The sequence below is a fragment of the Condylostylus longicornis genome, unplaced genomic scaffold (assembly GCF_029603195.1).
Source record: "Condylostylus longicornis isolate FDR11 unplaced genomic scaffold, ASM2960319v2 ptg000072l, whole genome shotgun sequence".
In the NCBI taxonomy this organism is placed as follows: domain Eukaryota; kingdom Metazoa; phylum Arthropoda; class Insecta; order Diptera; family Dolichopodidae; genus Condylostylus; species Condylostylus longicornis.
The window spans coordinates 1411661-1700018 of record NW_026578040.1 but is presented as its reverse complement, the minus strand read 5'-3'; the positions used below and the strand labels follow the sequence as shown (position 1 = coordinate 1700018).

The window sequence follows — 288358 nt, the reverse complement described above, 5'->3', positions numbered from 1 at the left end:
TGAGTATTTTTTGAAAGACACATAACCAAAAACTAATTTCCAAAATTGACAGACTACGACAATTAGAATAAATATATCTCTTCGAAAAGGTGCACTTCATCGCTCTGTTATGCTGTAAACCCCCCGTTGATTTATGAAAACAACATTAAAGAACTTTATTAGTTTTTATCTTTTTTAATCTAAGGAAATCTTAACACTGTCCATTAACATAGACACTTTTATCGTCTCATATAAAATATTGTTTTCTTAATGCAAAATTTTAGATTGACAGTGATTTCAAGTCCACGCATTTACCATCCTTTACATAATATGGAACAATATATTATTCATGTAACAATAATAATAAGTAACTAATAGTTGAGGTTAAGCTAAATTAGTATTTAAAAATAGATGCAAAGCCTAAATACATATACAATATTCTGAAAATTATCGTCAAGTATGTACATACATATATGTATGTATATGTACAATAATGATGTTTTAATTTTATTGAAAATTTGTATGAGTCAACAACCTTTATTTTATAAGTTTTTTTGTCTTAAGTTGCGTTCAAGTTGATCATTTATAAAAAAATTCGAGTTTCGTATTAAATTTTTCAATAAGTTAAAATTCTTCGAACTAGGTTCATATTTGTTTTATTTAATCAAAAAATATAATAACTACATACATAATTTGGAAAAAGTGTGTCAAAATTCTGAGGCAAAACAATTTTTGTACAACTATACTTTTATAAAAATAAATTCTATTGTGCTCTTGTATTTTTAAAACATACCGCATTTGTTTAACACTTGTATTTTTATATCCTGAGGTTGCGTTAGTTTCCTAAAAAGAACCTTTGATTAATTGGTAGAGTTTTTCGAATAATTTTAAAAATGAAAACATAAAAAAATGACGTGGTATGACCGTTTTATGTCACCGTTCTATTACCCAATTTAGTGTAGGATCATACTTTTTGGTTTATCCTGTACTGCTGTATAGAATAATGAACAACTTATTAACAATGAGAAAATCTTACAGAACTTCGTATATTTCTAAATTGTTGAAATACATATAATAAGACCTTAGATTTTTTAATACATAGATTTTTGAAAACGCAAACGGCCTTAGTGAAGTCAAATTGTAGGCAAGCAGTTAATTTTTTTTATTCTAATTTTTTTTAATGATTAATTTAATTCTAATTTTTTTTAATGATGTGGAATAATCAAAGAAGTAGCTTTATTTACCTTCACATAATTTTATCCCATCGAGGTTTTAATATATTTAATTTAGTGAAAATGCTTTTTCCGTAAATCAATCCTTAAATAGCTAAATTTTCATTGAAATACCAAATTACATATTTCAAATTATTACATACAATTATAACGAAACAAGTAAAAACGTTTCAGTCGATATAAACCGACCAAATTATACTCTGCACCTTGGCAACCTGAGTTTAAAATTTGTTTTTGAAATATCTGGAATTAGCTTTCATTGTTGTATACCAAGTATTCGAACCTGACAGACTACTTTATAGAAACTGCACGGATATGTCTGACCTAAATTGGACACGCAACTATCAAGTTTCATGAATCTGACTTTGTTATTTTTCCAAATATTTAAAATTAGCTTTTGGAGTTGTATGGCAGCTACCCGAATCAGTGTAGAAATTGCTTTAAAATTTTCCATATGAAGAGAACAATTGAACACGTCTTTGCAAAATTTGATGTTAATATCCTTATTAGTTTTCGAAATATTTGAAAAGATCTCTTTGTGTTGTATAGCAGCTACCCGAACCCATTATCCTAATTGGTCCAATTACAATAGCAGGCGTCGTTAGCACAAAAGAAACAACTTGCGAAAGTTTGATGTCGATGGAATTATTCGTTTTTGATTTATCGTGCGATCGGACGAACGAACGGAAATTTTACGGTGAGCAAGAATATATACAGGGTGATTCAGAAAGTTATACAACAACATATACCATTGGTTAGAAGTTCGAAAATGGGTAGAACTTTTGTTCCAGAATGGGACCAGGCTTTCCAGGGTTTCCGAATTTTCACGAAATTTTTACTTATTCAATGTTTTTGGTTTATCACGAAGGGGCAGGGTATTAAAATGAAGAAAGTGTTAACATAAAGGTTGAGTAAGCGCTAGTAAAAGTGAATATTTATCTTCAAAAAGAAGTGTTTATGGTCATATTTTTCGTGCGAAATTTCAGAATATGATTTTTAAAATTTAAAAATTTTACATACAAAAATTATTTTCAAAAGTAAGTTTTTTTTTGTAATGCTAATGAGGCTACTGGGTTAGAATTTTTTACACTTTTCCCATATTTTCCAAAGTTTATAAAAAAAATAATCCTCTCCACTTTTTGTACCACTATGAACGTATGTGCGAATGGTATACTAAATTTGCTTTACCGTTAGTAACGCTAACAAAAATAATGGTCCTATAGGTATAGACTCAAGCGATGTTTTTCATCAGCGTGGAATTCTGAGACGATTTCACCATGTCTCCCTCTGTTCACCAAATTTGCACAAATGATTTCGTACAGTAAACGCCAGAACCCTATTTCAAATGAATATGATCGTGATACTGTTTCGGATAGCTGCCATACAACTTCCAAATTTATTTGACTATATCTTAGAAACTATAAAAGCTATGGCGTTGAAATTTGGCACAAGCATGTATACTAGTAGGACCAATGTGTTTGATAAAAGACATTGAAATTGCTTAGCTCCTTCTATTAGCTGCCATGCATTTTCAAAAGTTACTTGGCTATATCTCAGAAATTATAAAAGCTATGGTTTTTTAAATTGATTTGAAATTATAAAAGTTGCTATATTGGTGCTACTTATATATTCTCTTGTGCGAAGTTTCAATACCACAGCTTTTATAGCTTCTAAGATATAGCCAAATAAATTTTGAAGTTGTATGGCAGCTCTCACTACAAGTCCAAAAATTTCTGCTTATCTTATCTTAAGAGCTCTAAAAAAATATTTACCAGCGCGAAATTTCGATAATATTGCTTGAATAATTTTTGAGATATAGCCAAATAGTTTTTGAAGTTGTAAGACAGCTACGCGAACCACTGCCTTGATTAAATTCAATTTAAATAGGGTTCCGATATTTGCTACTATAAATGTTTTGTGATCTTAGCTCAATCAGCTTTTGAGTTATCGTTTATGAACGACGGACCTGACGGATAGATGGGTTGACATAGTTAAATCGACCCAGAACTTGACTCTGATCTCTGAAAAACATCAATTTATGTCTATATCTCAAACCATTCTTAACGCTACAAACGGTAAGGAATCTATTATACCCTTCGAACATGCGTTCCTACGGGTATAAAAATTAATATATTTAGATGAGGATTATGCTTTCAAAGAAATTCGAAACAACTGGTAGTTTCGGAAATATAAGGAGTCGCAAATTCAAATGAGGGCGGCGAAAGAAGAAAAATTACTACAACATAAATAATTATAATTTTATAAAAGCTCCTAAAATCTCAGACTTCTACAAATTAATATTTAGAAAAGAGATATCAAAATTAGAAAAAAAAACAGATTGAAAATAACGGTTAGTATAAGCAATCATTTTGTTATTGCAATGTTTGATTATACTGTATGGCGATAGAAGCACCCAATTTTAAACTTTTCTGCTTCTTCAGAATTTAAAAAAATATTTGTGGTTCCGATACAATTCGTGAGGTTAATACTACAACTAGATAACTCGAAAATTTTATATTTTTAGATAATTAATCTGGACGTCATAAAATCGAATGCTCTTTCATTTGCGGTCAATATCTAATTTTAAAAATGTTCTTAAATATCTGAATTTGGTATTATCTAATGATAATACCAAGTCAATATCTCTAAACCAATAATTTCGAGTTACCTATAGTACTGTAGCATTAACCTCACGAATTAATAGTTTAAAAAATGGCATTTATAGTCAAATAGTAGCACCTTAATTTTTGTTCAAAGCTTGCGGGGTTCTACAGAAATAAGTTTCTAACAAAGATCTGTTATAAAAATTTCTGTTCTCTATCTTAAAGGGTGTAGAAGTTTTGTAAACAGACACAAAGACAAACGTAGTGAAACTATTATGCATTTTTTTTTTAAATTTTTTTATGGAAGAGAGCTAAAAACTGTTTTGAGATCTTCTATTTATTTCAATTTTTTCCTTTGCAAAATGTGTAGAAATATCAAAATTTTTAATTAAGTTTTATAAAACGACATTCTTACCATTAAAGTATGTAATTTAATTTATGCTATAAAATATTTTATATCGTATGTAATAACTAATTCTACTATAAATGTATAAAAGGAAAATTTCTATGCGAGCGATTGTTGTATAAGTGAACACTGAATATTAACAAACCTGTACTTAAAAAAAATTGTTTTTGAAAAATTTTTGCACGAATCGACTAACCATAAATTTTGGAAAATTGTATCATACTGCTTTGAAATTTGTTTTAGATTTAAACATAAACATTTTCGTTTTTCGTTTTTTCAAAGGTGGTTACATGTTTTGTTTCAAAGCCTTTTGCCTCTCTAATAGATTTTAATTTTATCCTTTACAGTTTAATTACCACATCCTGTTTTATGTATGATGTTGTTAACTTTTATTGAAATAATATATTTTTTTCTCAATTTTCTGTATTCTAAACTTACTTCCGGTATTTGTTTATGAGATTTTATATAATTTTGAATAATTTATTTATGGTTTTAATAGATTCACTGGAGAGTTAAAAATATTCAAGAAATAAGGCACATAATAAATGAAAAAAAAAATTCAGGGTATTTTATAATAATTAAATTTTTTATTATACATTCGCATGTATGTGTGTGTGATTAAAAATTTAAAATTTTTATATGTACATTATTATTATGTATTAATATTATAAGACTATAAATATTTACAATTTTATTAACTCGACAATCACGATTATAATGTCCATTGTGGTCAGAATTCTATCAATTACAATTTTTTTTCTGCTACTTCAAAATGTTCTTAATTGATTGAGAAAAAGTAACATTTCTTTTTTTGTCTTGTAATATATTTTGAGCAAGACCTTAATTTAAAGGCTGTTATCGTGAATTTCTAAATTCGTTGGTGGGTTTTTTCGTCTTTGAAATTTAAAATCAGTTCATTGATATGCAATAGTTGCAATATGAGTTAGATTTTCGTATAATGTATCTGTTCCCCACAACAAATGCTTTTGTTTAAAACACGTACTTATAAGTTTCCAGAAATTCTAGAACTCAGAAAAATTATCTTAATCTGTTTTAAAATAATTTAATTATTTTTCACAAATTGTGTTCAAAAGTTCGGGTTTGAAAATAGTTTAGTGACTTAATTTTAATGAAAAATTAAAATATAATAAAAGCGATAAGAATTAATATTAAATTATTTTAAATCCATATTTAAAAGATTATAAAGTTGAATAGTAGCATCTTTTTTTTGGCCTAAAAAACATAAGAGTTTTTAAATTTTATCGCATACATTGTACTCAACCCAAAAGCCCGTATAATAACCAATTTCAGCTCAGCTAAATATTTAAGACATACTGGTTGTTGAATTGTCAATCAGTTTAAAACTTTTTAAAATTGTAGAAGAATGGTGTAAGAAAGAACAAGAAAAAGGGTCCAATAAAAGTCAAATTTTGTTTGATACAATAAGCACTTTTTTCATGTTTTTCAAGTTGTCGTTTTTTTCATTTATCTTATTATATTTTTTTTTGTTTTAAGATAATTTGCAAAGCACGAAACGAAAATGTTTTATACAACAAATAATCCAGGTGCTAAAACGTGATGAAATTTTAAATGAAAACATCATCATCATTTAGGGTTATTTTCCTTTCGTTTGAGGTATTTTCAATACAATACCTACTCTAAAAAAAACTAAATAAGAACTAGAGAGAAGAACAATAAAACATGTAATTGTGCAAGCTAACTTTGAGATACTCTTTTTTAAATTTTGTTTAAAATTGCACAAAAAAATTAACAAAATATTTACCTACATATAATATGACACACAGTTATTCTCGAATATTGTCAAGTCATTATTTCACTTGTGAAAAGCTTTCAAAAACTAGAAAATTTTTCAACAACAGGACTAATGAAATTTCATTTTAACTAAGTGTAATAGGGTGATGCTTAACTAAAATCATAACTAGCCTTTTATCGGGCTAGTAGCAAAGAAATTAACGCGAATATTTATATGTAATATAAATTTTTACCTAAGCTCTAATATTATCTTAGTTTCACAAACAGATTGGCAAATTTGTAATATTACAAGAGCATTGTATTTCCAAGGGTACCAAAAAAAAGATACAAACCATGTTCTTTTAAAATGTATTGAGGCTTTTAAGAGTTTTAATGTAAGTAATGTTTAAAAAATAACATTTTTACAACTCCTATGCTATGACTAAAGGTAGGATTACAAAAAAAAATTATTCCCTTTCATTTATTTTGATTTTGTTTTTTTAGAAACATAATCAAAAGTAGAAAAAAAGGATATGAATATAATTCAACCATAATGAGAACCACAACATAAAAACACAAAATACAACAGCAAAGAAAAATTTGGGAATGATTGGAATGACATTATAATTTTCGTACAAGATATTAAGCATGTATTAAGTAGGACACTTAAAAAAAAAATTTTCACCTCGTAATGTAGGCGGCAAGGGGATTATAAATTTCTTTTTAATTGACTTCAAATTGGATATTTAATTTCAACGCTTGAACTGACGATGAAAATAAAATCATTTTATATATGGCTAAATGGATTTTTAAAAATTTGTAAAAGTTTAATTCAAGGCAAAGTGCTTATTTCATTTAAATCCAGACTTAATTTTATAAATATTTGGAAACTTGAAAACAAGTTAATAAGGATTGAAAGTGGATTATAAGTAAAATGATGTGCGAAGAATATTTTGAAAGTAGTTAATTTTTTATATCAGAGCATTGCTTAAAAAATCTTAGCCTGTAAAGATTATATATAAAACATTTCAAGTTAATATTTGAATAATATGCTATAAATACATTATCAATGCAATGTTTCAATATAAGCCTTAGACGATACAAAAAGATAAAAATTGTAAGGTTTCGTTTTTCTTTTTTAGTTATTCTCCGCTTCTCTCGTATTTAAAATGTTATAACCAAAATTTTAATTTTTCCACATTTTCAATTTTTTTTGCCAAATTTACTAAAAATTCAACATTAATTCCATTATTAAAAAACAAACAAGTTGTACATCCAGTTTGACCTTATATAAATTTTAATTTGAAAGCAAAATGGAGTAAATAGAAAATTTCTACCATAAAATTACATTTATTTCTAATAATTTTATTTTTATTTATTTAGAAGCTAAGCATTTTTAATATTTTTTTATTTACTTTTTTTTTATATAGAAAGGAAAAGTATATAGAAGTTAAATCAAATAAATTGTTAAAAAATAAATATTAAATAAATTAAATAAATTAATTCATTGGAAACGGTTTATGCGTGGCACTAAATTAATCAAATTCTCTGACAGTCTATTAAATCTTTTCCGGAAAATTTCATGTTTTTTGCACCGTTGCATGCTATTTTACTATTTCATTTTGTAATGAATATTTAAAGAGTCACCATTCTATTTCAAAATGGTATAAAATAATATGTACGTATGTACATAACATTTTTATAATACTTTTCTAGTCGTCCAAATATTATATGTATATTGTAATATTTAAAAAGGGATTTTTAATATAGATGTTCCATCTATAATGTTGTTTGCACTAAAATGTATTCACTCTTGCCTGGTAATTTATTAGTATGTCCGTTCGTGTATCTGTTTAAAAAACTTCTACACCATTTAAGATGGAAAGCTGAAATAGAGAACAAGATTATTTTTCTAGTACTTGTTTTCCTGCGCCTAAAACTTATAACCGCTAAAAATGCTAAAAATATTATGTTGTTCGTTATATATTGTATCGAAACCACAAACATTTTTGAAATACTGCAAAGACGAGAAGGTATTTACCGGATTTATCTATTGTGGTACAGCATTGACTGTGAATTCAATGATAAAACAACTATTATCTAACACATTATTATCTAAAATCCTGTTTTCTTTTATTTTTGAAATAGTTTTTGCTTTAAATGATAAGTTGTTAAAGTTTGAAATGTAGACAATCTAAATTTGTAAAATTTTAAATTTCGGCATTTTATACTGAGACTATTTCCGAAACTGTAAGCTTTCCAAAATTTAATAAAAGCAAAAATAATATGCTATCAAAAAAGTATGAATTGTATTTTGCATTAACTTACTAAATTAATTGCCAAATTTGACCATTATATCAACGTCTCTTTTGATTTTCTATTTCGTTGATGCCAAATGTACGTAATAATTTGATAAATTTCGGTATATTTTTGGAAGAAGTTTAAATAGCAGATTGTTCATAAAAAGAAAAACATTTTTACTTCTTGAAGGGAAAAGTGCTGCTTTACAAACCATTGTTCTGATCTGAATTTATTTATATATCTAATAATGAGTTGTGAGTAGAAGTGAGTTGATAACTTTTATATGAAATAAACATACCATATATAGTATTATATGGACAACGAAATCTAGGTGAAATGTATATGCATTTAGGTATTCATATTTAAACATGGTGTTTAATCAAATACAAGGTATGTACTTATTATAGCACAGCACAATATTTCATAACATACATAATATAATGTATAATTATTTGTAGAATAATATAAATTTCATTATATACAAAATATTTTCCTACAAATAATAATATAGTAGGTATGTGTGTATATCCTTGCTATATTATAATGATTTTGGTTTATTAAAAAATATTATATAGGTAAATAAGGTACGTAATATTTTTCCTGCAAGTTTATTTTCCCGTAATTTTTATTACTCTCAAAAATGCAATATAGCTAATCAAGAATGAAGACATGGAGTAACAAAATGTCATTACTGTAATGAAAAGATTTAATAGACTTTTAAAATATAAATTATGTTAATTTTTAGATAAGAAACTGTTTTTTTTTTCATTTAGGAATAATTTAAAGAAAAATTATTACAATTTTTATTTAATAATTTTAATGGTTTCATTGTTGAAATTTTTTTTTAAAAAATTAAGCTATTTTATAGAACGACAGTGTAATTAACGATCAAAATGTTATAATTAAGATTCAGATCTATAACATAGGTACTAGAGATCTATATTGTATACAATAAAAACCAACATTATTATATTTTTTTCTAGCATAATTCCATGTTCCAGTTATCTTAATAAAGAAATTTTAAAGTATTCCATGACAAACTGCTCATTAAATTTTTGATTAAAATTACTTAAACTTGCTATGACAGAAAATAAACCATTTCAAATGGCATAATATGAAGCTCTGAAATTTGATAAGATCAAATAATAATTAAATATTAAATTATGTATTTTCAAGAATGAAAAAAAATTCATGTTTAAATGATATTTTTGGAAATACTAAAACAAAATTTTTTGGTATAGCATATTTTTAATTAAAAGTTTTAGAGATGAAATTGACAGGACAGAACTTTGCTTTTATTGTCAAAAATATTAAATTATTTTAACAAAAAAATCGAAAGTTTTTAATTGAAAAACGAAATTCTTGTTAATGAATCAGGAATTATTGTGGTGCAAATAAATTAAAAGTTATAATCTCTTGAACTTTAAAAAATCAATCAATAAAATAATAAAAAATCGTGAAAATTGTGACTGAACTTTTTTTTTAAATAGAATAATAAAAAAATTAATTGTGTCTGCGTTTAATAGAAGCAGATGGACTTGTTAGAATCTATTTCATGGTCAAAAATAATAATTTTGGCAAAGGGAAAACGAGCTATCAATAATGAAAGTTAATAAGAATAATAATTTGATGTGGATGAGTTGATAATTTGGTAAGTTATTTTGTTTTTTTTATAATAAAAAAAAAAAGAAATCATCAATCTTTTATGTTGGTATTTTGTTTCGATTGTATAAGTCACCATCTTTCGGGTAGGCTAAATAAGAATAATACAGTTTATTTTTGTCAATTAATTAACACACACTGGATTGCTCAAAAAATTATTTAAGGTATGTTTACTCTTTTTGACCTTAGAACAAATCGGACATATTTGTTTTATTTGTGAACATCTTACTTTTTTCATGTTTTAGCCTTGTCATTAATTTATAATGCGACTAATGCATAATATACAAAATAATGTTATAATATAACATTTATATTTTTAATTTATTGGAAATTTGATTTAAAGTGACGTAACTTATGTAAGAAGTGAATGATTTGGTTTTTATTGATTTTATTCGGTCTATTATGAACTCCCCTATATAATATCGAAAAGAGAAGTTTTCTAACAACTTCAAATTTCCTTTGCTTTCGAAATGGGTATCAATGCGTATTTTTAATGCGAATATTCATTATTTAATCCGAATATTCATTACTTTATTCATTTCTTAATTTAATTAATCGAATCCTTTGCTTTTAATCTTATTTGCATTGGGCAATTATTTCTAAACATATTATATTCATATATAATGTATGTACATAAATTAATGTGTATTTAAAAATAAATTTTTCTCTGCAAATTTAATTATTCAATTAATAATAATTTTATATTGAAAAATACAGGAAATTTATTGTTCCATAGAACTACAAAGAAATTGAAATACAATAAATTTCTTTTGAAATTCTTTTAATAATATTTATGCAGATAGAGGGAAAACGAATTGAGAAATCTTTTTGTATTCAAAATTTTTATTAAATAAAAATACAATATTCTTTATAATTTATGAAAAATATTTATTTTATTCTCATATTAATGCCATATATATTTATCAGGCCACCAAGCTCAAATTATTTTCCGAAATTTTGAATCGGAAAAAAATACAAAAACAATTCGTAATGTATTATGTTTTCGAAGTATGTCGAAAAATATTAAAATATTGAAATATTTTTTTATTTTTCTCTTCAATGGTTTTTTAAATTCTGTTATTCAAAATTTATTTTTATCTTATTCAAAAACTTTACTCTGTAATTCAGTACCCTTCCATTTGCAAGACAAGAAAGGTTGTGTGCGCCAAAAAAATTTTTTTAAATGCATTTTTCAGATGGAATTTACTAACAGATTTTTTTGAAATTTTAATTTCAAATTTAAAAAAATATGTAGAATCAGTAGAGCCAATACTGATCAATTCCTTTCACAAAAATAAATTCCGACACCGCTTCCATTTAAACTCCATATAAATTTGGAATATATTTTTGATTTGTCTTTGAGCTTGATGGCCTGATAGATATATATGGCATTACTCATATTATGAAAAGTACATGAATTTATTCAAACTTTCAATTATTAAGTGAAATATTAATTGAGCATAATTTAACTCTTTTTGGAAAAGAAATGCTTTAGCATTCATTATTTTACGTGAAGCTCCATTTTTTTTGTGGGGATTTTTTATGTGGTGGTTAATTGGTGTTTTAAATATCTCCCCTCAAATGTTTGTTTTTAGAAAGAATATGAGATCCCTTGCTAAACACTACAACGTTAATTAAGGCGTAGACTTTATTTCAACTGCATATATAATCCATAATCTGGCCATAAGAGTATTAATATTGTTGTATAAGATTATAAATAATATTAGAAGTTTTAAAAAGTTGAAAAGTTCGAATAATAATGAGCTCTATAAAATGCAAGAGAAAGAAATTTGAATATAATTAAATTATTGTTGGAATTGCGAATAATACAAACATTTCGAATATCTCTTTTTTAAAAAAAAGATGAAAGTTTCTATAAAGAAGAAAAGAAGGTACATTTGTCTTATTACAATAAATTTTGCTCTTATTAAATTTTTTTTTTCTCATTGAACAAAAATATTGATAAATTCAGAGTGGTATGTGTAAAATGGTTTTACTGTATTTCTCTATTTTTGTATTTCAAATGAATTTAATTGTTATAAGCTACGTAAATAATATACAGGAAATGTTTTTTTGCATTTGTAAAATCTTACAATTGACCAGTATGCGCATTAATCCTAAATTAAGCATTTTGAGTTATAATTCCATGTAAAAAGATTAATTTTCATTAAATTATTTATAAAAGGAAATTTAAATTATAATTTAATTTTTATTATTTTTGTTAAATTATGTATGGTTTGACCAATTTATATTAATTTAAAATTTGTTTCGACTCTATCAATCTCTAATGTTGCATGAAAATCAATCTATTTTTGAAATACTGAGGCAAATAAAATTTAAGGAAAATTATGCGAGAAGCGTTCTTATCTAATAAACACGTAATTCACACGATATGTTTGTGGTGTTAAGGAATAATTACATCTAACTATTAAAACGGTTTGATGATGTTACTAAGGCTTTCGATATAAAAATTGTTTCAATAAAATAATTTAAATTTATAATTCCTGCAGTTTACTAGAAATTTATTTACGTAGAAGAAAATTTTTACCTACCTCCCCTTTCTGCAAGTTACCCTCTTACACCTCCAAACGCTCAAAATGCCATTATTTAACTATTTATTGCAGTGAAAACATAAGCATTTTTCAAATTATGCAAACGCAGAAAGGCAGTGGCTTGCTTCTCCTATCGCGGCATACTACACACAAAAAAAAGACTTAGTAATAAATACCAAAAACTGAGTATAAACTACTACTTTCCATTGCTTTTGTTCTAACAAGTAAATTTGGTAAAAACGACAAATCTTTTACCAAATATTTGATAAAAGTCTTTAAATTTAAACTTGATACTTATACTAATAAAAATGGTAGGAAATATTCATGGTAAAAGTGACAAAAACAAATGGTAATAATTACCAATATACTCTGGTAAAAATAAAAAATGGCATTGGTAAATTTTACAAGTACATGTGGTAAGAATGATAAATGGAACTAGTAATTATTACGAAGAAACTTTCGTAAAATAAAGAATGGTTTTCGTAAATTTTATAAAAGCATATTGTTATAATGACGACTAAAAATTGTCATTATTACCAAACGTTCTTGGATAATATGGTAGTAAGAATTGTCTATTCTTATCTTTAATATTAAAAATTTAAATCATTTACAAATTTTTTAAATATTAACAATGATGACTTTGGAATCTGAAAAATGTTTAATTAATTTTAATTAATTGTTTTTCTAAATTTTATTAAATTTTTTAATTCACATTTATTTTTTTAATCAATTAATTATAATTGAGCACCAAGTCAGTATTAAAAAGAAATATTTATTTGTTTGAAAAATAAATTTTTTAATAAATTATACAAAAAAATAGATTAGAAGAATCAGTCTTAACAAATATTATAAAACACTAAAAATATATTTTTCAGTAATATTGGTTCTGTAATTTATTTTATCAATTAGAATGTTAAGTTTACGTTTACTAGATATGCCGTCATAAAACATTGGCACGAAACTCCAAAACTTTATATAGTTAAACTTTAAAAAAAAATGTCCCTTTAAATTTACCGTTATCTAAAATCCGTTTTTTTCAAATTTTTGATGTCGTTTTTCTGCCAGACCCCAAATTTTGGGAACTTGAAATTGTGGCAGTTTTTAAACACTATCAAATAGTTTATTTCGTTAGAAGAAAATTTTTTTCCATCTCCACCCCCTCTCAAGTTATCGCCTCTTGAAATTTGTAAAATTGGAATTTTTGGCGCCGAAACCGCAAGCTTTTTCAAACTTGTATAAACGCAAAAAGCTAACGATGAATTCCATGATATAAAAAAATGATATTATTTTTCTTAACTCACGCAATTAACCCTTAAAATCGAGCATTATATTAACCTCTCTTTAAATTAATTTTTGCTTTATTTCAAAGACTGCATAAATCACTCATCCTAAATATATGCAATCCTAGAAATAGTTTCGTATATGAATGAAAATAATTTTGAAAGTGTGGTAGATAAATAAACCTTGATTGTTTTTAGAAGCAGTATTTTCACTTGTTGAAGATAAAAGGCAAACCATTGGTTTTACCCAACTCTATTATATTTTAATAATTAGCAGCGTATTTTACGCGGGCGTTAATATAAGTTTTAAGCGGGATCATAAAAACCTTAATATTTTGTAAAATAGAAAATTTTGCATTTACATAGATTGCATTATGATGTATAAATAAGTTCATTAAATGTGAGGTAATCCTTTACATATCCATAGATCATCATAAAAATTACATATATGATCTTACTTTAAAAGAAGTAATAGTAAGTTATTTTTCCCTGTATTGTATTTATTTATCTTATCTTATCTTTTATAAGTTTTCTTTCCAAAATGTAAATACTTTTAAATATTAATTTTTAATAATTTTAAATAACGCAAAACATGTAAAATATGTGTCATATTATTATCCCGTTTTATTTTACTATTTTCGACATATTGTTGTGTATTAAAAATATTGAGTTCATGAGCAGAAAATGAAAGAGAAAAAAAAAATGAAAAAGATAACGACAAAAAGAAAATTGAACGAATCTTAAAAGCTCTTTTCACAATATTATTTGTATTTGTAATACTAAATATTCAATATCCTTCGCACATATTCTTATACATTTTTATGGTATATGAATATATAATATAAATAAATATGTTTACGTGTGACTATATTAAATTTTGTAATTTATATCTATAAAGTATAGGTACATGGCACCCTTAAAATTAGACATCTATAGTAAAATTATTGAATATCTTATTTAATAGTATATGAATTGTTTCAAACACTAACCTTTAAAATTTATATAATCACAAAATATTTCATTATTCACAATAATCAACTATTCGGTAAGTAAATTGCAGTGCCTTATACGTGTCCAAAGTGCGCAAGCATTATATGTTTGACTAAAGTTTTTCTATTTTATAACTGCGCTCTTTAAACGAAAATAAATTACAAAGCCAAACGTTTTTTTAGTGAAAAGATTCTTGAAGCAGTTTGTATTTAAAAAAATAAAATTAAAACAGTTATGATTTAAAGTTTGTTTAGTTTTTGGAATTTTTAATTTTTTTGCCAGATCGAAACTTGTCTCGGAATTAATAGTTTTAAGAATACCTCAAAACATAGTAATCATTTAATAATTTAATACCACATGAAGTTAAAACCCTTTTTTTAAAAAGTCTATTAAAATAAAACTTGATCTTTCTAGAATTGTTTTTTTCTTTTCAGAAAATTTTTCTTTCTTATACCAGAGCTGCGATATGTTAGGTACACCTCACCTACATAAGAGTGAGTAAATTTAAAATTTTATTTTAGTTTTTATTGTTACAATAGAAAGATTAAAAGGTTTTTGCTGTATCATAACGTCCTTGCATAAAAAAACAATAATAATAATAAAATAAAATATAAATAAAAAAAACTTTTTGACATATATATGTTAGCTGAGTTCGAGTAACAAAAGTATCATTGAACTAAATTTTTATTATGTTGTCGAAAATACGATCTAAAAATGTGAAGTGCTTATTTTAATAAAAGAAAGGATAAGAAAACTATACAAAAATAAAAAAAAACTTTGTAGATATTTTTCAAAAAACAAAGAGATGAACAAAAAAAAATATTTTTTTTTTGTATATTTATAATACTCTTATAATGTATTCACAAATATATTTGTTGGTATGAATGTTTCTAGTATTATGTGTTTAAAGAATTATTTTTCACTTTATCCTGTGTAAACTTTTATAGCTAGTTTACATTTATATTTTATTGTTTCCTTTTATTTGCAAGATTTCACTCTTATGTTATTAAACTAACACACAAAAAAAAAAGTAAAAAGTGGGGAGGGTAAAAAAAATCGTGAACTATTATAAAAAAGATAGTAAAAAAACGCAAAGTATAAAAACGAAGATATTTTCAAAGTTGATCAAACCAACGTAAGAATTACGCTGAACAAAATTCATCATATTTATCAGTTGAAAATCATATAGTTGCCTTTCAGTAGCATATGGTTAAGCTAATTTGAAAAAATTTTGAAAATATGATAATCCGAAACATACATTATTGTTGCCCAAAACACAAAAACAAGTAGGACTTTAATTTTTTTGAATTTTAGAACAAAAGGATTAATATTGTTTTATATAAAGTTTATTAATAGTTACGTATATTCTCAGTTAAAATTTGATTTATTGAGAATTCAAATGTGTTCATAAGTGTGTTGTTCAAACTTTTGTTTTAATATTTTTTTACATTTATCTTTTTTTCTGCTCAGAGTCTAAAATTATCAATTTGGTTTACACGAACTGAATCAAAGCCAAAATTGGATTCTAAAAATATTTGTATCAGAATGTCTTAACGTTTATAATAACAACTACAACGAATATAATAAAAGTTGCTTGAGAATTTCTCTTTAGAAATGGAAAATTTCTGCAAGAAAAATTTCAGGATCCTGTATTAATGCTAAAATTTTTTGAGCTAAAAGATTTTCAGTTCAATTGTTATTGTTTATCAATAAATCACAATCTGAATGTAGTAATAAGGAGCGGAAAAACACGTTTGCTATGTCGCACACGAATTAAATGCTTAGTTGAATACAAAAAAAAAATGTAAATCCATGACATGTGAGAAAGTGTATGCAAAATGAAAACAAAACTTGTGTAAAAAGGATAATAATAAAAGGACAAAAAAATTTTTTTTTTGTGAAGGAAAATTTTTTCTTCAATTTAGTGTAAAAAAATTCGCAAATTTTCACACTAAGTATAAATTTTTTTCAATAAATTTTTGTTGCCGTGGCTGAACAACTTGTTTTGTACAAATTTAATTTCTTACATAAAGTGTAAATCTATTCAAATATGTAGAGTTTTTGTCACATTTTTTACATTAGAATTTTAATCGAAATAAAAAACATTTTCAAATAAATTAAAAAATCGATCATCTAAATGCAAGTAAAACTTTTAAATCTTTTCATTGTACAACTTATTGATTTTCAAATATCGTGTTTATCTTTTTTGTGTATAACTTTAAAAACATATTATAAAGCTTTGAGTTTTTTCATTTTATTTGAATTAATAGAAATACAAAGCTTACAAAATTAGAGGGTCTATATACTTGAAGATTGCTTCAAGACTTTTATAACATGGCTGCATATAGCACCTTAAACTTCCATTTAAACCAAAAATTATATTGGCAATTATATTGGTTAAATTATTGAATTGGAATTTGATTTTTAAACTTAAATGAATTAATTACTTATATAAAATTATTTAGTTATATTTAAAATAATTTCATGAAGAAACTATAACACTATAGATTAACCAAAAAAATGAGTTTTGAAACAATCGCTATTGGTTCAAAACTCAAATATTCATGAAACAAATGTAAATAATTTTTGAATAGTCGCTAATATTTTGTTAGATTAATAATACTCGTACTTCCATAGGTGATAAAAGAAATTGCTTGCTTACTTAAGAAAATTGTAGGGTAAAATTGTCTTAAATCAAAATATTAGTAAATCTAGAGACTAAATAAGTAAACTTCGAATTTTTCTTTGATATTTCATTTAAAAAAAAACTACGGTCCGCTACAAAAGTGTAAATAAAATTTGAAGTTAACAGAATAAATAAATCCAAATGGTATCACTTATTACTATACTGCTAATAAAAAATTTTATTTTCATGTCCTTTCTGAATAAATAAATACAAATCAATAAATTTTTTTCCTGTTACTGGAATACAAAAGTTAAACTTTTAAACTCATAAAGAATTTTTTTATATATAATTTAATAAATAATAATTTAAGTTGAAGCAACGAAGTTCATGGCACTTAAAAATTAAAAACTAAAAAATTCAATAGCTTTTCAGTAGTATTTAATTTAAACAAAAAAAAATTATTTTTAATTTTTTTTGAAAAAAGTTAGTGAAATCCTTTAGTCACGCAATACTTTCCGAATATTTGTCTTGAATAAAAACAAAACATTATGTGCTTATATAATATAATAGATTTTATTTAATACATACTCAGATGTGTATTCAAAGCAAGAGTTGGCAAAAGTTGAGAATGTATCGCAAATATGTGATCGTTATGAAACAAATATTACTATTTACCATTGTACTTTTCCTCATGTCTCAAATTACGAGTATTTTTCACAGATCATTTTTAACTTAATAACAAATTGACAGTAGATTTGATTAAGAATGTAAAAAAAGTATTTTTGTAAATGCTACCATTTTTTGTCATCGTTTTTGCAACTATAGAGTTGCAAGCACACTATTGCAGTGAAACTTTTTTTGTGAACCACAACTTCTATGAACCTTATTCGAAAAGCGCACTCCCCGATGCTATAATAAATGAATAAAAAAATAGAACCTAAAAAAAGCAACGAAAAAGCAAACACTCTACTTGGTACGCTATTTTTTTGGTTAATACGTGGGGGGTTCAAGAGTTGCACTTTTAAAATTTTTTTATTTTTTATTTAAAATTTGTTCTTTGGCAAAGTCTAGGTATACCTTTTTCGAATATCTTAGTCCGACTACCTGTTTGTAAGATAAAGAGCTTTATTGCAGGACCTTAAGTGATGTATTGATTATTAAGTAGTATGATTGATCACATTTCTTTGTTCGATCAAATAGGTTTATTTGACATAACTAAATTATTACGAGCAATTTTAAAAAGTAATCAAAAAATTTTTTTTTATCACGAGTGCTGAAAAAAATGCTGGATATTAGCCATAAATTTTGTATGTGATTATGATCAGAAGCTGATCAAATATGATCAGATCATTTAAAACATTAACATGCGTCATAATAACGTATAGCATGTATACACGTATAGCTTGTATAATAGCATTCTATTGCATCGTATCTGCACCCTCTCACCCATACAGTTTTTTGCTGGAAATTTATCAAGGAATCATGCTCGAAATTATTCATTATGTAAAACACCTTATATAAGAAATAATTTAGATCAGAACTTACGTCATATTTTCTTTACATTTTTAATATATCTTATTTTCCGGCTATAAAACACTGGGTTTGAAGATTTAAGTAGTGAGGTGTAATTACATTTCAAAGTATTCTACGATATTTATTTCAAACCAATAATTAGTCATTTTTAAAACCGAGAACTAAGTTTTAACGCGATATAAACTCTTTAAAAACTAATGATTTTACCTCAATGAGCACTTAACAGATTTATCGATATAACTAGTAATCGATCGAAATTGTAAATATGCCTAAGTGATTAGACATATCCCTAGATGTTTGATTAACTTTTCCGAAATCTTCGCTGATGCCGAGCTCCTGGAACCAAATAGAAATAACTAAATATCTAAATTATGTATATGTGAATATAATTTTTTCAAAATATATTAAGTCCTTTCTAAATTTTAATCTCTTTATGCTTCAGGTTATTTCAATGTAGCAGAAATTCCAGTTTTTCTTTTTGAATAATTGGAACATAGCAAAGTTTTTACTCCTTCTCCGCTGTTTTAATTCGTTTTTTTTTTTTTTTAATATTCTAAAAAATGATTTACCAGGAAAACTGCTATAATAATATAACTTACATTTTTTTCTACCTTTTGGGGTCAAATAATGAGTAACGTTGTGAATATTTACTAAAACTATTTGAAAACGAGAAAAAATAGAGTTGACTTTGTCAACTCTGTGATACCCGTACGAATTTGTTATTTCATGTGCGAATAAAATATGCTACAATTGTCTATGGGACAGACTATGACTTTAATTTGCCGTATTACCATATTAATTTATGCAAAATTATCAGTGTGTGCCAAAGTGTTATTGAAGTTGTATGGTAGCTACCAGAAAGAGCCAAGCAATTTTAATTAATTTTGTCAAATGTGAAAATTATCAAGTGTGAAATTTCAGTATCACAGCTTTTACAGTTTCTAAGATATAGCTAAATAAATTTTGAAGTTTTATGGCAGCTACCCGAACCAGTACCCCAATCATGTCCAATTTAAATAGGGTTCTGGCACATAATACAATAAATTATTTGTGAAAATTTGGTAAACTTAGCTCAATTAGTTTTTGAGTTATCGCTGGGACGGACGGACAGACAAAGTTAAGTCAACTCAGAATTCGACGCTGATCAAAACCATATACTTGAGTCTATATCTCAGAGCATTATTTCTTAGCGTTACAAACGGTAGGGCAAATTTAGTATACTCTTAGAACATACGTTCGTACGGGTATAAATACTCGTATCTACATATGAAATTCTGCAAGTAATTTTGTTATTAAATTTTGATTTTATGATTTCCATTTCAAATATGAGAAATAAATATGCAAGAATGAAATATTTTAAAAATTCTTACCAAAATATAAATGCTTACAAATACATTCACATATTTGTCGTACTAGTTAAAGTACATAATACAGTTATTCTTAAATAAGAACGCGTATACAATTAGGCTAATAATTATTAAACTTCTGAATATTATATAATAGTCTACTTCAATGCATTCGGGAATTCAAAACTGCTCTTTAGATACTATGACTAAATCCATATTGTAGTTTCAAATGTGTGTACTAATTAAGAAATTTATACAGTATAGTTCAAAATTGTACTACATACACATAAATAGAAATTTGTAATGAAAGGAAAAACATAAAAGGTCAAAAATTCAAGGATTTAATAATTGTATTAAAAAAAAAATAAAAAGTAATTTTCATTATTTTATGTACATATATAAGGTTGAAATTTAAACGAAATATAAATTTGCTTCTTCAGAATGTACCCTACTTTTGTTTGAATTTGTGTTTACCACATAAGGTATGTGAATTACCTTTATAAGCTTTATGTATATAAATAGATTTATACACTTATATACGTTCAACTTTATAAGCCTGTATACGTATGAATTGCACGTTTAAGTTAAAATATTATCGTATATGTGGGTCAATTGCAATCGTACTTCATTGCATTCTAAATTACCGGTTATTATTTTAAATGTTAAATTGTTAGAAAAATATGAAGGGAATATAATTTATTTCCATTATTGATATAAATGTATACTATACACATACTACAGTTTAAGATTTAATAACATATGCACACATACCAATATACAATTAACAAATATAACTCTCAGAGTAATTTGAAGCAATTTATTCATTATGTCATATATATGTATATAGTTCGTATAAGTAGGTAATGCATAATATTATTTATAAATTATTTTTCTTGTCTTTAGTAGGTTAAAAGATGTGTCAATCTGATTAAGATTTAAATTCTAAAGCTTTTTTTAAGATACAAATAAAATAATTGACAATATCGCAAAACTTATTGCACTAATTTTTATCACGTTGCATTTGTGTTGCATTATTTTATTATACTTAAGTAACATGTAAAATTATTTAATTAAATCACTCACAAAAAAAAATTTTTACGAGATCAATAAACAAATAAATCTGTTTTACGGTAGAAATTTGCAACCACAAATTTAAAGAATAAAAAGATATGTGAATTCAATGGTAAAAAACATATTGTCAAATGTTTTATTGGAATAATTTATTCCTAGTCAGTTTCTATAACCATCCAAGGTTGTTCTTTTCTTCTGAAATTCGATTATTTTTTTTTGGCAAGAAGATTGAAAGAACTTTTCTCAATTTCATTGGAATGCATTCATTAGCTATTGAGAATTTTTGAATTTTTCAAAAGAAAAACAAATTGGGAAAAAAATACTTATTACATTTTAAATATTTTATTTTAAAATTTTCAAATATTTTACATGTCACTGACTGATCACCATTTTTTGGAGGAAGTTTGGAAAAAATTCAGAAAAATGAATGGATTATTTTTCAAAATTAAACGCGCCGAAATGGTTTAAGATTTTTTTTCACAGTGTCAACCCTGTAACCATTTAGAAATTATGATCAACGAAAAACGATTCACTTTTTGCCAAATAAAACTTGTATAAGAGTACTAGGATGTTTAAGTACATTACATTATGCAATCGCAGACAAATGTGGTGTTACCACAAATATTATTTATCGTTTCTATTCATCATTTTGTTGAAGAGTGAATAAGAAATACAAAAAAAATAAAAATAAGTTTAGAAAAAATTTTTTAAATTTTATTTGATTTTTAATATTCAATATTTTAGACATCAACGTATTGATTAAAGAATAGTTGTCGGTTCTAAATACATTAAATAACAAATTTTGGGGTTTTACTAGAAAATTTAATTTTTGATATGAGTTCTGAAATTGTATTTAATTCATAGTTTATGATAAGCTGGAGCTGACAAATATATGGAAAAACTATAGATTAAGATAACAATGTCAACATATTTGTAAAAATCAACAAGTTCTAGTCATACAAGAAAATTTTGTAGATATGTGTAGTCAGAAAATATTTTGTAGATAATATGTACATACAATATGTATATTTGATTCTACAGCATTGAATTACGAGTATAATTCCAATCGACATAATTGCAAAAATTTGTCGTGATTTATCATTTCAAATAAATATTTAAACGCATATGCATCGCAAAAAAAATTCAATGAAATATAGAAAATTTTATTTTGAATAAATTTTCCTTAAGACTTTTTTTATTACTTTACTATTTTAAATGCTCTTGATTCATTTACGACATCATTATATCAATTATATTTAGTAGCATAAAAGTTTCAACCTCATACTCACACACAGTTTTTCTCTCTAAAGAAGTATCCTTTCTAATGCTTTCTCTTCTCGCATGGAGTCTAAGTATCCTTTCTAATGCTTTCTAGTATCTATGTAAGTATACAAGCAAAAAAGCTGAATTTTTATAAAATTTTTATTGTTAACGAAGGATGGTGATGCTACCCGTATTGAAATTGTTTTTCTACATTATTATCGTTCATGGGATGGCGATATTTCGACATCAAAAGCGTAGGAACGAAAAGAAAAATTATGCTATAAATGTTTAATTTTCATTGTTGAAAATCATTTTGGTGTAAAATTATTATTACGAGACTATAAAATGAACCGCAACCGCAAAACGAGGAAAGCTAGAAAGAGAAAAAAACAAAAAATAAAAAAAAAACAATTGTGTTAAAAAGTTTTGTAGGCGATAAGATGTCGCGTCGCTTTTCATTGTGCAATTTAATTATATTGACTTTTATCATATTGAAAGCGGAATTATAACTTTATACTAGATTTTTATAACTGCATTTATAGGTATAGATTTTTATAACTGCAATTTCACACAAATATATATGTATGTGTTAATGCATGTATGAATAAACTATGGAAATGAATGCGACGAATTCTATTATAAAAAATAATTGCTTTTTTTTGCTTTTAAATTTTTTCTCGTTTTACATAAATTGAGAAAATTATGGCACATTGAATCAAGTAAATTGTTTTTCAAGATGCGAATATGGAAAATTTGGATAATGGATATTTAAACAAACAAATAAAAAACACATTATACAAGTTTTAAAGAAAAATTTGTTTGGTAAAAAAATTTAAATTGTTAACACGTAGTTTTCTTTAATTAATGCGGAATGAAAAATAGATCGTTGGAAGGCATGAACTTATTTTAGCTTTAAATACATAGGTTTTATATTGTGATTTTATGAAAATTGTATTTAAAACTTTCCTAATATCATAGTCATCATAGACTATTGACATAGACATGACATAGGTCAAGCAATTTTTGTTCTAGCTTTTTCGATGAGAAGAATCCTAAAAGCAGAAAAATAACTCTAAATAAAAATGATTGTACATACTTTATAAAAGGTAATCTCTCTAAATATAAAGAAACCATTAAGAGCGAGAAATTGTAATTCAAGCGATCTTTAGGTTGTTATTTTCGGTTTTGTTGTTTTTGAAATATTTAATTTTAAAACTTATAATTTATACATTTATATGTTCATTAATATTTTCAAAACAGGCGTTACGAGTATATTAAACAAACAAATAACTGCTTGGAGTAACATACATATATCAAAAAACTTTACATATGTAATTAAAATTTCACAACAGAACCATATTCCAATGAAAAACTGCTTTTCTCAACTTTATATATGTAAGTTGAAATAAGAAAATTTTGCTTTATACTCGTAAACACTAAAATATTAAGAAAAATAAATCAAAATGTCAATTAAATTTAATAAAGTTGGGTCACACCAAAGGTTTGTGATGCAGCGCTTTTCCCTTCAACAAGTGAAAATATTGAATACGCATAATAATCGAAATATTTCAGGGATTACATAAATTTAGTGTGAACAATTTATGCAGTCTTTGAATTAAAGCAAAAATAAATTTAAAAAGGTGATAACATAATGCTCGACTTTAAGGGTTAATTGTGTTGGTTAAGAAAAATACATGGAATTCACTATTAGCTTTCGGCGTTTATAGAAATTTGGAAAAGAGAATTTTGAATATAAGGTGCACAAAATTCAAAATTTACAAATTTCAAGAAGCAATAACTTGTGAGGAGGTTGAGGTGGGAAAACTTTCTTCTAACGAAACGAATTATTTATTAGTTTCTAGAAGCTGTTAAATTTCAGACTTCCACAACCTGCGGTTTAGAAGAAAAACGACGTCAAAAATTAGGAAAAAACAGATTTTAGATAACGGTAAATTATAACAGGCATTTTGTTTTTTTAAAGTTCAATATTTTATGTAGAAGATGCCATCCCCTACAGCTTTCTATCTTCAAGGGTGTATTAAAATTTCAGCTTTCTATCTTCAAGGGTGTAGAAGTTTCGTGAACATGTCTACGGAAGGACAGACAAAAACTAATATGCACTATATAAAATTTTTTTTGGAAAGGGCGAAATAGTTCGTTTCAGTTTGAATATAATAAACTTTTGTATATATACAAATTTTTTTATGAATGACTCGTAATACGTATATACATATATACATAAGTATATTAAGAATTAAACTTTTAGCTATCTTTGAATAATTTGCCGGAAAGAAATTTTTATTCAATTTAATTAAAAATCATGCGTACGGATCATTTGAACAGTCAAGAAAATTTTACTAAATTTTTTTTTTTTTATTAAAATTCTTTAATAAACATTTCTATATTTCCACTTTAATAATTTTTTCTATGTAAGTGCACTGACTCATAGTGGACGATAAATTTTTTCTTAATTTCGGTTGTGCGTCATTAAAACTTATAAAAATTTTAATCTTTCTAAAAGTGATAATTAATTTTCAATTCACTTTTTTTCGAAATTTTATGGAAATCGATTCATGCATTATAATATAGTGTATAATATGATTGTAAATTTATGAAATGTGTCTACCATACCGGCAACAGACATAATATGTATGATAATTTAATAAAAGAAAAGAAATTATTTAGGGTTGATCTTGATTATTGTAAGATAATTATTCCAATATTTTTTCCTGCGAAAAGCTAATATCAGAGGGAGTTTTAGGAGATATTTAGTTTCTTCATAGAGATTCAGTCAAAATTCTCTATATAACAAAATTTTCTTTATCTCGAACCAAATGTTTACTTAGCATATTGAAATATTTATTCATACAATCTTCGCTTCTCTAACTCTAGTATCCCTCTAGTCGTATTTTTTTGTACCTCTAATTTTTTAATCACGAATAAAAGATATTTACTGACATTCAAATTGGGTTAAAAGAATATTTATGTTTAAAACCTTAAATTTAGTTGGAAATGAAATATGTGTTTAAAACACCCATTGAACCAAAATATTTTTTTCGATTAAGAGCATAATCAAATAAAAAATAATGCTATTACATTACTCATTGAGGGATTCTCTAACTCGAAGTTTCCCTAGCTTTTTCCAGACTTTAGAGAGCTAGAGATATAGACTACTATCTTACGTGCGTACACATATTACGTTAATGAGCAACTTGTTTTTTAAAACATTGTTATAAATGACGTAATTAATAAAACATCCCTTATTTTGCGTAGGTATTTTAATGCATATAAATTATCTTATATACGTATACTAATAATATCAGGAAACACTCAGCTATCCTAAGATATTATGTAAAATAATTTAAAAGTAGAGTCACATCAAACTATTGATTTTAAAATATTGGGTCTTTTCGTAAAAATTTCAATTTTCTTTTAAGAAATAAACCAAAACTATGCCGTGCATTCAATCATTATTAAGAAATTTTTGTACATAATGTAAAATGAATAAGTAAATAATTCAGTTGTCCCGATTTTTATTTTTCGTCTTCGGAAATATTCAATTTTCGACTTTCTTTAATTTTTTATATCATCAATTAAGAGACGCATTTAAGCATTTAAAAATACAAAATCTTAAAATCATGGTTTGCATTTTGTGTGTTTAACAAACCGCATATTACACTACTAAATCATTATCTTGAATAAAGCGAAAACAAAACAGAGAAAATGAAAAAATTGTAAAGATTGCCACAAAACTAATTTACATTTTTTAATTTTTTATACCCTGCACCTTCGTGAAGGGTATATTAACTTTGGTGTGAAGTTTGTAAAAGTCATCTGCGGTATGCATATGTATGTATATATATATATTTTTGCTCAGCGCAAAATTCTGCGTCGATTTAGACATGTCCGTCCGTCCGATCGCACAATAACTCAAAAACGAATAATACAATCAAGACCAAACTTTTACAAGTTGTGACAAGGACAAACCCTATTGTAATTCGACCAACTCGAAGAACGGGTTCGGGTAGCTGCCATACCACTTAAAGAATTTATTTTAAATATTTCAAAAACTAATAGAGGTATAAATATGAAATTTTGTATACGCGTGTACAATTACTTTCTACGTATGTTCTTAAAAATTTTAATGGAATGGCTGCATCGGTTCGGGTGACTGCCATAAAACTCCGAAAGCAAATTTTTTATATTCAGAAAAATAATATGGTCAGATTCATAAAACTTGGCAGTTGTGTGTCCAATTATAGGTCAGACATATCCGAGAAGTTTCTATGGAATGGTTTCAAAGGTTCGAGTAATTGGTATACAACAATGAAAGGTGCAGGCAGGGTATAATTCAATCGGTTTTACCGACTGAAATATTTTACTTGTTTTTTATCGTTTTAGTTATTAAGAATTTGGTTGAAATAAAATATTTTTTTCTTTTTATACCCTGCACTTCGTGAAGGGTATATTAACTTTGGTATGGAGTTTGTAACTACTTGAAGGAGTCATCTGCGGTATGGACATATATATATATATTCTTGCTCAGCGTAAAATTCTGCGTCGATTTAGATATGTCCGTCCGTCCGCCCGATCGCACGATAACTCAAAAACGAATAATGCAATCGACACCAAACTTTCACAAGTTTTTTCTTTTGTGCCAAGGACGAACCCTATTGTTATTGGACTAAGTCGGACAACGGGTTCGGGGAGCTGCCATACAACTCCAAGAGTTTATTTTAAATATTTCAAAAACTAATAAAGCTATAAATATAAGATTTTGTATACATGTGTCCAATTATATTCTACAAATGCTCTAAAAATTATAATGGGATAGCTGCACCGGTTCGGGTGGTTGCCATACGACTCTAATAGCAAATTTTTTATATTTGGCAAAATAATAAAGTCAGATTCATGAAACTTGGCAGTCATGTGTCCAATTATAGGTCAAATATATTTCTGAAGTTTTAGAGGAATCGCTTGACAGGTTCGGGTACCTGCCATACAACTCCAGAAGCTAATTTTAAATATTTGGAAAAATTATAAGGTCAGATTCATGAAACTTGGCAGTCGGCTGTCCAATTATAGGTCAGAAATGTCCGTGAAGTTTCTATAGAATGATATTCAGAGATTCGAGTAATTGCTACACAATAACGAAAGGTGCAGGGTATAATTCAATCGGTTTATACCGACTGAAACGTTTTTACTTGTTTTGAAATAATTTCGATGACACAAATCTATTCTAAGCACTTATAAGAGAATTCAATAATCGGTTGGGATTTTGATAAATCATAGACGAATAAGAAAATTGTGTAAAAATATAAAAAATAAAAGATTTTTTTTTTTATTTTGATTTTTTTGATTTTGATGCACGAAAGAAATTAATAAATTGGAGCAATAATGTATAAAAAGAGTCTTAGAGTTAATAAAGGTTATATATTATAATGTGGATGAATCCGAATGACTCATTTAATTACAATTATTTAACATCAATTAAAAATTGTATCACAATATGTAAATCAAATGGTTTTGTACCTACTGAACATAAAAAGTTGTCATATAGAATGCGTATTTCAAACTCTTAAGAGTTAACGGCAAATTTCTAGAAGGTTAAGAAAAATTTTCGTTTTTAATCATTTTTACTTGGTGCAAGTAATGGCCGTGATAGCAATAAGCGCTAAAATAGTACAAGTTTGTTCTGAATTGTTTAGGAGTGTTACTAGTAACTTTCTTAACATCATTTTGTGGGAGATATGAGATTTTGCAAGTCTCAGTAGTTTAAAATTAAAAGTTAACTCAACTTTTGTAAGGTCTAGGTAGCTAAGGTGTAGACAAATTTCGTTCATTAGATCTTGTTACAATTATACGTTAGTTAAATTATTTGAAAAAGCTCCACTCAAATGTTGTCCATTCACAAAAAAAAACTTAAGATACAGATCTTATTTTATTAACCATTTTATATTTTCAATGAGGTTACAAGTCCTCATACAAATTCAAAATTATGCTGCTTACAATTTGTCCATTAAAAAAATTTTTAAAGAATTAAATTTCCATCCAAAATAAAAACAAATCACAGATATTGTATGATTCCGAAATAATTTCATTTTAGCATTTATTTGAACGTAATTATAGTTTTGATTTCCTTTATTTAATATAAAAATGTCGTTATTATTATTGTCATTATTAGAAGATCAATCTCAATTAAATTGTTAAATTTATTTCATTATATTCAGTAACCCATGTAGGTACATATATACATATCTATGAACGTATACATACACATTTATTTAGCTATGTAGATAACATTTAACATTATATTATACTTGCATATTATATAAATCCTTTTTGTCGCTTCTATACAAGCAAAATAATAAAATTGTCCAGAAATAACAAGGTTTATCTTTATAAAATAGCGATAATCATAATATAATCTAAGTGTTCATTAAATGAGGATAAAACCTCATACAAAAGTATTATTACACATGTTACGGTAAAAGTCCGAATTCCGTAGATTTAAAAACGAAAATAGTTTTAAAGTACGAGTATATATGCCTTTTGGCATAAATGTCTTTTTCGCGTAAATTTATTTCTAAAAGTTGACCATTAAGTTACGTTAAATTTGATCTGATAATATACATCGTAACAATGTATGTATATACAAAAGTTTTTATCAGGTATAGAAATAATATCAAATTTGGAGCTTTAAAATTTACAAATCACAAAAAGGAAAAATTGTTTTTGATAAAAATGTTCCACAAAATAATTTTTAATAACTTTGTTATTTATGTTTTGTACGAAAAGTTTATTTACCCACAATTTATTTTTCTAGCTTCCATTACCTAGAAAGTCGATAGCATGACTTAATTTTGCTGCTATAAATATTATTGCTTTGTGTCTACGATTTGCAAAATTAGGAAAATATCCCCATTATTCTGTATTCTATGCTATAATTTTTGAATGCCCTATAATATTAAATGTAACTATTAGGATGTTAAAGTAGAGGCAAAAAATTAAAAGGGAACCACATAGAGAAAGTAGAAAATAAATTGTTTTTATGATCTTAAGATTTAACTTTTTGCCACCATAACATAAAGGTTAGGCATCTAATCAAGTAAAAAAAAATGAAAACATTAAAAGATGAAATAAAAATGAAATGAAATTATTATTTTGTTATATATTCATAGCCCTCCTATATGATATTCCAACAAGGATTATAGAAAATTCGAGAATAATTTCGAGCAAAAACAATTCACAGTTGAAGTAAACACAGGCAAATAAATTTTAAGCAACAACAATAATAAAAAAAGGAACTTCAATAAGAACAGAACGATACAATGACCAAATGGAACAATAAAAATAAATTTAGCAATAATGATAAGAGCATATGGGGCAATAACCCGTATTATTCCGCACATATTCGCACACACATCTTGAGCCTGAAAAAAAATATATAATTACATAAAATCGTAGTGTAATGTCTATTTATATTAAACCATATATCCTTCCTAATGAATCTCCACAAATATTCGAGTACAGACACAGATGGAATACAATACAGCAATATTAGTAATTTGGAGCAAAAAAAAAAAGAAAATATAAAAGCAATGTTATACAATAATCTCAACTTTACATTATTATAAAAGTGTTTATAGGATTTTAAGAGTGCAAACGCAATCAGCATTTCGCGCGGAACCGCAAGTATTTCTAAATTGTTTACATATACATACGTACTTACTTTTATATTCATATAAATTTTTAGATTGATTCATATTATATTTTCATACATACATTATGTGTGTTAGTATATGGGAAAAGAATAAAAGCATTTTGACTGTATGTCATAATCTGCGGTATTGAGGTATAGGGAGTATGGGCAGTATACGGGTCTAAAAATCTTTATTACTTTAGTTCATTGTACAGAATACGTTTTGCATTATTCTTGGTAATTTTTTTTGATTTTCTCTTTTCCATTTTATACAATATTTATATGTTTTTATTACTAAAATTCTTATCCTAATTCCTTTAAGGAATAAAAATAAAATGAAAAATCATAAAACTTGTGAGAACTGAAATTATTTTTGCTCAAAGCAATGCAGACAATTTTGGTTCTTTTTTGTTTTATATTTTGGGAAAAGTGGTAAAGTTTTTATCCTGAATTAACATTTAGGATATTGGAAAAATTTCTTTTTTATAAAATTAATTTTGCAACAAATTGCAAAGTATACATAATAATTATGAGAAATAGTGTACTTATACAATTATTAGGATGTTATAATTATGTAAATTTATTTACACAAAAGAGTATTATACTTAATGTGTAAGATTATAGAAATCGATATAGTGTAACATTTGAGAAATTTTCGATATCAAGCAATTCAAAATAACAACAAGTACATGTATACTAGATTCATAAATAAATCAGGTAATTTTCTAAATTATTCAATACTTTTATAAATTTAAAAAATTTTAACTTTGCAAGTTTCAAAAAATAGATCCAACTTTTGGCACATTTGTAAAAAATTTTAGAGAAATGTGTATATTACTTTCACTCTGTCTGTCTATTTAGAAAATGTCTACTTCGTATGCGAGTTAGAAAAATTAATTTTTTTGTAGCCTGCGAGTTATATTTTTTAAAAACGTAAAAATTAAAATTTAACCAACAATAATTTAAAAATTTTTCAGATCTTTCTACTAAAATTACTTTTTCTAACATGAAAAACTAATGCCAGATTATCGAATTGACACTTAAAACCCTAGTGGCTGAATTTTTTCATTTTGAGCCTATTTGAAAATTGTCAAATAAAAAAAAAGGTCTTTTAACCGGTTCTCTGTGAAATTGTCTCATTTTCTTGGAATATACATGTGTATAAGAACGAGTAGTGCGAAATTTTCTTAAATTTTTTCGAAAATCTAATATGTTAATTTTTATTTAAATACATGTTTCAATAAAAAAAATGTTATAAGTCAAATATATTAAATGCAAAATTGGCAGAAATAAGAAACATGCAGTTCAGAGTTTTACGCGGCAAACATGACAAATGAAACAATTACTATTCGCTGACGAAAAATTAATAGTCCACTGTTCGAGAGAGAGATATTTTGAAAAGTAAATCATAATACGGGAGCAGAATAATAAATTTTTGATTGCAGTTCCAGATAATCGACATTTTATACACAGGATATATTATGATTCTACAAATAAATACACAATATGACAATTTATCACTATAGAAAAAAATATCGTCAAAGCTCTTCATCATTGAAAATTGAATAAAATGAAAATTTCTTATTAACTGCCATGAAAATATTGTCGTGTACCATCAATCACTCACTTATTTCACCATGATTTCAAAATGATTTTTTTAATAGTTATTTGGAATAGCAATAAGTAATTAATTTTCCTTTTTCATTCAACATGTACGTCTATATACACATTCAATATTAAAGAAAAATCATATGATCATATTCACCCTCATGAAATTATACGTAAATTTTCGGTATCCAAATCATATAATACAATCTTTTCACCTTTGCTAATAGAATTAAACTCATTTCTGAACACTTTACATAACAACATTCGCATAATATTTTACTGCTTTAAAATGCTGAGTAAAGGATTCTATCAGTTAGAAAATATTCAATATCAGAGAAAATTTAAAATTTAGTAGGACGTTTTTGTTATTTAATAATGTAAATCCTTTTTTAATTTTTCCTTTTTTTGTTGTTTTTGCATAGAGGTTATTGAAGGTGGAATAAAGTATATTTGTGTGTGTGCATGTCAAATATGGTTCCATGGGTTTATTGAGAAAATTTGATTTCCCATTTCAAGTGTTTCTTTTGGTATTTCGGTTTACCTTTCTGTTCAATTAATTTTTGGTTTTCTTCATCGTAGACGCATATTAAAATTTTAGGAAGCTTTACATACTGCTGTTAAAAGGGAATTAAATTGAAATTGAAAGGAAAAAAAGAAAGCTAATGGTTTTTATTGATTTAAATGAAAAGATAAAAAAAAATTATACGATTTGTGTTTGATGCTTTAAAAAATTTTAAAATAATGAATGACGAATGCTATTTCTTTCAATGATATCAGTATCAAATTGTAAGGGATCAGTCAACAAGTATAATTAACATTATTACTAACTGCATAGAATAAAGGAGGTATTCCATAAGGAAGTAAAAGAGTATATTACTGCTAAATTTAAAATATCAAAATGTAAATGAAGACGAAAATGCATTTCTCAATTTAGTCGTGTTAGGGATAATTCTGTGTGTGCGCTTTCACTAACAAAACTACAATTTTCACTAAAACGATTTGAGTGTATATTTGCATCTGCATAATGGTAAACTTTTCATATGCTACAATACCTCAAAGTACAAGTTAATGAAATTTTGTTATGTTACAATAGTAAATAACGGATACTTTGTTTCTCCGTTCCGTTTTTTAAAAGAACATAACTAATTAACTTTCTGGGGAGGCTGATCACCACGAAGAAGACTACTTCTACACGCAGTGTTATAAAATAGCGCAGTAAATTTTGATTTCATATATTTGTATATATTAAACTTTTTGACATAATATTGACTTTTTAATAAATTTTAATGTATATAAAATGTTGTTGTATATCAAAAATTTTGAAATTTCCACACTATTATAACAAACTTTGAATTTTATGACGTTAAAATAAAATCGGATAAAATATCTCAAAATCTATAGATATAAATGGGATTAGTTAAATTTTGTAATAGGAATAATTTATATCTAGACTAGGTAGGCCAACTTGTATAGATAGAAACAAAATTATATAGAAGAAAATTTTTACCTATATCCCCTACTCTTAAAGTAAAAAAAAAATTAAAAATTTCATCTTTGACTATTTATTGTATCGAAACCACAAGTATTTTTTAGATTTCGGAAACAAAAAAAGGAATCAACAACATTCCTTTACAATTACACAGCATATTCTCCAAACAGCTAGTTACGAAAATCTGAAATTGTCAGCCTTTAGATACTGATAAATAATTTATTTCGTTAACGTTTTAAAATATTAAAAAAATTATAAATTGTCTTTTGAAATTTGTAAAATTTGAATTTTGTGCCTTATATTTCTGAAACTATATAAGTTTTTCTTATGTTATCAAGAAACATAATATTATTCATCTTAACTCACCGAATTAATCGTTATGTTAATGTTTCTTCTAATGGAATAATTTAAAATACATATTTTGGTATTTTAATGAAACTAAATTAAATAGTTAGTTACGTAGATCGCTTTTTAGAAAAAATATTTTCACTTTTTCAACAGTGCAACTTTTACAAGCCATTGGTTTGATCCGAACTTATTTTGTATCGCTACGTAATCCTTGTGGAATTTGAAAAAATTTAGCTCTGTTTTTTTTTTGTACAAGTTGAACACATGCAATATTGCGCATTAAATTTTAAATCCTTTTTCATATATTTTGGCAAAATATTTATAATAAAATGATTTTTTTAATATCAGCTTTTTCTTTTAAATTTTTTAAAGTCCATTAAAAGTATTTACCCTATGTATAAGATTACTCAACAAACAAAAAATTCCAACATAATTGCAACATTTCAATAAAATCCTTATATAGTGTTAAAAATGAACTTAAGCTCAAAACTAAACACAAATAAAATACGTAGCATTTCCTTATATTTTATATATGTACATATGCATTGTATAACATGCGTGCATATACACATACAGACACAAAAAGCAATTATATAGAGAAAAAGAAATTATCAGAAGAGGAACAAACAAATAGAGGAAAAAATCACTTTTAATCCTTGAATAAAGCTAGGCGGCTCCAAACTGCTTAAAATTCCATTTCACAAAAACTATTTTTCCCATAAATTAATTTCCTTTCAGATTATTATTTTAGTAAATTTCATGTTTTCTTGTAAAAATGATTTGGATATTTTCCAAAATTTTGATTGTTTATTCATGCCAAAAATGAAATAAAAACGAAAATAAAAAGAAAGGAGATCATAAGAGGAGCATTTTTTTACTCTTTTCAGTATGGAAAAATTTCTTCTAGAAGGAATAACTTTGCTTTTTCACACAAATATACCAAAAAGAAAAAAAAGGCAAAAATGCTCCATTTGAGATGCATGAAATTTTCAAGAAACAGAAGAAGATTTCAGTTCAGATCGGATGTTTTTGTTCATTTCTGCTGCTTTTATACAAATTTACTGAATTTGTACGTATGTTCAAATTATATGTATGTACATTCATTGAAATAAAATCCGTAATAGTACATACATACATACATATATAGTTTGGTGCCTGCTTTTTCTCATAAATATTTAAATGCATTATTTATTTACATGTAAAAATACCTATATATCTATATGTATATAATACGTGCTTTTTCGATATGTACTATATTTATATTCACATTATGAGTGTGTGTGTATTCAAGCATTAAAAATTTTTGGAAAGATTCAAATTTTCAGTTAAAAATTTATTGACTACAAAAATGAATATAAACCGAATATGCTTTTCAAATTGCATCGAGAAGTAAAAATCTGTTTAGTAACCATTTTTATCTTTGTATATGCACTCGTATAAAAATACTATAACTATAAATAAACATACATAACTATCACATACTCATGTATACATACTAGAACTGTTCTTAACTGTTTATAGGTACGAGTATGTATGCAACTTAATAAAACTTTAAATTATTGATACTGATATTTCAGTACAAGATTTAATTTCAGAATATTTATTTGAAAATACGAGATTGTTGCCAGTTAGTCGGTATAATAAGGAATTCGTTCAAATTATAATGTACTTTAGTTGGTAACTTAAAGGAATAGAGAAGAAAGAAAGATTGCGAAAATTTTAGAATCGTTATTCAAGCAAATTTTAAATAAATGAAGATTTTGTTCTTTTTCCCATTTCTCTGTTTTTGTTTGTGTATGTAAATTTAAGTACGTACCCAGTTTTTTCTTATGCATACATACATATATAAAAGAGGTTCTAGCGAAAAACGAAAATGATTTGTACAATTTTCTTTCAGACTTTATGACGACGTTTGATCTATAAAAAAAAATGCGAAAACATTTGTACATATATATTTTTTTGTCGTTATGTATGAAAGCTTTTCAAGCATTAATAAAAAAAAATTCAATATTTCTTGTTCAGATATATTCTACAGTTTAGTTTTCCGAGTAATGCATATTATGTACATATTATGTATATATTATATTGAGAAAATATCCTTGAATATAAAATTAGTCATACTCGTACGTTATTTTTGCTGCTGATTTTTATTTGGCACATTACCAAAGGACTATTTTACTACTGTCGTGTTTATAATATGCGATAAGTTCAATACGTAAATCATGAAAAATTTTGGTATTAAAAAGAACTTTTTGTGTTTTTCTTTTATTTTTATTTGTTCGATTTTAGGTACGAGTCACTTAACTGCTAATGTCTTCATTTCAAGAAAATAAATAAACTATTAAAATCTCCATTTCAGAGCAATAATAGAATAATAAAGATCTTATGAATAATAATTAACAATATATTTTATTCCTTCACTATTCAATCTTTAGGCACGAGAATTTTTTTTCAGTTCCCGAGAAAATACAGAATATACAAAATATAATTATAAATTTTACAGCTATTCCACCAGAACTTTAAAAATATGCAACATTATGTAGATGAATGCACGTTTAGGTTTTGAAATATTTAAAATAATATTTTCGTATTAAACTAATATTTAAATAATAAAGTTGGGTCAAACCAATGGTTTGTATTGTAGCACTTTTCCCTTCAACAAGTGAAAATTCTGCTTTTAAATACAGTCTATGCATACCTACCGCACTATTAAAATTATTTTCATTCATATTTAACTATTTCCAGGATTGCATATATTTAGGATGATGCATTCATGCAATCTTTGAAATAAAGCAAAAATTAATATAAAGAGGGGTTAACATAATGCTCGATTTTAAGGGTTAATTGTGTGAGTTAAGAAAAATAATTATATTTTTTAATGTCACGGAATTTACCGCTAGCTTTTTATGTTTATAGAAATTTGAAAACGTTTGCGGTTTTGGAAATATAAGGCGCTAAAAATTCAAATTTTACAAATTTCAAGAGGCGATAACTTGAGAGGGGGTGGAGATGGAAAAAAATTTTCTTCTAGCGAAATGAACTATTTGTTAATGTGTATAAGCCCCTAAAATTTCAAGCTTCTACAGGCTGGGGTCTAGAAGAAAAACGAAATCAAAAATTTGGGAAAAAAGGACTTTAGATAACGGTAAATTTGAACGGCCATTTTGTTTTTCTAAAGTTTAGCTATAGTATATCGCGCTAGGGGAAGCAAGCCGCTGCCTTTATGCGTTTGCAAAATTTCAAAAATGCTTATGGTTTCATTGCAACAAATAGTTAATAAAGTTGGGTCAAACCAATGGTTTGTATTGTAGCACTTTTCCCTTAAACAAGTGAAAATACTGCTTTTAAAAACAGTCTATGTATATCCACCACACTATTAAAATTATTTTCATTCATATACAAAACTATTTCTAGGGTTGCATATATTTAGGATGAATGATTTATGCAGTCTTTGAAATAAAGCAAAATTTAATATAAACAGGGGTTAACATAATGCTCGATTTTAAGGGTTAATTGTGTGAGTTAAGAAAAATAGTTATATTTTTTAATTTCATGGAATTTACTGTTAACTTTTTGCGTTTATAGAAATTTGAAAAAACTTGCGGTTTCAGAAATATAAGGTGTCAAAAATGCATATTTCACAAATTTCAAGAGGCCATAACTTGAGAGGGGGTGGAGATGGAAAAAAATTTTCTTCTAACGAAATGAACTACTTGTTAATGTCTAAAAGCTCCTAAAATTTCAAGCTTCTACAGGCTGGGGTCTAGAAGAAAAACGACATGAAAAATTTGGAAAAAAAGGACTTTAGATAACGGTAAATTTGAACGGCCATTTTGTTTTTCTAAAGTTTAACTATAGTATACCGCGGTAGGGGAAGCAAGTCACTGCCCTTCTGCGTTTGCAAAATTTCAAAAATGCTTATGGTTTCATTGCAGCAAATAGTTAAAATAGGCCATTTTTAGTTCTTTGGGGGGGTATAACTTCTAGAGGGGGGGAGATAGGTAAAAATTTTGTTCTACGAAAATAAGTTTCTAGTAAAGATCTATGTACGTATTAAATTTCAGCTTTCTATCTTTAAGAATGTAGAGGTTTTGTAAACAGACACACGGACAGACGGACGGACGGACGGACGGACGGACGGACAGAGTGAAACTAATAAGCACTTTTTTTCAAAAATTTTTTGGAAAAGTGCTAAAAATGGCCATTTTTAAGGTTTTGGGGGGGTATAACTTCTAGAGGGGGGGAGATAGGTAAAAATTTTGTTCTACGGAAATAAGTTTCTAGTAAAGATCTATGTACATACAAAATTTCAGCTTTCTATCTTCAAGGGTGTAGAAGTTTTGTAAACAGACACACGGACAGACGGACGGACGGACGGACGGACGGACGGACGGACGGACGGACGGCCGGACGGACGGGCGGACGGACGGTCGGACGGACGGACAGAGTGAAACTAATAAGCACTTTTTTTCAAAATTTTTTTGGAAAAGTGCTAAAAAATAATTAATAGCCAGGTATACTATTGAAAACCTTATAATTACTTCATACCTTTGGAACTATAAGCCCCACCATACATTCAAACTTAATATATGTACATTCATGTACAAGTTCGCCTAGGGCTCTAGGTGACATTTTAGTTTTTAATTTTTTTTTTTTTTTCAAAAACTGATTGCAATTTAGTAATTTTAATTTTAATTTATAATCTAACTGTAATTGCAAAACTGAAAGCCTGCCTTAGCTCATTAATAAAGTGAAACATTACAAACTGTTTGATTGCCTGTTAGACGTAATCATGCAGTTACATGTATGCGCGCTGTATTGTAAGTAAATGGATACAAAAAAGTAATCAAACAATTACGAATCTAAAATTTCTATGGACATTGTTGAAAACTTAAGATTATGAATGTTTAAAAACTAAATTTACTAAATTTATCCGTAAAGTTCTAAATTTTTCGTAAATATTATGAATAAGTAACAACTTAGTCAAAATATTTTCTGAACGATTTAAAAACTTTCTTTAAAATCAAAATTTTGGCATATAGTCAGGTATAAGCAAGTACTGTTATATTAACTTTTATACATTCTTAAAAAAGTGAAATTCGTATTTAACAATAATTTACAGTATTTTATGAAAAATTTGATGTTCGTTCTTGAATTTTGACCTCTGAACTTGAGCATTTTATTTGTGTAGCTTACTGTGGTGTTGGTAAATAGTTTTTAATATACGAACGAGAATGAAGTATTGCACTTTGTAGATAGCATGTTAGGTGTTTTAAAAACTGATTGATTTTTATAAGTGATTAAGAAAACTAATTAACACGACATCAGATTAAATATGAAAAGGAAAAAACAAAATTATAGTTTTTAAATACATGCTTTTTCTTATTTTACTATAAAATATGCTCGAATACACAAACACGTAAACAAAAGTATACGGGTAAATGGATAGATAAATATTATCTTAAACATTAACTCTCTCTGCTTATTTAATAATAAATATCAAACTTTCTTTAGTTTTTAGTACAAAGTATAAAGTATGAAACATTTAGTAAATTTTTCATTTCAATTGAATAGGAGTACACGAGTACCGCGCACATACAAGTACTTATATATTACAATACCTATACATTGTGCACTGGCATGTATAGGTATTGTAATATATAAGTACTTTTATTATTCCTACAAGTTTTAGTTTATTTTTGACATGCATTCATTTGCACTAATCATCATTACTATCAGCATCAGTTATTTTATAAAGTATACATCAATCATATTTCATTTGAAGATGATAACGAAGAAAAAATTATTTTTCGTTTAACATTATAGGTATACACAATTTACCTAAATTGTACCGGAAAATCAAACTGTTTTAAGTCAATTTTGCAATTCCCTTTAATGATAAATATCGGCTGTATGTAAATTTGCTAACAATAGTACAAATAACTTGTTAAAAGAGATGATTTTGAGTTGTTTTATAAAAAATGAGGTAGAAGTATTAATAGCGTGATTCATTATAACAGTAATTACCTATAACAGTAAAAAAATTTGCCTGTCAATTTAAGAATAATTTTGTAAATAATTTAAAACAGTAATTTAACCAACCGATCTATGAAAAACACCTTTTTTATGGTATTTAAAAATTAGGGCCTGATCGTCTATTTCGCTATTTTACTCGGAAAGGAAGAAAAAAGTGAGTAAATATCATATACTTGTATAATGTAATTTTCGAGTGAGAACAATTATTCGGTGTTGCGTATCTAATTTTTCTAAAATGCATACAAAATTTGATCATTTTGTTTTTGAAAGTGAGATGTTCAGTCGATAATTTGAGAACAAATGCAAAAATCCAATTAAAAAAATGAGTAATCTTATTCGAAAAGTGAAACATCCATTAGTAAATATTGAGAATTCTGATTTAAAAGTGAATAAAAAGTGAATAAAGCGAGATACTTGATCAGGCTGTTATAATGTTTAAAATGTAGTAGAAATATATAATATGTAAAATAGAAACTGAATTCTTAATCAAAACTCAGATATTAAGAAAAAGCGAGTAACTTTCAGAAAGAAGAAAAATTCTAAAATTTTTTAATCAATTTGCCATTAGTTTGAATTTTGGATTTGTAGGACTTTTGTTTTAAGGTGTATAGGCACATAAAATTGACTGGGCTAATAAGTGTTTGTATTACGTATTCTCATAATGTATGATCACCATAAGCTTCTCAAGAAAATTATTGTTTAATTAGAAAGTCTTAAACTATGATGCTCGAAAGTTCACAACCAAATAGAGAGTTCCAAAAGAAATGCCTAACGTGCATATAATTACTTTCTAAAAGTCGAATAAAAGAGTTTTAAAATATTAATTATATTCTCATTAATATTACAATGAATGTATTGAAGACGCAATGCATTTTAATCATATGCTCATATTTATTGTGTTACAATGTGTGTGAACAAAATATTTACGCGTATAATAATTAAAACCAGCATAAAAAGATATGATGGATTTATAATTGGGTATTCAAATAAAACCAATATTTTTTTGAATATACCCGAATTGAAAATTAATGTATTATTATATTTCACTAACATAAAAAGTATAACTATAGGTTTTACAAGGTACGACTTCTTAACAATATATGATTCTAGGGTGAATTAAGTATTTCGAAATCTACAAACAGCATTCGATAATTTTTGGGAAAATCTAAAATGCTACATTTTTTGTAATATGGAAATAAAAAAAGAAAACAGTAAAAATTTTCTATTTAAATTTTCTATTTGACAGAAATACATTTTGTGTATTTTAAATTAGAGAGTCAGATTTACTCAGTTATACTCATATAACTTGCGCAAGGTCTACATATGAATAGAAAACTTTATTTGCGAAGTTTGAGTGATCGCGTTCACCTCTTCAGTTGTAAATTTAGATTTATAGAATTTATTCGATCCCGTTATCTTATGTTAATTGAAATTGTTATGCAATTAATTTAATCTTTTTAAATTAAGATTTTTACTTAACTTCATTCAACTTTTAAGTTTCGTCACACATTGTAAAATGAAGAAATTTAATATCAAATTGATTATCAAGTACGTTATCTATAATTGTAGTGTTGTCGTTCTGTTCTCCCATGAAACTGAGATGAAAAACAAAACATTATAAATAGGAAAAATCTTGATGTATGTAATTCACCCTGTATTATAAATATTGTTGAGTTATTTGAAAAAAAGTTAAAATTTTTTTTTTGGATATTTTTTATAACTTTTAATATTCTTAAAATTCATCAAAATCATATTATTTACTTACTTCAACATTATTTGAAAATTTTCCATACATGTATACGGAATTCACTTAACAGAATTCTAAAGTAAATAAATATTTTTTTAATTTTTATGACGGTTTCATTGGAATAGGAGGCAATTTTTACTGTAATAATTTGTAGTCAATTAAAAATATCATAGAAATTATGATCTGTATGTATAAAAATTTGATGATTATTAGATTCTCTACAGTTTAAATATAAAGAAATTGAAGCACATCAGATTCTAATTTCATTGCAAGTTCATCATAACGATCATTCCAATTAAACTTTATCCTCTTAATTTTGGAGATTCAATGAAACAATCTCATAAATTATATAACACTTGAAAATAAATTTTTTTAAAATCAATAAGAAATTCATTATTTTTTCATATACTTATTATCAACTAATAGAAGGGTCTTAATAGCTAATAGGGGGCTTGGTTGGTAAATTATATTTTGTACATTTCATTCACTTGCATTAACGTTGTGGGTTTTTTATTAGAATTCCTTGAAATTTTTTGTGTCATCCGTTGATTTTTTTCCTTATTTACAAAGTATACTTTTGACCTACTTTTTTTTGATTTTGTTAAATCTTAAGAAATAAAGATTCAAATTATTTACATTGAGTAGACTTTTACCAATATTTAAGTTAGTTTTGGATATTATAGATTTTCCTACTTTTAAGAAACGGCTCCCCTTTTAATGACAACTTTCATTAAAAAAAACGGTACTCTTAACGTTCCAAATAAAAAAAAAATATTAAAATTATTATTCGTTTCACCATAACATTTTAATAAAGGAGAAAAGCAAAATAATGCAAAAAGATTAAAAACTGAAAATCAAAGATTTCAGAGAATGAGAGAAATGTTTGTAAAATTGAAAAACATTGTCGTATTGATGTCGTATTTCGATGCGATGTTGAATCATTGGATACAATAAATGCGATATGATTAAATTATAATATTGATGTGGAAATTTTAATTGTTATGAAAAAAATATTGGAATTGTATAGAATATAAATAATAATGATAAAAATATGAAATTTCTTTTTACAATATTGCTTTTTAATAAATTACATAATGCCATTTTAATTTTTTTTATTGTTATATTTTTGTTTTTTCATACTTATAAAAAAATTTTCATTTACTTTTTAATTCAACATACTTTCTAGAATCTTTAGAGAGTAATTTTTCTTTTATAATGGCTTTCAGAAATAGGATTTGTTCTTCAATTTAATTGTAATTGCAATTTAATTCTTTGATTGATGATAACTTGATCAATTGATAACTAGAACTTTTTCAACCCTACTTACTTTAGAACATGATTTTCAAATTAGTAACATTTTAATTATTATTAAATCTTAATTATAAATCTTTCAATAATAACGATTAATTAGCATATTTTTCAGTAAGTATTTCGAGATTTTTTAATGATTTCTTTTGAAATTTTGCAGAACTAAAAAGCGAAAATTCCATATTTTGGTATTATTAAAGATCGCTGAAGATTTATACTTGGCATTCTACCGAAGTGATTGTGGCATAATGTTCTTTTAAATTATAAAATTGCACACTTTAATTTTAAATGAATTGCGTGAATAATTACTTAAATGTTTAATAAAATTATGTACACCCTTTCCACGTGCAAATGTGCACACTATGTGTCATTGATGTATTTATTAATTTTTGTGTGTATATAATAAAAAAAGAAATACTATGTATCGAACAAAATTTAATTTACAATGTTTGGCCAATTTTAATGATGGGCGAATAACAATACGTTCATGCTGAGAGTACCAATTATTAAAAACGAATTATAATTAATAGCTGCACTATTAATTTAAAATTGTATGAAAGGATATTGTTATTTTTTTTATTTTTTACTTTTATCCTTCATTAATATTATTCTCTTGTTCAAATTATATGCAAAAAAAAATTAATTTTGTTACCTTAAGACTTTTATTTGATTTCAGCTCGCTTTTTTTAATTAATTTTTAATTCCTTTTTTCGAAAAAAATGAAAAAGGACGGCAAATATTCTTCATTTCATTAAATGTTTTCATGTAAATGATGATTTTTTATTAAGAGACATTTTTAAGAGATATAATATTTAATCGATTTCATTAAATTAAAAATAATCCCAGGAAATTAGAAATTGTTTTCTTAATCTCGTACTGGACGTGATAAAATACTATTGTTGTATTTTGTATATAAAGTCTAACAATATTGTTATACGAGTATAAAGAGTTTTTTATTATTGATTATTAAAAATTAAATGCTGATATATGTTAGCATTTGTTATAAATGCATAAATCAATAATTAATTTTTGCTGAAAAAAAATCTCCAGCTCTACGGAAATCTAAAAACGCTTTTCATAAAATCAATTTAGTTTTTTTTTATAGATCTAACCGATAGTTAACTTTTTCCATTTTATATTAAGTATATTTTTTTAATACATATATATTTATATAAATAATACGTTTAAATGTACGTATATATACATTAAGTTAATAAACAGATTTTATTTACAAACTATTCCTACTTTTTTGTTTTATCTTAATGATATTTAGCATTATAGTTTTGGATATGAAGTATATTACTTTTGACAGTAAAATGTAAGCAATATATTATTATAATACATACATATATAAATTTCGATCGTTTGATTTCTGTAAGTCACAACAAATTATTCATTAATTTGAATTTTTTTTTTAATTTATTCTTTATAGTTAAAAGTAAGCCATAATTTTGAGTTTATATCAATAATAGTGAAGAAATTTAAAATTCAACAACGATTTCCGATACTTACGAACATAAATAATGTAATAATCGGATTATTTTTTGAATGAAAGTTTTACAAAGGTAAAATACGATAGTGTAAAAAGAATATCAAATTTATAGAACTCAGGATTAAATGGGAAATCAGATAACAAAATTTCAAAATGACACCACAGCTTTCATTGATTTACCTTCTCTTATTATTGTTGCATATTATTCAAATATTTATTTTAAAAAATTTGATATCAATTTGAATATAAAAACGAGAAAAAATAGAGTTGACCTTATCAACTCTGTGATACACATACGAATTTGCTATCCTATGTGCGAATAAATATGACATAGCTGACTATGGAACAGGCCATAATTTAAAGTTACCATATTAATTTATGCAAAATTTCAGTACTGGGTTTTCAATATTTTCTAAATTATGGAAAACCAGAAAGAGCCAAGCAATTTTAACGAATTTAATTAATATATTCGTTTGTGCATGTGAAATTTCAATATCACAGCTTTTATAGTTTCTGAAGTTGTTGAAATCTCAAGATTCCAGAAACTATACCACTTCATATGTTTTTTATCACAGCTCAGAAACTTTTGAAGCTACAAAGCTGAAATTTTGAGCAAACGAATTTAATGATGTGGCCATAATTTTCGGCAAAACTCTTTTAGATTGTATGAGTTTACATTTAAACTATCCCATATGTATAAAATAGCACTAGACCTAGAAAGCAAGAGGTTGTATGATACTGTATGTCAATTATCTCCGACATTTTAAAACGTTTATTCGTACGGGTATCATAGAGTTAACATGGTCACAGAAGCGAATTAAAATCATTTTGAACGGTTTATTGTACTTTTTTTTACACTGTTCTGTTATACTCAATAACTCCAAAACTATAAGAGATATGAAAATTTCTCATATAACAAATCAAAGCTCAATTAACCTGGTTGCCTGGTGTTCTCAAATTAGAGTAATCTAAAATGTTAGATCACCTAAAAAATTAAAGTTTTTTACAAATAAAATGTTAGAAATTCAAATTTTCCGAAAAATTTTAAATTTTGTGAGTCTGAAATGTGAAAAGATTATAACTGATGTAGACACTCCTGAAAAAGTTTTTGGTTTAACAAGCAACGGATTTATACTTAAAATTTTAAAACTTCTCATAATCTTCTATTTAACGGTATGTGCCAGTCCACTTAGATATGAGACTTTTACTACGGGTCAAATTTACTTTTTTAAAATTTAATAAAGTCAGGTCAAACCAAAGGCTTGTAATTTAGCACTTTTTGCTTCAACAAGTGGAAATATAGCTTTTGAAAACAACCCTGCTGTGTATCATCATTCATATACGAATATATTTAAAAAATTGCATAACTTTCGGATGAGAAATGTTGAATACATTGCAATAAACCAAAAAAAAAATTTAAAGAGGCGTTAAAATAACGCTCGGGTAAATTGTGTGGGTTAAGAAAAAAATTTTATATTTTTTATTGGCATGGCATTAACCGTAAGCTTCCTGCGTTTCTGGAAATTCGGAAAAGCTTACAATTTCGGAAATATAAGGTGCCAAAAATTAAAATTTTACAAATTTCGAAAGGCGATAACTTAAGAGGAGTTGGAGGTGGAAAAAAAATTTGTTCTAACAAAATTAACTAGCTATTAGTGTTAAAAAGCTGTTCAAATTTTTACAATCTGGGGTCTAAAAGAAAAACGACATAAAAAATTTGTAAAAAATGAATTTTATCTGCCATCTTGTTTTTTTAAAGTTCAAATATGGTATGCCGTGTTAGAAGAACCAAGCCAATTTTTTTTTGTGTTTGCAAAATTTGAAAAATGCTTATTGTTTCACTTCAATAAAAAGTAAGTTAGTGCTTATTTCAATTTTTTTTGGAAAAGTACTAAAAAAGAAGCGTATATCACGTACATATTCAAGAACTCTTTATAATTTTTGAATTTACCTGTTTATATTTATGTAATATGTACAAGATAATTGGTATTATATCAGTTGCCGTAATTAACATTTAAAACTATAGCTACGTAGCTAACGTAACTTCTCTCTTAAAGAATAATTTTGCTTACTTTTCTTTCAGAACTATGAAATCTCCTTTTGATTTGTGTGTACATATAAGTAATTAAAAATTGGTTTCTAAAAATAGGTAAACACAAAATTTTCAAATTAAATGAAAAATTAAATGAAATATTTTGTTGTAATAGTCAAATAAAATGCTTGAGAATAATTAACTTATAGAAAAAATTATTAAAAAAAAAAATCAAATAAAATATAAAATTGGTAGAATTTCGTTTTTATGTATGTAGTGTAAGGATATAAATATCAATAAAAATTAAATAAGATTTTCATTCTGAATATGTTTGCCTCTATATTGAACAAAATCTCTTGTGTATTATTGGACTGTAACGAACAGTATGGAAGTAGTAAAATAACACGACTGCAAATAATATATTATATTTATATGTAGATTTACATATGTTTGTAATTTCTATCAATACATTGTTATTGAAATTCAAAATAATATAGGTATGTATACCTATACATCTATGGAGATTGAGTATTAAATAAAAAACTCTTCACCATGGCACCTCGGCTGTAATACAGAATAACGAAAACGGAAAAAATGCACTTCGTCACTTTTATTAAATTAAAAAAAGATTTTTTTTCGAAGTAAATGTTTAGAATTCCTTTTTTATTTTGATGAACGCGTTTTATTTGAAAATATATTGTACAATATATGAAAACCTAAATTTAATTTTCAGTTCACGTCGACATTATTATACAAAAAAAAATTTATTGCACCCAATTTATTTTCCCGGCCGAATATGTGGGAAAACTTTGCTAATACGTTAACAAATGCTTGGTCATTTCCGATAATTTTTTTTATAAGTGCCTGTATTTGAATTTAAAAATGCGAATTTACTGTTTCCCTAACTTTTTTTTTATATTGAATTAATTTTTATGTTTGAATAATACTATACAAATTTTCAATATTTAATATAAATTAAATTTGCCGATCAAATCGGGAAATTTACACATAATGTGTTTAATTTTAGATTTTCATTTTTCGTTTTCTTTTTCATTTTATTTAACAGATCCTAACATAATAGATTTTGTTATATACCTATATTAATATATTACAAGTATATTGGATAGAATTGAGAGCATTTATGCAATTTCATATTCACAGCTTGAAAATCTCTCACGTTCGCTCTTTATTGAATCCGTAAATATATATTTGTGCTGCCATCAGGCAATATTTGAACTGTTATTTTTCTTCTTGGTATGTTTCGCTGTTTATTTTGTCCTTTAGGCTCAAATTTCTATGTATAACAAAACATGGTTTATGTTTATCGAATTTTTTTTTGGTATTGTCAATATTTGAAAATTGTCCCATTAACATAAAATCATATTGCAACCATATACATACATACATACAAAACAATATTGCGCTGGATGAGCGTCTTAGACATTCTTTTGTATTATGTTTTTTTATTACTATTATCATCCATTATATTTTGCGAATATTCAATATAATTTTAGTACTTGGTGCCATTTGTCATCATCATCATCATCCTGAACATCAACATGGAATATATATATGTATAATTATCTGAAACATATTCTTTTTATCAATTTTAGCTGGGTATTATTTACCATGGTGAAAAATTTATATAGATTGATATGTATTTGTTTTTGTTTTTATTTTAGATTTTTATTAACTCTCAATTTTTGTCTCAAGTTACTTAATAGACGATCGGTTTTTTGGAAAATTTCATATGGAATTTTTAATAAATGTAGATATACCTATATAAAATGTGTATTAAATATTTATGTTTCACCTCTATTTATTCAATTTATTTAATAAAAAAGGACATACGAGTATTATTTGATTATCATTTTCATTTATACTTTTGTTTTAGGCATTATTGTGTTTTAGCGAAAAATTCACTCTACAACAAATCAAATAAATATGAAATAAAATTTATTAAATATTTTCAGTATAAAATCAATCCTTAAATAAATTTAACGTTATTTTGATTTCGTTCTACATATATGTATTTTCAAATGGCTTAAAGGCTATCTATGTTCAATGAATGCTCTTGTATATATAAAAATATTATATCAAAATCATATTATTACAGACAAAACAATATAGTATTATGTAAAACGTGAGAGTTTTATTAAAATCTAAAAATAGTCAAAAAATAAAACCTGACCATGAAAGTTCATTTAGACACATAAAATTAATTAAAATTTCATTTATTTTGAAAATGATTTGTGACCTTTGTAACAGTGATCGAAAAAGAATATTGTCAATTTATCATGTAATTTTATTCAACAAAGTATTTTATTATACCTACATACAGATATTGCGTTGCAGGTGAGAAATCGTTTACAAAAGCATGAAGTTATTAGACGTGCGAGATTGAAATTCGTTTAAAATCTTATATAGTAACCAACTATTTTTGTGTAGGAAGACGTTTTTATACCCTTCACGAAGTGCAGGGTATTAAACTTTATATGGAGTTTGTAACTAAGTCATCTGCGGTATGGGCATATATATATATTCTGGCTCTGCGTAAAATTCTGCGTCGATTTAAACATGTCCGTCCGTCCGTCCGTCCGATTCCACGATAACTCAAAAACGAATAATGCAATCGACGCCAAATTTTCACAAGTTTTTTCTTTTGTGCCAGGGACGAGCCCTATTGTAACTGGACTGATTCGGACAATTCCAGAAGCTAATTTTAAATATTTGGAAAAATAATAAAGTCAAGTTCATGAAACTTGGCAGTTGTGTGTCCAATTATAGGTTAGACATATTTCTGAAGTTTTGGTGGAATCGCTTGACAGGTTCGAGTAACTCCCATACAAGTCCAAAAGCTTATTCTAAATATTTGGAAAAATAATAAAGTCACATTCACGAAACTTGGCAGTTGTGTGTCCATTTACAGGTCAGATATATTTGTGAAGTTTTAGTGGAATTGCTTCACAAGTTCGGGTACTTGCCATACAACTTCAAAAGCTACTTTTAAATATTTGGAAAAATTATAAAGTCAGATTCATGAAACTTGGCATATTTTTAAGCTAATTCGGGTGTCCAATTATAGGTCAGACATATCCGTAAAGCTTCTATAGAATGGTTTCACAGGTTCGATTAATTGCTATAATAACGAAAAGTGCAGGATATAACTCAATCGGTTTATACCGACTGAAACGTTTTTACTTGTTAAAATAAAAAACATTTCAGCTTTTTGGGTAATTAACTGTCATGTTGATTGAATGATTTGGCGCATTCAGCACATTTCTGCAGCATTCTACAGCAAGTTATATTTGAAAATAAAATATAAATAATACATTTTAGAAAACAAAAAATAAATTATATTTTTATGAATTGACGCAATAAAACACTTTTTTTAAAAATCATTATGTCGTATTAAAACAGATTGTTGCTTTTATAGAGGTTATTAATTTGAGCATATTTTTATTATTTTTAAATTTTTATAAAATACTTGGCTTGATCAGTACTTAACCGTCCGCGATAGGCATTTTCTAGGTAATACGATAAACATAATATTAATTATAATATTAATTATATTATACATAATTTCTCTATGAGCATTGCATTTCTGCTCAAACTCGTCTTGTGAAATTTATACCATCTCAACTCCTTCCATACTTTGTGTGTTAAGTTGAAATATGTAAGCTAAAATGTATCACATTGATAGTCATTTTTAATAGCACACCTTTAAATATTTTTTTGTAAAAGAATTAATATTTCAGGGAGATTAAGCTTGGAAAAGAATAAAATTGAATGTATCTTATACAAATGTTGTTATACATGCACCCATAACTATATGTACATAAATATTTAGTACGAGTATCTGTTTTCTTTTACAACCTTTAAATCATATTTACTATCATCCTCATAATATTATCTTCACGATTATTTTAAATGAATTTCGATCTTTCGATGTTTATATACCTGCAATTAATTTTTCTCAAGGTTGCATATTGCTAAAACATAATTTTGTTCAAATGAATTAATCTATTCATTTATTTTTTTAGTTTAAGAGTTAAAATATGGCAATTTTATCAGCTGAAATTTTAAACGACGGAAATTTATTTAAAAGAGAAATAAAAACAAAAATACTAGCATCCCACATTAGAATTGTGTTTTTATAAAAACCTCTAAAGTGAAATATTTTTCAAGATTTATACAAAAAGTATATAATTTTTATAATATAGCTATAATAGGATTAAGTAATAAAAAAAAATATTTATTTGGTAAAATGTTGGATAATCTGAACATTTGATATTACATATCATACTTGAAAAAGTATAAAACATAAAATACTGAAAATCCTTTGTAAGTTTTTAATGGACTGTTCTTTAAAGTGGAATTATAGGTAATTTCGGTAGTGTTAACGATTTACAGCAAAAGTTTTGATTTTAAATTAATAAGATCAAGTGAAGTTTTTCGAAGAAATTTTGAGTGACTTCGCTTCACAAAAAAAAATTTTAAAACAAAATCATGTTATCGCTGCTATGCTGCAGATTTTGAAATTAAATTCAAAACTAAACGCGTAGTCGGGTACAAGAAAAATAATTTTTGAAACTTCATAATTTTATACCTGCATTGTAGCATACATGAATTATTGCACAAGTAATATTACACTTTTAACCTTGCAAATTTAAATAATATTTAGAAATTTTATAACGCTAATAAAAAATTCGATGGTGTCAGCTTAACATAGTTTTTGCATTTTCCTCATAAAATTATTGTTAAAATAAAAATAGTAAAAATATAATAAACGAAAAAAAAATAGAGTTGACCGTGTCAACTCTGTGATACCCGAACGAATTTGTTATCCTATGTACGAATAGATATGCTATAGCTGGCTATGAGACAAACTATGACTTTAAGTTGTCTCATAACCATATTAATTTATGCAAAATTTCAGTACTGTGTTTTCAATATTTTCTAAGATATGGCCAAACTACTATTGCAGTTGTAAGGCTGCTACCAGAAGGAGCCAAGCAAGTTCAACGTCTTTTATAAAACATAATTTCCCTACTAATATATTTACTTGTGCGAAGTTTCAGTACCACAACTTTTCTAAGATACAGTCAAATAAATTTTGAAGTTGTAAGGCAGCTACCCGAAACTGTACCCCGATCGTATCCAATTTAAATAGGGTTCTGGGATTTACTACAATAAATCTTTTGTGAAAATTTGGTGAACTTAGCTCAATTAAAATAGTTTTTGAGTTATCGTGGGGTGGACGGACCGACGGACAAGCAAAGCTAAATTGACTCAGAAAGCGACGTATACTTAAGTCTATATCTCAGATCATTGTTTCTTAACGTTAAAGACGGTAAGGAAAATTTAGTATACCTTCCGAACAAACGTTCGTACGGGTATAATAAAAAGAAAAAAAATATTCACGCGACTTTATTAAAATCGCATAATACAAAAGTATAAAAAGTGCTATAAGCTTTTTGTATAAGGATCATATGGCATGAAATGCAACATGTTGAGATTTATATTTTAAACTAAAAATAAGGTGTAGTTTTTTTTAATGATATTTGGAACTTTAAATTTAGAATCTAAAACGAAAAATATGAAAATCCCTTTGACGTTTTCATGAAATTCACTTGAAGTCATTTTATGATTCTGGCAATGGCTTTATATTATAGATAAAAACTTAAAAAAAATTAAAGTTACAAGTTACATTCAAACTATGGCGAAATATCCATCGCAGTTCTCTTTCTTTATAATTTCTATATGAATTTCCTTATCTGTTTCCAGGGTAATCATAGCTATATATGTAAATACAAAGAGTGCATTAAATTAAGCTGTAGTTTGTATAATTGCACATTTTCTTCTAATTTTTGAAAAGTCAAACTCAGAAATAGGCACAATTCCTGCAATTTTTTGGAATGTGTAAAAATGAAGCCAGAATAGTATATCTGGTGAAAGAATCAATGTTAAATATTTTATTTTCACACACAGAACAACTTTATACAAATATTTATCGTATGAAACCATGGTCAAAATAAAGTTCCAATTTAAAATATTAATACTGAACGTTCACTGGAATGAATTTTCTGCTCCCACATAATTGTGTGTATATGTACATATGTGTGTATATTATTTATGTACATAAATAAAGTTGTATATATTTGTAGTGACATGAACAACAAAAAAACACGATACTTTCAATTTGTGTAGCATACGTAGAGTAATTTTTCATTACGACAATAATAATTATAGTGTTATGGGGTTTAAAATAAAATATGTAAAAAGAAAACAAAATCGCAAATTATAATCACAAAAAAAAATATTCGAATTGAGTTATTTGCAACCCAAAAAAAATTATGTACATTTTTTTCTGCCTTTTTTCTTTGGCTTTTTTTATTAACGTGTAACAAAAAATTATTTAATCAAAACAGCAAAGTGCTAAAATCAATTGTGGAGGCTGTACGAGTAGTTTCAATGTTAATGATAATGTAATACAATATTCATTGAGTTGCATAAAAGGATTAAAAGGACAAAAGAAACCTTGCATTTTTTACACTTTTCAAACATTATAGTGAAAAAATGTATATTGGATTTTAAAGTTTAAACAATTATTTTTTTTTTGTTTTGCTTTTTTACTTTTGTTGATTTGCTATTAAAATAATTGGGACATTGTATGTTGTGTAATTAAAAAGAGAATTAAAAATGAAACAAAAAGAAAAACGTGCGTCAAGAATTTAGATTTGCGTACTCTTTAAAAGCTTACTGCACTCTGAATAAGCCGAGACATGAAAAATTAATTCAACAGTAAACAACTTATATTTTTTGTTAACAATAAATAAATTATTCATTTTTACTACCCTCCGGTGTATTGACGAGAAAGTAATGTTTATCTATGTAAAAAAAATGATGTATACTTTACCAAGTAATATAATATATATTACTTTTTAGCACTTTTCCAAAAAAAATTTTCAAAAAAAGTGCTTATTAGTTTCACTCTATCCGTCCGTCCGTCTACCTGTGGATATGTTTACAAAACTTCTACAAACTTGAAGATCGAAACCTGAAATTTTATATGTACATAGATCTTTAATTGAAACTAATTTTAGTAGAACATAATTTTTACCTATCTCCCCTCCTCTAAAGGCTATACCTCCACAAAACCCTAAAAATGCCATTTTTCAACTATTTACTGTATAGTAGAACCATATACGTTTTGCAAATTTTTCAAACGTAGAAAAACAGTGGGTTGCTTTTTCTATCACGGAATACTATAGTTAAACTTTAAAAAAACAAAATGGTCGTTCAAATTTAAAATCCGCTTTTTTTTCAAATTTTTGATGTTGTTTTTCTTCTAAATCTCAGGTTGTGGGTGCCTGAAATTTTAGTAGCTTTTAGGCACTAATAAATAGTTCATTTCGTTTGAAGAAAAATTTTTTCCATCTCCACCCCCTCTCAAGTTATCGCCTCTTGAAATATGTAAAATTTTAATTTTTGACGCCCTCTTTCTGGAACCACAACTTTTTCTAAATTTCTAAAAATGCAAAAAGCTAACGGTAAATTCGATAATATTAAAAAATATAATTATTTTTCTTAACTCACGCAATTAACCCTTAAAATCGAGCATTATATTGAATTAATTTTTTAATCCTCTTTAAAATAATTTTTGCTTTGTTTCAAAGACTGCATAAATCGTTCATCCTTAATATATGCAGTCCTAGAAATAGTTTCGTATATGAACGAAAATAATTTTAATAGTGTAGTAGGTATACGTAGATTGCTTTTAAAAGCAGTATTTTCTTTTGTTGAAGCGAAAAGTGCTACAATACAAACCATTGGTTTGACCCAACTTTATTATATGTATATACTTTGTCCTTTGCGGTGAATGGCCTCTATTAGACTTGCATATAATCTAAGGGAATTTAATAAAGGAATTTTCTATGAATGACTCATGTGCTAAATTCGAAAACTGAAGAACCTGTAATTTATTTATATGTGGAAATTCGGAAACTGAAGAACCTGTATATTTTTTTCTATTTCTTTTAGTTTGATCTTTATATTTCGTAAAACATTTAGTCATATTTGTCCATCTATCCGTCTGTATCAGCGATAATTCAAAAACTATAATTAAGCTGGGCTTATTAAATCTGATTAAATTTAATTGAATATGGTCGAGCTACTGGTTCGGGTAGCTTCCATAAAGCAACAAAAGTTATTTTGTTATACTTTAGAAACTATGGAAGCTATACAGTCTGTAATATCCAAATCGTCTCAAAGACAAACCTATAGACCAATAGGTTGCTAAAAATAGTTTATTTACACTTCCCTAACATGGAGAAGTGCATTCCCACAGAAAAGTCAGTTTGCAAAATTTGTTGTCATCCCTTATTGTATACAATGCGGTCGGTGAAAAAGCAAAATAAAACACGGTGATTGTAGAGACAAACATGGTTTTGCCTATAATAATATAAGCACAGCACACATGTTAATTACCATACACTTACAAGAATTTGTATGCACATTACACAATATTTTTTTCTACTTTACCATAATATAAATATAAATGCATGTAGGTAGTTAACGCAAAACCATTTTGGCTATTTAAGTTTATAAATAAAAAAAAAATGGAAAAAGTTACTAAATAATAAATAACACTCTATTCCTTAAGTGTTTCTTTCACGATTCATGCACTAGTTTCTTTGCTGATTAATTTAGTTTGCAGAAAATGGATAGCTACGTTATAACAATCAATAACATTATTAACAAGAAAAAGGAGGGTTGTCCCTGTAAATCCTGTGATACCCGTACGAATTTCTTATCCTTTGTGCGAATAAATATACCATAGCTAACTATGGGACAGACTATGACTTTAAGTTGCCATATTTCCATATTAATTTATGCAATTTAGGTACTGTGTTTTCAATATTTTCTAAGATACGGCCAAACTACGATTGAAGTTGTATGGCTGCTACCAGAAGGAGCCAAGCAATTTCAATGAATTTTATCAAATATACATTGGCCCTAGTAATATATTTACTTCTACATACATACCGAAAATCGGTTTACATTTTATACGATACGAATATGATATAATATTGTACAGAATTGAGAATACCATTAATTTATTTTTATCCAAGTAGCGAAATGTTCAAATAATTGCATACATTTAGGTTGAAAAAATAAAATTAAAAAGCGTTAACATAATGGTTTTATTGAACGGTTAAGATAAAAAATTAACATTTCTCAAAAATATGGCATTTTTCTTAAGCTTCAAGCTTTTATAGAAATTTAGAAGGTATTGGAGTTTTGGCAATACAAGGAACTGAAAATTCAAATTACATGAATTTCGTGCAACGATTGCTTGGAAGAGGGTTGAAGTAGAAAAAGTTTTTTCTAACGAAATAAACTTCTTATTAGCATCATAAATCAAAATTTTGATAGATAAACACTAGAAAGTAATGCATATTATATAAGATCTGTGTGACAATACTATGTTGCCAACAAGCTTGCCTAAGTCAGGAGGCAATTCCTAGGTGCAGCTTTTTCGTTATTGGCTATACGCATGGAATTTAGTGGTGGTGCTCTTTTCAGTGCTGTAATCTATGCTAATGTGACATATAACTGAACAACTATATGTATATTAATACATGGTATTGAATTTTTACATATGTACATTATGGCGGATTGAATTAATTTTCATGACCTTGAATTAAAAAAAAAACACAATGTTAAATAGTTCGCGTGCAAAATTTTTTCTAACTTTTCAAGTCTTAAATTTCTAAAGTTCATAATTAATGAAAAGCTATTAATTTTTTTATTTACCTTTTCTCAATCAATTTATTATATAGTATTCATACTTGCATGAAATCAATGCTTTATTTGCAAAACTAAAGTAATTATGTAAAACATTTGTCTGGATACCCTATAAACTCTTATACTTTATTTGCTATTATGTAAAGTTTGGTTTACTTGGTAAACTGAACAGAAAAAACAAAAGCAAATATAAAATTCAAAATTGTTTTGGTAAAAATTTTAATGAAATACTTTTTCCAAGTATATGCGAATGTACACTTACAAAATATATATGTATATGATAACTTTTATATTAGGAACAATAAATTAATATTAATTTAATGTTTAAATACACAATTACAATTAAATACTTTTAAATATCTTTATGACTTGAATGTCTGGATTGAATATGACTGGCTAACACTACAATAACAGTCCAAATAATACTATATTACATTCCATATCTACGAAAGAAAAATAAATAAATGAAACCTTTAGAATGGACCAATCTTCTCATTAATTCTTTGGTATATTATACATGGAGTTTAAAAACTTTTGAATTGAAATAAAGGGAATAAAAAAACAATAATATAACAATTTGTAATGTCATAACAGGGATAGTCTCCTGGGGAAACTTAACTGTATTATAATTATATATAACATTATTATATTGAAATAAATAGTAGCAATAATACAGATAAAAATATAACATTTCCCAGAATGCATTTATTATAAAACCATGACAACATGATAAACATAGGTATGTACAAATGTACATATCTGTATTGTGTTCCATTCAATATGAAGTAGTACAGTACGACTTCTACGAGTACACACAGTTTTATGAATATATTTATATGCTAAAGTTCGAAGGACAAAGTTTTTAGTCAAAAAAAAAAAGAAAATGAAAAAATTAACAAAAACATTGAAACCAACTAGAATATTGAAAATTCTGAATGGCGACAATTTGTCTGGTTTAGTAAACACTAAATAATAAAGAGAACGTAAACAATAAGAAAAAAAAGAACTTAAGAAAAAAAATTAAAGGATATGAAATTGTTTTACAAAGAAATTTCAATAAAAATATAAAACTATGAATAAAAGTTCACATATGTATGTGTGCACACATATGTGATTTGAGAGGACAAAAAAAAAGGAGTGGGTTTGTAATTTATGAAAAGAAAAATTTTAATTTTTTTCCTTATTTTGTTCTTCGGTTCTGCGGTATTGGACTATGATTTCATTTGAATTTCATTTTCATATACAAAAATGAAAAAAATTCCTAATAAATGTGTGAATAATTTTAAGAGCACTAATGTTTGCTAGTTTCTTCTATTGTTCAAAGAATTTTATTAAGTTATTGACTACAAAAGTATGTTAGAAGATATTTTTAATATAATTCGTAAAAAAAGAGATTATTGCCTTACCTGACATAATAATATATTTGATATATATCAAACTTAAAGCTTTGTATTATTGGAAATACAGAATGCATACTATCATAAACAGTATAAATCTATCGGGTATTTTAATAATATAGTTAAACCTTTACTGAATTAAATTTTATGATATATAGACGTTCAAAAAACTCTGAAAAAATTTGTGATAAATGATAATGTTGTTGTCCTCTAATGATTCTTTTCTTCTTATTACTTAGACGCGTTCTTCTTGTAGAAACCATAATATACCACATGTTTTATAATATAAATTGAAAAACTACAGAAATTGAAACAAAGCTTGAGAAAGACTTCATTTATTTGAACTGAAACAAAAATATTTGTCAATTGTGAGTTCATATCAATTTGAAATTTTTGATAGTTCAAAAAAATTCCAAATATCTGTGTATAATTAAGTGAACCTTCAAATAAATAATGAAAAGAATAGGGATGAGTCAATTTTGTAAAAACACTAATTTTTAATTAAAATTCATTCTGGCTGTATATAATCTTTTTATTTAGTTTTAAGGTCAGACTTACGTCTAAAAAAATTAATTTCAAGTATGTAAAAACAAAGTTAACTTTTGTTAACAAGAAGGCAAAAATCTTATGGAATATTGAAATAGGAAATTGTCCCTTACACGAAGTTTAATTTAAAAGTATGAATTTAATTTTTTTAAATAAAAATTTTGTATAACAAAGAAAAATTCCTTTAATAAAAAATTCTACTAACATTAGTTTTCTATTTTGCAAATATTTACATTTGTTTAGATTCTGTATTGAGTTACACTTAAGGAAATTTTAGAGTTTCCTCCATTAATATTTTCGAAATTTTAATTTAATTTTTATGCTAATAGAAAAGATATTTATCTAAAGTTTTATGCTACGTGATTCAATAAAAATTTTTATGGTCCTTTCAAAATTTTATTAATGCATACAAACGCAAATAGAGTTCTCATGAACCAATCCCTATCCTTTCTGTTTTAGGAAAATATTTGGTTTTTAAAGCGTATTATAAAAGAAAATTGTAAATTTTTATGTTACTCCCTTTTAAAGTTTCTTGTATTGGTTTGCAGGAATAAAAGTTTTCCTTCATATTATTTTTATTTTTTTTTTGTTTTCCAATTTTATTATTTGGTTTTTTGAAATTGAATTGTTTTGCATAAACCACACTTGTATTGTGCAGTTAAGGTTAACTTTCTGACAAATCAAGGGAAAAATAAAAATACGATATTTTTAGTATATTAGAGTGTACTGCACAATTAAAGTGTGGTGATGATGATAACAAGACAAAAAAACCGAAAAGTTTTTGTATTTATTTGTGTGTATTTAATTTTTTTTGTCCATAATAATCATCTAATACTTTACACACAACAAAATAATGTGGAAATAGCTTCATAAAATTTCCTATATATTTCCGAAGTTCTCATTGTGATTTTGAGTTTGTAGTTCAAGTTTTTTGTCCAAAAACTCTGACTTTTACACAAGAACATAAATTCTATATATGTATACGCAGTAGAGTACAAATAATTTTTTATTGCTTGTAAAAATATATGTGAATACCAAAAATTCAAACTTTTCACACATTTAAATGTTTTGTATTGTAGATATGTTTGTGATCGGGACTATTTGAGAAACAAAATTATATTTTACTTTCTCTTATGAAAAGACAACAGGAGCACTGAAAATGTTGTTGTAAAATAAATTTTTTTTTTGTTTTTATATAAATTATAACTAAATATAATGTTAGTTTGGTTTAAGTGCGGTTTTAAGTGTTTTTAACATTTTGATAAACGCTGATAATTTAATATATGGATATACGAGTATTATTGTGGGAAATTTGTTTCTGAAGATAATATTGTAGAATTGTATAGGTTGCTTTCTTTTATGTGTATTTAGTTAAAGTAAATAATTATGAGAATAAACAGCTATACGAGTAGAAGGTAAAATATTTGTTAAATATTATGGAAATGATAATGATTAAACAGTTCAGAATTTAGACTTGCACTTATACACACCCTTGTTTCTGTTTTAATGCTTATTATAAAAAAAATTTTATGTGGTCATAACCTACTGCAATGTACATTTCCTAGTTTAGTGAAAGTGCTACAGATGATTTGAAAATGTCTTTTGAACACTTCCTTCCAATTTTAAGGAAGTTAGTAAAGTTTTAATTAGCATACCCAAGAAAATATAAATTTGGCTCTTAGTAGAGTTTCATTTTGTACCATTTGAATCCTCTGAAAATTTCCCCAGTTAGTTTCGCTAATGGCCAAATGTTGAATTTCAAGAAATTCTATTAATTATAGTAAAAAATGTAAAATGGGCCCCTAATTCGATATCCAATCCCTGATCTTTCTAAAAAGTTTGTAGGCTCATTGTTTTGACAATCGAAATTTAAATATTAAATTTAAAGGAAATTTGGTTGATTATTTTTTATATGTGCAGAAATACGAAGTCGACCAAAAATTTCATCAAAACCAGTTTAGCCGTACTTAAGGTACATGCAAACCGGCACACAGCCAGACAGATCGATAGACTGACATGTAGACAGACCGGTATCCCTTTAAAAATAGTTAAGCAGCACTTCCGCACTCCTACCTCACTGTAAAAGTGCGCTCTCGTCGAAAATTCGACATCCGAAATTTGATGCCATCTCGTAATCTCCCTTATTGTTTGAAATGCGATCGGTGAAAAAATAAAATTATGTATTTATGTTTAACTGGCTCTACATTATAGAAATTGATTTTACTATACATATTAAATATATATTTTATTATACATATGTTAATTAGAAAAAGTGGATAAAACATGCGCCTAATTTTAGTATCTTTTATTCAATTGAGATAAAGATGTTGAGTGAAGTATTTACTTATTTGAAGAAAAGCTTTTCAATTTTTGTCGTTTACACAAATTGTTATAATCACGAATTTGAAAAAAAATTTGATCAGGTATTGTAAGTTTTGTACCATAATTAATGTGGTTATGGGGCAATAAATACAAGTTGACTTACTTATAACTAGTTTTTTTTTTGTTGAAAGTTTACTTGAATTTAATTCTGCTTCAATTCAAAAGTTTGTGTTCAAAAAAGTGATTTAATTTTAATAAAGTGGAAAGCAATATTTGCTTATTCAAATTTTTTCAATATTTTGCTATCTTTTAAATATTCGTTACGTTCCCTTAAACCTTCAATTACTGATCAACAAAATCATTTTCTCTAAATAATTTGGTTTAAAATTGCTTTTGCGTTTCTTTAATTAACAAAATGCAATTTGATTCTAAATCGATTATTATTTATTTATTTACCACCTGGTTTATCTTGAATGTAATTTATTAATCTTTGATATTTTAATTCGATCATATCATGTACAAGAATTGATTTTGAACTCGATCTTTTATTATGGGAGTATATGTAAGTATACAAAAACAAAAACTGAAAAAAAAAACATGCTAATAGCGCCATTCTTCTGGCTTTTTTCGTGGAACCCTTTTCAAAATTAAATGAAAATAAAATATTATGATTTACCGCATTTTTAAAGAAAAAGATCTTATATTTAGGTGCTGTATTGTTGAAAAATAATAAAAGTCATTTCGAAATGTATTTAGCTAAATGAAAATGAAAGAGAAAAGAATAATTGAACAATATTTTTTTTCTATATGGCCATATTTTATAAAAGTTAAAAAGTCTTGTAAAAGGTCACTTAATTTTTTTCTCTTTGCTTTTTTTTATTTATTAAACAATTTGTACATATAAGTTAAAATATTGATTGGGTATAGGTTCGCATTTTGTTGAGTTGCCCACCCTGAAAGTTACAGTGAATATAAATTTTAAAGCTCCACTGTTTAGCAACGGAATTGTTAATTTAGTAGTTTTCACCGATTTCCTTCTGTTATAGAAGTAAGTGTACATAAACAAACTATTTTTTGTAAATTAATCTAAAAAAATTAAACTTTGAAAATTGTTATGAAGCATGTACAACTGCTTATTTTTCGGGAATTTTATTCGATTTCAAAGTTTTAACAATTTTAGAATTCCCGATAATTTTAGTACTTCAAATTTCAAAAAGTTTTACTTATTTGAAATCACTGTTTTCACTATTCATAAATGTACTTATGTCAATATAATGTGCAACAAAAAATTGTTTTACAGGAATTGACATTCCACATATTACAGGAAGTATTGTATTAGCACAAAATTTTTCATTGTGTATTTTCAACGGAAATTCTTTTCTTTATGTAAGAAAAACTTTATTTTTGGTGAGATATTGGTAGATTATTTTGGTGAGATCTAAACTCGGACTGATAAAAATTTGTATCACAATTCTCTTTAGAGATAAAATGAATAAATTGATAGCTTTTAAAGTATATTAACCTTTAGTAATTGGCCTTAATATAAAACTGAATTTATATTTTTGGTCATTCTGTTGAAATTTTATATGCAATAAGGACGGTTTCTTCGGACAATATCAAAAGGCATTTCCGATGTTCAACTGGATTTCTACTAAAAGTAAGGTTGAACTAACATTTCTGACCATATATATAGAGACAACCAACGAATTTTTCTGATATTTAATATTCCAACTTTGGTTATTACAACAATGACCTCATTACAATTTGTTCCGTAGGCGTGAAATTCGTACTTCAACTCACGGTGGATTTCATATTTTTCACCATACTTTTAAAGGCCATTAGCTCAGGGCCTAACAGCCAATTTTCGTCCACAAGAAATTAGTTACACAATGAAATGTATTGAAATTGATATTTAAGTTCTGTATGTCTATATAAAACTATAACTGACAAACTTTGCATGAAAGTAAGATCCCAGAATGTAAACCTGTTATAAATAGAAAATAACTATCGCTTTCTCAATATTTGAACTAAATGTTTAAAGGAAGAAATGTTGAACTAAAAGTTTCATAGTACATTTGTTAAATGACTAAAAACCGATTTATTGGAACTTACATTAATCAAAAATATATAACGGTTACATATTGAGATTATCCAAAAACTGTTATATGCTGATCTCATACGAGTTTCTTTATTATCAATCCATGGAAATCAAATGTTAACTTATATAATACAAAAATTTGTTGTAAAATCATTAAATGATTTATTCCTATTAAGAACATAATTTTAAGGATCGGTACAAAACGAATTCTATTTAAACATTTTATGGGAAAAAAAATTATGAATTTAAGTGTTTTTTTTTTATAAATAAAAACCGAAAAAGAAGATTCACTTGCGTTATTCTATATATTCTTTTAAAAAATGAAAAGAAAAATCTTAAAATATTAAAAATATGTTAACATGAATTGCACATTTTTAATTTTTTAACAACAGCGAAAAAGTGTACATGAGAAAAAATGAAGGTATGATATTCGTACGTGTACGGTGAATTTATATGATGATATGCGAACCGATAATCATTACCGAAATAATGAAGAAGGAATACAAAAAATAAACAAATCATTTCTTTTAATAAGAGGAGCATCAGTTCATCTCTTAAGATTCAACAATTTATGAAATAAAAAATTCAGATTTTATTATCGTGAGATTTAATCGTCATAATCGCTATTATTATTATTACTGCTATTTACTATATACTCCGATGAATATAGGAACGAATGCGCCATTACATTTAGTTCTTGCTATGCTATGTGCAACTATACTTCAACTAAAATGTTATAGGCATTTTTGTATGCACTTTACGCCTTTCAAAAAATAGTTCTATTTACCGATTTTTTTCTTGAAATAAATTTAAGGGAGACCTACAGAAGAAAAATTAAATTTTAGAATTATTTATATGTATAATATATATTAATTATTTTAGAAATTAAATTACGAACTAAGAATAATAGTTGAATTAAAATATATAAATTAGTAATGGTAAAACTAAAACTTAATAAACAGAAGATTTCTTATTAAATTCAAAATATTCAAAACATGCATTATGAGTCTCTTTTTCAGTAATGGTTAAAAACTTTTATTAATATTTTATTTATCATTTGGCTTATAATTGGCAATAGTTCGACATTGTACCTTCAATATTAGTTTTAGAGAGTTACAAAGAGGACTGCATGGACGATATAAAAAGTAATTACACTCCTCCAAATTTGGAGCCGGCGTTACTGTCCGTAAATGAAAAAACTTTAATTTTTAATACGTGTGTCAAAAATAAGAATGCAAAAACCAAAAACATGTCCCTTATTTGAGTTTCAAAATGGGGCGCTGCCGTTCGAACTAACTTAAATTTTTTTACACTTTTCGAACATTTGCGTAAACATTGAAAACTTGAGGTTAAGCCAAATATCCTCGTGTTTTTAATTTTTATTCATTCATTACACTATACATATTTATATTCAATGTTATTAAATTTCGTAAATAAATTACAATGAAATGCAAGTTTTTTTAATATTACGATAAACGCATTTGGTATTTACGCACACACACAACAATATAGATAAATATACTTATATTCAATGCTTGTTATAAATATAAATTGTATTATTATGTTGTGTGTAAACTAAGTAAATTTGTAAAAATCGTGTTTACTATACTAAGTACATAAAAAAACCATTGTACATAAAATCTAATATTAATGGTGTCTATAAACAAAATCACAACCTAAACTTTTGTATATTTACACTTATTCAATTAAATTCATACATACATATGTATTCATATTATGTACATTGTATATAGTTTAAAGGTATAAAAAAATTTCTAATATTTTATAAAAGTGCTAAACCTATTAAACGCGAAACAATTATTGTTTTCCCGAATAAAGTGAATAAAATGTTACCTGCATGTACATATTCACACATATAATGTATAAAAACACGTAAGCTAAAATAATGTAGTAAGTAATGTAGTAAGGTAAAGGAAAAAAATTGAAAGCGCAATATGAGAACATAATGAGAAAAGAAATCCAATACTCTAGTATTAGTCCATCAAGATGTCATAAGCTAAAAACAGGAACAACAACTTCAATTTCTATAATAATAATAATAATAATAATAATAAAAGCAACAACAACAAGTGGTTATTAAGCGATCATTTAACACCGTTAATGGATTATGTTTTGGCACGCATATTGGCTTTCTAATTTTGTTTTTCTTATTTTTTCTACAATAATTTCTTTTCTCTGTATGAGAGTTGTTTTTTTCACTCACACTATCCATAACCGGGAATTAAGAATCGTGCGTATTACGTTTCAGTTTATATACATATACGTGTTTGTTACTATAAATAATAACTATCCAAGGGAACAAATAAATTTATGACAACAAGGTAGGTGGATTTTTTGGATTTTGTTATTTATTTTAATTTTCTTATTAAATGTTTAATTTAAATTTTAATTGCATTTTCTTTTTTTTTAAGCACGTTTCCGACAAAATTGAACAAAAATTTGATAGTTTATCAATTTCACATCGTTTATTTTTCGATTGGGTTTCTTCTTACAAATATTCTCACCTCTTAAGATAGAAAGTTGCAATTTTGCACCCAAATCATTTTTTCTTCTTCTATACTGTAAAATAGCAGAGGTACTGTGAAATAGCAGAGGTACACCCTACAAAAATTAAATGTTCATTGAAACTTACCGTTATCTTACCAGACTCCGCAACTCCATATTTTTAACTGCTGTGGTAATATGAGCTCTGAGAAACTTAAAAGCCGTTAAACTCGACCAGTTTGTTAATGCTCGTATTCATAGTTTAGATTTTATCCAAGAGGAATGCATTTGTTATTGTTTTATGAAAATGTGCTACTTTGTGCAACATTGGTTTTATCCGAGTTTATTCTGTTATTCGTTTTGAAATTCAAACTTTTCTGGATTGTAATCTCGAAAGTACCACAAATATAAACTAATTATAGCTGCATTCCGAATTTTTGTTCATTGAAAAAAATTATAAAAATTATTTATTGAAATTTTTAAAAAATTGTTTATTTATACCGTAAATAATTGATTATTTGCTCATTTATTTTAAATCAATAAGCATGAGTTGTAAATAGTTTTTGTTAATACAAAATATGTGCGAACTTTTCATTACCATAAAATGATGAGTGTGTTTTTTGAGAGTTATAAATGATAACTTTTCCTTAAATAAATTTCTTAAAATTTCCATTACATTTAATTCAGATTTTAAACTAAATTTTGTCAATCTTATTTACAAGCTTTTAATGCAATTTTACTTTAAAATTTTTTACTTTACATACAAAAAAAGTCGCTAAAGTATTAAGTGCTAGATACACTAAATTTTAATTTTCTAAAAGAGCGTACGCTTCTTATTTTAGAAATATTGCGAATATAATAACCTTCAAAATTCGTTTTCAGATGTTAGGGAGAGTTCTACGTTTCAGTTTGGTTTGGTCAATGTTACCGTAATGCTTTGAATACTAAAAAAGTAAGCTCAAATTTTTGGTTTTTGAAATTTATTACGTACTATAAAACATGTTACGTACAATTTTTTTGGGGTTGCGATTTGCATAAAAAATTTTCAAATATTAGTTAATTTATATAGCACAAAATCTAAGCAATCGTTTAATCCTATCGTTTTGATGAGTACACTTTCACCACATTCAATATTTATTCTGGCAATAAAGCTATAATAATGATCACCATCGATTTGAAATATTAATTTACATTTTAATGAAAAAAAAACAATAAATTAATGTTAAAAACAATTACAGAAACGAATGTGAGAAGAGCTTCAGATTTTTCTTGTTTCAGTGTTTTTCATTGCATATTTATGTAGTGTGCTTGCATGATGTTTACGGGGTTTCGTCAATTCAACATTTTTATCATGTTTACTTTTTATCATGGTCTGAGAGACCGTAAGAGAAAATATTTTTCAGTATAAGAAATATTTCGAGTTAAAGAGACGACATAAAAAGACGACAGGTACTGTAATATTGGAGATGATTAAAACGCTTCAAAGAGTTGATAACATTGAGTGAATGGAAAAATAAAAAAAATTTTGATCAAACTAATGGTTTCTAAAGCAGCACTTTTCTTTTAATACAACTAAAAATAGGATTTTTAAGAAAACTATGTTCTAATGAAATTACGAGTATTCACGTTATGTTATACATATACGAAAATTATTTTTTTCAATACAAAACTATTGCATACTTTTTGGAGAGAATAGAAAAATTAAAAGAAACGTTAACATAGTGGTTGAATTCGAATTTTTGTTAAGTAAGTTAAAATAAATAATTTTATTTTTGTTGGCAAGACCCTTAGCATTGGCGTTTTGGTTGTTGTAGAAATTTGAAAAAATGTGCAGTTTTGGAAATATAAAGCAATGAAAATGGATTTTACTAACTTCGAAAGGCGACGACCTAGAAGGGGAAGAGGGTGAAAAAAATGTCTTGTAACGTAATGAATTTTTTATTAGTGTCTAAAAAGTTTCAGACCTCTACAGCTTACCATCTTACCCATTTTACGGTAGACTCGTCGCCTACATAGTAAGCTCAATGACATAAGAAACTGGTTCATGGTTATCTGCAATCCTCCTACCAAGAGCGAAGTCGGGTAAAAAACAGCTTACTATCTAAGAGAAAAAAAATGTCGAATATGTGAAAAAAAAACGAGTTAAATAACGTTGAACTGTTAGTAGGCCCTTTATATGGGTAATTTGTATCTACTGAAATAAATTTTGAGTAAAAATACAATAGAATATAAAATTTTAGCTTTCTATTTTAAAGTTTGTAAACGGCCTATAAACAGACGGACTAACAGATTGAAACTTACAAGCCCTTTTTCCCAGTTTGGCTAAAAATGAACATGTATACATACTTACGTGTTTAAAAAAATAAATTGTATACTGCGAGCCTCTTGAAAAGTCAACAAACAAAGTTGACCTTCATTTATTATTATTGGTTTCTGTTGTGATATAAATCAAATATAATTAGTGGAATAACAGAAAAGTTACCACATTTATATTATGTAAGTACTCGTACAAATATGCGTATTTGAAATGTAACCATCACCGAAAGTAATGAAAATTTTGGAAAATTAAATCAAAATTAGGAGCAGTTTACATATTACAAATGAAGGGAAATTAAATGCGTGTCAGGCCAAAACTTTTTTAAAAAGTTGTAATTACTTTAAAAGCTTAAGTATAAATAACTTATAGATATTAAAAAAATTTCAGATTTTTGAATATTTTGTTCTACAGAAATTTTATGTTGCTCCAACAGATCCTATAATTTTATTCTCTTTTGTTTGTTATCTTAAAACAGAAGTATATTATATATACAGAGACTTTCAAATGGAAATTAATTTGCTATATAAAAATTAAAAAAATTGAATTTTATTTTCTTAATGTGGTGTTAAAAGCGAAAATGTATGAAGACAAACCTTACAACTTTCATTTCAATGTTCACAACTTGCGCTTTACATTGTATTTGTTGTTTTTAAATATATTGTGTACTTTTTTAGATAATTGGAGATCAGAAAATAAACATCCATTTAAAAATTTAAAAATATGTACAACTTTATGTTATTTTGATTAGACCTTAACCTTTTATAAAAACACGTACTCTTATACGCACATATGAAACTATATTTATATTTTAATTAAAATTAACAAAATTAAAATTTTTTGCGAAAATTAGGTAGACTGTTGATTACAGGGATAATTAAAATGAGGGATAAGTTCCTGGATAATTAAATAATTTTTAATAATTCTCGTTTTTGCCATTTCCAAATTTGTGTTATAAAAAATTTTATATTTGTCCTTGTCATTTTCGGAGATTTTATCCTCTCAAGTTGTTATAAAAACAAAAATATCACATAATTATGCTTTTACTTCCTTTTTACTTATAATATATCAACTTTAGACCCTTTATTTTTTAAATTTGTGTTGTTTTTAAGCATTAAATTTAAAAGAGTATAGAGTATAACAACAGTAGGCTATTTAATTTTGTGCTGTATAGATATTCAAGTTTACCAATTATAATTTTCGATACTCTATTCTCTTTGCTACAATATAACTTGATATAACAATATTAAAAAAATTTCAAATCACTCGTATCCTGCCTATGCTTTTTATATTTAATATGAAACTTTAACTTCTTTTTGTATAGCATGTACATTCTTTAGAATAGTATGTTTGGTATCTATGTAATGTATAATTCTCACGTTCAAAACATATTACGTGCTAACGTGTTCGGGTGCAATATTATTCTTAACGTAAACAAAAAAGTCCATATAAATGTTTTTACATACACCCAATCATGTGTACACTTTTTGTATTATAGTGAAATGATTATCTATACGTTGTATAATTTTAATATATTGAATATGGAAGGCATTGATAGGTAAACATGTAAAATGCCAAGGATTCACAACACACATATTAACTTTGTCATCCAAAAATTTTATATTTAAAATAATCAGCAATCTAAAGGTGTACGATGGTATTAATATTATTTTATACGTATAAATACTTGAATTTTTCTATTAAAATGAATTTAATTGAAATAAAAATTTTTATGTACATGTGGAGATAAAATTTAGTGATTAATTAAATTAAAAATTTTACAAGGATATTATGTTAATGCATTCTTTATATTTTAAAGAATATTTTTTTGTAATTGTTGTGTATAGCTAAAAGCTATTCATTTATAAACGAAGTAAATGTTTAATTTATAAAAGCAATTCAAAAGTTCAATTTCAATTTTATCCTATTTTCTGTTCGTTTTTTTTTCAACGTAATTTGTTCTACCTATATATTCAGTAATATTCACTACTTGAGCAAATTATATGCAGGCATATACATACGTATACCCGGTATGCATTCTTACATATCATAGACCTTATGAATTAATTACATTTTTTTATACTCATATTGAATTAATTGAAAAAAAGTGTTCTATTAATTTCGAAAACAACTCACCTCTCAAATATTGAGATAGAAATGTTTCCTCTCATAACCATATCAATCATGTTCTGGTGCTTTTTGTATATTTAATTTGTTGTTATTTTTGATTCGAATAGATAATATTCCCTTGCTTTATATGTATATATATATTTTATTTCTCTTAAAATATTAGCACAAGGAATTTCTCGTTTTTTGCATTTACCCGTAATCACAGTACCCATTTTATTTGTTTATTACCAGTGTTTCCTATATATTTGTAATATGAATGTAATAAAGTTCATCTCAAATAGGAATGATATATTAAAAATAGAGAATTATAAAACAAATAAGGCAAAACAAAAAAAAATATAAAATATAAAAAAAATAGAAAAGAAGGACTATCAATTACTATTGAAAATATCATTATATATCACAACAGAATACTTTTAACTATTTTATATCCTGTCATATGCAAAAGTTATAAATGATTTTCCGGTTTTTTAGTTTTGAACGTTTCATTTGATATGCAATGTTTTGTATAGACTTACCCTGGTTATTTTTGTTTTCTTTCCTTTTGCTCCTTTTATACAAAACTATAATTTTGGATTGGGAAATGATCATTGCGATGTGACTATGTGAGCACTAAAAATTTATAAATACTATCATATATATAGATATATGTAATATAAATATATGTGGATATATACATAATGTATACATATCACAACATTTATTCGTGTTCTATGCCCACCTTTCTTATTAAAACTCCGTGATTCTATTCATTGGCTATATTCGCAAAGCTACATATGCAATATATTATTAAAATATCTTGATTTATGTAATACATATGTGAATTTAATTAAATGTTAATCATTAATTTTAAATTCATATTGAAAATAATCATGTAATTATTAATTATTAACTATCATTTTATAATACTTTATTGAAAACGATCAGATATCTTTATAATTTCCATTCAATTGCAAACACTAACGCTCGATAATAACATAAAATATAAAAAAGTTATAAAAATCAAAATGTCATAGTTTGTTTTATAGTCCTTGAAAGCAGTGTGTACATATTATGTACATAAAGCGTACATATAGTTCTATATAACATTATATAACACATGCTTGCCTCACACTTGAAACATAATAATTAAGTTTTCGATATAATTTTTATTCAAAAATTTTATTTCACTATACAAGAATTTCAATATTGCATTTATTAAAAAGTTTTGAACAAAAAATATTAAAATTTCTCGCAACATACTTTAAATATTTTTCAAAAAGTCTGTACGTACACATGCTAACAATATATTGTATAATAGTTTTATCAACATTATATAATAAACACAACACAACTCATGAAGCATCAACCATGCAACATTTACATACTATAAGGCAAAGATATTTTGTGTGCCAGTTTTTTATATTTTTACCTTACACACTGTTTAGAAACAACAAACCTTTTTTTGGAAACAATATTTTGAAGATAATATTCAGTTGTTTAGCAACATTTTTCTTATATACATAATATGACAAAAATGTAAACAAATTAAAAATATAGAAAAGATGCGATTGCGCTATTTCATTCGTATCTTTCTGTATTTTCTTCGTGATTTCGTACGTTGAATTGAAAACTAATTTAGTTTCATTTGTTCGGCATTGTGGTAGGTAATCGCGGATTATTTTATTTGAGATTTTTTTTATATGATGAGTATAATATCTTTCCTAAAGACATTGCGTTTGGAATAAAAACCAATAACAGTGCCATCAAAAAAACAAAAACCCAACATTGATAGAGTAAAAAAAGAGGAAAAATAAGAAAGAAAAAAATAAAATTTTAATCAGTTTTGAGAAAAAGGAAGAAAAAAATAAAAATAACAAAAATATAAATAATTTTTTTTACGTTGGTTGGCTATTTGCTTGATTTTCATTCTCCTACGGGAAGTTGTCCGTGGCGTTTGTATATGCGCTTTGTATATTACGGGTTTTGTATGTCGGGTTTACTCACATGTATTTAAAATATTTAATTAAAATATAAATACCACAAATATAACTATAGATATTCGTAGTATATACATAGAAAAACAAAAACAATGCAACTAAAAAAATAACAGAAATTCGAGGAAATTAATTTTTTATGCAATTAAAAATTAAGTGTCAATTATTATTAAAATTCATATATATATGTACGTGTATTATGTGTATATAAGTCACAAAAGGATATAAAATAAATAAATATTATATATATATATATACATATATACTCTTTACACACATAAATGCAAAATATTTAGTCATATTATAAAATACAATATCGTCGCGGTTATTTTCTTCCGTATAACATAAAATCAATTCGCAATTAAATGTTAATTAATAATTTATTATAAAGTATAAAAAGATGCAGTGGAATAACAATAAAATTATAATTATATTGCTTATGTTATAAATAAATACAAAATTTTATATAATATACATGCATATATTAATAAATAATAATCGATAAATAATTATTATTGTAATTATACTAATTAAATATTAAGGATGATATAGATTTTTTTTTTGTTTGGAAAAATAAACCAAGCAGCACAAGCAATTTAGAAAGTAAAAGCAAAAACATCAATGAAAAACTAAACTAATCTAAATAAATTTTATCTAAATTTAAAAAACAAGAAAAATTAAAATAATATTATTATATAATAAAAATTCCTTTGATTATGATTTTTTTTTTTAAATTTTAAAATAAATAGTTGTTTCGAATAGTGCACTATTTTAAAAAATGTTATGATCAAAGACTTTTAAAATTTTGTTAAAATAAAATTTAAAATTAATAAAGTCAATTGAAAAGGGAAAAAGAAAATAAATAATTTAATTTTTCCTTATATAAAATTAATTATTAAAATTAATTATAATGGTTTAATAGCAATAAAAGAGCAATTATTCTATAATATTTGTCAATATATTTGAGTAATCACGGTAATATTTTTTTTAAAATACAATAAAAATTTAATGATTACTAAAATTTTTATGTACATATATTTAAGTATTTTAATTATACACTTTATGTCATCTTTTATTGTTCATTTAAAATTTGATTTTTTAATTAAATTAAAGGAATTTTAACTGGCGACGCATATTTCATTAAAATTTAAATATCGATACTAGAACTCTTTTTAACCCTATATTTACGAATCTATTAAAAAAAGGGTTTTTTTTAATTATAATTTGAGATTTTAAGAACATAGTTAAAAGTACAAATAGTTAAATCTTTGAATAACGGTTTTTGGTGGGGAGGGATATTGTAGTTCCGTATCGTTGTTATTAAAAATTGTTTTTTTAGAATCAACTCGTAATATAAACTGACCAAATTGTAGTACATACTATCATCAATAAGGATAATTTGAAACTATATTTGAATTGACTATGAAATTTAGAAAATTCAGAATTTATTTATCCATTTTTACTAATTCAATCGATTTAAAGAATAACTCTTTTGTTAAATAATGGTTATTAAACTGATTTCTTTAAATTTAGTAAAATATGGCGATGCTCGAATATCAAAGCTTATAATTTAAAATTATATCTTCGATGGGAATCAAAAGGAATATACTTATTTTACTTTTTACAAATGAAATACGTGGCTGTGTTTTATTAATGTTAGATGTTGTATTTAACTTGATTTAGCTTGAGAAGTATTAGATTAGAATTAAAAAGTGATTTTTCTTTTAAAACCATTTATTTGAATTTTTCCATAAAAAAACACGGCACTTTATTAATTAATTTTCTATGACATTTTCTTTCAATATAGAATTATTTTATTTTTAAGCTAAAAGTCAGGTAAATAAATAAAATTCAATTTCGGATGTTGCTTCAACAGATTTGATGTTTTAATGTTTTTGTTTATTTAGTTTTTTATACTTGATATTATTGTGTGTAAATTTCAAATTCGATTTGTCCGAACTCGATTGAGTGCAATTTATTTCACTTAAAACAGTCTAATTATACCCGTACGAACGTATGTTCGAAGGGTATACTAAATTTGCCTTACAGTTTGTAACGCTAAGAAATAACGGTGTTAGATATAGACTCAAGTGTATGTTTTTGATCAGCGTCAAATTCTGAGTTGATTTAGCTTTGTCTGTCCGTCCGTCCGTCCGTCCGTCCGTCCGTCCGTCCGAACGATAACTCAAAAACTAGTTGAGCTAAGTTCACCAAATTTTCACAAATGATTTATTGTAGTAAGTGCCAGAACCCTATTTAAATTGGACATGATCGGGGTACCGGTTCGGGTAGCTGCCATACAACTTGAAAATTTATTTGGCTATATCCCAGAAACTATAAAAGTTGTGGTATTGAAATTTCATACAAACGAATATATTAATAGGGCCAACGTGTCTGATAAAAGTCGTTGAAATTACTTAGCTCCTTCTGGTACCTGCCATACAACTTCAAAAATTATTTGGCTATATTTCAGAAACTATTAAAGCTATGGTATTGAAATTTCACACAAACGAATATATTAGTAGGGCCAATGTGTCACATAAAAGTCGTTGAAATTACTTGGCTGCTTCTGGTACCTGCCATACAACTTCAAAAGTTATTTGACTATATTTCAGAAACTATTAAAGCTATGGTATTGAAATTTCACACAAACGAATATATTAGTAGGGCCAATGTGTCTCATAAAAGTCGTTGAAATTACTTGGCTCCTTCTGGTACCTGCCATACAACTTCAAAAGTTATTTGACTCTTTCTGGTAGCTGCCATACAACATCAATAGTAGTTTGGCACAACCAGTATTTTGAATAACACATAGTACTGAAATTATGCATAAATTAATATGGTAATACGGCAACTTAAAGTCATAGTCTGCCCCATAGTTAGTTATGGCACATTAGTTATTCGCACATAGGATAACAAATTCGTACGGGTATCACAGAGTTGACAAGGTCAACTCTATTTTTTTTCTCGTTTTTTCTTTAATTTTGTTTATATGTTAGATCACTAGTTTTCAAAGCAATCTACATCTTTCCAAAAATCTGAAATCAAAAACAAAATCTTAAGACGTAATACCATTTTCCAATTGAGGAAGAAAGTTTTTACAGATTTCCTATAGCTACTTTCTAAATTTCGGCCATTAATATTGCATTTATATGATAAATTATCTAATAATTAAAACAAATAATCAGTGTCTGTAATTTTTAAAATTGTAAGCGTTTATATACGTATATTAAGTGCAAAAATTGACCTGCCAATCAAAAATATAAAAACTTTTTCAATATACTTAATTATTTAGAAAATAAAAGACCTTATATACAGACGTTGTCATTAAATAAATTAAAACCGATTACAATTAAACGATTCTTATACTGAATAAATAAATTTTTTATCCAAACAAGTATAAAAAAATTTGATATAATCGATAAATTGTAACACATATGTACCTAAAGTATGTATAAGAACATTTTTTATTAAGTGAAATTTTTACAAATGACTGACATTTTATTATATACTGTAACTTAAGTAGTATAAACTTGAATGTAGACACATTTTTAAATAAAATATGTTAATAATTTTAAAGAGCATTATGTGAACATGTCATTAATTATAATAAAAAAGACTTAATTTTTGGTTTCTATTTTATATAGAAATTTGTCTTCTACGATATATGGTTATTTAGCTATTTACTAAATAAAAGCTACAATAAGTGTATTGTCTATTTAATTATTTAATAAGGGTAATTATTGCCTTAAGTCGTTCGATATATTTCTGAAAAAAAAGTCAAAATTTAATTTTTTCAAAGACTGAATTTCTTTTGTGTTACGCAATAATGTTAAGTAAAAACATATTGCTTGGTTTCTGTTAGTTTTTTGTGATAATATTAAATTAAAGAGTAATAAAGCGTCATTTACACTCAATTGCAGTTTGAATAGTTTTTTGTTTTAGAATACTGGAAATTTTTTGCTAGAGTATTTATATAATATAAAAAATTTTATATTAGGCTGATTAAATTTTAAAAATTAATTGGTGAAACATTAATAATTGGTATGCATTGATCGGTATTTCTTGGTGTGGTAAAAATTCTAGATAATGGAATCAGTACAGCGAGTTTAAAATTTGAACTATTAAACCGTGAGTACGTATGCCAACGAATAATTTCATAAGTACGTTACTTGTTAAAAATTTATTAAAAAATTAAGAATAAACATGTTAAAAATTTCACATAATGTTATATGATTTAGAATAGGACCAGAAGAGCCAAATTGATTCAATTTCATTTTATAAGAAAATAAAAAATAAAAATTATAGATATATGATCACCGCCGATATAGCTAAATTTTTTCACATTTTCGTCCTTTCAATTTTCATGAAACATAACAATTACTTACACGGTACAAAAAAAATGTAAAAATATAAGATTGCTTACTTATTCTAACTATTTATATATGTAAATGCTACTGTAAATTTCAGAATCTAATCTAGTTCTTAATATTTTTTATCTCAGAAATTTGAAAACTTGAAATTAAATATAAATTAACCATTTCGATAAAATAATTTGTTTAACTCTTTTTATTGAACAAAATTATTCTTTGAAAAGCAGTAAAGTAATTTTAACTAATAATGTCCTTCAACCAGAAATATCAAAATAATATGGATTTTTAAAGGAATACTAAAATTTTATCCACATTGAAATCGTTACAAAATAGTAATTTCTTCAGCCACCTCATTATTTTTTATGTATTTATGTTATTTTTTTTAAACTTAATTATTTCAAGGGGGGCTATTTACCACAAAGTTAATTACATATTATATATAGCACGTATAATTTAATTAATTATATGCTTTTCGAATTGCAAACATGTGTAGTACATTACCCTTATTTAACTACTCATTCAACCCTTTTATTTCATGTTACTTATATTAAGTTCTCGAAAAAGTGACTTTGTTGGTATATGTGAAGTAAAAGGTGGAGAATTCTTTCTAAATTTTTATTTTTAAACACGTATACTTAAAAAAATTAACATTATTTAAGTATTTACTTCTTAGATATTTTTTAAGAAAAATGTTGTACGGTCCAATTTCTTAACAAATACAGCCCTTCATTATGCATTTTTCAAATTTAAATTTCCGAACTCTTATACATAGCAATTCATTAGTACAGATTGCAATAAAGTGTAAGTTTATGCATAACATTTTATAAAATAAATTGACTACCTACATAATCTACTAAATTTGATTACTAGATTTCAAAATAAAACATTGCAAAATTTTTGAGGAAAAACAATAATACCTAGAATGTTTTGTAACTAAGTAGATATAGAAATATTTAAGTCAATTAAGAAATACTTCAACCCCAATTTTAGTTTTAATTACAGATTTTATATAAATATGTATAACAATAAACATGTGTGTGTGTAAATTGCTTTATAATCGTTTGTTTCATCTATTATTTAATTTCAATTATAATTAAGACATCATAATGAAAATTTATGCAGTAAATTTTTATAATAAATGTTCTTTTTTATAATATTCCCCATTTCTATAAGTATGTACATTATATACAATATTTTTCTTTCAAAAATGTGTATAACAATAAAACCGCACTCACAATTTATTATTTAACGTAAAATGTCCTTCTTCTGTCGCATATTAAATGCAAAATACTTAAACATATACTTAAAGACATACATACATACATAATTTAAAGCACAATGCAAATACAATAATCATATAGTGATAATTATATTACCATGTACAAAACAACTTAGTAGGGCACAAATAATAACAAAAACAAAAGCAAATAATATTATTGTGTGCGTGCCTATGTGTATGTATGTACTTTAAAATTGTAATTCCATTATTATTTTACATAATTTTATTGCAAGAATATGACTTCCAGTTGTTTTGTTGACTTGAAACACATATAATGTCATTGTTGTGTTGTTGAGGTGTAAAAATATTTAAACGACCAAAAACAAAATATAATAATAAAATAATAATTACTGAGAAAATAAAGTTGAAAAAATAAAATGAATAAAACTGCAATTTATTTACGGTTTTTCTAAAACAGAAAAAAAAAACTATAATAAAAAAAATATAATATGTTTAAAATAAGAGGCACTTCTCATCATCGTGATCATCATAATCATCATACTCATTTACATGTTCCTTTATATTAAATATGCATGTATGTATGTGTTCACATGCATGAAACTACTATATTACATACAAGAATGTATAACACAACAAAGATGATGAGGTCCTTTTTTAAATATTATATAAATAATAATAGAATAACCTCGTCGCCGACATCCTTATTATGTCATTCTAAATCATAACTTTTTTTTTGTTTTCTTATACTTTTTAGCTTTTTCGTTGATGTTACGAGTATTGTCGCTTTTTTTGCGTTATTTTCCTTCCCTCATATTTATGATTATTTGTATCTTTCTCGTTTCTTTTCTTTGTTATGAAAAAAAAAAACAAAAATAAATTTTTTGTACAACAGGACGTAGGTGGTTATGAATTGTATACCGTAATTTTTATATATTATTATTAAGTATTTCTTGTTCATATTTACAAGCTTTATTTTTTTCTTTATTCAAGATAAGTCTATATATGTATGTATGTACACATGCTTAAATAGAAATATCACTAAGCTATGTGTACATTATACAATATTTATATTTGTATTGAATGTCTGCTAGGAAGTCCTCGTTAAGGATTTTCAATGAATGTGTAAAGTGTAAAGCGTTTTCTTTATTTTTTTTTTAATAAAATATTGTAGAAATTTATACAAGTATATGTACAAAATTGTACACATTTGTACATACGTTGCTTGTAAATATTTCTACAAGAAATAATATTGTAAAATTATTTCTGTTTTTTTTTTACTTCATTTTTTTAATAAAAAAAAAACACAACAAAAAAACACATAGAATTTAACGTTAACATTATATTTATGAATAAAATAAAAAAAGAAAATAAAAAATCAAAAAGTAATAAAGAAACAAAAAAGAAAAACCTTTTACATACAGAGAGAATAACACACCAAAATAATAATAAAAATAATAACACCTAACATTCATGGTCTTTAAGTTTTAGGCTGAAAAGTTTACAGCGAAAAAAATTAAAAAGTGGAAAATTTCACAGTTATTATAAAATATAACAAAGTAAAAATAAGAAAAATAAATTTCATAAAAATTGTAATATAAAAGGAATGAAAAAGAAAAGAAATATCGCCTGTATCTTGTAAAAAGAAAGAAAAGGAAACAAAAAGTTAAGGCTAAAAAGCTGCTGTACTGTGCGTTTTGATTATTCAAAATACGTGAAAATTTCATGATAAAAATAATAAAAGAATATATATATACATATATATAAATATATATCTATATCTAATGTTTCTTAAATAAAATATCAAAAATAATAAAAAAGTAAAAATAAAAAAAAAATATAAATTTTTTTTTTACTAAAAGTTTAAGGAAATTTCTTGCTACTACCACCGTTGTATCAGAAGTAAAATGTAAAAAAATATATCTACAGGAATATTTGTATATGAATATAAGAGAAAAAAAAAAGAAATTGTGAAACGAAGTTGAAAATCCATCAAGGAAGAAAGAAAAACACATAACAAGTATAGAAATTAAGAAAAACATAACAAAAAAAAAAATTATTTAATTTTTCCTCTTATTTTCCTTTTGATTTTTCACTCTTCTTCTTTTTATTTTTTCATTTAATTTTCCAGTTTCTTATCTTTGTTTTTTCTTTTTGTTTTCAGCTACTTAAAAAAAACTTTTTTTATCGTAATTTTTACTTTTCTCCATCTTAACTGGATTATTTGATCAGAAAAGTATTGGATTAACATAAAAAAAAAAATATAAACAAGATCTCGAAACACTCTGTATTTTTTACTTATACTTTTCCTTTTATTCTTTATTTGTTTTCGTTTTTTATTAGTTTAAAAAAATATATTTTATTTTTGGAAATTGTGGAAACTGATTCCATGGCATAAATTAACCCCTCCATCCCATATCAAAGGTAACTAAAAATTGAAATTAAGAATTCAACTTTGAAATTTGCCATCTATTTCTCTTTTTTTTTGTTGTTGTTTTTTTAAACAAAATTTAATAATATTTTTTTATAACATTTTTTATTAATAATAAAAATAATAATAATAAAAAAAAATAATCTGTAGATAAAATAGTTGTTCAACATTAAAAAAAAACATAAAAACGAAAAAAGAATAAACAAAAGGAAAATGTCATTGAATTAAAAAATCTGAAAATTAAATAACAAGCTTTTGGAGGCACACTTTATTCAATAATCAGAGAACTTATATAAAGTAGCTGAAGAGGAACTGAATCTCAAGTTAAAATAAAAATAATTTTGCATAATTCAATTTTTTAATTTTATTTTTCATTTTTTTTTTTTGTTTTTTGGGAACATTTTGTAATTTTATGCAAAAAAATTTTTACATTTTACATTTACCTATACACACGCTTAATTTACATTGTATCCTTGTTTTCAAGTGAATGGATATTTTCAAAAGGAATAAAGAAAATATTTTAACATTATAAAGTTTGTAAGTAAGTAAATTTTATTTATTTTTTTTTATTTTGTATCAATTATTTTTCACTGCACTTATCTACTTTTTATATTAAGTATATTTTGTAAAATAACTTTTTTAAAGCAATTCTCTACAAAAATAATATATTGTTATTTATAATCAAAATAAAATGCAGGGAAATTCAATTATGTACATAAATTTTTAGTATAGATTTTTAAATTATTCATAACAATTTTGAATAAAATTGAATTTCGTAAATTGTATTAAAACTAATACAATTTGTACAATAGGAACTTTGAGTGAATCGAACTTTGAAAGGTTTAAGAAAGTGTTTTTCTAATACACTATCTTAAAAAATAATTTCAATGTAAAATTATTTAATTAATATTATTTTAATATACTAAAATGTATTTTTAAATTTTAAAAACTAGAAATAAAAATTTTATTGATTTCTGATCTTAATAATAACGGCCATAATGCCTACATTGCGTTAGTTTATTTAAAATCGCTATGTATGTGTTATTCATTACGATTATTATACGACAAATTTAAAATTAAGTCAATAAGTTTATTTAAAATAAAGTCAAACCAATGGTTTGAAAACAAGCACCTTTCCCTTCAACAAGCGAAAATACTGCTTTTAATAACAAATTATGTACTAGTACTATTTAAATTAACTACTAAAATTACTTTCATTCATGTACCAAAAAATTTAAAACATTGCTCACGTTTAGGATTAGCTATATATGCAATCTTTGAAATAAAACAAAAAAATTAAAGAGGCGTTAAACATTATGCTCGAATTTAAGGATTAATTGAGTGAGTTAAGAAAAATAATTATATTTTGGAATGGCATGGCAAGCTAGCTTGCTGCATTTATAGAAATTCGGAAAAGTTTACAGTTTCGGAAATATAAGTCGCCGAAAATTCAAATTTTCCAAATTTTAACAGGAAATAATTTGGTAGGGGGGAGGTGAAAAAAAAAATTTCTTCCAAAGAAATGAATTATTTTATTAGTGTCTAAAAGCTGATAAAAGGTCAGACTACTACAATTTACGCCCCAGAAGAAAATTATATCAAGAATTTGAAAAAAAACTGATTTTAGATAACGGTAAGTTTCAACGGCTATTTTGTTTTTTTTTTTAAAGTTCAAGGAGCCAACCGCTATTTTTCTGCGTTTTCTTAATTTAAAAAATGGCATTTTTAGAATTTTGGATGATTATAACTTTTAGAGGAGGGGAAATGGGAAAAAATTTTCTTCTACGGAAATAAGTTTCAAGTTTCTATCTTTAAGGATGTAGAAATTTTGTAAACAAATGCACAGACGGATGGCCAGAGTGAAACTAATAAGCACTTTTTTTAAAAATTTTTTGATACTTCATTTAAGAGTCCCAACAGCAATGATATTGTGTCTACACGAATACAAAACGACATTTATTTCCATTGAGAAACGTTGAGACAATTTAAAATTGCCTAGAGTTCAAAGATATTGGGATCGTTGCTTGATATTTTGCAAGGGGAGCAAGTACAAAAAAATTTTCTTCTACCAAACCGTTACAAATACGACTATCGACAAACTGTTGAAAGTTGAGACAGACCCCAGTATTGCATTGCGATGTAGCAGAAAAATTGTTGGAAATTTGTAAAAAACCACTTTAAGATGACGGTTACAATTTGTCTAAATTCTATTTAAAGTTTTTTAAAATAAGAAATGAATGACTTTAATTTTCACAGTTTAACGAGAGATATTTTAAATTTTGCCATTTTTGACAAACTTTATTTTCGTATGATGACCTCATTTTAGTTTGAGCAGGCTAGCTCTCTTGTCACTCACTCTCAAAAAACTTTATGAGCCATGAAAATGAAGCAAATGTATACGGGCAAAGTAAATGGAAAAAAATTTCGAAAGTGACAATACATCTTGTGAAGAACCCTGGTAAAGATTAAAGCGGCGTACCTTTCTTTGGTAGAGCTATGTATTAGAACTTTGTATAGAAAGTAAATAATTTTTTGTTAAATGTATTTTAAAAACTTGCGAAAAATGTATATAGTTATTAAACACTCTGCGTATAATAGACTACACTACAGTTTTTCATTCTTAGCAATTTCAAATATGATCAATATTAATCTTATTAGGTTTTTATTCGAATTTTGATGAATTGCAATTAATTTTACGATTGTATATAGGAAATTTAATAAAACTATAAAAGGAAAAATATTAAAATCCTTTGAAAACTGGCCATTCTTTATATAAAAACTGTGAATTGAAAAATTGTGAAGAAAATTGAGAATCACAAAAAAAAAGTTATTTGAAATATGAAAACATTATCTTAACATTGGTATGGTACTCGTATATAAGAGTTATGCAAATTCTGGAAGTTTATTGCATAAATCATGAGAAAATATTCTTTCATATTTATGCATTTCTATGTCGCGTGCTCTTATATTTCATATGGATGATGGATACACAATGATGAACCGTCCTCTCATCATAAAGTAATTTGCATGAACCCGACCTGTATATGAAATACAATTTATTCATGTCTTTTTTACTGTTCCATTTTTATTTTTTTTCAATGCAATTCTAATGATGTGATTGTTTAGACATAATTTTAATTTAATTTTTTTTCTTTTTCTCTTGTTATATAACCTAATTATGGAAAATATATTCTAAATAAGTACAAATTTAAAATATTTTTATATGTCATTTTTTATTAAATTTCTTTTTAAAAAATTGTTTTTTATTATTTTTTGAGTCTGTATTTTTTAGTTTAACCCAATTAAATAGCAAGAAAACTCAAAATAAATTTAATATTCTTTTCTGAAATGAAATTTTTATAATTTTATTGTATGACGGCATAGAACTAATTGAATTTTTAATGAATTTTTAGCAAGTTAGAATTTTGTTGATAGGTTCGTTTTTTTTTTTAATTTAATTTCATTTGATTCAGTTGTGTTTGTTAATTTATAAAATTTTTAAAGAATTTTTATTAAAAGTCAAATGAAGAAATATAAAGAAATTTGATATTATATAAAAAAATTCGAAATTAGGCGGAATAAAAGTACTTCAGCTTTCAATACTTTTTTTTGAAGTAAAAATAAAAAAATGGAAAAGGGACGTAGATGAAAGGTGTTGATTAAATTTAAGTTTCTCTTCATTGTCTTATGGTAAACAAAAATGGCAAAAAATGCTTATTAGATTTATTCTGTTCGTTCGTATATCCATGAAGTCCTTAAGGTGGAGCTATACAAAGGTTGCAAAAAATATGCAGTATAGTTATCCGTTATAATAACAAAATGGCAGTTGAAATTAAATGTCATCTAGCTCACTTTTTTTTTTCTAAGTTTTGATATCCTTTTTCTTCTAAACGGTTGAGTGTAGGAGTCTTAAATTTTAGCAGCTTTTACGCACTAATAAATAATTTATTACATTTAATGAAATTTTATTTCCTTCTCCATATCCTCCTAAGTTATTGTTTCTCGAAATTTGTAAATTTTGAATTTTCGGGGCCTTATATTTTCAAAATTGCTGGCATTTCCTAATTTTTATGAACGTTGATTGCCACCTTACTTACTTTACCGCACTCATTTTAACTAACGTCCAATTCATCATTTTGTTATCGATTCTTTCATTTTTTTGCCATCTGAAATATATAAAATGGTTTACAATATTTTAGGAAAAAAATTTTTCACTTATTTTAAATTTTCACTTGTTCAACTGAAAAATACTGTTTCACATAGCACTGGTTGGATCCGACTTTAGCAAAAAACATTATTTTATCAAACTATTATTTTAAGACGTATACCTGAAATAATGCGTTAATAATACGATTTGATCTGCTAAAAACTTTAGAAACTTATGCAAGTTGTTTAGGCAAAAATTAAAAAAAAATTTTATAATTTTTGGCTAGTTACAGGGCGTTGTCTGAGCTTGCTTGCGTAGTTTAGTTCAAAATTTTAGTTTACTTTCATTAAAATAATTGAAAATTTTTAATTAGAAACTATCGTTTTATTATAAAAATTGAGGTGCACCTTTTATATGTCAGAGGACTTTTAGACCTTTAATTTGTCGAATAGAAACATGTGTTTAAAAACCGTGTAAATTTTTTTTAAATTCGAAATTTCTTTCCTAATTTTGTAACTCTTCTTTTTTTAAATTTCTTTGAGTTATTTAAAAGTGAAACAAGTAAAAAATTTATATTGAATAATGTTATAATAAAGGTATTTCTTCCATAAAGAAGACAGTAATATTTTTTAAGTAAGTACAAACTCATTTGTAACTCAAGACTTTACCTTTTAAATAAAAGCAATAAACTAAGAACCTGTACATTTAATATGTTTATAATTTTAATTTAAATTTGAAATAATGCCAGATTCTGTGAAAGTATTGTTTTTTTATTAATGTGAAAGTTATTATTTATTATTATTATTTTATACCTTTTTTTATAAATTAAATAATTATTAAAGTTTAGGGTTTTAATAGGTCAAATTTTCGCTTAATTTTTATCCATTAAAAGGCTCGCAATTATTTTAAATAAGAAGGTTAATTTGTTTTTACAATTTTCATTTTGATTTCTTTTTTTTTAAATTCGCGAATATTGTAATAAAAAATTGAATAAATTTTAAATTTTATCAAATTATTATATAAAAAACAAAATTTAATGTTAAAGCACGTGATCAAATTTTATTCATTTTTTAATAAATTTACATTTTATATGTACATATATATATTTACTGTATAAAATGTATTTTATAATATGAATACAAAGTCTTAAATATATTGTACACAATATTCATCCATTATCGCTTTATCTTATATGATCCTGTATCCATTAGATAATTTATTTAATATTATCCATAAATAAACCTCATTTTTTATATGATTGTATACTTATGTATATGTACATATTATGTATATACATATATAATATATACGCCTTAAATATATAGCGTACCTAAGCCAGGATATCATACTTAATTTGACAGGCAAATATGTTGTTTTTTATTATGTTCATTGTTAAAAAAAAGAAAAGACTAAATCAAAAAAAAAGAACAACAACATCATATCACACAACATAAATAAAAAGAGATGGGAACTTTTCACAACCAGCGCAAACCATCTCGTTTTTTTTTATTTTTGCTCTTTAGCTTGATTTTTAACTATATATAATAAAATATTATATAGGATTATAACGTACAAAAGTATAGTAATGTATTTTATATGTGTATAATATATGGGACCTGCCTTAACTACATAAATAGGTATCCTTCTGTTCTTTGCATCTTAATCATTTCTATGTTATCGTTTAGGTTGGATAATAATTTTTGCCCTTGTTTCTTGATTTTTTTCTGAGTTTTTTTTTCTTGTTATTCCTCTGTAACAATTGCTGTATTACACGTACACGTGAAACGTTAAAAAGTTACAATTTACAATGTTTTGTCTTTTGTATATAGTTTGTAAACCTGAAAATTATAAAAACAAAAAAAAACGAAAAATGATATTGATAATGTTGAAAACGAATGATGACAATAATGATGATGATAATAATGATGTTGACTGATATTATGTTTTTTTTTATTATTTTTGTGTTATTTTTTTTCTAAGCTTAAATTCATACCCATGTTATAACTCTTATTTTTGTTTAAAGCTTTTGTCTTTATACATATACATATATACAAGTATTATATTATACCGTCATAATATAATATTTCTACATACATGTTTCATCCATATTATTTGTTATTTCCTGCTGCTACTGTAACGAACAAAAAAAAAACTTGAGTGTATGCAATGACAGAAATTTACTATACTGGCAAACTATGCGTTCATATGTATGTTTAACCACAGAGGATATTACGCAAACGTATATACTTATACATATATATATATATTTTGTATTTTGATGTACGTATGTAATTTCGTACATTACGTATAAATGAATTTTGCAGTTAGGACAAGAAAGGATATCACTTTACGTTAAAATATCCTTTGAGGAATACACCAATATAGCCTTTTATAGATACTACACGATTAAATATAATAAAACAACAAAAGTAAAAGAAAAAAATTATAACTCTGCTGTGGAATACAAAGAATGTTCCTTAAATTTTTATCATAGATCTCTAGATATTTTGATAAGTTAGATACAATAATGTTGATGATGTTGGAACGTTTTATAGAAAAAAATACTATATATATATATATATATATATAATATATATATATATATATATATATATATATATATATATATATATATATATATATATATATATGTATATATATATATATATATATGTATGTAAAGAAATGCATATGTATATATTTATTGAGTACATATATTATGTGAATGTATATATAAGAATATCACAATTTTTTTTATAAATGTATAATGTTACTAGAATTCCTTGGATTCTTAACGTCATTTACTATCGTACTCCTTTTCATATATTATTATAATGCAGAGTTACGTTTAAAGAATTATAGAACATTAGACATAAAATGAAGGTGCTCAAATACATATGTACATATGACTCGAAGTAATCTAAATAAATCTTTCATGTATATTTTTTATCCCCCAACGATATGTCAATATATAGATCTATAGTTAGGTTATAGGTAATAAGTATAAGTGTATAATATATTGCATCCCTACAAATGAAAGTAAATATTCATTTGAAAAATTCATGCAATTTTTCAGGTTGCAAAACCATTAAAAAGTTTAAATTTTTATATAAGTTAGTATAAAATTTTTTTAAAGGAATATTTAATATTAACCAATTTTTAATATGGAAATGGGTTTAAATCTTAAAATATATGCATTACTTTAATTGAAAAACAGTTCTCGAATTTTTTTTCAAAATTAGTTTTGTTTAAGTTAGCACATTTTTGTCGTAGGGATACAAATCGATTAAAAATTGAATAGATTAAAAGCCTATATTTGTAACAGTACTTATTATAAATGAATCGGAATCTTTTTATCTCAGAGAGTTTCTTTTGAAAGCAGCTTCAAAACTGGCATAGACATATACATATCTATATACATATGTAGGTATTTCTAGCTATTTGCGAAGTATACTAAGATAGTTGAAATTGAAGTACTCGTATTTCACTTTAATAATGGTTAAAAACATATTTAAATTTGTAACTTTAAAATAAAACAAATTCTTAAGAAATTTTAATTAAAAATCGTAGAACTTTTGCCACTTCTTATTTGAGTTTGATTATATGTCAAAATCACGACTACGGCTGGTTGTTAAATCTTAAAAAAAATTTACTTCTAATCTCTGCTCAAATATTCATTTTAAGACATTATTCGTGTAAAGCTAAAAATGATATTCTAAGATTCGAAAAACATGTTAAAGAAACTTGTATCTTTGCGAAGAACTGTAATTTCGAACATTCGTAATTCTTTGCCGCAATTTTATTTTTAACGAAACAATAATCGTCTTTTTTCTTCTTATTTGAATTTAATAAATTAGTCAAACAGAAAAAAAAAATGGTTTTAGTAAATTGAACTTGCCATGTTTGGTTCGCTTTTCAATTTATAAAATTTTTTGTGTTTGTTAACTCTGAAAAATTTCACGCTCCAAAGAACAAAATATTTTATTCGGATTTTTTACAACATTTTGTTTGTTATCAATGAATAATGCTTTATTAACCTGCATCTAGAAATATAGAAAACCAATAAGTTATTCTTCTAGCAATTATAATATTATAAATAAAATTAGAAGAATAGTTTGCAAGTTTTAAAAATTTTTGCTCTTCTCTTATCGTTTTTAGCACTTTTTTAAAAAAATTTTTGAGACAAAGTGCTTTTAAATTTCACCCTGTTCTTCCGTCCGTCTACGAACATGTTTACAAAGCTTCTAGATCCTTAATGATAGAAACCTGAAATTTCATTTAAGTATATACTCGTATTTTATATTTGTAGAAGAAAATTTTTACCTATCTCCGCCCCTCTAAAAGTTATAACCCATTAAAGTCCTAAAAATACCACTTTTTGACTATAAATTTTTACTAAATTACAAGAATTTTTGAAATTTTATAAACACAAAGAAGTGGCTAGTTTTTCCATCGTGATTAGTGAACCTTAAAAAATCAAAATGGCAGTTAAAATTTACTGTTATTTAAAACTCGTTTTTTCTTATAATTTTCGATATTGTTTTTCTCCTGGACGACGAGCTATAGAAGCCTGAAATTTTAGCAACTTTAAGACAGTAATAAACAGTTTGCTTGAAGAAAATTTTTTTCCACCTCACTCTTTCTCAAGTCATCGTCAAATTTGTAAAACTTAATTTTTTGACATCTTATAGTTCTGAAACTGAGAGCTTTTTCAAATTTTTACAAATACAGAAAGCTAACGGCAGATGCCGTACCATAAAAGAATGCAAATAATTTTCTTAACCCCTTTAAATTTTTTTCAAAGATTGATTACAAAGCTCATCCTAAATGTAGGCAATTTTTAAAGATCATATTAATTTGTGTATGAATAAAATAAATTTTATTTTAATAATTTATAATAAATAATAATAAATTAGTATTATAATATAGTAAATTATTACATAGTACTAATTATACTTTAGTACATTTAGTACATTCTCTTGTTGAACGAAAAATGCTACTCTACAAGTCACTGGTTGGGCGCAACTTTATTTGATTAATTCTTATTCTTAAAGTTAATGTTTTTAATAATATTTATAATATTCCATTTAAATTTGCAATTTTTCCGATTTTTAACTAAATTCATTTTTTCTTCTCATGCAAAAATCGCTTAACTTAAAATTGTTATACTTATATGTTCTTATTGTTAATGTTGCTCATACCTTCTTACATCCGAAAATTCCAAATTAAAATATCCATCAAAATATTATTAAAGTATTCCTGTGTGTACCTACCTAGCTAATTCATTGGATTAAAAAAGTTTTATTTTAAAAGTAAAGAAAATGCGAAATGAAGTTTTTTTTTGTTTGCAACTTTACCACAAGAACGAGAAGGGGAAATGAATTAAATTTCTTTAAACGAAAAATAATTTTTAAGAAGATTTCTTTCCTTTTTCCTATTTGTTTTTATTTTTTTGTCTTTTTATTCTTTCTTATGAAAATTACAAAAAAAAAAAAGAAATTTTATCCGTAAATTGGAGAAAAAAGAAGGCTGATGAACTTTCAAGTAAAAAATGACAATAATTTCAGATACTTTACCTACTTTTAAAAATTCATTTACTATAAAATACACAAACATACATGCATAATTGCACTACCAATATAATTCTATATAATTTGAGGAAAAATATACGTCATCATACAAAATAAGAATATAAAGGAATAAAAAACAGTAAAAATGAAAAATAAGAGAAAAAGAAAAAAAGTGAGCGACAATCGTTTTTTCCTATTTTAAATGAAATGAATTTTTAGTGTTCGTAATTTGAGTTTTTAGAGAAATTTCATCAACTCGTATAAAACATTTAATATATTTTTTCTATTCAGTTCTTTCTCTTTTTATATTAAGTTATTTGACAAAAATAAGAATAAATAAAATAAAAAGCAAAAACAAACCAAAAAACAAAAAAAATTCATATTCAATTCTTGTTCAAGGTACGTAGGTACCTGTTGTAGGTGTTGTTGCTCATTTTGTAGCTATTCAAATATTTTATTGCTGTGCAATTAAATTTACAGTGAAGTTTTTGAATAGAAATTGGTAGGTACTCTGCTAAGATAATAATGTTCAACCAGACAAATATCTATTCATGAGATTGATCTTGAGTGCTGGAACCATTACTTGTACAGTATAATTTTATATAATTATATGTGTATCTACAAAGAAAATTAATTGAATTGTTAAATTAAATTCTGTTTAATAAAAATTAAGTTAAAAAATTCTTCATATTTCTGTTTTTATACATAAAACGTAGATACAATGTAAAAAAAAACTTTGTAATTTTACCCTTGTATATGGCAATTTATTAATACAATATTAACTTAATCTAACAACAAGTATAAATTTGCAATAAAAATTTACGGTGTTGGTTCAGGTATTAGCAAAAAGTTTTGTTTAAATTAAAATTTGAATTTAAAATTTAAGACATAATAAGTAGTGGAAATCTTTAAATAATTCCATCTGAAATTTTAAAAGTACGTAATTTGGAAATTTATATAAAATTTTTGTATGCTTACGAATTTGCAAAATAAATTTAAGTATACTTTCCAATATTTTCAGCGTAGTTTATTTGACAATTAGCTAGTTTTTGTGACTTAGCTGTAACATTTTTATTAAAAATGGGAAACAAAAAACTATATGGAAATTTAAATAGCCATTTTGATATTTATTTTTTTCAAACTAAAAAAGAAAATATTTAAAAAACTGCGGAATGTTTTTTTAAATGAGGGTCTTCTGTCTTACTGCTCTATATGTATAGATTACTGATATGAATTTGAAACGGGAATTTATTGTTCTAGTTTTTTAGTTTCTTATTTCTTTACTCTAGTTTTCCATTTTTGTTTTTTTGGGAAAAACTTTATTCATAATATGAAATTGCAATAATTTTTTTTTTGCAGTTTTTGTTTTTAAGTACAATCTTTGGTCCTATTTTATTGCATTTTCATAGTTTTGATGCAAGTTTCTTGTCTTACATTTTTATTTGAATTCTTTTTTTTTCTGTTGTACACCTTTTATATAAAAGTATGTTTGTATATTATGTATGTTTTTATATAATATGTATTTTGATTTGAAAGATGTAAAAAGTTACATATAAAAAAATAACAGGTGAAGACATGACAAAAATTTTTCATTGTGCACAGCCAGACAAATGAAAATGGAAAAAATATTTTATTTTTATTGTTTTACTTTTGATATTTTTTTTTTTTATTTGAAAAACTTTTCTTTTATATTTTTAAGTCATTTTTTTTTAAATTTAACAAATTGTAAAAGTTTGTGACGCCAAGGTGTAAAACACTCTATGGTTTCATTTTGATGACAAGAAAACAATTGCATTTAATGGTTAACTCAGTTGAATGGTTTGTTAGTTTGTTATTGGTTCGCGACACATCTACAAGTAATAACACTTTGGTAGTTTTTGTCATCGAAGTTTTTCATTAATTTCCCATTATTAATCTATATAAATTTATGAATCTTCTATTGTTAAAATAACAATGGAAGATGAATTAGAAGAAAATTCTTAACATTTGAATTTTTTTATAAAAGATCCATAATTTGGGATATCACGAGTAATTGCATTCCATCTTTTTTTAGAGAAGAAAAAAAAAAACACTTTATAAAGCGGCTTCAATGGTATATAACAAAAATTTACCTTAGAACTTTCCTCATATCTTTAATGTGTTTATTTACTTTCTGCAGAAATGTTCTTATTATTATAACCTTTTCTTATTTATTCTAATAAAAAGCAAGCATATGTGAATTTCACATTTTTTAAAGTAAGGTAAAGTAAGGTAATTTCGTCAGTGCATTTAATTTCGTCATAGGTCGCACTTCCTTCACATATTTGTCAAATATTAGGAAACCCCATCTATTTTCAATAAACTTTAAACATTTTTGTTTTTAAATATACTTTAAGTGAGAAGATCCGTTTTTAAATTTTAAAAAATTAGAATAAATTAATTTTAAAAGACATTCTTAATTACTGCAAAAAATACCGGGGTAAATTTTTGCATTTTCTTAGTGTTTTCGTTAAGAAATGTAGAAAGTTTCTTAAGGGTATATCTGTTGAAATATGTGTAATTTCTTACATATTTGCTTATATTTTGACAAATTAAACTTAAAAAAACATTATTAATAAGAAAAAAATTGAAAAAGTGAAATATTAAAAAATAAAAGTTAAGTGACGAAATTACCAACCAAATTTTTTGGAGTTGGAGATTATTTCGTCAGAATGACGAAATTGAGTGATTTATTAAAACATTTTAAAATATGAATATTTACTTTTGAAACTTAAAATATTAAAAAAAATTGAATGCAGAACTTTTATTTGCAGTGTTTCTAGCCAAAATATAAAATTTCGTCAGTTATATTTTATTCAGGTATCACCGGTAAAATCTATTTTAATAGTAACGAAAAATGTAGATTGGCAAAGTTTTTCTACAAATAATGATAAAAACACGAGAAAAACAAAAATTGAAATGTTAAATTTGACAAATATAACAGTTCTGTACAATATCTAAAAAAACTATTAAATTTAAAACTAACTTTTACTAAAATTTTATTTACAATCATATTTTGTGAGGCGGCGGAATGTAATACTTAAATAGGGTGCTGACGAAATTAAAATTTTATATAGTTTTTGAATTGTTTAAATTTTGTCATGCTTTTTTTTTTCAAAATTGTTACTGGATAGTTATTAATTATGATGTACACAGTTTAAATTTGCATTATTTTTTATTTATGTCCAATGAACTGTATTAAAACCTAGTTTTTTTTGCCATGACGAAATTAGCAACTCCACATGACGAAATTAAAAACTCAAAGTTTTTGCTGACGAAATTACATGACTTTTGGAGATATTTTAAAATTTAAAAAAATATAATAATTCACAAAGTAACTGTCTGAAAAAGTTAAAAATAATTTTGTCAACATTCCAAACTAACAAAAAATGATACTTTTATTGCACACACATTAACTATTCGAAATACATCGTTAAAAAACCGAAAAAGTCCCTTAACATGACGAAATTACCTTACTTTACCTTAATTGGTTGTTTTGAAATTATTTGTATACCCACAATTATTTCTCAACTTTTCATGCACATAAAACTTAAATTTTGTACAAATAATCAAAATGTTAAAATTGTATATTTCTTTTCTGTTAGTCTACAATGAAAATTCGAAAAGATTTTTCTTGTCTCATAAAAATAAATGTTACATTATAAAAAAATATGATAGCTTGGATAATTTCTCTATAAAAAAGGATAAATATCATGCTTATTGTAGAAATGCAAAACTTTTTTTAAGAACCCATAAATTTAATTTTAAAATTAAATAAAAAGAAAAACAAAAGAAACGAAGTATCCTTAAAAGCATTTAAAAAAGTTTTCCTCTCAAAAACATTTTTTTTTCTTTTTGATGTCACTAGCACTCAACATGCAATAATAGTTAGTTTTATGCTGCCCCTATATACAAAAATATGCGAAACTATATCCAAACATCTACACATACACTAGAAATATACATTTTAAGAGGGAAACTTTAAAACTTTAAAAAAAAAAGAAATAAGAAAATTAAAAAAAAAGACTAAACGTCTTAGTGCCAATTCACCGAAAATAGAATTTTAAAAGAGAGTTTAAGTCACTAAAAGCTCCTTTAAAACGTAATCCATTTTTATCTTCCAAAAACTGTTAAACTACTTTTTTTTTTACTTTTTATTTTAATTTTGTATTTCTTATTTTTTTCTATACTATTTTTCTAATAGTATCCATATCAAATGACTAGAATTGAAGTACTCGTATAGTAAATTTTTTTCTTCTCCTGACTTTTTATTTGTTTTCTCGTTTGTTCTTATTGTAGTTTCTGTCACAGAACGTGTACCTCTCTTTTAATTTTTTTGTTAGATTTTGCATTTGATATGATAGTGTGTGCGGATTTGCACAAAAAAATTAAAACAAAAGAATAAAAAAGTACCGACACAGTAGTATAAAAATGAATAGAGAGTCTATCGATTTTAAATCGCTATGACACACAAAAAGGATGTTATGAAATTACCCAATTATTTACGTGAACTTTTTTAACGTTTTGAACACAATTTTTTGTTTTTGCTTTATTTTATGACCATTCCCAACATTTTTTTTTTTGCAAAAACTTTTGTATATGAACTCATATTAGGTTTTTGTTATTTTTTATTTGTTTTTTTTTTCGGGTGCGGCTGCTGGGCTGACAAGAGATAGTCTTTTGTTTAGAATATCCCGTCCAGATATTGTTATAGATATAACGGCTAACAAAACTACAGAAGATAAAATTATAAACAAAATTAGCTTATATATATTAAGTTTTCGTAAAATAATTAAAATTATTTACTTTTATAAACAGGCCAGACCAGCACATTTTGTCTACAATAAGGAAGCATACTTCTTCTTTTAATTAATAGGGTGTATTTGTATACGTTGCATAAGTGCGAGTTAATAAATGTATACATATACATATATGTATGTATAAACAAGAAGATAAATCTGTCTAACTTCCGCAATGTTCGTATCATAAAGTTTCGTATAAATAGATTACCGAGTGAGTTTTAAACAAAAATATTTAAACGATATGTTTTCTGAAATGCTAAAATTTGGACTTTTATTGATTTTATAATTTTATAAACGTATTGCCTTTTAATGATTTAACTAAACTCTAATTTAGATTTTAGCTTATTAGTACATTTTAAAAAGCAAAGACAAGAAACATTAATAATATAAATGTGTAATAGTGATATTCGGAAAGTTTTTTGATTGCTTTCAAAATATTGTTAATCAACTGAAATTTGACAAAGTTAGATTTTTCAATTTTGTTAATTCAAATTAAGCTGGTAAAGAAACCTTCTTTTAAAAAAATTTGTTTTTCTATATAACCAATATTGTCGTTTGTATTAGTATGTCACGATACCATTTCATATACACATATTTTAAAGCAAAGTAAATCAACCTCGCTTCTTTACGTGGATCTAGTTTTTTTATACTTTCACCTTCGAACCTTTTTTTTTTTGTAAAAAACTCAGATTTTATTGTAGAAAGACCACCATAAATTAGATCAAAAATGTTATCAAAAAATTTTGATGTTTCAAATTATAGGGACGTGTTATCTCTAGATGTTGATAATTTGTTTTTACGTGTGTCAAATTTATTTCTGTTCCATTTTGAATACACTTCGAAATCTCAACAAAATTTTAAGAATTCATTTAAAATAACGAAAAATAACGAATGAGCCTGATAAGTTGTAGGTAATTAAATATTTTTTATTACACGTTTTAGCGAAATTTTGTTATATTTTGAAATATGTATATCCTAAAGCTGCACCTTATAATTTATATCAAGATAATTATGGAAAAAAACCTTCCAAGTTTTTTTAGAATTGCATTTTAAAATATTATCTCTAATTAATTTTCATTCATTCTAAAAAAATATTTAAGAAATTCTAAAATTAATAATTAGTCGCCACAAGTACACAATAGACGTAATAAAATATCAACATATTTTTTTTTTTAAAAGTATTATTTTGATTATAAATTTTAGCAATGATCAATTACTTTAAGATCTGTTTATTGGACTTAATCGATTTTGTGAATGAGTGCTTCAATCATGTTATTTGAGTTACCTATAGAATGCTTTAGAGCAAATAACGCTAAGGAATACAAACTATAAAAACAAAATTTCTAGGGTGAAAAAAAAGGAAACTTTTTTTTATTATTTTTTTATGATTAAAAATAAAACTGTGTGAGTCAGAAAAAAGAACACATGCGAAGAGTCTGACTTTGTTGTCGGATGTTTATACTATACTCATACGAACTCATATTCGAAAGGTGTACTAAATTTGTCTTACCGTTTGTAACTCTAAGAAAAAATGGTCTCAGATATACACTCCACTCAAGCATATGTTTTTGATCAGTATCGAATTCTGAGTCGGTTTAGCTTTGCCAGTCCGTCTGTCCGCACGCCCGTTCGTTAAATACACAAACTTTTTTTTGGTCTATATCTCAGAAATTATAGAAACTATAGCATTGAAATTTTACACAAGCAAATTTCTTGTTGTTAATACAACTTCAACAGTTATTTGGCTATATCTCAAAACTGTGTATTTGTTTATTACTTATTATACAGTTATATCAGTATAACTGTATATTTGTTTAACTGTGGTTTATTTTGCAAAATAAAATATGGTAAAATGTCAGCTATATTCATTAAAAGTTATTGACATCTAGAAAGGTATTTGGCATTATCTCAGAAATTATTGGAGTTATAATATAGAAATTACTTTAAAACAAATGTATTTTTAGGGCCATTATGTGTGATAGAAATCGTTAAAATTTCTTGACTTCGTGTGGTAGCTACCATACAATAGTAGTTTGGCCACATCTTATGTTAAATTAAACCCGATAAATAGTATATATAAACAAGTAACAGTACTAAAATTTTGGATAAATTAGTATGGTAACACGGCAACTTAAAGTAGTCAGCTATGGTACATTTATTCGCTCATATTATAACAATTTCGTTTGGGTATCACAGAGTTGACACGGTCAACTCAATTTTTTCTCGTTTTTTTTTTTTTTTTGTTTTTATTTCCTTCTTATATCCCGTCTATATCAATAAAACAAAAGAGACAACTTTCATGGAGAAAACTTTTTTATTTGACTGAAAGTTTTCCTTCCTACTTTTCTTTCATTTTTTGTATTTTTTGATTATTTTTCGATTTTTTGCTGGTATTTCCCATTTTGTTTCATTTTTCTTTTGCGAATGAAACACTTTTTAACTTGTTTTAAGATCACTTTTTTCTAATATAATTTTATAGAGTTTCCTCAATCTTTATACCTCTATATGTAGCCCAAGTAGATGGAAAAAATCTTTACCTTACCTACCCAAGCTAGAATACAGGAAATAAAAAAAAAAACAAAAAACAAGTAATTCTTATATCGCCCACATATTGTATAATATGAGGTCACATAAAGTTGTTTAAAAACATATGTTTGTAAATAAGTATGTTTGGTTGTATTATTGAGATTATACAAAAGAGTTCATTTGTAGCCTTAACAAAAATGTGGTAAAAGTGTGTGGATGTTGATATTTTTCTTACAAATTTTTTTCTCTTATACTTTTAAGTTTCTCTGCATTTTTTTCATTTCTTTTATTTTATTTCTTTTTTTTATTTTAAATTTTTGTGGTATAAAAACGCGAACCCAATATGAAAATAGAGCTTTTAAATACAGTCTATGTATACCTACCACTCTATTAAAACTATTTTCATTCATATACGAAACTATTTCTAGGATTGCATATATTTAGGATGAATGATTTATGCAGTCTTTGAAATAAAGCAAAAATTAATATAAAGTAGGGTTAACATAATGCTCGATTTTGAGGGTTAATTGCGTGAGTTCAGAAAAATAATTATATTGTTTAATGTCATGGAATTCACCGTAAGTTTTTTGCGTTTATAGAAATTTGGAAAACCTTGCAGTTTCGGAAATATAAGGTGCTAAAAATTCAAATTTTACAAATTTAAAGAGGCGATAGAAGATGGAAAAAAATTTTCTTCTAATGAAATGAACTATTTGTCAGTGTCTAAAAGCTGCCAAAATCTCAGGCTCCCACAACCTTGGGTTTAGAAGAAAAACGACATCAAAATTTGGAAAAAGCGGATTTTAGATAACGGTTAAATTGGGGGAAGATAGGTAAACATTTTCTTCTACGGAAATAAGTTTCTAGTAAAGATCTATGTAAATATTTCAGCTTTCTATTTTCAAGGGTAGGACCGACGCACGGACAGAGTGAAACTCATAAGTATTTTTTTAATGGAAAAGTGTTAAAAACTACAGTGTCTTAAAAATATCTAAAGTAATAAATAGAAAAAAATGACATGATATTTATCACATAGATTAAATTCACAAACGTTTTACAATACAAAACAAAGTTAAGTCAAACAATTTAAGTCTGTCAAAATATTTGATCATAAACACATCAGGTTTTATTGCATAAAAATATATATAACAAAACATACATAACACATACAAACAACAATAATGGCTTTTATTTGAAATAAGTTGTAAGCATAAAACCAAACAATGACTTGATCTCTTTAATATTAGCGTTCCTATTCCTAATTTTTGCTGCGAAAATTGAAAGTTTTAATTAAACTTTTGAAACTCGTTACTATACTACAGCTCTTAATTTTACAAATAAATATAGCTTCTTAATCTTTTTTTGCTTTTAAAAACTAAATTTGAAAGTCAGTTTTTTCTTGGGATAAATCTTAGCCATTTGAACCGATTCCACTCGATAAATTGAGTATTCAAAACTCTATAATTATATTGAAAATTGTATACTGCATTTATAAGGTTTTTAATATTAATTTTTTCTTCTTTTGAAATTTTATTTCAAAATAAAACTATAATCATAAAAACAATTTCTTTCAATATCTATATGTTACTCAACAAAATATCTTTGAAATGTTTTGTATACTCTAAGAGCATTCAGACATGGTTTAAATACATATACCATATATAAATATGTGAACATACTATTTTATATTACAAGCATTTAAGAATTTAAATGGTTTTCGTGATTTGTTTTTTTAAAAAGGAAGTTACAAATGTAGAAGACGAAACAGAAAATTGATTACTGAGGTTAAAAAAATGTAAATACTCCTTTTAAACTATCATATTACTAAATTACACCACCTTATTTTGAGTCCTTAACAAACTGTTACACATAAAATATCTGGAATTTTTATACTTTATAATAATGTTTTATATTAAGTATATAAGTTGAAAACATTTTTTTTTTCATTAGACGGGAATTATTAAATTCGGTTACTTTATATATTGTACATTTTGCCGGCAGGGGCGTACATTTTGTATTTTGCAGATAGAGAAAGAAAAGTGCATTTTAATAAATTTAAATTTATTAATGGTTCTTTAACCTATATTACCTACAATAAAATATTTTATCAGTAACCTACACACAAATTCATTATATATTTACGAGTATAGTATGGTATACTTTTTGGATAATGTAAGTTTTGGTATTAACGAAATTGCACTCAAGTTCCTACAAGATAAAGCTACATGTTTTAATTCCCACAAAGTTTTCACTAGAAATGGAACGATCGTAATATTTTAAATTATATTTGATTAACTATTTGAATAAATTTTGTGTAATCATATCAGCAAAAAATAAACAGAAGAGTAATATTCTTATATTCATCCTAAATTTATGCAAATTTCATATACATATTTTTGTTATCAGAACCACCATAAATTTAATACATATAGCTTGATACTTTTTGAAAACTCCTGATTATTTTAGATCAAATGAAAAATAATCGCATATACGCAAAAATAAATGTGTAATCAGCACAAAATATAATTGATTTTTTAATGTAATCGATTATTAACCTCTTTTTGGTTTTGTACAATGATCGTTTAGTTATACATTTTTCTCTCGATTGGTTTTATTCAAATACTTTAACATTTTTTTATTTTTACATTTTAAGTACATACACGGAAATATAAAAGGAATTATAAAACGTGGCGTTAACTATAACGTGTGGCATATCAATTTTTTTTTAAGTTTTTAAGTACAGAAATAATGAGCTAAACTTCTTATTCATAAAAAATAAAAAAATAAGAAAAAAGCAAATTCAGCAGATTATTTCAGATATTCAATAGCATGTTATGCGATTAAGTGGCAAAGAAAACTTAAAGTAAAGTAAAGTAAAGAAAAAAAATTGATTATAGTGAGTAGCGCTTCCTAATGTGTTAGTATAAAGAGATATTATGTATCTACTTAAAAAGATGATATTATTAACTTTAAGATTAATATTCTTGTGTAGAACACTTTATTATGCATCGACAATTTGCAAAGTGTAAATTGAATTTATTGGATTTTACCGAAAATCCATATAAATAATTACTTCGAATTGCACTAAAGTAGTAAGAGAGTAAAATTTTGAAATTGTAAAAATCTATAAAAATTGTAAAATTGAAAAGACTTTAAAAATAAAATTTTTGATTTTTGATTTACGATAACGCCTATTTGATTAACGGTTTCCGAACAATATGTTAAAAAACCTGATGTTTACAGCACATAAACGACTGCAAGATGTAATATTACACCTTATATAGTCTTACTTAGAACAGACATATGTCCAGTTTAACAAAAGTGTTATAATAGACTATGAAAATGTTTCTTAAACACTTTTTTTCAAATTTTAAGTTAAGGCTTTAGTAAGTTTTTAGGTTACACATACCTAAACATATGAAAATTGGGGTCTAAGTAAATTTTCGATTTGTACCAACCGGGTTCTCTGAAAAGTTCGCCAGTTAGTTTCGGAAACAACCAAAACTCAAATATTAAATTTAAAAAATGTAAAATTTGCCCCTAGTTCCAAAGAAATTTATGGGTTCATTGTTTTGACACTCCGACTTTAAATATTAAATTTCAATGGAATTGGTTGATCATTTCTCTTTATACCAAATGTAAAATAAGTTTTGTAAGAACAACCAATAGTAAGTATAGGAAATATCATCAAAAAATATCAACCTTAAACGGTATAAAAGTTTTCTAAACAGACGCAGCTGACTGATTAACTGTATGAGTGCTAAATATAGTATTTTAAAATATATTTTGTATTTTAAAATATATATTAAGTAGTTAATTTAATTACATTTAGTGCTATGTATTTTTAGCCTCCATTATTAAGGCAATGATTTTTAATAAAATGAGTAAGTACTATAAGAGAGTTTAAAATTAGACAATATAGGAAACAAGGTTGAATAAATATTCATATTACATAGCATTTAAGCTTAGAAATATTAGTTTACTATATGTCCATTTCAAACAAGATATATCCTATTTATAAATGAATAGATGGTAATACATGTAGCTTTCTAAGACATACAACCACAGCAAAAAATGTGAACGGGGTAAAATTGCATATTAAATATATTTCTCCTTCTACTCCATATGGGTATGAATATACATATTCAATTTTAAAGAAAATTAAATTCACTTTCATATCGTCTATTTCATTAGATCTTATTTAAAATAATTTTCTTTTGAATCTTCAAAGATTTATTTATCATGAATAAAATATTAGCAAATATATATAGCTTTACTTATACATATGTTCTCTCTTTTCTTCAAAATAAATAGCTTTACATATATGTACATACATATACACAAATAAAATAAAATTTAGACAAATAAGTTGACTTGTTGTGAACTTCTACCGCAATCTTTATGAACTTAAAAAAAATTTAAATTTATGCCTTTAAAAACTCAATAACTTTTATAAAAAAATCCTGGTTATACAACGAGAATCATCCTATCTAGTTCATCATTTTCAAAATTAATCTGTTAATAAGCCAAATATACTAAAAAATTTTTTAAAAGAAAAAGAAAGCAAAAACGAAAACTTCGCCCTTAAAAGTTTTAAATTTTCTTAATATTTGTAGGAATTTTGTTTACGTATGATGATTACGAACTTGCCGTTACGTTCGCTTATTTACATACATATATTTGATGTATGGATATTTCAGACCATGAAAAAGTTGCAAAGTTATTCTAAATTTGCGAAATTATAGCAAAAGGTAGTAAATTTTGTGTTGAACTGTATATATGTACACATGTGTAGCAGATAATTTTGTACAACTTCGTAAACATACTCAATTTCTTTTACATAAGTGGTTGCTCCAAAACCCAAGAAATGCTCTGAATAAATCCAAGAAATGTTTACTTTCACCTTCTTTTTTTTCAAAATAGAAAAATAACATATATACTAATATGTATACGTATATGCATACAAAAGGATATTCATGATTATACTTTTAACTTAATTTTCCGTTTCATTCCATCTTAATTTGTATTATAGATATATATTTCAAAATACACACATATTTTTAAAAGTTGAAAATTCCATTCTCTTGGGAATATTAAGAGAGAAATTGAGAAAAATAAAAACAAGTCAGAAAAAAAAGAAAAATTAAAGAATTCGAAAAAACAAAAACCTGATCCCCCATGACGCTTAAATACCCTACACCTTCTTTATACTAAAATACGAAAAAAAAATAATTTGTAATACTTCAAAAAATTTTTGTTTGCGTTTTTGCTTACCGCAATAATTCGAATCATCTTTTTAGCAATATTATAAAAATAAAACACAAAAAAAAGCAAAAAACAACAAAAACAATAATTTTTTGACAGACAGGAAGTTTCCAATGAATTTTTTACAGATTGAAAAACTTTACCGCCAAAGCTTATAAAATACGCCGTTTTTGAAAGGAAATAATTTTTCATTCTGTTTCTTTTACACCATCGCAAACAACGGTGTACACATACAAACCTACTTTTAATTCAAATATACTTGAGCTACTACATGCATATAATATATACCTATAATATAAAACTATATAATATATTTGAAGCATTGTACACAATTTTCCTTACAGAAAATTGAAAATTAAAAGATTTTGTCCAAAAAATTACAACGCTATAAACTTTATTTTCAAGTTTTTTTTTCATAACGAGAAAATAAACTGTGTGATGGTGCCTTAAAGAAGTTTAGCGGGACGTTGAGCACTTCCTCTGCTTACTCACATTGAAAAATTTTAAGTTATTTTTTATTTAGTTTTTTTTTTTGAAATATTAAAGAAAAAAGTTTTTCAAAACAAAAAAGAATTGAAAAAATGCCGAACAAAAACTCTTATAGAAGTTCAACATGTTGTTTTGATGATAACACCAACAACAGCAGCAGGTACTTTATTGTAACAGTTAAGGATATTTTTGGTATTAAGTTATCAATGATAAATTTAAGAGATTTTATTTTGTCATATTTTGACTACATCGTTCATTTTTTGTAACTTTTTCTTTTTTGAGCTTGTTGCCTTGATTTTATATTTCAATTAAAGTAAAATAAATTACAAATAATATTGAAGGAGAAGTGTTCATTTGTGTTATAGGTTTTTTTCCCCTAAGGTAAAATTTAATTAAGAAAATTGTTACGTACGTTTTTTTTATATAATCTCAATAAATTATAAGCATTTCTCAAATAAGTAGTAGATTAATAATAAACCAAATAAATAAAAAAAATTAAATCTTAATTATTTTGAAATAAATGCTGAGATTAACTACAGATAAACTTTTATTTTGGGTAAATAAAATAATATATAATAATGGTAAGTAATTTACCAATAATTTTACAAGCTTTAATTTACTTCTCCTTATAACAAATTAATTATTTCCATTTTCATGTTTTATTTTATTATTTGCATAATATGAATATTTTACACCTACATATCATAGTGCAGTGGAGTTGCCGTTATACATTTTCTTTTTTCAATTTGTTTTAGGCATTGTATTTAAATAGGGTAAGCTAGTTAGATATTTTGCGCTCAATACAATCACGTTTTTTATGTTCAAATTTTTACCTAAAGTGTATTCGGTAATGAAACTAAAATATTTCGATATCGTTGTCGAATGTAGGTTTTAGATTTTCGACAAACCGGTTTAAAGATTTCGCAAAGCGCTTCTGGACATCAAACTTGTGGGCATACCAATTAAAAATAGAATTTAAAATTTTTAAATATTTTAAAAAAAATTCTTCTGATATTTTCTTCCATTTACAACAACTCTCAGGTGTTTTTTCGTATTTGGATGCTAAGTTATGATGTTATTTTTATTGAAATGGAAAAATCACTTTTATTGAGTTCACTTTTAATGCAACTCACACCAACCAATGTCGCATAGATATTTTATTAACATACAAAATCTGTGTAAATAACTTGATATTCGCGAATTGAATTTTTTTAAAATAAATTAAATTTTTTACCAAAATCAAAAATTTCACAAACTTCTAAATAACTGTTAAATTCTTTAACAGATGGACGGACATTTTACCTGTTTTTTTGTATAAACATAATTTTCATGTGATCAAAATTAATTTTCAAATTCTAATGTATTATCCTTTTGTGTATAACTTTTTCAGAAAGAAAAAAAATATGTAATTTATTTTTATTCTTTTATTTTTTTTTATCCGATTGCTATTATTTAAGGGTTCCTAATAAAATCAAATACGAGTTTGTAATACTAAGAATGAGTTATTTGTACAAATTAATATTTTATTGATTTGATCACGTACCGATATACGATAAGATATCGCCGGTAAGGTCTTTGATTCTTTCACATTATTACACAATCTCATATAATTCCACAATGTATAAATGTGTGGTACTTTGATGTGTTATAAACTTCTATTCATATAAATTTAACACATGTAACATATTAACAATAAAAAAATAAAATAAAAAGAAAACTATAAAACGAAAAAGGTGTTGAAAAAATTAACCTTTGGGGTCATACCAATAAAATTCTTAAAGAAGCATAAGTATATGTATACTTATAAATATATACTAAATTATTTTACATATTACACACACAGAACACACACAGAAGTTAAATAATAGTTGAATATTAAATAAATCTGATCAAATATTAAATAAACATTACCTGTAAGCCATACAATAAATATAACACCTTTCATTTCATTTATCGTTATATAGGAATATTAAGAAATATTTATACGGGGCTATAAATGAAATGTTTTGATAGCATATGCATATAAATACATATAATATATCAGTAGAAGATCTTGTGTTATATATTTGAGTAAGAGTTGTGAATTTTAGGAGTTGTAATTGTTTAACCATATTATTGAAAATAGAATGAAATTTCCTATCAAATACATTTTGTTTTTTATATATACATACATATTTTTATAGGCCAATATAATATGTTTGTATATCAAATAATTTTTATTGAAATATGAAAGGGGGTAGAATATTAACCTGTTCTAAGTTCATAATTTTCAAATCAAATATTACATATTTACTTTTCGTTGGTCCTCAATACACATATTTACGAATTAGTGTATGTTGACTTTATCGCTTAAAAAAAAGGAAAAATTCTCCCAAAATACTCATTATTAAATACACATCCGGGACTTTATTCAACCATTAGGCTTACATCATCAGATAAAGATGAAATAATTTTCACGTACGTATTTTCTCTTGTATCCATTCAGCTCCATTTATTGTGTGTATTTTATATATAGGTCTACATTCGTGGCAATCCAAAACATCATGATCGTCCTGTTTGTTGTTTTGTTTCTCTTATTTTATTAAAATGTATATCTCTTTATGTATATAATAGTGTCCTGCCTATGGTTCAGTTCTAATAACAACAAATACAAAATAAAAAAGAATAGAAACAAATAAAAGGAAAAAAGTTTTTCCCAATAGAATTCGACCTTTTTCCCACTCCTGAGATCAATATTCAATGCAAACAAATATAAAAAATATTGAAATATTTTTGAAGCATGAGAATCGGATGAATCGGATATAGAAAGAAAGTTACCCAGATATTAAATAAATATATAATCTTTAATTTTTCCTTTTTTCTCTTGAATTTTATATTTAAGAAGAACAGCAAATATTGAAGTCAGAAAGAGAGAAGTAGTAAAAAGAATAAAACGAAAAAAAAAATTGTTATAGGTTTAAATAAAATGGATTATCATAACATAAAAAAGAATATGAAGGCAGAAATGAACGTCTGAAATAACTTAAGTATTTTATTCAGCAATATCTTAAACCAACTTTAGTCTAATTATTAGTATTTAGTAAATCTGCTGTCGTTGCTTAAGTTCAGCAATACTTGTTTATTATGATGTTTGAAAACATTCTTAACCGATATTTCGACTATTACTATCTTCAAGGTACTTGTGACTGTGTAATTTAAACATTCCATAGATTGTACCATTAAAAATAATAATACAAAATATATGAATTTCGCCATATATTGTTTTTGTAATCAGCTTAAGAGAAAATTTAATTTACAATTTGATCTCAATGTACGACTAAATATATTATACAAGAGCAGAAACAAGCACAAGGAAATTTCCGCTTTCATTTATTTCAAATATTGAACAAAAAATTTTGAATTTCTCAAATACTTTTTTTTATTTATTTAAAATAGTTACCAACACGCATAATTATGACTGACGGACAGATACACTTACAATTTATGGGACAAAATTTTATGAATAAAATTTTCATCTAAATATTCTTAAATACTTTGTGTCAGAATTAAAGTAAAACAAAATCTATATAAAAAGAATAAAATAGGCAGAAAGTAAAGGAGGTTTTTAGAATTAAAGGAGAAAAAAAATATCCTGTCTACATTTATCAGGCTTATATGGGAAAAACGTGATTTTTATCGGAAATGATAAAAACATGAATGTGCTAACAAATTGGGTAAACAGTACTGTATTTTTTGTACTTTTATTAGCTGTTTTTTCCTTTTTTCATTTTCTTTTTTTTTTGGTTTGTTATCGGCCGACATTGACAAGTTTATTTTTTTGCTTCTATGTTTAAATAATAAAGATTTTTTTTTGGATTTTTATATGGTCTTTTTGAAATACGATATTAAAGTCATACATAAATTTTGGGCAGAGAATTACATATAATGTTGTGTAAAAATAAATAATTGTATTAAACTACACCAATAATTACAAATAAAAATTACAAACCAAATAAGTATTGCAAATCTCTAATGTTTTTAGAAAATCTCGGAGGTCAAATTATTGTGGTTTTTATTTACAAATTTTTTGTTTTTATACTATTTTGTAAAAGGAATGGAAATAAAAAAATCTTATGTGGTCAGCACATAACTGACCCCAATGTATATTGCCTAGTTTAGTGAAAGTGTTACAGAAGCTTATGAAAATGCATTTTGAACATTTTCTTTCAATTTTAATGAAGTTAGCAAGCTAACATACCTAGTAAATTTCATTGTTAGTAGAATTTCGCTTTCTGCCACTGAAAAGTTCACCCGTTTAAAAGTTTCGGTAACAACCAGAACTGAAATATCAAATTTCCAGATCCGTTCCGTAGATATGGTCAAAAATGTAAAATCGACCCCCAATTTGTTTTCCGGCCGTGATCTTTAAAAAAAAATTATAGATTCATTGTTTTAACACTTAGAATTTAAACATTAAATTTAAAGAAGTTGGTTGATTATTTATCATTATATACGAAAAAATGTAAAATTGGCCAGCATAAAGGTCCAGTTTCAGAGGTTTGATGTTTTCCAAAATTTGATCAATCCGTGTCATAGTCAAAATAAACTCATATGTAAAAGTTCATAAAAATCGGTTCAGCCGAATTTGTGGTACACGCTTACACACACATCAGCAAACCGACAGACTGACTGACTTACAACTCTCTAAAACTAATTTGTAGATTTTTTTTTTTTAGTTTCGTCGCATATCGGTTAGTCCTTTAATTATCTTTGCACTTATACATTTGAAATTAAATTATTTATTGCCTTCATTTAGCTTACATGCCTATGAATCGATTCGCTGTACAATACGTTTTTTATGTTGTTTAAAAAGATCTATGTGTGTATAGAAATGCAATTTTAGTGAGTATAATAAACTGAACAGGTGTTTTTGTTACAACTATTAAGGTATTTTTTAATAAAATAAAAAATTCAATGAACATTTATGATAAAATTGTTAATAAATGAAAATATAATGAGTAGTCACATAGCAACTTTAATTGCCCTTAATTAGGTCTTATCATTTGATGTAGATAATTTGAACATTATTGTTTGTCCATATAACAATTATATACTAAATTGACATTTTTACCTTGTTTATTTTGTAGTTTTTATTTTTCGAAATATGAAATAATTATTTAAGGAATTTGTATCATTTTACTTTCTTTATTATTAACAAATCCGCTAATTACCAGAGTTTTTTCCATCACAAACTGTTTGTTTAATACTTTTATTTTAAAAAAGCACACGTTATGTATATATCGCAGTACACCTTTTCATGGGAAAAATCACAGTACATATGGGAAAAATGTTTTATTAAATTTAAATATTTCACCCAATATGCTTATACTTCTACATTGCATATAACCGAAAAATAAAATTATATGTGTTTGAATGATACGAAAGTATGTGCAATTAAAAAAATTCAGAATTAATATTCTGTGTAGGGTAATTTTAATTTCCATAATATAACAAAGGATTTTGTAATATTGTGAAAGCGATAATTAAAATAAAAAGTTATGTATAAACATATGTATACATATATGTATACGTATGTAGAAATACAGAAGTGTGTAACACATAAATTAAATTAAATTTATTAGGCTTTGTTTGATACGGATATTCTGTTTGGAATATTAATGATAAGTTTCATATTGCTTTATTGTGATTATTGGGTATTATTATTTACTACCAATTCGATGACATACTAATTAGGAAACAAGGATAAAGGTAGGAGTTATAAATAAGGAAATCATTACTTTTGTGTACATCTGTATATATGTTTTATTTGATGTTGGTGTATTTGATATTTTAGATTTTTCTTTTGATTTTCCACTTTTGATTATGAAATAACTGAGATTAATTTAGTAAAATATTGCATATTTGAAGAAAAATCAAACATTAAGACAGTATAAAAAAAATTTTATACTTACGGGTGTTGGTTGCCAAACTACACCCCGTTAAAATGAATATATGTATAAGACTTTCTTTTAAACCATTTCTATAAAACTAAAACACATTCCTTTTACAGATATACTGTTACATTTTATCTTTGTACAAGTTCTGTAGAGCATTCAGTATCGAAGAATTGGAGAAACAAAAGTTGCCATTTTGGAAAATTTTACGTTTAATAACTCGGGCGCAAGTTGAGGTATCGCACATTAGAAAGTAGAAAGAAATTTCTATAGTAAAATAAAGTATCAATAAATATTCTATATTTTACTAATTGCGTATTAAAAAAAAACTTGTTGTACGTACATCATTACGAAAACCTTCTTTAAGTACTTACATACACAAAAATTCTAACAAAACTATTAATATGCTACCCAAATTCGGTCACCATAGTTAAGATTAAATTACTGGTATTTGATTTCCTAGTTTGCTAGTTTCGATTTCGTTCATGATTTAGTTCCTTAGATGACGTCGAAAATGTAGAATTATCATCTAGCAAAAGATCTCCGAAAAATTTGTTAATTTAATAACCACATTTGAAAAAATAGATTCAAGGGAATCTGTGATTGGAAAAAAAGATCTGTGATTGGAATTGGAGCAGCAAAAATCATCTTTCTTGATCGAAAAATCTGATTTTCATCCAGTGGAATGCCAGTATGTATAAGTGCGTATAAAACTTTAATTTGGCAAAAATTGTTTAATATTTTTTATTAGTAGTCAAATGGACCCTTGTTTTATCCCAAAAGTTTATTAAGTCATCTAATCTCTAAAGTAAACTCAGTTATGAATTTGCTTTTTACCCGAGTAAGCAGACAACGGTATAGAAACAACTACATCTCACCAAAAATAGATTATTTAAATTTCTCTATCACGGATAAATGCAAATCTGTATCCGTGTTAGATTTTTAACCGCCTCTGATTACTGTATGTAAGATTCAGTTAAAAGCTGTAATCGGCCAAATACATACAAATTGTACACATCAGCTGTTTTAATTCGAAATTATGGCTAAATTTCTCACAAAATTCTGAAAGGTTTTTTCTTAATTTTCGTATCTTAAAATTTGATTATAATCTTCCCAATCACGTAATGTTTCATCAATATGTATAATGTTGATATTATGCTGACTTACAAAAAGTTCGATAATGTTTATTTTGATATTGTATAAAGATTCATTTTTATACCCGAACGAACAAATATATTCTAACAGTATGTTATAAATGTACCATTTTGTTCGTAATACTCTGCGCTAAACATAAATCTGCGATTTATAGACACATAAATAAGTACATGCTCTTGATAAGCGTTCGATTTTGAGTCGATTTATCTACGTCTGTCCGTCCGATCGTGTACCTTCCGAAAGGTCGTCGTACAAAATTTGGTATCAATGCGGTCGATAATAATGATCTCTTAATTGCGTCTACAAAGGTATAATAATTTATAGTAAAACTGTTGAAATATATTTATTACTAATTACACATACATACGCACAAATTACATATTTTGGTATATTATTGTATAAATATTTTTTTCCAAAATTTTATATAAAAATTAACAAAATAATAAACATGTTATAAAATATTATATATAACAATACATTGTAGTTTTTTATGTTGTTATTTTGTTACCTTCATTTATCCTGTTAATATTGTATCCAATTTATATGCTTAGTATAATTGTAGAAAAATGGCATGTTTTTTCCTGCCAATTTCCTTTAAAATATTATATTTAATATTGTAATTGTAAACAAAAATATACATATATAATTGTTTGTATAACTACAAAAACATCTACATATGTACAAATCTATTACGATGTGCATAATGTGAAATTTGTACTTACTTCTATAATGTGGGTATATAAATATATGTATGTATATCAGTTTATTAAAATATTTTATGCATAGTCTGTTATTTTTGTATTATATGTATATACATATGTATATGTTTTCTCTTTTTATATAAAAAAAATTATGTTATCATCAATCATTAATCATCTAAAACAATTTCCTTTTATAAGTTGTTTCTGTTTATTTTATTATAACAAACGTTTTCATAGTAACTTATAGAATAAGGAATATAACATAAAAATTCAATAATTCAATTCAAAATACGTACATATACATATATTTATGTGCGTATGTATAGCACAATTCATATGAATATTGAATATGTAATATTGTGTATGCATTCAAGAATTTGAAATTTTTGTTGCTTTACTCTTCCCTTACATACATATGTACGTACATAGGTATGTGGTATTATAATAAGAAAAATTATGTTTAACAGCCAAAAAAAAAAAAAATTCAACCGAAAATTGAAAGAAAGTAACAAGAAACTTACAATCAATTTAGAGAACAAAAAAAACAAATAAGTCAAAATAGGGGTATATAAGACAAAAAAAAGGAAAAATAATAGAAAATAAAATAAAAAACCAACAAGCACATTCTTATTTATGCCCCCACTTATTTTAACCATCTTATTACTTTTAACTTCTTATTCTTACTTAGTCAATTGTTAGTTACTTAAAAGAATAATAACAAAAGTTTTTAGTTTTTGTAAAGGATTTTTCAATAATGAAGTTCCATCATTAATAGTCTTAATAAAATTTTTCCAAATCAATCAGTCGAAAATTGATTGACTTTAATTGAATTGATTATTAATTGCTACAGGAACAGTATATTTAAACACCATTGACATTATCCTTCTATATATTAAAGTTATTAGTTTTTTTAAGAAGTTATTTTCAAGCTAATTAAATTCGAAATTTGGGAAAGGTAAAACAAACAATACATTTATTAAAAAATTTCTAGAACTCCAATCATTCAAAAATATTGACCATTAAGAGTTACTTCATCACTTTTTATTAAAAAGTTAAGGCAAAACTTAGCTTTTTCTATGTCGAATTGTTTTAAAATATAACAATCATTAACAACAAAAAAAAATTTAATTGATTTAACTTAAATTTGTTTTAAAATTAACTATTTTACTTACATTAATATCATTTTGATGTATGGATAAGCTATTTATAAAAGTATAAGACATTAAACATTATAGAAAAATATAAATCTGGTCAATCTTATATTGAAATGTCTAGAAATTACAGCTTAATTTCAAATCTAATAGTTTCAAAAATACGAGATAAACTCAAAAGAACTTTTATCTTCTGTTTTAAAAAAAACAAAAGTGTAGTGCGTGGTATTGAAAATCGGTTTGAAAAAGTTAAAAAAATTACAAAATGCTTAATGCGTGAAATTTCAATTTCAATGCGAAATTGAAATTTGAATATTACAGAGTGTATTGATAAACTTACAGAATATTTGTAATGTCGTATTTTTATGAATAGCCAAATTTTAGCGTATGTTATATAATAAAAGCTTGCAGGCTTATCAATGTACCGCGCCGTTATGATAATGCGTTATTTAAAAACGTTTAGAAGTTAGTTATAATATTTATATAGAAATTCAATATTTACATACATACTCGTATATATATGTATTTAAGTATTTATTCTCTTTGCTATCATTGAATTATAAAAATTTTTGTTAATGAAAAATCACATTTTTGTATGAACATATTGAGACATCCTTTAAATGAAATACCATCTGTTATATTTAACTTTACCTTTTACTTTTATTAACTTTGTATATTTGAGATTCGTATATTATTTCTAATATTTTCCGTTTTCTTCTCTTTTCCATATTCTCTATTATTCTTCCTTTATTTATTATTTTAGTTTCTAGCTTTCTTGTAAGTTATATTTGAATTTTAAGTTTGCGTGACTAGACTACATTAAATTTCAAGGTAATAAATATTTAAGAATATAAATGCAAAATATACGACTACAACGAGTATATAAATTAATAAAAATAGAAGAATTTTATAGAAGCAAATAGTATAAGAAATACGAATGAAAGAAAGAGATGAACTGTGAAAAAAGAAATAAAAAAAAAAACAAAAAATAAAGTAGAAACAACAAAATAAAAAGAACAATTCTTTCGATGTCCTGGAAAATCAAAAAAATTTTTTTTTTTTGATAAACTGACATTAAATACCTTAAAGAATGGTTTGTTACCACAACATTACCAAGCTTTTCACTTTACGCCATTCAATAACTTTTTGATTTTCTTGTTATTTTTATTGCAATTGCGACTTCGTTTTGCTTATTTTATCCATTTCCACTTTTTTCTTATTCTCTGCTTATTATTTCGATTTGTTACTTTTAAATTATTTCTAAGAATAATATTTTGTGAATACTTCGTGAATATTATGTACAAAGAAACGACACAGTTCGCAAAGTAAATAGCAATATGAAAATGGTTCATTAATAGACTGACTCATTTAACTCAACTTATGAATATTGTTTTGTGGATTATTTAATAGATAATATTTTGGATAAAAGTTAAAAAGAATGGTGGATGAAAGTTTATAAAAATTTACAGTTGATCAAAAAATATTATTGTCTTCAAATGATTTTCTCAGGCAATTCACAACATAAGAGAAACTTAATGGTATACATGTGTACCTCTTTAATATTTCTCTTTTATTCACAACCCGCGTGTTTAAAAACATTCCAAAACGAGAGCAGTTAAAACAAAATAAGTTAAAGTACTAAGTAAACTTTATCTTGCACAAAAAATTGGAACTCCGATGTATTATGAAATACGAATTCGTATTATTTTCGGATGTAATTCTAATCCAAGCGTTTGCTTTTAAAACTTATAGAAATTATAATTTACAGCATTTTAAAAATATAGTACAAGAATTTATAAAATCAGATCATAATCTTTAATATTTTCACTTCTAATCTCAAAAGACCATTAAATGAAAAAATTCAACTATTTACTAATTAATGTTTTCATAATTGTATAAAATACAAAGTAATAATCATAAAAGCAGACCACGTGGGGCGACTATCAACAGAAGCAAAAACGAAAAATTCACTTATAAAATCGTAAAATATTAATTTATCTACATAAGAATGCTTTACCTTTTATTTGCCCATTGTTGCTTTATTTTCAATTTCACAAGTGCATTTTACAAGTCTTAGAAACTTGAACTTAACTTTATTATCTGAACATTTATTATACACCGAATTAAACAGACAAGCAAAGAAATACTTGCAAAACATTTTATAAAGTTTCTTGTTGAGCTGAATGAGTTGATACTTTTAACAAAGTTGTAGTAATTAAGTACTGTTTACGTTTGTTTAATTTGTTGAAAATATGATATAAAGCAAAAAAAGCTCTAATTTAACAGCAGCAATAATGTAAAATGTATGTTTAATGTAATCCAGAAAACGGGTATTGTTTAATGATCCTTTCGAGAAGCAAAAGCTTTTTAAAAAAATAAATAAATGCACGATCTAGCTTTACAAATTAAGCAGATACTCACAGCATTATATACACATATTTAAACAGCATCTACATATACATATGTACAAACATACAATACGCATTTATTCATTATAGAAATTTAAGTTTTCATATAAAATATTATAAATCAAATTAATTGTTTATGCAATTGCATTTAATTGTTATTCTGATTCAGATAATTAATTTTAAAATTTATTGCCATTTACTTTGTTACTTTTGAATGTGTTATTGTATATACATACATAAATACGTAAAAATATATAAACATGTAAGAGTATTAAAATATCTGCTGTAAGCTTGCTTTAAATGAAACAAAATTGTTTAAATCAAAACATATGTAAAAATTAATTGTTGATTTAAATTTAATCAACTAAAATGAGAATATGTTAAAATTTACATATTTTGTTTGGAATTAATTTTAATAATATTTTATTTTGGATTAGAAGCAAAAAAAATTTTTTTTTTTTTTTTTAAAATAATAGTTTAATGATTTAGTACTGTAAGGGTTTTTATTAACTAAAACAGAAATGGAGTGAAAACAGTGACACACGAAAATAATTGTAAAACGATATAAAGCGAAAATTATTGGCGTCTAAACCCGACTGTCTGTTTTAATAAATTGAACTTTTAAGATTTGCTAACAAACATTTCTTCGTAAACGTTAACATATTTTTTTCTTGCATTTTATTTTCTTTATTTATTTCTATCACTTGTCCTAATATCTCTTTTTTTCGACTCTATTACATACAGTTAGGGAAGTGTTATTATCGGACCAAATTTCACCTGCCAAATTTTACATTGAAATGCCTGTCTATTTCTGCTCTAATATACTTTGATTTCAAATGAGCCGGTTGTTATGAAAATCTATATCGGAATTTTTTCAGGATTTTAAGAGTTAATTAGTCGTTAATGCCGGTCACTTTCCTTTTTAGTCATTTTTAAAAAAATTAATTAGATTTTCTTGAGGTCTTACATAAGTGTTATCCAAATTATTCTTTTAAAATATAGTTCTAGCTTGTTTGGAAAGGAAGCAAGAATTATAATGCATTTCTGGTAGAAAAGCATAAACCTGGCATTTCATTTTTATGTGGACAATTTTTTCACCTTTGAGAAACTTTCCAACAAATTGAGAGTAGAAATTGTTTATTTTTATAAGTCTTCTAGAAATCGCATCCTGATTTCGCTTGTTGTTTTATATAGGAAATTATTGCTAGCAGTTATACGTTGATCACATCATGTTTTATGTTGTCTGTTTTTTTTTGTAAATTTTTGCTTTTTATGAATAAATAAAATGGTAAAGTTGTCAAAAAGGATCTTATAATAAAAGTTATAACAGACATTAAAGTAAATTTAAAAAATTATTATACATATTATGTATGTATGTGTTCTCGTGTTGGTTTGTGTGAGAAATAGATTGCGTAAATGTGCTATCATTTATTTCTGATTTTTATAAACAATGAGCTAAGAAACGAAATAAAAATACAAAATATTATTTTTATTTCGTCAAATTCTTGTCCAGAAATTAATAATGATTTTGTATATGCAAGGATCAGATTATGGTTAAGTCATGCCGTTCATAAACACTTAATTTTTCTTATTATATTTGTTTCCTTATGTGTATAGTTTTTTCTTTTATCCACTTTTTTTGAGTAAAATATTGAGAAAATATTTATAAGAAAAAAGTCAAACTTTCTTTGGAAGTTCACATACACACATTTTTGTACAATTTTTCTTCCTACAATTTAGAGTATAAAATGTATACGTACATTGAACCATGTGCTATATGTATAGTGTATGTTATAATAAACACAACAGAACAAAAAAAAAAAAGAAATCAGCAATTTGGCAAACGTTCTCAGGTATAAATTGTGTATTGCCCCAAAAAAAGGAAGACCTCATAGAATGATGAAAAATTGAGACATTTTTCCCCGAAGTATATGCAAAAATATACAAACATACCACCTAACAAACACATAATGTTCACCCATTGTATATGGGTATATAAGTATATGAAAGATATATTCATTTGTATACTAAAGAAAAAAGTAAAAGAAAACAAGTTATAAGTAAGTTGTATTTCTTATGTCGGTTACGAAAATGTAATAAAAAAGTTTTTCTTGCAGAACTTCTATGATAAAAGTTTTCAAATTGAATCTTTTCCACTGAACAAAACAAAAACAACAAAAACAAACTAAGCAACAATATTTAAAGTATCAGTGAAAGGCAGAAAAAAAAAAAATAAAAACAAAAGCATTTTGTTATTCCTTAAGGACGAGAGTCTGGAGATACAAAAAGAGAAGAGCATACATAATTAAATTTAAGGATTTCAAAAAAAAAAAGATATAATATAAAAATGAAAATTTTCCCCTGTTATTTTTGTAACATACACCAGTTTGTGTGTCCAATTTTGAATACTTTTGTGAGTGGGTTAAATACGAGCTCATTTCGGAAAGTTTTCATTTTCTGTCCTTATTTTTAGCACTTTTCCAAAAACAATTTGAGAAAAAGTGCTTATTAGCATCTAATTTTGATGTTTACAAAACTGTTACACCGTTGAAGGTAGAAAGCTGAAATTTCATATGTACATGGATTCTTACTAGAAACTTATTTCCGTGGAAAAAAAATTTTTAACCTATCGTTTCTTCACACATTTTTGATATCAGTTTTCTTCTAGACCCAGGTTGTAAAAGTTTGAAATTTTAGACTCTAATAAATAATTTATTTCGTTAGAAGGAAATTTTTATCCACGTGCACTCCCAGTCAAGCTATCAGTTTTCGAATTTTGTAAAATTTCACTTTTTAGCACCTTATATTTCGATACTGATATATATCGAAACTGATATATTTCCAAATTTTTATAATCACAGAAAGCTACCGGTAAAATGCAATGCATTGTTGAATTTGGTTTATTTCAAATTGCTATTTATATTGAAATTGCTATTATTTGAAATATTTATTTCAAATTTAACATTGCTCATCCTAAATTTATACAATTTTTGAAAGATACTCGTATATGAATGAAAGTAGTTTTAATAATATAGTAGTACACCGCTAGATTTTTTAAAGGCAGTATTTTCATTTTTTGAAGGAAAAAGTGCTACATTACAAACCATTGGTTTGACCCACCCTTATTTTATTCAATATACGCACATAACTATTTTTCATTTCTGAAATTTTATTTAGCTTAAATAAAGTTTCTTTTTTCAGAAAATAATATTAAGAAAATTTCACAATTAATTTTTACTTTAAGTTATGCCCATTTATCTGTCTTTTTCTTACTCATAAAAATAGAAAATTTGCCTATATCGTATAATATATATGCATACATGAATATTTGTATGAAGCAAAATATTTTAATTTCATTTACGTATAATGCTCTTGAGAAAGAAAAGTTTCTTAATTTCATTTAATTGTTAAGTTTGCATGATATTCATATTGTGTTTGTTGCAAAGTAAACATGATGTTTTGTGCCATAATCTGGCGAACACTTTCAATTTTAAGAAAATTAACTTTTAAATAATTCATGTAATATGAGTATTTATCATAATAGTATATAAAGTGTAATTGCCTTTGAAATGGAATTTATGTTTGTAAGTATTTTGTTTAATCTTAATTGAAATCAGTGAATGGGTCAAACATTAATGAATTCAAATTTTGTTTGACTGGCAATTCGGATATTTGTAAATATTTTAACGTGATATTTTTCTCGACCTTGATAGATTTGGACATAAGTATGCGCAGATTCTCAACATAAATTTTGTTTTCTTTTCTATAAATTTGAACATTTTTTTTATTTATTCTTATAAATTTATTTATTATAACCACTGAAAAAGTTATTACAGTATTGCTGGACTAATTTTGCATAAAATTATTTTACAATAGCATCTTATTTTCTGTATGGAAAAAGTAAATTTGACAATCTTACATATGGTTTAAAAAATTAAATTTTTCTAAAACTTCTTGTGTTAGTCATTTTAATTTTAATTTTTAAATTTTTTCCTATTATTTGTATGTACATAAGTGAGAACATTTTCCAATTATAAATTTGACTAAGAGTGTCCTAAATTATATTTTCATTCGCTCTTTATTTTTATAATTTGAGTTCTAATCTTGACAACTTTGCATATAGTGAAGGTATTGCGATAACACCAAATTTAACATGTCAAGTTTTCAGCGCAAATGTACTTCTCCATATGATAGGGAACTTAAATAAACTATTTTTAGAAAACTGTTTGTCTGCCTATCTGTTTGCTTATCATCATCTTGACCTTTACTATGGGGTCATCTTACAGGATCAGCCAAGTATTTTAAGAAATTAATTTGCATATTATTATATATTCATTGTATTAACATTCACTTATTCTTAGCAGATATTGATGATTTTTGCAACACTTTCGCTAAACCAAGAAAAAGAGATTTTTTCTAAATAACAAAAAATATGCAATCGGTTAAACAAAAAATATGCAATCGGTTAGGTGCTGATCACCTCAGTCTTCTTTACGCTTTTTGTGATAGTTTTGTTTTTAAATTTTTTTTTTTTTGTATTAGTTCAAATATAAAATTTGTATATTGTGAATAGACAAACAAACCAATGAAAACTTTGCTATTATTCAAATGAAAAAGTCTTTTTTTCCAAAATATCTCAGTTTCTTTTCGAGCATTCTAAACAACAGTATACAGTTGAACAGAAAAAAAGTAGAGAAATCTAAGTAAGAAAACTAATTATGAACCGATTTAGGAACACAAACAGGATAGGATTTCAGTTTACTTTAAAAGTTATTGTCAATTAAAAACTTGGAATAAATAAGTATGTATGTACTTGCACTTAATTTTATAAAAAACAACATAAGTTTTTATAGCAAAAAAATGCTATTTCGTTAACACTTCAACAGTATATCAACTTCATTATATCCTAGAATTATTGAGTTGTATATAATTTTATAAAACCTAAAAATAATAAATTTGTGAAAATATTCTAATCACTTGGATAATAGGAAGTTAACAAAAAAGAAGGTAGACGATCAAGCTCGTGGTTTGTAAAATGGCACCTTTTCCTATTCATAAAAACAAGCAATGAAAACGATTTATTCAAAAAATTGTTTTACAAGATACAAGAAGAATTATTTATAGAGCACAAAAGAGGAGAAATCTGACGGGAACACCAATTTAGGAGAAATCGGTATTGCTATATGATTTAGTTAAAGTATAAGGGTATATTTTCGTGTAAGGTAATAATATTATTGTTAGAGAAATACGTGACCAAATTTAGACTTTCAATTACAAACTTTATCGTAAACTATTTTAAACTAATTTTAAGAAACAGGCTGACAAAAAAAAACTAGGTAAAAGGCCATATCTTTTTGAAAATCGAATTTTGCTGACAACCCATTCATTAAAGATAACAGATTGCAAAATTTTTATTTGGAACTATGTCATTATCGCAAATATCACAGTTGTTTAAATCGTGTAAGATAGTCAAATTCAAATTATCTATAAATTTGTTTATGTATAAATAGTTTTTAGAAAAAAAATTAGTCATTTATTGTAAAAATCAAAGCTGACTTTGTTTTGTCTGAAGAATTCAATTTTCCTTTTATTTACGAGATAGTTTATTTATTGTAAACTATGCAAATATGCATTAAAATTAAATCAAATGAAAATTATGTTTGACTTTTGAATACCGCAAAGTATCGCGGTTTTGAAATAAATTAAATTGGCTTGTTTTTTTTTGGAGAAAAAACAGAAAAACAAAAAACATTTCGTAATATTATCTCTTAGAGACCCGCAAAAGCAAAAAAATAAAATAAACCGTATTTAATTAAGTCTGAAATATTTTTTTTTATAATATAATTTTTGCCAATCAATAAAATATCAATTAAAAAATAAATTGAAAATAATCAAAATTTCTCACCATAATTCAAATAAACCTCAAAAAAAAAGAGGAAAAAAAATCAAAACAACATATTTTATTTTCGTGCAGATTTTTAAAATATCCTTTCGCACCTTAAAATACAAAATATATGTATACGCACATACACATACAAAACAAAAACAAAACATACAACAAATCTCAATTTGATTTTTTCTTTTATTAAAAATAAATTGAAAAGTCAATTATTTACATAGGGCGAATCAAATTATTATTCTTTAAATAATATCCTAGTGTTATCCTTTTTTTCACAGACGATGAGATTTACGTTCGATGAATTTGAAATTCCAAAAAAATTTGTATTATACATGTATAGTATGTATTTGAAATAAAAAGGAACAAACTACACAGAGGTCTGTACATTTTGTATTATTATTATCATTATTATTGTTATTATTATTATTGTAATGGTATGTTCCTGTTTTGACAACCGCAATTCATTCAAAATTATACTTTATTATCCTTTTTTTATTGACCATTTAAAAACAGTGTCCTTTCTATGAATATAACGTTTCATATACCTATAAATGTACTTACTTTTATAATATATTAAATATGTATAAGTACTTATGTTAGTCTCTATATTTTTATTTTGTGTCCTCATTCCTGATATGCGATGATGGTTAATCTTTATTTTATACTCTCGAAAAATATAAAAAGTCAGAATGTATTTCCATAATGCCCATGGTAATTGTATAGGTATATCAAAAGAGACTACTAAGAGTATGTATTGTGAAAAAAGAAAATTTTGCAAATATGGTTTTGAATTTTAAATATACATAATATTATGGAGGTCTGCAAGGATACGACAAACAACAACCATTTAAATGACTAACAATTATTTTCTTGTTTTTTATTATTTTTTATGTTTTGTTTCGTACCTCATATACAGGCATACATATTCAAAGAATTAAACTGATACGATAGCAGATGTTGATGGTTTTGCTTAATTTCAACAATGCTTAGTTTTCTATATTATTACTGTTTATCCGGGATAGCAGTGTTGCAATATGACCATATTCAGAGTATATGACTACAATTGTGTATATAGTTAAATTGAACAGTATATATGAACAGTCATTTCCAAACAAAATTCATATGCTCTGGTCATCCTAAGCAGTTTTAGTTATATTTACATTAACATATTAAAAATATAAAATGAGCATTAGAAAAGTCGAGGAAATCCTTTGGGATCTATGCTAAATTTATAACATTGACGTGGCAATTAAGTAAATGCAATGTAAAATAATATTGAGGCAATTTTTCATTCTTAACATAGATAATAATTTAATGCCAAAAAAATTCTTTATAAACTTCGAGACAAGAATTTCAAACCACATTAAATGAGGTGAAAATAGGATGAATATTTTAGTAATAAAGTGTTCTCGATTCTTTCCGAAATCACTAAATCTAAAGTAAAAGTGATAAAACGAGATCTAACGAGAAAACGGACATAAAGAAGAATATCAACATGAGGTTGCCATTTTATAGCGTCACAATGCGTCTTTTATACATATAAAAGAAAAAAAATGAAGAATTAATCCTTAACTCACATTGTTCCCTATCAATGGACAAAGAATCTATTTATTCGAATAGACGCATAAATAAAAATTAACGCAGCTTGTCAAGTTGATCTGCTTATTTATATAATTGAAATTCAGTGTCCCGATAAAACCCGCCAAATACTCTGATTACGCAAATCTATGATTTATATATTTTAAGAAAAAATATGTAATTATAAAGTTGCCAACATAAGTTAAAAAAATATACATGGCCCATCAATTTTCATTTTCCATTTACAATTTTTTTTTTTGATTTTTTTATCTTTTCTTGTTTTTACTTAGCTTTTTCTAAGGCTAAACCCTTAAGGAATCCCATGTATAAATAAATCTACATATTGACAGTACACATATATATACACACACACACACACACATATATATATATATATATATATATATATGTATATGTCGCTTAGACTTAATTTTCTAAACAAATATGAATTTTGAATTCGTAATCTTATTTTTGGTCCTTGACTCTCGGCACTACTTGCTTTTTGTGTTATGTAAATCAGTAAACATTCTCAAACAATAAAATAAAGAAAGGAAAGCAAGAATTTAAGGTATAAAACATTAACTTAAAAACAAATAACAATTTTTTTTTGAATTTCTTTAAAAAATTTTTAGTAAATTTTTAAGGACAAAACTTTAAAGCAAAAATGTTTTCATATAAAATCGATTTTTCAAAATCTTTACACTTCAAATAATCGACATAATACTATCACAAAGTCAATATTAATATATCGAAACCCAGTTACATAAATTCAATTCCACAACTAATCTTTTAAATTATACGTACATATTTATACATACACACATTATTACCATGTTAAGTAAATATAAAGTGAGTTACATCAAACTTACCATTTTAAAAAACAGCCGATTTTTAAATTCCTACTTTTTCATTAATTTTATTAAATAAAAAATTAATCACATGCTGTGTTGCTTGTCAATTAACATTTACAATGAAATTCTTTATTTTCAATTTATATTCAAGCGAGACTGTATTATAAAACCGTGACCAATTTACCGAAATGTAACAAAAATTTAAAAGAAAACCAACAATAATGCATTGAGATAAAATTAATAAGATTTATAAATAAGCAGATTCTTTTCTAAAATTTAATAGATTTCCTTCATTAAATTTTTGTTTTTAAAACCTATTCTATCGGGCCGATTGAATGTAGATAATCGCATTATATTTTAGAATTACAATTTTGAATAAAATCTTTCAAAGAAATTAAAAAAACATTATAGTAAGTGAAAAGAATTTAATGATACCAAATAATAGTCAATTTAGGGAGTAATATGCAAAATATAAAGTTGATAGTGTATACAAGTTTATTGTAATGATTTTGATTAGAGCTACGTGCGATTTGATGTCAAATTCTACAATCAAAATTGTGAGAAAACTCGACTTTATTGAAAAATAATTTCTTTACGTTCACGAAAAAAATTATAGTTCAACAGACATTAAGAATAAGATTAATAAGAACAATTTTGTGAAATTTATTAAATTATCCTAGAAAAAATAACAACGATAAATGTTTTGTACAATCATTTTATACTAACATTACATAATGAGTATAAAAACTGTCACTATAGAAAAATACCTCACGTAATACTACCAAAAATTACAAATCGCTGCGTGACACCTTTTCTTCTGAATCTCTTAGTTCATCTTGCATTTTCATTAGTTTTGTTTTTACTTCTTTTGTTCTTCTTCTTTTTTTTATCATTTATTTATAGTAATATGAAACCGATTTCTTCTTAATTTCTTTTCCAAATATAAAGTACTCAAGAACTCCTTAAAAAATTAAATAACCATGAAACCATGGATTCAAAAAAAGCCAAAAAAAAAAAACATTCTAATGATCCTTAAAAAAATATTTTTCGTTCTTTTTTTTTCAGCTTTTTAACCATTATCGAAATTCTTTTCAGGAAATCAAAAGACAATTTGTTATTTTCAGTTTTTTTTTTCTATATTTTTTTTTCTTGTACCTTTATTACATGAATCAGTTATGAAAAAAAAAATAGAAAAAAAATTATTTTAACGATCGACCGAATGAAACTTTAAACGATGACAACCACAGCAAAACCATACCCAAAATCCTTTTTTTCCTCTGTTCTATGAAGATTCTTATCAAAAATAACTTAAGAGAAATGAATTTATTGCCCTTATCTATGATCCGAACCTTTTTGTCGCCTTTTTTTTCAGTTTGATTATTTTTATCCTTTTCTTATACTCGTACCAAAAAAAAATACATAAATATACCATAAAGTTACTAACGTTGGAGACAAAAGTATCAAGACACTTTATATTTATTTCAACAAAATTTTTGTTCTAACCAATTTTATATTTCCTACCTAAGAATCTATTGTAAGTATAATACATGAAAATTATAAGAAAAAAATATTTTTACCTTTACAGGTATGTACTTAATAGAAAAAAATAACAAATTAAAATACAACTAAAAGATCTTAAGAAAACAAAAAATGGATTTTTTTCTATTTGCGTTTTTTACTTTTATTCTCATAAATCAAATAAAGATTCGTCCTTTTTTTTTAGCGCCGAACCTCAAAACACATATTGTTAAAAAAAGCAAAACAAAAAAAATATTCCTGCCAATAAAAGGGTAAAATGTGCGTTTAGAAAAAGTTTGGGAAGCCTTTGTTGATAAAGACTCCTTGTTTATTGAACGCTTTAATCAGTGCCAATACTCTCCTAAATAAATATAATAAATTTTTAGAAAGAAAATTCGCAATTTCATTCATTTAGACCTAAATTGATTTTTTACATAAGTATAAAATATTCTGTTGTTTATTTTTGTTTCCACTTGTGCTTTTAGTCTTCTTGATAACTTAAAAAAAGAGTATAAAAAAACTAACAGAACCAGAATTATAGATCTTAGTATCTGTACTATGAAGGTTGAATCGAAAAACAAAGTCGTAATTTGACCACAGATTTAAAACTACATAAGAGATGGTTATAGAAATACCTTTTCAACACTTCTTTCAATTTCAAGGAAACTTTTAGTTAACACATACATGTTAATTTGGCTTTGTGCCATTCGAATTCGGCAAAACTCAAATATTAACAATTCCAAAAAATTGCATAACTTATTTCTGAAGACATGGAAAATAATGTAAAATCGACCCCTAGTTTACATAGATCCGTAGACAAACAGACCGACATCTTACTAAAACTAGTTTATTTAAGATTCGCTACCATGGAAAAGAGCGTTACCATCCAAAGCTTGATATGCAAAACTTGTTGCTATGACATAAGTTCACTTATTGTTAATCGGTCAGTAATAAAACAATTTATTGATTACTTATTGGTTTTCAAATCATAATTCGGACCCGTTTGGCTTTTTATTCAGATTTATTAATTATAAACTTTGACTTCCAATAATTTAAAAATTCCAGTTGATACTTTAAATATTATATATGGAATATGAAAAATTCAAATATTTTTCAATCCCATTTTCCCTTCATTATTTAAATAAAAAATACTTTACGATTTTTACTCTTGTTATAAAAAATACGAATATATGCCTCAGGTTGTTGTACCTACATTTAACTGGATAGCCTTAATTTAAAGAAATTTTTCCAATTTTTTTTTTGGTTTTTTGTTTATGGCATCACTATGGATTATTTCAACTTTAACACTCGGTAAAAACAGATCAAAAAAAGGTAAAGAAATGCAAAAGAAGGAAAAATAAAATTCCCATCGGTGCCAAACCAACCAAGTAATTTTCCTTTATGTTGATGAAAAGCCTTCATATTGTTATCACGGGAAATCTGAACTCATAACCGACCAATTTTGGTTACAGTTATGTTTATACATAATATATTATATGTTTTTTTTATATGCTAAAAAAAATATTTTTTATTACAATAAACATGTTAAATATACATACACGTACGCATACCCGAAAGACAAGCTAGTGTAAGTAATATTAACAATAAGAAATCAAAAACAAATCTGATCCCTGCATTTATGTTGAAAGGAGAGAAATAATATTAAAATATAAAATAAAAAGAAAGGGAAAATAAAGTTTTTTTTTTTATTTTATCCTTTAGGCATCATTTTTTTATGCTTGAAATGGCACAATTTACCTAATAATTTTTTATTGTTTGGAAAAATATTTTTTCCATTGGAGATTTTTTTTCCAATAGAAATTTTTATTATTGTTAGTTTAGTTGTGCCACGTTTCTTATTATTGTTTGTGTTAACATCAATATTATAGACAGATGCTACACTTATATGGAAAGACGAAATGGCAGAAATATCTGCTTTTTACATGCTTGTATTATGTACAATAATTATTTATAGCACAAAAATTCTTATCGCGTAACGCCAGTGCAAAATTTATATCATGTGACCTTTTGTTAACTTTCAGGTGAATGTCAACAAAAGATTTTTTGTATAGTTTTTATTTTTCAATATACTTAATATTTTTACAATTCGCTTATCAATTAACAAATGATCAGAATATTTTAATTTTTTAAAGAAATTTTCTATAATTTCATGAATCATCTTTGAAACCAAGCCAATGTTCATTAAGTTTTTGGCACAGTAATTTCAAATCCAGCATTACCGTGAAGAGTTTATTTTATCGCGAAAAACAGGTCAACCACACAAAATAATTCTTTGTAATACTGTCAACAAAAGATTAAAAAGTAACTGTTAAACTTATTAATACTTTAATTATAAAATTTATGATATAACTAAATGTGTGACCGATGACTTAATTTTCAGAAAACATTTTTAATTCGAAACAATAAATCTCATTTCAAAACAAGAACAACTTTTAATTGTCAGAATATTATTTAATTTTGGTTCAGGGTGTTTCAGTTCAGTTTACTTTTGCTTTAAAATATTGTTTCAGCAGCATTTTAATAGAAATTTTGTATAAAGCAAAATATTTTCATTACTTTTTTGAAATCTTCAAAAAGCTTGCCCAATTATTGTTTTACAATAATTGTAATTGTGAAAAAAATAATTTCATGGCGCATCAATTAAATTTAATTAATTTTCACAGATTTTCCCAAGGAAATGATATTTTATATTTCAGATACAAAGCCAGTTATAATTAGTTGACAGAAACCTACGTAAATTCTAAAATTCTTTTCTAAATCCATTTTATTCTTTTTTTTTTAATTTTTTTATAGCAAAATCTGCATTTATTTTATTCAATCAAAACAATTAAGTTTACTATACCTTCCCCCAATATTGAATAACAAAAAAAATTAAATGTTGACAATACCGAATGCTTATAAATTTATCTTTGGTCTTTCCATTTTCATAAATAATAATTGATGGATATTTATCCTTGGCCTATACGATGACATTCCACATTTAAAAGAAAATTATCAAAACAGGAAACAGACAACATTCTGTGTCTTATACAACTTTAGTATTACAGCTATTTATCAGTAAATAATACGTGTGAGTGTATGAAAATACACAACGGTACAAACAATAACACTGATAATTGACAACGTGGCAAGTATAAACAAAAAAAAAGTCTAGGTTTGAAAGAAAATTTATGAAAATATGATGGACCTTTTTAAATTAAGAATAAATAAAAAAAATGTTCAAGTATTGAAATAGAATGATTTTTGAATTTTTTTTCGCAAAATATTTTAAAAATTTTGGAAAGGCAACTTCAGTTCATACTGCAAGTTTGGAAAAGAGGATCATAAATTTTAAGAAAAACAATATTTAAAAAGTTGTTGCCTTTATTTTAATTTTTAGTTTAAATAAAATAAGAATGATTTTGAAATTTTATGCTTTGTTCCATTTGGGATATGACCCCAATACAAATTTGTTTTTTTAAAAATTAAAATTAATTTTTCTTTCAATTTAAATTTAAAATAAATTTGAGAAAATTCTGCTATATCAGGATTGGAACTCTACAATTTACTTTTTATGATATAAGAAATACTGTTAAGCTGTTAAAATTTACAATTGCAAATACATAAATCTTTTTAAATCCTGTAAATTTTTCGCAAATCATTTATTTTGTCTGCTTAAGTTAATGCCATTTTATTTTAAAAAATTTACGCTGTACGAATTATATTAATTTCGTATTTTCTGATAAGAATTTCAATAATGAGATTTATTTTTCATCTGATATAAAATATTTAAGTACGTAGCGCGATCAACACACATTTAAATAAAATACAAATTTTCAATATTAGATTTTTATTTTACGTTTGCTTTAAGTTATCAATGCCACAATATTAAATAAAGTTGGGTCAAGCCAATGGTTTGTAATGTAGCACTTTTCGCTTCAACAAGTGAAAATGCAACTTTTAAAAACGATCTATGTCAATAAAATTACTTTCATTCATATACCAAACTATTTCAAGAATTGCATACACTTAGGGTGAACAAAAAAAAATTTGAAGACGAGATAACATAATGCCTGATTTTAATGGTTAATTGCGTGAATTAAAAAAATAATTATATTTTTTAATAACAATGAATTTACCGTTAGCTTTCTGCGTTTACAAAAACTTGAAAAACCTTGCAGTTCCGGAAATATATGGTGCCAAAAATTCACGTTCGATTTCAAACAAATTTCGAGAGGCGATAAATTAGAGATGGAAAAAAATTTTATTCTGACAAAATTAACGATTTTCTAGTATCTACAGGCTGTTAAAATTCCAGACTTTTATAACATAGAGTCTAGAAGAAAAACGACATCAAAAACAGATTTTAGATAACAGTAAATTTTAATGCCCATTTTGTTTTTTTAATGAATAGTATGCCGCGGTAGAAGAAGCGACCCATTCGTTCTCCTTGTTTGAAAAATTTTGAAAATTCCTATGGTTTCATTGCAATAAATAGTAAAAAAAAATTGAAATTTTAGAGTTTTGGGGGGGTAAAACTTTTAGAGAAGGGGAGATAGATAAAAATTTTCTTCTACAGAAATAAGTTTCTAATAAAGGTCTACGTGCATATGAAGTTTCATCTTAATATCTTCAAGGGTGTAGAAGTTTTAAAAGCAGACACACGGACAGATGGACAGAGTGAAACTAATAAGCACTTTTTTTCAAAATTTTTTCGAAAAAGTGTTAAAAAGCCATCAAAATGATTTTGCCATTGGTATAGCTTGAACTAGGCAAACCTAATGAAACGAATATATAACTATATGAATTGGCATGTAATGATAGATTTTTACGAATTGTGCTTTGATAATTCTTTGAAAATTTTTAATTGAACATTAATATTTTTATTATTAAATAAAATATAAATTTTACTCAAATATTATGTATAAAAACACACATTTTATTACCTTAATTTTATTAATTTATTTTTTCCAAATGATAGCGATAAACACACATGTTTATCGTATTTTTGAGACTGACAACCCATATATTATGTATTTCATTTTTTCTATTTGTAAAACATTTTTTGGTACAACAAACTTATTTTTAATAAAAATGAAAATTAAAAGTTGGGTCAAACCAATGGTTTGTATTATAGCACTTTTCCCTTCAACAAGTTAAGATACTGCTTTTAAAAATAATCTATGTATACCTACCAGACTATTAATATTATTTTCATTCATATACAAATATATGGAATCCTATTTCTAGGATTGTATATATTTAGGATGAACGATTTATGCAGTCTTTGAAATAAAGCAAAAATAAATTTAAAAAGGAGTTATATAATGCTTGATTTTAAGGGTTAATTGGGTGAGATAAGAAAAATAATTATGTTTTTAATTACATGGAATTTACCGTTACCTTTTCGCATTCATAGAAATTTGAAAAAGCTTGTGGATTTGCAAATATAAGGTACCAAATAAGTATTCAAATTTTAGAAATTTCGCTTGACGATAACTTGAGAGGGGGTGGAGGTGGAGAAAAATGTTCTTCAAATAAAATGAACTATTTAATAGTGTCTAAAAGCTGTTAAAATTTCACACTTTTACAACGTGGGGTTTAGGAGAAAAACGATATCAAAAATGTGGAAAAAACGGTTTTAAGATAACGGTAAATTTTAACGGCCATTTTGTTTTCTCAAAGATCAAATATAGTAAGCCGTGATAGCAAAAGCAACCCACTGCTTTTCTGCTTTTGCAAAATTTGAAAAATGCGTATGGTTCTACTACAATTAATAGCAATTCTACTACAATTAATAGAGGGCAGATAGGTAAAAATTAGGATACAAATTAGGATTAGGCAGATAGGATACTTCGTTTTACGGAAGTAAGTTTCTAGTAAAAATCTATGTACATATAAAATTTCAGCTTCCTATCTTCAAGCGTGTAGAAGTTTTGTAAACAGGCACACGGACAGACGGCCGGACAGAATGAAACTAATAAGCAAAGTGCTAAAAACAGCACACACTTTTTGAGAGGTTGTAAATGCATTTTACTTTAATATTTCTACACCTGTCTCTTACCATTTATTGCTCTGAAAACTTTTAAAATAATAATAATTTTGTATGATGTGTATTTTTTGTCCAATTTCCTTACATCCGTTTTGTGATATTTTCAATTTACCAAACTTCGTGGTCTCTAAATCAAATATAATTTGCTTTTTACTTCTTAGAGACTTTGAATTCAATAATATGAGCAAAAGAAACAAAAAGCGAAAAAAAATTAAATTCAATTTTTTACTTTTTTAAAATCTACATCCTTCTCTTCTCAAACCATCTTACTTTCTGTGCTTTCCTTCGTTATTCTTTACCTTGCCTATATATTGCTATTCACTTTTCATCCCTTTCGATTTTCCTATATCTTCGATTTAAATTTACTTATAAATTTTATTACACTTTTCTTGTTTTTTCCTTTTTTATTTTTGGCCTACTGTTGTTGATTTCCAAAAAAAAAGAGGAAAATTGAATGAATTTTTATATAGGTTTAAATTTTCTTACGTATACAAGAAGCAAAGCAAAAAAAAAATTAATGTAAAATGAAATTTATAACAAAATTTCCTTTGAATTATTTACAAAACACTTTAAATATTTACACATAAGATCCTTCTACTTCTTGAATATGTCGTCTTATATCACTCTTAGCCACATCTAGGATCTCTTCACATACCATTAATATGTATGTACATTATGATAATATATATATATTATTATAAACATATGTATATACATGATTTTTTGATCTACATGCGTATTAACTTATGAATAATTTTAATACATGTATTTATGTATGTATGTAAATATGTGTGCATAATGTGTAGGCACTTGTGTACCTTTGTAAAAATCTTGTCATAAATGTGTCTGAAATGTGTACGTACATTTGTATGTAAGTATTTATGTAATTCATAATAAGGGAATATAAAATATAATAAATCTATCAATGTAATTGTGTTTATAAAATATCCTCAACTGTTATTGACTTATGTACAAAAAATACTTACTTATTTATAGTAAAGGAGGCTCCGTCTTGGTTGTATTAAATTCTGTTTTTTTTTTCATTTCGACGTTTCTGGTTTTTTTTTTGCTTCTATTTACCTTTTTTTCACTTGCTTGGAATTTAACAACAAAATATATAAAATTGTAATAAAAAATATCGATTCATAGCATGAAAATTCAAAAGCAAAAAAAATAATCACAAAATAAAAAAATAAGAAATAGAATAAAAATATTCTTGATACAGATTGTCACCACGCGATGTTGTCGCAAACATTTACATAAATAGGTATAAGCAAAAAAACAAAAACGAAAAAAAAAATAAAATAAAAAAACTAAAACATAAATGATAAGAACCAAAATAGAAAAAGGACATGTAATAATATAATAAGGAAAGCTTCTTTTTGTTGAAAAAGAAAATCTAGAGCACAAGACATAAAAAATTTTGAAAGCAAACAGTATTTTAGAAAGCATTTTAGTATATCAAGTGTCTAAGGCGTAGTAGCTAACAACAGAGAAAAAAAATGCAGCGGCTAATCCAGAAGTTGTTTGAATACATTTTTATTTTTTAAAAAGGCTTCTATATACATAATATCTATATAATCACTTTGAAGTTGAAGGAGTTTTCCGTTAGGGGTGGATATGAACATAATATGTACGTATATACAAGTACATAATATGTATGTCAAAACGTCAATGCATAATTTTAGATTATAAGTAAAACTAAACAAGTCTGGCGTGATCAGGACATAAGCGAATGATAAGTGTTGCACAAGACTATGAAAGTATACTTTAAACCCTTTTTCAAATTTTTCGAAATCTAGAAAGCTTATAGTTAACATTTATAACTAAATAAAAATAAATTTAGTAATTCTTTGTAGAGTACTCGTATTACTTCATACTATGCTAATTCACGTAAAATTTCGACAGTTCCAGCAGCAAACAAAACTCAATTATTAAATTTCAAAAAAATCCGTCGTAATGTAAAATCGGAAATACTACCTATAGTGAAGACTTTACCTTCGGGCCCCCATATTCCCGGCATATTTATAAGATCATTGTTTTAACACCCTGAATTTAAATATGAAAAGTATATATAAATGTTAAATATATGACTTAATAACTTAGGTGACTAGTTTAGTCAAATGAAGCTTACATGCGTATAAAAGTTAGAAAAAAGAAAATCCATTGGTTGTTTTCTTCAAGATAGTTAAAAAGACGTTACACATTTATCAATCTGCGGCATAACCCAAGTTAAACTCAGGTCAACTTTCGTAAAGATCTATTCAGCCGAACTTGCACGGTACTTCTAGGAGTGCACGGCAGACTGGCAATCAGGCAAACAAACATCTAACTAAAAATAGTTTATTTGTACTTCCCTAGCACTTGAAACGTATTTCCACCGAAAACTAAATATTCCCAATTTGGCATCATGACATAATCTCTCTTATTGGATGCAACGCGATCGTTAAAAATTAGGTAATTATGTCATTTGAGATTATATATTTTTTATTTATTGAAAAATTATACGACTCTGACCATCTTTCAATTGAATTAGAAAAAATTAAGGAGATAAACTATTGTAAAAAAGCACTCATGAAATTTGTTTCACAGTACTAAAAAATAGTTAAAACTTAAAAAGCTTAAACACCTTTTAATGAACTTTTTTCTGAATTTAAGTATTTAGTTGAAATGTCCAGGAGTTTTGGTTTTTGTTTTATTATTACAAATTCTTCTTAATACTGCGACATTGTATGTTTTTACCATTTTACAAGCTTTTTTATTTTCAAAATTTTTATAAGTTATTGATATTATTTATGTATCGGAAAATTCGTCCCTGACCTCATCTGATTTGAATATACAACTGTAAATTTTTTTCTTTTTACTTCAAAATAAAGCCAAGAGTCATAAAAGAAATCTTTTTCTACAAATGTCACTAGGGTTGTGATATAAAGACCTTGTTGTTTTTTATTATTACCGTTATTATGATTTTTCTTGTTATATATTTGTTAGTTTGATAGTCGTCATCGAACATTTTCATGTTCGTGTCAATTTTTTTTGGCTGTTTCAGTCTCCTCGTTTACTATACTTCAGCTTCTTTTAATATATTATTTGTACGCGCATAGTACATACGTATGCATATACACACATACATAATATATACACATATATTATAATACTAGTTATACATACGTATATTTTGAATTTTTTTTTTATTTTAAGAATTTCCAAATTCTTGTTATATTTTCATATGTAGTTACATATGTACGTATAATAATATGTATAAGTAATTTTGTGTATTAAATTATTTATAAAATTTATGATGTTATTCTGTTGTATTCTGTTTTTTTTTGTTTTCTTCTTTAATTTTGAAATTTTTGTGTACTATTTGGTAGACAACCATTGGGAGATGCAAGAATATAAATGACATTTCATCCAAATATTTAAAATACATATTACAAGTATCTTTCATAAATTTATGCGTACAGATATACATATGTATATACATATGATGTTTTATTTGTAAAGGGTATACGAACACATTTATGTATGAATATTACTTTGTATAAGATTATAGAATAACATCGAATTATAAATTGTCATATTTATGGTACATGCACACATAATATTATCTACTTACCTTCATATACAATTTTACAAATGTATATGCAAATGTATCCAAGTGAAAACAATAACGGTAAGTACTATTCCAAAAAAAAAAACAAAAAGAACAAAAATAAATGGCCGCTAGAGAACACACAAAAAATATTATTCTTAAAAAAATGTTGCTTTACTCATTCGGTCACAAGTATATATAGATAGCTACTAAACCGTCTCGTGTAAACTTATACATACGTTACATATAATATTCTATACATATGTATATATACACTAAAAATATAAAATATGTGCAAGCATAATGTAGTTGTATATGTACATCCGTACATATTTTGTTAGCACAAACTAATAAATATAAAAATTATTCAAGGACTTGCAAATATTTGAATGAAGTTGATATTTGTACTTTTGTAATATATTTTTGTTTTGCATACCAAAAGATTTTGTTACGAAAGGTGATTTTTTGCTATTTATGGTTCTTTTTCATTTTATATTCAACATTGTTAAATTTTTACTTTGCGTTTTCATCATAGAAAGATTGGCACCCGAACAGCACTTGGAAATTATAAATCTACCTAATCCAATTATGGAAACATGCCTGTTAATTGAGCGCCCATAGATTATCTCATGTTTTCGTACGTGAAATTTCATGATCAATAAATTGGGAAAAAAAATTTAAAAAAAGTGCCTCAAAATTTCGATCTTTCGCACATTTTTCTTTAAATTTGAAAAATAAAGGTTTAATTAGAACGATCATTGACATTGTAATAAGACATTATAATAAGACATTATCTGAAGTATGTAAAAAACAGAAAATACGAAAAAAAGATCGAAATTAGAATAAAATTTGAACATTGGAAGGAATATTTGCATTATATTTTGTACGCTGTTTTTAATTTACTTTTTATATGCAGTTTTCCTTTAAATCTATGTTCCTTCACTTTGTTTTGGTAATGTCACTACACGCGTACCTGTAAGCTTTGTTACTCATTTGTTTTTTATCTAGATTACCCTGCAATCTCTTGCTATGTTTTATATATAATTTGACTCTTATGTTTATTTTAGTCAGCTACATGTTAGATTGAACAATTTGATTTTATGTTGAACAAAAATTTCCTTCATTTAACTGAGTTCACACTGAGAAAAAATTGTTTTAAAAATTCCAAATTATAAAAAAAATCTAAACAAAATATTTTTTTTTGTCGATTCATGATTCTTATGTCTGATGATTTTTAAGAATCATTTGATAAATCACACTCTTATTTTAAGCTCCTTCTGTATTTATAAAATTTTGCTCACTACACTTTGTTTACTCTCTGATTTGTATTGTATGCCGTTGTATTTTATAATGTAAAACAAATTCCTTCGCAGCTGGGATTTTTTTTCTTATTTGAATTTTGTTTTTCAATATTTTCTTTTATTTTTTTTTCGAATAGTAGTTGAGGAATAAAAATAATGTTAGTTAAAAGGATTTGTTTAAGAATAAAGAAAAGAATAAAAAAATAAGGCGATAATGCATAAATTGCTTAAATGACTTGGCAAGTTTCATGATCTTTACTTTTTTCTCTCCTGTCTTTTTGTGCTTGCCTGTTTTTTTTATTTACTTTTTTATATTATTTATCGAATGAATGAGTGCTTATATAAGTGTAAAATTCTAATTTCAAAGAGAAAGTTTAAGAGGACCTTCCTGTATTAATATTGTCATTCTAATACGTAAAAACGTATATAAGATCGAAAAATAAATGATGTACGCGTATATGAGAAATTTTGATGACAGAATATAAAAAAAAACATTCATTTTTTTAAGAATTTTACATGACGGAGCGTTAAACTAATGTATGTAATTGATATGCAAAAATAAACCATTTTCTCTCGACAAGTATAGAAATGAATATAAAATAAAATAAAAATTAAGTGTATTCGAATTTTTGCTATGTGAAACGTTCCACAATATTTCTTTACCTATACATCTGAATACACGCATAAATATAAATGATATAACTTTTCTGTCACCAACTATATTAACCAACTATTCAAAATACTATGCAAAATTAGATAGACTTTGACATGTAAAATATTTAAATGCTGTAAAAATGTAAAAAATTTTAAAAAAACCCACGGTAATAATGTTAACATAAAGGTTTAATTAATGTCAAAAACATTAAAGAAATCTTATTCAAACCAAATTTTAATTAAAATTTCTTAATAAAAAAAATTCACTTTTTTATTTTTCCATATTTTAAAAATTAAAGTATAAATTTTTTTAAAAACTTCGTCAAATTTTTAAATAAATTGTAATTGAATTTAAAAGAAATTAGCCTTTAGTGAAGAGAGAACTTTCTTTTGGAACTATTTATATCCTACGGTTATACGTTAATATCATCAACATTATCTTTCGTTTTTATTTACAATTTATTACCATTTACTTAATTCAAAATGATTCTCTTGGATTTAAATATTGGAAGCGACTTCCTGATTTATTTTTGCTACTTAAGTATATAATAAAAAAAACAAAAGAAACAACACTAAGTAAACATAGAGTCATAGATTCGAACCGTGCGATAAAAGACAAAATAAAAAAAAGGATGATACCACTAATACGCAAAAACAATGGCAATAAAAATCCTGCCATTATCATGTACAAAATTACTATTTATGGCCAATTAAATAGAACTGATTTGAAATTTTGTTTTTTTTTCAGTGCATCTTCATCATTATTTTTAACTCATATCTTACACCATAACCCGTGAAACCTTCTTAAGTATATTTATATACGAAAACACATATACGTAAATAGACATAAATGAAATAACGAGAAGTTATTATTTCTTTTGTTATTGCTTTTCTATAGTCTGGATACGCAATGAACTATGTACATATAGCATAATATATACGACATAATAAAGTTAATAGGACTTTCATACCCTTATATACAAATATTTTATAGCATTACATTTTCCTCATTTTTCATATTGTAAATATTTCTTTGCCTGTTTTACTTCATGTCTTGTTTTTTTATACACGCATAAATAAATATTATCATTGGTACACACATAATATTCATATATTTTCATAACATATTCAATACATATTGAGAGCAAAGGAATAGTGAAAGGAGGGTATTGTTTTTTTTTTTTTGACAATGTGGCACAGTTTTACAGGTGCCATTTTATGTCTGCAATTTTTTTGGTTATTGTTTGAATTTGAATATGAATTGACTCCAGTTCTGAATTTTTTATATTCCATCCAATATTATATTATTTAGTTATATAAATATTTTATATTTCATATTGTTAAGTAGAGAGGAAAAAGCTTTAGTATTCAAATATTATTTCCAAAAATTCAAAATAACAATAAAAGTTAAGTATAACGAATGTACAGTATTAAAAAAATACCAAAACGAAAAAACAGAATACGCGAAAATTTATTATGTCGCCTGTTTTTATATGAAGCGATGGTGTAAAATTTTTCTCTTATTTTGTTAAATTTTTGTACTTTGTTTTTTTTCTGATTTTGTTTTATTTCATCAGAAATATTTCAATTTTGAAAGTTCAACAAAGTGAGTGAAATAAAATAACTCCCTATTCATTAATTTGAGTATCAAGAAGAATCGGGAAAAAATCATCATACTAAGAAAATGGTGATGGTATGAATGGTGACTATACTAAGAGAGTTCTGGGTTCAAAATGTTTGTTTAGATAAAAAATTTATACTATTTGATTGTATACTAGAGTTTTTTCCTTGAATTTTTCGCCATAAAAATCTTAAAATTATTTTTTTATTAAATTTTTGCCATTTAAAGGGATCAGTGACGCAATCACGAAAATATTTGAAATAACAAATATAGGATACATATTTTACCTACATTATTGTTTACATATTATGCCTACTTAGATCTATTTACGTTATCTTTTTTCGTGTTTTTAATTGGTATACTTATACAATACTAGACTATACATATGTTCATTTTAACACGTTTCAAATAAAATTGTAAAAAATTTTTGCAAAAATTAAATTATTTGAATTCTAATTGACCACCCACCCTTTATATAAAAATGTTACAACCTAAAATAAATAGTTGGATTTACTCAACAATGGATTCCGGAGGAAAATCTATTTTTAAAAGCCAAAGTTTATTTATCTCACCCGCATAAAAGAAATGTTTCCTCAAAGCTCTTAATTTAAATTTCCTAAATTAAGCAAAATAACGACTTGCTTCTTAACCGTTAAAATTGAACGTTATTTTCAATCCACTTTTTCTCGCGTTACTCTCTCTCTTACTTTAAATTAAAAAATTTTAATATTTTACAGTTTAGATTGAAATTAACAAATCGTTTATTTTTTGCAAAAAGTCTCCCCCAAACTCACAAATTAATACATTTGCTCAATTAATAAACTCTGATTTATTAGAAACACTTATTCCAAAAAAAAAAGGAATGTGCGTGTCACTACAGAGGTTTTTTCACTCATCTCTTCTAAAAGATTATTCGTTTACTATGCACTTTACAAATTCTATTCAAAAGTCATTAACACGAACGAAATAATTTATTTCACTCAGTTAAATTTACACACATAAACTAACTTCTTAAATTTCAATAAAAATAAAAATATTACTTTATTGTGTTATAGAAAACTAGAAACTTTTTAATTACATATACGAGTAATATAATTGGACGACGTCGCAGCATAAATAGAAAATGAAACAATTTGTATCACTTAAATTCTAAGAAAATCTCATTTGGCACCGTTCATACTTTTTAAGTGTGATATTAAGAAATTTTAAACAACCATAAAAAATGCTATGATTAGAGAGAAAGATAAAATTAATGACAGGGATTTTGTCTATTGAGATTTCTTTGGTCGTTTTTCCAACATAGTTTTTTTCTTTTCTTTATTCGGTGTTGTTGTCTCCTCTTTCAGCTTTTCATCTGATGATATTATAGCGAATCACAGCAAAGACTCTAAATAAAATGTAAACTTACTAATAATGTAAAAATATTACATCCCTATGTATTTTATATTTTTACATTATTTTATAATATTTTATTACGCATTAAAAGAAATTAAATTCGATGTATGGCATTACTCTAATGCATACACATAATGTAAGCTGTGAAAAGACAGTTTTGGCAAGCGAAAACGTTTCATCTGACTTATCCGAATGAACTATACCCTACAACAAGATAATCTGATTATAAAATCAAAACCGGATGAGACAGTTAAGACAAAATTTTTCGGGCGTGCTTAAACTCCAATCTCCACTTTTTTGCCCGATTTCATGGAGTTGCCTCAATCAATTTTTAAAATTTCGAAATTAGCTCTATAAAAATAAAAATTAGCTCGAATAAAGCTCTACAATTATGCCAATTATTCGAACCTTTTAAACCTTGCCGTAACTGCCAATTTTCATGCAGACACACAAGCGGACGTCGGACAAATCGATGCTAATATTTTATATATATATACGATAGCTAATATACCATTCACTAAGGTTTTGGGGTATAAAAACGTTTGGGATGTGATAAAAAATCAGTTCTTTTTCTATTTGTCAGAGGAATACGAGCAGGAAACGAATAGAGCTGGATCAAGCCGATGGTTTGTAATGTAGCACTTTCCCCTTTAACAAGTAAAAATGCTTTGTTTTAAAAACAATCTGTGTATATCTACTACATTACTAAAATTACTTTCATTCATATACGAAACTATTTTAAGGAAATTAAATTTAAAGAGAAGTGGGGATAATTGAGTGAGTTAAGAAAAATAATTATTTATAATTATTAATAATTAATTTTAATGGCATTAATTACCGTTCTGCATTTATACAAATTTGAAAAAGCTTCAGGTTCTTAATGTATAAGAGCTGACTTTTCCAAACTTAGATCAAGAAGAAAAACGACATGAAAAATTTTGAAAAAAAAAAACAGATTTTTAACAGCTAGAATACGTCATGCCGTGTCAAAAGAAGCAGGCTACTGCTTTTCCGCGTTTGCAAAATTTAAAGAATTCTAATGGTTTTATTGCAATTCATAGCTAAAAATGGGGAGAAAAGGTAAACATTTTCTTCCACAGATGGATGGACAGATTGACTGACGGACAAAGTGAAATTAATAAGCACTTTTTATTAAAAATTTTTGGAAAAGTGCTAAAAAGTCAACAAAAATTCATAAATATTATTTTAATGAACGTGTGTATAAATTTGTATAGTTTGAAGTTTTAAAAATTTTTTTAAAGTTTCGTAAGTCCGTTGGTTACTTTTCCGTTGATATTATAATGTGTATTAATATATAAGGCAACACGTTTGTTTAAGTATTTCTTAATTAAGAGATGGTCTCCGATATTATACAAATTAAAATATTTCGTTTTGTTTAATGGTTTTCTTTATTTTATATTTTAAATTTTATTTTTTTTAATTTCAGTATTTTGTCAGTTAAATTCTGAATCTGTAATTTTGAAATACTCAGTTGAATAAGGGTACAACAAAATTACTGTTAGGTTTAACATTAAATTAACTCATTGAGATCCAATATAACTATGTCCTCACATGACTTCAGAATGAGAACCATGTTGATTGATGGAATTACGTTTTATACCATTGATCGTTTGACAATATTTCCTGCCAATATAACATTTACCGTTATTTTTTTACTCTTACCGAAATTTGATGAACCTTAAAGAACAACAAAGAAATCCACCAATTATCATCCACTTTTCCATTGCAATATTGATTTATGATATTTTGTAGTAGACAAAGTAAGTCGGCAATTTTTGGTGTTTAAAAAGTTGGAATGTTTGAGGTTTTGACACGATAAATTGTCAAAAAAGGACATTTTCAGGTCTTTAAATTCCTACAAGTTTTAACGTAGAACTTTTTATTTTTAGCGAATTGGTTTCCTAGCAAGAGATTTGTGTATAAAATTTCGACTTTCTACCTTAAAAGTTTTTTCAATAAAATTATATTTTAAGGAATGTTTGGACGAAGATTTAGCAGAAAAAAAATATTTATGAATTTCTATATTAAATAGATGCATAACAAAATTTTATTAACATTAAAATTTTATTAATAATTAAATAAAATTAACTGAATTAGATTAATTTAAAATTTTCTTATTAGATTTAATTTTAAGTTTGGTATTTAAAACTTGTCGTATGAAATTGGTGTATAAAAGAAAATCTTTACAAATTTTTTGTAGCAGTATTTTTATAAAAACAAAATCCAATGAAAACAAAATTCTTATTTAGTTGGAACAGATGTTAATAGTTATATTAACATCTGTATAAATTATACTGAATTGATTTAGAACCTTAATTATAAGAAGAAATTGAAATAGTTAGTTGAAGTTAAAAAAAAACCTTTTTGTAAAAAACGCTTGATAATAAAAACATTACATTTTTCCACTTACTATTGTTATCCTTTCATTCTTTTCACTACTATAAAAAAAATCTCTACTATAAAAAAATACAATAAAAAGCGGAAAATTAATAATAAAATCCTTAAAGTTGAATAATTTTAATTTTAATTACCTATACTTCTCATGAAATATCATAGATGTTTTGAATTACAAAACCTCATTAATTTTCTTTTTATTTAAGTTCATCATTTAAATAATAACGAGTGTTTTATATCGAAAAAGGAGATCTTTTAATTTTTAGAGACAACAGCAATTAAGAAGCACAACAATTTTAAAACATTTTTAACGCTTCCTCTATAGTTTTGGGGCAATGTTTTTTTTCATTGTTCTTTTTTTCGTTTTTTGTATTTTATAATTATTTCATAATAACAATAACGGTAGGCGCGAAAGTAAAAATTTATTCTTCCATTCTTTTTTCTGTCTTATGTTTTTTGCCTCCTTCTTTTTATGTTAAACTTTTTTCCCAATTTCAGTCTTCCCCGGAATGAGTGACAAAAGAAAAGCAAAAAACCACAGAATTTAAAAAATGAACATTAGCCATAAAAAAGCGCCGTAAAAGATTATTTTATTATTTTGACCGCCTATTTACAGCGAATCATTGTAGGATTCATCAATTGAAAAAACAACCAAATGAGAAGCTCAAATAACATGAAAATTACAAAAAAAAAATAGGAAAATGTTTCTCATCCCTGGCAGCAATAAGATAAATTTCATTAAAAATATCTGAAGGTCATCTTTAGACCCTTCGTATCGTTAGCTATATTTAGAACTATCGTGATCTGAAAAAGCAATTAAATTATTTAAGAATTTTAGTAATAAAAACTGTGATTTCAAATAAAGATTTTTTGCAAATTTCATTTAGAATTTTAGTAACATATAACGTATATTCTGCACTTATAATTTTTGCTCATCTGCAGAAAAAATTTAAAAACTTCATGAATTATTAAATAATAATATGATAGTTCGAGAGATATCATCTTAATTTTCACTTTCTTACTTCGAATTTGGGCTACAAACATTGTATCATATAATAAAAAAAATCCAAAAAAAAATTAAAATTAAATGATTTCATTAAGAACGACAAAGAAATATGTACGCAAATTGACGATAAACATAACTGCTGTAATAAGAAACAATTTTATAACACTTCTCTAGAAAGTTCCTATAAAATAGAATAACAAAATCCGAAAATTAGAATATCGAGCGTAAAAAAATATTGTTGTTCCTTTAACGATATACAACAAAAGCCACAACGATACTTTAAGGCGTCAATTGTGTGATATTGTCTAAGTTTATTGTCTTTTTTTTCCTTCTAATATTTATACACACTTAACAAATAAAAATATATGTACATAGAATACATATATAGTGTGTATATACATATAAACTAATATTTTTAATATAGGATACTTTTTCACCTTTCACCTCTCTTACAGTTTAGTACCTCTATATCCTTAAGTTATAAAATTTTTCCAATCTAAGGCCAGACTGAATTGATTCAGAACCTTAACGATTTATAGAAGAAGATATGAAATGGAAAAGTACGGCAAGAAAAGAATAAAGAATGGCAAAAAACCAAAAAAAAAAGTCGTTCATTTTTTGTCTCATTCAATTCGTTGATCATTGTTTTGATTTTAGTTTGACGTATAACGACGATGAATAAATTTGCATAAAGATTGAAATTTTGTTATCTGATTTGACTGTGAAGATTGGTTCTTTTCGCGGTTTTTGTTTTTTTCTTTTTTTTGTTTTCATTTTTCGTTTTTCTATTTCTGTTTGTTTTTATTTTTTCAACTTTTTCCTGACTTTGAAAATGTTTACTTTAATAAGTATAAGTTTACAAGAGAAAAGGGCGCAAGAATTTTATTTTGGAAAACGAATAGTAAATTTTGTCGTTTAGACTTACAGCTCATCCTTAAAATTTTTGTGTGCTTACTAAGCCCTAGTATTAACTTTGAATATATAAATTCAAATTCATTTGTATACCCTGCACCTTCGAGAAGGGTATATTACCTTTGGTACGAAATTCGTAAGCATTCAAAACTGTAATTATTCCAAAAAATAATAAAGATATCAATGTGAAATTTTGCATACATGTATCCAATTACATTTTACATATGCCCTAAAAATTTGAATGGCATGGCTGCGTAAATCCCATATAACTACAAAAGCAAATTTTAAATATTCAGAAATATTATAGTAAAACTAGATTCATGAAACTTGTCAATCACGTGTACAATTGTAGCCCAGACATATCCTTGAAGTTTTTGTGAATGGTTTGATAGACTCGGATAAATGCCATTCAACCATGAAAGCGAACTCTAAATATTTCAATAATAAGTTTTTATTATTGTGAATGATTACCAAAATGCAGGGTATAATTCAGTCAGTTTAGACCGACTGTTTTACATATTTAAATTGGTTAAGAGTTAGGGGTAATACTTATAGCAAGTTTTATTTAGCGGAAGCAAGTTTTCAACTAGAGCAGCGAGAAATAATGTATAATTATATACTTATTGTGTAGAAGTCCAAATTTTAGTATAGACCATACAATTTTTAATTTTAGTAGCGTTACAATTTTTCGGTGATTGTAAATACTAAAAATTTTTATATTTTTTAAATAATTAAAAGTATTTTCGATGTTTCTGTTTAAGTTGTTCGGCCTCGAAAAACACTTATCTATCCTGTCTCTTGACATGTGTACGATAGATTGATCGAATTTCACAAATGGCAAAAAAAAATTTTTTTACTTGTAGTTCTTTACTAACATTAAAATTTTTTTTGCTCAATACAATATTTAAATGCAAAGTAAAAATTTTCAAAAGCTATTCCAGCACTTTCCTTTAAGGGTAATTTTCTGTTAATCTATTAACTCGACTTAACTTTAAAGTAAAAAGTTCGTCGCCTTCATTTTGATTCCAAAAAATTTTCTGTAAATAATCGCACCAAAACAAGGGTGCTGTATCGTATTATTAGAAGAAAATTTTTCACAGCTTTGATGCTAGTGCACTCTTTATGTATTTAAATTTAATAGACTATTATAACTGTTATCATGCGCAAATGAGAAAAAGTACAAAAGAAGCTACGGTGCGTAATAATGTAAGAATTTATGAATTTTTAACATAATTTTATGAAAGATTTAACAAAAAGAGAGGGAGTTCAAATTAAGGTTAAAATCTATGACTTATTTACTTAATAGCTATGTACATACGTGGTGAAAAATGTTCAATATCAATATCGATCAAATTTTTAAAAATGAAAAATAGTAAGTATTATGTACACAGATTTACAAAATAATTTTTCAAATTGAAATAATTGAAAAAAAATTTTAAAGTTAATAATTTTCAATAACCAAATTTTGCACGTCGAGTGGATATGTAATTCCTCATGTTAGGGAAGCGTAAAAAGAGTATTTTTAGATGAATGTCTGTTTGTTCTAGGATGGGAAAGTTGGAATAACTTTTGAGATATGTCAAGTCTTAGGAACTGAACCTTTGAATTTTGAAGGAGGATAATTTTTCTAATCTCATGCAAACTAGACATACCTTGCAATCGGTTATGTGCTGACCACATCAGATTTATTGCCTTTGCTTAGATTACTATATTTTATATCTTCTAAAATAATCAATCACTCTCAACACTTTGAATACAGTACAATAACTCAAATTTTGCTTTAACATGCAAGTCTCAACATTATACATTATTTTTAAAAAAATTAGGCTGACATTACACAACAAATACATGTACATGGTACATCCCTAAACACATTCACATATGCTTTAAAATAAGTGCATTATAGCCAGCCAGACATATCCGAATTCTGCTGCTACTAAAATGACAATAAAAGAAAATGATTTTGATATTATGCAAACAAAGCTTCAATTATTATGTTGCTTTCATGCACACGAACATTCATAAATAGTATATATATAAGCCTTCAAATATGTATTTATAATGAACCTACATAAGTAGATATTTTGTGTTACAGCAAGAACGGTTTTCCACAGCCATACGAAAATAAGTACATACTTTACGTATTCACATATACACACTAATATAAAGGCAACAAAATAATTATGTTAGTAAATATTTTTTTATAGAAAAAAAGCTTTTCTTGTTGTTTTGCTTTTCGCTATTTATAGATTCTTGGCATGTTTAGGGTGATAAAATTAAAGTTTTTATAGTATTTAGAGATAAAACGAGGCAAAAAAAAATTTATAGAAAATTGGATCGAAAATTGTTGGCATATTATTAGCAAATCATTTTCTCCTTTTTATCCTTATTTTATAAAGGATAATAACACTAAAACATAGACATATTAAATTAAAATTTAAAAGTTTATTTAGTCTCTTTCTAACTCGACATATAAATATCCTGTTTTTTCTCTTTTCTTCTTTAAGGATCTGAAATTTATTATTTACGTTGAGAAAATATTTGGAAAAATAATTTCGAGCAAAAAAAAGTACACAATTTAAATTTTTTTTATTAATTATGCTAATACAGAAAAAAAACATCTAATAAGATTTAAGGATAATGTCATGCTAAAATTAAAATTAACAAGATCTTTTTATGACTTTATAATTATAGCAATTTATGTTGAGCTAAAAATTTAGCGTCGTACAATTTCATTACTAAAATTTAACAGGGAAAAATAACACGCAAATTATTATTTCAGGAAAGATTTTTTTATCGTTATTGTTCATTTTAGTATGAAAGCTTTCAATTGCTCTTTAGTCTTGTCACAGAAAAAAAGGTAATTTGTCTCTAAAGAATAATTATTTTTTGTGAAACGTGCATTCGCGAATTATGGTTAGAACAATTTTACCTTTAAATACCCGTAAAAGAATTATTATAACTAAATGCAAAGTGTACAATAACTTATTCAAAACATCGTTGCTCAAATATGATATAATGAAATCGTCTGCATTATTATTCAGTTCAAAATTAAGAATGTATAATTATCAGAAATACAAGAAGGACGTGCAATGATTTCACTTAAATTTATGCTTCCTTCAATTTTAAAACAATTTGTTTTGGTTATATTTGAATATGAGTATATTCTAAGGTCTCAAAAAGAACTGCAGTTTTTAATTTTGCAATTACTGGTTGATTGTAGAATCGTTGCGCGCACATTTGATCAACTAAACTGTTACATCAATTTATGATTTTATTCGATTTAATTGTGAAGTTTAACCTTTCATTCACATAATTATAGTTTCAAAATTTATTTTTCAAACTTGTTTTCGAACTCTTAGCGTTAGTATCGCCAAAATTTCAAAATCAATTTCTTTGCGAACCTCACGATTCCAAAAATATTTATTACTGAAGAGCTACGACAAGAACTCTTAATTTTTAGTAAAGTCGCTTACTTTTAAATTAAATGCATTTTTTGTAGAAATAATATTTGTACTGTTATAGAATAAAGATGATTTCATTTTATTAATTGGTTTCACAAGGATTTAAAATGCGACAAGCTTTTTATTATTTTATTCGATCTAATTGTGGAATTTAATTGTATGTAAATTTTTATATATAGATTCCCAGAAATAATATTACATTGCACACTACTTATAAAATTCCAGTTATTCCCACCTTGAAACAAAATCTTTATTTAGTTTAACGTTAGTTATTGTAAAGCACATTAATTATTGTATAGTTCATGATAGTTTAAAAATAATTGAAGGAGTAATGAAATTTGGAATATCAGTTTTTTGGTACCTTTTGTATAATTTCCTTTCTTAGATAATTTTTTGCTATTAAAGAGGGAATTTCTGAGTTTTTTTTTAAATATTATTGCATTCAATTAAAAATAACACAAATTTTCAAAATGTTTCAATGTGTTAACTATCGCACTTTGTAGAAAAATTTATATAATAATATTAACTGTGTGATATACCATAAAATAATAGAAAAAGTAATTAAGAACAACGCAAACAACGTGTTATTATTTAACCAGTAAACTATGAAACATTAAAAAGGACATTACATTTTTTTTTGATTTTACCATTTTATTAATCACTTACGTCTGGCACAAAAAGAGTCAGTCTAGTGTAGAATTATATGTAATATCTACCTTATAAGTATACAAAAAGCCAAATAAAATATAGTTGAACTTCCAATAAAACACACATACTTCAACATAGTATGTAATGTTACATGTAATCTCTTAACCGAAGGAAAAAACTGGTAATGAAAACTGGTAATTAGAATACGCCTTTTAACATATAACTGGTAATTTATGACATAGTTATTACATATGGTTATGTGACACCCCACATTTTTTTCGGTTTTAATAACAATTTGATAGGTTTTTCTTGATTAACTTCATAAGTATAGTACTATAATATAAATATACAAAAAACTATCAACTTTTGGTTAAATGAAAGATTTTCAACAATTCTATTAAATTGGAAACCTCATATTTGTAGACCAATTGTGTTAAATAAATATACTTAAAAATTTTCGAAGATAAGCTATTAAATTAAAATAAAATTAAATTTTTTCGAACAGGTACAACAAAAAGTACCATTTAAATACTTAAAGAAAGTTTCCGTTATCATTAATTAATTTTAATGAATTTCTCTCCTTACAACATAAAATGGGAAAATTTCTTTTCAGTTCGATTATTTCTTACAATCGTCAAATTTCCATACACTTAATCTTCAAAAATAATAAAAAAATATCTAATAATGGTAATAATGATTGAAATCAATGCTTTATCCTTTTAAGGATAAGCAATTACAATTTCCTTTTGAAACCAAAAGTATTTTCATTTCCACTTAACTTTATGTTTAATTAATTTATAATTAACTATAAATATATAATTACGAGTAAAAGAAAGAAAATGCAAAAATTTTGAAAAATTCGGGGGAAAAAAATTGTTGCGTTTTGATTTGATAAAAAGGTTTTGGCATTTCACATAGTTCAGCTAACAAAACATTTTTCATTGTGAAGCTTCCTATAAGAATTAAATTAAAGAATTATTATTTACATTAAATTTTAGATACTTTTTAAATTTTGCAAGCGCAGAAAAGTAGCGTAGCAGCTAACTAAAGCTAACTATAAAGGCCATACTATTAAAAAATCTGATGTGGTCAGCACATAACCGACCGCATTGTGTATTGTCTAGTTAAATGAAAGTGTTACAGAATATTATAAAAATGTCTGTTAAATACTTCTTTCCAATTATTAGGACATTAGTAAGCTTATAGTTAACATACTTAGAAAAATGTAAATTTGGCTCTTAGTAGAGTTTCGCTTTGTGCTACCCGAATTCCCTGAAATGCTCGCCAGTTAGTTTCGGTATAAACCAGAACTCAAATATCAAATTTCAAGATTATTTCTCTTTATATTCACAAAAATGTATATTTGGCCCGTAGTAAACGCCCAGTTGCTGATGCCTGATTTCTTCCAAAAGTTAGGAATTTTTGCGTATGATCGAGCAAAGCTTATTATGAAATTTCAAGTAAATCGGTTGAATATTTTCTTCAAAATGGTGAAAAATGTAAAATCGGCCCGTAAACCCGTTTTCGAGCCCTGATCTTTCCAAAAATTTTATATGTTCATTGCTTTAATACGAGGAGTTCATATATTAAATTTCAATGAAATCGGTTGATTATTTCTCTTTATATACACAAAAATGTATATTTGGCCCGTAGTAAACGTCGAGTTGCCGATGCCTGATTTCTTCCAAAACATACGAATTTTTGCGGACGGTCGAGCTGAGCTTATATATAAAATTTCAAGTAAATCGGTTGAATATTTTCTTCAAAATGTTGAAAAATGTAAAACAGGCCCGCTAAAAAGTGCAGTTCCCGAGGCCTGATATATACCAAAAGTTGATCGATCCGTGCCATGGTGGAAACAAACTTACATATAAAATTTCATCAAAATCGGTTCAGCCGAACTTGAGATACACGCGTGCACACACAGACCGACTGACGGACAGACCGACAGACCGACAGACCGGCAGGTTGCTAAAAATAGTTTATTTACACTTCCCTACTATAGAGAAGTGTATTCCCACCGAAAACTCGATATGCAAAATTTGTTGCCAACACATAACCTACCTATTGTTTACACAATACGGTCGGTAAAAATATAATTTTTTTTCAAGACTCGGACAATTGATATTTAAATTTATTTTTGTTTGATTTCAAAAATTGCTTGCATTGACCATCCTAAATGTATGCAATTTTTTAAACATATTCGTACATAAATGAAATTAATTTTAAAAATGTAGCATCTGCACAGATAGTTTTTAAACGCAGTATTTTTACTTATTAAAGGGAAAAGTGCTAATTGAGATCAAGAGGACTCATGGAACAGTGTGCTAATCAGCACATAGCACTTAATTCGCACGAGCATGAGAAAAATATCCTTTTTTAATTGTTTTTCCATTACCTCACTAATACAAGTTTATAAAAATATGGAAAAATTGAAATTTTCTAAATTATTACATATGAGAAGTGCATAATTTAAGCGAATTAATTTCCTTTTTTTTAAATAAGAATAGCGATTTTATTTAAATAACACAAAAAATAATAAATACTTGCTGAAATTAAAAACTACGTTAAAAATTAAAATTGAAACAGTTTTATAAAAAGTCAAATAAAAACAAAATTCAAATTTTGAAAAGTAACAAAAATGTATGGTTCAATTTAAAACTTTTTTATTTTGATCCATGATTCTCACGTAGCTGAATTTTATTGACTTTACAATGTGCCAATTTTCGTACTTGCAGTTTTTTCTCTCTTTATCGGATGTAATCTGTAATCCTTGTGCAAATTATTGGAAAAGATATACTAAAAAAAATCATTTGATGGGGTTCAGTACCCAAATGACTTTGTTTCGTAATTAGTTAATTGTTAAAGTAATACAATTGGAATTTGTAAGTACTATACCACATTGGGTATAGTACTTACAAATTCCAATTGTATAGTGAAAAATGCTTCAACATTTTGACCCTTGTAAATAAAGCTTAGATAAACATTTTTATGATAAATAAGTACAGAGATATACCGAAGTGTAACAAAATTTCGTTAGAAATATTTTCTTTTACTAATATTGTCTATTAGATAAACACTTTTAGAACACCAGGAGTAATATTCTTATCTAAAACAATACTTCCCTTATAACAATAATTGGGGCAAGTACAAAAACATAACACAAAAAACAGAATCGGGAAAACGAGGAATTAAAAAACTGTTAAAATCGTTTAAACAAAATAATTGCTGTAACATCAAAGCAAAAAAGATTCTTTTTTCCTTTTCAACATTTTTTTTATGATCATAAAGTTCGGGATATTCCAAATTTTCTCTTTCGATTTCATACAACTTTTTTTATAAATTCTTTTGCTTTTTCTGGTTGCAATCAATTTTCGCAAAAATATGTTTTTTAATTGAGCTATTATATTGATTTATTTAATTGTTTCCTCGTTACTTTTTGTTGGAAACTTTCATGATATTTAAAACATTTAAAAAAATTGCTCCGCATACATAGACTGTGGGTCTGCTCTGCACACATTGTGGGTACATAGTACTCGTAACAATATTGGTTGTTTTTTTAAAGTCACAAATTAACATTCAATATAAAAGAACTTTTAGGGCAGGAAAATTAAAATTCCTGACACTGTTTTAAAAATGTTATTATAAAGCTAAATATAGTTTTTTAATTGGAAATCAATAAAAGTTAAAATTACTGAAATAGTTAAAAAGTTTCTTTTTATGTGACGAATGGAAAAATATTAAATTGAAAAAGAGAAAATTGTTAAAATAAACCAGACATCGACTAAATTTTTAATTCACGTCTTACGGCGGTGATTAAAACGGTACAACTTCAAATATCAATATCGAAATTCGTTCTTTTGAATATTTAATGGCACAGATTTGTAATGCTAGAGAAAAATTGCTTTTTGTAATTTCTATTGTATTTAGATTATAGATATTTTCAGAATGTTAACCGATTCTTATATTCTTATATGTATGTCAATTCTGAATTAAATGATTTAGAATCGGTGTACATATTTAAAACAAATTTACAAAAACAAATTTTGTAATGCATTGAGTAGTTATTAGTACACATAGATATAGTATATACTATTCACTCTTACAATTCTCTAATATGAATTAGCTTACAGTTATGTGAAATGCTCTCATGGTCGTTTTCTATGCAGGCATTAATGACTTTTGGCTGACTTTTTTGTTTTTGAAATCTTATGCGATTTTGTTTGTTTACAATAAGTAAGTTATGTGATGGCAACAAATTTTGCATATCGAGTTTTCGGGGGAAACGCATTTCTCCATAGTAAACAAATATAAATAAAATATTTTTGGCAACCTGTAGGTGTGGTGTGTGCACGCGTGGATCTCAAGTTCGGCAAAACCGACTTTCATGAAACTTTATATATGAGTTTACTTCGGCTATGGCACGGATTGAACAACTCTCGGGTACTGAACCTTTTTGCGTACCGATTTTACATTTTTGCATACATAAAGAGATATAATCAACCAATTTCCTTCAAATTTAATACTTATATTCAGGATATTTAAACAATAAACATAAAATTTACGGAATGATCAGTGCTCGAAAACCAAACTTGGGGCTAAATTTACGTTTTTTACCATACCTACGGAACGGATTGTTGGAAATTCTTGAAATTTGATATTTAAGTTCTGGTTGTTACCCCAACTAACTTTCGGGTTGCACAAAGAGGAATTCTTCTAAGAGAAAAATTTATACTTTTCTGGGTACATTAACTAAAAACTTGCTAATGTCCTTAAAATTGAAAAAATGTGTTTGAAACTCATTTTCATAATCTTCTGCAACAATTACAATAAAAAACAATATACATTGAGGTCGATTATGCACTGACCATATGAGATTTCTTTTCTCTTCTTATTTTATAACAACTAAAGATAATAAGTGAATACAATTTTGTCGTTTCATCGCCTGTTTGGCATTACAGAAACTTACATAAACAAATACTGGTCAATGACTTAATGTAATTCGACTAACGATAGTACTCATATTTTAAATATTTCGGACACAATACATATTTTTTATTACTTCATAACAAAATTTAATAATTAAATAATAATTCAAAAAAAAAAGCAAAACTAATCATAATTAAAATATGCATGAAGCTGATACGCGTATATATATAAATATAAATTATATATATATATATAAATATATTTATTTCTAAATTTACCTACGTATTATATATTGTAAAATAGTGTTATAAACATAAAATACATTGATACAGCACTAATAATGTTATTTAAGTATTCTCTTGTCGTCAAATATTTTTTAACTTCTCTTTTAAAAGTTGCGAAAAATGTAAAATTTTTTAAATTTTGTGGTAAGTACACCAGACCTAATCCTTTGACAAAAGTTCTTTGGTGGGACAGTAAACTTCTACCTACACCATTCTTAAACCTAGTATTAAAATTGTGAGAAAATCTTTGTATAGAACCAATATTAGTCACATCATTCTGGATCTTATAATAAATTATCATAATTTGCTGAAACTGTTAAATTCCACCAATCGGTAAAATTTGATGGCTGCAGTACAAATTACGGGTACTGTAAGATAAAGGCAAATTCAAAATGTTTTTCAAAATTAATTTAAATAAATTAAAGATATCTGTAAAGTACGTCTGGATAGATGGCATTAGTGCCATAGGATAAAATTGAATTATCTAATAATACATTTCAACTTGAACATCAGAAGGTACATTATTTTTGTATTTATACACAATTCCATTAAGTACATTAATTCTACAATTTATTGTTTCTATTTGTAATCGCCTCTTTAAATTTTCATCAAAAGTGGCGCCAAAAAATTTTACTCCACTTACACCTTCCAGTACCATTATCAATTTCCATATATATATATATATATATAATCTCAACAATTATCATACAAGTTTTGGCTATTTATTATGTCATTGATAAATATCAAGAATAAAATTGGGCCCGATCCCTGATAAACGTCAATACCAATAACTGTAATAGATCTCTACGTGTTTGTAAAATTTTCAAATTGCCTCCGATTCGTCAAAAACCTTCGCATCAAAATTGTCGAAGTGATAGAAAATTCACAATTAGAAAGCTTTTTAATAATAATTAATGATCAATAGTGTCAAACGCCTTTTTCGAATCAATAAATACACTAGCGGCCATTTTAAAACTGGATAGACTATTACATAACATCTCAACAACATCGATCAGGGCATTCTGCGTACCATTCATATCCATTATTGATTATATAGAAAAATATTGATAATAATAAAAAAATCTATGAAAAATTGAACCCTGCTCTAATTTTCTGTAAAAAAATTTTAAAAATTACAGTTCGTCGCTTCGAATTTTCTTCCATGCTGAAATATCGGCGTTACTTTTTGTATTTTTAGTGCATTAGGATTAATGCAAGTGCTCACAATTTCATTTCACAATATGGTCAGAAGCGGTGCAAAATATCCACCCTACTAGGTATTTTGCACCGACCGAAAGATATTATTGAAGTTCATAGGTTGCAGAAACACTACAGTCGAAAAAACTAAAACCTGTATAAGTACCATTAAGTGTTCTAAAAAAATGCAAGTTATTTCGAACAATATTATGACTGAACATACCACTAGCAATTTGTACAGATAATCATTAAATTCATTTGCAATTGGGTATGGCTCAATTCTCTAAGAAGAAAAGACAATTCAAATTGACTCGCACTCAATTAAACTTTGAAAACTACAACCTCTCACAGAAACTATATGAAAAACCAAACAACAAAAAACTTTTCTGAATTACATTCCCATATACATCCACTACTTTATATCGTCCTACAATTCTTTCTTCCCAAATATTTTTACTCTATAATGTATTTCATTTTTGATATTAAATTAAAGTCCCTTAAACTATTTTCAAAATATAAAAGCAATAAAAATAATAAGTAACAAACTACATTATTCCAATTATTCTATTTTGTAAATTCTATTAATCGCTAAGAATTATGAAAATCCCTTAAGAGATTTTCCAGTGAAAATCTTTTGTCTGAAAAAACCATAAAACATTACACAATTTCACAAATAAGAAAAAAACGAATTTTCATCAAAGAATAACAAATTAATTTAGCAGTTTCTGAAGAAAATCTATGAAAAGCAGTGACAAGCTTTATTTATGCTTAACAAAAATTCTAAATTTTTTTTTTCTCTTATTCTTCTTTCCAAACTAGAGTTTACGTATACGAAATATTGGCATCGTCAATGTCTTTATCGCTATAATCATTATCATCCACTTATTATCTCTCTCTAATTGAAAACTCTATTTATATCAACCGTATAGTATTTATTTTGTTTGCCGCTAATGTTGTATATCCATAAGCTCCAGCCGTTAATTCAAATGGATTAAGAATGATTGATGACATATTTTTTTAATGCGGTTTTTTTTTTCACATTATGTCTTGTAGTCGAAAATTTAGGGAATCTATTTTTCTTTACGAAAATTTGAAAAGAAACAAAAAAAAATTCTACACTTCTTAATTTCTAGGTTAAAGTAGAATTTACTTTAGAGGATAAAAAAAAATCGAAACAGAAACTGGAACGATAGAAAACAAAAAAATAAAATATTGATGAATAAATGCTTTGAGATTTTTACCTTTGGATTTTACATTTCAAATACGATCATGTCCCTTATTTTGAACTGGACCTCACAAAGTAAATATCTAAAACTGCTTTATTGAATACATATCCAGCGTATTTTTGAACTTTTAGACCATACTTTGATTTTATTAACAGCTATATTGTTAAATGTAAACTTGTGGTATTGAAGTGACAGTAGTGACCTCGATTTACCATAATAGAATCTTTTATAAAACCACGACAAAATATTGGGTATGGCGCATATATTACTTAAACGAAATTTACCACCCGGAACCCGTCGCCTCTTAGGGATCGAATCTGCACACTCTAACAGCAACGTAACCAGTGTTGGGATATTAGCATTTTTAATGACAAATTTAGCATATTAGGTTATAGTTTTACATTGAGATTTCAAAAGATTTTGCAAAATGCATTTTAGGTATCGCTGCGTTTCAAAAAAGCGTTGAAGAACCTTTGAAAAAAAAAAAACAGTTTTAAAGGTTTTACACCTTTACACTCTCAAGTTTTTGAAATTTATCATAAAATGGCAATGTATTTTGGTTAAGCTAGCACAGTTTATTCCACCAAATATCCCAACACCGAAGGTAACCCATCTTTCGCACTGAGGTTTTAGTAACTCCTCCATATTCATCTTTCTTAAGTGCCTCCTAATTCGACAATGCTGAGGTGGCATTGCAAAAAAACACATGCAGGAGGTCTGTGAGAACTTCCTCTTTTTTTTCAGAACAGGTAGTATTTTTTATACAAGTTTTTATTGATATATTAATTTTTATTCTTCTTAATTTATTTTGTAAGTCCAGTAATCTATCTTTAAACAACTTATTTAATATGGATATACGCAATTCCTTGATTGCCAATTGAATTATATTTTTTTACAATATTATATTTAAGTTTCTTTATTAATGGTTCAGTTATTGTTTTGTCTTGACCATGCCTACTTTATCTTTGCGTTTTAAGAGTCTTTCTCGGCGGGTATTTAGAAATATTAACATAAATTCTGTTTCAACCTTGTTAATATTTATATTCCAGTTGTTTTTCACTTTCTTAGAATGTTAAATTCACAGACACATTTATTAAATTTACAGTATTCATCAACATATATTATTTTTGTGGCATAGCATTTATTTAAAAGCTTTTTATAAACGCTACTAAATTTATTTTTATTTGTGGTGTTAAAAAAATTTTTTTTCATATTTTCCTTTCAGAATAAACCATGATTCTCAGAAAATGTGGATAATTAATATGGAGGCCAAATTTTTTATCATCTGGACAGTAACAGTATTAGCAGTAAGTATGACAAATGCGAACATGTATATATAAGTATTTTTATAGTAATCTAATCATTATTTAATTTGAATTGTAATTTTTAAAGCTGAAATCCATTAAAAATAATTTTAATTTTAAACTAGATTAAGTTGAAATGATGAAGGTAATTATAAAAATATGCCCTTATAATTAATTATTGAATAAGACTTTGAGAAATTCGTTATAAATGAAGTTTCAATGACGCAATATTTTTTTTTTCGAATTTGATAATTATATTTTTAGTAATATACCTTTAAGACAGGAGTTTCGTGCGTTTTTTTTATTAAATTTTTTCAAGTTAATTTCTACTTTTAAACATAGAAAAGTAAACATATTAAGTAAACATATTAAGTAAACATAGAGAAGTCTTATTTTTGTTAATTTTTATTGACCTGATAGTGTTGTATAATGTCACATTCTAGTCATCGCCTGTAATATTTGGCTGAACTATTTCCTAGATACATGTAGGATTCAATATTAAATTTTATTATGGAATAAATTTCTTTAAATTATTTTATTTTATTTCAATTTTTTAGAAATTCAGTTTTTGTTATCTTATAATTAAATTGATTTAATTGATTTTGTAGTTAAATTTGAACTACTTAATAAAAATTTAAATTTAATAGCTCTTAATTATTATTTCTTTTTAATTAGAAGTAAGTTGCTCGAGCAAATAAATTGAATAAAAAAAAACACGTCTTGACTCTAAGAAACTCTATTGCAGAAGAAGGAAAAATTTACATTGTTACTAATTTCTATAAAGAGTAATTTAGAATTTACAGTTTCTTTTAAATATTAATTCAAAACAAGATTGAGTGAATTTTTGTATGAAAATAATATAATGTTCTCATGTTAAATCCTACACTCGGCCATCCTGAAAAAAGGTTTTCGTCTCGAAAACGGTTTTTGTGTAGAAACGAATGCTATTTATTTTCTGTAGGACAAGTAGACTTGGTCTCAATGCATATTTTCATCATTAGTGTCAGAATCTTCATTTTCGGTATCTTCGGAAATGTTGTTTTGCCATGGTTTCGTGTAATCTGCACTTGTAGTCGTTCTTTTCGGTCCTTCTTGATTTCCAATTTTTTCGACTTCATATCTATCGTTTGCATTTTGCTTGACTATTTTGTATGGACCTAAAAATTTTGAAAAAAGTTTTGTATTATTAATAAATTGTTTTCGCTTAATTGCGACTAGACCTCCAATATCATATTTGTGTGATTCTTTTCTATTTTTATTATAAGTGCGACGGTTTTCTTCTTGGATATACTTTATGTTTTGTCTCGCATCTTGTCTTAGCTTTTCACGATCTGCTTCAAATGTTGATTGTATTTCTTTGTTTACTGCTCCAGCTAGTTTTATATCATTTGTATTTTTCATTTTTACTCCAGTAAGTAATTTGAATGGTGATTTTCCAATTGCTCTTTGATAAGTTCCATTTATACATCTTTGTAGTTGATTTATATAAGTATACCATTTGCTTGGGTTATTTAATGTCAATTTTCTAAGTACGTTTATGATGACTCTATTTATTCTCTCAACCTGGCCGTTACCTCGTGGGACTCCAGCAGTTATAAGTTGAAGTTTTATATTTTCTGCTTCACAATATTCTTTGAAAACTTCTGACCTAAACGCTCCTCCACGGTCTGATATTATAATCTTAGGATTTCCAAAAACACCTTGTTGAATCTCTAATTTACTAATAACCTCTGCTGCACTAAGTGTTTTTACTGGGTATATCCAATAAAATTTTGTGAAGCTATCTATCACGGATAAAATATAGGTATATTTTTTTGCTGTTGTCGTCATAGGACCCAAATGGTCAATATGGTAGGTATCTAATGGATATTCGCTTTTTGGTATGGGATGGAGAAATCCTTCTTGTTTTCCGCATTTTCTGTCAGCTAATATACAGGTAACACAATTTTTTCGACAATTCTCGAGTTTTTGTTTTAATTTGTCTATAAAATATTCTCTGGTAATCAATTCTTCTAGTTTCTTTGTGCCAAAATGTCCTCCATTATGATGGGTTTTTATTACATCATCTGCCATTTTTCGAGGGATGCAAAGTAATTTTGTACCGTCATTTTTCTGTTTGAAAAGAATACCATGTTCTAGAATAAAATCTTTCTAGTTACTTGTTTGTAAAATTATTTTTATTGGCTTCAACTCGTTATCTTCATCTTGTGCTAAACGTACTCTCTCGAGAAACTCATTTTTTACCACCATTACTATTGGGTTTCGGCTTAGAGCATCTGCGTGCTGCATTTTTTTATTACTTCTGTGTTCCATTTTGAAACTAAATTCTTGAATGACTGCTGCCCATCCTGCGATTCTTGGTAGAATGTTTTTTTTTTGCATCGCTTGCTTAAACGCAGAGCAGTCGGTGACGATTTTGAAAGGTATTCCAAATAGATAAACTCTTAATTTTTTGAGCGCGTAAACTATCGCCAATGCCTCTAATTCAAAACTGCAATATAGTTCTTCAGCTTTTGAAGTTTTTTTGAGTAGTAGTATACTGGCTGAAACTGACCAAAATCATTTTTTTTAGCATTTAGAAGAGTCTGTATGTAGCTCTGTTTCTGCATACTGTTTGTATAATGCTAATGTCGGTTGTTCTGTCAGACATTTTTTTAACGTTTCGAATGCTTCAGTTTCTTTAATACCAAAATGAAATTTTGCTTCTTTCTTCAATAAGTCAGTCAACGGTTTCGCCAGTATTGAATATTTTTTGATAAATTTTCGAAAATAGCCAGTTAAACCTAAAAAGCTTTGCACATTTTTAACTGATCTAGGAACTGGGAACTTTGACACAGCGATGATTTTGTTTTAAGATGGCTTCATTGTTCTATTTTCGATTATGTAACCCAAATACTCGATTTGCTGCTTGATGAATTGACATTTCTTCCATTTAATTTTTAAATTATTTTCCTCGCATAAGTTTAAAACATCTTTTAATCGAATGTACGATTCTTCAAAAGTGTTACTTAAAATTATAATATCATCTAAATATAAAAGCACATACCCTTTTTTAATGAAATTTTTGAAAATGTTGTTTATAAAGCGCTGAAATACTACTGGTGATGAACTTAGACCAAACGGCGCCTTGTTAAACTCATATTGGCCAGTCGATTTCACAAATGAAGTATATTTTTTACTGCTTTCCTCTATCGGCACATGAAAAAACCCATTTTCCAGGTTGATTGTAGAAAATATTTTTGCAGAACTCAATGCATTTATTTGATCATCGATCAATGGCAAAGGAAATCTCTCTCGTATAATTTTTTTATTCAGCTCTCTGAAATCTATACACAGGCTTTTGGTGCCATCTTTCTTATTTGCTAACACTACTGAACTTGAAAAATTTGATGTGTTCTCTCTGATAATGCCTTTGCCTAACCACTCGTTTACTTGCTTATCTATAATTACTTTTTCTGCTGGTGCCACTCTTCTTGGACCTTGTTGTACCGGATGTTCGTCTGACAAAATTAGTTTCATTTCTATTGCTGTTTCTGTATTCTCTTTTGGGTTGTAATTCACAATCAATTTTAAAATATCATTTTCGTATTTTTTATTTTCAATATTTATCTCGTTTTTTACATTTATCACGTTGTAGCAACTTAAGAAATCTCTAGGTTCACATTTCACCTTCTCAACTTTGATATCGTTTTCAGACAATGTTATTATTGTATCTTGTAACACGTCTTTACCAATTATCATTGGCGTTCGTAAAATTGCATCTGTTACTATATACACGTTTGTGGAAAGCTTCGCATCATCGATTTCAATTTGTGCTAAGAAGGAGCCTCTTGTATATTCTGGTGAACTAGATAAGCCTTGAAGTTTAATTGAATCGCCTGTGACATTTGGTGAACCGATATTAATATATGTACTCTTTATATCCAATTAAAGTTACATCACTACCAGTATCTATTATTGACAAAATTGGTTGCTCATTTACTTTTATCATTGTATCATATCTTTCTCTTCTAATTGCTCTACACTCAGTAATTGTATTCTTTGAATTATTGCATTGATTTGCAAAGTGACCTGTTTCTTTACATTTAAAGCATTTGCTGTTAATTTCTTTGCACACGTTACTCTTGTGGCCTCTTTCACCACATTTGTAGCATTTGATCTCATTTTTGGTTTCCTCTTTACCACTCTGTATCTCGTTATTTTGTTTTTTGTAGTTAAAGTTGCTTGTTTTATATTTTAATCTCTGCTTAAATTGTGTATACAATTGAAGTTTTTCTCTGAATTCACTAAAATTTTTTGCACCATACAAAATTGTTTTATTTTTCTCAAAGTCATATATTCCCTCGACGACATATTGTATAATAGTTACTTGTTCTTTAACTCCTCCTTTAATAGCGATTTTTCTCATTTTCAAAAAATATTCCATTACATTTTCACCTCTTTCTAACATTCTATGAACATCGGCCGAACTTTGTTGTTGAGAAAATTTTTCGATTAAAAATTGCTTTAATTCATCCCAATCTTTTATAAAAGGATTAGATCTTAAGGCTAGTTTTGCGGATCCTTTCAGCAGTCTTCTAGGAAATAAATTTTTTTGTGACTGTGACCATCCCATCACACTTGTTACTCTTTCAACCTCTGTCACCCAAAGTTTGACATCATATTCATCGGTTCCATTAAATTTTGGCAAAATACTAATAATATCCTCATACGAAACATCGCTTCTGCACACTGTTGACTCGTTTTGTATATTTGGACGTACGGTTGTATTATTCTTTATTTGCTCCAACTGTTGCGCTAACGCCATTTCCTTTACTTCTAATTCTTTTAACCTCTGATTTAATTCCATTTCCATCACTTCTTGTTGTTTTAGTTTTAATTGTTTTTCTTTTTCTTTAAAATGTTGTTCAAAATGCAACTCCTCAAAGCTTGCTTCATTAAATGCCGTCGAATTTTTTCAGTTTTTTCTTATTATTTTATTATATATTCAGATTAACAAAGTTATTAATATGTTTTTTTGTTTCTGAAATTAAGTTATATACAAATGTTTTGTTTCGTTAAATTTCCTAAAATTTTTTTTTTTGTTTTTATTTGATCTGTTATCTGCTAAAAATCTGTTAACTTTTTTTGAGTTAAATTATTCTTATGCTAGTGATAGTATTATTTTCTCATAAAAACATGTGTTCAATAAATAGCAGAATTCAAAAGTACTTATCCGGCAAAAAAAATATAAATGTATCTTAATTGTTTAATTTTGTAAAATTTAAAAATGGCGCTTCTCAAAATTACTTTATATGTTCAATTAATTTTTTTTTTGTTTTAATATTAAATTTTATTTTTATATTTAAAACACTTCTCAACTTCTTATTAATATTTTTGGCTATTGTTTTTAGGTTGAGCCCCCAAAATTTGTAGGATTCAATATTAAATTTTATTATGGAATAAAATAAGTTATTAAACCCGATTTTTATTTCTTTAAATTATTTTATTTTATTTCAATATTTTAGAAATTCAGTTTTTGTTATCTTATAATTAAATTGATTTAATTGATTTTGTAGTTAAATTTGAACTACTTAATAAAAATTTAAATTTAATAGCTATTAATTATTATTTCTTTTTAATTAGAAGTAAGTTGCTCGAGCAAATAAATTGAATAAAAAAAAACACGTCTTGACTTTAAGAAACTCTATTGCAGAAGAAGGAAAAATTTACATTAGTTAACATAATTAGAAAAGGTATGACATAGTAAAATGTGAAATTCGCCGCTAGTTCGGTTTTCGAGTCGTAATATTCCCAAAAAATTTATGCTTCATTATTTTATAACCCTGAATTTAAATACTCAATTTTTACAAATTTCAAGAAAATTAATTAAATACCATTTTTATGTACGCCAAAATATAAATTTAGCTCGCAGCAAAACAACAGCTGTTGACACCTGATTTCTTTGGAAGGTTGGAATTTTTCTTGCGCTTTCGAAAGGGGCTTATATATAAAATTTCAAGTTAATCTGTTGAATATTTTCTTAAAAATTAACAAAAATGTAAAAGGGCAAACTCCCTAATTTAGAATGAACCCCAAAAATTTGAAAATAAATATCTAAAATAAATAACTATATTTTTCCATGGGATGGTATATTGACATTTACTTTTAAAGAAATTTGAGAAAGATTACAGTTTCTGAAATATAAGGGGAAATTTTACAAGTTCTAAGAAACGGTAACTTGAGAGGGAATGTAGGTGTTAAAAATTCTTTTTTAAATGCAATAAACTATTTATTAGTGTCTAAAATCTGCTAAAATTTCTGCCATTTATAACACACCGTCTTAAAGAAAAAGATATGAAATATTTGAAAAAAAAAACCGTTTAATTTTAAGTGACAGTTTGTCATTTTAATATTCAACTATATGCTATTCCGTAGAAGAAGAAGCTACCTATATGCATTTGTGAAATTTAGAAAAAAAACTTTAAGGGTCCTTAACTTCCTTAAGCGTTCATTTAGAAATAAATTATGGGAAAAGCCCTATTTTGTATCTTGTTCCCTGTTAATACACAGGAGAGGCGTTTTTATTTATCGTAATATCGTCGGGCATGGTGAGTTGTGTGGGAAATTCCTTTTATATTGATATCTTTTTTTTCAACTTTTTCCAACGCACTTTATTTCAATAATGACCCGCAACAAAATTTGCAAAATGTGCCGCTTTACTATTCAACATCATATTTTAAAAAAGTTCTAAAACTAAATTTGCAGAGTTTTGCAAAAGGCTTTTTGCAATATCTATCATGATAACTTTCTTCTTTTTTTCTCAGCATCAATTTCGGAGCTTTTGGTCCAAACAAGATTGATTTTCTGAAGAATTCTATAAGAAATTTCAATTTTAGCTGAAAAGGTCGTGAATAATTATTTCAGGCTCAAATAATGTCATCTAGCTACAAGTTTAAAAAATTTTATTTAAAATTGATTGCATCAATAGGAAGTTTTGCGTTAACGATTGACAACTTGAACAAGATGTACAAGCACAAATTAAAATGGTGACAGGTGGAGCGCTAATAGTGCAGAATTTAAAAAATAACATCGTTTTTTGCTCGAATAACGGTAATCCAAATTACCTCAACCAACAGAAGCTCATATAATTGTACTTAAAGCAATTGTTTTTCATTACTTGTTCTACATAATTCAAATTTTAACCTAATTTTTTTTATAATTGATTTTCTTATATTAACGCTTGGAAATTATGCTTAACGTACATATATAAACTTTATATATATGTATATGTAATATATATATGTTGCACATATAATAATAATATTATTGCGATGTTCTCGAACAAATTAAATTAAAATAAATTATAAAAAACTGTAACTGGAAATAAAAAGGAAAAAAATTCAGCATTAAAACGGAACGCAAAATAGAATTATTAAAATCCTTTAAGACGTAGCAAACATAACTTTAAAATGTGTACGGGTATGTGCGGCTTCTTCAATATATATTAATACCTACAATATTACATATTAAAATACCGACATTGAATCCCGATTTTCGTTCCCTTATATTTTTCTCCATTTTATTAAGTTAATTCATAAATGAATTGAAAAGAATTATACAGTGTTTTTCATCAAATAAATATCCAATTGTTCAACATAAGGAAAGAATTCCCTTTTCGTTTTCTGTGTGCGACTTAGAATTTATCTTGAGAAGCAAAAACTTATTTTTCATTTGTGTGTTTTTCACATGTAAAATTATTCTTATACAAATGCCAAAAAATGCAAAAATACATACACATTCTCTTTATAAATATAATATAATATATAAATACAATATAGGAATTAAAATATCAAATAAAAAAACAGAAACATTCAATACATAATAATATTGTATACTCAATGAATAAAAAATAATTTTCAACATACATAGGCAATTTAACGGTCTGAAGGATAACAAGAAAATTACTTTGGGGCTTATAGAGCAAGGAAGACAATCGTATCAGAACATATAAATTTAACACGTATATAGAAACAAAATAAATAAGAAACATATATTGACTCTTCCACTTCCTCAACATGAGCATTAAAACACCAATTTTACTTCAGAATATGGATAAAAAACAAAATGAGAATGAATGTAATAACAATAAAAAGATAACAAATAAACAACAATCATTTTTACGAAATGGTGAGATCAAAGTGTAATTGAGAAAACTAGGGATGAGATGATACGATTTGAGGCATTATTGAGGTTTCTATTCTTTCCTTTTAAAGAAAAAAATATATTACAGTCGCAGAAACATTTCCCATTCCAAAAAAAAAATAAGAAAAAATTTAAAGATTGGTTAAACAAAAATGATAAAAGATACAAATTGAATTGGAAATGAGTGAAATTTATTGGAATTACTTACAGTATAAAATAATCGAGGAAAATTTAACAAAGAGCAGAGAAGGCAGTGAGAAAATGATATCAAATTCTTCTGTTTGTTGTTATAAAGAGATGAAAAGAACCGGATAGAAACTCAAATATCTTTAATTTTCTCATAATTTATTTCTTTTGTTGTTTAGTTAACTTGCAAATTGGTCGTTTAGGTTTTTATAATTTAAAATTTTTGAAGGCGAAGGTATAACAATAAAACAAAGGATTATATCTGTAGAAGATGTTAGGATAAAAACACATTAAAAATACATTAGAAGTGTGAAGGAGCTGATGAAAATTCATTTAATAATACAAAAACTTGAGTTAATAAAAATATAACATAATATAAGAACAATGGATAATGTAAGAATATTAATATTTTCTATATGGGTTCTTAACGTTATATAAGAATATACAGAGGATATATTTCATATTTATGCAGTTTACACATAATACGCACCATAATTGTTTTTTTAATGCTATTATTGTGTGAAAATAAATTAAATATGAATTTCCATAAAAGTTAAAGTAACTATTAAGAATATCTTTCACATTCTGTACATGCGATATAAAGAGGATAAAGCACGTTTCAGAATTTAATTTTTTATTTTTCCGTTTGTTTTTTTTCATATCTTTCGAATAAAAAGGGGTATAAGAATGTTAAAGGGCACAAACTAAAATATAAAAATGTTTTATTTTAAATATATTAAAGACAAACACATGAAGAGCTCACTAAAATGGAATATGAGGGTTTCAAAATATCAATTTAGGTTCTATGCTTCACTAAATATGCCGTCTATGTAAACATTTTAAAATTTTTAACATTATTATAATTATTCTACATGATTATATCTAAGTATGTATTTTTATAAGGCTTTACGTAATAATAATTTTAATAAAGTTGGGTCAAACCAATGGTTTGTATTGTAGCACATTTTTCCCTTCAACAAGTGAAAATACTGGTTTGCAAAACAATCGATGTATACCTACCACACTATTAAAATTTTATTTATTTATTTATTTATATAACGTTATATAATAAATTATAATAATATTATCAATACCCCCGGCTGCTAGGGCTATTATGGGTTAACAAAATCAATTTATTCTAATATTTATGTTGTTGTCTTAATATTACGAGTATATTGGTTGACAATTTCAATATTTTTAATTTTACTTTTTTGCGCATTATTCATACATCGTATCAGGATTAATTAAATCAAATGGCACATATGAAATAGGTCACAAATACTCTTAATAACTCATAACACAAATACTTATAATTGATATTCTCAGTTATTGGAAGCAAAATTTCATAGAAATCCTTGGAGCAGGACTCCAAATAATCCCAAGCAACAGAGCATTTCATAAAAAAAATTTTAACATTCAAAATATAGCCACAAAAGGAACAAGTCGGCGCGCTAGTATTATCAAATAGATATTTATTTGTGAACAGCGTGTGACCTAGACGCAATCTGCAAATTTTTGTTTCTACAAATGTGTTACCTATCTTGTATACCGGAGGAGAAGCGCGCGGCCAATGGCATCTAAGAAGGCTACCACAGGTACACCACCTCCCCTACCTTTTGTTATTTACGTAGTTTCTAATTTCTTTTGCCTTAGTTGCTCGAAAATAAATAAATCTATTGAAACAAGGACTACCTATAGCAGTTCTGGCCTCCCTCTCCGCAAAAACATTCCCACTTATATTGCAATGGCCCGGTATCCATACTATTCTAATTCTTTTAGTGTAAGAAACAATAATATTACGAATCGCCCGAAGGATTGGCTGTCTATTTCTACAATTCCTGATTGCATTCAGAGCGGACAGACTGTTTGTGAATATTATTATTGACTCGTGATCGAGCCAATACAGTACAGCAGTGCCTCGTACAAGGCAGCGATTTCCGCATTGTAAATCTCAACATTTGGTGCCATATTTTTCCTAATTAACACCCTCTGTTCATCAACTACAGCGTAAGCTACCCCCTCGTAAAACAGTTTCTTCTTCTGCATATATATGGATGCCGTCCAACTTGTTTATAGGGAATCGCCCCAATCTTTTAATAAATTCAATGCGCGCTTTATTGTAACCTTTTATGGATTTGATTATCCTGACCAACAGCATATGTTAGCACATTATCCGCATATATTAGGACATTAATGCCCCCGACTTGTTAAAAAGCTTGCAATAGCTTTCAAAAAAAAAAAATCAATAAAAACCAAAAATAATGACAATTTTTTGGTTTTTTACATTTTATTAGGGCTCTTAAAATCTTGACATAGAAGTGGTTTTCGTGCTATATCTTCTGTAGATTTCTCAACACTTAGTGACTAACATTAAGGTTTGAGAAAGTGGCCAAAATTCTGTAAAAAAAATTCAAAGCTCCAAAAATTTTCTAACGAAATTACCTGGTTAGAAAAAACTGAAAAAATAAAAAATGGGAAAAATTTGATGTTTCCTAAACTTCGAATGATTGGTATTTTGAAAGTACACAAAATAAATAATCAAGTTTATTTTAAGCCCTTTACTAGACCTTTTAGAAACTGTTTGTTTGAAGCTCTTATCTTTTTCGGAACGGAAGTTATAATCAAAACAGCTTAGATAACTTGAAATTTCGTTAAAATCCCTTTATCATTGGTATCAATGGTTATGTTGTATACCATTTATCAATGGTATATGTTATTGTATACCTTTCTGAATCACCCTGTATATAACTACTACTTTCTTTTTTGCTATTCTACTTTCGTATTGTCATTATTTTTTCCTTTTTAGCACTTTTCTAAAAAATTTTTGAACAAAGCTCTTATTTTTTTTACTCTGTCCGTCCATCTGTCCGTGGATATGTTTACAAAATTTCTACATCCTTGAAGATTATTGAACTGTTTATTTTTCTTCGTCTTTAGTATCGAATATTATGAATATTTGAAAATTACTTGTATAATATTTATTAGTATTGCATATTAAGTTATATAATATTGAATATATAATTTTTATAGCGACCTGACCGGGGTTTGAACCCGAGACCCTCCGGTTAAAGGGCCGGTGCCATAACCACTGAACCAATGGTCAGGTACATCCTTGAAGATAGAAAGCTGAAATTATACATAAATAGATCTTTAATAGAAACTTATTTCCGTAGAACAAAAGTTTTACCTATCTCCACACCTCTAGAAGTTATACCCCCATAAAATCTTTAAAATTGACTATTTATTGTTTCACTGCAAAAATGCATAAGCATACAGTAGCTGGCATATTCTGTCGTGGCATGTTGTACTTCAACTTTAAAAAAAACAAAATTAGCGTTAAAATTTACCGTTATCTTAATCTTAAGCTCAATTTTAACAGCTTTCATAGATACTGATAAATACTTCATTTTATTAAAAGAAAACTTTTTCCTACCACTTCCTCTCAAGTTATCACCTCTCGAAATTTGAATTTTTGACACGTTATATTTCCCAGACCCAAGCTTTTTCTAATTTCTATAAATGCAGAAAGCTAACGGTAAATTCTATCACATTCAAAAAACAATTATTTTTCTTAACTAACGCAATTAACCCTCAAAACCGAACATTATGTTAACTTTTCTTTAAATTTATTTTTGCTCCATTTCAAATACAACATAAATAGTTCATCCTAAATGTGCAATCGTTGCAATAGTTTCGTATATGAGTGTAAATAATTTTAATAGTGTGGTAGGTATACATAGATTGTTTTTAAAAGCACTTTTTCCACTTATTGAAGGGAAAAGTGCCGTTGGTTTGACCCAACTTTATGCTTATTCTTTTTCGGAAAAATTTCATAAAAGCTGTGAGAGACAAAGTAACTATTAAAAACAAATATTATTAATAAATCAAATATAACATTCTTTTGGTTGGTACTTCTTAAATAATCTAACCGCCCATAACTAATAATATTTTATATATATCCATAAAATTGTTTGCATATTATATTAAAGTTATATTTTACAAGCATCAAATATTTAACTGTATTCATACTTAATCTATTCTGGGAATTAAACCATTGTTTATTAATAAAACTAAATGTTCCTTTTCCCCTTGAAAACTTCAAAATGTGAAGTGTTTGACTACAGACTACAAGTACAGCTTTTTTTTTAACAAAAACTGGAGAAGGAGTACCTTTCTCTGTTCAAAAAATTTTAAAAAGTGAATTCTTTAAAAAAAAAGAATACAATAAAGTTTTTTTGCAGAAAGTAAAGTAAACAAAGTTAAATTGATGAAAAATAACCATTTACACTTAAAAGCTTACGAATGGCATCCCTAAAATTGAAGTTTTGCAAAAAAGCTGGTCAAAACGTGAATGCTAAGAAAGTTAAAGTGAACGAGTTCTTTTTTTCTTGAATAACAAAATTATAGAAAATTTTTTAGATTATAAAAAATTTATCAAAATTTTTGTCAAAAAACAAGATAGTCAAAATTTTCCATAAATTTTTGAAAAAAAAATAATTTTGATTCGTTTAACAAAATTTAAAAAAAAAAATTTAAGTTGTAAAAATTTAACATTTGAATAAAAAATTTCGAATTTCTCTTGTTTACTTACCACAACTTCGTAATCTATTTTTCTAATTTTTTCTGTTTTATTTCTTTGTTCTCAGACATTCTGGCATCTATTATGTTTCAGAATGGTGACAGAATTATCATCTCAAAATAGAAAATTATTTTTTTCTGTAATATTTTCCTTTAGACATCTATGTGCTTGTTAAATAGATATGCATGTATATACTTGGAATAGATATTTAAATATATACATATAATGTGTACTTATATAAATTTACATGTGCTTTCTGAAAATTACCACAGTGTAATATTGTATACCATAATCCTACTACCGAAAAATTTGATTCACATACATTTTGATTTTAAACATTTCTGTAAAAATAAAACTACATACATACATATATTATAAAAGCACAATAAAATTGCATTTCATTTTTTTGGCATATGATCACGACACAGTTAAAAAACCTGATTAAATCAAATTCTTACAGTAATTTTACAGTTACAAAATTTATTGTTTTATATAATAATATAAAAAGTATAAGAAGATAAAAATAAAAATGTTGATTTATCTAATTTTTCACATACTACAAGTGTGTAAATGCTTATGTATATACATACATATATAAATATAAAGCTATCCATTTAAAATTACTTTCCAGCTATCCATTTTTCTTTTAATTTGATTGCTTACTTATTAATTTTTCAGTATGTCCATGATATAAAGTAATCGAGATTTTTATAGGATCAAATAGTATAGTAAAACATCTAAAATTTCAATTGGCGAGAGATGACAAAACTATATGAAAACAATAATGTAGACGGATATGAAATGAAACATTTTTTCTCTTTTTTACTTACCACAACTTCGAAACATAATAGTAGTACAAAGAAGTGTTCGAAGAATATTAAAGAATAAATAGACGTCTGAGATATGACTTCGTCGAAATCTGACTCGATTTACCATTATCTCTCCGTATATGTTTTTTTCGTTCATTCCGTCTGATCGCAACAGAGACAATTTGAAAATCCGTTAATCTAGTTTAACCAAATTTTCACCAATCCAAAATAGTTATTACTGCAAGATCTCCATTTAGTTTGGGTTCAATCAAAGAAGTGATTCAAATTGTTGAGTATGTTTCAGGAACTCTAAAGCTAACAATAATAAAGAATAGACTAATAAGGCCACTAAAATTTGGTTCTGATTGTATAAGTTCGTGCGATAGCTGCCATATAATCCATGAATAATTTGGCCTTATTTCGAAAACTATGTATCTACAGTATCCAAATTTTGAACAAACGGATAAATGTATAACTTCTTATAATAGCTGCCATATAAATTCAAAAATAAATAATATAGCATTCTGAAAAATGTTATAATATTGAATTTTTGTAAAGTATCAAATAGCTTTTGAAAAAAGAAAATTTCTCTGATTTATGAATATTTGAGAACTTCTGTGAATGTTTGAGGAGAAACAATTAATTCTTTGAAATTATAATTTTTTTAAGGAGTCTGTGTACTCATAAATAGAAGAATTTTTTTTAGTATATTTATAATTAAAATATACATTTAACTTTAATAAAGTACACTTGCCTTATACATATATTTATTAAGTAAAAACAATAATTCCCTAAGTATCTTTAACCAACTTTATTTTGTATCTAACTTTTAATTCTCTTGAAATAAACAAACTGTCACGTAATAATTTCAATTATGGAATTATTAGCAACTGAAAAAATAATAGAAAATACATGCCCTTAAAAAATACCAATGACATTAAGTATCAAGTTCTTTTTAGTGTAAATAAGAAACGATGAACTTATTACTAACGGAGAGACTTACGTACAGGCATATTTTGATATTTCACGATTCTACTTAGTTATTAAATTCAACCTTATGTTCATAATATTACATACATACATATTCTTAAGAAGTATTAAATTTTAAAATTTCAACTAACTCAAAAGTTAACTATTGTCAATTCTTAAATTGTTTTATACATTATTTTAACATTTACAGTACCTATGTTTTTATACTAAAAAAATTATGCCTATACATTAACATTTCTTGTTTTTCCTACCTTACAACGAAAGTGATCCTGACATTCTTATTTTACAAACCAAAAATATATGCGGACAACTTATTGAAGGGCTGTTAATATTGAAATTTTTATAATACTATGCGTATGTACAAATATATGAATGAAGTTTATATATAAATTCAGGTTACAAGGTCTATAATGTACACATATATTTTAACCATAAAAATGCGAAGAAATTCATAAGCCAAAAAGGCGGATTTACATTCATTGTCGTAATAACTGGAACAATAATAACAATTACATTACATTCCTATATACATATAAAAATTATAATCGTAACTACCATTTTACTGTACGTATACCAATATAAAAGAGGCAAAAATAAAAGTATATACTATAACAAAATTTAACGATATTAAAAAAAATCTTTCCTAAAAATATATAAGGCATAGATTTGTACAGTGTATCCTGTTTCCTATGTTTCCTATATATAATATAATCTGATTGGGAACCGCCTACATAAATAAAAAATATAAAAATATAAAAACCCAAAAATTATACTGAAAATTAAAATTGGAGCAATAGAACATGAGTAACCGAACAGCAGAAGAAAAAATAGAAATATTTTTTTCTTTTTACTAAACTTCATATAAATTAGTTTTACCCTACGTGGAAAATTTTTAGGTCGCACTCGATAAATTATGTACGACACACGAAAAAAAAAAAATAACAAAATATTTTTTTATTACATTTAACTATTTTTAGTTAAGATATAATGAAACCCGGTACATAATAATAGTTGGATATAATTATAGTACTATAGTGACTAGTAGTCAGTGTGTTTTAGTGCAAATAGAAAAAACAAACAAAAAACAAAAAAAGAATTACAATTGACATTATTTTGGTATTTTCCTTTTTTTTTATACTTCTTTCTGGTTCAACAAATTGTGTAAGAGGATGTTTTATTCATGCAAAAATAAGTACTTTCGTATGTATGTAAATGTATAAGGATTTAGGAAATTTTTATACTTTAAATATGATGACAACGTAACCAACTGAATCTCTGCTACCATTTTATACTTAAAAATATAATAATAAAAAGATAAAAAATATATGAAATAAAAATAACATATAGCAAATTGTAATAAAAACAAGAACTATTTACAATAAAATGTGCCAGCGCAGAAAGGCCAAAAGCCAACACAGGAAGATAATAATATACACTAGAAAATATTCTAGCGGGAAACAAAATTCACTTGTATATTGATTCCCCTCCGGAAACCTAAAGAGAAGATATTCATGACATTCACTATTATAATACAATTACTATACGTACAAGACACAAAAACTAATATAATACAATATATAAGTATGTATGTATGTGAATAAAGATTAGAATATCTCTTGTGCACAATGCATAAGTGTATGTATTATAATTCCTCTATGTATAAAATTCTAGTACAATTTTTTACTAAAATCCTAATAGAACATAAGTAGGACATAATTTCCAGATAGAGTCAATAATTTGCCAACAAAATTAATTGCAAAAAGTGCAAAACAAAAAAAGTTATAAAAAAAAAATATGTTTTTATCTCTATCTCTTTTGTTTTACCTTTTAAATCAGAACATACAATACATATGCTTAAAATTTAATCTTTTTCATATATGCACATACGAGTATGTACATAAATTTTTTTTATATACCGTACCATACATGTATATATAAATATATTTACGAATAATTATCATTTAATAGTGCTATCATAAGTCCCCGTGATATGTTCATTAGATATGTTTCACCAGAGAATTATAATTGCCGCAAGGATTATAAAGGCTTATACATAAAAACGCAAAAAAATCAAAATAAATTGTTAAAATAAACCCATTCAAATATTTTTCTTTAAATTTAATATTTAATTTAACCCATTGTATCTTGTGTGTGTACTAAATTAATATTGTGTTTTATCGTGAACATAATATAAACATTGAAAAATTTTTATGTGTTCACGAATTGTACTTATACTAATAAATTATCTAAATAAATTAAAGTTCGATAATTTTATTTTATTAACGAATTCGGTATCTTCTTTTCAAGGTTATGTAGCACATGCTCTAAATATTAGCACTCTAAATCTTTGACACTTGTAACTACATCGGTAAATGTAAAATTTACACCAGTAGAAGACTTTACACTTTCTTAAAGTTTGCACAGTTGCATGAAACAATTCTCATGCAAGATGCGTATCCATTTACCTTTTACATAAGATATGAACGCTCTAAAGTCTATTTTATTCTAAACTTACATTTAAGATATATGTATAACACATAATATTGTATATTATTAAGACATTTTCATAAATAGAAACACTGCAACTGTATAGGTCAAATAACTAAAATTATTTATAGCAGTGAATATAAATCAATTTTAAAATAAATCGGAATTCTGTATTCTACTGGAATAGGGTTATTTTTTACATAAAACAACGAGAAAAATTATAAATGACCACGCCAACTCTACGATACGAATATTAGAAAGTGTAGAATGACTAAAGCCGTGAAGTTTAACTAGTTTACATGCAATCTGAACTTTGTACTTTAAATAATTTCATAGAGATAATTAAATTATTCTTAAAGACACTCATGATTTCCTAGTACAATAAAGTGGCCTTTTTGTCAAATTCTTCTGAAATTTTTGAAATCATAAACGAAACGTAACTACTTAATTTAATGATTTCGAAAACTTGATTCGAAGTTGAACAATAACTTATTTCGGATCCAAACCGAATAGAGTTGAGCGATAATAGTATTATATATTTTAATTTTATATGAAAATTTAATAAATAAACGAATAAACTGACAGACATAGTATAAACGATCCGAAGTACGATGATGAAAAAGATAAAATTATATAATGTCTATAATAGACGTTTATTTTTTAAGCGTAACAAACGGACTGGTACATTTATTATACATACTCTAAGAACATAACATGTTATAGTCTCTTTAAATTGCATATATACCTATTCCGTTTTTTTATATTCTATACACTAGAACTCTATGCAGGTACACATGTACACAAAATGTGCATGAAATAAAAATTTTAAATATTTTAACAGTAAATAAAATTTATTAAAAATCACGAACTGATAAGTTATCAAATAAAATATAGTAATCAATCTAAATATATATACGTTATTTAAAACCCAAAAATGAAAGACAAACATTAACGTATGTATGTATGTGCCTTTAATTATTTGCGATACATTATAACGCAAAGTCACAGTGACGTATGTATTTAAGGTATGACATAATTTCAACGGCACATTATATTTATCGAGTGTACCTCAAGTTCGACGTCGTAATGAAAATTTATACATATGTTTACTTTCTATAGAATCTATGGATGCGTCAACTAAAAGTTTACCTTGCGTCCATAAAATTTGTGAAAGAAGTGCTTAAAAGGCATTTTCATAATCTTATGCAACACTTTTTCGAAATTATACAGTACACGTTGCGTTATCGAAGGGTATATTCATTTTATCTTAGCGTTTGTAACGCTAAGAAACAATATTCTGAGATATAGACTCTAGTACAGGTTTTTGATCAGCGTCGAATTCTGAGTCGCCTTAAATTTTTTCTGTCTATCTGTCTGTCTACCCATTTCTTATGACAGTGTTACCGGTTCGGGTACCTGCATACAACTTCAAATTATAAAAGCTGTGGTATTGAAATTTCACATAAGCAAATACATTAGTAGGGCCAATGTGCTTGATAAAACTTGTTGAAATTGCTTGGCTCCTTCTGGTAGCTATCACACAATTTTAAAAGTAAGAAATTATTGGAATTATAATATAGAAATTTGGTGAAAACAAGTGTATTATTATTGCTGTTATGTGTGATAAAAATCGTTAAAATTTCTTGACTCCTTGTGGCAGCTGTCGTGAAACTTCAATAGTAGTTTGGTCATATCTTAGAAAATTTTGAAAATATTTTTACAGTGCTGAAATTTTACATGAATTAATATGCTAATTCGACAACTTAAAGTCATAGTCAGCTATGGCATATAGGATAACAAGTTCGTAAGGGTATCACAGAGTTGACACGGTCAACTCTATTTTTTCTCGTTATATACATATTATATAGTCTTATATAATACAATTATTTTGTAGTAACATACAGAACATAATTTATTTCTTTTTCATGTTTTTTGAGAATAATTAAAAATTTAATTTTGAGGGTAATTAAAAATTTGCTCATTTAAATAATGAAATTTGTACTTACAATACCAACTCATAATATGAAAGAGAGATTAATAATGGTAAATAAAGTTATGGAGAGTGTATACATTTAATTTTTACTTTTCTATAAATAGAATGACGAGTTCTTAATGCACTAACAACTTACATGTACATAATCCATTTACTACGATTTAAACAAGTAAAAGGTCGTTAATTCTGGTTTTAATAAATCTAAAATGTACGTCTATTCTAAACAATCTATTTTATTATATTAATTTCATTAAAAGAGGAGACGTAAATGTAGAATACAGAGTATTTGAAATATTAATTTGGAGTAAATTTAATATAAATTTTAAACAGTGCATTGCATGATCATATTAACTTAAAATAAGTTTCCCACAACACTAATTTTTAGAAAAACGCTCGAAACAAAAACATAGAATTTTCAATAGTATTTTAACTATGTGTGTGCTTATAATCCCCACGAGGCATAAGGCTGTCGTTATACTGCAATCAGTGAATTTGTGCTTCTATTCTGTGCCCCGTAGGCCTTGCCTCTTTTTTTTTTCCAGAATTAACTAAATCGCGATGTCAGAATCAACTGAATCAAAGGAAATAAAGTTTCTGGAGGTTATTTTCGATAAAAAATATAATTAAATGTTCATACCGATAAAGTCCAATTAAATTTTATATATAGATTTAGGAACACGATTACCAGTGTACATGAAATCTAGTCATAATATGTAGTTATGCAGTCATATAGGCTTGTAATAATTTATTTAACAGACTTCAAATATGTCACTACAAGGCATTTAAGAAAGTATTAAATTTACATTTGTATCTACAGATTTTCGTTTTCGAATAGGCATTTTATTGATGAAGAGATGGATGAGTATATGGATGAGAATTTTACGAATAACTGCAATACAATAACACCAAATTGACTTAGAATTTGATTCTAAGCAAAAATACATTGTTTGTGTTTTGAGATAAATTAACTATTCTCTTCGTGTGCCTCATAAATATATTGCATACATATTTACCAATATTTTAAAATTGTGTAATTTTCCCTTCAACAAGTTAAAATGGGGTCTAGAAGAAAAATAATATCATATACATATACAAATATATCATATACAAAAAATCTGATGTGGTCAGCACAAAACTGACCGATTGATTAACAAAAGTATTCCAGAAGGTTATGAAAATGCGTTTTAAACACTTCCTTACAATTTTAAGGACGCTAATAAACTTTTAGTTTACATACCTAGAAAAATGTGAATTTGGATCTTAGTAGAGTTTCATTTCATGTCGTCTGAATTATACGAAAAGTTCTTCAGTAACTTCTGATAGCAACCAGAGCTTAAATATTAAATTTCAAGAAAATCCATCAATTCATTCCGTAGATATGGCAAAAAATATAAAATCGGCGCTCAGATCAGCCTTGTTTTTCGTTATAAACGCAAAAATGTATATTTGGCCCGTAGTACACGTCCAATTGCTGGCTACTGATTTATTTCAAAAGTTAGAAGATTCCGCGTGCGGTTGAATGAAGCCTATATATGAAATTTCAAATAAATCTGTTGAATATTTGTTTCAAAAACGTAAAACAGGCCCGCTAAAAAGTCAAGTTCCCGAAGATTGATATATCTCAAAAGTTGACTGAAGTTGATTGATATATCTCAAATTTGTAAAATAGCGAAATAGGCGATCTTTTTTCCTGATATTTTTAAAAATTTGCTGAAAATTATTTAGAACTAACAAAATTTAATAGAATGAATAAATTTTTACAAGCAGTTCCTACAGCATTAAAACTTTCACTTTGTTTTTAAAAACTTCAAGTAAAAAAATAAAAATATTTTATAAGAAAATGTAATGTGTCTGTATATTATTCCACTTTTATAAGAAAAAAATAAAAAACTTTTAACCTCATAATTACGAGACTATTATTCAATTTTAAAATACACAAAGATGAAATCATTTGTATTAAAGAGCATTTCATTTCATTTTCACTGCTCTATTTTATTTAGGGTATAAAAATATGTACAAAATTTAATAATTAAATTATAGTTAAAAAAAAAAAACAAAAAAACAAAAATTATTAGAACAATAAAAAGAAAGTGTAACTTATTTTTCCAAGAAAATCTTCGCAAAAAACATTCTTTTAGGCATAGTGCAATAACCGTAGAGAAAGCAGCGAACTATGCATTTTTTTTGTAGAGAAAATCGGAGCAGAATACAAAACCAAACCAACATAACTAACAAAAAAATTTAAATAGAATGTAAAGAATTACTTATTTGATTAAGTACAGAATAGTGTTGACCATTTTCTTGTTCCGAAAAAAAATAGGGGAAAAAAATTGAATGGAAACTTAAAGTAATTTTCATACTTTTACAATTTCATTCGCGCAGCACATTGCATTTAATTTAAACGAAAGAAAATATAAAGAAAAATGTTTTGTTATTTTTTCTTAATTTTTTTTGGTTTTGTTTTAATACGTTTTTTCTTGTTTCTTTATCCACTTTATTAATTGTTTCAAGTTGTTGGTGTGAAAAAAACAGAATCCTTCTTTTAACTTTACAATTCAAAATTACTTTTTTGTTTTCTCTTTACAAAATTTTCTCTTATCCTTCCCTACGTCACCTGCTGCCAAAAATATAGAGAATAGTGTTCTCCTATTCTCCTTTAATTTTTTTGCCTGTACCTTCATTCCCTTTTTGTGAATGATTTTTTTATATTAAATACTCCTCTAACAACCCCATATCCTTTATACTTACGTCACACAATTCTCTCTGTTCTTACTAAAACTTACTGTGTAGTGGCAATAAGATGGAATCACATAACATCGTTAAACATAATACGGAAAATTTTACAACTAAAAGTAAATTAATAAAAAATTACAATAGCAAACAAGCAAAGTAACAAAACAAAAAAAGTAAAAATGGAATCATGAAAATTTTAATTAAAATGCTGAGAATAGCTACATAACCAAATAGGTAACAAAAGAAAAGCAAAAACGCAGGCAAAGATACAGAAAAGTATTCAAGCAAGTGAAAGCAAAACCTATACAAAAGCAGAAAACCATCAAAACAAAAACTGAACGATTGTTTTACGAAAATTTTTTTTTTTTGAGTAATGATTTTTATTGTTATAAAATTACAACGGGTGACAAAAAACCAACGCCAACTTTCATTACCTGTCATTTTGAAAATATTTTTCAAGAAATACTTTGGTTCAGCCAAACGTTAAAAAAAAAAAAAAAGGCTGTGATAATAACCGCTTCATTTTTCTCATATACTAACTTTAATGTTTCATTATCCAAGGATTTCAAAAAAATGCAAAGACTAAAACAAAAATATCTTAGCAAGAATTTTTACTTATCAACCAGGAAACTCTGATATTATTCACCCTAATCTCAGCTCAATAAATTTTAGCTAGCTTCAGAGCTCAAAGTTACTTTATTTGCACTTGAACTTAATTGATATAATTATTCATTTTCAGAAGACACTGTCTTACTCTCTAATGTTGTCTCGCTATAAATTTTAATATTGTAGTGAAATTTTCTTGTTACCAGAGAATCTCTAAAATCCAATAAAAATGCTTCAATTTTCTTCTAATAGGTAAGCTCTAAAATTTTTCTATTCTCTATTTCATTACCAAAATATCTAAATCTTTATATATCAAAATTATATTATTTTGCGTATACTGTATTAATATTTTAGAATATATGTAATGAAAATTATAAAATACGAAGAATTAATTACAACCAAAGTGTTCATCTATACATTGACAATATTATGAAAACATTAAAAGTAGCAGAATTTTTTTTCATCTAAACTAAGTAGTAGACAACAGATTTCAGTTTAATTCGGTAGTAAGAAACTTGAATATAAAAAATATATACAAATACTTACATGTTATAAACCAAAAAAAAATGTATGGTATTTACATATACATACATACGTTAAAAATTTGCATGATTTCATATAAACTTATAAAAATATTAATGTTGCAGTTAAATAAAAAATAGAATAAAGAAAGAACGAAACAGAAAGAAAGAAACAAGAAATAAAGAACTCAATTTTACATGTTCAACATATTAAACATGAAGGGCTATAGTAAAAAAGATGGCATGGGTCATGAATTTCATGATTTATTTAATGTTCTTCTTATTTGAAATTAATGTGCATGCATACTTATATGTATATACGAACGCATATTTGTGTATGTGCACAAGTGTAATATTCATGTTTGTATATAGAGCCATATAAGGAATAAAAGTATGATAAGGAAAAGAAATGCACATGGCATAAACATTACGAAAAAATTTAAATTATAGTCAGTTTAGTTTGATGATTTGAATTCTTTTTGCCTTCTTTTTTGAAATGCTCAAAGTTTCACAAAGAAGAGTTTATTGAAAATCGCTTTGTTGTAAAAAAAAAATTAAAATCTTATATAAAAAAAAAATATATTTTCGAAGTTCCAAAGTCCCATTGACTTGATTAAAGCATACTTGTAAAATCTTTAAAATTATTGAAATAATATCTTTATTCAACGGAAATTCAATACTTTAAAAATACTTCTTGTAGAACGATTTAACTCACAAAGTGAAAAAAATATTTCCATAGTATGAACCGATTTAAGTTTATACTCATATTGTAATCACCCAAAATTCGAAAATAAAACAGATCACTTCCTCTTTTTTCTTGTGTGTGATGTTAAAACTGCTTCTCTAAGAACATAAGTACAGTAAAATCTATTGCCTTATTTTAAGTCTTATTGAAAGTTCTAATCTAGAACTCATTATGATACAAATGCTCATATATAATTACTATTTTATTTCTATGGTCCAGTATATTAAGGTATTAGTGAAGAATTGCAAGTGTTATAAATTGATTTTTTATCTAAATTATTGAGCTTCAAATTTCAATTTATATTAATTTTTTGTTTTGAAAGCATGGATTAAATACAGTTGTTTTCTTTTTATTTTAAACAATTTTAAAGAGTTCATCAAAAAATATACTTCAAATGAGCTTAATAACAAAGAAAAATTTCCTATGTAAAATGAATATATTATAATTTGTCCTTGTAATTCCATAGATAAATAGTTGGAAAGGAATGAATTCAACTTGCCAAAATATGAAAATTATTCTATCATCCGATTTCACAATAAAAGACAAACACGTGTAAATTAACATTTCACCTTTAATGTTATGAAAGAGTTAAACTCAAACTAAATGAAAAAAGAAAGATTCAAAAAACACTCACCTAAAAAACTAATACATTAAAATTTAAGGATAAAAAATATTAATTCTGAAAATTCGTTGAATCACAAAAGCCTAAAAAAATTTCTATTTCATTCCACTCACTTTTAGTTAATCTCATTTCCAGACCTTTCTTCTATTATCAGCTAATTCTTTTGAAATACCTAAATTAAGAAAATGTGTTTGTCCTAATTTTATGCAAACCTTAATATATCTATAAGATGTAAGTAAAGGAAAATGAAAGTAGTCCTTTATCCATAAAAAATTAATTTTTTCTTTTTTTTTATTTATAATGCGTCTAGAATTGAATAAACAAGAAGAATATCTACGTCTCTCCCTTTTGAAACGATCCAATATCATTATTGAGCCATGCATATTTGCGTATATTATTCTTCTATTTATATAGGATATAATCCCACACCATTACAAGTTAACCTATGCTTAAATTCCTTCAAATATTAAGAACCAAAAATTAAGAATTTATTTATCTATCTTTTTCGTTTTTTTTTTGAATAAAAAGGTAAAAATGGCAAAAAAATTAACTGAGAGAAGATATGATTATTTTCATCCACGGCCCTTCTTATAGAGTTAAATATCCATTTTTAAGGGATATTTTGAACAAAACGAAAAAAAAATAAGAAACGGAATGAAAAAATCTAATCAAAAATGAAAAAGGTTTTTTTTTGGTTGCTTGCTAATTTAAATTTCATTATGTATATTTGTGTATTATTTTATATATATGTATATGTATAATATAGTGTATAAAAAAAATTTGTACAAATTCAAAATAAATATCCATACACAAATAAGGATCAGAATAGTAAAGAAAGTGAATAATCAGGATCAAAATGGAAAAACGTATGCTTCACTTTGTTAAAGTAAAATTTAAATAAATTTTAAAAGATTTTTCCTTTTTTTACCTTTACCATACATCTCACTCTTTTACCTTTTCTATACACTTTACATTACAAATACAAAACATTTATTCTATACGTACACTTATATCCATAACTAAGAAAACTGCCATTTCAAATGTTACCAAATAAAAAAACACGCAAATTTGCAATTTGTAGATCTTAAAAACAAAAATATGTATGTATGTATGCATCTACACAGTGTTGATTATTGCATATTCGGTTAGAATCAAAATTTTTAAGAACGAAAATTAACTAACTCCATTCATTTATATATTTTAAAGATTTTATTCCACTATTCAAAAAATGAAAAACATAAACAATTTTAAAAAAATTTGCACTTTTACAAAGAAAACGAGAATAAAATAGAGTTGACCTTGTCAACTCTGTGATACCCGTACGAATTCGTTATTATATGTGCGAATAACTAATGTGCCATAACTAACTATGGGGCAGACTATGACTTTAAGTTGCCGTATATAGAAGTTGTATGGCAGCTACCAGAAAGAGCCAAGAAATTTTAGTGAATTTCATCAAGCACATCGGCCCTACTAATACATTCACTTGTGTGAAATCTCAATATCACAGCTTTTATAGTTTCTGAGATATAGCCAAATAACTTTTGAAGTTGTATGGCAGGTACCAGAAGGAGCCAAGTAATTTCAACGACTTTTATGAGACACATTGGCCCTACTAATATATTCGTTTGTATGAAATTTCAATACCATTACTTTTATAGTTTCTGAGATATAGCCAAATTAATTTTGAAGTTGTATAAATTAACGTCCAATTTAAATAGGGTTCTGGCACTTACTACAATAAATCATTTTTGAAAATTTGGTGAACTTAGCTCAATTAGTTTTTGAGTTATCGTTCGGACGGACGGACGGACGGACGGACAGACAAAGCTAAATCAACTCAGAATTTGACGCTGATCAAAAGCATGCACTTGAGTCTATATCTAACACCGTTATTTCTTAGCGTTACAAACGGTAAGGCAAATTTAGTATACCCTTCGAACATACGTTCGTACGGGTATAAAGAGGAAAAGAACCTATTAATTTCGCTCAGTCGTATTCGTATGAAATTTGGAATATAAATTGGTTTTTATTAGAAACTTATTTCTCTTAATCAAAATTTTCACCCCTTCCCTTGAAAATATGAAATTAAGCAGTTTTTAGACGCTATAACAAAAATTTTATTTCGCTAGAACAAAATATTTTGATATTCCCTCTCGAATTACTATCTCAATTCGTAGAAATTGAATTTTTAGCGAATTTTCAAATTTTTATAAAGGTGAAAAGCTTTAAATAGCAAGCGCCATGTCATCAAAAAATATAATTGTTTATCTTAACTCAGGCAGTTAACCTTTAAATTCACCATTAGTGTTGGTTAGTCCTAAATGTATGCAATCTTTTGAAAAATTTTCGACATTTATGAATTATTACATGAACTTTAAATGAGTGAAAGCAATTTGAATTTTGCAATACCCACATAGATTGTTTTTAAAACTATATTTGACTTTGTTTCAAGATAAAGTACCACTTTACAAACCATTCGATACAACTTTATTTTCCTTTAAATTTAATTTTCTAACGACATCATAAAAGAAAGGAACGGAACAATTATTGATTTTATTTAAAAATTTTACTTAATGCATAAAAATTATACAAATTTAAGAAATTTTTGTTCTTTACAAAAACAAATACAAAACAAAAGCGAGCGAGCTTTTTGAGTAAAAAACCTCTAAAATTTAACATTCTAAATTTTTCTCTAAGTTTAATTTGCTAAAAAATATTAAAAGAAAATATGCGTTGTAATTCAAAGAAGACAAAAATAGACTTTTGTGCTAAGAAAATCATTATGACACCAATAATAAATAAAATGAACAAACTCGGATCAAACCGATTGTTTATAAAGTAACAAATTTCCATTCAGCAAAAAAAGACGCTACTCAATGAAATTGGGTGAAGTAGCACTTTTTCCTTGCACAAGTAATGGTGAAGTTTTACTATCTACTATATTATTTAAATGACTTCCATTAATATACCGACAATCTACAATATTATTAACTATGACTTCCATTAATATGCCGAAATATGTATAATTATTGCAGACATTTCAGACGAGCAAAAAAAGAAATGGTCAGCAAGTGGTCACAAGAGAATGAAAATGACTTTTAAACACTTCAGTAAGCTTTTAATTATTAAATATAAATACTAAAAAAAATGTAAATTTGGCAAATTTTAAGTAGAGTTTTGCTTAATGCTATTCTTTGAAAAGTTCATCAATTCGTTCACGTGCCTAACAAAATCCAAATATTAAATTACAAGTAGTTTAATTATTGTATTGGTAAAAAGTGTAAAATATTGTATTGGAAAAAAGTGCCAAAGTTCAGTTTCTTAGTCCTAAAATTCCTAAAAGAATTCATAAGTCAGTGTATTCACGCCCTGAATTTAAATATTAAATTTCAAGGAATTTGTTCGATTCTTTATATTCTCTTACTTCTAATATCTTCCTTAATTCTAATAAAAAGTTACGTGGTCTTTTGTAATATCAAGCGAAGTATTTATAAAAAATTTCAAGTTAGTCGGTTGAATATTTTATTATAAATAATCAAAAATGTAAAATCGGGCCGTAAAAGATCCAGCTCCCGAGGCCAGGCATTATCCCAAAAGTTGACCCTCAGAATAAATTCATATAAAAAAATTTCATCAAAATCGAACAAACCGATAGACAGACGTCTCTCTAAAAATAGTTTATTTATGCTTCCCTAGCAATGGGGAAACGCATTTATACCGAAAACTTCACATGTGAAATTTATAACGTACCTTGTATTGCATGCAATGCGGTGGGCAAAAATTCAGAGAAAATCAATGGTTAAGTAAGGGAGTGGAAGTAAGTAATAATATTTTTTAATGGCATGGCACCTTTTACCGCTACCTCTTGTTTTTATAAAAATTTGGAAAAGCTTGCAGTTTGTGCAATATAGCGCGCCGGATGTTCAAATTTAATGACAAACTGTTTATTAGTGTCTAAAAGTTGCTAAAATTTCAGAATTCTAAGATTAACCCTCTTTAAGAAAACATTAATAATTAAAAAAAAAAAAATTTTAGGTCGTGTCAAATTCCACTGTTATTTCTTCATTGTGTTGTATAACTTTATTGAATCGAGATGGAAGAAACCAGGCCCCAATTTACTAACTAATAAGCGTATTTTTTTTCAATTTTGGTTTTTGATTTTTGAAGTGTACTAAAAATTAACAAAATCTTTTTTGATAGAGATAAAAAAGCTAGTTCAAAAAAAAAATAATAAAGTCCTGGTTTCTCTTTTAAACTTAAAATTTGATTTTATACTTCACTCATAAAACAAAATATTTTATTCTAAAATCCTATTAATTTTACTTGAAGAAACTTAGGTATATATAATTTTGAAACACAATATGTAAATGTATGAACATAGTTGTATTTAAAAAAGTTTTTATATCCCACACATATTCACATGAATATTGGGTTCGATAATTTATTAAATTCAATTTCAATTATTGGTATAGAAAAAAAAATATAAAAAAGTATCGAAATGACTGATTAAGAATGACACTTTACTTAAATTATGTCAATCAAAGCTTTTTACATCGAAAATCTAAAATTGAATTGCTGGCAGAATGATTATTTTCTCTTCATCTTTAAATTTTTCTATACTTATATATATTTTAAAAATCTTTAATATCTACATATATATGTGTATGTGTGAAATTCATACGAAAATCATTTTCATGTTTTTAACAAGGTTGAGTTATAGGTCGTTTCAGTTCACTAAAATTTATATTTTCTCCCCCTATAATAATAAAAGTGACATTTCTTTCAAATTAATACCATTAATTTTAATTTTCTTTATAGTGTAAGTAAAAATTTTATTTTAAGGATATGTTTTCCATTTTTTTTTATTTTGATTATATTTTTTTCGTTTATTACATTCCCTCTTAAATTTTCTATTGTATACTAACTCGTAAGAGTAATTTAATACATTCATTAACATACTGGCGTGCGCAAATATGTGCTCTACTTATAAAAAAAAATTTAATAAAAATACCTATGCACGTGCATATTTATTATATAAATTGTCTTTTATTTGTATTAATATTCTTATATATAGATAATGTATATACTTCAAGTGTATATATTCACATGTAGGTAAATTATTTATTGTAAGTATGTGTATATACTATGTATAAGTAATTTAATTTTTATTTTTCGACAATGTTTGCAAGTACAATTCACATTTGAATGAATAAATCGATAATTATTGAATTCACAATAAGAATAAAAAAAATTCAATACATTATGTAAAAGGGTGAAACTATACATATACTATAATAATAAATATAATAATAGATGCACACTAGTCTTGCGTTATCTACTTTCTCTTGATTTCTATGCAATTTTTTTTTAACCAAAGAATAAAGGAGAATGCATGTTTCGATTTACAGGGATATGAAAACAAATTTTTAAAATATTCTTTACAAAGTTATTTTAATTAATATTTTTAATTTATAGAATTTTCAAATTTGAGACGTTGTTTCAGTTTGCCACTAGACAAATACACGTTTTTACGCATAAAGAGTCCAGCTGGTCTACCCTTTGTAAACTAATATTCGAATTAAGTGACGGGCGTCAACGATTTAGACATACATATAATGTATATATCAACATGAAATTCTGAGTTAACAAAAGCTGATCCAAGTTGTTCAATTGAAAATGCTCTTATCCAGATTTTTTTTTGATTTTTTAAAAACTTTATTAGTTTTAGAGAAACATATGATCAATTTTATTCTTTATTCACTATTTTGTACTTGTGAATTTTTTTTGCTATCTCAAACATTAAAGTGTTTTTAATCTAAATCAAGGTTTCACACTATTATTCTATATCTTACATATGTGATACTTGGGTAGCATAGAAACGGTAAGGTATGCTTGAAATTGAATAAGTTACACAAAGATCTGAAAATCAAAAAATGTCAGCAATCACTAAAAAATATTCCTCAGTAGCTACTAGCTTGACATGAATCTTCAGTAAAAAAATATACAAGTAATATTAAAAATAGCTTTTTTACTCAGCTTTTTTCTTTTTCTTCTAACTTCAAAAAATAAATTGTTGTAATATCGCTTTTGGTTTTGTTTTTAGAAATTAAAAAAAAAAAAAAATTGAAAAGAAATTGCTTTCAATCTGTTCGTCCACCTGTCCTTCCGTTTAAAAAGCTTATATGTAAAGACATCTTTATCAGAAACTTATTTATGCAGATGATATTTTCTTCCCTCTTCTAAAAGTTATAGCCCCTTTAAGTCATGAAAATGCCACTTTTTGTGTATTTACTATAGTGAAACCACAAATATATTATGAGTTCCACAAACGTGTAAAAGTAGTGGCTGGCTGCTTCTAATGCGGCGTAGCTCACTTCAATATTAAAAGAAGCAAGTGGCCGTCGAAGTTAACCATTACCTGTATTCCGCTTTTTCCAAATGTTTAACATCGTTCTTCTTAGGACTGCAAACTGTAGGAGTCTGTAATTTTGGTAGCTGTTAGATACTAATAAGAAATTAATTTTCTTAGAAAATTTTTTTCTACCTAGATTCTCTCTCAAGTTATCGTCTCTCGAAATTTGTAAAATTTGAATTTTCGGCACCTTCTATTTCCGAAACTGCAAGCTTTTCAAAATTTCTATTAATGCAGAAAACTGAAACACTATACCATCAAAACATATAATTATTTATCATAATTCACGTGATCAACCCTTAGTTCACCATTGTGTTAAAGCAGAGATTTTAAAAACCTTATAACTGGTTAAAACCTTTTGTCTCTGATTAAAACCTCTTTAATTTTTTTTTTTGACTCAGCCTAAATGTATGCAATATTTTGAAATATTTTGTATATGAATATGAAGGTAGTACATACATAGATTGGTTTTAAAAGCAGTATTGTCACTTGTTGTAGGGAAAAGTGGTGCTGTACAAACCTTTGGTTTGGCCAAATTTCATTTTTTTTTACCGACCGCATTGCATAGTCTCCCTTGCCTCCAATTGCAAAGAAGATGACTAGAAACCAGTTAGTCATAAATCCTTTAACTAGCTATCGTTTATCGAAAGCACCAAGGTTCGACACTCGAAAACTCACTTGACTTTTGTTTTACATTGTGAGAACAGGGGACAAATCAACGGAATTACTTAATATATGAGCTGAGTTTAACAGCTACACTAACTTTTCAGAAAAATTAAAACTCCAGAAAGTTTACCAGATTTTCATTTTTTCAATTTTCACTTACATCAACAAGAAGGTTATCAATTTACATAAAATTTGAGAAATGTATTTAGCGGACATTTCATATGTTTTACAACCCATCAATCTGCTAAAAACAATTTAGAAAATACACATTTCGGTCGGGTATGAGCTGATAACGTCAATTTTCTATTTTTGTTTTGTAGATACATTTAACTTCGCACTAAACAGGACATGAACTTAAGCATCGATTATGTCCGATAACCAATACTTAAGTTCATATACATTTGTCGAACAACATTATAATTTTGATATATACATTATTAATATTGAATGAATAATTATATTAATATTGCACTTCATATATATTATTTTTATAGAAACAATGAAAAATGAATAACAAATTTTTTCAATAGATGTTTGACTTTTTCTACTGAACTAATCTTTATAAATTATTTTAATAATCTTTATTTCTGATTGAATTGTGGATATAATAAATACAAACATCTAGAAGAAAAATTTAATCATTAATATTTTTCCGTATTTTTAGCAAATTGTTTTAATAGTTTAAATTGTTTTAATTGGTTTTTAAATTTTTATTAATTCAAATAAAACTCAGACACAATATCAATTTCCAACTTTCTTCTTAAAAATAAAGAATTTCATAATTTTTTTCATATTTGTGCTGATCTGAAACTTATATATATCGACTTTAATGAGAAAATGTAGCCATTCATAAAAGTCCTATTGTATCAGTTTGATTTTCATATTAAAATCGTACTTTCAGCGAGCTTAATTTAATTGTGAAAGACTTTTATTAAAGTACATGCTCAACTAAATGGCTCCAGTTTTCAAGAATTACTTCACACATACATAAAATTGTGGGGTTATTATTTTTGTTATAGTAATAAACCTTTTACAATAGTTATTCTCTCAATTTATTTTTCTTGTACGCAAATAATTTCGAAAATCAGCTATTAATTGATAACACAAAAAACACATCCATTTCCTTTCTATTTTCCATTCTTTTTTTCGTCCATATGAACCTTTTTGTACAAATCTGCAATAATTGTTCCGCACTGTAAATACTTCAATGACTTTTTACACGAAAATGCACACAAATAAAACTTACAAAATCGAGAATAGGTAGAGTTTTGATACCCGTGAGAATGAATGATTTCTAAGTTGTCACACTATTTTAATATATGCTCATAGTTTTTTATATGTTTAAACTGCTTTTGTACATAAATAGCAGTTACATAAAATTTCAGCGCATAACAGTTCCAAAATTATATTTGCCTGTACGAAATTTCGATGTTATAATTCCTTCAATAATTTCTGAGAGAGAGTGAATTATTTTTTAAAGTTGTATAGCAGCTACCCAAACCAGTACCTCGATCATATTCAATTTAAATAGGGTTCTGGCATTTGCTATAATAAATCATTTGCGAAAGTTTAGTGAGCTTAGCTGAATTAATTTTGAGGTATCGTTGCGACGGACGGACGGACGTACGTACATAGTTAAGTCGACTCAGAAGTCGACACTAACAAAAAACATACACTTATATCAATATTTCAAACCATTATTTCTTAGCGTTACAAACGATAAGTCAAATTTGTTATGCTCTTCGAACGGCGATGTATTCAATTAATATGCACGAAAATAAAAAATTGAAACGAAAACTTATGTTTTTGGTGCTTAAGAAAATTTTTAATGAAAACTTTTTTAGGAGAAAAATGGATTGCTAAAAAGTTTTTTTTTTATATTCAATTTAATTTCACACCTTTGACTTGATTTACTATTTTTTAAATTAATGCAATTTATTGCACATAATCGTAGACCAAACATTACCAAATTTTTTTATTCTTATTAGAAATGGCTGTAAGTATATTTATAAAAAATTTGTATCATTTTAAAAAAGCTACTAAGCTTCTGTTGTTATTTTGTAATAATTAATCTATAAATGTGGTACAACCACTTTTCTTGTTGGTTTTCGTAAAATTTCATTTCATACGAAGATAAAATAGGCATAGTGAGGGTTTTATTACAAACTTTATATGTATAAGCTGGATAAGAACTAGATAATATACGTGTCATTGGAATACCGTATTAAGATAAAAAAATACACATAGATCATATTCAAATGAATATTTTCAGTTTTCAATACATATTCTAAGATTATGTAGTATACAAAACTTTATTATAAATGAAATAATACTGTAATTGCGCTTTATTTATGTACTTGAATACAAAAAATGTACATATATACATTCATAAACACTAAGTTTGTGTTATTTTGTATAAAATATATTCTTAATCCGCTTGCACTTCTTTTATTCGCTCTCTATCGTCAAAATGTAACCAAATTTAATTCGTTTTTAATCCTCAGCCTTAGCACCGTTTTTGTGAACTTTAAATATCAATGAAAAAAAGTGAAACCGTATATTATCATTTTGAAATAGGCAGAAATATATAGTGCAATGTGTACACCTATGCAATATATAAATATATACACGTAACGTATATATATATATATATATACAAATTGACTTTTGAACCATCACGTAACTATAAATATACAAATAGATAAATATGAACGAACGAGTGGATGAATGTCTATCTTCAAATTAATAAGTTCGTAAAATAGTACAATCTCTAGTCTTTTTCAAAAATATAAATGAAAAAAATAATGTTCTTGCTTCACTTCAGTTTACAAAATCTTTGAATTTAAACTCTCGTTTAACATATGCAGCAAAGACTCTTGCTTGCTTGACACCCTATGTAGTTAAAAAAAGAGTGAGCCCCATATTCTATATCATTCCTATCTATGATTGAAAAATTAACAGAAAAAGTGCTATATGTGTAAGTAAATTTTGCAGCGAAACTAGCCACTTCGGCATCTAACAGTCTTGTTCAAAACTCTTTAAAACTTAAAAAAATATTATTTTCGCTAAAATTTTGGTGAGGTTATTTTTGAAGTTTCTTACAAGATTTAATTTCAATTGAACTTCTGCAGAAACTTTAATTTATTGCATGTACATACATTTGAATGCGCTATTTATTGTGTATCTATATAAAAACTTTGCTTGTTACGAACTAATTTAAATATTATAGTGCACGTTTACATATTTCCATAGTAGTATGATTGCAAAATCTATCATTTAAATTGCATGAAAAATTTTAGCTTATACGGGTTTTTGTGATTGATTCCATAGCGTTAAATGTGCAAATCAGAAAGCCATAATGTAATATTGTGAAACCACTATTATTATACAAAACATAAATATATTGTTATAATAGATTTAGTTAACTAGTATATTGTTATAATAGATTTAGTTAAATAGTAATAGATTTAGATAAATAATAGATTTAGTTAACTGTGTCAATAAATGATTTTAAATTGCGGAAATAATTAATATACAGTTTTAAACAATCTCCTGCTTTTTATGATTAGTACTATTTTATACATATATGGTAGTTCCCATAAAAACCCAGATAATCTATAAGAGTTTTTCTAAAAATGACGGCCGCATCACCAAATTCGTTTGTTCAAAATTTCTGCTTTGTAGCTTCAATAGCTTTTGACGTCTGAGATAAGCCCAAAAAGCTTTTAAACTTGTATCACAGCGGCTCATGAGATCTCAACAAGTTTTAACGAATATAGTTGCCATTTTACCATAATTGTTTTTACAAAATTTCAGAACTTTAGCTTGAAAAGGTTTTCAGATATATGACCAAATAATTTTTCAGTTGCATGGTAGCTACCTGAAGAAGCCAAGCAATTTCAACGACTTCCATCAAACACAATAATTCTAATAACATATTCGCCTGTGCGAAATTTTAATACCATAACTTCTATAATTTCCGAGATACAGACAAATAAATTTCGAAGTTTTATGGCAGCTACCCGAAGCAGTACCTCGATCATATCCAATTTAAATAGAATCTGGAATTTACTATCCAAACGTAGTTAAATCGACTCATAAATGGACGCTGATCAAAAACATATACATACTTGAGTCTATTTTTTTATACCCGTACGAACGTATGTTCGAAAGGTATACTAAATTTGCCTTACCGTTTGTAACGCTAAGAAAAAATGGTGTTAGATATAGACTCAAGTGTATGTTTTTGATCAGCGTCGAATTCTGAGTTGACCTGGTGAGTAACTTCACCAAATTTTCACAAATGATTGATTGTAGTAAGTGCTAGAACTCTATTTAAATTTGACATGATCGGGGTACTGCTTCGGGTAGCTGACATACAACTTCACAATTTATTTGGCTATATCTGAGAAACTGTAAAAACTATGGTATTGAAATTTCACACAAGTGAATATATTAGTAGGGGCGATGTGTTTGATAAAAACCGTTGAAATTGCTTGGCTCCTTCGCGTACATGCCATACAACTTCAAAAGTTATTTGGCTATATCTTAGAAACTATAAAAGCAATGGTATGGAAATTTCACACAAGTGAATACATTAGTAGGGCTGATGCGCTTGATAAAAGTCGTTGAAATTGCTTGGCTCCTTCGCGTACATGCCATACAACTTCAAAAATTATTTAGCTATATCTCAGAAACTATAAAAGCTATAGTATTGAAATTTCACACAAGCGAATATAATAATAGGGCCGATGTGCCTGATAAAATTCGTTAAAATTTCTTGGCTCTTTCTGGTAGCTGCCATACAACTTCAATAGTAGTTTGGCACACACAGTATTTTGAAGAACACAGTACTGAAATTTTGCATAAATTAATATGGTAATACAACAACTTAAAGTCATGGTCTGCCCTGTACTCAGTTATGGCATATTTATTGGCACGTAGGATAACAAATTCTTATGGGTATCACAGAGTTGACAAGATCAACTCTATTTTTTTTCGTTTTCAATTATTATTAATAAATTTTTAAACGGCGCCCTAGTTTTAAGGCACTTGCCGCAAGTACACATTTTACACGTATAGTGGATTCGATCATGTACATGTTAACATAACTATATTTAATATACATTTACATAACGTACACATATACTCGTATGTGTATACAAAAAAATTAAGAAACAAAATTTTACTGTTTTTTTTATTTTGGTTTTACCCTTGATAATAATAAAAAAAATAAGTTCGATTCTCTTATTCAGCATGTTTGCTGAATATACATACATACACATGTATGTTTTTGTTTATAGAATTCTACAAAAATGATAGAACTCCAGTTTAATTTTAAATTGTATAACATGTTCTTTAATTTAATAAAACATTTTTTGCTGTTTTCAGAAAAATTAACATTTTGAAAATTATTTCCCACAGTTTTTAATATTATTTTGAACTGAAAGCAAAATTATTTTCGTTTATTCCATTTTATAACTCTCTACCTCATACACCAAATTACTTGTAAGCTACTTTTGATATTTTTATTCTCCGTACATAAATTTATGTCTGCCATATTCGTTCCTTCATCCCTCCATTCTTCCATGTACTATGATTTTCAAGGATAGGCGAATTTATTTATAATTTTTTTTTGCTCTTTTGTGCTTCGTTTTTGTTATTTATACGACTTTTTGTCTTCTTTCTTTGTTTTTAATGTATGTCAATCTTGATCCTCGAAGAATATTTACAGGTAAAAAATTTCCTTCTCATATTTTCATACCTCCAACTTTCTTTTTTGCCTTCTCCACTTTTCTCTTTAGTTATTTTATTTATATTTAGGTATATCTCATTTTGTTTCTATTTTCCTTTTTATTTTTAATATTGTGATGCCTCGTTTCGTGATTTTTAGAAATGAAAATACGCGTGCACATGATTATTTTATGAGTTAGGTAAATATTTTCGTTACTAAAACAATGACAAAAACAAGCAAAAAGAAACCGAAAAAAAATAAAAACAAGAAAAAAGAAACAAAAAAAAAAAAATACAACAAAAAAAATAACTAAAGCAAGCGATACAACCCTCTTTTAAAACGGAGCGATACCTTAATTTATTCGTTAAGTGACATTTTGAAAAATGACATCAAAACGATGTGAAATTTAAAGGAAAAAAGGAATATTATATTGTAGGCCTCCGGCTCAGTTCGATAAAAAAATTTGGAAGGAGTGAACGGAAAGGTATCTGCATACCTTTTAACAACGCTAAAATAAAAACAAAGTTGCTGTCAGTCAATGCTACGCGAAAATCAAATTAAGTTAACTCAGAATTTTGAACAAAAAATTTTAAAACTTTTCCCACAAAATTTTTTTTCTTAACTTACAAATCTGTTAAGCTATAATTTATCAATGTTAATATAATATTTCCGTTCATAATATAGTAATTTTTCATAGAATTAACTATTGTAAACTGTTTAACACAATATGCCTTCATTGAAAGATGAAAGAAAGTGGTTGCATATTTTGTCAACATTTAATTAATGTGTAAAATTTGTAATTTGAAATTATAAAAAACTACAAATTTTAAGTCAAAGGTACAGGAAAAACCAAGCTATGTAAAAAAAACTGGTGAATAAACAAAACTCATGACAGCATTAGTAAATAATTTATGAACGCCTTAAGAAAATTTGATCAAAGGCTGAAATATTTTATAAAATTATTATTCTAAGAAATTAAACCCTATATAGGTTTTTCTACGCATACTCGTATTTGTAAATTTTCTCTATAGAGTAATACAAAATGTACTGTAACATTGATTTCTTTCCAAAAGAAACCTACAGCTTGTTAAACCTTTTACCGTAACTCTTTATTTTTATAAATACTTGTACAATCAAAAAGGGTGTTTGAAACATAAAACAAATCAATCAAAATTCATTAATAATAACCTACGCTGTTTTTGTAATATGAGCTCCTTATTCTATTTATATAGAAAAGTTTCTTCTGTTTAGTTTATTTTTAGAACCAGTCCCTTAAATTTATTCAAACCAATATGAATATACTAGTATATTAGAAAATTATACAAAAGAAATTCATTATACATAAAATATTATATACGAGTACATACATAAATAAAAATTTAAAATCAAGAACCTTAATAATATGACAACACCATTTTTACCTCATTTAAAATTTTTAACATATTAAACTATACGCCTTTTAATGTATTCAAATTAAATGTTAAAATTAACTATTAAATTTTGCGTGTCTATAAATCTTTTAAACCTTTTTTTTGAGAGAATATATTATGTAACATATACGAGTACATAAATTTTACAATTTTTTTACAATATGTACATAAAATTCTTTTTTTTTTCGATTGATTTCCACTTCGTTTTTAGTCATGAAACCGTGTTTGATTAGGTAAGTTTGGAACGAAATTATTTTTGTTTAATAAGGTTTACTGACATTTGAGAACTAATGTTTTTTTTCCTTTTTGATATAGCATTATGCCAATATATAGGTTAATTCTATTCAAATTATTTCCTCTCAATGAATATGCAAGCATAAACTTCCTACATAATGTTCACATACAGGTACTATTCATATCATCAAATTGATTATGACACTGGATAATGTAGCTTGTAATTAAAGATAGTTGTTATAAGTCATGTACTGATATAAGCACACCTAATATATTAAGTTACACATATATTTATAATATGAGAGGTTATATGACTAACATATATATCCAAAAGTCTTATTGGTTAATGTACTTAGTAGTATTAAATAAAAATTGAATAAGTACTTCATCTCTTATTTAAGTCTTAAAATTTGAATATTGGAAATTTTATATGCACATCTTTTAAAGCTTAAACCAAAATTATTAATATTAATCATTATTTAATACCTTATGATAAAAGCCTTACGCTGAGAATATTAATATTACCTTTTGCGTTATAAATATATATATGTATGTACATATATACATATATGTATACATTTTCATTTAAAATACATATGTAATTTTTTATGGTGTTTATAGTATACTTTTGCGTACGCAGTCGTATCTAATTTTGTGATTGCAAAAATGTTATAAAATAGATGAATATATTCAAAACCAATGCAAAGATACATATAAAGATGCTGAACCATTCATGCTCATAAGATTTGAAGCAAATTAAAGTCAAATTGAAGAACGTTGCATAGTAGATAGTTTATATAAAATTTTAAAATACGGATGTATTTATCTAATGATCTATTAAAGATCAATTTAATTTTCAAGGCTTACTTAAGTAAAAATTATAATAATCTTCAAAAAAATACAAGACTATACAAACAAAATTTCATTGAAATATTTCTGTAAAATCTCAATATATTATTAAACCTTTATGTATAATAGTCTGTTGAATTAAATTGTCTGTTGAATGAAAGTGATGAGATCGAAAAAGAATGATATAAATAAATCACCATAGTAATACAAAATAGAAGAACTTTATTTATGAACCATTCAACAGCAATACCAATTTAAAATTAGAATAGCCCTGCAAAGCAAATTATAAAAATCTAATCTGGCTAATGATATATGACTAACAACATTGCATATTTTATAAATAATATAATAAACTATTAAATCTTCTGGCTTTAGCTCATCAAAAAGCAAAAGAAAGATTTCTCTAACATTTCTGTTAAAACTCGATATGTGAAATTTGTGAGTAAGTGTAATATTACCGTTATTACATAGAGTTCAGGACAGCAAAAAAGAACTGAAATAAAAAGTAAAAAGTCATTTTAACAACTCATATTGATATGAATTTTTTACGGCTACATCTTTGAAAATACTAAATTAATACATTTTTACTTTTCTTGGTTTTCATTTTGAAATTGTATACTTGCAATTACATATATATAATTTCTACAGATTTTGAGTAACTCCAATAAAAACAAAAGTTGTCGTACCCATATCAAACTTCCAATTTACAATTTGCTTCTCTTTTTTTTATTAAAAAATAATTTTATTTCTAATGGTTAATAACACCACACACACTCAAATTTAGATTCTGTTTTAAGTAATACATTTTTTTATTAAAAAAAAAAACAATGAAATTTAAATTTTTTAAATTTTATTCTACATAAAATGCAAAATTGAACAAGTAATAAAAAATGCTACACAAATTTAAAATTTACATTTATTTCATTTTTTCATTAAAATATTAAAGCTCAATTTCTCGATATAAATTATAATCGCGTTTAAATTAGTAAGTTAACTAATAATTTAAATTTTATGTTACGAGTATGTAAACTTTTTCTGTGATTTTTAACAATGTAATTTTTTTCCAGATTTATATTACAAATGTTAGAGGAGGAATATTTAACACTAGTGAAGTTTTATCCGGTTCATGGCCCACTGAAAGCGAGTTAGAAAATGAATTAGAGGTGAGTATATTCATTTTAATTTTAAATTTTTTATTTAGTTTAATCTTTTATTCAACAATTTTGCTCATAAAAATATGTATACGTAAATTTAATAGTTTGACAAAATTAATATATGTGCATTAGTTGTTATCGTTACAAAAATAAATATTAGTGCATATTTAAACTAATTTTTTCAGTTTTTTTTTCTTTAATTAAAAATTTATAAAGAATACGGTTGCGCGAAAACTTAATAAATGTAAAATTATATCCGGCTGCAGTAACCATTTCAATTTTGAAACGAAATTTCATCGATTTTTATCTCACAAAACAGCCGCAAAAATATATTTGTTTGTGCGAAATTTCTATATTTATGAGATAATTTCTGAAATACAGCGAAATAACGTTTAAAGTTGTAGGACAACTACCCGAATCCCTACCGCAATCACATTCAATTTTAATTCGGTTCCGGTATTTACTATCATAAATCGTTTGTGAAAATTTGGTGAACTTTGATTAATTTGTTTTTGAGTTATCCCTGGGTGGGACAGACAGGTCATAATGTTTTTTGTGCATTCTACTATAATTCTATTGTATAAGTAAACATGTATGTTTATTTATATAATATAATTTGTATCGTAATTTCGTCTACAAATGCGTATAAAAGTAAAGATGCGTATTGTTTATACATGTTGTGTATACGTCAATTATTAGAAATTTTTTAGAAATGAATGAATCATAACTCAAAATTTTCGAAAACACAAGAGCAAAATTTATTTAAATTTTAAATTTTTTTTACATTAAAAAGCAAATACATAATTATATGAGGTGCGCCTGCAGAAAATATTAAAAACTTTAAAAGAAAAAAGAAACAGGATTCGCATATCAAAATAATAAGAATTATTTTTTTTAACTATTAGCAAAAACGAGCCAAAAATACACAATGGTCACCGTGGTCGAATTGGTCAACATGTTCCAGATCATGTGACGGTGGTATTTCGCAACAAATAAGACGCTGTAATGCACCAAATGGTTGCAAAGGTGATAATATACGTTTTCGTATATGTAATATGCAACCATGTCCGGAGCAACAAGATTTTCGTGCTTTGCAATGTTTAGCATTTAATGATGTGCCATACGATGGTGTTTTATATAAATGGACACCACATTATGATTACTCCGAACCATGTTCCTTATTTTGCAGGTAATTAATATGAATCAGAAAGTGTTTTTTTACAGTACAAATCGTTGATAACATGCCAAAGTTGGGGAAATTTCTATTTAGTTATAAATCCTATTGCAATTTTTAGTTCATTGCGCTTCTTAACAAGAATGTATAACAAAATATTTATTGAAATTTCGATTGTATAATATTTGAATGAAAACAAGAATTTCTATATATAACTAGGTTTTCTAAAACCCTAAACTACTTACAAAATATTTTTGCTTCAAAAAGCCATACATTTTAAATCATATACCTCAAAATGGTCTTCCTTTTAATTTGTACTCTTAAGCACATATTGTGCCATTATACTTTTAAATTGCTGTATTGGTGGTATTCATATTTCAGTTCTAATAGAATTGAAAAAAGGATAGTTGATAATTTCTGAAATTCATATACTTTCTACTGCCTCAAGCAGTAAACAACAAATCCACAATGCACAACAAATAAACAGATAAAAGATAATAAATAAAAGATTGCGCTAAAATCTTCCAAAATAATTACTAAAACTATCAATCGGGTCTCATGAAATATTCATAAAAGTCTGTCAGAGTATATTAACTTTGAAAAGAAAATTTTTCATATAGGTACGTACATACTTAAATCATCTAGCAAAATTTTACAATTTGTGTTATTTTATCTATTTTTTTTTCATTTAAAATATTTTTATGACTGTTCTCCGACTAAATTATATGGTTTGATAGTTAACACAAAATGACTTGCGGATCTGAATATACATATATTAACTTTCAAATGAAAGTTAATGAAATTAAATGAATCATGACGATATTTGCAAAAAATTATTCTTCATGACGTTGATTTGTTTGTACATCACATAAATGAATATAATATACATTATAACTATATTTAAATACGAGTACTGCCTCAAAGTACGATAATATTTCCACATATATAAATATATTGTAAAACTATTGAAAAACGTTAAACGTGAAAACGTTAACGTTATGAAAACTGAGTTTCAAATTTAATTGAATTTAACGTTTTAAGAAAGTTTTAAAATTGTCATAGCAAAATTTATTTTTATCATTTTATTAAACATGCATTTAGACAAGTAAAAAGACTCTAAAATATAATAGTTATTATTGAGAAAATATTAATTTACATAAGATTATATACATAGTGTTAGTACTAATGTATTGATAGCAGTAAAATTAAGACTTTTAAATATCATATGGTGTATCAGTAAAAATTTGATTTCAAAAAATGGAAAGATAAGAGAATTTCTTTTTTAAGCTTCTAATATAATTCTTGAGATACTGCATCCTTGTAAAAAACGTTAATAAAAAAATAAATTTCAGACATAACAATAAACTGAAAAGTAAGGTTTTACTCGTAGTTGAAAAAAACATTTTTTTCATCAAGAATTTATTTTACGATATTATTATTTTTAAAATAAAATTTTCATTATAAAATTTTGTTTTTATTTTATATAATTTCATTTTAAGGGGGAGACCAGCTCACTTGCCAGACGATGAATCAACAATTCATTCTGATGGTGATGAATTGGGACATTTTGATGAACCAAGCGTCATAGTTCAATTATCAAATCGGGTCCAAGATGGTACAAGATGTCGAATGGGTAGTTTAGATATGTGTATTCAAGGAAAATGTCAGGTAAATTGATTAACAAACTTCGTTTTACGAGTATTAATCGATTTTCAATCGATTCAGCACATCACCGACCGCAATGTGTATTGTCTAGTTAAGTGAAAATGTTACAGAATATTATAAAAATGCCTGTTAAATACTTCTTTCTAATTTTTAGCACATTAGTAAGCTTATAGTTAACATCCCAGAAAAGTGTAAATTTGACTCTTAGTAGAGTTTCGCTTTGTGCTACCCGAATTCCCTGAAATGCTCGCCAGTTAGTTTCGGTAAATACCGGAACTCAAATTCCTATCCCCACCGAGTCAAAAGCGCTTATTATTTCGTTTTCTGTTACTTAGATCTCAAATTATATAAATAAAGCTATAAAGAGAAATGTGCTTAATATGAGGTTGGAAACTATGGGTTTAATCAGCCTCGTTTTCATGTTTACCACATTTTAAAACATACTTAAAATATTACTTAATGATTGTTACATTCAATTATTCTTAGTAATTTATCAACTTATTGTTATATAGCTAATATGAAAAGTTGAAATAATTTTAATAATATTTTGCAACAATTAGGAACATTTTTCTATTAAATCAAAACTTTCCTAAAAATAGAAAGAATTTTACTTCATTTTTGTCTTTTATTTTTATACGAATAAAAAATTAATTATTTCAAATCCTTCTTGAAAAGCAAAAAGAAAAAAAAAGTCCCAAAATTAAAATAAAAATTTCCAATTCATGAATTTTGGAAAAAAAAATCTATTCCGCTTTTTTGTTAATATTTTTAGAATAATAAAAACAAAACCGCATCAACATGAACAAAATACCTGAATTTTTGAAAATGGTTGAATAATTTCTGGAATTTTCTATTTTATGTATATTAATTTTTTTTCTTCATAATATTCGTATTTTTCTGAAATTTTTTAATCCCAAAAAGCGCATTTTTTAACCCTGAAAATATTCCTAAATAGCAAAAAAAAGAAAAGCATAAAAAATTCAAAAACTTAGAAAATATTTACGCTATCATGGATCCTGTGCTCTCTCTTCCTAAAAAAAATTGAAAATGGAAAAAAAAGAAAAAATAACGATAAAGAAGCAAAAATAAAGCAAACATTAAAAAATAAAAGCAAAAATAAAACGTTAAGGTTTCGTATTAAAATTATTTGAACCGTAAACGTTCATACACCTGTGTGTACAGTCTCTTGCACATTCATATACACATGCCTACATATACACATGCCTACGTTATATAAGCTTATAGTTTTAAATAAATATTTTTTATAGTTTTTATTCTCTAAATCTATAATCCGAATAACTTTTTAAATTTTACAATTTGCAACCAACCCTGAACAGTTATTTGGCACTTAAGGGTTATATGAATATTTATTCGTATTTTTCTGCTTTAAACTCATATAGTGTAGATAAAAACGCGAACAAATAGGTAATGTGCAAATTTGTATGTTTATAATTTCGAATATCGAGTTTTTATGAAATTCTCGCTATAGTTTATCTAGTATTCGAAGGGTTTGTTTCATATTCAGTTTACTGTTGTAATTTAAAGTCAACGAATTAGAAATATAAGAACTAAAAAATACATCACTTAATTTTGTTTTTTTTTTGTTCTTTATTAATGCTTTAGTTTTGTTCAATATACCTACATAGTATTGTGTAAGTACAATACATATTATGTACACATATACATATAATATATTGGCACATACTATGCATTTCTCACTTCTATTTAAAAAAAAATGTAAATATTTTTATATTTTTTATTTATAGCGAGTTGGTTGTGATTTAAAAATCGGATCAATGAAAAAAGTTGACGCGTGTGGAGTGTGCGGGGGTGATGGTACAACATGTACACAACCGTTATATCATTGGGATATGACACCAATGTCGTTATGCTCGGCTACCTGTGGCGGTGGTAAGTTTTGAATATTATTTTAAATGATTGTATATGTACTATTAGTATGTTTGCTGGCTCATTTTTACCTTCTATTCCACTGCATGTATATGTCCTCCCTTTTTCATTACCTTCACATTCTCTTTCGTTCTTTATTTTAATCTACCACCCCTTTCGATCCTCCAGTCCTATTTTTTCTAACATTTTCTTTTTATTTATTTTCATTAGTATATTCACAGTTTTATTTATTTATTTATTTATTTATTTTCTAAACATTTTTCTGCTCTACTTATGATTTTCTTTCACACTGTCATAATGGAAATATTCATATTATTATAATATACTTTTAAATATATTTGTATTCATGTATTTCGAGTTAACGAGAAAGAGGGAACAAAAATGACAAGTAAAATATAATATTATATTACCTGTTCATGTTCCTATATCTACCATTTTTTTTATTATATGACGATTTTTACACATCTCAAAAATACTTTTACGATAGCTTTTTAGACTTTTGACAAACGTTTTTTAGTCATTTTCTTTATTTTCTAAATTTTTAAGTCCAGTTCAACCCTGTGAAGGCTTAATCTATTTTTGTTTTCTTTTTATATGGATTTGCATATTTTTCACCAGCTTAGCAAAAAAGGAACCGAAGAAACTCAAAAAAGAAAAGCAAAAAATACATTTTTTTCATATTTAATGGTTTGTATATAATAGTATGCCATTAAATACAAACAGGCCTAAGTTTAAAATGTGTTCAATATTACCGGAACCAAAAAAATAAAACTTAAATATCGTTTATGAAGGAAAAGTATCTATGGCTTCAGTTTATGTTTTTTCCTTTTTGCTTCAAAATTGAGAAAGCCTCTAAAATCTCGTCAAAATGTTGAACTTTTATTTACTCGCCATGCAAATTATTTAACAATTTGTCCATGTATATGTTAGTTTTAGGTTATCAAAACCAAAATTAACAAAAATAACAAAAAATTGTCACAGTCGCTGTAATTGAAGTGACGATATTATCGGTTTTTTGCAACGAGAGAAACACAAACTTAATAATTAATTGTAAATTAAACAATTTTTTTAACGCTAGTACATGATATAAACTGAGAATCGAGAAATATTCCTCTATTTTTCGCTTTCAAGAATTTCGTTATTTTGAAGTATTTTTAAGTATATTGGAATAGACGTGCTTGATTTGAATACTTTCTGTAACTGACTTTATTAAATTGAAATTTTATAAACGAAAAAGATTTTGTAACGTTGGAATCAGCTTCGTTCCGCAAATTGATAAAAGCCATATTGTTTATTAAATTCGGAGGGTTATGCGTTATACACGAGTAACTTTAATTTGAACTAAAAATGATAAAAACTTAATAACTAAAGTTAATTTTTACTTCAATAATCACAGTGTAATAGAATCACTTTTTTTACTTAGCTCCACAAAATCTTGTCCTTAATAATAACAAAATATATGACATATTCATTTATTAAAAGATGGTAACCTTATTTTATTCTTATGCACATACATATATGTGTATATAAACGTATACAGATTTTTAAGAATATTGCATTTCTAAATGGAAAAATTATTTTTTTTTTGTAAAAAAATAAATTTTAAGTCTTAATGAATTTTTTGGCAATATTTATGACTTACTTGTCAAATATATCATGGCGATTTTACCTTTTTACATATTTTTTTCTATATCTCTTCTGCGGCACATTTCCGAAAAAAGTTTTAATTAGCTTATTAGAAATTGTTTGTCTGTCGCTTCGTTTTTCTCTTCTTTTAATGAAAAAAAACGAAAATAGCCAAAATATTTATTATTCTTCTAGTTCTTCAAAATAGTGAAGATAAATATAATTTTCGATTTTAATATTTCAATTTATTAAATCTTGAACGCCAAAGACTATTTTCAAGTTTGGCTCGACTTATTTCCTTTATATCATAAAATATTGTAGATTAATATGGAAAAGGTTAGTCCTTTAATTTAATTTTTATTTTAACACGATTTTTCTGTTACTTTACACGTACAAACAAATGTTTGTATCATAAAATTATTTCTTCGTTGGTTACGCTAAGAAATTGGCGTGTAAAATATGGGCACAAGTCTATGGTTTTTATCAGAGTCGATTTCTGAGTCGATTTACCCATGCCTGTTCGTGCGCCTGTCTAAAAATTTTAAAAAATACTGTTTTTATCTTAAACAGCAATAAATCTTTTGGTTAACTGCCAAATACTTTTTGAGAAAAATTCGTACTCCACTTTTTCTCGTTTTCGGGCTAATTGTACTAGAAGAACAAGAACAGTTTGCAGATATCGATAATTTTCTTTTAATTTATTAGGACAAATCTTTCTAACTGCTTAATTATTTCCTCTTAAAATTTAAAGTATGTCAATATTTTTCGTCACTTGTTTTTACAAAACAATAATCTTTACAAAATCTTCTATTAAAACAAGTGGACAACATTAATCATCTTCTCCTAAAAAAATATACTCTGATTTATTAACAAATTATTTTGAGTTTTTCTCCTAAACTTATGCAACATTGTATATTAATATCAGAAAATTATTTACTAAAGATAACATAAATGTTTTATTAGAGAGAAATGTGCTATTTTACAAACCATGGGTTTGTGTGACTAGATATTTTAATTTTATTTCTTTTAGAACGTATTGTTAATGATGCAAAGCCTTTTTTAACTCTACAAAATATTTTCATTTAGAAAGTGTGTTCTACAATATTTTGTACCGGTGTATTATAACTATATTGTACGTATGTATGTGTATATTCCCATATTGTATTTAAAATAGCATCTACAGTATAATTTATAAAGTTATTATATAGTTCTAGTTATAAATATAGCTATAAACAGAAAAAATAGATTTATTTTAAATAAAAATTTCAATAAATTAAATATATATAAACAAATACACATACATAACATATACTTATATTGTATAGACATCTTAAATGCTGCTGTATATAAAAGTACATATTTAAAAATTCTAGCTTTACATTTTGCAATTTCTTATTTTGTACTTCTATATTGTAAAACGTTGTCTGGAAACACACACTCTTATTTTAAATAAAGAACTTGTACACATTCATATTTACGTTTTACTATTCTTAAATGGCTTAATTGAAAATTGCATTAATAGCATATAAATATAATATACGGTAAATAATATTAAAATTTCAATTAAGTTTAATTAATTTTTGAAATAAAAAAATAAATAAGCGAAAAATATAAAAACGGATTTTTTTTACAAAATATGTATATGAATAAGGTTTATTTTTATTTTTCACACAATTCTTTTTAATTGAAATATAAAAAAACAAAAATCTAGTAGGTAAATAAGTTATAATTTTAATTTAGTACAAAAAACTTTAGATACAAATTTTTTATGAAATTTAATTTTAGTTGCATAATTCTTAAAATCATACTTATTATTAGTTTCACTTTGTCTCCTACACACTTGAAGATAGAAAGCTGAAATTTCATATCTAAATAGACCCTTACTACAAACTAATTTCCGTGGAAGAAAATTTTTACCTAAGCCCACCCTCTAAAAGTTATAGCCCCTCAAAGACGTTAAAATGTAATTTTTTGACTGCTTGTTTTAAAGAAGCCATAAAGATTTTCCGAATTTTCTTAACGCGGAAAAGTAGAGTCAGGTTTTTTCAACCGTTACATAAATAAATATAAAAAAACAAAATATAGCTGCTAATATTAACCGATATCTCAAACTCTTTTTTTTCGAATAATTCCTATTGTTCTTCTTCTAGATCATAAGTTGTAGGCCGTTCAGAGTTTTGGCAGCTTTTAGATATTAGTAAATAGTTTATTCTTTCAGAACCAAATTTTTTTCCACCTCCACCCTTCTCAAGCTTCTCCTCTTGGAATTTTGAAAAGTTGTATTTTTGGCACTTCATATTTCCCAAACTGCAAGCTTTCCCAATTTTTTATAAATGCAGAAAGCCAAGAGTAAACTCCATACCACCAAAAAATATAATTATTTTTCGTAACTCACGCAATTAACCCTTAAATTCGAGTATTATTTTAACGACTCTTTCAATTTAATTTTTACCTCATCCTAAATGCATGCAATCTTCGATATATTTTAGTATATGAATGAAATTAAGTTAAATATACTTGCACTTGGTGAAGGGGAAAGTGCTATTTTAGAAACCTTTGTTTTGAGCTGACTTTATTTAGAAAAAGTTTTACAGATTCATTATTTACCTTGTACATTGCTTATTTTTAAACGAACTCGCATAAAAATTTGATTTAGTTTTGACATATTTTCCAAGCCAATTTCTTTATATACACATCTGTTGGTAAAACGAACAAGGATACAAAATCAACACAACATATACACATTTATCCTAAGATGATATAATTCTTGTTCATTTTATCAATATATTTATTACAAGGTTTTTAAGCTCTCTGTAATCCTTATGGATTTTATTGTTTTATGAACTAGCTTTTTGTTTGTACAAAAATTTGGAAAAGCTATAGCCATTTCGGAAACATGGTACTTAAGACTCAAATTTTGCGAATTTCGTAGGAGGCGAAAATTATGGATGGGTTGGAGGTAGGAAAAATTTTGTTCGAACGAAAATAATTATTTATTATTTATTAGAGTTTCCTGCTATTTAATCGTTAATTTCAAAAATTATTTTGTTATTTTTATGTTTGATTATACAATCGTGAAATACCTTTCTGAGCATCTAACAATATTCACAATCGAGGCAGCTGAAGCCGCTGACTGAGAGAGGGGCTTAAACGTTCTTCTTCGGTCAAAAGTGCTTTTGTACAATTGGGTCATATACTGTTTATTGGAAACTAAGTCTCCTAGTATGATACTCTCGCTCGTAGGAGAAGGAAAATACTGAAGAGTTTTTCTTTCATTACGGTGGAGGTGTGGTCTTTCAGGCCTCACAATGTGCTCGAGTTCATCAGGAGTTTCATCCACTCTCAGATGAGGTGGAGGACACAATAGATCCTTATACCTGATAGCGATGCTTTTTTACTCCGGTTGACATAACACTTTTTTCCAATTTCTTTTTTTAAAAGAAACAAAGTATTATGAAAACTATGAAATATTTTATTAGTTATTAATTGACTGCAAAAAACAATTTTTTGCATTTAAAATAAAAAAATTTTATTCCAAATATGCCTACTTATGTTAAATAAAATTCTGTATTTCCAAAAATGTAAATCAAATGACTAAAACGAATATATTACGAATAGTTATCATCAAAAATTATTAACATTTTGCAACAATAAAACAAGCAATTTTCAATAAAGAAACTTTTCCAATCAATTTCTTCATCATCAATTTTTGTACAAAAATGTTCAAAATCTATACATATGTATGAAAAAATAAAACTATGCAATTGAAAATAAAAAAATCTGATGTGGTCAGCACATAACCGACCCCATTGTATATTATCTAGTTAAGTGAAAGTATTACAGAATATTATAAAAATGTCTTTTAAATACTTCTTTCCAATTTTTAGGACATTAGTAAGCTTATAGTTAACATACCTAGAAAAAAGTAAATTTAGCTCTTAGTAGAGTTTCGCTTTGTGCTACCCGAATTCCCAGAAATGCTCACCAGTTAACCAGAATTCAAATATTAAATTTCAAGAAATTCCATCAATTCGTTCCGTAGATATGGTGAAAAATGTAAAATCGGCCCGCAGATCAGTTTTCGAGTCCTAGTCTTTCCAAAAAATTTATATGTTTATTGTTTTAATACGAGGAATTCAAGTATTAAATTTCAATGAAATCGGTCAATTATTTCCCTTAATATACGCAAAAATGTATATTTGGCCCGTAGTAAACGTCCAGTTGCCGAACTTGAGATACACGCGTGCACACACAGACCGACAGACCGACAGACCGACAAACCAACAGACCGACGGACCGACAGGTTGCTAAAAATAGTTTACTTACACTTCCCTACTATGGAGAAGTGCATTCCCACCGAAAACTCGATATGCAAAATTTGTTGCCATCACATAACCTACCTATTGTTTACACAATATGGTCGGTAAAAAGAAGTAAAGCAACACCAAACGAAATCCTTAATGCAAATTCAATGAGTTAGTTTAAATTTCACTATGTTTCACCCTACACTCTATCATCTTCCTCATACATAACACACATAGCTGTAAAACCAAAGCTACTTTTTATTTTGATCAACAAGAAAAACAGAAAGCAAAACAGACAATCAATAAAGAATAAAATCACTTTGTTGTATCCTTATGTACATACATATACACTACGTATTTATGGCAATATGCAAAGCAGCAACTCGAATACTTGTACAGGTGTGTATATAAAATGAGCACTTCTGTTTTATTTCTTTTTTCGTTTTTTTTTTGTCGCAGTGCTTATTTATGTTCTATAATCTATACAAATATGTTATGTATACAAAATGACTATTCTGTAGAAAAGTTCATTATTTTGACATCATATTGAATGCCATTGCCATGTATGTATAACGACACCTCCTATCATGTCTTCATAGAAAGCACAAAAAAAAATTAAAAAGACAAAAGTACAACAAAAAAACGAAACATTTCTTGGTTGATTATTTTTTTTCTTGCGAGCAATATTCAGTCTTTTTGTCTCTTAGAGTTATTGCACATATGGAAATTTAATGTACAAAAAAGGAACAAAAAAAAATTGGTTAGAAATACAATAAATGAATAAGAGATATAGTGACAACGAGGTAATATCACATTATCACCGTTATATTTAAATCTATTACGTACATAAACATATATAGCATATAAATAGTATACAAACTATCATAAAGTATAATGTAGAAGAGCCATAAAAGTCACTTAGAACCGTTATATATACATACATACATCTGTCTAGGTACAGTAAATGTACAAAAAAATTTCTTTTTTAGAATCTTGCTTTTTTAAGCCAAGATATTTTTTTATTTTTTTTCGCGCTTTCTTAACGTTTTTTTTTCTTTGCTTTTCAAATATTATTTTCATACTTGAGTCAAATACTTGTGTTTTATTATAAATTTATATGCACATACATATAAGCGTATATTATGCAGCTAGGTATATATGTCAACAATATGAACGAGTTGGTATGTACCTGCGATGATGATGAATCTACTCACTCGCAAAAGACATTCTGCGGTTCGATAAAGCTGTCTCAAGAGGATTTCAGCTAGACATAAAAAAAGAAAAAAACACTCTTGAAGGATTTTTTCACAGGATTTCTTTATGAAATTTAGATATTCATATTTGAATATGTGTATATGTACTTTTTTCATATTTTTTACAATTTTACATATGCACATATACTCAACTTCTTACACGTTAGTATATTGATGTAATAACGTAAGTAGACTTACATTTTGAGAGAGATATAATACCTTAAGAAAGTCACTAGCAATAAATAATTGAAAAATAAAAAATGTGTACATAATATATCGTATATGTATATGCAATCTATATTGTGTTCATATTGTACTCGCATAATACTTGTGTAAGTATTCTGTATATGTAAATATTTGAGCAAAATGAATTTACATTCAAAGAAAATTCGAAAATATAATAAAAGAAAACAAAATAAAAAAGAAACAACAGAAAATTGTATAACAAAAAAGAATTTGAAATAGGAAAATAAGAAAAGTAAAAAAAAGCTAAAATTATAATATATCGATATCTCATTCATATGTAATAGCAAATAGCATCGTAAAAATGACGAAGAGAAGATGAGCAAAAACACACAATGAATTTTTATAAGGAGACTTTTATTTGCCTATCTAGACTTTTGTACAATACACTTATGCATGTATAAATACAATATTCAATTCCCTAGCAATAAATTAGGTCGTATATATGAACGTTTTCAACATTTTCAATTCATAACATTTAGAAAAATGAAAATCAAACAAGAACAACCGAGCAAAAAAAGGATCAATTTTTATGGTGTTTCAACTCAGAACTTCTATTTCTTCTTTTCGTCATTCCCTTTATCCGAACTTTCTATCTCTCTCCCTCTCCAATAGTGTTTTATGGAAAAATTATTTTTATGTTGGTAATAGGTATGTGTATACAGCTTGTAAAAGCAGTCTTATTGCGACATTTTCCATTTATGAGTAAAATACAAAAGAATTTTCACATTCTTCAATAAAACTTGTAATGTATTATATTTGGTGTTTAAATTTTTTTCCTATTGTTTTTGTTTATATACATTTTTACCCTTGTTTTAGCTCAAGGACGTTGTATATTAAAAATGTAATATGTATATGAACAATCTAGCAAACAATTTTACAAATATTAAAAATAACAACTCTTATACAATAGCAACACAAAAATGATATAAAGGCAATTTTTTGAAAAATAAATTTTATCATTTGCAACATGATATAATAAAATACATACACAGTACACCTACATTCGAAATAACACAATCTAGTTACCATTTGCCTCATTTTAACAACTTTGTTTTAAAAAGATTTGGGTAAATTAAGAATATACAAAGAAAAAATATATACTTAAAAAATAACAAAACACCGCCTTTTGAATTATAATTCATGTATGCGTGCCAGTAATAATGGAGTAAAGTGAATTCTTATATTTCGTCAATTAAATTTAGGACTGTTTTCTTCCATTCTAATTTTTATTCTTGTTTTCCATTAACTTATTTGGTAGTTTTCTTTGCATTTTGGTTTCTCTTTCAACTCTTTTGAATAATACATGTGAAATATTATTGACTGATGATATCTGACGATGAATACTATATACATATACATATTTTATTAATCAAATAAATAGTTAAACAAAATAGTAATAAAAAAAATTTAATGTTAGTTTATATTCAAAAGTTTGTTTTATTTTTTCTGTTTTTCATTTTATTTTGTTCTTATAAAGTTTGTTTTTTTGCTTTTGTCATTGCGTACTCAAACTATAAGTAGAAAAAATTAAAAAAAAAATATTAGCTGTCACATTGTTAATATTCATATATAATTTAGTGTGTCATAATTATAATGCAAGTGCATACCTGTAGTAATGATATTCGTACATTATCACCTTCGTACTTTTGTACAAATTACTTAAAAGATTACAGTGTTTAAAAATCTTTAGATTAAAGACATTCTTATGAAAACAGTATAACACAAAACAAATAAGAAATAACAAAATATACCCCAAAATGCAGCATTGTTTTTAAATTAACAAAATATGTATGTATATTTTTCGTATTCCTGCATTTATTGAAGAGAAGTTAAATTAATATTAAACACCATAATTAAGTTTCTTTTGCTAAGACGTTTAACAAAATTAATCGAATATTCTTTCATTATTTTTATTCAAATCAATTACAGGAAACCAATTTACAGATTTCAAATAACATTCTTGATCAAATGTGCATATGTTTGAATTGTTTTCCAAATTCATTATAATATTGCAAGATTAAATTTTTAATTCGTGAACTTTTTTCAAAATTGGTATATATATTATGTATGCATATGGGCAGGCCCATTTCCAACTTGTCCGTCGCCCTACATGGTTTCTTAAATGCGTGCCGTCCTTCGGTTTTTCAAGTAATGAACAATATGCAATGAGCATCACACATTGCGCATCATAAATCATTTTTTTATCGTGCTAGTTTTGTCGTGAAAAAGTTTATCATGTTGAGTTCAAGATTAGTCATAGAATCAAAGCCTGGAATTAAACTTTAAGTTTTATAAAATATACATACGTACTGGAAAAAAAGGCAAAAATTTTTATTTTTTAAAATTTCTTTTTATACCCTGCACCTTTATGAGAGGTGTATAAACTTTGGTGTGGAGTTGATTTATAAATGTCCGTCTGTACGATAATTCAAAAACGAATAAAACAAGTACAACCGAACTTCCACAAGTTGCTTCTTTTGTGCCAAGGATGACCACTACTCTTATTGGACCAATTCGACCAACGGGTTCTGGTATCTGCTATACAATCTAAAAAATTTTAAATATTTCAAAAACTAATAAAGGTATAAATATAAAGTTTAATAAAGATGTGTCCAATTATGTTCTTTATATATTCTGAAAATTTTAATAGAATAGCTGCACTGGTTCGAGTAGCTGGTATACAACTCCGAAAGTTAATTTTCAATTTTTGAAAAAATAATAAAGCTAGATTCATGAAACTTGGTAGTCATATATCCAATTGTGGGTCAGAAATACCCTCGAAGTTTTTGTAGAATGGTTTGACAGGTTCGCGTAACTGCCACACAACCCCTAACACTAATTTTAAATATTCGAAAAAATAACAAAACTAGCTGCATGAAAATCGACAGCCGCGTGTCCAATTACAGCTCAGATATATCTTTAAAGTGTTTATGGAATGGCTTGAACGGTTCAGGGAGTTGCCATACATCTGCAAAAGCCAAGTTTAATTATTTGGAAAAACAATAAAGTTAGGTTCAAGAAATTTGACAATCATGTGTTAACTTATATAGGTTATATGCATCCTTGGAATGACTTGAGAGCTTCGGTTACTCAGATTATCAAGGTGCATTCGATGCGATGCAACACAAACAATTTATGGAAATCATATATCAGCAACTGAAATAATTAAAAAAAATAAAAATATTTGTATACAATATACACCTTAAGAAATAATAAATGCAAATTTATTTCAAACAAAAACTATTAGAATCGATTTAATAAATTTTATATAATTTATAATTTTAATTACATATATTACATTTATAATATTATATAATTATTATATAATTTTTTTCATAATATGAAAATATTGAATATTGACTAAAAGAATAATCATATTATTACTCATTCAGCTTCACTATTTGGCAATGGTAACAATTAGCCTCCATTGATTTATTTCATATTGGTGCTTATTTTCGATATTTACGGCGATGGATGGAAATTTTCTACAGCAATTGTTGCATCATTTCAATCAATGGCAATTAGCACAGCCAAATCTTAAAATATGTTACATATAGATAGCAAAATGTTATTGTAGACACAAAAAATTTTCCCGTACATAAACCCTTAATATGAAAATATATTACCATAATAATAAAAATGCAAAAATAAGTATGAGAAAAGTGTTTCTATTTTCTTAATATTGCGAAAAGATGTAAAATTTTGATCCTTTTTGAAATTGCATAATCTTCTCCCATTGGAAATCATAAAAATAACAACTATATAGCGTACTATGTGCAGTAAAAAAAAACTTTCATTTCCCCTAATAAAGTCAAAATAAATTGTTTATAGCGGTGCAATAAATTTCGTACTAATGCACAAAACCATTAACTTACAATATAGGTGTAGATACTGATATTTTATTATACATAGTGTCATACATACAAAAGCATTTATAGAATGTCCTTTTTTTCATTTTTACAATCTCCTTAATCTCTTTTGCTTATATCTCAGATTTATTCATATTTTTCATTTATATACAATATTTTTTATTATGTATAATATACTATGGTTTTTATTCACTATACATATATATTAACAGAGTACAATATGTACAAACACATAAATATACATAAGCTACCACGTTATATTTTTATTATTTTTTATCTTCTTTAATATATTTATTTTTTTACCAAACAGAAGGTAAAAAATGTTGAGAAATTGAATAACCAAATTTATATGGAGTAGAAACATTAATTTTATACTTTTCTATTCATATTACTATATTTCTTTCTATTTAATATATTATTTCTATCTTGTTTTTTTTTTATCATAAACAACGAATTGTACTTTGCGAAACATTTATATTTTCGTATAAAATCCACATGGAAAATTAAAATCTTAAAAAAAAAAAAACAAATATAAAATTATAACAACCACTATATAAAAACTTCACATACAGGATATAAAATGTCACAGCCAATATGCAAGAATCGGGTTACTGGTTATGAAGTCGAAGATTCACTTTGCAGTGGTATAACAAGACCTGAACCATCTGTTGTGCAATGTAATACACATACATGTCCGCCTAGGTGAGTAACCTTTATGCTTTCTTCTTTTCATTTCTTTTTTGTTTTTATTCTATATAGTGAAATTCAATTCATTCACATTATCTATAAAATTCATCATTATATTAATATACACTCTATATACCTACATTATATAGATTAATGCTGCATTATATAAAACACACTATAATGTGCACATACCTTACTTTTTCTTTATGTTCTGAAATGTGAATGAACACAAAAAATTAAAATATGTAAAAAAAATCTCTAGAGATAAAATAATAAATATACAAAATAGTATAACAAAAATAGGAAAAATGCAAATAAGAATAAAGAGAAAAAAAAATGAATCCTTAATTTATTTTCCCACGAGTGAAATATTTTTCATTAAGGACTTAAAAGTAATCCTTTTTACATTCCGTGATTTGTTTTCATTTCATTTCGTTACGTTTCTGCTTTTTTTTCTTTTCTTCTATATACGTTACTGACTTTTCCAAATCTCAAATATGTTCAAGCTTATATAACCTAATATTATTATAGTGTAAAACAAACACACACACAAACTTTAAGTGTGTATAAATTCCAATATATTAAAAATTGTTATTTTACAGGTGGTTTACAGATGAATGGTCCGTATGTAATCGACAATGTGGTGGCGGTATTAGAGTTAGACCACTCGTTTGTGCTGAAGAAAATAACGGAGTTAAAACTGTGGTAAGTAGTTAAAATTAATTTTCATAAGTGATTTGAAAAAATATATTTTCTTTGAATTTTTTGCTTGTTTTTTGTACTATGTTGTAATTTTAGAGAAATTTAATACACCTGATTCTAAAATCTATTTACTTTAAAAACGAAAAAATGTTTACAAAAAATATAAAATATCATGTGCGATGTATGCATATGTATATATAGGTGAACAAAATTTATATTGCTTAATTACATGCTTTCGTATTATGTAAGAGAAAAACATTTCGTAAAATTTTGTATACTAAGCAATAGATAAATATAAAATGAAATGAATTTGATATTTTCGAAAATAATTTTAAAATCAATTAATTTATTTCCAATTGACTACTAATCAATTGGAAATATTTATAGGTTATGCACATGCATATTTTTTTGTGTATGTATATATACTATGTATGTATATATTAATTTTGGTAAATTAATGAAAAAAAATCTGATGTGGTCAGCACATAACCGACCGCATTGTGTATTGTCTAGTTAAATGAAAGTTTTACAGAATATTATAAAAATATCTGTTAAATACTTCTTTCCAATTTTTAGGATATTAGTAAGCTTATAGTTAACATACTTAGAAAAATGTAAATTTGGCTCTTAGTAGAGTTTCGCTTTGTGCTACCCGAATTCCCTGAAATGCTCGCCAGTTAGTTTCGGTAACAACCAGAACTCAAATATCAAATTTCAAGAAATTCCATCAATTTGTTCTGTGGATATGGTGAAAAATGTAAAATCGGCCCGCAAATCAGTTCTCGAGCCCCGATCTTTCCAAAAAATTTATATGTTCATTGCTTTAATGTGAGGAATTCATATATTAAATTTCAGTGAAATCGGTTGATTATTTCTCTTTATACACAAAAATGTATATTTGGCCCGTAGTAAACGTCTAGTTGCCGATGTCTGATTTCTTCCTATACATAGGAATTTTCGCGGACGGTCGAGCTGAGCTTATATATGAAACTTCAAGTAAATCGGTTGAATATTTTCTTCAAATTGTTCAAAAATGTAAAACAGGCCCGCTAAAAAGTGCAGTTCCCGAGGCCTGATATATACCAAAAGTTGATCAATCCGTGCCATGGTGGAAACAAACTTACATATAAAATTTCATCAAAATCGGTTCAGCCGAACTTGAGATACACGCGTCCACACACAGACCGCCAGACCGACAGACCGACAGCTTGCTAAAAATAGTTTATTTACACTTCCCTACTATGGAGAAGTACGTTCCACAGAAAACTCGATATGCAAAATTTGTTACCATCACATAACCTACCTATTGTTTACACAATACGGTCGGTAATTATTAATGACGACATTGGGAAATTGCTAAAAATAGGAAAAAAATATATATAGGTACTTAAACCATTTTAAATAAATTAATTTATTTTAAATTAATTCAATTAAATTTTCAATATGATTAATTATCTTCGCATTTCGAATCTGAAAAATAGCTACTATAGAAAATAATTTTATACATCATATTTGGCCTTGAAATAATGGAATGATTTTTTCGAAGAAATTTTTATTAGTTCTATATCGTTTCTCATCATAAACAACAAAAAATATACATACCTACATATGTATGTATTTTGTTAAACATATTAAAGTTTCACATGGAAAAGAGGTTAATCAAGAAAAATATATTATGTATGTATGTATGTTATGTATATTATACAAGTAGAGATTTTTCGCTCATCTAGGTAAAAATTTAAAAAAATTGCTTATTATGAATAGAAAAAAGCGACAGGCGACAAATTATCAAGGAACATCAATTACATCTTATGCAATAATATTTTATAATTAATGCAACAAAAAATCTCGGTGTTTTGGATTTTGTAAAACTAAATTATGTAAATATTATAGGTACAGAAAATAATGATATTCACAATTTTTATCAATCAATTTCAGGTTCCAAAAGAATTGTGTACAATGTCTAAGCCTCAAACACGAGAAGAATGTAATATGCATGAATGTCCACAATGGATGCCAACAGAATGGTCAGGAGTAAGTAAAAATTTTCCTTTTTTGCTAAGACAAATTATAATTAAAAATTTCATTTTTATTTGTCATTGAGTTTTTTTCATAAGAGTTATCTAAATTAGTGTTGGTTTGTGTTCTTTGACATTATAAGCTCCGATTTCGTGAAGCTCTGATTTAACAAACAAATATTTTAAAAGATTTCCAGAGCAAAAATTTAAATTTTAAGAACTAAGAATATTTATTTAGAAAATTCGTCATCAATATGTATAAATTGAAGTTATATCAGAACTAGTAAAAGATAAAAAAAAACGTAAATTCAAACTTCTTATGTTCTTGAATGAAAAATCTCCAATTATTTTACTACTTTTTTGTCGCACGACTCCCAAAGCAGACGAAAGCTAGAAAATTCAGTATATCGGTATACCAGATATTCTAACATTATAAAAAATCGCACAATATTAATGTAACTTCTTTAAAAGTAAAAGTTAAATCTTGATATTTTTTGAGTTTTGAAAACTTCTGATTCCATAAAACTGAAACTTTTTTAGTTAGCAGATACCATCGTTAAAAAGTCCTTGTTCATAAGAAAGAGGCTTCCATTTTTTGTAAACTATTGGACTGTTCAATGTGAAACAATATCTCCATACAAAAGGTTTACAAACTCTAACTTTAACGATATATTGTAGCGGAACGTTTTTAAAGCAAACCCTCTGTGTTTATACTTGCATGTAATTGATTAAACTTCACTTAAAAGTCTTTGAGTCAAATGTTTTTGAAATAGCGATAAATTTTTGAACAATCTATTGATAGACATTTCTTACGCATTTTACAAAAATTTCACTCTGTCTATTTAGTTTCACTCTGTCTATCCGTCTTTTTACAAAACTTCTATCGCGTTCAAGATACGAAAAAGAAATTGTATAGAAAGAGGTTTTAGTGAAGATATTATTTTTCTGCAATAAAATTTGTTTGTATCACCACCTCCCTCCGTATTATAGCTCCACAAAGTTGTGAAAAATCATGTTCTTGAGAAATTACAATGTCCGAATCGAAAAACTGTCCGAACAGTTTCTAAATTTTTAAAAAACTTATTTCTGAAAGAAATGATTTTCTATTTTCCTCAATCAGTTTTTTGCTTTTGCTTCATGTCAAATGAAACAAAAAACATTTCGTAGATCAATAAAAATTTTATATTATCCTAAAAAATTCAACCTTTACATTAATATAAATTATTAGTATATTATTTTTAAATTTCTCTCAAATTTATACAATATATACATTTATGCATTTGTTATCATAAGAATCATTTCAATAGACCATTTTAAACTTAAATTGCTTAAAGGATATTATGTACGTTATTTTATAAACTATACGTTTGACGACTATATTTTCAATTACTTCAATATTTAACCTCATAAATAAAATTTTCTTGAAATATATTAGACAAAATAGAAATTTATAGTATTTTTTTTTCAAAATCGGTGAAATTTTACCGAAAATAGCGGTGGGGGATAACGAACCGTTCAGAGTTTTACAACGATGTTGTAACTCATTTTAAAGATAATCTTCACGGTCTTACGTTTCACATTGATTTTAGAATTTTTGAGAGTGATATAAAATTTTTAATTAAATTAAAAAATGATTTGTGAATAATAAAAAATTAATATATATGTAATTTAAATAAAATATAAGCAAGTTCTAAAATGACAATAGCATTTTTTTAATATACAGTGCGTATAGAAATGTGTAAATGAACCATTTAGTTCGGAAATGTAATGAATGTAATGAGTAAGCTTTTGACCCTATCTATTTCTTTAATGCTTTTTAATAAAATTTTAACTATACTCTTTGAATTTTGTTTCTCCAGCAAATTAAAACAGATAAATTTTTGTCCTAATGAATTAATACAAACAAAAGGATAACGGACATAATCTTTAATCAATCAAAAAACACAATTAATTACACATGACAATTATCAAAAATTAAATTCTTACAAAATTTAAAAAATTTTTTCATATTAAATTTTTGATTCTTGTTTTTCAATTGCTTTACGGAAAAAATTAAAAAGTTAAATTCATTATAAAGTAAATGTAAAAGTTACATAACTTAAAAAGGAAAAATTCATTTACTTTTTGTCTCATTCACATAATTTTTACGCTTAGTAACCTTGGATGTTATCAAATTTTGAAAAGAAAAAGAATAGTTATAAATGTTTATCTGTGTTGTGTAGGTATATTACGTAAGAGATATGCATACCGTACCGTATGTAGGTAAAATATACAAACACATTTATTTATATTGAAAAATATTCAAAGCATACTCGTATAATCAAATCTCTGGAAATATTGCAATTATGTAGAGAATTTTTGATGAGATGTTTAAGCATTATAATTTTACCCTCTAGTATAATCATTTGAGAATTCTGTACAAATTTACAAGAATTTGAAAAAAAAAATTTTATTATTTTGTTTCTATTTTTGGTATCTCACATTCTCATTTCAAAAAAAGAAAACAAAAAACACACTAAACTAGTCGAGAAACTTCTAAATTAGTTCCATTAAATTTTTTATTCTCTTCTTCCTCATCTTTTTGACCAAGTACTTTTTTTTTTTTTGGTACATTTAGTTCTTTATATTTTTGTCTTTTTGTTCAATTTTTGAAATGGATATAAAAATAAAAAAAAAAATATCAAAAAACCAATTTTGCTCTCATTAAAATTAAATTTTAGTGAAATTTTCAATTCTTTGTATCATGTTTTTTTTTGTTGAGAATTTTTTTAATTTTTTTGTTCGTATTTGCTCACATTTTTACGAAATCATTGTATAAGGACATTGAACACGGAAAAGCAATATCCTAATGGCAAGTAAATGTTTCAGGTTCATTCAGACCGTATTCTCTAATGCTTTTAGTTTTTTTGTATTTCTTTTTCATCAATCAATGTGTTGCAATTTGAAGTGCATACTTAGATGTAGATATTTGTGCATAGTGCTGCAACACAAAATCACAGAAATGGTTTTTCTGATACTATTCATAGTTATACAATACTAAAAAATATAATTAAATTTGATATTGTTCTAAGAGGCATCAATAATACTTTAAAATTATATTAACTTAATTGTTATAAAAAATTTTTTCTTCAATTTTCTTAATCCTTTGGTTCATTAGATACTATAGCAAATATACTAACTTGTTTTGCAAGAACTCGCAGAACAATAAAACCCTTACCCCGGTTCAAGATTTTTCCATTTTTACTAACGCAAAAACACATGTATAATATCAATAAAAAATATGTGTACAAATATACTTGACTATTTGTGCGAGACTGGCAATACCATTCCTCACATGTATAGTTATAACAGTAATAAGTTCTCTTTGATTTTCCGTTAACAAAATTTTTTGTATACTATGTGACCCTAAATGCAATACACTACCTTTTATATTATAATAAATAAGCAGCCAATACAGTTTAGCTAAACCTTTATTAAGTCTATACCAGCTTTGGAGAGTATATTTGCTTTTATTCTTAGTTTAATTTAGCTCTAAATTAGCAGTATTAAGAGAAGTAAAAAAGTTTACTTCTTTTCAATAATTTCAAAAAACTATGAAAAAAGGTCGTCTGATTTCAGAAAAAGAAAGGATTCATAGATCATTCGAATTTTAGAGAGACTAATTTTGAAGCAGCTGATTAAATGGAAATCCCCACTGTACATAACACTTATCGACTTTGCAAAAGGGTTCGACAAATTAAAGTTGGACACCATAAGGAGAGCATTTACTAATAGAGTAGAATTTACTACCAGAACTGACTACTTGAAACTGGGTGAGCCATTATACCTTAAAGCAACCGCTTAGAAGATTTGGAATACGCGAATGACCTTTCTCTGCTAACCCACATGCAAGTAAAACTGGATTAGCGAAAGAAGTCTGCTTGAAAATCAGTATAGGAAAAACCAGCTTACTCCGAATGTACACGGTAAACCCTATCCCCTTCATAAACAGAAGTCCAATACAAGATGTCGAGCAATTCAATTATTTTAAGAAAAAGAAAGTAAGAATATTCAGCACTTGCGTGAAATCGGTCCTGTTGCATACTTCTGAAACATGGCTCACAAAGAATGAATATAAAAATAAAACATAGGTGTGCATAAATAGAAGTTTAAAAATTATTCACCAAGAGCCAATCACAAGGGTAATAACGAAGAGAAAACGTGGAAGGATAAGTATATGTACTGATTCCGATAGCTATTCAACTCTAATAATGAATTTCATATGCAAAAAAAAATAATAAAGCTGTAACTGCATCAAATAAGGTAGTCATGTGATCAATTAGCGCTGAGACATTTCTCAAAAATTCTAGTGAGGTCAGCAAAACAACTGAAAAGTCATTTTTAACAACGCAAAAAGTATTTAAGACAGCTGCATGAAATTTATTTAGAAAGCGTCGAATTATAGTTTACTCGATTTTCAAAAATTTTGTTCTCCTCAGGTTCTGGTTGACCGCAAAAAGTTCTCATTTATAAGAATTTATAATATTAGAGTTTGTTATATTATAATATTAGAGTTTGTAATATTATAAATTGTACATTAGGAGTAGGTGTTACAAACAATAATTAACTTGATTCCCTAAAATTTCTCAACCTTGCCTCAAATTTTTATATTCAGATGGTCAAAGTATAGGCTAGTTTTCAGCCGGCAAATAGAAGTTGTATAATACTTTTGAATATAAAATTGCACCAGAATTTCCGTTGAACTAATTAAATTCAAAAAATTACTCACAGGTTTCAAAACCACAAGAATGTTTTCGTACCCATTTTTGTTAATTATAAGAATTTTGTTAGCCCTTGACATTGTAAATAACGCTTTATTTGCATTATATTATTAAGTGTATATTTTCCATTATTATCAATCGCAATTTAGTATGTTTAAATGAATACAAGCTCTTGTCAATTTTAATCAAAAATTTAATATATTTACTACATATTTTCTAAATATTTAGTGAATTACTTACTTTAAAATTGGAAAAAGTCTATGTTGTATATACGTATGTACATACATTATGTACGTAAACATTATAATGCAACCGTAAATGTTCGTCTAGAATGAAAAAAAAACAAGGTGATAATTAAAATTCTTAAAATTTAAAAAAATTAAAGAAAACTAAAGGAATCAGATAAACTTTATGCTTATATAAATCTATTTTCAAAATATTTCTCCTTAGCATTATAATATGAACATATATACAATAATAATTATACACATACAAACCAATATACATTGTTTAGGAGGTCTGCCAATGTAATTTAAAGTAATCGAATTTAAAAGTTTAATCAAAGTTTCTATTCAATTACCTTTAAGTTCACCTGACGCCAAAAGAATTATGTACAGATATATATTTATGGATAAACATTTTTACAGATTACATAACTACGTTACGTGTAATATAAAATATTTGGAATATATGGAGCACAAAATGCACAGGATATCTTTTAAGCCATATACGAGAAAAGTTTAACAAATTTTGTTTCTTGAGTACCTTAAATAATAAGCTGAAACTTAATAATTCTTAAATAAAGTCTTTTAGTTGCAAATATTATTAAATTAAAAAACTAGAAAAAATAGAGTTGACCTCGTCAACTCTGGAATACCCGTACGAATTTGTTAACCTATGTGCGAATAAATATGTCATAGCCGATTACCATATTAATTTATGCAAAATTTCAGTATTGTATGGTTGTTTGTCAGTATTGTTCGTACGGGTATAATAAATTGTTTTATAAGTATTGAATTTTTTTATACTTCATAATTATTTTAATTTTCAATGAAATAATGTTCAAGAAAGATTGGACAAAGAAACTGATCGGCTGGTGAACTGATCTTCTTGCAATTGATCGCTAAATGAAGTATTTAAACGCTTAATGTTTTTTCTTTTCACATGGAAATCTTCCATTTTATACCCTGCACTTCGTGAAGGGTATATTAACTTTGGTATGGTGTTTGTAACTACTTGAAGGAGTCATCTGCGGTATGGACATATATATATATTCTTGCTCAGCGTAAAATTCTGCGTCGATTTAGACATGTCCGTCCGTCCGATCGCACGATAACTCAAAAACGAATAATGCAATCGACACCAAACTTTTACAAGTTTTTTGTTTTGTGCCAAGGACGAACCCTATTGTTATTGGACTAATTCGGACAACGGGTTCGGGTAGCTGCCATACAACTCAAAGAGTTTATTTTAAATATTTCAAAAGCTAATAAAGCTATAAATATAAAATTTTGTATACATGTGTCCAATTATATTCTACACATGCTCTAAAAATTTTAATGGGATAGCTGCACCGGTTCGGGTGGCTGCCATACAACTCCAACAGCAAATTTTTTATATTCGGCAAAATAATAAAGTCATGTGCCCAATTATAGGTCAAATATATTTCTGAAGTCTTAGAGGAATTGCTCGACAGGTTCGGGTACCTGCCATACAAATCCAGAAGCCAGTTTTAAATATTTGGAAAAAATAATAAAGTCAGATTCATGAAACTTGGCAGTTGTGTGTCGAGTTATAGGTCAGATATATTTCTGAAGTTTTGATGGAATTGCTTAACATGTTCGAGTAGATCCCATACAAGTCTAAAAGCTTATTCTTAATATTTGGAAAAATAATAAAGTCAGATTCATGAAACTTGGCAGTTGTGTGTCCGATTATAGATTAGATATATTTGTGAAGTTTTAATGGAATTGCTTGACAGGTTCAGGTACTTGCCATACAACTCCAAAAGCCAATTTTAAATATTTGGAAAAAATATAAACTCAGATTCATGAAACTTGGCAGTCGGATGTCCAATTATAGGTTAGACATGGCCATGAAGTTTCTATAGAATGATTTCACAGGTTCGAGTAATTGCGGCACAATAACGAAAGGTTCAGGGTATAATTCAATCGGTTTATACCGACTGAAACGTTTTTACTTCTTTTACTTTCTTTTGTTACTTTTATTTTACATATTTTGTTAACCAAAAGAATATGTTAAGTTTTTTAAAAAATAAGACTGAAATAAAATAATATGTTTTAACTGCAATAATGTAATAACCATCATATTTACCTGAACCAGTATTGCAGACATTGACAACTTTTCAAGTTGCTTCTGTGTTTATGAACTCGTAATCGTAATCGCCTCTGTAGTGTAGAAATCTACTTTTTTTAGCACTTTTTCAAAAAAAAGTGGAAAAAAGTTATCATTAGTTTCATTCTGTCTGTCCGTTCATCTGTCCGTGTGTCTAATTACAAAACTTCTACACCCTTTGAGATAGTAATGTTATCTCAACTTATTTTTCTAGAACAAAATTTTTACATATCTCGTCCCCTCAAAGTCCTACAAATTTCATTTTTTGACTGTATAACGAAACCATAAACGTTTGTTTTGTTGCCGAAAACGCAAACAACGGAAACGATATGCTTCTTCTACCGCGTCATAACACCATTGAACACTGATAACACAACCTAAAATTAACCTGAATGTATGCAATAAATTGATGTGTTTTGATATATGAGTAAAAATAATTTGAATAATGTTACATTAATGCTCTTAATAAAAACACTATTTTAACTTGTTCAAGGGAAAAGTACTTCTATATAAACCATCGGTTTGATTCAATTTTATTTTATTTTTAAACCTTTTTAATTTCGAACTTTGTTTTGGTATTTTCTTTTTTAAAAATAAAAATATAATGCCAACTGATTTTGTCCCTTTATTATTATTTCCTAAATTTTTACTATAGTTGAATGTAAGTTTTCTTGTGGAATTTTTATTTGGTTTCTGCCAAGATTCTTTGCTCAAATTGTCACAAAATTTCGTTATGTACTTAGTTTGAGGATTTAGAGGACGAAAAATCATAATAGAAACTGAGCACATAACAATGCAAAAGAAAGAAAAGTAATAACTAAAGTAAACTGCATCAAAAATAATAAATGTAAAAAAACAATAAATTAAAATAAAAAATATGATGTGGTCAGCACATAACCGACCGCATTGTGTATTGTCTAGTTAAATGAAAGTGTTGCAGAAGTGTTATTATAAAAATGTCTGTTAAATACTTCTTTCCAATTTTTAGGACATTAGTAAGCTTATAGTTAACATACCCAGAAAAATGTAAATTTGGCTCTTAGTAGAGTTTCGCTTTGTGCTACCCGAATTCCTTGAAATGCTCGCCAATTAGTTCCGGTAACAACCAGAACTCAAATATCAAATTTCAAGAAATTCCATCAACTCGTTCCGTAGATATGGTAAAAATGTAAAATCGGCCCGTAGATCAGTTTTCGAGCTCTGATCTTTCCAAAAAATTTATATGTCCATTGCTTTAATATGAGGAATTCATATATTAAATTTCAATGAAATCGGTTGATTATTTTTATTTATATACATAAAAATGTATATTTGGCCCGTAGTAAACGTCTAGTTGCCGATGCCTGATCTTTCCAAAAAATTTACATTTTCATTGTTTTAATACGAGGAATTCGAATATTAAGTTTCAATGAAATCGGTTGATTATTTCTCTTTATATACACAAAAATGTGTATTTGGCAAACGTCCAGTTGCTGATGCCTGATTTGTTCCAAAAGCTAGGAGTTTCCACGGACGGTCGAGCAAGGCTCATATATGAAATTTCAAGTAAATCGGTTGAATATTTTCTTCAAAATAGTTAAAAATGTAAAATCGGCCCGCAAATCAGTTTTCGAGCCCTGATCTTTCCAAAAAATTTATGTGTTCATTGTTTTAACACGAGGAATTCATATATTAAATTTCAATGAAATCGGTTGATTATTTCTCTTTATATACCCAAAAATGTATATTGGGCCCGTAGTAAACGTTTATTTGCCGATGCCTGATTTCTTCCAAAACATAGGAATTTTCGCGGATGGTCGAGCTGAGCTTATATATAAAATTTCAAGTAAATCGGTTGAATATTTTTTTCAAAATCCCGAGGCCTGATATATACCAAAAGTTGATCAATCCGTGCCATGGTGGAAATAAACTTACATATAAAATTTCATCAAAATCGGTTCAGCCGAACTTGAGATACATGCGTCCACACACAGACCAACAGACTGACAGGTTGCTAAAAATAGTTTATTTACACTTCCCTACTATGGAGAAGTACGTTCCCACCGAAAACTCGTTTTGCAAAATTTGTTGCCATCACATAACATACCTATTGTTTACACAATACGGTCGGTAAAAAGGAAAGAGAACGTTCTTCGTATGCCTTTCATATTACATTATTTTAGAGGGTCCTGATTGTGTACAAACATCTTAGTACAATTTCTTTTTTTTTTGTTTTTTATTCTTTAAAACTCAAATTTTTCTTTTTCGCTTCATTGTATGTGTGTGAATGTAGGTATATATCGCCGTTTTTATGAAAATGTTCGTGCATCTTGTGTTTTAATTTTTATCAAATAAATACTAAATTTTTTTCTAAGAGTTTTCTTTCTATGTTAAAATTTACTGTGATTTAATTTTTTTATTCATTTTTTCATTATTTTATTTTTTTTATTCAATCGCTTTAAAATGATATCAGTGTTCGGTATCATGTGGTACTGGCATACAGATACGAGGCGTGGAATGCTTGGAAAACGATGGTACATTAAGCACTAAATGCGAACCTCACAATAGGCCCGCACCAGTACAGGAATGCACCACTGGAATTTCATGTGACGATGAAATACTTGTACCGGTAAGTATACCTCCTTCGTTTTGTTTAGTTTATTCCAGAGTATGATAACAAAAACAAAATAACTTTATATAATTTCTTATACATTTTTTTTTTAATTTGTTGCAATATTGTGAGCCCATTATGAAAAAATATTAGTATTTGAGAAATAAAAAAGTAAATATTTTTAATACTATCGCTTTGTATGCGATTATTTAAGATATTTAAAGGTAAATAACGGTAAATAGGAAAATAAACAAAAAAAGCAGAAATATACCTTGGAATTGGTATTCATTTTTATTTCTTTATTTATTTTTGTTGCTGATGAAAGCTGGAACGTAGAAAAAATATGCAAGCTTGAATTGATAATAATCAAATTTTTTGAATTACCAAACAATTTTCGAGTTTATCAATGATAATTTATAGTTCTTTTTCGACTTTAGAGGAATAAAAATAACAATTCTGTTTAAAATTGAAAATTATTTCGTATCATCTGCTTCTTTTTTAAACTAAAATTAAAAAAATAAATGAAAATAAAAGATTTGATAACAAAAAAAATTCAGTCCTTCTGACAAATTTTTTTTTCGAATTGATTTCGTTACTGAGTTACATAATTTAATTTTCAAAATCAAAATATTATTTCGGAATCGAATTTTAACTCATACTTGAATTCAAATGACTTATTTGATTTTTAGAGTTTCGGATTAGTTTAGAACACACTGTTTTCTCTTGAAAATGCTTCAAAAATTTTAAGTTCGAAAACTTTACCCAATTAATTTAACTGTGAAACCATTTAATTTAAATTAAATTATAAGAGTTTCATTTTTTAGCACTTTTCCAAAAAAAATTTGAAAAAAAGAGCTTATTATTTCCACTCTGTCCGTCCCTCCCCCCGTGGACATGTTAACAAAACTTCTGAAGGTAGAAAGCTGAAATTTAACATGTACATAAATCTTTACTAGAAACTTATTTCCATAGAAGAAAATTTTTACTCTAGAAGTTAAACCCTAAGAAATCCATTTTTTAACTATTTATTGCAGTGAAACCGTAAGCATTTATGAAATTTTGCAAACGCAGAAAGGCAGTGGTTTGCTTCCCCTAGCGCGGCATACAGTTTAAAGTTAACTTAAAAAAAACAAAATCGCCGTTCAAATTTACCGTTATCTAAAATCCTTTTTTTCCAAATTTTTGATGTCTATTTTCTTCTAGACCCCAGGTTATGGGAACCTGAAATTTTAGCAGCACACAAACAAATAATTCATTTCGTTAGAAGAAAATTTTTTTGCATCTCCACCCCCTCTCAGGTTTAGCCTCTTGAAATTTGTAAAATTTGAATTTCTCTAAACTCCATGCCAATAAAAATATAATTATTATTAACTAACACAATTAACCCCTAAAATCGAGCATTATGTTAAACCTTCTTTAAATAAATTTTTGCTTTATTTCAAACGCAGCATAAATCACTCATCCGAAATATATGCAATCTTTAATGAAATAGTTTCGTATACGAATAAAATTAATTTTAATAGTGTAGTAGGCATACATAGATTGCTTTTAGAAGCAGTATTTTCACTTGTTGAAGGAAAAGTGATACAATATAAACAATTGGTTTGACCCATCTTCATTTAGTATCGATCAACTAATATCACTCATCTTTATATCTATCTTAGTTCATACATTGTATTCGAAACGTATTCTTAACTACGTATCCAGAATGTGTTTGAAAGACAAAATTGAATATTCAAGACGTACGTTATTTTTAAATAAAAATAGCGTTCCTTGAAATACACTAAGAAAATATATATGGCATGTATTTACACAACTAGAACATTTCAGATTTCTAAAATTTTTCGATGCATTGCAACGTTGCGATTATCTTAGGTTAATAACAAAAGTTTCAGGACAAAATGTAATAAATTAAAAATTTACGCAAAATATTAAAAGTTCATTAAGATTTCATTTGTTTTAATTGCTCATCACATTTTATATATGTTTGCGCACTGAAAAAAAAGGAACGATTAGTGACATAATGTTTTAATAATTATTTTTATTTTCAAATAAAATTGAGCTATTAAATATTTTTTATAAAAACATAAAAGACTCTTAATCCATGTTTGCATACATATTTTTTTTGGAAAAATAGAAGCCAAACACTTTTTTAAATTACTTTTTGATAATATAATTGAACTTAAATTATTGCTTTTAACAAACTAAGTATCAAAGTCTCCTTATAAAATGTGAAAATAATTACCCAAAGAGAATTTCGTGCTGAAAAATATTTTATCAATATTTTTTTAGATCATCTTAATTAGTTATTTAATACCCTCAAGAGCATTTAATTTTATTCTTAAAATTTAAACGAAAAAAAGCAACATTAAACTCTCAATTTCGATCTCCTTTTCAAAAAAAACTTTTCCTTTCTGTTTTTCAAAAGTATTTATAATTGCTTACAGTATGTATATAACAAACAACAAACCAAAAACACAAAAAAAATACGAAGACATGTAAAACTTTTAAAAGTTCATTTAATGCACATTAGGGACAATAAAATATAAAACATCGTTTACGAATTTAACATTTACATTGTATACGTACAAAAGGATAAAGCACCATAACTTAAGATAGCACTTGTTACGTCTGTTTCATATTAAAATTGTGGTAAAAACCAAACACATAAAAGAAAATTTAATAGCAATAACACCAATAGAAATTATTTTAAGAAAATTTAAAATATTTACAGTAAACTAGTTCACAACAACCATGTAAAACAATAAAAGTATTAAAAAATAAGTTAGATTTTCCAAATACTTTTAGATCATATCGCGCGCATAATAATAATTGTTTTCACTTAAAAACCAATTAAAAACAACTTTGTTACCAAAATTTTTCTTTAAAAGATACTCATTCAAAAAATTAATAACAAAAAAATTAAAATTAAAAAAAAAAAAGAATGGAAACTTTCTCGTTTCTATTAAATCATGCAAATCAGTTCTATTAAATCATGTTGGCGCGATTGAACGATTTAACCACATTTGAGCAATTATAGATAGGCGTGTGTGTTGACACACAATTCGGTTTATGTATAATTTCATGTCGGAAACAAGTTTTGATATTATAATTGTTTAAAATTGATATAACAAGAGCGCAAAAGTTTGATTTAATCTACATATTTCATTTTGAATCTAGTTAACTAATTAGAAACTAACTAGTTAGGTATCAGTAAGGTGAACATTGAATTTGTAAAAACTATAATTCAAACGAAAAATACAAAAAATTAACAAATGTAAAATCATTTCTTTTTAATTTATTGAATTTGTTTCTATTAAATTTCTCAATTTAAGTTTGAGTTTGCGTAAAAACTAAAGACAAATTTTTTTATGCCGTCAAAAAATATAACTGCTTATTTACTTAACTCAATTACTTACTTTCTTGCCTTGAAAAAGTTGCGATACGTTCCGAAATTTTCCAAAATCACATAAAACCGAAACAAAGTTTTAAAATTAATTTGAAACCAGCATGAAATAGTTGGCAGAAATTAAAAGAAATACGCCGCTTAACAAATTACTTCGAATACCTCTGAAAAATTCTTATTGCGAAGTGCATTCCGGTCACCTTCATCATCCCAAGGAAGTGCCTAATAGATAGTTGCGGTAAAAGCTATGACTTTGGTCAATTTTCATTCTAGTTATGTGTCTTTCTTTCTATTCTGAATTTTTAATAAGTAATTAAACTTTGAAATAATGATTCTACTGATTTTTTGTGTACCTAACGATATCCAGACATGCAGTATTGCAGTTCACGATATGATTGAAAGCCTCGTTCAGAAATGGGATTCATAATGAGCAAGTTTATATGTATATTTGCACAATAAATTTTTCGATGATATACAAACTTCTTAAAAAGAAGACTTTTCTGTATATTTGTTTTTTGATTTTTAAGAGAGTATTTTCACTTGTTGAACTCAAAAGTGTTATTTTACAACACATTAATTGGACCACAATTTATTCAAATATTTAAATGAATTTACATTAGCAACATAAATGTTAAGTGGTTATGTTTAACATGAAATCAATGGTTATATACGATGTTGCAAAGTTACTTATAGAACACGCTTCATCTTAATTATTCATACACAATTATTAATACCCGCATATTTTTACTTCTTTCGTCCTGAACTACAACCGCTATTAACACGTAAAAAAATTTTTAAATCGCGTATTCTAAAGCAAAAATAAAAACGTTAATCACTTGAATATATATACATACACATGTATAACTGCAGCTTATACTTGACTTCTAGTAATACGAGTACTATTAATGTTATATTATAAAATTTGCTCGAACATACAAACCATAAAAACATGTAAGTTTGCTCCTCCACGTGCTAGCTAAAAATAAGAAATGTAGAAATAATTATATGTATACTAAGAGAACATACATCTTTTCATGTATAAAACTATGAAACAATAGCTTTGCAAAGTATAATGCATGACTTTCAAAAAATAAAATAGAAATTTTTTGATTTAAAGTTACACAAGCATGACTTTCTGCTATATAAAACCTGATATGGGAAATGACAAGGCTTTTCAACATAGAAATTATGACAATATAAGGACTTGAAAAGTTAATAAAAAAATTGTCTGTGTACTTCATTTGCATAAAAGGGTAACCGTTTGTAGAGTATTGTACCGATATAAAATATTTCATTGTGTAATATCTATACATATGTAAGCGTACGCGTTTCAATATACATCTGCAAATAATATTATGTGCATATACAAAATTCTTGATTAGATTAATTAACAGAATTTGAGTTTATGTTGAAAAAAAATTCGGCAGCGAAAATCTTTTGGTTGTTTAATCAATGGATTCACGTTAGATTTGTCATAGCTATATAGAAATATTATAATCTACATTTTAATAACCTACGTTGGATCGTTAGGAATTATTTGAATATTTGTTAAAAAATAAAACAATTTGTGAATAATAACTAACAATCTATTATTTAAACTCAAATAAACTGCAAATAGTAGTCTAATACTTTTTTTTAAACACTAGTCCCATTTCAAACAATAACTATTGTTATCGAACCATACCAATTTCTCATCTTTATAAATATTTTATTAATTGATATACATTCTTGTTTTAGACAAATTTATTTTTTTTTTAAATTTAAGACATCAAATACAAATCATTATTTGTTATACATAGTATAAAAATAACATTATTTTTCTCTTTTTTAATTCAACTTACATTTTGTTTTAATAACCGATATCTTCAAAATAAAATCATCACAGAATGGAAGGCAACAAAAACAATTAACATCATCTGCATTATCATCTCCGTCATCGTCGTCGTCATCAACTTCAACATTTTCACAATCATCCCAACGTAATAATCCTGACATATACAAAAGTAGTATTGAAGATGACGAAGATACAACCAGTGAGGATGATGATGATAATGGTGATGATGAAGAGGAAGATACTGAACCAGATTCAGGTCAAACATCTTATAACGATCAACCAATTTACTCATATCGAAAACAAGATACACTTCAACATGAAGAGCAATTGCCTAGAGCTGAAAAGCGTGTTAGTGAACAAAGACCGTCATCGGAACCAACGTAAGTACACACGTTTATAATATATTGTGTACATTATATCAATCTATTGTACAATATACATAAATCATAAATATATAATATTTTCAACTAGAATAGGTAGAGTTGACAATATTAACTCTATGATATCCGTACGAATGAATGATTTTAATTGTTGTATATGATAATAATAAAAGCATTCTCTTCTTCGTTTATATAGTGGTTTTTTATACATATATGGCAGTTACCACATTGCAGTTATACGGCAGTTAACTGTTGTATGACAGCACATTATAGATCTTAGCATCTCGTACCGAAAATAATAACGAGTTTACAATATTTATTTTTGCAAAATTTCAATACTGTTTTCAATACCACAAGAAGCATACTCGTATAATTCCAACAAGTTTTATTAAATATAAGCGCCCTACTAAAATATTTGCTTGTACAAAATTTCAATGCTATAGGTTTTATTACTTTTGACATAAAAACTAATGACTTTTGAAGTTTTATGAAAACTATCAAAATCACGGCACGTCCACTTTGCAAAATTTGTTAATCGTTACTCAATAAATTTTGATTAATTGCTCGGACTGATGTATAAATTGATCAGAATTTGACGCTTATGAAAAACTACAACTCGGAAGGTTACTTCTAAGTATTACAAACGGAGTGGCAATATAGTTATAAAAACACGGAGACATTTTTAAACACACATATAATGTATACAACTGTAACAGCGTAATGGTGGTATGAGCTAACAACACATATCTTGAACTTTTATATTGACATTTTTATCTCCCTTAGTCTTAAGTCAATTAAATATAGACAGATTATTAGAAATATAGTTTGCATTATATAATATGATGCATACTTAAATAATTATGTAAATATCGTTGCATGAGTATGTTGCATGTACGTATGTAAAAGAATAAAAAAAAATTGATTTGAAGGATTTAATGTGAATGATAACCATAGACAATTTGCAATAATAGGAAGAGAAAAGTTTTCTTTTTTGCGTTTCTAAATTATGTTTTTGTTTAGATTCTTCTTTTTTTCAAGTGAAGCATAAGATTATTCCATGTAAAGATAATTTTTACATAATATATGCATTCATAATTATCTACATATAAAAAAAAATAAAAAGGAGATTTTTTTTTAATAAAGATAAAAAGATTTTGAACGTTAAATCATATTTTTAATCTAGGGTCAAAAAAACCTTATGTTAGCCTCAATTTCATGCAAATACGAGTATTTAATACAAAATTGTAATTGTGTATTTTAAGTAGCACATGAATATGATCAATTTTATATTTTAATATTATATTTATAAAAATTTTTAAACTTATGTATAATGAAATGCATCATCTATAGCCTGGGTGGCAAAACTTGTGAGACCTACGAGCCAAATTTTTAAAAATTATATATTGTGTTATGCAAATGCACCCAGAAGTTTTTATAGGGAATTAAACTGAAAAACAACTTTGTATAACAATTTCATTAATAAAAACTAAAATTATCTATTGAATGTACATATTTACAAACGTATAAGTATGTAACTATCAAATAATTTTTATTTCAATTAAAAAAATCTGATGTGGTCAGCACATAACCGACCGCAATGTGTATTGTCTAGTTAAGTGAAAGTGTTACAGAATATTATAAAAATGTCTGTTAAATACTTCTTTCCAATTCTTAGGACATTAGTAAGCTTATAGCTAACATACCTCTTGGTAGAATTTCGCTTTGTGCTACCGGAATTCCCTGAAATCCTAGCCAGTTAGTTTCGATAACAACCAGAACTCAAATATCAAATTTCAAGAAATTCCATCATTTCGTTCCGTAAATATGGTAAAAATGTAAAATCGGCCCGCAGATCAGTTTTCGAGCCCTGATCTTTCCAAAAAATTTATATGTTCATTGTTTTAATACGAAGAATTTAAATATTAAATTTCAATGAAATGGGTCGACTATTTCTCCTTATATACGCAAAAATGTATATTCGGCCCGTAGTAAACGTCCAGTTGCTGACACCTGATCTCTTCCAAAATTTTAGAGGTTTCGCGGACGTTCGAGCTGAGCTTATATATGAAATTTCAAGTAAATTGGTTGAATATTTTCTTCAAAATGGTCAAAAATGTAAAACAGGCCCGCTAAAAAGTGCAGTTCCCGAGGCCTGATATATCCCAAAAGTTGTTCAAACCGTGCCATTGTGGAAATAAACTTATATATGAAATTTCATCAAAATCGGTTCAGTAGAACTTGAGATACAAGCGCGCACACACAGACCGACGGACCGACAGGTAGTCGGAAAATAGTTTATTTACACTTCTCTACTATGGAGAAGTGCATTCCCACAGAAAACTCGATATGCAAAATTTGTTGCCATCACATGACCTACCTATTGTATACTCAATACGGTCGGTAATTATTTTCATTCATATACAAAACTATTAGGATTGCATATATTTAGGATGAACGATTAATGCAGTCTTTGAAATAAACCAAAAATTAATATAAAGTGGGGTTAACATAATGCTCGATTTTAAGGTTAATTGTGTGAGTTAAGAAAAATAATTATATTTTTTAATGTCATGGAAATTACCGCTAGCTTTTTGTGTTTATAGAAATTTGAAAAAGCTTGCGGTTTCGGAAATATAAGGTGTCAAAAATTCAAACTTTACAAATTTCAAGAGGCGATAACTTGAGAGGGGGTGGAGATGAAAAAAAACCAAATGAACTATTTCTTAAGGTTTAAAAATCCCTAAAATTACAAGAAAAACGACATCAAAAATTTGGAAAAAAAGGACTTTAGATAACTGTAAATTTGAACGGCCATTTTGTTTTTCTAAAATTTAACTTTTTGCGTTTGCAAAATTTCAAAAATGCTTATGGTTTCATTGCAACAAATAGTTAAAAAAGGCAATTTTTTTGGATTTGGAGGGGTATAACTTCCAGGGGAGGGGGGGAGGAGATATGTAAAAATTTTGTTCTACGGAAATAAGTTTCTAGTAAAGATCTATGTACATATTAAATTTCAGCTTTCTATCTTCAAGGGTGTAGAAGTTTTGTAAACAAAAAAAGTGTCCGCGGACGGACAGACAGAGTGAAACTAATAAACACTTTTTTTCAAAAAATTTTTGGAAAAGTGCTAAAAAGCAAGAACTTGTGTGAAACTGTAGGTCAAATATCTTCGACATTTAAAATTATTTATTCGTACGGATATCACAGAGTTGACACGGTAAAATATAACTATTCTCGTTTTAAAATTATATTCCTAAAAGAATGTTTGGATTTTTTTGAAATTTTAATTTTAATTAAAAAAAATATCTATAACCAGTAGTGCTTTTTACCTCTATTTAATATTTTTATATTAATAAATTTCTTCGCACAAATAATTTCCGACACCCCTTCCATTTAAACTCCATGTAATTTTTTTGAGTTACTCTCTGACCTTTGTGGCCATGAGAGATATATATGGAATTACTTTGGATATAATATCTAATATATATGAAAAAATTGATAAATCATTGTGAAAATCTTTGCTTCTTCAAATCATTAAACGGCAAAAATAGAAAAAATCTAATTTGATTCAACTACCTAAATATTATTTTTGCTTCCTAACCTAAATATTAGTTTTTTTTAACTTATTTTAAATCTTATCCATATGCATACATATACATATAATTAACCAAAATGTATATCGACTTAAAACGAATTATATAGAAAACAAAAACTTTACATACTAGGCACATACAAAAAGAATTTCATATTCAAATAATCATTAATAAAATCTTTAATAAAACTTTTCACTTAAAACAATATGGCGTCCCAAATTAACACAAACATAATACTTTAAATATATGTATATAATATGTAACACATACGTATAAGAAAGTTCTCGAACGTATTAAACTTATTTATTTCAAAAAGAAAAAGAAACAAAATTAAAAAAAAAAATAAATTTTCTTTCTTCTATGTTTACCCCCATTATAACATCTTATCGATTTCGGCTTTTATAATAATAACTTTCCATTCCTTATTAATGGTTTAACTTTCTATGATTACCTTTTCATGTTAATAATACACTACATAGTTCCACACACATTCCAATTTTCTTATACATATTTGTGTTTTTTGTATTTATTTCAGTTTTTTTTGTTTTTTTATTTTTGTTGATTAAACTTCTTCAACTAAAAAGAACATTGAAAAAAAACTCGAAATTACTATTCAATAAAATTATATTCGATTTATCAATAATAAATACGTTATTAGTATCGATTCCAGTATAATAATATTGTCATTTTTAAGTAAAATCATTTTCTTCACACACCGTGGTTCCTGTCACACACTGTTTTATATTTGGTAAATTATTTTACATTTTAAAATTTAGCCACTTTCAGCTTTAAAATAAAGTAAGTAAAAAATAAAGGAAGAATACCTGCAATAAAAATTAAAAAGAAATATTTTGAGGGTATTATGCCTAAATTAAAGTTGATGGTTGTCAAACTGATAGGACTACTTTTAGGACTATTTTTTAGATGTAAACCTTTTGGAAGTAGTTTTTAGATGTACCCAAAAATTTAAAGTATTAACATTATTTAAAATAACTAGCCGCATTGATTCATACAATTTTCAGAAACATATCTCTCTTTTACTTGTCAAAACTTTGGTAGGGCCCTCTAAAAATGAGACTAATCTTTTTAAAAACATGAAGTATGTTAAGACTAAGAATGTTAGTGTGTGAAGTACGAAATGAAAATACTAAAAAATCATCTCTATATTTGTAAAAATTACATTTCTATTGCGCACGCTGAGCAAGGTTTCTCAATAAGTGCAGTTTGATGATAATAATTCTTTTATGGTAGCATTACTGAAACAGTTAAATTAGAAATGAACCTCATTTTCATTTTGTTATAATTAGACAAAACCTACTTTTAGGTTTTGCCTTAAATTATAAAATTTTTTTTAAAGTTCAACGTAGGTACACTTTCTAGCAACATGCGACATGACTATATTTGTTAAAATTAAAAAAAAAAACAATAAAGTTGAATCAAACCAATAGTTTGTACTGTAGCACTTTTCCCTCCGACAAGTAAAAATACTGCTTTTAAAAACAATCTATGTATACTTCCTACACTATTAAAACTATTTTCATTCATATGCGAAACTATTTCTAGGATTGCATATATTTAAGATGAACGATTTATACAACCTTTGAAATAAAGCAAAAATAAATTTAAAGATAGGTTAACATAATGCTTGATTTTAAAGGTTAATTGTGTGAGTTAAGAAAAATAGTTATATTTCTTAATGACATGGAGTTTACCGTTAAATTTTTGCTTTTATAGAAATTTAAAAAAGCTTGCGGTTTCGGAAATTTAAAATAAAAAAAATTCAAATTTTATAAATATGAGAGGCGATAACTTAAGAGGGGGCGGAGATGGAAAAATTTTCTTCTAACGAAATGAAGTATTTATTAGTGTCTGATAGCTGTCAGACTTTTACAACCTGGAGTTTAGGAGAAAACGACATCAAAAATTTGGAAAAAACGGATTTTAGATAACGGTAAATATGGGCAGCCATTTTGTTTTTTAAAGTTTAAATATAGTATGCCGTGATAGGAGGAGCAAGCCACTGCCGTTCTGCGTTCGCAAAATTCGAAAAATGCTTATGGTTTCACTGCAATAAATAGTTAAAAACTTTTAGAGGGAGGGAGATAGGTAAAAATTTTGTTCTACAGAAATAAGTTTCTAGTAAAGACTTATGTACATAAAAAATTTAAGCTTTCTATCTTCAAGGGTGTAGAAGTTTTGTTAACATTTCCACGGGCGGACGGACGGACAGAGTTAAACTATCATGCACTTTTATTCAAAAATTTTTTGGAAACTGCTAAAAAGTAGGAACGACTGTTTCGGATTGATAGCCATTTGTTCTAGCTTCTGCAGCACTTATTCACCGATGAACACGCTAGAGTTTGTGAAAGCACATAGGAACTAATATAAATTGCATTATTTCATTTCTGTTTCACTTCCTATATATATATAACTTAATTCGTTGCAGTTCTCTCACAGGACAAACCATCTGTTTATAGAACTGCAGTTTTCAACCCTTTATTTAACTCTTCTCTTAGCGCTTTGAAAAACTTCTAGTAAAATTTCATAAATTCTATACCTCTGCGATATTAGCTGATTTGCTCTGCATGTTATAATTTGATTTGAAGTCGATTGATTCTCAATTGTTTAATTTTGCTTGAATTCACTTAAATCCGTTTAATTCTAGTAGTTTATTAACATATTCTCTACATTATATAAATTATTATAAGAATATTTTCATTATTCAAATTTAACATAATCGAAAAACTTTGAAAGATAAATACAATGTTTTAATTTTTTTTTTCAAAATATTGAAATTTAAATTAATATCAAAACTCTGGAAGAACATCGAAACATCTTAACAATAAAAATAACTTATACTAAAAATATCGATTCATTCGATCGTTTAATAATAACCCTAAAAATTTTCTGCGCGTTTTGTTTTTCCATACTTTTTAATAGATTTTTCTTTAATAAAGTACATAATAAAATAAAAGTAAAATATAAATTTTACTTGCGTTGTTGTTTTATTATTGTTTTATTATATAAGGATTTTATTCTCTTTTTATTTTGAACTTTTCAAGAACGAAATGGCAATAAGTCCAGAACAACAATAGTAATAAAACAATCAAAAAAACAACGAACATCAGTAATAATAGAATTGAAAAAAGAAAAGTTGAAACAGAGATGAAATATTGACGGCAATCATAAGGACGATCAATCAATCAAAATTCCTTGTACAGCTGTATGAAATATACTTTTTGCATACATTTACATTATGTTTATACCTAAGCATTTAAAACTATTATATCGGGTGTTCCAATGAATATTTTATTGAATTTTCTGAGCATTATCGAATTGTAAAAGATACGTTTTAGAAGAACTTATTGTAGAAGAGGCACGTTTTATTCGAAAAACTACACTGTGCATATAAATTAAAAATATTTCAACATAAGAAAAAATAAAAAGTTGTTAATAAACCCTTAGGGCGAAGACTAAAGAGTTAACTCTTATATACATAGATTAAATTTCATTTTATTTATATAATTGCAAAGTTCTTAAAGTAAACTGCACAATTTAAACTTAATTAAAATTCTATTTTATTCGAGTCATATGGATTAAATTTTAAAGTGAACTGTGTTGACGAAAAACCAAATGCAATTGCAAAAATACTTAAAAAATCATAGAAGTGCTTTTATTTATATGAGCTTTAAGCTTCAAGCACATTTTATTAAAAGTATCAAACAATTAAACGTATATAAAAACAAACATAGAGTTAGTTATTAAAACGTTAGCTATATTATCTTCCCCGGTGAACTTTTAGGTTACACTCTGTCTATTATTCTTAAAGATATGAAAATTACAAGAACTTTGGGTATTCGAAAGAAAAAAAGCATAATAAGTATGAGTAATAGGTACACAGATATCCTATAGATAGCAATCGAAATTTATGCGAAAATTGTGTTAGCCAAATTCCATTTAAGATTCACAGTTGTAAGAGAGTGAAGAGCGGTACAAACTTTTTTAATAAGCTTATAGGCTGCTACGCCAATATACTTTTTTATTGATTTCACTTTGGAAACTTCAGTTGTTTCCTTTCTTCGCATTCCCTTTCCAACACTTGTCTTCCTACATTATTTGTTTTAAATGAATGGTGTATATCGATCTACGGAATGAAAAGAGACATAATAAAATTTCTCAATACGAGTATATGGCATGGGCAAAAAAACATCATTGATAATATTATAAAACTCCAGAGATTTATAGGAGTTTTATAAATTATTTTTACTAAAACTTTGTTCATTCTTTTTTTTTCATATTTCCAATGAATAATAAATTATAAAAGAGCATTTAAAAGAATCAACGATATTTTTTTAACGTTCTCTCCTACTTAATTATATAAAGCAGAAAACAAAAGGATCCGGGGAAAACAAAAATGTATAGAAAAATTATGAAGAAAAATAAAAACGTTTTGTTTTAAGTTGAGTTTTATATATAAAAAAAAAATAATAATGGCTGTTTGTCAAAGAACATCAATTTTTAGGGAAAAAAAGATTTCTCTAAATTTTAATGGGTAAATCCAAAAATCTTCGAATTAAAAAAAAATCTATAGAATCGAAAAAAAAGATGATTAAATATAAAATTTCGTTAAGTTTTAAGTGATTTAAAGTTAAAATTCTTACAGTAATGAAAAGCATAAATAAAGAATAAATGGTGGATTTACTTATGACAAATTTCAAATATCAGGAAGATGAAACACAAGATTTTTCTTTTATAGATTTTTCTTTTCTTTATGGCAAATTTTTTTTGTACATTTTCTTTTAAAAACTATATTCTTTGTTAATTTGATTTGAAAAAAATTCTTTTACAATGCTTAACTTATAAAAATTATAATTAATATTTTTAATCGATCTTTAAATTTAATATTATGGGAGAAAAATAGTACAATACTACTTATAAAATTATAAAATCATGATAAAATTGTATTTCTGTCACTATTTTAACAAATTTATATAGGTCAAAATTAAAATGCAGTGAAGAAGTATAAAAATAACAACAGAATCAAATCAATAATGTCCTTCGAGATTATTATAGCCTTAATATAATTCACAATAAATCTAGATTAGATCATTCGCATTACGCAATTTTAAAGATAAATCAATGTCAATTTATTGCTCTACAACAAAAAAAAATTTTTTTTTGTTTTATTTTTGTTAATATTTTGAAAAAAAGGATATAAAGGAAGAATAATTATGCAAAACTTAAAATTTTGTTTACACAATTTTGAAAAAATTAAATTTAAACTCAAAAATTGCATTTTGTGGAAAATAAATTTGAAAAATTCATAACTTTCCTGTTATTATTAAAAAAAGAAATTATTCGGTCAACAAAAGTCAGGGAAAGTGTATATAATCAAATATCAAAACAATCAAAAAAATAAAGGAAAATTAAAATAAAATTCAAAATAAGAAAACAAAGAAGCAATTTCATTTAATGGAATTTTTAAATAGTTTTTGAGTCCTATAGGATTTCTTATGTGTTAATTCAGTACTCGTATTCTTTTTTTCTGTTTACCTTTAATAGCACTTTCAAATAATATAAAGAAAATTTATTTAAAAAATATTTTAAGTATTCTAAAAATTTTAACATGATTTTCACACGTACACACAAAAGACATAAAATTTCTCATTAAATTTTATTGAGAAAAATTAAAGAAAAAAAAATGAACATAACTAAGGTGAGTCTGTGTGCGACTGAAGAAAGTTGAAAGAAAAAAAAAAAACTAATTTTTTTTCTTTTTAAATGTGAATGCTTTCAAAACAGAAATCTAAATAACTTCTCCTTCGACCTTTGACTTTATACACGAAGAAACAAGAAAAAACTATAAGTATGAAAAAATAATATAATTAAAATCAATTTAGAGGCTTTTAATGTTAATTAAAATTAAATATAATTTCTTACACCTTATTATTTTAAGTACCGACCTCACTTTGGTTATAAATATATTAAAAAGTTTTCTTTATGAGAGTGTTTCAGTTGGAGCCAATTACAAAATCCATAAAAATTCAAAAAAAATGGAAATATTTCCTTTTTATGGAAATATTGCCAAATTAGTTATACTATTGAGTAAACATTTGTGTGGTTTTACCTATATTTAAAGTATATTATGATGAGCAATTAAACTTTTTAGCAACTCATTTAAAGAAACCAGTAACCGAGTTTAACCCAAAATTTGTATTTTGTACAAATATGAAAATTACTAATGCCTCACTGTAGAGTCAAATACTCATTTCTTAACGAAATATCAAAGAAAGTATATAAAGAAAATACAAAATTTCTTGAAATTAAATATAATTAAAAAACGTATGTTACAAACGTATGTTTTCAGTAAAAGCTTGTCCCAGAACGTGAGCGTGGGCTATATTAATGTTTAAAATTTGAAATAGATTCATACGACATTTTTAAAAGCTTATGAAATTAAATTCATAATACTGATTTAGCATTGTTTACCTGTAACTATGTATATTATTCATATGGAAAATATTACCATTTTTAATACAGTCAGAATAATATAAAGTAAATATTAATGCTAAACTTAATAATAATATGGTAAATACAGTACGCCTAAATAGAAAGTGATTTAAAAAATCTGAAGTGTTTTGCCCATAACCGACGATTAGTAAAAGTATTCTAGAGTTTTATGAAAGCGCGTTTTACATACTTCTTTACAATTTTATGAACACTAATAATCTTTTTGTTAACGTATCTAGAAAAATGTGAATTTTTATCTTAGTAGAGTTTCATTTTGTGCCGTCCGAATTATACGAAAAGTAACTCGTCAGTAACTTCTGGTAACAACTGGAACTCAAATATTAAATTTCAAGAAATTTCATCAATCCGTTCCGTAAATATAGTAAAATATGTAAAATGGACGCCAGATCAGTGTCTTTAAAAAAAATCTTTAGATTTATTGTTTTAACATCTCGAGTTTAAATATTAAATTTCAATGAAATCGATTGATTATTTTTCTTTATATATACAAAAATGTATATTTGGACCGTAGTCAAAGCTCAGTTGCTGACACATGATTTCTTCCAAAAGTAAGGAGGTTTAGCGGACGGATGGATGAAGGTTATATATAAAATTTCATGTAAATCTGCTGAATATTTTCTTCAAAATGATAATAAATGTAAAACAGGCCCGGTAAAAGATCCAGTTCCCGAGGTCTGATATATCCCAAAAGTTGACCAATCCGTGACATAGTCGAAATAAACTTACATATAAAATTTCACCAAAAAAATTTCATATAATATAAAATTTCATCAGCCGAACTTGAAATACACGCGTGCACACACAGACAGACAGACTGACATCTCTCTAAAAAGTTTATTTATGCTTCTTTACTGTGTAGAAGTGCGTTACCACCGGAAACTCGACATCCAAAAAATTTGATGAACCACCTTAGTTTTGTTTAAATCAAATTATTCCGTATAATATTTGTTAAATATTATTTAGTAAAAATGGTAATAAAAAAGATGATTACTAAGAAGTTTTACACAATCACATGGCGTAAATGTAAAAGTTAAGCGGTCAAAACTTGCTGCTATTTCAAATTCATAAATTGTACCATAAATAAATATACTCAGTTTACTTGGATTCATAGTCGCTTTCAGAATTGTATAATTCAAATTATAAATCTTGTAATAAATAATTTTAAATATTCGAACAAAAAAATCAAATTTTTCGGAGTACCCTGTTAGTTTTCTTTTACGACTACACTTTTGTCGGCAACCAACTGTAAATTATTTATAGAAGTTTAAAAATTCCATTGACTGGAACTTAAAAGAATTTTTTTTTTCTAATTTTTTTTATAAATTTTTTACTCGTTTACTCCTGACTTTTATTCACTTACTCATTTTTTTTTTTATTATGTTGTTTTTTGTTTTTAATTTTCAACCCAACAAAACTTTATTTTTTAAATCGAATTCTGTATGGAAAATTTTCATTTTCATTTATATATGTATGTAGGTACACTTATAGATACTTACAAAAGAGTATACTATTTCATACACAAACATACGCAAGTATACAAGCATAAAGACTGAAGTATACGCGTATTCAGAAATAATATAAAATTTTCTAAGTAATATTTTTTAACTCACACTCTATATTACAACAGTTATGATCCATATCGTACTTATTTGTTCTATAAAATGTACAAATTTACAATATTGTGTATTACACATAGGAGTTTATATTGTATATTTTTAGGCGCAATAAATATTAGAATGCTGCCTTATAAAATAAAAATAAGAATAGCAAGAACCTGTATAAAAATGAGCAAAAAATAAAACAAATTTTCATGTTACGGTCGAATTTACAGACCAGAACGCTATAAGAAGCATTAGCTTTATGTGTACTTATACCTAACTTATATAGTGTATTTGTGCACATTTTAATCCATACCAAGTAATAGTTAAAAGTGTATCGTACGTACTACCAATCTAAAATAAATTTATTAAGGATAGAAAAAGGATTAAAATGGGAATTTTGTTTTTATTTTACTTAAAGTACATTAATGTTATAAAAAACGAGTGCGAATAAAATATAGTCCATGCGAAAGGGAAACTTGTTCTTTTTATTTTTCTTATTATTTGTTTTTATATTTTGGAGCATTACTAATATACCCTAAAGCTCAAAAGTTTAATAATCTTATCCTTAAGTGGATATAACTTATGTTTTAATGAACAAGCTGATTTGCTTTTAAGAAGGTTTATCTATACTTTCTCATAATATATACATTTAAAGATCTTGCTATATAGATACGGCATGTATTTCTTTTTTGTACTTATGAAATATTTACATACATATGTATATATTATGTTTAAGCATTCAATATATGTATGTATAAAAAGACATTTTTAAAAGAATTTGATTTTGTTTAGTTTGTTTACAAAACTTTTTTTACATAATTTTCTCTCATCTTTGTGCGAAAATTATCCTTAATTTGAATGAATTATGAGATAAAAATCAGTCAGTTTTCTTAGGCCTACCATTTTTTTTAAAGCAAATATTCAGCATTACACAAAAATAAAACATGGTGTCAGGATTTAGGTTAATTTTTCTTCTTTTTTGTTTTACACATCTTTATATCCTTAGATATTATATCAAAACACATTATAAATGTGCTGTTCCAATGTATACTCATTTAAAAGATGAACATGTAAAAAAATTGGTTAATCTACAATTATATGATTTTTGTTTTCAATGTCTTAAAAGTTATTCGATGTAAAGTCTTATATATTTTTTCAATAGCTAATTTTAGAGTCTCATAAAGCTCAATACCATTAGTAGAAAGTCCAGCCTGGATTTAAACAGTAACCAAAAAATCTCATTTTATGGTACCAATTAAAATGTCATGATAAATATCAAATTTTATTTAAGTAAAAATAAAACTCCAAGACAACTAAGAATACTCGTATGTCATGACGGCTGTTTTGATTTTAAATTTTTTTATTCAAAAAAAAACAATTTTAAAGATTCGCCGAATACTCAAAATGTTTATGCAACAAAATTGAACTCCTATACATTATACATATACTGTGTCAATAATCAATATGATTGATTTGAAATGGTGTTGTTATATCTTTTATTATAATAACAATGATATTTTATTCTAACAATGATATTTTATAAAGTAACATGAGACAACCCAAAATTTTGCTAAATACATTTTCATTTTTACCAAGTAAAAATATAAATAAAAGAAACTTTCTGACTGTGCTAGACAACATGTACAGTATGAATGTATTGAGAATTTGTTTTTTTTTAGAAAATTAAAATTTTTCACCGCTAAACATTTAGGTTCAAAATTATACGAATTCCCGACTTCATTGTGTATTTAGTGTTCTAAAGAAAGCGATTAATTTTTTATTTTCCCTCTTTTTTTCTGTTCTTGTATTTTTTATATTTTAAGTAGCGCCTGTAGGTAACGTCAGCTAATTAACCATTTCTCAAGGATTATAAATATTTAAACTGACTTGTTACCTGCGTATAAATTGTTCAGATTAAATACAAAAAAAAGTAAGATAAGAAAGTTATAAAGGGAAATATGGTTGTTACGTTGTTATTTTTTGTTTTCTATTTCTTGGTAGAAAATATAGATTCATGTTTTTACTCATTTTATTCTTACACAATTAATGTATAATATAATATAAATTTCGTTTGAACCTTTAAGTTAATGAACAGTAAATAAGAGATCATTTAATAATTCATTAAGGTACGTAATAATGAAATTAAAGACTTCTTTCAAAAGTATATGGGAATTAACGAAGTATTGTTTTTTATTTATTTACATTTGTATATGAGTTTGTTTGCTATAATTTCATAATTTAGAGTAGAAAATCCTTGAACTTTTTTTACAATTTTTGGAAATTATTGAATTAAGTTGACTTGAAATAAAAAACAAATCACAAATAGAAAGACACACAGCAGGAAATGATAAAGTTTTATTTCACGATATATTTTTTTCTATTTGAAGTCAAAATAAAATTAATTCTTAAATATTCAAGTCTTAAATTGGAAGGACTTTGGAATTTGAAAAATTTATTTTTAATATTCTTTGTATAGTTGGGTACCGTACTTCGTATAGATTCCTTTTCTATTTATTTTCAATATTTTGTATTGTAATTGCACAGTGTATGGGAGTATATAATATGCCAAAGTACACAACCACTTCAAAACCTTAAAGAATTTTTTTTCAATATCCTTGATATTAAGAAATAAAATAATGATTTTTTCCTTCTTCATAAATTTAACATTCGATTACGAACGTAAAATTTTCCGCATAAAGAAACCAAAAAATAGAAAAAAAAAATAAAGAATTATTAAATTATCCTTCGTAATTTTTAAATCTGTCGGTAGGGTCCTCAAACTCCTTTCAAATATTTTCTCATTATTTATAAATTTTCTCTTACGTTTTAATTTTTTAGAAATGAAAAAAAATTAAATTGCTGTTTAAGGGTATATGCTGCTTTATATACTCAATATTGTTGTAGCCCAAATACAGTAAAAAAAAAAATAAATAACAGGAAAAACTGCTCTGTCAGATTTTCCGACTAGGAGCACACAATAAAAAAATCAACCTAGAATAAGTAAAAAATTAGTTTCTATAAACCTAATTGAAATTTTTCGAATCCATTTAGACTTTCTGTTCAGGTTTTTCATTTTCCAGGAAAAATTTATTCGATGGCAATTTATAACAAGAAAATAAATTGAAAACTACACATTCTTTTTTTGGTTTCACTTGAATTTTTCAGTTTTATCCATGGAACAAGCACCATTTCTTTTTTTTTTCTTTGCCACTTTTAAAAAATTATTGTTAGTTATATGTGAATTTGGGAATATTAAAAATATACGTAGAATGCATTAAGAGCCATATTTCTATTAAATTGCTTTTATTTCTTGTATCCGCAAATAATCCTGTATCCTAATTTCAACGAGACCACATACTCTCAGTTACAGCAAAATTATTATTACGTATTCACATACAATCACAAACATGTTTATTGCAAAATATACGTTATTACTGAGTAAATTTTCTGAATATTGACTTATAATTAATTTTTTTTATTTCAGATATATTCAAGATACTGAATGGTCAGCGTGTAGTGTAACTTGCGGTGAAGGTATTCGAAGGAAAGAATGGAAATGTAAAATTTTTCTTGAATATTCAAAAACTGTGGCCACAGTTAATAATAGTTTATGCGAAGGACCACCACCAAAAGCTGAAATCGAACATTGTGTTATGGATCCATGTATGTTACCATACGGTTATGATGATCAATACCCACGTGATTCTATTAAAGTGGGTGTATCGGAACCAGGAAAAACATACGTATGGCGAGAACAGGGTTACACTAGTTGTAGCGCGTCATGTTTAGGTGGGGTCGAAGAACTGATAATCAATTGTGTTAGAGAAGACAATGGTAGAGTTGTATCACCATTTTTATGTTCACCAGAAACAAAACCAGAAGCGCGTGTTCGAACTTGTAATGATCGCCCATGTCCCCCACGGTGGAACTATTCTGATTATTCACCATGTTCGAAATCATGTGGCATTGGTATTAAAACACGTGAAGTACAGTGCATACATGAAGTAACAAGAGGTGGAGAGAATACAATGGTGGTACCAAATAATATGTGTCCTCAACCACCACCACCAGATCGTCAATATTGTAATGTATTAGATTGCCCCGTAAGATGGGAAGTTGGCGAGTGGTCAAAATGTTCTCATACATGTGGTCAAGGAGTCAAAGAAAGAAAAGTTGAATGTAAACAGATAATGGCACAAGAACATAAAATAGAGCGCCCCGTTTCAATGTGTCCAAGTGCAAAGCCAGCAACAACAAAACCTTGTAATGTTAAAGCATGCCCACCGGAAGATCCTAAACCAATTATACAAGTTAGTAACTCAACATATAAGCAACATGATCCGAAGAAAAATAAAATTTCTCTCAAAATTGGTGGCGCTGCTGAGGTATTCTTTGGTACACAAGTAAAAATTAAATGTCCTGTAAAGCGTTATAATCGAACAAAAATTAGATGGAGCAAAGATCATAAGCCATTACCGAAAAGTAGAAAATTCAAGGTATCCAAAAAAGGTGCCTTACGTATTCTTGACATAACATTTAGAGATAGTGGAATTTACTCATGTCATGCTGGATTAAGTTCAGCTGAAATTAATATTGATGTGAAAGCCAAACCTGGTATGCAAGTCGAAGATTACGATAGACATCGTGATGAATCAGGTACAAATTAAAAATTTTTAAAATGTGTAAAAATAAAAATTCTTATTAAAGTTTCAATACCTTGTTCGACAATTTAAATTTAAAATTTATGATCAAAGGTGAACTGTGTATGTTCAGAATAATATATTCTGATAATTTTCTTTCTTTTTTCAGATCGATCCGTCCGGGAACGTAGTGAAACAGAATTTTTAACATCAGCCGATATGACATCAGAGGATAGGTATGATTTATTTATGTATAAATGTATATTTAATCCAATATTATAAGCATTAGTATTCAGAAGATTGAACTTTTGGAAAATTAGTTTTTCTTAAAAATATATGAAAAAATTGTATAAAATTTCCAAAAATGCTATGACCACATATAATATGTAAGATAACCGCAAATTATAAAAAAATGCAATAATGTGGACTTAAAACTTCTTAAAAAAATTCTTTTTCTTTTCTATACTACTTCTGTTTATTTTTGCGCATTAAAATTTCAAAAGTAAAATGAAATTAAATAAAATTATTATAAAATTTTTGTATAGCTATGAATATAAAGATTACATATAAGAAATTTACTCGTATTTAACTTAATTTCATGGAAAAGTTCTTAATGCTAACAAAATCTCAAGATAATTTTTTATTATTTTGTTATTAAATGTTTAACTTTTTCACAGAAGTCGTCTCGGCAAGTGGAAAAGCAAGAAGAAAGAGGAATTTTTCTAGATCAATCGATTCATGATTCAATTGAAAGACTTAAAAAAAGTCTCTTTTGTCGATAAAACAAATTATATTCGAACAAAACCATAAGTTATACAACCGTATACATAATTGCAATTTTTATTATAAGTTTTAATGAAAATCTAACCAAATATTTAAACGTGATATAATCTTCATTCAATTCATAATTCTCTTGAAATTTTATTTGCACATGTGTAAACAAATATTGATTATTTTTTTAATTTTTAAAATTATTAATATAACATTAATTTTAAATATTTCGTACATACATATATGAAATAAATATTCTTAAAAGAATAAATTATGTACACATAGAACAAATTTTAGTATACAAATATAAAAAATTTACAAGATGTAGAAGTTGTCATATATGCAAATAAAAGAAAAACAAGAGGAGAATGTAATAATAGAATTTTATGATTTTATTTTCCCAAGAAATGAATTTCATTAAATAAATAAATGCAATTTAAAAAAAAACTTTCTGTAACTACACAACAAAAGAAATATTGCAACCAATCTGGTCATGTAATAAAATTATAAGGCTGAAGGAAAAAAGTCCCAAGTTGAGAGGGTAAATATATAAATGAATTCACACTTCGATTTTAGATTTAAACTTTTGATTTGTTTTGGAACTGATTTTGGATTCAAACTTAATTCGGTTGAAACAATAAAAAAGATATAGAAAACTAATTAGTATTTGAGGGATATATTGAATATTTGATTTCAACAAAAAAAAATTGCATTTAAAGTTTTTTTTTAAATGAAGTATAGAAACGGAAGGGGCTCGGTTGTCAAACCGCGATCAGGTCACTATAAAAATTATATTCAATATTATAGTTTTAATATACAATACTTATAAAAAATACTTGATATTAAAACTATGAAAAATAAACAGTATCAATAATCTTAAATCTTCAATATAGAGAAAAAAACTACGGCAGGCTAGTTCTACCTAGTTAAAAAAACTGAATGGCGCAATGAAACTGGGCATGACTATCTATGATATCATGCACTAATGCTCCTCCTAGGAGTGAAAAAGGAAAAAAAAATAGCCGCTTCAAATGCGAGTTTTTTCCAATAATCGCATATAAACCATGCAGACACTACGTAAAACAAAGAACCCTCGTTTTTAGCTTTGCAAATCTTATTTAATCAGGCGCATCTGACACTGGAACGTTTTTGGACTTAATATTTCAAATCACTAAATGTCAGTTATAAGGACTTTTAGTGATTTCGGAATCGGTTCAACTGTGAATATTGTCTCCATACAGAAGTTTTACTTGCTCAAGATCCATTCTATATAATTTATTCTATACAACAGCAGAATTAAGGATTTTTGATCAACTGGTTATTCCAGACATAAAAATAAAATTAAATAGTTATCCATTTATAAAAAAATAAAAAATAACATCCATAAAAACTTGAAGCTTATTTCCAATCAAAATTTACGATCTAATTTTCGGAAACAATTAAAAAAAAAATCTATTTCGTAGGAATGATCTGAAATTATTTGAACTAAAAAATAGAAACTAAAGAACTAAAAAAGGACGTCCTTAATCTTTACTTTTTTTTAGTCTTTCCTTTCAGGATCCAAGCTCATCTAGGATTGTAAGACCAATTTTATATAGCAATAATAACAGATTTAGAAAATAAATCATAAAGAAACAGAAAATTATACGAGTATTGGATAGCATTTTGCCAATAAGAGCAAAAATTATAGACTAGAAATTATATACCAAAATTCACATCTTAATGCTTTTAATTCACAAACAAGAGAAGTGACATATGAGCTTAAAACAGATGGTATTATTTCATTGGTATTACTTAAACATTCTTTCTAAGTAATATAGCATACAACTTACAAAACTTAAGCTGAAATTTACATAACATATATAATAGAGATATAAAAACTTAATATTCTTATATGAAATTATAGTGTTTATGTACTTATGTTTGTGTTGTGTATCTGCATCAAAATGAATAAAAAATATTATTTATTTATGTTCTCTGTTAAAACTTACATGGCCAAAATTAGTTTTTATCCCCATATAACATGATGAAAAAAGCAGAAACACAAACAAAATACATAGAACCAAAAGTACAACAAAACATTTTTTTTCCCAAAAAGCAACGACAATAGCCCAGCATAATACAAAAATATGATATTAGATTCAAGCCTATTCACATTACTTGACATACTATGATATACTCATATTAATCTATTTGTTGGTCTGTTTAAACGTTAGGTATATTTCATACAAATCCCATTCCTATATAGACAAAAATTAAAAAACAGAAAAGAAACCCCGATTATAAAAAAATTCATCACTTGATGAAAAGTCCATCCTTTTCTTCAATTTTTGTTATATTTCTCATTTCCATAGAGTTACCAGCATTAAAAAAATTTTGGGTGATAGAATAAGCCATTATTTCACAAAACGTTTTCCATTTTGTATTATCGGGAATGTAAACAGTGATATAGAGATTATTTATATAGCTTGAATTGTTTTCCCAATATGAAAAGAGGAACAAGAAAAATAAATTTGATGATCAAAAAAACAACCAAACTTTCATACTTTCAAATTTCAATCAATTTTATGAATGTTTTCAACAATAATAAAATGCTCTTCGAATAATATTTGAATATTAATTGAACCAAAAAGTCAGTCATTTGACAAAATAGGTCAAGTGTTAAGTAACATTTATTAAAAAAAGCTAGTTTTTTAACTTCTAATAAGAAGTTAGAACTGATTCTAACAAGATTGAACCTAAAATCCAAATGTTGAAAACTTTTCCTTTTTTATTACCGCACAATATATCTAGCCCATTTGACCAGATAGTTACGGTTTCAAATTGCATTTTGCAAGAAATTTTCCATAAACGCCGAAAAATGTGTAAGTTCTCCAAAATTTTTATTTATATGATAATAATCATTTTTATTTCAATGTATTCAACATGTATCTGATTTTTTAAATAAAAATGGGCAACTGAGGACAAGTGGTAATGAGAAAATCTGATTTATAGCAAAATACCTATCTTTTTGATTCATCATTTATTTAGATAATTGGCTTTGTACTTCTACTTTGGTGAAAGTCGAGTAAATATTATACTTTAAATGAGACAACTAATATTTCTTTCAGTTTTTAATTAATTCAACATTCTTCCAAAATTACATAAGAAGAAATTGTAGCAAAAAATACATCTACGAGTATTAATATAAACAATATGGAGGACGAATAATTAAAATTTATATAAAATTAAAATTCCCAAAATGGTTAGGAAAAATAAATATATTATAAACCACCATTAACAACCAAAACATTATAATTTAGTATAGAATAAGAAATAAAACGAATTTTTCAAATTGGGATTAAAAAAAATTTGGAATGTAATAAATTTTAAGCTTAATCTTAATCTCAGTCTTTCAAAATTAGCTGATAATCAAAACAATTTGAAATTTTGAAAATTACATTTAAAATTGAAGTGGATTGCCACCAACGAAAGTGTAATTTCTCTCAAATATAACAATTATACTCGTATTAGATTAATATTTCAAAGCAAAATAAAACTAGTCTTTTTTCTCATTGTCCCATTTCAAGTAACTCTATCCTGAGATTACTATATTGCCCTTCAATTTGTAATGACTAAATATATAACCTAAATTTAATCATATGTGTATACAAAAACGAAACACAAACTATTATAAAATATATGGGTATAGGTCCTGTTATTATGTTTATTAGATGATATATTGCAATTTCCTGTTGGTTAGCATCTCCAATATAACGTATAGAAGAAATCCAATTTTGTCTGTACTTTACTTTTATTTTGTGTATTTTTCTTATTTATATTTCTTGATTTTTAATTTCAGTAAAAAGAAACAGAAGGATAGGAATAATAAAGAGAAAAGTCGATTGAAATCGGGTGACGGGATGCAACATGCAGACAGTAGTATAATGGAAGATGAGGTATTATAAACTTTTATATAAGAAATAAAACTTATTTTGTATATGACTTTTACTATTATTTTTCTTCACTTTTTTTATTGTTCGCTTGTTTGTTTTTTATTTATTGTCCTTGTTACCGAACAAAAAAAAAGGAAAAAAAAAAAACAAATTGTTTGCTTTATTTTGCTTGAATTTTTTTTTTGTTATTTTTACAAGAATAGATTTGTCAGTGTTATTATTTATTTTGTTCTTGCTTTTTTTCCTATATTTTAGTTCCAGTGCTATTTTAGTTACTTTTTGTGTGTTGGTTTATACATTTTTGAATAAACAGTTATTTTTCTAATGTTTTTGTTTATGTTTTTTGATCATAGCATTTTGTTTGTATTTCTCCGATATTAGTCATATAAATATAAAGAAAGGATATCAGGTTGAATCCCCAAGGATATATAAATGATGATTTCCTTCCTCCAATCAATGGGGCCTGTTTCAAAATAAAAAAAATTTGTTATCTTTTTGTGTTAATATGAAATGTGGGATATTTTTTATTAAAAAAATTTCTCTTTAATATTAGCCATTTTTAAAGTAGGTCTTTGGTTTTATATGAAGTTATTGATTTGTTTAAAAATCTACAAAAATTTTGTTTAAAAAAATTTTTATGTTAAAATTTTTGTAAGAAAAATTTATTTTAATAGTAATAATGTAATAAAATTGATTAAAAGAACAATATTTTTAAAAAATTATTTGAATTTACGCAAAAAATTTATTCAGTACACAAAATAATGGTTTTAAAACGAAATAACTGTAATTACAGAATTGGGTATTGTTGCATTTCAATATTGTACATTAAAGAATCAAGCTGTTTTGCCTTCTTTTTTCAAAAATGGAATCCATTCATGCTGTCAAGAAAACTGAACGCAACAATTTTAATTTCAATAACTAAAAAAAAAATTCATATATTTAAGAGCTTCTTTAAAAAATCTTTAAAGTTAAAATTAATGCAATAAATTTTAAGCATTTTTAAATACCACTCCGAAATATTAATTTTGTTTTCTCTAAGTACATATTAGGGATGAAGTGTTTGCATATAGCAATAATAATGAGTCAAAAGGCACCGCATAAATTAACTATTACCCACAACATACTTCCTGTTTATCTATGAAAGTAATTAAAAATTATGAAAAGGGATTATATCTGGACCTTTAATTACACTTTTTATAAAGTGTAATTAATAATTAATTCATATTTTATCCCTTATTCTTTCTATGTATTAAAACCATTTTTATTTCATTTGCTTTTTATCCATAATTCAATTGAAAACCAATAAAATAATCATTACAATTCATACAATTTAAAATTCTTTGATTCCATGCATTAATTATAAATGTGTTTTTAAATTAAAATGCTCGATTTTAAAAATCAATTCGTCATTAAGAACGCAATATAAATTTATTTTTCTTATTCTTTTTTTTCATTCCATTATATTTATTTATCAATAATTAATAATTTTATATAATATAAAAACAGAGAAACAAATTTATATATTCATACACGCACACGTTATTGTTATTCGTACTTTTATTTTTAATTGTATGTGTTCTTTGTTCTTTATTGACTATACAAAATATTATACATATTGATTATACAAAAATAAACAACAAAACAAAAATATAATTGTTTTATATTAAAATTTAAATTAAAGAATTTTAAAGAAATAAACTGGAAATGAATAAAAAATAATTTTTCAGTCACAACTTATTCAACAAGCTCAAGGTGGTATTCCGCCTCCAACGACTGCAACAAGTTCTGGTTCTAGAAGTATTTTAAAAATGCCCTATTTTGAAGCACTTCTTGCTAGTTTACAGGTGAGAATTGTATAAACCAAATTCAACTTTTAAAAAATATAAAATATCTTCAGAAAAATAAGTGTTAAAACACGGACAGTAAAATATTTTCATAGATTTTGGTTTATATAATCATGTGTTTTTTCAGTACACACATACATACATATATACAAAATATGCACACGTGGCATTTTTTCAATGGAAAAAAATGTCATCTGATTCTTTGCCATTTTCTTTTATTTTTTTTTTTAAATTTTTCAATTCATTTTACATTTTTCTTTTTATTTATGTTTTGTGATTCCAGAAGACTGAAAATATCTATAATTATTACAATTTAATTTTATAATTAGTATGTTTTAATTAGATTTTTCAGAAGTTGTTCTTTATTTTATCTTTATAATTGTTTTTTAAAACAGCAACTATACAATTATTTCGTTTGAATTTCTTTTTACAAGCATTATTTTTAATTTCTAAATAGAAAATACGATTTAAAAAACATTTTTTAAAATTTTATGAAACTAAATTTAATTTAAATCAAATAACTAGAGTAAATTTTCATCTCACGTCGACATTAAAATTAGTTTGGAGTTAGCATATTACGTTATTGTGGAATTTATAATAAATTTTCTACTGACTAACAAGAAAATTTTAGGAAAGTATTAAATATCCGTTTCGCAATTCAGAGTTATAAAAAAAAAGTAAAAAAATAAATCAAATATTGAAAAACTATCTTGTACGATGTTTGTAAATATAGTAAAAATCATCGTCATCATTTAGTCATCGGGAAATTAACCATTAATAAAGTCTAGTAGAGAATAACATTTTACATTTGCTTTGATACTGTTATGGCAAAAACAAAGAATGATGTTTTTTTAAACGGTGCTAGTGATCGAGATCGTACATTTTATTTATTTATTACCGTCCGTATACAGGGAGGCAGAATATATGATGGCAACAAATTTTGCATTCTTCGGTGGAAACGCAATTCTCCGTAGTAGCGAAGTGTAAATAAACTATTTTTAGCAACCTATCGGTCTCTCTGTCTGTGTGTGCACTGACAAACTGAACCTTTTTGCGTGTCGATTTCACATTTTTGCGTATGTAAAGAGAAATAATCAACCAATTTCCTTCAAATTTAATTCAGGATGTTAAAACAATAAACATATAACCGAATAGGGGCCCGATTTTACATTTTTTATGGAACAGATTGATGGGAATTCTTGAAATTGAATATTTGAGTTCTGGTTGTTATCGAAACTAACTGGTGAACTTTTCACAGAGCCAAATTAACACTTTTTTAGGTATGTTAACTAAAAGCTTGCTAGTGATATTAAAATTGTAAAAAAGTGTTCGAAACTCATTTTCATAATCTTCTGCAACACTTGTATTAGACTACATGCATTGTGGGCGGTTATGTGCTCATCATATCAGATTTTTTTTACCTTTTTAGCACTTTTTTTTTTTAAAGTACTAATAAGTACTTTTTTCAAAAATTTTAAAAAAGTACTTATTAGTTTCACTCTATCGTCCGTGGACGACAGTTTCACACATATCCGTGGACATGTGTCTGTTTACAAAACTTTTCTACACCCCTGAAGATAGAAAGTTGAAATTTTATTTGTGCATAAATCTTTACTAGAAACTAATTTTCGCACAAAAAAAATTTTTACCTATTTCGCCCTCTCTAAAAGTTTACTTCTCCAAAACACTAAAAATACCATTTTTCAACTATTTATTACAGCGAAACCATAAGCATTTTCAAATTGAGTAGTGGGTTGCTTCTTCTATGGCGGTATACTATAATTAAACATTAAAAAACAAAATAGCCGTTAAAATTTACTGTTATCTAAAATCTGTTTTTTCCAAACTTTTGATTTCGTTTTTCTCCTAAACCCCAGGTTATAAATGTCTGAAACGGCTTTCAGACACTAATAAATAGTTCGCTTCGTTAGAAAAAAATTATTTTCAACCTCCACCCCCTCTTAAGTTATCGCCTCCCGATAATTTTGAAAGTGTGGTAGGTATACCTAGATTGTTTTTACAAGCAGTACTTTCACATGTTGAAGGGAAAAGTGCTACAATACAAACAATTGGTTGGACCTAACTTTATTTTATTTAAAATTATTTATTGTTTATAAATAATTAAATAAAAATTCTTTAATAGATTCTTTGTAATAAATATTATTCTTTGTAATAGATTCAAACTTAAATTTCATTATTTTTAGTTTAAATTTGCCTTAACTTCCAATATAAAATATGTTATTGCAATATAAAATGGTTAAACCAAATTTTATCAAATATGTAAAGTAAATTATTTGTGTTAGTTATTGGAACCATTAGGAATTTTCATATAAAAATGAAAAAATTTCCATAGGCGAAATTATTTATTTAATTTTTTTCCGAAACAAAAATTTATTTCAAAATTCAATAAATTAGTTAAAAATAAGGAAAAAAATAAAATTTTTGATTCTCATCTTCAAGATCTTAAGATATTTTATCTTACAGAATTTTTGAAATTGTTGATATTTGACACTTTTTATGCAGAATTCCCAAAACATTGTAAATATTAGGATCAACATAATAGTGAAGCATAATTATTAATTTTAAGAAAGTGAAATATTTTTTAACGAAAAAACTGTAGTTTTCACTTAATTACCCTAACGACAGTGTTAGTTTCAGAAAATCAAAATCTATTAGAAAATGAAATCGACTTAAAGTGCACTATTTTCCTCTACTTTTAATACCCGTACGAACGCATGTTCGAGGGTATATTAAATTTGCCTTACCGTGTGTAACGCTAACAAATAATGGTCTGAGATATAGACTCAAGTACATGTTTTTGATCAGAGGTCGAATTCTGGGTCGATTTAGTTTTGTCTGTCCGTCCGTCCGTCCCAACGATAACTCAAAATTAATTGCTCTAAGTATGATATGTTATAGTAAATGCCAGAACCCTATTTAAATTGGATATGATCTTGGTACTGGTTCCAGTAGCTGCCATACAACCTCAAATTATCATATATATATTTAATATTCTAAATAGCCATAATTTATTTGGCTCTATCTTAAAAACTATAAAAGCTGTGGTATTGAAATTTCGAACGAGTAAATATATTTGTAGGTCCAATGTGTTTGATAAAAGTCGTTGAAATTGCTCGGCTCCTCCTGGTAGCTACCATATAACTTCAAAAGTTATTTGGCTATACCTCAGAAACTATAAAAGCTGTGATATAGAAATTTCACACAAGCGAATATATTAGTAGCGCCGATGTGTTTGATAAAAGTCACTGAAATTGCTTGGATCTTTCTATAAGCAGCCGTACAACTTCAATAGTAGTTTGGTCATATCTTAAAAAATATTGAAGACACAGTATTGAAATGTTGCATAAATTAATATGGTAACTTAAAGTTATAGTCTGTCCCATAGTCAGCTATGATATATTTATTCGCACATAGGATAACAAATTCGTACGGGTATCGCAGAATTGACACGGTCAACCCTATTTTTTCTCGCTTCATTTATAACTTTTTTTTCTAATTCAAAGTTTTCATTTTGCTATTTTATGTAGTTGTTTAATTTGCTTTTTATAACTGAAAATGTATTTTCTACAATATATTTTGAAGTTTTAATAAATAACCTTTTTAATATACAAAAAAGGTTAATATTATTTCAAATACCTTTTGCATTGAAATTCCTTATTGAGAAAATATCCTTATAAAATTTTTACTAAATTAAATTCCAAATTAAAATAAGGTTGACAATCTTTTCAATACAAACAAACTTTACTCGTTCCACGTAATTAAAGTGAATATAAGGCGATGTTAGATGAAGTGAATGTAGGAAAAGGGTTTCTCTAACTTTCTATGAAATTCCTTTATTTTTTTATGAATTAAATGATAAATTTTCAAAATCATACCTTTCAAATAAATAAAAATTTCATAACATAAATTTTGGAATAGAAATTAAAAAAAAAAAAATCTGATGTGGCCAGCACATAACCGACCGCATTGTGCATTGTCTAGTTAAGTGAAAGTGTTACAGAATATTATAAAAATGCCTGTTAATTACCTCTTTCCAATTTTTAGGGCATTAGTAAGCTTATAGTTAACATAGCTAGAAAAATGTAAATTTGGCTCTTAATAGAGTTTCACTTTGTGCTACCCGAATTCCCTGAAATGCTCGTCAGTTAGTTTCGGTAACAACCAGAACTCAAATATCAAATTTCAAGAATTCTATCAATTAGTTCCGTAGATATGGTGAAAAATGTAAAATCGGCCCGCAGATCAGTTTTCGAGCCCTGATCTTTCCAAAAAATTTATATGGTCATTTTTTTAATACGAAGAACCTAAATATTAAATTTCAATAAAATCGGTCGATTATTTCTCTTTATATACACAAAAATGTATATTTGGCCCGTAGTAAACGTCCAGTTGCTGACACCTGATTTCTTCCAAAAGTTAGGAGGTTTCGCGGACGGTCAAGCTGAGCTTATATATGAAATTTCAAGTAAATCGGTTGAATACCGACAGACCGATAGGTTGCTAAAAATAGTTTATTTACACTTCCCTACTATGGAGAAGTGCATTCCCACCGAAAACTCGATATGCAAAATTTGTTGCCATCACATAACCTACCTATTGTATACACAATACGGTCGGTAATAAAATATGTATAGTTGAACAACAACCAAATAGTAAAAAGTAAAATTATTATAATTTCACTAAGAAAAGCCAATTTTATTTAAGGTCCCAATATTTAATACATCACAATAAAATTCAACTTTAAATTTATGTAATTTATGATTTCGAAAATGTTGTTTCAAAAATTGTAAATTTTAAAAAGCCATTTTATACATTTAAAAAAGTGCTACTTTTCCTGTTAATAAACTGGTTTGATCAATAAATTTTTGATGTAAAATCTGCTCTTAAAGAAAGATCTCGGTAGTTCAAAAAGAGCACGGTCGTTAAATATTTCACAAATATTTCCAAATTAATTTCCTTATATTTAGCGTTCATTAAAATTATTCAATTTAATTTAAACGCTTTCAAATTATCGCTAATAAGCTTAAAAATTTTTTTATTGTTTACTTAAACTAATATTCTAAATCTACTTTTAAAAATACAATTTTCTTTAAAACTCATTTTCTTTATAAGAATATAAAAAATAAATACAAATTTTAAATGTATAGATTAAGAGAAAGGTCATGTTCAACTTTAATATGGTGGTATAAACTTTTGTCAATTTTACAGAAGAACCTTACAAAATATTTGATCCAATTAATGTGGAAAGTTTTATGACAACAAATTCCAAAATAAAAAAATACAATTTAAAAACAGAAAAAAACCTTCAAAATACGCATAGCTCTAAGCAGAATAAGCCCTCATTTCCAGTAAAAAAAAAAAAAAAAACAAAAAAAAAATGAAATATTCCATTTATACTTTTCATTTTCTTCGTTTTTTTTTCTGATTCTCAATTTCTTTTTTTTATGCTGATACTGACGGTTCCAATTTGTTTTTTAAGCACCTTTTGTGTTGCTTCTCTAAAGTTTCAATAATTACAGTTGAATCTAGATAAGAGGAATTGATATCGACTAAGATATTTGTTCCGATAACATGTACTGCAACGATTTTTTATTGTTGCCTCCTTCAAGCTGTTTATTTCTTTTACCTCTTCTAAAAAAAAACTTTCCAAAGAAGCATAAAATTTGCCTTTACGAACTTGGCAGGAAGTGTGAAAGCAAAAAATAAATAATTATTTTCCAATAAACAAAACATTAGTTCTAATTGTAAAAGTTCTTCACCCAATCTATAGAAGACACTAAATTAGAGAATAAAAATCGTCAATTTTAATTTACTTATAAAGATTATAAAGACTGTTGTTCGAAAAACCAAGTCACCGTTAAAAAATTTCACCAGTAGACGATATTTAACGAAATTTTTACTTCTAATCCCAATTCGACTGTACTTTCCTTAGAAAAATGTTCATATACAACAAAAAAATATATGACCCTATCACAAGAATCATAGGAATCAAAAATCTTTGTGGATATATTTTTTAAGAAAGGAACCGAAAAATCTCATTAATTAGACCCAAAAATTTTAAGGAAAAATACAGCTATAATAGCAAAAAGAAAAAAAAAGTTTTCTCTTACTTTAACAAAATTTTGATCCTTTTACAAGCTAAACGTTAAAAATTTTTCTTTTGCTTGTTTTTTTTTTGTATAACCGTCCTATCTTATTTTTGTCTTTTTCTTATTATTTTTAAGTTAATCTTTTTTATTCCATATGGTTGAATTCTTGATACCCACAAAACAACGAAAAAAAATAAAGAAACCAAATGAATAAGTGACAAAAAACATAACCGCTATATAAAACATATCCTGAAACCTTTAAAAAACGTAAACAAAAGTTAAAAAGGAAAAAAAAACAAAAACAAGTAAAAACCTAATTTTTGTCGCTAGTTAAGTCATTATTTTGTTAAAAGAATCGTCCAACATTGTTACTATCCTCGTTTTTCTTCTAATAACGTAAATTTTTCCTTAAAATAAAGCACGCATATACACATAAAGCTATACACAAGTACATTTCCTTGTACACTCCTTTATACATACATATTCATTTCTTGTAATCTTTTAGGTACTTAATCTTTTAAGGATTTTGATCCTCTCTCTTTTTCTGCCTTGATATTTTTATTTGCTTTATTTTATATTTCGGTCTGCGTCAAACGAGTGATGATGTCTGCCCCATGAATTTTCAACTTACATCCTTTACTATATTTCTTTTTCTATATTATTCTTTACAATTCTTTATTGTTTTCCTTTCTATAATTTGTTATCTTCCTTTTTGGTTTTTTAACTTTTTGTTACCCGAATATGGTTAAATAATATTTGAAAAGATGAAAACATAAACAAAATAATAAAAAGACAGAAACAAGGAAGAAAATTAGAAATTTTCAACATCTCTTGGATAAAACATAACACCTTTTTGCGTAAAATTAAACTGTTTGCTTCTGGTGGCAATGACAATAATAAGTTAAATGGCTAAAATTATTTAAAAGAAAAGGAAAAAGGGAAATACTTAATCATTTTTGTATTTTATTAGTTTAGTTTTAGATAATGTTAAAAAAATTTTTTTCTTGAAAAATATAAAAATTCTTCTGACATTTATCTGAAATTGAGGAATTATTCATTATTTTACACACAAAATCAATATTACCCAGATCTTAAGATAATATTGAAACTTAAAATTTTTGCCACTTGAAACTTTCATATTGTGATCAAGAAAAGAACACACTTTTAGGTTCGAAAGATATTTGATTTCCAATTATACTGTAACACTGTTGCCAAAATCGGTAACATATTTGTTTTTCATACAATGAAATTAAAAACTTATCCTTTCTATATTTCAAAGTTAACACTTAAAAGTTTAGTTTTAACACAAGACATTAAAAATTTTAATCTGCGATACATTACTTTTACTTTAATTTTCTTTCTGAAAGAACTTAAAACAATGTTCGTTTCAAAATTTCTTTATATATTTCTTGCACAAAAAATAATGTTCGCAATTAAAGAAAAAATCTTAATAATCACAAACTACTCTGATTTGAAGATTTAATTAAAGGAATCAAATTTACTCCTACAAATTAGTCTCATGTGAAAATTGAAAAAAAAATATTTTTCTATTTAACAATATAGGTTAACAGTTCTTAGAATTTAACTCCTGAGGTTTCAAAAAGTTGTAAACAACACTATGCGCTGAGTAGATATTCAGAAATTAGATGTTCATAAATATTTGCAGATTTCTGTAGGTTTTTTACTCGTATATAATATGTCAAAGAAAAATCCCTGCTTCTTAGCACTTTTCCAAAAATTTTTTGAAAAAAAGTGCTTATTAGTTTCACTCTGTCAGTGCGTCCGTCCGTCCGTCAGTGGACACTTTTTTTGTTTACAAAACTTCTACACCCTTGAAGATAGAAAGCTGAAGTTTTATATGTACATAGATCTTTACTAGAAACTTATTTCCGTAGAACAAAATTTTTAGTTATCTCCCCGCCTCTAGAAGTTATACCCCCCCAAAACCCTAAAAATGACTTTTTTAACTATTTGTTGCAATGAAACCATAAGTATTTTTGAAATTTTGCAAACGCAGAAAGGCAGCGGCTTGCTTCCCCTAGCGCGGTATACTATAGTTAAACTTTAGAAAAACAAAATGGCCGTTCAAATTTACCGTTATGTAAAGTTCTTTTTTTCCAAATTTTTGATGTCGTTTTTCTTCTAGACCCCAACCTGTAGAAGGTTGAAATTTTAGAAACTTTTAGACATTAACAAATAGTTCATTTCCTTCGAAGCAAATTTTTTTCCATCTCCACCCTCCCTCAAGTTATTGCCTCTTGAAATTTGTAAAATTTGAATTTTTGACACCTTATATTTCCGAAACCGCAAGCTTTTTCAAATTTTCATAAACGCAAAAAGCTAACGGTAAATTCCATGACATTAAAAAATATAATTATTTTTCTTAACTCACGCAATTAAACCTTAAGAACGAGCATTTAGTTAACCCCACTTTATATTAATTTTTGCTTTATTTGAAAGACTGCATAAATCGTTCATCCTAAATATATGCAATCCTAGAAAGAATGAAAATAATTTTAATAGTGTGATAGGTCTACTAGGAAAAGTGCTACAATACAAACCATTGGTTTGATCCAACTTTATTTATTTCTATAGTTTGCAAATATGTTTGTAATTTAATAATTATTGTGCTTTATTTCTTCAACATATAAGGTTAAACACATACATTTATATATATAGAATTATTTTTCAAAGTTTTCTTTTAAAATGGAAGTTAAATTTTTTGATAATGAGCTACGTGCACTACATATGCTTAATTACAAAAATATTGTTTTATTGCCTCCCATGAATAAAATATAAGTTTATTTTTAAATATTTTTTCTTCGTTTCTATACATACATATGTATTTAGTCCTCATAATTCCCGTTTTATGCACCAAATGAGTTTGGAATTTGAAATTGCATTTCATTTTCAATTCTTTTCCTAATATTTTCGATTTTTTATTTCCTTATTCTTAATTCAATTTATTACAAATTTTTCTTTCCGTTGATTTTTATTTTGCACTTTCATTTTTTTTTCTGTCAGACTTTGATGAACTTTTTTTATAGTTTTTCCTTTTAAAATTACAGCTACTAAAACTTGTAATTTTTTTTTCTCTGTCTGCTTTTATTTTCTTTTCATTTTTGTTTTGTGTTTATTTTTTTATTGTTTTTCCGCCACGTTGATTGTGCACTTCCTTAAGAGCATATAAAAGGAATACACAAACGTATTCAAAGAGGAAGAAGTGTTAATTTCTTCCTTCTTACTTTCTAATTTTTAAGTCTGGAATAAAGTATTTCTTTATTTATTTCCAGATTTTCTTTCTTATTGTTTTGTAACTATTTTGTCCTTTTATAATTTCATCAGGAGAAATACTTTATTCCTTTTGTCATATATTTTAATTTTATTAAATATTTTTCTAAGTGTTGAGAAGAAGGAAAGGAAAGAATTTCTTGAATTCAAATAGAAAAATACTTGCAGAAAAATGTTTTGAATTTTCTCAAGATCAAAAAAAGGAAAACAAAAAAATTTTTTTTTCTAACAATGTTTTGCTTATTTTCTCGCTTTTCATATTACTACTACAAAAACAAATGCAAAGAAAAAGAAATTTGGTACATTTCTTTTGAAGTTAGTGATAGTTTCCTTGAACAATTTTTTTTAATGTTCATTTCTTTATAACATTGCAAACTAAAGAGAAAAACAGAAAATAAAATGAAAAATCAGGAAAAAGCATTACATTACACCCTAAAGTCATTTTTTGTTCTAGATGTGTTATATTACACTTATGTGTTTAGAATTGTTCTTCTTAACAAAACTATGACATATTGGAATATAAATTCGTGTAAATTATGCAAAGTGTTGTGTTAATGGTTAGCTTAACTGTATATGCAAAGCTATAATTGAAATAAAATCAAGGTAAATGTTGAACACTTATTTAATGGATATGGTCAGTGTCTTTGCTGACGAAAGCGTTTTTTTCAACATCTTGCAGATAAACTTCGAGAATGTTAACAGACGAATTTTTAAGGTAACATTATTTGCGATTGCCAAAAATCAGCTTTCTGTAATTTTTTTTATATGAAAAAATGACGTTTTAATGTGACTCTTCTGATCGCTTAAGGGGCGAATATTATACAATTCTAATATAGATCTTTTTTATTACCCGCTTTAGTTAATAGTTCCTTAAGTCGGTTTTATTCTAACTCCTTAACCTAAATTGCCATAGCCTTTCATCTTTTTGAATCTAAAGGAAATTTTAGTAACTTAAACACTTTGTATACCTATACATAATCCAAGCTACATTGTAACTTTATAATATTATATAGTATTGAAATTCTAAATTTAAATAGGCGTTTATACATAAATAAGAAAATGACATGTTATTGTGCATTTAGGTGAAATAAGAAATTTAGGACACGTCTGAATAAAAAAAGTAAAATAGCATAGAAAAACATTTATAATGCTTGTATACGTACAAATATTTATCTTTATTACACTTTTTGTGTATGAATTTCAGACAGGAAAAAAAATTTAGTACATTGATAAAAATTTATTATTGATTAATGTCAAAATAAAAAGGACATTAAGTACTTCTACAAATGAAATGGATATTTAAATGATGAAAAATAAAATTTATGTTGTGAATCTATAATTTTGTATTGCTTAAATATATTTCAAATTTTATTTCCAATTTTTGTACCATAATTGAAATTTAACTCAACAAATCTCAACAAAATCTCAACAAGAAATTTAACGATTTTGTTTTTTTTAAAAAAATTGTTAAATTTCTTTTTAAAACTAATCTTGAATTTTCTCCTATATTACAATTTATAGCAATACAATTTTTTTTACAATTTAGTATTTGTCTTGCTAAAAACAAATACTAAATATAAAAAATAACTTCTTAATAAAAAGTAAAACAAATAAATAAATGACTTAAAAATTATTAAGTTTTACATATTAGGTTTATTAAGAATCATAATAATTCGAACTGAAGAATAATTATATATCATTGTGAACATCTAGTCATAATATTGTAATACCTTATAATATAAAAATTAAATCAATTAAATCGACTATCAATTATATTACAGTATTTTTCAGATCTAACCGTAAATAAGAACGTAAAACTATAAAAACATATTAAAAAACTTATGCCACCTATGGACGTTTTAACTATTTTATGATTAATTCAACATTCAATTAATCTGTTCTTATGACAATTGTGAGTAAATCCTTATAAGGCTAATTACGAATTTATGAAAGATAGCGGGTTTTTTTATTTAACGCAACTTTAAAAATGCAAATAATATATCAAAAAATCCCCACAATTGAATTTATTTAAGACATTCACAAAATGAATTAGTTCGACGAAATAAAATTTTCCAATAAATAAAGTTGGGTCAAACCAATGGTTTGTATTGTAGCACTTTTCTCATCAACAAGCGAAAATTCTGCTTTTAAATACAGTCTATGTATACCTATCACACTATTAAAATTATTTTCATTCATATACAAAACTATTTCTAGGATTGCATTAATTAAGGATGAACGATTTATGCAGTTTTTGAAATAAAGCAAAAATTAATATAAAGTGGGATTAACATAATGCTCGATTTTAAGGTTTAATCTTGTGAGTTAAGAAAAATTATTATATTTTTTAATGTCACGGAATTTACCGTTAGCTTTTTGCGTTTATAAAAATTTGAAAAAGCTTGCGGTTTCGGAAATATAAGGTGTCAAAAATTTAAATTTTACAAATTTCAAGAGACGATAACTAAAGAGGGGGTGGAGATGGAAAAAAATTTTCCTCTAGCGAAATGAACTATTTCTTAATGTCTAAAAGTTTCTAAAATTTCAACCTTCTACAGGTTGAAAAACGATATCAAAAATTTGGAAGAAAAGGACTTTAGATAACGGTAAATTTGAACGGCCATTTTGTTTTTCTAAAGTTTATCTATAGTATACCGCGCTAGGGGAAGCAAGCCACTGCCTTTCTGCATTTGCAAAATTTCAAAAATACTTAAGGTTTCATTGCAACAAATAGTTAAAAAAGGCCATTTTTAGGGTTTTGGAGGTTATAACTTCTAGAGGCGGGGAGATAACTAAAAATTTTGTTCTACGGAAATAAGTTTCTAGTGAAGATATTAATATATGTATGTATTAAATTTCACCTTTATCTTCAAGGGTGTAGAAGTTTTGTAAACAAAAAAAGTGTCCACGGACGGACAGAGAGAAACTAATAAGCACTTTTTTTCAAAAAATTCTTGGAAAAGTGCTAAAAATTACTATGCATAAACAAAAGCACCAATAATTTCATTTTGTATTTAATTTTTGCAAAACAAATTCAATGTCTCGAATTTGGGGCGAAAAATGTTTTTACACTATAAAGGTACTGATTTCAAAAAAGTTTAATAAAAATTTTTAATCTGGTTTTTAAATTTAAACCTTAATACTTTTCAATAATTAAGTTTGATTAGAAAATTTTTAAAATATAGCAAATATATTAATATGCGGTATTGCAAGTAATTTTCTATTCGACTCCACAGCTTTTTAAATTACAACCTCAAATAAATTGTAATATTTATAAAAAGTAAAGTTTTCGCGTAATATATGTAAATAAAAAACAACATAAATCAAATATTTTAAACTTCATTCCTAAAATTTAAAACAAAAATATTACCAATTCACCCATTCACCCATAAACCATTATAAATTAATTATTACAGTTTCTATAACATATTTTAACGCACGTTTTCGTAATAGGTGAAAATTTACAAAAAAAAAATTAACAAAATTTCTCAATTGGTAATAAAGTTGCACACTTACACATTCTATACAGACTACATAACGTACTTATGAATTTCTAACATTTTTATGCATTTAAAATAATTGAATAAATAATTTTTCAAATTAAATTGTTTTGTAGTTATTTTTTAATTTTTGTTTTTTATTGATTTAAATTAATTTTCCTTTAGCTTTTTCATTTCATATTTCATTTTTAAAATAGGATTTAATATTATTTTATATTGTTTTATACATACATACTTACATATGTACTATTTTTAAAATATTTTTCAAAAATTGAAAGTCATTTAATATAAAATATAATTTAAAAATTATTCAAAAAACAAAAAAAAAACACCAAAGTAAAGTTTTGAACAAAAAAATTCTAAACAAAATGCACCATTTTATTATTCAAAATAAATTTACACTTTATTATAAATTTCTACATACATATTACATTATATATACATATATATTTTTATATATTTTTTTTATATACATGCACGTACACATTCACACGCAAAACACATTATACATGTATTTATTATACATACATGTATGCATACGTTTGAAAACCAATAAAATAAAAAACAAAACATAAAAAAATACACACAAATTAACGTTTACAAAATGAACGGATCACGACTAGGTAATAAATTTAGTATGTAGGTATAATACAAAAAAAGAAATTGTAAATTTAAATTAATTTTTATCATAAATAATAACCAAAAAAAATTTAACTTTTTATTTTAAATACAAATCACGCAATAATAGTTAGTTATTAAATAAAAATAACGGTAAAAAAACATATTGGTAAAAAAATATTTTAAAATAATTGGTTCTGATTGCAAAAATTAATAAATGACAACACTGTAAAATATAACATTATGTTCATTCACAACAATTTGAAACAATCCAAAAAGTTTCTAAAATCAAAATTTCTACATGAATATTCAAAAATCATTGACCCCCACTATTTAATTAAAAATTTAGAAAAAAATTAACAACAACTAAATACTATTGTTATTTTTTCCTATTTTGTTTTTTACCTATTTTTATTTACTCAAATATTAGCTAAATATTTTATGTATTTTTTAAATGTACATACATATATAGATAGAATTTTATATACTCCTATTATATGTTAGTGTTAGCGAACGTATTATGACCCACATGTCGAAAAACTATAAAAGCTTTTTAAATTATTCACTCTTCTACTTGGTATTCAAGGATTCACAAAACTTTTAGTATTTCAGGATCTCAATTTTTTAGTCCTAAAGAGTTTTAAGTGTAAAACTTTGAACTCAAACCTCACTTTGAATGTGAGGTTTGGGTTCAATTTTTTTGTAGAATAATGTTTTCAAATACATACATAGTGTTAAATTTCGATAATTATTTCGTTTGTTTTACATTTTTCAAAAGTTTGTTTCTGCGACCGAAGTATCGAATGTTTTCCAAAGATTTTTAAGGTCGAGGTATTTTAATACGTTTTAGCATCAAAATTATAACCTATTGCAAATTTATAAATTTGTGTAACAAATCTTTTGTGACTTACCTGCATGAAAACTACTGAAAATTACAAAAATAAGTTCAAAAGAAAGAAAATGAAATGAATAGTAATTGCCTTCAAAAATTCAAGCTGATATTAATTTTAAAATAGCTCGGATTCGATTAATTTGAAAAAATCCAAATTATATTAAATGTTTGATATTAATTAAAACTAGTTCTGCATAAGTATGTACTTTATATGCGGAATTTTGTTAAAAAAAATTTCATTACCGTTTGTCGTAGGCCTTTCGTGAACGACAAACAAATATTATATAAAAATATGCATAATATTTTAAATAAATTTCGCAACGATTCATTATCACTTACGAGTATCATGTTCTAAGTTTATTTTATACATTAATATCTAGCATAGTTTCCAACAGAACATAATATTATTCAAAGTATTCGTTGTGCATAAGTCAAATTGGAAATGAATTTTGCTTAAAAATTTTGTTTGGTTTAATGTCCATAAAATGAAATATGGGCGATTTATCAGATTATTAAAATCAAAATATTCAATTCAATAATTATAGAAAAAATATTTGAAATTTATTTGAAAGAAAATTTTACATAATATTATGTTCTTTAGTTTTTCTCTTCATTTTTTATGTTTTTTTGTCTAAAAAAATGTTATTTTATCGATAAACAATGCGAAATTATATAATTATCCATTTAAATAATTATGATATAATGATATTGTGTACATGACTGTTCTATACAAAAATTTGTCTGTTTATACAAAATTAAATTTCACAAAATCATTTTTAAAATAAAATTGTGCTATGAATCAACATTCAATAAAAAACAACCAATACAAATAGTTTATTAAATTCAATTAAAAATATTTTGAATTTTTGTCATTGTGTGCGCATTTTTCCAGAAAGTCCATTCTATGCTAGCGAATAACATAATAAATTTACTTAATAATAAAATAATGAGCGGTTTCTGTAATACAAAACAATTAATTGTAAGTGCTATTTCTTGATAACCAACATTATTTTGCAAGGTTTAACGACTGCTTCCTTATGCTAAATAAGTTATGTAAGTGAATGCAACTGTACAGAAAATTTTAAAAATTTTAACATTACATTTAAATTATTGCATACAATTGGGATGATCAAAAAACAAAAAATTTGGAAGAAGCATTAACTAAATGGTTTAATTAAATGGTTGAGTAAATGAATTAAAAAAAATGTTTCTTTATATAATTGCATAATTCAATTCAATCCGTTGTAGTTCCGTTATAATAAATAGCCAATTAATAATAGGTAATAATATTTATTATACATAATTAATTTACATATATAACTTTAAGAGGAGGTAAAATGGTAAAAGTTTCTAGTAACAATTTATTTGTGCATAAAGTATCAGTTTCCTAAATAAAGCTCAATTTGTACATAAAATATAAGAACTATGTGACGAAATTTCTTGAAATTTACAATTTGAGTTCTGTTTGGTATTTGAAATAACTCAGGAATTTTTGAAATTTGAAATAACTCACGAACAAAGAATTGGGATAGCATAATGAGAATCTCTACCAAAAACCAAAATTACATTTTTCTATAGGTATGTTAATAAAGATTACTAGCGTCCTTGAAAATTGAAAGCATTGTTTAAAGGATACTTTTATAATCTTTTGTAAGACTTTCGTTAAAGTCAACACCACACTTAGCGATTGGTTATGTGGTAACAACGTCAGATTTTTTTTCCTACATTTTTTCGATTGGCAGTAACTCATAGTAGCTCTCAAATTACTTCCTGTTTTAATTTTTACATATTCCCACTCTAAACTGAAGTTAAAAATTTTTAGTCCAATTTTTATTACTTTTGGTAAAATTTTATGAAATTACTTAATATGACGAATTGATGTGTTTTCATAGTAAAAACAATATTGAAAACTCATACGAACTTACCCTCAAACATATAAGCATAGATTATGTAGATAGATTTAGATTTACACTTTTACGACTTCCGATCAAACGTTAATATGCATATATGTGGATTATACCAAATTCGAATAGTTTTGCCAAGCTTAAAATGCAAATTATTAGGAAACCAGAAATTCATTAATATTATTTTTGAAGTATGTTCTCTAGAGACACCAGTATCTGCAATAACATAATGTTTAAGTAATGTCCATAATTAAAGTTGTTTTTTTTTTTAATTCACCGAAAGGTATTCGTTGTTTTATCTTTGGTTTTGTCCGTTGCAAGTCTAATGGGAATTTGTAGGTACATATTTCTAATGTGTTTTAAACCAGAACTTTTACATAGCCAATCTGCAAACCGTTTTACTTGTTAGAAGTTTCATGCGATTTGTCGATTTGCTTTTGCCAAATTTAATAAATCTTCATCAAGAACTAACACATTTACTATACTTTTTAACTGTCTCTTACTATATTTCTTTTCTTATTAAGTTAAACCAATTATTCTGCCTAAGATTAAGAGGGATCGTAAAGAAATATTTTCAAAAAATTTTATGCTAAAAAAAATATTGAATATTTTTTCTCTAGAAATTGATTTTAGACTTAAGGATACACTCTTGGCATAACCTACTGTCATATTTTGGCATGAATTCTGTTTACTATCGGAACTAACTGCGAAACTTTTCAGCTAATTCGGATGGCATAAAGTGAGTCTCTACTAAAAGCCAAAGTTACACTTTGCTATGATATTTCATTTACGTTAACAAAAAGCTTGCTAGCGTCTTTAAAATTTGAAAGAAATGTTCAATAAATTTTCATTATCCTGTGAAACACTTAAAATGTTAATTTTGCCGAAAAAAAATTTTCTGGAGAGCGACGTTCCAGTGTCTGTTTGTCAGTCCGTCTGTTCCGATCAGTAACTCAAGTTCACAACTGAACAGATTTTCGCCTGCGCTTACTTTGAAGAGGAGACGGTTTAATCAACTTTTGGGATATGTCAGGCCTCTAGAGCTGGATCTTTACGACGGCCGATTTTACGTGTTTCAAGTGACCGAATTCACATTTTTCCTGATATAAAGAGATATAATCAGGCAATTTACTTTAAATTTCATATATATTAATCATATCTCAAATTTAAATAAATAACATTTTTCACGAATATCAGGGCTCGAAAAGAGAACCAAATGCTAATTTCATATATTTAATTTCAAGAACTAATTGACGGAATTTTCTCGAATTTAATATTTGAGCTCCAGTTCTTAGCACTGGCAAATTTTGCCCGGAAATTAGATCACGATAAAAATTAACCTCTACTAAGAATCAAAAAAATATATTTCTAGGTACATTAATTATCAAAGTCTACTTTCAATCTGTCATAGAATTTGAAATAAATATATAAAAAAAATTTTCATATTTTACGCAACATTTTAACAATGTACTGTTCACATCACAGTTTTTTTTATATTATTACCCTCTCTAAAACAAACTCTTTGAATGAATTGATACTTGAAAATATAAAAATATCTATATTAGGCTTCTAGTCCTGAAAAGTTAAAAAAAAATTTTTCACTACCAGTACAAACATGAAAAAGAATGAGAAGGGTATATCAAAAAGCGGCTAATTTCACTATTTCACATGAAACGAACCTGTTTTAATTTGAAAATATTTTAATATTTCTTTTGAAAAAAATTGCGGAACGTTGTAAACATCATAAAAACTTACAAAATTAAAAATAAATTTAGAAAATTTTAGAGCATATTTGATTGAATTACAAAAATTCCGGCAACATCAACAGCAGTATACTACATCATCATAACCATCATATCTGCCAATATGTTAAAAAGTTCATCAGAAAAAATTAAAATTAAAAAAATTTAATTTTTCTTCTACATTTTTTTTCAAATGTGCACACACTTATAAACGTGATTATTCGTAATATTCGTTTACATATTTTAATAAATAGGAGCATCTTTCTATCTATGTAACACATAACTAATATCATAACATGATATAAATTGATGATGATAATTGATGGTGTGGTATGATAGAGAAAAATCTGAGCAATTTTGATTATAAAATTTTCAAGCAATTTCCATCACATCAATTTATAATAAAATTTTTTCCTGATATTTGGTTTTTTGTTTATTGCTTTTTAGCACTTTTCCAAAATATTTTTAAAAAGAGTGCTTATTAGTTTCATTCTGTCCGTCCGTCTGTCCGTGTGTCTGTTTACAAAATTTCTACACCCTTGCAGATAGAAGCCTGAAATTTTATTTGTACATAGATCTTTACTAGAAACTAGTTTTCATAGAACATAATTTTTACCTATCTCTCCCCCTCTAAAAGTTTTACCTCCCGAAACCCTAAAAATGCTATTTTTCAACTATTTATTGTAATAGGACCATCTGCATTTTTCAAATTTTGCAAACGCAGAAAGGCAGTCAGTTGCTTCTTCGTTCACGTACTATACTTGAACTTTAAAAAAACCAAATGACCGTTCAAATTTATCGTTATATAAAATCCGTTTTTTCGAAATGTTTGGTGTCGGTTTTTTCCTAAACCCCAAGCTGTAAAAGTCTGAAATTTTAACAGCTTTAAGACATTAATAAATAGTTTATTTCGTTAGAAGAAAAATTTTTTCCACCTCCTCTCAGGTTGTCGTCTTTCGAAATTTGCAAAATTTGAATATTTGGAACATCATATTAGGAATACCGCAAGCTTTTTACAAACGCAAAAAGGTAACGGTAAATTCCGTGACATTGAAAAATTAAATTATTTTTTTTATCTCACACAATTAATCTTTAAAGACGAGTATTATGCTAACGTCTCTTAAAATTTATTTTTGCTTTATTTTAAAGGCTGCATAAATCGCTCATCCTAAATATATGCAATCCTAGAAAAAGTTTCGTATATGAATTTTCATTCATAATTTTAATAGCGTGGTAGTACACATAGACTGTATTTAAAAGCATTATTTTCACTTGTTGAAGGGAAAAGTGCTACAATACAAACCATTGGTTTGATCCAACTTTATTTACTGTTGTTTTTGTTGGATATATATGTAGGTACTGTTGATTTTCAAATTAAGATCAAAGAATCTCTATACTTTTTTATGTAATATTCCTATGAAAGTAAAGATATTTTTGTTTTCCTCTTCGTAACACTTATAGATTTTTTTTTTGGTTTGGTTTTTTACAAACCAATATCAAAAATATTTTAGATATCTACAGAAATGAAAATTGAATTTTTTTTTTAAATTAAAAATTTGATTTTAACCTTAGATTTTTTTCGTTTTCTCGCTTTTTTTTTTGTTTTTCTTTAATATAGAGTTAATATTTACTACTAAACAGGAAATCTTCTAAAGCTTCTTTAAATTTTTTTATTGAAGTTTATGTTTTAAATTATAGTATGAAATGGAAGAATTATTTGATACAGTATACGATACATTCATAGGTACCGAGTGTTTTAAAATTCTTAATTTCTTTTGTGTATAATATTTTAAGAGCAATAACACGCATTCCCAATAACAGCAAAAATGTATATATTTGCTCTAGTTTTCGCATTATATTATTACCAAACGCGAGTTCATATAATTTAAATTGCTATTTTTTAATATTCTTTGCTGTTTCTTTGATTTTCTAATATGCATTTCTTTAATGTATAAGAAAATATTTTTTACTATTCCACAAATTAAAAATGAATACCGAAGGAAAGGTATTGGTATTGTATAACTATGTTGGGCTGGAAAAATGCGTTAAAAGTTTATTGAAACCTTTTTTGTGCAAGAAATGAAATTATTATAGTATAAAAATGTCCCTCAATCTTCCCATGTTTTGAAATTTGAAAAATATTGGTGGTTTCGATAACAAGTTTTTAAATAAAAATCAAATTTTTAATACTTTGTTGGACAGAAGCTTATAAAGCAACCGAAGTTGAGAATTTCATTGTAGTAAAAAAGTTTTTTTTCCTATAGTTCTTTTTATTTTGAAGCTTTCACTTCTATATCGAGAAAGGCGCAAAACTTTTAAAATCTGAATGATAATAAGATGAACGTTTAACTGATGAACAACTAAACTAATTTTTCATGAACAATTTTGAAATATAAAACCAAATAACATAACCATGAATTCTAAATCAAAAAGAAAATACCAAAGAATTTAAGTATACACATCTCATCCCAATCTTAAATCTATTATCCTCTAATAATCAACTAGTTTTGACAGAACTTTCATTATCATTTTTGGTAGACATTTTCCTATCATTCATTTCAAATTACATTTTTTTTTTCAAAACACCCAATGCAAAAATTGATAATTTAAAATTTACACAGATAATTATGTTTTGATTGAATCTTCTTACTATGTACTTTAAATTAAAAAGCATTTGAACTATTAAACTTCGAACTATTTTGTGTGTAATTTGAATTCAAAATTTCTATTTTCTTTGTTATTGCTTCTATAAGGAAAATAAATTTGTGTTTTCTACTTTTTTGTATTTGATTTTTTCCAATTATAGTTTTATTAAATTTTCACAAAATTCAATTTTGAATTTTTAGTTTAATTATAAATGTACGTTGTACATATACTCTAATATAATAGTTATTTCCTTCATATATCAATACGAAAGATAATCACAATTATTATAAAATATATCAAAAAGAAAATATCGAATATACGAGTATGTAGTTGGTTATTCAAGTCTTTACAGGACTTGTACTCTTAAAAACTAGGTTTGAATGATATTTTTATGAAAGTTGTTTTGTGTAATGATTTTTCTTTTGAATCACAGTTTTAAGCCAATAAAAATGAAAAGCAAACAAAAAAAAGAACAATTTTTCGTAAATTCATAATCTTTTAAATAAATATATGCTTAATTTTCTTTTGAAAATTGTTCTATATTAATTTAAATTACACACAATTTATACTAACAAAGAATGAACACAAAGACTCGTATAGTGCGAATAAACAAAGCAGGGAAAAATTCTTAGCTCTCTTCATTATTCTTTAAATCATCCAATAATTTTTGTTTCTTCAGAACAACACAGTACAACAGTGAGAAAAAGAGACGGAGTAAGTAAGAGAGAAAAAATCGGAATAAACACTGTCGGGTTTTTTATGTTTTTTTTTGCAGTTACATTAATATTTCTGTTAACATCATAATCAACGTTTTACACAATATACTAGATGTATACGTACATATGTATGTAGATATACATATATTTAACATTATAAATATTATAAATTATGAGTATAACAAACATACGAATGAATTTTTTTAATATTTTTATTTCCAAAAAGTCTTTAAGGACTTTCACTTCTCGCATTTTTCGTCGTTCTTGTAACGCTTTTTTAGTGTTTTTGTAACGCTTTTTTTGTGTTTTTTTAAAAACTGTCAAAATGAAATGAGGACTTTTATATTTAAATAAAATAAATGTGGTTCAGGCCAATGGTAAACTAGCATTTTTCCCTTGCAAATAATTTTTTTAAAAAACAATCACTACAGCTATTTAAATTACTTTCGTGAATAAATGAAAATATTATATCAATTAAATTTTTATTTCTTATCCAAATGTAATATTATTGCATTTCGGATAAGAAAAGAAAATCGAAAAAAGCATTAACATATTATAATAGTCGGATTTAAAGGCTAAGCAAATGAGTTAAGATAAGTAATTGTATCTTTTGATAGCGTAGCATATGCCGGTTAGCATTGTACTTTTATACAGCAATTTAGCAATTTAGGAAAGCTTGCAATTTACAAGTTGCAAATTTTATAAATTTCGAGAAGCCATGGTAGGTGAGGGAGATAGAAAATAATTTGTTTCTAATAAAATAGATATCAAAAGTTTGGACGACCATTTTGGTATTTCCATGTTGACTATGCTGCTATGCTTTTCTGCGTTTACAAAATTTAAAAATTCTTTATCGTTTCGCTACAATAATTAGTCAAAAAATTTAATTTTATCAGTTTGTGGGACTTTAACTTTTAAAAGGGAGAAATTGGCAAAAATTTACTTCTATAGGAATATGTTTCTAGTAAAGATATATTTGTTTATACAATTTCATCTTAAAACGACTAAAAATTTCGCAGGCAGACACACGGACGAACGGATATAATATTTAAAACAAATAGTCAATCTTTTTCCAATATTTTTTTTGTGAAAAAGTGCTAAAAAAAAGATTGTATGAGAAAAAAAGTCTTAATTTAGAACAAAAAAAAAAATAGAAGAAAACAAGAAAAAAAATAAATTTTTTTTCGTCTTTTACGTTTTTCTTACCCGCAATTTTTGCTTTTTCTGATCCTTGATGCATATTAATTTAATGAAGACGGCTACGATGATGATGACTACAACGCGTTCACTGTGCTATCTATGCAAAGTTCTCTTTATATTATAAATTTTCTTATCGTTCTTATTGTTTTCGTTTTTTCTCATTTTTTTAATGTAAGGATAAAAATGTTTCCATCGTATTTTATTTTAAAGTACACTGCATAATAATTGTTTAAATAACGATGAATTAATTGAAAACATAATTATAGTAACTTGAAAACTTGAGCAGTTTTTTAATAGCTAGAAATTGAAAATAATTCAAGCGAGAATCAAAGTTATTTAACAACATCATCACTCTATTTCTTTAAATTTTTTTTTATTTATTTATATAAGTTTTATTTTCAAAACTTAATATGTATTTTTTTATAATTTTCGAAAAAAAGTGCTCATTAGTTTCACACTCTCCGCTCGTCCGTCTGTCCGTCCGCGGACATATTTAAAAAACTTCTACACCATTAATTTTATATGTACATAAATCTTTAGTAGAAACTTATTTCTGTAAAAGAAAATTTTTAACCTATCTTCTACTCTGTAATAGTTATAGCTCCTCAAAACCGTAAAAATGCCGCTTTTCAATCATTTGTTGCATCGAAATCAGCATTTTGCCAATCTTGCAAACGCAGAAAAGTTTTTATACCGCACCATACCATACTTAAATTTTAACAAAGCAAAATGGTCATTAAAATTTTCCGTTATCTAAAATCCGTTTTTTTCAAATTTTTGATATCGTTTTTCTTCTAGACCGCAAGTTGTAGGAGTCTAAAAATTTAGCAGGCTTTACTAATAAATAGTTTATTTCGTTACAGGTAAATTTTTTTGCACCACCACTCCCTCTCAAATTATCGCCTGTCGAAATTTGTAAAATTTGAATTTTTAGCACCTTATACGGTAAATTCTATGCTATCTTAAATATATAATTATTTTTCTTAACTCACACAATAAACCCTAACATTCAAGCATGATGTTAACCTCTCTTTCGATTTCTTTTTTTTTTGTTTTATTCCAAAGATACATGCTCACCCTAAATATATGCAATCTTTGAAATATATTCGTATATGAACAAAAGTTATTTTAATTATGTAGTACCTACCTAGTTATATTGTTAATAAAAGCACTACTTTCACTTGTTGAAGGGAAAAGTGCTACAATACAAACCATTGGTTTGACCCAACTTTATTAATATGAAAAACATGTTAAATACATGGAACATTCATAATTTATGCATAGCATTTTATGGTGAAAATTATTCAATATACTTTTCTTATGCAATATTATATGTGTACGCTATAAAAGTATGTTTCTATATATAGGTAAAGGTACAAATATTTTTTTTAAATTCACTTATAATGTCCTCATTTCATTGATAAGAAACTTAATTTTACGCTTATGTAATATGTAATTAAAGTCATTCCATGTGCGAATTTAAAAGTGGAAGATCGGTTGGTATTTGAAAAGGAAACATAATATTTTCTTATAAAAGCGTAAAGAAAGAAAAATATTTTGCTGTAATTAAAATTCTTTAAAAACAAAAACGAAATGATAACCTTGATGCTGGTTTTAATATAACGTTCGCTTGATACACAATTTAATGTAGTGAAATAATTTACAATAAAATTGTTTTTATATAATTTGGATTTTTTTTAAGTTCATAAATAAATGAAGAATACTTCAAAAAAATTTCATAAAAAAAACTCATAACATGAGGATCAGTTCGAGTATGCATGCATAACATGTTCCAAATTCTACACAAAATGTACAGATTCTTTACTTTTTTTTAACTAGAAAAATTCTATAATTTTTTTTCACGATTTTTCCCTTCTGGTGTTTTTTGTTTCCATTTTTAATAAAAGGCAAAAAATCATTTTTGAAAACATTTTTGTATATTTTCAAAATAAGCATCAGAGAAAACAATTTGCAACATATGCAAAAATTTTAGTTACTGGCATACATGCAAACATAATATACACAAACATACCGCATACCGAATTTCACATTCTGTATATGCATTCCTTCCCGTTCTAGAAGTTTATTTATTAGATAATATTCAACAGTGTAACTTTATGATTGTGAACCTATTTGGAAGTCCTTTTATATTTGAATTTATGGAAGGATATTTTAGCACTTTAGTGTATTAAAAAACGTTTTATAATTTAGAATATTAAAGAGCAATTTATGAAACGTAAAAAAAAATAATATGCTTCTGTATTTTGAATGCGTATGCTTTTCAACATGTTAGTGGTATATTTTAAAACGTTGCTAGAAAATGAAAGATATTTAAAAAATTGTTTTAATTTTAAAGTGAAAAAGTTTGATTATCTAGTAGTATTAACTCCTTTTTTTATTTAAAATTTTGTATTTATTTAGTTTTTACTATTTTATAATAATACGTAACAAACGTCTTTGAAGTACATGCAAGAAAATGTCTTTTAAATTTAATTCATAATTGTGTTTAAGCTCTCAGTAAATATCTTCTAAAATTTTCAATTTTAAAAATCCACAAAAATATGTAACTATTTAAAAAAATCTAGAAATTTAGAGATTGTATAGATTTTAGCCCTAGACTGTATATATTTTTATTTGGTATCATAAGTCCCAGAAGTAAGTTCTATTGACAAGAGGCTGTTTAGATATTGTGTAATGCAATTGTTTTTCTTTTTAACACTTTATCTACCGTTATTATAAAATTACTTACATTTATCTAAATTTTGAAATTAAAATTTTAATAGCTAGTTATTATATATATTTTTAAAATTTCGTAAATTTTTTTAAAAAAATTTAACATAAACAACACACGCTAACACTATGTGCAAAATTTATAGAGTCTAACACAAAAAATTAGCTGAATATTACTTTTAATAATGTTTTGAAAATTCTTTTTTATAAACACATATACATAATATTATATTCCAAATATGTATGTATTATTAAAAATAAAACTTCTATAGTTCAACAATTGTTTAAGATTAGTTTGAAATTTTGTAATGATTTCCAAAAATTTTAAACCACACATTTTTTTATATCCTTCTGAATTTTCTGTTTTCAGTTCCTTTGGCCATTTCAGAAATTTAGAAATTCCAGAGGTCACCACATGCTAATTGAAAAGGGATTTGATTATGGATTTGAATTAGAACAATTAGAAAAAGATGAGCCGGTCAAACCAGTGCTGCCTACATTAATTGCGAAATCAGCCACAAAATCAACAACCGCATCAAATACACATACATCAAGCGCATCAATGGCTTCAACATCTGCTAAAAATCTTTTAATAGCTGCCAATAAAAATGAAACAGGGATAATACTTGGGCATGGAACCAAAGATGATATTCAATTTGAGTGGATGGCAACTGAATGGACCGAATGTTCGATATATTGTGGAGCTGGCGGATTAAGAGTAAATATAGATTGTTATTTTTTTAGCTCTGTCGTTTTTTTTAACTTATAAATTTCAGCTGAATTAATTATTTTAATGAATTCAATTTTGAAATATATACGAGTATTGATCTTTTTATTGTGAAAATATATAACTGGTTTATGTAAAATCAGAAAAAAAGAATTCAAATTTCAAAATTCCGTCAACAAGACAAAACTATATATGAGAACTTGTACTTAATATTGCTGTGTATAGAATTTCCTTGCGTATGAACTTTAAAAACACGGTCTTTTCTGTTACAAAATATTGCTTACTATGCACATATATAAAAAAAGAAAATAAAAGATAAGAGTACACAAAAAGTACATCTGACAAAAATTGTTTAAATTTGGTTTAGATTGCGTATCAATTAGTACAATTGCAGTCCTCAACAGCAAAGTGTATTGTTCTAATAAATTTTGTTTTCATTTATTCTTGAATTTTTCATTGTTTTATGCATTATTTTGACTTTTTCTAACTTTCTTTCATAGAGACGACAAGTTTATTGTATGGTTAAACTGGAAAATAAAACACAAAGAGTTGATAATGCTCTTTGTGAAGATGCTGGAATTGAAATTCCAGACACGTTTGAATCATGCGGAAACTACGAATGCCCACAATGGGAATCAGGTTTATGGACAAAATGTCAGAAATCAAGATGTTTAAGAAAATATACAGCAATACAAAGACGTGAAATTATATGTAAATTTTCAAATTCTACACTTAGTAATAAATGTGAAGAAAATGAAAGACCAATAGAACGTCAAGAATGTTTTAATAAAGAGTGTCGTGGTATTTGGAGAGTTGAACCATGGTCAGAGGTAAAATTTTACAATTTTTAATTCTTACTTGAAGCAATATATTGTTAAATAACAAAAAAAAAAAATAAAAATTTTAATTAATTTCTTAATTTATTTATTTTTCTATTTATTTGTTTGATAGTGCAATGCAGCTTGTGGTAAGCAAGGCATAAAATATAGAATATTAAGATGCGTGTGGCATGGTACAAGACGGCCAGCTGGGAATGCTTGTCGCGATCATCCCAGACCGACCGTAATGAAAACATGTAAAGGACCTCCTTGTTTAAGTAACCGTAAGTTTAATAAATCTTATTCAAATGCTTCATATTATTATGTATACTTATTAGATATTGGATAATTAATAGTATTGCTTGTTTCAGTATCAATGGTCGTATTAATGTCATCCATATAATTGGATTTGCAAAATTTAATTATATATCCCAACTATATATGTATATATTGTAAATAATTGAAAAATTACATAATTTCAAAAATGATTAATTAATTAATACTATTATGAAAGTTATAATTTATTTTTTCTACACTACAATAATTATTTCCAGAATAATATAATTATATTTTATAATTAAATCGCATCGTATTATCTTTGCTTATATAATAAATTTTTGTTTTGTTTCTGCATATTTGGTCTTTGAAAATCGTTTATCAATATTTCATAATATTAATCCGAAAAATACAATCCTCAGATAATTTCATTAACTCACTATAGTTTGAACATTTTTTTTAAATTCATCAATAATGGTTTTATTACCATTATATGAACTTGGTAGTAAAATAAATAAGAAAAATATAAATGTAACACCCGTTTTCTCAGGGTTATTATAGAAAAATTTTTTATAAATATATTAAACAAAATTATTAAAAAAGAATTTTTTTTAAAATGGACGAAAATGACTGAATATTTTACGGTATACGCAATTGGAAAATTGTAATATTTAGCTACAATTATATTAATCAAAATTAAATTTAAAAATCAACTTATTTAATGAAAAATTCTAACTCATTTAATGAAAAACACGTTACAAAGACTGTGAACTTCTTACATCAAAGAATCAACGAATAGACTGTTATGTTGTTACACACATTTAAATGTGTTTTATTTTGACACTTCCGCAAGAAAACGACTTATTTTTATTTTCTGATTTTTTAGTAACACTAAATTGAACTGCTTTCGGATGAAATTCTACTATCATCCGGGTTTTTTTCATTTTCACGAGTGTTTTCTTATACAATATAAGGTATTCGCCAAGTTTGAGAGCGGTACCCAAAAAGTATTTTCTATTTACACTCTTGCATCTCATCTTCACCAAAACAAATTTTTAAAAGAATTTAGAATTTTATTCCAAATATACGAAATTTACGACTTTCAGAATACGTATATCCTCAGAGACTTGATCTTTACTATCAACCGATTTTACATAATTATTAAGAGAATAATGGATAATTGTCCCCGAAATTTTATATATAGGGTCTGTCTAACGATATGAAAAGACTATTGCAACATAATCTTTTCGTGAAAACCAGAAAGCAGTAACTGACCTTTTACAAGAATCTAATTTTACGTTTATCTTAGATTCGAAAATAGAAACAACATCGAAAAAATCATTGCATGTTTTTGAGGTCGATAGTAAAATCGATAATGTTGGTTATAAAGTCATCTAAACTATAAAAAAAAATGTTGATATGTACAACTATCGATAGTTTCCCATCCTGTCACAACAGCATGATCGTGACAAATTTTTATTTATACTAATAATAATGTAATTGAGTTTAAAACATAAAATATCTTGGACAAGCATAAACTTATTAAAATGTTTCTTATTTTATAAAACTAAATAGAAAAAAGAAGTACAATTTATTTCCGTTAATAGATTGTACCTACTAGGTACAAACTATACACAATTAAGTTCTATTTTTTCATATATATATATATTTATTTTACAGTAATTGAATGCGCCGACACATCAAAATATTGTAAAAATGTACGCATTATGGGCCTATGCCGACTATATCGGTACCGACAGAAATGCTGCAAATCCTGTAGGAATTTCATTTCCGATTAGATTTTTATGTAATGTATAATTAAATTTAAATTAAAATAAATATAATAGATAATTAGATAAATACCTATATAAATAATTAAATGATATACATACATATATATACATAAATTTATATATACATCATAACTTATACAAATATAAATAAACAATATTTTTTTTTTTTTTGAAAGCAAAAAAAAATTTTTTTGACTATATTTATAATTTTATAAAACAATATTATTGTTTTATAGTATTAAAAATATCAAAAATAAAATAACAAATAATATTTACACAATACATAAATGTTATATAAGAAAAATAGTCATATAGAAAATTTAAAAATATATTTGTACCCGGAAAAAACAATTTCACAAAAAATATATAAATTTACATATTATAAAGTTAATATAAATATATATAATTAAGTAACACATACATATATCTTTATGTACATATACATAGAACTATATGTACGAGTACATAATATTTGTATTTATAAAAAAAGAATGCCAGTGTTTCGTCTCATATTAGTGACTTTTTTATAATTATTATTTTGACTCTTTTTTTTTGTTTTTATATAAGATATTAATAGAAAATTAATTATAATACATAATAATGTAGAAATATATGTACATATATATAGATGTATATACATAAAAGGACAGTATAAACATATAAACATATGTACGTATAAACGTATATAGTTTACGAATGCATAATGGATAAAAATATAGAAAAGCTATTGATATTATAAAAATAATAAAATTAAAATTAAAAGGCAAAAAAAAAACAATAAAAGAAAAAAAAATTATGAAAACCCTTAGATTAATAATAACAAAAAAAAAATTGAAAGAAACATTTTGCAATTATAGTTTGTTATATAAGATTATTAAATATATAATAATATTTAATTTTATTACATGCTTATGTGTATGTAATAGTAGTATATTGTATATATATATATCATATAATATTTAATTATATACAAAAGTATTTGTATAAAAATACACAAAAACTCAACTCAAAATAATTATGCAGATTTCGAATTATATAATTACTAATAAACGTATATGTATATATGTAAACATATAGCTGTTTTGTACCAAAAAGCCTAATCGTTCCTAAAATAAATGATTATTGAAAACAGTAAGAGCAGTAGCGAGCGCGCATTGGTATTTAAATATAATTTTTTTTTGCTCTTTTCAGAAGAAATAAATTTTTTCTCGAACTACTTCATTCGGAAATACACGTTCAAAAAAGTAAATACTTAGTGTGGGAAAAGAGCCCTTATATAGAATAATTATTTAGAATATTTTATCAAAATAATGTCAATTAATATCTCTTCATAAAATAACAATATTCTTATTAAAAATGAATATTTTACTGAGTAAAAGTTATTCACTCTTATCATACGTGATTATGTGAAGGAAATCAATTCGGCAGCAATTTTCGAATTTTGTTCCAGGATATTTGGCTTGAAGGTTTAGGCTATGTTTATATACATATTTATATGTATTTTTATTTATACCATACAATGTATCAGAAATTAGCTAACAAATCAATTATACAACTATAAAAAAAAACTAAATAGAAAAAGCAAAAAAAGAACATAACAAAATTAATGAATTTATATAAATCAATTATAAAAAAATATTTCAAAAAATACTAGAAAAAATTTATATTTTAAAACAAAAAATTTTTAGACAAAAAAAAAAGGATTAAACTATAAACGAAATTTCTATAATTAAAAAATCAGAATACCATTAAAAAAATATTGACGAAAAACAAAATTCAAAATTTAACACAAAATTATGTTATATAAATTCTAGATAAATTATAATAAAAATAGTTAAAAAAATACAAATATAATTATATTATAATATGAAAGAAAAATTTAATAAATTTGGTTATATTTTATTCCAAAAACAAAAAAATCATTAACAAAATTATATTTAATAGAAAAAATAAAATAAAAACTTTTTTATACAAAAATAAATAAATTAATAAACATAATAAAAAAATAACAAAATAATAAATATTAAGCAAATATTATGAAAAAAAAAAAAGAAAAACAAACAAAATACGATATTAAAATAGAGTCTTGCTATATTAAAATTAAAATTCAAACATTTACATTAGAAGTATTTGAAAAATTTTAATATTTTAGTAATAATTAACCTATATTATTTGCTTTATCATTTCATATTTGAATTTAATTTGTCAAATTTTTGAATGATTTTTATATAGCATATTATATAAAAAGTATATTGCTTTTATACTTATACAGGAATTATAATGCAATTGATAATTAAATTATATGAATACAATTTTTAACAAATTCACACAAAAGTAAAAAAAAAATTGAATTTGTAGTTCGTTTTATGTACTTTAGAACTTAATTCATCCTGGTTATCTATACAAAAAATCGATTTGTAAATATGTAAGATTTTTGTTCGGTGACATAAATGACAAAACTAAGTATTAAAATTGAATGAAACCAATGGTTTTAAAAACATAGCATGTTTTTCTTAAATAAATTTTTCAAAATCAGTTTTTGAAAATTACATTCAGTCCATATTACTTTTTTGCTTATAGCATACCTGTAAGAAGGTGGCATTAGCTTAAATATACAAAATATATATTCTTTATTACTTTTAAGAGCTATTACTTTTCTATTACATTTGAAAAGGGGCAGATATTTTGAAAATTTCATTTGGAAAAGTAGATATCGAAAAAAAAACATTTGTGTAATAAATGTCAGTTTTCTGTTTTTAAACGATATAAAAATTTTATTCACAGATTCACAGATAGAAAAATAAATGAATGAAACCGTTGCGAATGAATGGAACCAACAAAGACTGTTTTTCCAATTCCGCACGAAATGTGCTTAAATTATTTTCATAAACTAGAATTTTATATATTTCATTTAGAAATTTATATTATTATTGGAGCAAAATTTATTGCATGAATCTGTCCTTATATCCTTTAATTTATAAAAAGAAAGAACTTGTATTAATGAAAAAGTAATGGTATGTTGCCGAACTCCAAAAACATATTTAGAAAACCATTTTAATTTTTCGCACAACTCAAAGAAATGAACACACAAATAGAATTGTTTTGTGGTAAGCCAAAATTTGGTTGATTTACTTACGATTTTTTTATATCATATTAATATATGCCTAATGCACACAGTTTTATTGATATTTATTCTACTCCTTAAAAAATTGAGTAATTTAAAGTTTTGTTCTACAATTCACAATTATTATTAAAAGAACAATTTCATAATTTGTAGAAAAAGAAAAAGAATTGCTCAAATATTTTAAAATTTTAAAAGTAAGTACCTTTCACAAATTTGGAATTTTAATCTTTATAAAAACCTTTTGTTAAATTTATATTACTTAACAAAAGAAACAGCAAAAATTACCAAAAAAAATTAAAACAAATCTGTTAATAAATTTACTAAATTTGTTATTTTTCTTTGTCAGCATTTTACAAAACAGCAAAAATGTTTTTTATTTAATATTTCTTTCTCTTTCTGAAATGAATAGCTATTTTTTAATTCTATACATACGATAGTAAAAAAAAATATACGACAACAGCCAAAAAACACGCCTTTTTAAATAAAAAAAAGTTAAAAAAAAAAAAACAAAGCTCATAACCTATTTTCTATATATAACTAAAAATGCAAAAACAAAAACTCAAAATTTAAAAATAGGAAACATAAAAATTATCTCTACCTATACAAATATACCTATATAAATATATATCTGACACATGCATATTAAATATTCATCCAAAAACCAAAAATCAATTAGAACAAAACTCATTACATGTAAAATAAAGTCACAAAAACAAAAAACAACCCAACTAAGGTAAACTGCACATAATTAATCGAGAAAAAAATTTAGATAAAACAAAGTTAAAAATACCAAAAAAAAATAAAAAAAAAAAATAATAAAAAATATGCTTTCAATGTGTGATGTCTGTAAATTAAAGAACAAAAAAAAAATAAAAAGTTAAAAAGAAAAACTAAATCCCGTTATAATAAATTTATATATAGACTATAAACAAATATAAAATGAAATTAGATTTATTATTGCCCACTAAAAAACCAAGATAAATTTATTTGTCTTAGCTAGTATACCGTAATCATAAAAGATTTTATGTTGAAAACAATGTACGTAACAGTCAAACATACTTAAAAGCTCGATATGAGAACAAAATTTACGTTTGTTTGATTGAAAAATCCAAAAACATGCAATTCACATCAAACAGAGCCTATCAATAATTTTTAATGCTCAATCGGTGCCGGAGATCAGTTAGAAATTAACCGAACATAAAATATTAGTATCGTTCTTCTAATTTTTTACAAAAACAAAAATACTATTAAACAGATTTTGTCATATACAATTTTGATCATCTAACTACGTTTTAATTATTTAAAATTTAATATTTTCCAATTTAACATTATTTATGTTTTACTTTGTTTTCTTATCTCTATAACAATAACAAGTGCTCATACAATATGAACATTTTATCTCAAAATTGACTATTTAGGGCTCAGGCAATTATGCATTTTTTAATTTTACTATTACTGCTTTTTAAAAAGTCGTTGGCCGCACATCTAAGCAACTAAACTATTGCGTCAAATAAAAGCATTAAATAAAAATTGTAATCAGTTTGTAAAAAATTACAAACTGTTTCATTGCTGGTAATTGTATGCAATCATACAGTTGCATATGTGCACACTTGAAGCAAATTAAACAGTTTCAAAAGTAAAAATTCTATGTCTGCCAGAGCCTTCGCAATTCGACTGTTCCCCCCGTCCTACGTCTCCCTCACTCGAATATTCTTAAAATATTTTCATTATTAAGCTTTTTTTTAAAGCATAAAAAATTCAATGGGAACTTATTCCAATAAAAATATTGTTTTAGAAAAATTTAATAAGTAAAAAATTTAAAAATTAGAAACTTTATAGCTAATTACAGTAATTAAAAATTGGTTCAAATAAAACACTAATATGTGTGAATATTTTTAATTTTCATATAAAAATAGCTTGCAATGTTTTTGATCAAATGATACGAGTACAAACAAACAATTTTTATGTTTTTGTGAGTATTGAGGTTGGCAATCTATTGATAAATATTATTAAAAAATTGTCAAAATGATTATTTCAGTTACAAATTTTTAGTAGCATAACAAAAAAAAATATCACTTCAAATTAAAGTAAGAACGTTATTAAAAAGGAGAGATTCCTTGAAATTCTATTA

General features: G+C 25.9%; 1 protein-coding gene across 6 annotated transcripts; it reads left to right on the top strand.

Moving 5' to 3' along the window:
• Positions 1 to 71118: 71118 nt before the first annotated feature.
• On the top strand, positions 71119 to 284879 carry LOC129612407 (protein madd-4). 6 transcript variants are annotated; one of them, XM_055525980.1, is made up of 21 exons: positions 71119 to 71644; positions 78929 to 79086; positions 79648 to 80038; positions 155433 to 155514; positions 196362 to 196457; positions 197354 to 197637; positions 199122 to 199290; positions 201054 to 201198; positions 213066 to 213195; positions 213783 to 213885; positions 215821 to 215916; positions 225468 to 225623; positions 230897 to 231225; positions 246435 to 247606; positions 247760 to 247826; positions 252203 to 252299; positions 254024 to 254140; positions 279860 to 280207; positions 280717 to 281046; positions 281168 to 281318; positions 282991 to 284879. In XM_055525980.1, the coding sequence occupies exons 4-21, from the start codon at positions 155455 to 155457 to the stop codon at positions 283107 to 283109; spliced, it is 3969 nt and encodes a 1322-aa protein (XP_055381955.1). In that variant the 5' UTR covers positions 71119 to 71644; positions 78929 to 79086; positions 79648 to 80038; positions 155433 to 155454; the 3' UTR covers positions 283110 to 284879. The 6 variants fall into 6 exon arrangements, with proteins under 6 accessions (XP_055381955.1, XP_055381953.1, XP_055381957.1 ...); XM_055525978.1 differs by having other exon boundaries at positions 78392 to 79086; XM_055525982.1 differs by lacking the exon at positions 71119 to 71644 and adding an exon at positions 72292 to 72431 and having other exon boundaries at positions 78392 to 79086; positions 79648 to 80034.
• Positions 284880 to 288358: the final 3479 nt, after the last annotated feature.

Bases quoted from the DNA above. Each gene is read 5' to 3' on its own strand.
- LOC129612407 (XM_055525980.1), top strand. From the start codon at position 155,455: ATGTGGATAATTAATATGGAGGCCAAATTTTTTATCATCTGGACAGTA. The intron at 225,624-230,896 runs GTAAGTATACCT...AAATCATCACAG, and splicing joins ACGATGAAATACTTGTACCG to AATGGAAGGCAACAAAAACA. The intron at 281,319-282,990 runs GTAAGTTTAATA...TTTATTTTACAG, and splicing joins ACCTCCTTGTTTAAGTAACC to TAATTGAATGCGCCGACACA.